At 35.8% G+C, this 243,793-nt stretch overlaps 2 protein-coding genes and 1 non-coding gene across 14 annotated transcripts; all 3 read right to left on the bottom strand.

The window, feature by feature from the left end:
• Positions 1 to 5,675: 5,675 nt before the first annotated feature.
• Il13ra2 (interleukin 13 receptor subunit alpha 2) lies at positions 5,676 to 55,239 on the bottom strand. 5 transcript variants are annotated; one of them, XM_074064046.1, is made up of 11 exons: positions 55,159 to 55,239; positions 51,922 to 51,975; positions 18,250 to 18,376; positions 16,361 to 16,512; positions 14,764 to 14,917; positions 14,141 to 14,261; positions 11,382 to 11,566; positions 10,019 to 10,164; positions 8,567 to 8,711; positions 6,453 to 6,568; positions 5,676 to 5,791 (listed from the first exon to the last, which is right to left on the bottom strand). In XM_074064046.1, the coding sequence occupies exons 3-11, from the start codon at positions 18,341 to 18,343 to the stop codon at positions 5,741 to 5,743; spliced, it is 1,164 nt and encodes a 387-aa protein (XP_073920147.1). In that variant the 5' UTR covers positions 18,344 to 18,376; positions 51,922 to 51,975; positions 55,159 to 55,239; the 3' UTR covers positions 5,676 to 5,740. The 5 variants fall into 5 exon arrangements, with proteins under 5 accessions (XP_073920147.1, XP_073920146.1, XP_073920149.1 ...); XM_074064045.1 differs by lacking the exons at positions 51,922 to 51,975; positions 55,159 to 55,239 and adding an exon at positions 37,362 to 37,519; XM_074064048.1 differs by lacking the exons at positions 51,922 to 51,975; positions 55,159 to 55,239 and adding an exon at positions 37,312 to 37,442.
• Lrch2 (leucine rich repeats and calponin homology domain containing 2) lies at positions 55,219 to 194,747 on the bottom strand. Of its 8 annotated transcripts, none has more exons than XM_074064040.1 (22): positions 193,961 to 194,744; positions 167,045 to 167,189; positions 163,644 to 163,770; positions 159,663 to 159,768; positions 159,444 to 159,580; positions 144,194 to 144,327; positions 141,931 to 142,018; positions 141,519 to 141,630; positions 141,239 to 141,336; positions 141,088 to 141,146; positions 136,833 to 136,937; positions 132,470 to 132,547; positions 131,860 to 131,925; positions 125,865 to 125,913; positions 125,666 to 125,782; positions 121,131 to 121,175; positions 117,581 to 117,631; positions 114,947 to 115,004; positions 114,083 to 114,195; positions 113,795 to 113,932; positions 113,559 to 113,636; positions 55,219 to 55,338 (listed from the first exon to the last, which is right to left on the bottom strand). In XM_074064040.1, exons 1-22 carry the CDS (start codon positions 194,670 to 194,672, stop codon positions 55,318 to 55,320), a joined length of 2,637 nt encoding a protein of 878 aa, XP_073920141.1. In that variant the 5' UTR covers positions 194,673 to 194,744; the 3' UTR covers positions 55,219 to 55,317. The 8 variants fall into 8 exon arrangements, with proteins under 8 accessions (XP_073920141.1, XP_073920137.1, XP_073920142.1 ...); XM_074064036.1 differs by lacking the exon at positions 55,219 to 55,338 and adding an exon at positions 98,673 to 102,401 and having other exon boundaries at positions 193,961 to 194,743; XM_074064041.1 differs by lacking the exons at positions 55,219 to 55,338; positions 125,666 to 125,782 and adding an exon at positions 98,673 to 102,401 and having other exon boundaries at positions 193,961 to 194,746.
• LOC141420181 (small nucleolar RNA SNORA35) lies at positions 117,100 to 117,229 on the bottom strand. The gene has a single exon (XR_012444851.1). It is a non-coding gene; the product is annotated as a small nucleolar RNA SNORA35 (small nucleolar RNA).
• Positions 194,748 to 243,793: the final 49,046 nt, after the last annotated feature.

Genomic DNA, 243,793 nt, shown 5'->3' with positions numbered 1-243,793 from the left:
TCAAGTGGTAAGAGTGTCTACCTAGTAAATAATGAGACCCTGAGTTCATATCCCAGAGCTGCCAAAAAGAATTTTTTAAAAAATGCTTACAATATATCTTAGATTCACTCCCTCCATCTTTCCCTTTTATTCTTCTCTCCCCTTCATAGAACAGCTTCAGCAGGTCTCATTGTTTCATTTTCATACATGAATACATGGTACTTCCACCATATTTACCCTCCTTCACCCTTTCCTTATGCATTCCCCCTGTCACCGGTACCAAGCCCCAGACAAGACTTGTTTTACCTTCCTATCCTTCATTTTTGAAAAAAAGACATTTTTGTTTAAGATAGCTATACAGGGATTTTCATTGTGACATTTCCATATGTTTCTTTATTTCTCAATTTTCATTATATCGGTATTCATAGAACATAGGTTATATAATCATAGCTCTTTTACTTTTATTTAGGCGCAAGACATATCCTGGAGAATGGGCCATATGCTCTGAAAAAGAATGCATATTCTGCTGCTGTTAGATTAATTGCTCCATAGATGTCTGTTAGGTCTAGTTGGTTTATATTAGTGTTCGAATATTCTATTTCTTAGTTGATCTCCTTTCTATTCGTTAATCCATTATTGAAGATGGGTTGTTGAAAAACAACTGTAATAGTTAAATTGCCATTTCTCCCTTCAATTCTATCAGTTTTTTTCTCAATGTATTCTTGGGCTATCTTGTTAGATGTACATAAAATTGTCATGCCTTCCTAATGGACTCATTCTTTTATCATTATAAAATGTTTTTTTTATCCCTAGTGATTTTTTAAATTAAAATCTTTTTTTGACATTAGCTTAGTCAGTTCACTCTCTTATAATTCATGTTTACATGGTATACCTTTTTTGCTACTCTTAATTAAAACAAATATTGTTGAATGTAAAGTGTGTTTTCTGTAGGCAGCATATAATCCAATCTTGCTTTTGTTCCAATCTCAAAATCTCTGCCTTTTAACTAGATTAATTAATTCACATTTTACATTATTATTATGATTGGCTCTATGAATGCCATTTTACTTTTTGTTTTTTTTCTATGACTTACGTCCTCTTGCTCTTTTCCCCTTCATCATCATTTGTGTTAGGTAACCATTTTTAGAGTAACATTTGAATAACTTTAATGCCTTTTCACTATACTTAAAATTTTTATTTGTTTATTATTTGTTTATTTATGTATTGGTGGGACTGTGGTTTGAATTCAGGGCTTCATGCTTGCAAGGCAGGTACTCTACCACTTGAGCCATGCATCCAGCCTCCCAAATTTTTATTTTCTTAATGGTTGCTCTACAATTTCAGTGTACATCTTATCAGATCCACTTCAGATTTATGTTTACTTAATGAAAGTGAGATATAGAAATGTTGCTCCTATATAGCTCTGTCCCTTCTTTTTGTGCTATTATGTTGTTATTCACATGATAGCTATGTTTGTTACAAACTCAATAATACATTGTTACAATTATTCTTTTGTCTTTCAAAACAGTTGAGCAAATGAAGATACTGATAAGATTTGCTTAGTGAAGTTTTTTTGGTTTTGGTTTTGGTTTTGTTTTGAGATTGAACTCAGGGCCTTGCACATGCTAGGCAAGTGTTTTATCAGTGACTTTTATCTCCCAGACCTTAACAAATATTTTAAATTATCTTATCTGCTTCCTTTTATTTCTTCCTGTGGATTCAAGTTAGCATTGAGAGTCATTCCTATATTCCAAGTTTGCTTCCACCCACTTCTTTTGTGCTATTATCATCAGTTGTCCTATATTTTTATATGTTAAAAGTTCAACAATACAATTGTATGCCTATTGTTTTACATTATTGCTTTTTAAATTAGGAAAAGAGAAGAAATATGCATTTAAAATGTAGGTAGATTATAATTACATAGTTACTTTTATTATCCCTTTTGCACATGTGTGAATTTGACTTAATATGTAAAATCACTTGCTGTCAATCTGAAGAATTTATTTATTATCTCTTATAGGGCATATTTGGTACTCTTTCAGTATTTGTTTATCAGATAAACAAATGTATATAAAACAAAATGTATATAAAATAAAATGTATTTATTTTACCCTCACATTTGAAAGATAGTTTGCGGAATATAAGATTATTTTTGGTTGATATTTTTTGTTTCTTTCAGTACTCCAAATATACCATACCACTGTCTCCTGTTGTGCTCTCATTTTTTTTTTAAATGAGAAGTCAGGAGTTAATTTTAGTAGGTTCCCTTCTTTGTGGATGTCTTTGCATTTATCCTATTTGGAGTTCATGGAGCTTTTGGGGTGCATAAATTAGTGTTTTTTAGCAAATTTGCTAAGTCTTCAGCCATTATTTCTTTAACATTTGTCAGTTTCTCTTTCTTCTCTCCTTATTGCACTCCCATGACAGGAATATTGGTGTTTTTAATGGTTTCTCACATATTGTTCTCTCCATTTTCTTTTTTCTCTGTTCTTCAGATTATAAAATCTCTGTCATTATCCCTCAAATTCACTGGTTCTTCTGTAAATTTAATTTTTCACTTGATTATTATATTTTCAATCCAAAGTTTACATTTTGGACTTTTTAAAATAATTTTTTGTCAATATCCACTCTTTGATAAGACTGTCCTTGTAGCTTCCTTACTTCTTTGAGCATGGTTTCCTCTACTTTTTAAACGTATTTATAATGACTGCATTACAGTTTTGTCTATTAAATTTAGCATCAGGGCCCTGTCTGTGTGGTACCTTTTACAGCTGGAACTATGGACTTAGGAGACATCCCTGGTCTTCTTGGCTAGTCCTTCTCTCCCATTGTGGAACCTCTGCCCTACAAGCAAGCTGAGGTGAGGGTTATTGGAGACTAGTGTTCTTGGCCTGCTGTGTTGGAGTAACGTTTCTGTTCTACAGGTGGTAGCTATGTAGAGGAAAGGAATCTCAGACTTCACTTTCTGGAATATATCTTCTGCAACACAGAGCTAGGGTGGATAAGGAATGTTGATGACCAACCCTTCCTGGAGAGAAACCATAACCTTCTACCGGGAGCTGGGAAGCTCTATGTTGCCAGTTAAACTTATCTAGAGTGTTTTTCATTTCACTGAGGTGATTTAAGTTGTGCTCATAAGTTGAACACCTTAAATAACTCTCAGATATGTGGTAAGGTTAAAGAATATTAAAATACAGTCATGTGTAATTTAACAATGGGAATATGTTCTAGAAAATGCATCATTAGGTGATTTTTTCATTGTGCAATATCATAGAGTATACTTACACAAACTAAGGTGGTTATAATTCCACTAGAATATATAATCTTATAGGATCACCATTGCATATGTGACCCATCACTGGCTAAAATATTTTGTAATACACACATAGTATAAATAAAGCACCTGGCACAGAAACTGACTAAGTGGTAAATGTCCCTTCTCTCGTCTTCAAGCAGATGACTCTCTTATTCAGGCTGAATAACAACATCTGTACATTAGCAGTGTCTGGTATATGGCACGTGGGTAATAAATGTTGAGATGAATTTAAGGGTGAACAGATGAATGGAAAAATGGGTGATCAGAGTAATTTTTTAAATTTATAGTAAGTAATTTATCGATATAAAATATGGGTGTTGTTCATGTTTTAATGATATATTCCGAACAGACTAATCAGAATAAACGCTATCAGAAGTGGTTACATAACTAGCAGGACATGGTGAAGAAAAATGGGGTTCCTCTTCAAAAATTAAGAATTTCAAGATGGCAACATTAGATCATTAAACCATGTTTGGGGCCCTTCTAAGTACACCCGCATATGAAACCATCCTTGCTCATTTCAGCCCTAGAATTGGGTCCTGAGGGACTCCTACTGTGACAGGTGTTATTCCTTAGTTGCTGGATTTATAAACCTCTAGGAGAGAGGATGCAAAGGAAGGAGTTAAGGCACCCCTAGGTAGCAGAAGACAGATGGGTGAGAGGGGCATTGTCTATGTACTAAGCATTTGGGAAATATTCAATACCTTAAAATTCCAACATAATGTAAAAAAATGGAAGTTCACAAAATTCAATTTCATTAAATTTGGGGTCACATTATTGTAAGGTTAAGTAATACAGCTAGTAGGTCAGGAATTCCAGAGTCCTTTTACAAGATTTAGTACCACTTGATTCAACTATCTACTTTGTTGGGGCAGTTCTGGTTGGGTTTCTATGTTTACGGCAGTGATTTCAGAAATCTTTTGATTAGTAGCTCTTATTATGCATGTGTTAAACAGGGGAAATAGAATACTAGCTCTCCAAAAACTATCTAGCATCTAGGATGGAATTCTATGTCATTTCCAGGTCTCACCTTGACCTCTCTCCTTCGCATTCCTCCTTCCCAATACCCCTCATCAAACTAAGAATGAATTCAGCCAAACCCTGGTTTGACGGCAATTGGCAATTATGTCATATCTTAATTCATATTACTATGGGAATTTTAATGTTTAACAATGACAGGCCCACTTAAGGAAATAGTGATATCATTGATGATGAGTGATAGTAAAAAGATGGAATTCTGTTTTATAGCTCAATTTTAGTTATATTTCCCATTTTAGAAGTGATCAGCAACAATGGCAGTCACAACCACAGTTATTCTGCCCCTGAGCTTACTGCTCATTAAATTATTTTAGCAATTTTTATTCAAAAACAGTGGTATATGTCAGTGCTTTTTAAATTGAATGTGCAAATGATTCTGGCAACTGTTGATTAAAATGCATACTAGTGCATAGGTCTTGGTTGGAGAATTTCTAGTAAGCGCCCATGTGATGCTTACTTTACTCTAAATATATTAAATAAAAATTAGTCCAAACTAAAACTTGGCTCTTGGTTATAATCTGTAGTCCATTATTCTCTAAGTTTTGAAGCAATTGTCTACACTTAGATAGCCATATCTTTTGAAGTTTGTACTTTTAGAAGGCATCTTACTAATTCCACAGCCTTGTGCCTTTTGGTCCTTGTACAATGAACCACAAAAATCCACTGTCAGAAATAAAGAAAGACTGGTGTAGGAAATTCCAAGGTTTTTACTTGTAGTTTATGACTTCTGAAGTTTTCAAATATGATCCCTCATTATTTCATTATATTCAGCTTTTTAAGCATTAGCATTCCTCCTAATTTTTTCTTTCATGAAATGTAAAAACACACATTTAGGACTATGAATGTACTTAAAGCTTCTTACTCCATACTGATTCTGTCTTTGGGTTACTTTTAAAGTCAAACAATCTTATTCATGGTGAATACTTTCATCCAGAATGCAATTTAAAACAAACCAAAAAATCCCCATAGAATCTCATTTTCCATGATTTGGCAGTATCTTTATGGCTTACTGCAAATTTCAAAATCACATTGCTTTATTAATACATCATTGAATAAAATCTGACCCATTCCTTGACTTCTCTACATGCAGCACTCTTACCATGGGTTTGTGAGAAAAACCCTGTTAATCCCGCAAACGTGCTTACTAGTTGAGAGTTTGAGTATTCTAAAGCCTGATGAAATATAGCAATGAAACTAGCACAATGGTGCACACCTGTAATACCAGCACAAAAGAGACTGAAGCAGAAGGATCACAAGTTCCTGACCAGCATGGGCTACATAGAAAGACCCTGTCTATAAATAAATAAATAAAACAATATCATACAGTAAAATGTACTCAACATTTGAACAAAAATTTCAGTTTAATAAGACTCATATTTAACATTTGTCCATATGATTGGAAAGCAGTCAACAGAGTGCCTCTGGATGAGAAAAAACTTCTTTTTTTGTAAGAAAAATCTGAAATTTAGAAAGAGCTGTTGTTAATAATTTGTGATTAATAATAATTTCACTGAGGATTAATAACTTAGAGAAGTAGGGAAAAAGCATTTAGCCAACAAATAAAAGAAAGAATTTCATACACATTCACACTTCTATCTTTAAACAATATGGTATTAGATTATTTTTGTTCAAGTCATAGTTTCTTCTGAAAACCCACCAACCCATGGTGATCATCCATTTTCTGAAATTCTATAATACTTCTTCAACTCAAATAGCAATCATTTAAAGTCACCTCACTGGTAATATTTTTAGGTATGGATTCTGTCTCCCCCCAACTAGAGCATGAACACCAAGGGCAAGTGCCATGCTTCAGCACTTTGATGTGATCACAAGATCTTGAGATGTGATCACAAGATCACAAGATCTGTGGCACATTCGTAATTTGTTTCTACATAACTGTTTTCAGTCACTTTCCTTTTTTCCAGTCCTATTTTCCTCCACTAAGATAAAGCCTTGTAAGGTTAATTTTTTTAATGACTGAATTTTCTGAAGGCATCATAAGCCACACTGCATCAATTGTATACCAACAATGAGTAGGCAAAATTATAAAATGTTGGTCCATCAATTCTGAATGTTATTTACTGTCTCAGACTAAACATTATAGTGTTGTTCAACTTACCATTTTCAGTAAAGCTCTTTGCTTATATGAAATCAGATAAGCCAGTAATATAACAAATAATGAAGCAAAAGCAAATGGTATTACAAAAAATATCAGTGTGTCCTTCCATATATCACCTAGGATTAAAAAAATCACAAAAAGGGAAACTGTTAGAGATTTATATCTAATTTTGGAACTATATCATTTTATAAATAAACTCCCAGTAAATGATGCAAAATCGAATTAGATGATTGTTTGCTAGTGTATAGACACCACAATTGTATCTAATTATAGCACTCCTTATAAATTGTACAATTTTTATACAAAACAACTACTTTATTGAACTGTGACATCTCTTAATTTCACTTATAAAAATGAATCCCAAAGTACACTTCTTATTTCCTGGTTTGATTTTGTTGAAAATTTGACCTTGTGAAATTTTTCATTAAAAATAATGAAATATTAGTCAAGAGATTAAATTAAAATGTCATATGTCTCTCTTAACTCAATAAGTCAAATATTTACTTATATCATCTGATGCTGTAGTGAACAAGTTCTCGTCTTCAATAAAGATACCCATGTGAGTAATGGAGCTACTCTTTCAAGGTCACTTTTTAAAAAAAATTGCCTCCCATTTTATAGACTAAAGAGAGGGACAAGTTTTTCTTTTCTCTTTTGTTTCAGGGAAGTAGTTTTAATGGTTCTTCTTAGAGAAACTTCAAAAGTAAACAAAGTTTGTCCTTCCTAAACTATCTCCTTAGCGATTATATGATACATTTGGCTTCTCGGTTTATTTCCTGTCTCTACCCAACTTGAGAATAAAATACAAGTTCCAAGACAGTAAGGGTTTTTTTTATTGGTGTGCCTTCAATACTTGAGAAGAATCTGACACATACTAAGTTTTTTGCATAATAAATATTCAGTGAGTGAAAGAGAACAATAATACTGGATATTCATAAGGAGTTAATAGTCAGCAATTCATATAGAGCAGTCACATGAAAAGAGATACAATTAACAGAAAGGCCAGTGTCTGTGTGTATCTACATCTATATATGCATTTATAGCTGGATCCCTCTTTATATACCTGCAATACTGAATTGATTTCCTTCAATTCTTAATAATTATTAGTAATTTCTACTAAGAAACCTATGTATTCTGAAGCAAATCATATTTTTGCCTCATATTCCAGGTTTTTAAATTTATATTGCTATGTGATTTGAATGCCTTTTTATTGTAAGTCACTTTAAGACTATCAGAAGTGAAAGAAAAGTTTTTCCTAATCATTACATCTTAATTAGAAAATATTCACTAAGCTTAATACTAGACACTCAGAGACAAGTGTATGAATACCTGTCCTTACTTTAAGAATGCTGTTTTCTTATGATAGAGAATCAAAATATCATAATACATAACATCTGTGAAGGTAGAAAATACAATATGTATTGAAAGCTATTGAAAAATGGGGGGTGGAAGGGAAGGAATAAGGGAGAGTAACAAAACGGGTTGAATGAACCAAAGTAAAGTATACTCACAGCACAGGTACATTGAGAAACCTCTATGAATATTGACTTAGAAATTAATAATGAATGACAGGACTGTAAAATAGGTACAATGTGGGGGTGGTACTTGTGGGAGGGGGGAAGGTGAACAAAGGAGATTAAGGTGAGGTAATATGGTTGATGGTTGATGAAATAGAACAATGAAATTTCTTGAAATTGCTTTAAGTAGGGAGGAGAGGGGGTTAAGGGGGAATGCTGGTGGGGGTGATCTAACCAATGTACAATTTAAGTATATTTGGAATTGTTACAATTAATACCCCAGTACAATGAATATGTCTTAATAAAAAATTTATTAAAATAAGCTCCTGAACTCCCACAAAAAGAGCTAGCATATTTTCTTTACTTATAGGAAAACAACAATGTTCCTATTAAAGCATAATAAGAGTACTAGTTCTAAATGAATATTCAACTTCCAACAAGTCTGTCTTCTATTGAGGTACTTGCTAAGTCTTCTTATCCATTTATAGACTGTATTCAAGAGCTGTTATTTCCCATGATTACAAAATATACTTAAAGAAAATTACTTTTACTAGCAAATAGCTCTTGTTGGTTAGTTACTATCCTTTTAGCACATACCTTTCCAACATTGTTTATCACTCCACTCACTCCAAATTCCATCATCTGAGCAATACATATTCATTTTGCTTCTTACTGAAAAGCATAGTTTTTTACTGTCATTTGATGTTCTTGTGATGTTCATTTCATTTTCACCTGTGGTACTCTGAAAGCAAAAAAAATAATAAAAAGATGCCATTATCTGACCTAATTGCAGCTGGACAAGAGTCCAGCTGTCATTTTCAAAACATTTTTTACATAAAATACACATATCAAAAGACTAGAAAAGTGTAATTCTAGCAGTGATTATCTCTCTCTGTGTGATGTTTTTTTTCTTCCCTTCCTTATTTATATTTTAAATGTTTCTATAATGATAATGGGTCACTTGTAACAAAGGTCAGCATGAATGTCAGGGGAAAATTCCTAAGTAGTTTTGGTGTCTATAATGTCCAGCATTTGGACTAGTGTCTAATTTCCCAGATTCCATACACTGGAAAATGCTACATATGCTGAGTTACCAAAAGACAGAGCCATCATGTGAATGTTGGTTTTATGGAAACAACAGAGTTTGTAACCATAAGGCTGTTTTCTTTGCTTTGGTCTTATTTTGGTTAAACTTCAAAGACCTTTGTAATAGTGCTCAGGGATTGGCATGAAGCTACCACTTCAGATACAAGAATATCACAAAATCTGTAGATGATCTCACAGAAAAACATAATCACTGAAACAAAGACTTGCAGAGTTTTTCTGATTCAAAATTACAGTTTTTTATTTGCTTTAACTTATCTTAGAAACCATCATAACATTGTGGACTGAGAGTCAGGTCTTGATTCTTGTGTAATTTGATTGTCAACTCAATTCATCTCCCTACGACCTTTAACTCAATTCAACAACCAGTTTTCTCATCTGTATATGAAACAGATTAATTTGAAACCAATGGCTTACCTACTTGTCTCCACCACTCTCTAACTGGAAACCAAAGAATAAAATAGCATATAACAATGTGGGGTTAAAGGCACCACCAGATTGTTGTCAGTATCCCTTGTTATAAACCCCTCTTCTCTGATTAAGCTATTCTCTTGTAGCCCTGCCATACTCTAGTTCTGGCTCATGGCTGTTACTAAGAAGAGGTTTGTGGGGTTTTTTTCTTTTGTTTTTACCAGAGGCCTCTTCACAATCCATTTTAGTCCCTTGGCAACTTTAATGTATTGACACAAAATTGGAAACAAGTGACTAGATCTTCTCTAGGATCCTATGTAGCTTTTAAATTGGTATGACTGATTACACCTTCAGAATGCAAACATCTTTCTTTTGTCCACTAGATTTAGCTTTCTGGAAATTAAACTAAGATACATGTCATGCTCTGTCTATCATGTGGTTGGCAATTAGTTTTGATTCTCAAATTTCCTGCTTGATTTAAAAGATTGCATTTATTATTTTCCCAAATAAATGCAATATTTATATGATTCATACCATACAAGAAATATCATCTTCTGTGAGCACAATTTCATAAATGAAACACCTTGCTGGAATAGGTCCTTTAGGCATGCTCCATTTCAGATTGATTTCAAAAGTATTCTCCACAGTGAGACTAAGAGAGTCTGGTGGCAAAGGCTTAACTGAAAAGCAAAAGGAAATCATTTCAAAATAGAGGTTGTTGAAGATAACAGTAGACCTTTTCCAAAGCTGAAGACACATAGTAACAGAAGCTGAGTGGCTCAAGATTATTTCCTATGATGTGAATAGAAGTCAATGTTTCCTGCCAACTAAGATGAGTTTACTGAGGAACTTGATTATTTTGGGAACACATATTTTGATAAATCACACATTAACAAATATTTAAACCCAAGAGAAATGTTAGAAGACCCAAACCATTTTCCCACATTACAGCTTTAGAAACAGCAACCACAACTGGTCTTGCTACTTTTTTAAATTATTATTAATTTATTCACATGTGTATACATTGATCGGGTCATTTCTCCCTTCTGGCCCCGCCCCCATCCCCTCCCCCCACCCTTCCAGGCAGAAGCTGTTCTGAGCTTTTCTCCAGTTCCTTTGAAGAGTAGACATAAACAATAATAAGAAAGACATAGCACTTTTGCTAGTTGAGATAAGGACAGCTATATAGAGAGATTCTTAGCATTGCTTCCATGCACAAGTATGTTACAACCCAAGTTGATTCATCTCTAACTGATCTTTATACTGGTTCCTGATCCCCTTCTCGTGTTGACCTCTGTTGCTTTAAGGTTTCTGTGTTCATTTCTGTGGAGTGGGGACATCAAATGCTTTCATGTTTTGGGTTTTCTATCTTACTAATAGATAACACTCATGTAGTATTTATGATGTGTCTAGCACTGTACCAGGAATGTTGCATTATCTCATTCATGTCTCACAATCAACCTATGAGGTGGGCCTCAATCATCTTCATTTTACTGATAAGGAAAGTGAAACAAGATTTTGAACAACTGACCCAAAGTCACATATTTAGAAAGTTGAAGAGCCAAGATTCAAACCTAGGTCTGGCTGACTGTAGACCCTGCTACTCTTCTGTTATAACTGAGAACATAGAAAAATATCTAACCATTTGCCTATTGAGGCCTAGGAATAAGGGATTCCAAAATTATCCTATCACTAACACTAGACAAAAGACTATATAGCAGATGGACACTGAAGGTGGGAAATAGATTGTGATTTCTTTAAAAAAGTGATGGTTTATATTTCATTCTTATCTTCCATACTTTTCCAGCTGTGCACATCCATACCCTCTCCCTTTCCCAGAAACAGCCTGAACTAGACAAAAGAAGTTGAAGTTAAAGTTGTTGTTTGTTTGTATCACCTATATTTTGAAGCTGGAAAATGAAATAGCTGGATCTGATAGGTTTGGATGCTGATGATCCATTAACACAGATAAAGAAATCTTTATAGTCTGATGACTCCAAATGGGGAAACCTGCATCCAATGTTTTTTCCATTAGCCTTGATGTAATCATCACACTGTAATGCATGATCCAAGCCCTCATACCTGTAAAAAGAAGTATTATGAGAGTTGGGTTTAACAATACTTCTAGTATCAATGTGCTCCAGTTTCAATTACCTTAACAAATTGTGGGAATAAAAAATAATCTATTCCCATAATATATACTGAGCACCTACTATATGTCACATGCTGTAATAAGTACTAAAGATCCAACAGTAGGGAAAGAAGACATAGTCTATGAATTTCATAGAGATTGCAATCTGATGAGAGTCTTCACAAAATCTCAAAGACAAAAACAAGTTTTCTTACTTTTGTACTTAATATGTCAACTCACCAACAGATTGTGAAGCAAACAATACAATCCCTATTAAGAAAACCTTGGGTAATGCTATCTTTTTAATATTTTACTGGCAAAATTATTTTAGAAGAAAGCAGATTTAAAAGTAGATATAAAATGTTATTTCATTTAATAAAATGAATGAAAATCCTCTGAGGATATAACACAAATCTATATATAAATCTCAGAAAAGCCAATGGGGTAGAATGGAGGGAGAAAAGAAGTTGTTTGGCAAGTAACTATCTAATTTTCCCATTCTTCTGAACAAGAAATGTTACCATATCATTAAATTCAACTTCATTCCAGTAATACAGCTAATGGGAATTAAGGGTAGGGGAATTCCCTACTGATTTTCCAAACAACAAATGCCTGGCTTATTTTCCTAAAGAATAACTTGCAGTGCAAAATGTGAGATTAATTTAAAAAACAACCAAAATTCCTTTTGAAAACAGGCCAATATAGCAGCTGATAAGGTACTAGTAAAAATATCTAGACTGTACTTAATAAACTTTATGCCAAGTATTTACTTTAGGCAGAGTTTGCACAATTGTAGTGTCTTGGTTAGTTCACCTGATTAGAGTTTGGGAGACTTGAGTTCTAGATTTGAATTTATACAGATAGATTTCTGCCAGAGGAAAAACCTCAGGATATCCTTTTTCCCCAATCTCTAAAATGTTGATATTTATTCCTCCCTATTTCACTAAGTGACGATAAAAATTATGTTAAACATGAACTCCAGTAAACAAGAGAACTGGTGCTTTATTTACACATTTGTCTTTTTTATCTAGAACAGTGTCTGCATTTAATAGATGTTTATTATTTGCTGAGTTAATGAACAAATAATCAGAAATGTACCCATCCAATTCCAGATGAGGAAACTGAGACCCCAAAATGGAAAATTACTTGCCCAGGCCAACCTGTCAAGTGATGCAAGAACAAGTATTAGAACCCAGTCCTCAGGAGTATTAGTAGTTTATGCCTCTTCACATAGAGTATGATTTTCTAAAGAATGATGCCATGATAAGTTGGGCTTAAACCTCACAAATAGTAACACTTTTACTTCTCTTGGTATTTTTTTTTTTTTACTTAATAAATATCCAAGGTCTGATGCTGACCTATAAATTTCCAATGCTAACATCTTTTGTTTTATACAATTAGTTAATATTTAGTGAAAATGTACTGGAGGTAGTCAAGAGAAATATAAAAAATGGTTCATGCCCATCAATCCTTAAAAATTTGAGGAGATAAAGCACATATATATAAGTTTAAATATCATCTGAAAAATAAATAGTTGACAGCTATAAAAATAACAGTTCAAAGAAAAATAAAATAGAAGCTGACATGAACAGTAAAGGGTCAATGAAATTGAATACCAGATGAGCTTTGAAGGATGGATGTGTTGGTGAAAGAGAGCCAGAGGGCATTCCAGATGGCAATGCACACAAAGGCACAAAATACTGTAACATGGATGACAAAAAAAAAATGTAGAGATGGATCTAAATGGAGTAGAACATTCACATTGGTGATAGCAAACCATAATGTTAGAAAGGAAGTGATACAATGAAACTCTTGAATCACAGCCTAGATTCTACCCTGAGGGCAATATGCAGCCACTGGAGATTTTAGAACAGGGGTTAGCATATGAAAATGGCAATGTAGGAAGATACAGCTGGCTACAATGTGCAGACTGTACAGGAAGGGGTAAGATTGGAAGAGGAAAGATTGAAACAGAGCCACCATCATTTGGGAAGCTACAGCAACCATCTAGGCATGAAAGGAGGGGAAGATTCTTACAGTAGAGATGGGAAGTAAAAAACAGACCTGCAACTTTGCAAAGTAGTGCTAGGACATGCTGATCATTTTACCATGAAACAATTGAGGAAGGAAAGAAGTAGAAGAGTCAAGATGGCTCAAGTTTAAAAGCTTCAGTGACAATTAACAAATGTAGGGAGTAAAAAGGATCCAGCTGAATAGATAAGAGATTTTCTAAAAGGCAAGACAGCAAATATGCCCAAACATTTTAGATTACAACTACATCTGTCTAAAAGATACAAAATGGAATCTACTATAGAAGCAATGACTGCATTCCTTATGTCATTCATCAAATTCCTTACAGCATCTGGAGGTTAAAACCACTTACTCCCATTGAACCCCCAAATAGTTATAAATAATCATCATGATAAATATAGTGACTTTAACTTACTAGAAATATAGTTATTCATATTGTGGATTAATTTGAACAGATATTTTCTAATATGGAATTGAAAATATAAATTACTTACCAGAAAAACAAGTTGTAATTTGTATCAATATGTACACCCATGCCAGGTTTCCAAGAACAGAGTAAATATTGCCAGTTATAATACACACAGTCCATATCCTGGATTTTAGTTTCCACACTTCCTAGGAAATGAATGCACCATGAATGCTTGACAAGGCACGGTGATGAATCATTTGTAAAATCATCATATAATTTTATTTCATTTTCTTTGGCTGTGTTACTTCATTTAGCAATCAACATAATGAGGAATATTTTTAAAGGAAGTTATTGGAAATTACCTCACTATAAGTGGATATGCAAAACTTTTGAGAGTTCAGTTTTTAATACTAGTGTGTCCCAAAGTATGACATTATTTTAGGAGACATGCAGCAATTGCATACTTATCAATGTGATCCCAAGACTGGGAACAATATCAATATAATTAGATGTAGCCTTTGCCAAATATGTTTGTTGACTGAAAGAATTTCAAAAGCCCAGTCACTAACAAGTAAGAAGGATTCTATTTGTGTCACACTGTCACAAGATTTACTGTCTATACAACCTGGTACATAAGGGCTAAAGGCCTTATTTCCTGTATAGATAGTTCTGGCAGTTCTAAATATGAAAGGTGAGCATTGTTTTAACCTTGTTCTGATGTCCAATAAGTAGCTTCTGACCATGAACTTTGAACTTCTGGTCCATTTGTGCAATGCCTTGACAACAGTGTGTGTATCTTTGCTTCTACACCTTTGTTAAGATCAAACCCATCTTTGTATTGTAGATTCTTAGTAATGATGGTCTGTTTGATAAAAAGAATAGACAAAGTCAAGCTTAGAAATAGCCATTGTATAGTGAGCCACATTAATAAGACTAAGAAGTCATCAATACCTTGGAGAGTCCCCAATATCTAAGATACTCCTGATGATTATTTGCTAAGATGCCCCAGAACTTGCCTTTGCATAGCATATCATTTGATAAGGTCATTTAAATCTTAACATTTCATTAAAATCAAAAAACAAAATAAAAAATTATTAGATGGGACAAAAGGTTCTATGGCAGGATATGCATTATAATCAACTTAGAATCAAATACATCATTTTCACATACCATATGTACATTACATGGCAAATGATTTGTCACCTTTCAAATATAGTATGAAACCTTTACAAATCACATAAAGTAAAATCCTGGAGTAACTGCTGGACAAATTATAACCTCCTGGAGGGTGAAAATCATGTATTCTCTATTCTTACGTTTCTGATACCTAACAGAGTGTCTGCTACAAAAAGTTGCTAAATAAATATTTGATTTAAATTGTTCCTTGGAACTATCTAAATGAATTATGGAGGTAAAAGGATACCTTCTGCAACAGAGCTTTGAATGACATGATTATTGAGTATGTAAATAGCTAACAATCCAATAAACTTTCATTGAGATCTTGCTACAATATGTGCAAAGAACTATGTTGTATTCTGTGGGGTGGATACAAAGGCAACCAAGACTCAACTCCTACAGACAATAGCCTCATGGTAAAGTGCAGCATATAAGACCTATATCTAAGTATGTAATTGCTATGGAAGGAATATGGCTTGAGTGTGTCCCTAAAGGTTCATGCTCAAAACTTGGTCCTTAGTGGAAAGTGGTGAATCTTTAAGAGGCAATGCATAGTGAAGGGTAATTAAGTCATTGGGGGAACTACCCTCAGAAGGAATTAACGTAGTTTGCATGAGATGCCAATTAATCTCTGTAAGAGTGGCTTGTTATGAAAGACCAAGACTGGTTTTCTCCCACTCTCTGGCTTCCTGTCCTACCATGTTCACACATGCTACCACTGTGAAGATAGCAACCATGAAGCCCTCACAAAAGGCTAAACAAATGGGGCCAATCTTGGAATTTCAGTCTCTAAAACTACAAGCCAAATAAAACTCTTCTCTTTATACATTACTTGGGTATTTTGTCATAGCAACAGAAAGTGGACTAACATAATAAGCAACTAGAAAATATGGCAAAGTACATAAATGCTCCTAAAATCCATGTTCCATAAGACCAATTATTTTCTCTTATACTTGCAATGCTACTCTTAGCACTGGACATACAGGATGCACAGGAGATAGAAGCACACATGGCAGCTTGCTATGTACTGATTGTAACTATGGGGATATGGGAATTAGAGTGGACAAGAAGTCAGGTGTCACAAGAAAATAACAATTACTCTGATATTGCAAGTACATGCTTTACTTACCTTCCATTGCTCACTACCAATATTTCGGTATTTTAATTCATATTCTACTGTGCATTCCTTAAAATTATCCAGATCCAGTGGAGGTTGCCATTGCAGACAGAGATAGCCTAAATATCCAGGGTCTACTATTTCAAAATCTTGAGGGGGATTAACTGAAATGAAATTAAAATTTTTTCTTGTATTTTATGATGAAGAATGCTAAATATAAATTATCTCTAACTTTCCTTCAACTGATGAGTGAATAAACAAAATATAGTACATCCATACAATGGGATATTATTTAGCTATAAAAAGGAATGAAATACTAATAAATTCTATAACACAGAAGAACCTTGAAACATTATGCTAAGTGAAAGGGGTCACAAAATAACACATATTACATAATTTTATTTATAAGAAATACCCAGAATGGGCAAATCCATTGACATAGACAATAGATTACTGGTTGTCAGAGAAAAGGGGGAGGGAGAATATAGTGGGCATAAGGTTTCTTTGTGAGGTGATGAAAATATTCTGGAATTTGATAGTAGTTGTTGGTTCATAAATTTTTGAATACACTGAAAATCACCAATTAGTGAATCTTTAAAAAGTTGAGTTTTGTGTTGTAAATTATTTCTCAATAAAGCTATTAAATTCTAAATTACTCCTATACAGTTTTCCTTTCTTTAAGAAATCATATAAGCAAATTTTGGGAACATAGTTCTCTCTGGGAACTATGTTTTCACAGAAATAAGAAATTCACCATGGAGTTTTTCATATGGTCATGTACATCAGAATTTGGTCTCCATTGGGAACACTTTATACATAAATCTCTCTACCAGCAAGAGTCAATCAGTATAATTCAGTGTTTACGCATATAACATTGTGACAAGACATAATAAAAAAAAAGACAAAGTATATATCTGCTATGACTAACTACCTTAAGAATTTGGAGAACAGCAGATCTTGTTAGTCCATTCTGGCTAATCAGTTCCTCTAGTTAAGTTCAGAGCTATCCCTAGAGCATGGCAAACCAGGGTACTCTTTGGAAAGACCCAGAAAAAAGTGGCTGGCAGTTGAGCAGAGTGACTTCAGGTATCCGCCCGTTTTATTTGGGCATAAGTGGTATTTTATTTGGGAGGAAATGGATCCCCATTTGGTGATTTAAAAAGGAACACACACGTACATTCAAGATTGCTATAAACATTCCTACTAGCAAATCTGGTAGTACTATAGTATTGCTCTCATGTTGCCTTTTTGTTGTTAATTTCCTCTCATTTCCGCCACATTGTTCATTTTAATACTTTCTTCGTAATACTTATTGAGGTGAGGAAAACAATTTGCAGAAAGAAATTCTGCCACAAATTATGATTTGACCTGTTACCCCAAGCACCTATAAAAATCTTTTTTGAGGATGAAATGACAACCCCATTGTTTTGATCCTTAAGGTAAGAAATCTTTGCCAAATGAATATTCTAATTACCTTTGTCAATAAGAAGAGTTTATTAGATGATTGAATAATTCTATAATTGTTTCTATATTTTACTTTAAATTTCTGCATTTTTCCTTCATTATCCAATTGTCTAAAAGTTAAGGATAATTATCAAGGAAAGTTTTCAATTAGTGGTATATCAGGACACAAGGTTCTAGCTATTTAATCTATGTCATAGAAAATCCTATACAAGAGGTATGGAAGTTTTCATTTGGTTTTTATCCCACAAAAATATTTGTCATTATCAGTTACCCAATATGTGAGTCTGACTACTAAGAACATGTATTTTGTGTAATGAACATTCTGAAATATTTCTAATAACAATCTATCTACTAGTTACGTTTATGAGGTTGAAAAGACAATTATTATTCCAAATTTTAAAGTACTCCATTAAAATCCATTTGATTTGCTGATTTACCTTTTATCTCCATGTTTGAAGACAATGTACAGTCAAATACTGTGTAAATGAGAAAGATATATAGGCAGCTGATATCCACACAGATGAAAGCCATTTCTCCAAGACTTAATACCTTGAAATCTCGTCTCTAAGAAGGAAAAATATGACACTGTAACTTTATCTTAATACAAACAACCAAGTGGCTAAATGTGATTAATAATACTTTTAAGAGCTCTCTGTGTACTTTCTACCAAGCATTGAGAAAACTGTAACCCCTGAACCATCGAAGTGGAAATAATCAAGTTTAGATGTCATGTAATTGGAATGGAAGGATTCTAGTCTCATTTTTCTAAAAGCCAAACAAAAACTAACTTCATCTGACCACACACATTCTTCTACATGCTATGAATAAATCAATCTATCCTTAAAATTTTCATAGCCCTGCACAATCTACAGCATAAATATTAAGCTAAGAATTTAAAATTATTTGTTTCTATTCTATTTATAAGCTGCAGAAATATGACTCCTGTTATTAAGTATCATTTCCTGGATGAGCCCAACACATTTAAGCATAGGAAATAGGATGGTTGTCTTCCCTGAATTATATCAAGGATCCAACCTACAATTTCCCAAATGAACACCAAGATGGGATAGGCAGTTAGAAATGAAATAATAACAACACTATGCAACACCATATCAGGGTACATTTTTCTCCACCATTGTTCTGGAGGAACAGTTGACTATAGTTGAGGCTCCTTCTTGGTACAGTGGCCTACAGACCCCAGCAATGACCTCAATAGGGTCTTTTCCAACTTGAGAGGTTGTCCGGAGGCCTCATTTACATCTCATTGTAGTTGTGGTTTCTTACACATACCTCCCCTCAAATCACTATCTTGGCTCTGAAGATCTGTTATTAAGTAAACCATTGCCCATTACCTCGTTCTTAGGAATGCCCTATTATTTCTGAGAAAATTCCATGATTATGCACATATCTTTAGCATGATCATTAGCATAATCATTAAACCCTAACCATAAAAGTGCCTAAGAATGGAGGGAGGCTCAGGGCACTTAAATGCCTACCCTCAGTTTCCTTGGGGTGTACTATCATTTTATGAAGAATTCTGCTTTAATAAAATCTAGCTTTTGCTTAAATAAATCTGCTTTGTTAAAGATTCCTTTGTGTGTCCACCCTTGAATTCTTTTCTTCAGCAAGACCAAGAATTTGCTATTTGTCTCCCTTGATAAACATGAAAACAATTCTATCATTGGTTTCCAGGTTACAGGATTGTCATTAGCGCAATGAGGGAATATGTGTGTGTGTGTGTGTGTGTGTGTGTGTGTGTGTATTACATAGTCACAAAGAAGACTTAAGTATTCTACAGTGGGGTAAGAACCTAAAGATAAAGGGGAGAAGGGAGAATGAAATGAATACATGTAAGATTTGAAGCTTCTGCCATACTCCACACCTGAGTCCACAGTTAACAACCACTCATCTGGTTTTAACTCCTTATTTTTAAAAATGAGGAAATCAGAGGACGATAAGTTGTCCAGGCTCATACAACTTTATTGGTGGCAGAGCTAGTGAGGCAGGCTAGAAGTAGAAATGTTTGGGGCTCACCTAGGTTGCCTGAGGATAGGCCAGATCACCCTTACCTGACTGGGAACACCCATGCCCCACCCCAACTCAGTTCATTATTGGGTGGGAACCTCCTGGGCCTGCACTCCCATGGGGTAGTGTAGGTTTTAAAAGCACCAGAAAAAGAAAAGCATGCTCTCTCTGCAGGTGGACTCCACCTGGGCCCACCGTGCCCTCTTCTTCTTCCCTTTCCTCACCTGGCAGAATAGGTGACTCCCCTTTTCTCAGTAAAGCTATCCTACCTCACCCCATCCACTTACTCTGCTTGGATTTTTCCATTTAGAGCACAAAAACCAAGATCTGATCACAGACTACACCAGCACTGTTAACACTAGGACTGAAAACCAGGTCTCTTGAACTCTTTTGCTAACTGTCAAATAAATGTTCTTGTCCTAAGGAGAGTCTGTCCTGCAGCTATTTTGCCAAAAGCCTCTCCCTACCCAACCTTCTTCAACCTAACCTACTCTCACCACCCAAACTGTCCATCAGCTATACCATGCAGTTTCATTATGACATTTTTGGCAGAAGAATAATTCAATAAATAGACATTGAGCACCATTTTTTGCTAGATACTATTCCAGATAAATCTGGCATAAAATATAAGGTCAAATGGCAATAGTCATGACCTTAGTAGTAAAAATACTTCTTATCATTTATTCAATATTCACAACATCCCAAGCACTGTTCAATGGTAAGCATTTTACACATATTATTTCATACAATTCTCACAATAGGGCTTGGCCCTAAGTACTATTTTTAATCTCACCTTAAAGACCAGAGGCAGAGACAGAGAAGTTAAATAAATTCCCTCAAGTCACACAGGCCATAAATAGTGAAATCTGAATTTGAATCTAGAAAATCCAGTACCGGAGCACTTAATGGTAATTGCTACTAGGTATTTTTCATGCCTAAAACCAATGTGAAGGACAGCCTAGGGTTTCTACCCACTTGGTTTAACATATACTATTGCTGACACAGTTTCCCATTGAGGATCTCCTTTGGAATGGCAAAACTACAGCAATTTCCTATTTTCAGCCTTGTTTCCCACCTCTTCAAAGTTATGTAACATAATACCATCACTCTAAAATTTGACTGGGAAGTTGAGTTTGTAGCTCAGTGTGACAGCACTTCTCTAACATGTGCAAGGCCTGGGTTCCATCCCCAGCAACACACACACAAACACATCAAAAAAAAAAATTGGCCAGATAATCTTTGAATTTTTTGGAGAAGCTCCAGGTACTTACCCATAATATGGTTTCTCAAGAAATGTATTGTCATAAGTAGCTATCACAAACACTTTTTCTTTCCTCTCCAGTTTAGAGATATTAATTGCAATCTCTACTATGTCTCTTCCTGTCTGATAATCAAGTACACTGAGAAAATTAGATAGGTGTACCTGAAATAGCCAGAGGGCTAAGGCACAGAATCCACAAGTCACAAGCTAGAGGAGGTTATGGATGGGACTGAAAGCTACCTAAAGCAATTTTAGAATTATAGCAAGATGTTGTAAAAGCTGTCAGGTCTAATTATTCTTTGGATAAAGTAAAAGATTAGGTGAGAATCTTGTTATAATAAAAGCCACAAGGGCATAAGTATCAACCTGAGTTTTACTTCTTCCTAAACCACTATGCTTAGGGCAAATTATATCTCAATTTGCATTTATAAAATGCTGGTAATGCACAAACCTGGCAAGGGTGTCTTGATAATAAGGCATGAGAAAGTGCTTTGAAAGTAGCAAATTGCTCTATGTATGTGAAAGGGGTTTGCTTCAGAGCACCTTACCGCGCAACAAAACTTGAAAATAACTTGCCTCAATCTATATATGTATCCCTACCAATTTAGTTTTTACATCCCACTTTTGGTAACGAGGCACTTATTTTCATTTTCATTGATTTCTTTTATGGCCTTATTGTGGTTTGAACTTAGGGCCTTGCGCTTGCTAGGCAGACGCTCTATCCCTTGAACCACTCTGCCAGCTCTAAGGCACTTATTATTAATTTCCAGTTCCCACCACTTTTGCCGATCTATTGTGCTACCTTTATTGATCTATCTTAATAAGAATAATTTTTTGCATTAGTTGAGCTTTTTATGATCTATAAAGAATTTATTGATAACTTTCTAATACATCTGTAGGTGTGTAAGGTTGGCATTGTATTTTTGCAAACAGTAAAAGTGGGACTTAGGGAATTGATGTGAGTAGCATAAGGTTCCACAGCTAGCACATCCACATAAAAAGGAAAGGAAAAAGAAGCAAGGGACAGCTGGTGGGGTGGCTCAAGTGGTAGAGCACCTGCCTGCCTAGCCAAGCATGAGGCCCTGAGTTCAAACCCCAGAACCACCAGAAAAAGAGAGAGAGAGAGAGAGAAAGAGAGAGAGAGAGAGAGAGAGAGAAGAAGAAGAAGCAAGGGACAGAAAAATGTTCTAAAGCTAATTATAATATGCTTTCTAAGAAATACCTTTTTTGTATATTGACAAAGAAAAAACATTCTTTCAAAAGGTGTTAAATGACCATAGGGGGTTTCTTTTATTTGATTGCAAAGAAAGTGCCAAATTGCAGAGACAAACATTAGAAGATGATGAATGGAATTTTGCAATGTTATTGAAGTGGCTTCTTTAAAAACCCGTATCAAAATATAGAGGCAGCCAGACATGATGGCTCAAGCCTGAAATCCTAGCTACTTGGGAGGCTAAGATCAAGAGGATCACAGTTCCAGGCCAGTCCAGGCAAAAAAAGTTTGTGAGAGCCCATCTCATCAGAAAAAGCTGGGGGTGGTGGCATGCAACTGTCATCCCAGCTATAGTGGGAAGCATAAATAGGAGGATCTTGGTCCAGGCCAGCCTGGACAAAAAGTGAGACCCTATCTCCAAAATAACCAGAGCAAAAAGGGCTGGAGGTGTGGTTCATGCACTTAAGAGTCTGCCTAGCAAGTGTAAAACCCTACCTTGAAACCCTAGTATCACACACATACACGTACACACACACACACACACACACACACACACACACACACACACACACAAATATGGCCATGTTTTCCTGTTACCCTTGGTTAAAAAGAAATCAGTGTTACATTTCTAAGGTATCAAAAATAGCCATTCGACCATTTAAGATAGGGGTTTAGAAAAAAGAACTTAGAAAAGGACTGAAATTACAGGCTTAACTGTCTTCTGCAGGTGAAATGAACAACTGATTGGGTCTTACCTAAGAAGACTTGACTAGGAGACCTGGACTCTAGCACCAGCTTTGCCAAATGACTTAGGAAATTATAACAGAGATTGCAGTTTATTGAATCCTTATTAGGCATCAATCTCTGTGCCAGATGCTTGATATGGATTAGCTCATTGAAGCCTCCTAACCATGGACAGCTATTATCATTTTTATGTCAATATTAATTTCTCAACTTAAACAAGGAAAGAAGTCTATGTCTGATTCTAAAGATCATACTTCTTTTAATACATACTCAATTTCCTTTTATAAGTTATCTTTAGGATATCATTCTCAATTTTATCAGTAAATATGCTGTGTATCCATCCATTTTTTCAGGATGTGACTCAAGAGCACTGGCCTATTGGATAACTAATTCTGTTTCAAGGAGACCATCCAACACATATAAATATCTATTCTCAGCTTTTGGCATATGGCCATGACTCAGCATCATAACCAGAACATCTGGAACTTGCCAGGTCTTGAGTCCTAACACCATGCTGAGATCAACACGTGGCTCACTAATAGTACCATCAGTCTACGACCTACTACGCAGTCAAACTCAGTTTAGTTCTGATAATAAGTAGCAAATAATGTGTCTTGCACTGGGATAGCTCATAAGGAATACTAAAGATGATTTTGTGTACATTCAAAAGCAAAGGAAATTTGAACCAGACAAATTTATCATGCTCGCCAGTAATCAAGTAGTTTAGTCATTTCCTACAAAAAATACACAAGGAATTTAGGCACATGCTGAATGATGAAAGTAACTCTATGCAAATGAAATACAGGTAGGATTTCTTAACAAATATCACTTTAATATCCAGTTATATATAATATGATTACATTTTCATCCCTGCTAAGTCTTCATACTAACTTCATAATGTTAGTATGTTATAAAGTGTATTGTAAAATATTATAAAAACAAGTAGTCATCCTATTCCCTAATTCTTTTTTAGATGGTTTTCCTGTGTGACATCAAGTTCATCTAGCTAACAAGTTTCCTGAAGTACTTTCAGAGCGAGAGAATTCCATTTTCATCTACCATAGCAACATTCAGCTTTACAATATTAATTCATGAAGCAGTTTACACATTTCAGAATTTGTCCCTAATCTAACCAGATCAGTGCTTTACTATTTTATAATCCCACCCACAAACTACCAGCAAACCTTTAAAAATAGCTCACTAAAAAAGCACAACCCTTTAAAAAAATCCAATAAGCAATTAGTTAAGAAATATTTCTTAAAACAAATCAAATCGCTATTGTTAAATATACCTTACATTCAATGAAATGAAGTCACAGCTGAAGAGCAAAGCTCTGTCTTGAAAGGCAACACTGCCTTGGAACTAGCAAACAATCTTTTTCAACACTCCCTTACGTTCTCCAGATGTTCACAAGTGCTTTTCTGCAAAAACACAGGGTGTACTGTCCCCAAAACATTCACATCATGTAACTACTTCAAAAGAAAGAGGGTGTGCTCCACCCTCTCAATACTTATTAAAAACAGAACACAAAATGTACAATAGCAGGTTTTATAATCTTTCAATATTATTCTACCACTAAGCTCTTTCATGCCCACAAGATATACACTGCAAGAACATGAAAATACGGTATTGTATTATATATATAGGATCTTCAGTTATGGAAAAGAACATTAGCAAAAAACCAATTATTTCTATCATGTATTTATCATTTAACAAAATGTATGGCATTTCTCCACACATGTAGCCAATCAATTCTCTAACAGACACTGATGAGCAGCCTCTCATTCAATTCAGTTCTGACACTATCTATCTGGAGATAGCATAAGGTCCCACAGGTTGACGGCTGAGTCCTAAAACTGCCCCTCCACTTCAAATGCCAATTGCAAGCCCCTGGTTGTAACCCATTTATGAGAGACCACCTATAAAGTACGGTTCCTTCAACCCACTCCTTAGGTTTGATTCATTTGCTAGGATGGCATACAGAACTCGGGGAACAATTCACTTCCACTTGTTTCTGTATTATAAAGGTTGCTACAAAGGATACAAAAGAACAGCCAGACTGCCAGACCCCAGTGGCTCACACCTATAATCCTAGATATTCGGGAGGCAGAGATAAGGAGGATCGAGGTTCCAAGCCAACACGGGCAAATAGTTCTTGAGACTCTATCTCTAAAAAACCCATCACAAAAAAGGGCTGGTGGAGTTCAAGCCCCAGTACCGCAAAAAAAAAAAAAAAAAAAAAAAGCCAGATTGAAAAGATACAGTGTGAAATGTGTCTAAGAAGGGGCACAGAGCTTCCATGCAATTCCACATGTTCAGCTATCCAGAAGCTCCATGAACCCAGACCTTTTTTGGAGGCTTCACTACATAGGTATGAATGCTTAAATCACTGGCCACTGGTGATCTGCTCAACCTTCGACCTTCCTCTCTCTCTAAAGAAGGAACAATGGGGTGGAGAGAAACCTGAAAGTTCCAATAGAATCACATGCTTGGCTCCTCTAGCAACAAGTTCCCATCTTGAAACTACCTAGAAGCTCCCAGCCATTAGTCATCTCATTAACATACAAAAAGAGATTCCAAGAATTTTAGGGGTTGTATGCCAGAAGAGTGGACAAAGACTGTGGTGTGTGTGTGTGTGTGTGTATGTGTATATAAAACCACAATGACACAGCCCACCTTTAGTCTTGGAACAAGAAACTCCTACATTAAAAAGGTCATATAAGTCAGAAAAGACAAATATTACACGCTTTCTCTCATATGTGAAATCTGAAAAATTTAAAAAGACATGAAAGTAGAAGGGGAGAAGAAGGGATCAGAGGGAGTAGGGAAGTATAAAAGTGGGATGAATATGAGCAAAGAAAATTGTATGCATGTATGAAAATCTCACAATGAAACCCATTATTACCTACCATTAACATACACTAATAAACTACATGAAGAAAAAAAGATACTGGCATATTACTAAAGTTCCATTTGATCATTAATAATGAGTTCAATTCATCATCATTTCCTGAGCAGTGACCAGGCCATTAAGATTTGCAGGCTCCCAAACCACACAATATCTCCTTTGAGAAGGTTGCTATGAAGGAACCTAAATTGCCGTAGCTAGGAGAAAACATCTCATTTCTTCTCTCTTTAAAACATGGATGTAAAAGATCTACTCATCCTTAGATTACTGTCATGCCTTTTTATTAGTGCTGTGTTCTTATTCGAGGGACACAGGTCAGAGTACCTTAAGATTGTTTATCAATGAGTACCATGCCATGGCAGAACATTTGTCTGAGGAAATTAGAAACTACCAAAATTTGGTTTCACCAGTGATGAATACATCTCCTAAAATTATTTTTGCAAAGCTATACCTTACTTCTTGCATTTCTAATGAAATTTTTTTTTAAATTGCCATTTCCCCAGGCTATAGAACATTTCTACTTTCTGTGTGCAATATGAAGTTTCACTTGTTTTTTTCAAATTTTTTTGTGCAGCAAATAATCAAAAACAACTTTACATTTTATAACATAATTTAAAAATTTGTTAGTCTGGAAAAGTAACTGAAAACCTGAATCAAGGGAATATCAGAAATTCTGGTTATAGATCTGATTTCAAAATGCAGAAAAGGAATATATAACCTTATTGTATTTTGAAAATTTTGATAAATCAAACAATATAGCTAATATTCCCAAAGAGTTCTGTAAATGCCTATCTCTAGGCAAGATTATTTTTATTCTGGTTCATGTAGGCAGCCTATTTAGAATGCAAACCACGCAGAATAGCATTATTTCAGCTTCTTGCAGCATACTTACATTTTAAAAAGCCAAAGGAATTCTTTCCTTCCTTCCTTCCTTCCTTCCTTCCTTCCCTCCTCCCTCCCTTTGTCCCTTCCTCCCTCCCTACCTTCCTTCTTTTTTCCTGTCCCTCGCCCTCTTTCTCTTTCTTCTTTCATTGCTTTTTAAAATTTTTTTGAGACAAGGTCTCACAATGTAGACTAGGTACTCACTGTGTAACCCAGGTTGGCCTGGAATTTCTGATCCTCCCACCTCAGCCTCCCAAGTGCTGAGATTACAGGTGTGTACCACCACACCTGGCACTAACTTTTCAATACATTTTCATTAGTTATTTGACTTCAGAACAATATTTCCCATATATCAGTTGAAAATTAACAGCATCTGGCAACCACAACCTTACTTTTTGTTGTTGGCAATACTGGGGTTTGAACTCATGGCCCCGTGATTGCTAGGCAGGTGCTCTGCCACTTGAGCCATTCTGCCAGCCTTTTTTTGGTGTGTTAGCTATTTTCAGGATAGGATCTCACAAACTATTTGCCTGGAATGGCTTTGAACCATGATCCTCCTGATCTCTGCCTCCCAAGTAGCTAGCATTACAGGCATGAGCCACCGGTGTCCGGCAGCAACCTTACTTTTTAAAAAGTGCTTATGATTCCCAAAAGTTATTCTTTATTTGTATGTGAGCAGAACTTTATTGTTTTTCAGTGAACTGATCATCCTTCACAGAAATGAATTTTCTGCTTTAAGAGGACTAATGTTTTTACAACTTTTTGCCTAAAAGCTCTAAATTCACATCTTAATACTAAGTGGTAACTCTGCTTACTTTACCCATTTTCTTGCTATTTTTGATAGCTACTTTTGAGCCTAAGTTAGACAGTTTCTGAAGTGACTTCAGAGTCCTCCCATCAAAACACAACCTCAGAATATCTATTTTTATAACCCATGCCTGTATCTTCACCTCTGTTCACTGTATTAGTGCTAACATTGTCATAGGCATCCATCCAGACTCATTTCTCAGGCACTTCCTGAGTTTCCATTTTGCACTCAATGCTGTAGATATGAAAATAGACATATTCCCTGCCTTTAGATTTAATGATGGGACAGACAAAAAACAGTAATTAGTATAAAGTATGGGTCTTCTATCAAGTTACTGGCAGAAATGAGAATCAGTACAACAGTTTTTGTAGGTAATGGGCTGCTATTTCTAGCTGTTCTCTAGTATTTACTTTTCTCATCTTCAGTAGTAACAGAATCCCCAAGGTTTAGCTGGGTACCTGGCTGCACAAAATAAAGACCACATTTCTGAGTGTCCTTTCAGCTACATGTAGCATGTGACTAAGTTTGGGCCTAAGAGATGCAGATGGAAGTTTTATCTCCAATCTCTGGATCTGGAAACACCATGGACATAGCAGAACAACTTGTTCAGACCAGCTCCAGGCCTTGTTGACCTCATGCAGTAAAACTGCAAACTGTGTGGCTCTGAATCAGTTAGCCCCAGGCAGTTAAAATGACAGCAAACAAAACTATTTTCTTATTTAAGCAGAACCTGAAACTTAAAACTAATAAGAGGGGGTATTTAGCAATGTATAGTAAAATCTTTTTAAAGTTCATAACCTTTTACCTCAAAATTTCTAAGCAATCAAAGAAGAATGCACTTATACAGTCTGAGCCCTCATTTTCTACGTAACCTTTGAGTCTGATGCTCCTATAGGACTAGCATTCCTGGGAACGGCTACATTTAGCCTACATAAGTAGTTCCTTTGGTTAAAGCTGTCACCAAGTACCTGGGAAATGTACTGTACTGAATTACCCCACTTTCAAATATTATAACCAAAAACTGCTGATGTGACAAAATACAATGTGACGAAACTTCAGTGACCCACTTTCAGACTTTCAAAGTCCTTACTTACAATTGTAAACAAGAAGATGGAAGTGCTAGAGGACTTTTCCTGGCCCTCTGGTAGTTCTCTCATTATGAACTACTCACAGGTACCACAGCACGTCTAGCCATCATCAGCAGCTGTTGCCAGTTTTCTGAAAGATGTTCTGATGGTGTGCTCACATAGCCTCAATCCTGTGTTGTCTCTGTATTTCCCAACGACTGATGGCTCATCCATATGCTTTGGTTATCAGAATACCCTGGAGTTTAAGTTTCTTTACAATGAGTCAATGCTAATTCTCTCAATAGTGTACACTACTCTTGCTGCAGAAGTGCTAGATAAAGAAGATAGCTGATTACATAATTACATTTTAATCACTGCTAGATTAGCAAAATCAAACATGCCTAGGAAAAGAGAAGTACATGTAATAGAATCACATCTATGAAGCTTGGCTTCATCTTCCTTTGACTCTATCCATGGGATGTTTATAATATCTACTATCTCTTCCCCTACAGAGCTGCCTCATTCCTTGGAAGAAGGTGGGATGTTCTTCAGAATCTCCTTAACCCTCCTAATTTTTCTGATACTTACTACCCACAGACAATATAAACAAATTTACAAACACAAACACGTACATCATCTATCACCATGGCTTATATAGAAATGCAGAAACAGGGGTCAAAGCAGACCAATGATGTTCCCACAGTCTCATTTCACTCTAGCTTTTGGGTTTTTTTTTTGCCATACTGGGGGCTTGAACTCAGGGCCTACACCTTGAGCCACTCTACCAGCCCTTTTTCATGATGGATTTTTCCAAGATAGGGTCTCGAACTACTTGCTCGGGCTGGCTTCGAACTTCCTGATCTCTGCCCCTTGAGTATCCAGGATTACGGTCGTGAGCCACCCGAGCTCGGCTGAGCTCATGTTTTTAAGTGTTGCCACTGTGATCATTTTCCAGTTTTCTAAACTTTCAGTTCACAGACTATTTTTTCCAAATCCATCAGCCAGCTTTTATTTTATCCCCTTCTTTGTTCCGTCCAGACCAGCTTCGATCTCTTAAACCCAGTCTGCCCCTCTCCCTGTTTTATCATAACTTCCTAAGAAAATCCCAACCCTGGGTGAATCTAACGCTCAGATTTTCTCTCTTCCTGTACTTCAGCAGGTGACTGCTGATGAAAGAAGTTTCACAATAAATTAGTTTCATAATAAATTCATAGCATCCACTTTTAAATAAGCTCATATTGCTACTCAGAAGCCCTATTACATGTCCCATTCAAATTCATTTCATTCTTGATAAATACAACCTTTTTCTACTTTTTTCAATCCTCTCATATCTTCTCCCACCATCTCAGCCATTCACCTTGCCTCTTAGTTTAAAAATAAATTGGAGAGCCATGCGTGGTGGGTCATGCTTATATTCCCAGCTACTCAGGAGATGGACATTGGGTAGATGGTAGTTCAAAGCCAGACTGGGCAAAAAGTTAGTGAGATCCCATCTCAACCAATAAAAGCTGCGTGTGATCGTACATACCTGTCATCCCAGCTATGCAGAAGGCATAAATAGGCAGATCGTGGTCCTAGGCAAAAACTGCAAGACCCTATTCAAAAAATTACTAAAGCAAAAAGGGCTAGTGGAATGGCTCAAGTGATAGAGTGCTTGCCTAGCAAGTGCAAGGCCTTGAGTTCAAACCCCAGTGCCTCAAATAAAAAAGGAAAATGTCAGATGAAAATAAGAGCCTTTCCACCCACATTCTCTTTTCTTTCCCTCTTGTTATTATACTATAAAAGATTTTTCATCATCTGAGGTAAAAATCCTCATAGTGTTTTGAATTCCAACACTGCTAACATTTTCAGGAACCTTACACTTAAAGTTTCTTCTTTTTCTCTTATATATCTTATACACTTAAGATGGAATGGATGGATACACCCATCTCAGCAGGATACATCCCATTAGCATTTATACATGCTCATTTCTCCACAACCTTAAAATAAAAGCAAACTACCTTTCCCACTTATTTGCCTTCAGATACTGCCTCAAAATTCAGAGTCAAATTTCCAGAGTTTTCTGTTCTTGCTATATTTACCATACATTCCCTTTTATTCTTAATTACTCCATTCCTTTCTGGGCTCTTCCTTCCCCTCACTACCAATCCATGACTCTTCTGAAACCCATCTCACCAAATAACTAATGCTACTGGATCCAGTTTTATTTATCCCTCAGCACACTCACCTGTTTATTATCATCCTTCTTGAAATGCTATTCTCTTGATTTTTCTGACACCAGTTTTCCCTCTATTTCTCTGGCCACTTACTTCATTTCACTCTGAGGTTCATCCTTTACTTATCCTAATAGTACCTAACTTTCAGAGTTCTTCAAAACTCTGAAAGTTTCAAAGACCTTCATCTCTTCTGATTCTATGCTCTCCATTGTAATTTTATTCACCCCTGCAGCTTCCCTTACCATCTATACGTCAGTGACTTTCAAAATTGTATCTCCCACCTGAACTACTGTTGTGATCTCCAGATCTGTATATTCATTCACTTTCTTAACATCCTCATTCTTAAGTCTCAAACATACCTCAAATGCAAAATGTCAAACACCAAAATCATAATTTTCCATCTGAAAAATGAGTGCTCTTGCAGTTTATACACCAGAAATCAAAGAGTAGCCCTAGGCATATACATACCTCTTATCTATCTATAATGATAATGAAACTACTTATATTCATATCTTCCCCCATGATTGCCCAATCCCCCCCAAAATTTCATAATCTGCCTGGATGATTACAATAGCTTCTTAACACGTCTCCCTGAGTTTACTCTGGCCCCACTCCATCTATTGCCACACCACATGCAAATGTATATATTTGGTTTTTGAATGCAAATTTTATTATGTAACTTACCTGCTTAAAAAAATTCATGGCTTCCTTCTTATTTTAGGATTAAAGATGAAAATCTTTGGCTTGGTCCTCAGGCTCTAAATATGGCAGCACCCGACTACTTCTTTAGCTATTTCTTAGGCATTGTGTTATTTGTATTCTTCATGCTGATCAACAGGGCCTATGTACAAGCTGCCCCATTTGCTTGAAGTACCCTCATCTCTTGCTATCTCCCTTGGACTAGGTCACTTCTACTCATATCGTTATCTTCACTTTACACACACACGCATTTAACACAAAGAAAAGTGAATGAACTGGCCCAAGATAATACAGACAGAATAAAATTTGATCAATTTGATTCTACAGCCTGTGATTCTATTATAATGACACTGGGAAACTTTCATTCATAAAAGGGCTTTAAATTATGTATTTATCATTGTGATTTTTCAATCAATACCCATCTTTTCTAATTAAATGTAAGCTCTATGAGAGCAGGAAATACTTCTGCTATTGTTTTAGCGTAATGCCTGTCACACAGTAGGCACTAAATGTTTGGGAAATGAATGAACTTATTCAACTTTAAGACTGTGAACAAGTTATTTCCAGAGATCCTCTGGTTTTGGCAAGCTGGTAGTAGATTCCTGATCTAGGTATTATAGCACCGTGATAATTCCACAATGTCAGTCACCAAAAGATATTTCTCAATAACATTTTAAACCAAGTAAATAACAAACTTATCAAAGAAAGACATGGAGAAGAAAGAATATATTGTCTGGAACAGTGCAAAATTCCTCTTTTGGATATTATCTTAAAATATGCAGATAATCCTTCAATACACAATTTTGAATTCTGATGGATGATATAATTCAATTTTCTCAGTTTCAAAGAACATGAAATACATGGGGATTATGAATACTCAGAACATTTAAGCAATTCATCTTTCATCTTTCTTTCCTCTATTTAGTCAGTGACAGTATGACTTCCCTAGCCAGTAAACTAAGACTCAGCCTAGATTCCCTTCTCTTCTTTATCCCCAACCATCATTTCATGAACATATACAACATATTAAAGATTTAATTCTTTAAATGTCTTTGTGTTCTATCTATGTCACTCCATTTCACTGCCACAACCTTAATCCTAGCCATCACTATCTCTTGATAGATCAATAGTGATAACTTTGTGATGCATTTTCCACCTTATGATAAGGGAGGTTCAGGCCATTCTCCAAACTGTAGTTGGTGTAACTCTTTAAAAACTCAAATATGTTCAAACTCTCACTTCCCACGGCTCTACACAATCATTTATAACAATAGCTCACAATTCAATGTAGTCACCATTTGCCTTTGCTTCTGTAAGCATTTCACTGTATTGTTTCATTTAATATTCATCACAGCATTATGAATGCATACTGACGTCATCATATTTTGCTAATAAGGTAACATGAGTTCAGAGACTCTACCTGATTATCTCAGGGTCTCATGAGCTAGAAAGTGACAGAGCCAAGATTCAAAGCCAGGTGATATCCTTTCAGACTGTGTGCCTTTAACCTCCATACTATTATTGTCTTTCATAAAATAACATCTAAAATTTTAGTATGACGATGAATGCTTTCTACTCTCAGGATCCTATTAACATTTTCAGGATCACCTCTTACTTATAGACCCTAAAAAGGAAGGATCTTGTTTTCTCCTTAAGTCTTTGTCCCTGCAGTTACATTGGTACCAATCCTGCTTCATCATTGAGATTCATCATTCCTAGCCTCATCAACATTATAATAACCATTGATGCTTAGCTGAGGTTGTAACACCCTTCTATATGTTTTCTGGATTGTGTATATCTATCTCCTCTGTACTCTCTGCTGAAATAATAGGGAATGAATTTTTGAAATATTTTAAAAGTCACCATTTAGGAAAGAGGGTAACCTAATAAAAAAGACAAGTGTATGGCTGGGCATGGTGGTTCATGCTTGTAATCCCACCTATGAAGGATGTAGTATGGAGAACTGTAGTCCAAGACTGACCCGGGCAAAAGCATGACACCCTATGTGAAAAATAACTAAAAGCAACAAAGTTGGATATGTGACTCAAATGGAAGAGTGCTTGCCTAGCAAGCATGAGGCCTTGAGTTCAAGCCTTAGTACTGCCCCCCCCAAAAAGAAACAAACAAGGATATGAAAACATTATTTTGAGATAAACATTTCTGTTTTGCTCTATTCTGGTTCCCATTTCAAGAAGATAGCTGTGCCATTTTATTGTTTGTTCCTAAATCGATGGAATCCCTCCTTCCCTGTTGCCAGGGACCTAAAACAGTAGTCCCCAAGCCCAAGCTTATAGGAGAGATTTTGCTTAGGAATGTCAGTGAGGGTCTCAAGAGAACACATGAAATTCTTTTTACAATACCGAGAAGAGGGAAAGGGACATATACTTGAGACAAAAATAATTCAGGGGTTTGGTAAGGATTAGAAATGGCGGGGAGAACAGGGAACTCTTCAAGATTTTTCAGGAGAAAAAGCTCAGAGGTATGTTTTATTGAGTTCCCTCCCCCGACACAGGAGACTCAATCTCAGTAATGATTCAGTCCCCCAAGTATATCATAAGAGTAGCAGCAGCAGCAAATATAAAAGGACCATTCCAGATCCTTTTCATTTGAGACAAAATGGAACATCAAAGAGCATAAGAGGAAGTTGGCAGATTAATGATCAGTGACCAAAAGGGACTACCCAGTATTTTAGTGTTATCTAGGCCTCAAATTTTTGTGTAATCTAGCAGGTGGCTAGACTATTAACTATAATATCATACTTTCCTGGCAGAGTGTCTAATAGACGATATCTTAAAGAATGTTTTAAAGTGTGAAATTTCTCGTACACCCAACTTTGTGGACTACATTCATATGAGTGTCAATTATAATAAGGTGGTAAATTCTAGGAAAGAGACAAGCACTTAGAAGCACAGAGAAAAGGTACTCAATCTGATCTTGGGAGTCATGTTCTCTCTCTCTCTCTCATACACACACACACACACACACACACACCAAGAAAAGAATTCAAAAAGAGGAAATGGTAAAATATAGAGAGGAAAAGGAAATATGAAAGGAGATCCTTGAACTGATGGAGGGTTACTTTTCCCTCTGAGATGATAAAGAATGGGTTGAAGATACAAATCAATGTGTGTGTAAAACACAGGAAAGTGGGTGGATAAGAGCTTCAGGCATATCTGGTGACTTTTTATTTTCTATGTGAAATAGGAGGTCGGGTCACCTTCTGAGAATAAACAGTAGCTAAGAAGAGGCCTGGGAATGTGGTTTAATGGTAGAGTGCTTGTGTAGTTTGCACAAGATCCTGGGTTCAATCCCAAGCAGAAAGAGAAGAAAAAGAGCTGAGGGAAATCCAAATGAATCTGAGTAAGGGTGACTAGGTTAGCTTCAATTCATTCTTCAGATCTCAGTTCAAATGTCATCTGTTAAAGATATAGTGAGGCCCCTGTTATATGCTTTCACAACACAAGCTACCTATCTTTTAGAGTCTTATCATGGTTTTAATCCTATACTAATTTGTGAGATTATCTGATTAGCTCTGCTCCATTAGACTAATAAACTCAGTAAGGTCAGGGATCATATCTATTTTGTTTACCATTGTATCATTTAACCCTTAATTTCCCATCTCTAAAATGTGAAGAACATTTGTGCCTCCCTACATGACTAAGCTATGGATGTAATTACACATAACAGATGTTAAATACATCACATTATGATACTCAGGACCCATGCCTATGCATGTGCATTATTACCCCTGTTTTACTCAAGAAGAAAGTGACGCTCTGAGAGATTAAATACCATGTACGAGTTCAAGAAGTAGTAAGTGGTGGAATCAGGATCCAAGCCTATGTCTGCCTCACTTCAAGATCTGTGTTCCTTTTCCTATTTTATACTGTCTCCTAAGGTATTAGGCAATAAAAGATTTTATACATGAACTTTCCTAGCATTTGAAAGCCCCCTCTCTAAACTCTCCACTGGCAAAGAAGCCTAAAATGAACAAACAAATATTCCATATCCAAAGTAATGGCTCAAGTGGAAAATCCCAACAAAGTGACTATTATTACCACTGAAGGTAGCATTTGTGGGCAAGTACCTTTCACCTGACTCTCGAATCATAACATGTTGGCACCTAGCAGCCAACATGTGACCTTGCACATTGTCCATTTTTCTAGCATATGTCTTGATCTCATAGACAGAATGTAAAGCATAATTCCAAAGAGTTTATCTACCCAGCATTGCCTCAGAGTGACCATTGAAGTAGTGTGGAATAATGGAAAGAGCCAGATAGATTCAGACAAGACACTTCAGTTCCCTAAATATGTCCTTATCTGTAGAATGAAGGGAATAACTCTTCCCACCATAAGGCTTTGAAAATGATTAATGGAATATTGCATGTAAAAATGTCTTTGGCACAATGGACATAATAATTCAATTGTTTGCTGCCTTCTGCTTTCTCCTACATCCAGGAGCTATCTCTAATGAATTCCTTCAAGACACTGAAAACACATCAACAAGAACAAGGAACCCATCCCACCTCAACTTCTCTAAATTGTAGCAGAGATACATTTCTCTGTTCTTCAAAAATACCCTGAAAGCAGATTTTCATTTATGGGAAAGAGCATACCATGGAAAAAATAAAATCAGTCCAATCGGTGTTCTGTCTCCCTCTTGTTTGATCCTATTGTTTAAGTAATCATTTCCAACAGTTAAATGCCTGTTACAGCATTAGGAAGAGTCAGGTCAGATATCTGCCTTATTTTACCAATGGAATAAAAATAGGGAAGACTAAGGATGTTCATTCCAAAGTAGAAGAGCTAAAAAGGACATCTAAAATGAAAACCACATCTCTTGTTCCTTACGTCAGTACTCTCCCCACTTAAAATAACAATGACAATAACAGTAGGTTCATACAATTTACTTCAGTCTTCAACTCTCTAAAATATTCTCCAGTTTAATAAAATTTCAATCGAATATAATTGGTAAGTTTTTGAAGTTGATGTCATGGTTTTATGTACATTCTTACATATTAAAAGAAGAAAACTAATTCAAAGTGACTGCAGTGTGTAAAAGTGATTTTCATATTTAAATGTTAACTATGTTTTCTTTCAAAGGAAAGCAAGCATCAAAGGTATTAGATGCTAGTACATTTCAAAGCAATGGTGGTGAAATTTTTTATTTTATTTAATAAACTACTGTATATGTAATCATATTGTATGAACAAATGAAAGCACACATATAGAGGATATGCATGTCCTATAAATTAAATCAAAACATTAAATAAAGATGTCATCCATTTTTGAGGGACTGTATTGCTATCTCAGGGCTTAAAAGAGAAAAGTTGCTGCAAAGTAGAGCATTATCATTTGCAGAAAAAATCACATAGAAAATCATTCAAGGGAACTCTGAAGTGCAACTATACTTACCATCTCCAAAGGACCAGAGTTGCAGAAAGTGTTATTACTGTTATAGGAAATGAAGGCTAATAAGAAAATAATAAAAATTAAATTGATAATGCTATCCATACTGATGACCCTGCACATATCAATTAGTTTTCATGATAAAAGCAGCATTTCCCTCAATTATTTTTATATCAAATCAATTATTTTGCCACAAAAAAGGTTCATGATGCCATTAAGCAAAGATAAAGGGAAGCAAAACAAACAAGTATTCAAAACAAGTTACCTCTCTCACATCCCCAAACTTCCTCTCCTAAGTTAAGGTTCCAGACTTACTGTGTATGAATAATGTGTCCAGTTGTACTCAAGTTTTTCGGCAGTACCACTGAAATCTGCCTCCACAAACAGCTTCTTAGCTTAGTGGATTTTAAATGACCTTAGAACTAAAGCTTTTAATTTATGTAGGAGGAGCTCTGGTTTAGCCATGAAAAGTACCAACTGTCATGAGAAAATTTGCATTCAAAGCAAATTTTCAAGGTCAGCATTCAAAGTTAGATTTGTAAATAATAAAACAGAGGAAATTACAAAGTTCATTTGAGTGACTTTCTGTCCCTTTTGATTAGTTCCTGTGACTTTGCCAATGTTATTTTACTGTGACTTATCACATTGGAAATTAAGAGACAATCCAAAGGTAAGTATATGATTGCCAGATTTATGCTTTTTCAGCATATACTACCTAACGGCATCATTGTCTTGAGTTTCAAATACATTTAAGTATGAAAAGAGTTGTAAATAGACAAGGAATCCTGAAACTTGGATTCTATTTAATGATCTGGTTCCCATAGTCAACTCTGTGATCTTGAATAATTTCTTTAGCTTCCTTGGGACTCAGTTTCAGAAAAAACTTATTGCAGGGGCCTAGGATGTAGCTCAGTGATTGAGGACATGCTTAGCATTTTCAAGGCCCTGGGTCAATCCCCTGTACCACAGGGAGGAAAAAGGAAAAACAAATATCGAATGGAACCTCCGAAGTCATCCTTTTTTTTTTTCTTGGTGTGACTGGGGTTTGAACTCAGGAGTTTGTGCTTGCAAAGCAAGCGCTCTACCACTTGAGCCACACCTCCAGTCTATCTTGCTTAGTTATTCTTTTGAAGATGGAGTCTCTAGGGCTAGCTTAGAAGAGTGATCCACTCAATCTCAGCCTCACAAGTAGCTAAGATTATGCTAGGATTACAGGTGTGAGCCACTGGTGCCCAACTGAAGTCATCCATTTTTAACCTCCAATTCCTAAACAAAAATCATCACTGAACTTTCCTTAAAAAAGTTTCTCCTATGTAAAATGAGTTAATAGAACTAAATAATGTCTAAAGTTCCTCTATTCTCTAAAATTGTTGGTGTTGTAATTGAGATTCTGTTAATGTCATATATATAATTTGTTTCTCCTTTGAAAGTTTATCAAGTCTTTCTTAATATAACCAAACATAATTTTATTTTGGCCAAGTTAAATCAAGAGACTCAAGCTAATGCCCAACTGTCTCTCATCAGCAGAGAGTTTTTCTGCCCCCAATGTAATCTCTGTATCAAGGTACCGCAACAAAGCTCTAAGAAGCCATAACACTTTCGATGTTTTTCTAGAGTAAACGAGATGTTGTAATCCAACATAAGAAGGAATTGAGGTTGGATCCAGTCTCCACACCACCTTATATTCCAATGGACAAAAATCATCTCTGATTTGGAACACAGGTTCAGACTTGACAATTTCTCTCAGATTCTAAAGATATACTTTGCATTAAATATGTAAATAAATAAAAGAGAAGAAATCTGAATGAATAGGGGACAATAATATTGTCTTTTCTCCATTACTAACTTTATGCTTTACCCCAGGATGTTTCATTTTTCACCTCAAAATATCTTTCATTTCTTTTTATTGCCATAGTTAACTCTTCTCCCTAAATTAAAGTTAGAAAAGTGGAAAGAAACTGAAAATTGTTTAGGGAGTTTGACATTTGCTTTTTAGATATCTACTGGTTTGGTTCTTTCATAATCATTTTCATCAGAAATTATTTATCAGGCCTACACAAGGGATTTGAATACTGAAATTTGCAGGCATGAAAAATATGGAAAATGAGATCCACATTCAAAATCTTCTTCCCTTTTACTAAGATTGCAACTTCAGTTAACTGCAGGAAGTTTTTCTCAAGCTCCCTGATTCCCCCAAATCTTTTGGCACTTTGAGTATTTCACTATACTATAACTTATCCAGCTTCATGATATTCTTATGTGGCATAACACGAGAGAGGTACAATTCAAGGAAACACATGTTTAAAAATCATCTTTAATCATAGATATGCAAACAATAAATTTAAGTTAGCTAATAAAATAGAGTTGGAAACAATAATACATCATATTTCAGTTGTTAAAATCCATTAGATAGTCCATTGTACTTTGATTAGATAGTAGCTCAATCAGTGAAAGCCCAGGCAACCTTGCTTTTTTTTTTTTTGGCAGTACTAGAGGCACTCCACCAGCCCAAGCTTTGCTTCTTGATGTGAAGAAAAATACACTAAAAACACAATTCATTTAAATTTCCTAAAAGCCCTATTTGTATATTTTCTAATAGTGTTCTTAGCTTTGGAAGTTGCCAATGATACTGATATACTGTAGCATTCATTCTTCTCTGCTCCAGGTACAAGGCATGCTGCAACTCCTAAGAAAAATATTTAGGAAGCTGTGGAGCACTAGTTGGGGCAGCCCCTTCCTAGCTGGAAGCTGGTCTACAACCAAAACTAAGAGAGAATGCAAACCCAAATTTGATGAAGACCAGTGTCAACGTCACCCAAAGTGCACAGAGAGAAGAGACTCATCAAAGCTTGAGAGTGGAGAATTCTTCAGGATAGTTAGGATTTCATTCTTTTTGAAAACTAGGAAGGATGATACAAATGGTTCTGTAAAGCAGTCAGCCATCACTGGAAAGGGGCCAACAGACACTAAACCAAAAGACTTAGGCCTAAGTCCCAGTTTCAAAAGACTGGGAAAGAATTGAGCTTCCAGATCAGGGTCAGTTAACAAAAATGGTATCTAAAGAGGTAAGAGCTAAAGCCTGATACTGACAAAGTTGATGGGCCCACACAATCAGGCTATTTCTAGACTTCTTCCTTCTAACATAATGGTTCTCATCATACCACACCCATGTGAGAGCTGAAACTTCCTAGTTAGATACCACTAAATGCAGCTTGAATGGGGATGGGGTAGACAAGTACCTTCCATGACCTCTCCAGCAGGAACATGTATACTATTTTATTTTACCCATTAATCCCTCACATAGCTGAGTAGATACTGTTTCATGTTTCCAAATGGGCACAACTCAGATTTCAGTAAGTTAAGTTACTTTATAAAAGTCAAACATTCAGGAGAAATAAAATTCAGGTCACCTGAATTTGACAGCTAGTTTTGTGTTCTTTCTTCAGAGTCACTCACTATACTGCTGGTATTTTTCTTGACACCTCAGATGTCAAGCTAACTTAAAATGGTTAGCTTGCAGGGACAATGATAGTTCTTTCATTATGTAGGGCTCAAAACTGAGTGCTCTGTTGACTATCAAAACAGAGACTGATTATTTCTGAACAAGTTTTCAAATAAGGCAGTCAGCAAAGGCAGTATGTTCGTTCCTTTGTGTCCATGGAAGATTGGTTACAAGACCCCTGAGGATACCAGAATCAATAGATGTTCAAGCCTCTTATGTAAAATGGGATAGTATTTGCATATAACCTATGCACAACCTCCACTATATTTCAAGTCATCTCCAGATTGCTTATAATGCAAAATAAAAATCTGAATGCTATGTAAATAGTTGCTCTAGTTTATTGTCTAAGGGATGATAAGAAAATAATTCTGTATATGTTCAGTACAGACTCAATTTTTAAAATAATTTCAATTCATGTTTGATTGAACCCACAAATGAGAAACCTACAAACAGAGAGAACCTACTGTATCTAATGCCTCAAATGTTTCCTCTTTGAACTTAAAGTGTATTAAATAGAAAAAAAGAATAAAAAGAAAGAAAAAAATAAAAAGAAATTGTTACCGATGATTGAGGAATTCCAGATGTTCCTCAGTTCTATGAGTGCAAAGTTTAAGTTTAGGACACTACCTCTAGTGCTGCAGAAGAACCACAAAGAAAAGGAAGATAGTAAAAGTACACCTTCAGGTGGTAAGTGGGCAGTTTGGATAAGGGTGAACTACCTTGAAGTTGTCAAGGTCTGGGGTTTTATTATTCAACAGGGCAGAGTTACTATGTGGTTTGAAATTGAGGCCCTCCCATTATGGCCCCTCCCCAGATGGCTTACAACTGCACAGTGGCTGCAAAGTGGGGGAAGTCAAATGCCTGTGCATTTGAGCAGGTGAGGGCAGACACCTGCACATTTGACCCTCTTTGCTCTTCCCAATATAGTACAGCCACTGGAAGGTGAAGTAGCAGTCATTATACCCTCAAGGTGCATACATGACCTTGATGTGAGGCGTGTGCTCCATAAGAAGAATATAGGACTATTATCTTTTTTTTTTCCTTTCTTGTTTTTTGGCAGTACTAGAGTTTAAACTTAAGGTTTTGTATTTGCTAAGTAGGTACATTACCATGTGAGCCAAGTCCTTTTTACATTTTGCTTTAGTTGTTTTTTCGGATAGGGCCTCACATTTTTCCCAGGGGGGCAGGCAGCATTGGACTGTGATCCTCCTACCTATGCCTCCAGCATAGCTGGGTTTACAGACACAGAATACCATACCTGACTTATTTATTGAGATAGAGTCTTACTAACTTTTTGACCAGGATTAACCTCTAACAGCAATCTTCCCAATGTCTGCCTCTTGAATGCCTTGGATTTTATGTGTGCCCTACCATTCTCCTTCTAGGACCATCATCCTAATTGTTGGTTCAGGGAGTGGGCCATCTGGGGTTTTATGATTTTACTTCCTTTAAGGGGAGTGAAATCTTCTATCCCAGAGTATTTTCTTGTTTCTACTCATGTCTACTTATCAGCCTACACTGACAAAACAATCATTATCTATTTGTACACACAGGGTTTTTTAAAAAATTCTGAATTACTAGTTTTTAAACATTAATGTAAGCATCAACTTTCTAAGACTCCAGAATCATAAAAATCCCAGAAAACTGACTTGAAGAGGTATTTAGTAGAGCTGCATATTATATAGCAGAACAGAGTCCTATAAAAGCATATTCTGTAAGGCACAGGGGCATCAATACTGCCTACTTTCCCCCATTGCCAATATTTTTTTGTGGTAGTGACACTGGAGTTTGAACTCAAGACCTTGCCATGTCCTGGCCTTTTTTTCCTTTCTTTCCTTCTTTCTTTTTTTTTCTTTTTTTTTTTTTTGCTTTAGTTATTTTTCAGATAGGTATTCATAGTTTTTCCTGACTGGACTTGGACTAAGCTCTACCTGCCCATATCTCCTGCATAGCTGGGATGACAGGCTCACAACACCATATCCGAATTGTTGGTTGACATGGGGTATCACTAACTCTTCCCTGCATTGGCCTCGAATTGCCATCCTCCCATTTCCAACCTCCTGAGAAGTTGGGATTACAGGCATTCCTCACCACACTTAGCCCCCAAATCCAATTTTTATTTTGTGGAAACCAATTTATGATTTCTAACGTCTTCTCCAGACTACCACAGATTCAACAGTAGGAGATCAAAACTGAAACTCCCAGGAAACCTACATGAGATGGGAAATACAGTTAGCAAGGTCACAAGCCAGTCCCCAGATGCTTGTGAGGAGTAAAAATGCCACCATACAGACTTGAACACAGACAACAGAGGTCAGCAATGCCACTTCTTAAATAGTTACAGCACATCCATGTGCCAAGCATTGTGCTAGATGCCAGGATGCAAAGATGAATTAGATGCTGTCTCATATAGCTCACATCCTACAGGGGGTCAGGAAATAGAAGCTACTGAATATTTACACCACAGTAGACTATAATAGATGGAAGCACTGGCATGTTCCAGAGCTCAGAGCAGAGAATTCTACCTGTGTTGTAAAAAGGGTGAGCATCTTCAGGCACACTGGGTTTGGGGGACCACCTTTGTTTCTGCTAATACCAAGTTGTGAAAGACTAAAACATACACTTAGCTCTTGGACCCTGTTCCTTGCACAGAGTGCCCCAAATCCTTGGAATATCCAGAGCAATAGGAATGCCTTTTGTTACTCAGAATGAGCCCCTTCAACCATACTTCAGTGTATGGGAATGAGTCCCTGGAAGACAGGGACAGGTAGCCACAGCAAAGAACCAGAGTGTTGGAAATTTCAGCCTCCCAGACTTCCAGAGAGTGGACTGGAGATTGAGTCAATCAATAATGGCTAACATCATTTAACTTCCATGAAGAGTGTAAATAAGGGAAACACTTCAAGACATTGGTATAGGCAAAGATTTTTGGATCCAACTCCAAAAGCATAGACATCAAAAGCAAACATGAACTAAGAAGTTTCTGCACAGCAAAGGAAATAATCAACAAAGTGAAGACATAACTTATAGAATGGAAGAAAATATTTGCAAATTAACCATCCAAGAGAGTCTCAATAGTCAGAATATATGAGGAACTAAAAAAACTCAACAGACAAGAAAACACACACACATGTACACACAAATCCAATAAAAAATGACAAACAATTTGAATAGACTTATCTCAAAAGAAGACAAATGGACAACAAATATATGAAAAAATGCTCAATATCACTAGTCCTCAGGGAAATGGAAATTAAAAACACAATGACACATCATCACATTCAATTAAAAAAACTGTTATCAAGAAGATGAAGGATAAGTGCTGGTGAGGATGTGAAGAAAAGGGAACTTTTGCACGCTGCGGTAAAAATGTAAATTAGTACAATCATAATAGAACACAGTATGGAGGTTCCTCAAAAAATTAGATACAGAACTGTAATATGATTCTGAAGTCCCATTAGTGGGCATATAGCCAAAGGAAATGAAGTCAGTATGCTGAAGAGCAAAAATGTGGAATAACTGAGGTGCCCATTGATGGACAAATAGAAAAAGAAAATGTGATGCATATACAATGGAATATTATTCAGCCATAAAAACAAATGAAACCCTGTATTTGGACAGAAACCCTACAGTATGGATGGAACTGGAGAAGAACATATTCAATGAAATAAGCCAGACACTGACAAGACAAAGTACTGCATATTCTCACTCATTTGTGGAAGCTAAAACAGTTAATCTCATAGACGAAGAGAGTAGAATGGTGGTCACCAGATACCAGGATTGGTAGGGGGACATGGAAGATAGAAAGAGGTTAGATAATGAATACCAAAATACATTTGGATAGGAGGAATTAATTCAAGCATTCTCTACAGAGCAGTAGGGTAACTGTAGTTAACAATAATTTATGATAAATTTTAAAATAGCTATATGAATTTGAAGTTTCCCAACACACAGAAATGACAAATGTTAGAGAAGATGGGAATGCTAATTACCCTGTTTGATCATTGCACATTTATACATGTATCGAATTATCCTACTGTACCCCATAAATATGTATGAATATTATGTGTCAAACTGTTTTAAAAGACCTAGCAAGAAATAAAAAAAAGTAAACCTAGATGAAAAAGTTCATCTAGGGGTGGTAGCATGTGTCTGGAGAGGACACCCACAACCCCCTGCCCAATACCTGGCCCTATGCAACTCTTCCATTTAGCTGGACTGATAGTGTATGTAAAATGTTTTCCTAAGTTCTAGGAGTCATCCTAGTCATTGTATCAAATTATTAAACCTAGTGGTAAGCAGTGGAGAGTTCCAAATTATAGCCAGTTAGTCAGAAGTACTGGGTCTCAGTACTGGCATCTAAATGAAGTGTCTTCTTGCAGGACTGAACCCCCAATCTACAGGATCTGTGCTAAGGACAGCTAGTGTCAGAATTGAATTGTTGAACACCTAGTTGGTATCAGAGAAAATGACATTCAAAGAATTGGTTGTTGTCATAAAACACACCAGACAGGTCAGCCTTCATTATAACAACTTCTTTAGCCCACCTTTTTGTAAAGGCCTAGGTTTTTCAGGAAGCAAATAAAGACAGAGTTGTATGAAAAGTTGTGGCAGAGACTGATACATTTCCCAGTATATAGTCTCTTAGTTTTTCCTTTTAGTAATAGAAACTTGTGAAATTCAACTATATTCACAATCTCCTAGCTAAAGGTTGCATTTTAGAACTCCTTTGCAGCTTGGTATGAAGATATGATTGAAATTTAGTCACTGACATGCAAGACATGGTATGGGAAACCTTTAGACAATATCACTTGCCCTCTTCTCTCTCTGTTCCCATCCAGTCACCCCAGATGTTATAGTGGGAGACATATTTGACCACATAGACAAGGTCAAAAGTGAGCAAATGGCAGAACTACAAGGTAGAAGGACCCTGGGCTTTGGGTCCACTTTTTTTTTGCCTGTCCACACTTTGGTCTGTTGCTTGAGCCTTCATATTTTGAAGTCTCTTGATTATAGCAGATTATCTTGTACCCTAAGTAATATACAAATAAATCTTCATTAAAGTGCTAATTGAACGACTGGGAGTGTGACTCAAGTAGTAGAATGCTTGCTTAGCAAGCATGAGGCCCTGAGTTCAAACCCCAGTACCGCAAAAAAAGTGCTTATTGAAATTACTTAATGTGTTACCTTTCGCAAGGATATTTGCATATGGATTTCCCAAATCAAAAAACGGGCAAAATCTAAAGGGGAAAAAAATATGCTGATGGTGTTTCAAACCTAGCAATAGGCTAGGAGGGTTTCTTTTTTGTTTTATGGTTTGACCTCCCTTCAAGCCCTAGCATAGCAGCAATTGCCTACTTTTTCATTCCTTTAAGTCGGATCCTGACTAAGCTTTCATATGTGTCTTACCTTAGTATGTAATTTCCTTAGGGGCAGGTTGATGCCTTACTTGACTCTATAAATCCAGTTTCTGGAACATAGCATATGTTCAATAATTGTTCATTGAATGCGACCACATTTCCACCCTTGTTTTTAAATTGTTGAACACATAACTTTTATTCTCATAATGCAAATAACTAAATGACAAGAAAAATGATAGAATAGACTAATTATTGGTTTAAACTACATGTTGGGCAGTACATTCAATGACTACTCCTATTCCTTACTCCTCAAAACAACCTCATGATGCAAACCCCACTACAGTAGCAGCCCTCATCATCAGGAGATACGTTCCCAGATCCCCAGAGGATGCCTGAAACATAATACTGAACCCATATATACTATGTTTTTTCCTTTTCCTATACATACCTATCTGCAATAAAGTATAATTTATAAGTTAGGCACAGTAAGATATTAACAACAATAACTAATAATAAAATAGAATAGTTATAACAATATACTATAATAAAAGTTTTGTAAATGTGGTCTCTGTCTCTCTCTATTACGTGTGTGTGTGTGTGTATGTGTAGTATTGTGCTCAGGGCCTCATACTTGCTAGGCAGACACAGCCACTTGAGTCATGCCCCAGCCTAGTTTTGCTTGAGTTATTGTTTAAATAGGTTCTCATACTTTTTGTCTAGGGCTGGCATCAGACCACAATCCTCCTACTTAATGCCTTCTTCATAGCTGGGATAACAGCGGTGCACCATCATGCCCAGCTTGTTTGTTGAAATAGGATCTTGCTAATTTTTTGCCCTGCCTGTCCTCAAACCACAATCCTCCCAAGTACTACTTCCTGAAAAGCTGAGGTTACAAATGTGCACTACGATGCCTGGCTCTCAAAATATCTTATTGCACTGTACTCAGCATTTTTCTAACCCACGGTTGATGGTGGGTTACTAAAACCATGGAAAACCACTCTTCAAACAAGAGAAGGACTACTGTAAACATTCCCATTTTACAGAAGAGGAAACAGGCTCAGAGAAGTTAAAGAACTTTCCCCAGGTTGTCCATTTAGGAAATGGCTAAAATGAGAATTTGAAGTAAAGATTGCTTATCATCAAAGTACACTACCATAGCTATAACCCAGTCTGCTATATTATCTTTCAGAAACAGTTTGGCAATATGGAAAAGAATTTCATCTTTGGTTTAAGAATTAGTTACACATAATTAAGCTAATCTAAATTACATTGGAAACTGCCAAGTCAATACAAATTATATCACTTTTATAAAAATTTTTGCTAGCTTCCTGATGAATAAATTCCTTTGCCTTGAAAATCTAAACACAGAGAAATTTTTAATCTGGTCTGAGCCTTAGCACAGTTATGTAAAACCTGGAGAAAACTGTCCTAGAATGATCATAAGTAGAACTGCTATGTAATACAAATGCTTCAGAGGATGGTGGAAGAAAACATTACAGACATGAAGTAGATGTCACAAGATCAGTTTGCCTGTAGCAAATGATCTACAAAGAAACTTAGTAGTCAATCATATTTCTAAATTATTGCAAGACTATTTGAACACACACAAAAGAAATCACATATATCTTCCTAGATTCAAAAATTATGAATACAAAAATATTTGTTAATCAATTTTAACATGAGTTCTGATAAGTCAAGACATGCATATTCACAGAGTCTTGAACTGATAGACTGAACCAAATCTAAGACCTAGCCTAACTCTTCTACATACAAGATCTTGAAAGGAAAAATTTAATCAATTAGTTAGTGACAAAGCCTATGTAACTGTCCATTTCCAGTATATCACACTGCCTTTTAATATTAACTACTCTTTAATTTATTTGAATCATTTTAAACTAATTCAAAGAATATGGTAAAACTTTGTTCTCTATAAATTCATTAAGATAGACTAAGCTATTCTTCAGCATTACCAGATATGAGTCTTTTCTATCTACAAAATTTTTCCAAGAAAAGAAATTACAAAATAACTCTGTTTCATTATTGCATTTATTGTTTAAACTGTATTCTAAAATAAACAGTTTATTAGTCAAAAGAGTTCAGAGAAATAATCATATAACATTTTACCATAACATTGTGATCTTTTCTGATTTCTCCTTGATAATGTGGACACTGCAAGAAACATATAACAAACTTTTTAAATGAACTATTCATGGGAAACAGAGTGTTCATGTGCATGTCCTTGGTTTGAGCCTTAATAAAATTAGGAAGTTAAGACCCAGCTGGACATCGAACAACCAGCAGAAAATTCCTAGCAGTCAGGGCACATGATGATTTCAGGAAAAATAATGATCCACATGCATATTCATTTTCTCAAGTTGTCATTTTATTAGTGGCATGTGGGCTTTTAAGTGCTTAAATGGGTTACAAAATGGTTTCATAACATTTGATCTGTGAATCTTTTCATTTAATTTAGAAGAAAATTACAGATTTTATGGATCACATTAACAATATATTAGCACTGACTTTGAAGTGGTGATGTTGCCAGAAAACAGGACAGCTGGATCATTTACAATTATATTAGGATGATCTTGACTGTTTTAGATTGGCAGTCTATCTTTTTTTTTTTTTGAGATAATCTTGCTATATAACTTCAAACTTGCAATCCTCCTGTCTCAGTCTCCCAAGTGTGTGCCACCTCACTCAGCCAAGACTGGCAGTCTACATTTGAAGAAATGTTTTACTTCTTTGCTCATACTAAGATTTACTATTTCCCTAGTTTACTGCTATTTAGTGATTCATTCACTCGGTCATTTATTCAATAGTTATTGAATTGTGTACTAGGCAATTGGGATATAGCAATGGACAAACACCCAAATTCCTGCATTCATTTAGCTTACATTCCAGTAATGGAGAAAGACCATAAATAAATAAACAAGTAAAACTATTTTAGGTAATAATAATGGCATTAAAAATCTATGTAAGGGCTGCCAGTGTAGCTCGGTGGGAGAGCAACTGCCTAGTATGTGCAGAGCTCTGAGTTCCAGCCCAAGCACCGCAACAAAAAAAAAAAAAAAAAGGAGAGAGAAAAGAAAAAAGGAAGGAAGGAAGGGAAGGAGAAAAAAAAGAAGGAGGAAGGCAGGAAGGAAGGAAGGAAAAAAGAAAGGGAAGGGAAAAAAAGAAAAGAAAATGTTCAGAGCAAAGCTGTATACCATTTGCCTTGGATCACAGTTGCTTTCTAGCACACACAAGCAGCCCAAATTCACAAGAAAGCATGGAGTAACTGATAAAAATCAATAAATTAATCAAAACTATTGCATACTGTATAATAGTGGCTAAGAGCACTAAATCCAGAACCAGACTGCCTGGGCTTGAATCTCAGTGCTATCATTTATTGTGTGACCCTGCAGAGTGTACTAAAGTGCTCTAGGCTTCAGTTTCCTCATCTTTAAAATAGGGAGAGAGAAATGAACCAAGCCTTGTATGCACATATGAATAATAAAAGAAAAAGGAAAAAATAAAATAAAATAGGGATAGCAATCAGGTTTACTTGGCACAATTTAGTGAGGATTAAATAAGTTAATATGTATAAAGCACTACTGTGTGCCAGGAATACAGTAAGGCTATATGTGAATTATGTGATGGTAAATTTTGATAGCAGAGTGAATAAAATAAAATACACCTATCTGTTAATTTGCCGGGATTTATCCCTTGCCAACTACTGGGGTTACAAGTTCCAATACCTGGCATCCCTCTTTTGTATGGGGTTCCCAAAGCAGGAATTACCTCTAAAAAAATTGTATTTGATCAAGTACACAAGATATTTGAAACAATTTCTTCTTGCCATTTTTATCAAGCTTATTTTGGAAAATAATACTTCTTATCCTTCACAAAAAAACCCTGGAAAGTATAAGTCTAAATAAATGGAAAAAATAGCAATATTAAAAGCTGGTAGCTTGTGCCTGTAATCCCAGCTGTTTGGGAGGCTGAGATCAGGAGGTTTGTGGTTTAAGACCACCCTTGGCAAATAGCCAGAACCCCCCCCCCATCTCCAAAATGCATGGGAGATGTGGCTTAAGCAATAGAGCGCCTCTTTTGGAAGTAAGGATGACACCCTGAGTTCAAACTCCAGTTCCACAAAACAAACAAACAAACAAAAAAACCAGATCTCTTCCCTGGTTTACCAATTCCATATACCAAAGTGGATTGCAGAATCTCCAAAATCCTTTGTAAAGGTTTGATAAATTAAATTAGGGCAACAGGATAATAGAGAAAATCCTACAAATTTAAAAAATAAGATTGGTCACACATATTCATCTGATTTGTACTGTCCGTTAAGGTATCTATAAAGACTTAAATTTCCTTTACACTTTAATGTCTACCAAAATGTGATTTTTCCTCAATCCAATGCAATCTCCAGTTAGCACCACAAGATCAAAATGCAAGTTGAACTCTGTTACTCTTCTGCTTAAAACACATTCAACTGTTCTTCAATTTCTACATGGTATACAAGGTGCCTTGTGATTTAGTCTCTCCTTATCTTCTTTACTTGGATCCCCACATACCTCAATAAATCCACACTAAACATTTTGCCTTTTCCATAAATATTCCATGAATTTCTTAGGCCTTATTACCTTTGCACTAGCAGTTCCCTCAAAATTAGGAGGGCAAGCATGTTGACAAGAAGTCCAGTTAAGGAATACTTTCAATAATCAAATGGGAAGATAATAATATCTTCTTATCTATCATTCAAAATTCCACTCAGATACTATCCCCCTTCTGAAGTCCAGAGTTTCAGTTTCTATAAACCCACAGAGAAAAATGTTTTTCTCTTCTTAGTAGATTTGCATCATAATTGTTTGTTTACCTCTCTACCTTCTGCACTGGTCTGCAGGGTTCTTAGAAATAGGGAATATATTGCTATTCATCTTTGAGTTCGTGCAGTGCACATCTGGTGGAGCCATCAAGGATGGATCAAGAGGGAGGAAAAATAAGAGGGAGAGAAGAAAGTAGGAAGGCCTGCCAATTTCTGGAAAAGCAGCATTTGAGATGGGTCTAGCAAGTATGAATTGTCTCCAGGACAAAGTAGTTAATGGTGGTGCATAAATTTGGGCTATCTGCTTTTTTTCCTTCAATTAATGTGTCAGTGATATTAACCTTTCACACTCACATAGGCTTTCGGACTGCCACACCACCTGACAATTTTCCTTTACTATGTTGCCCAAATATTGATGACGGACAGCCCTTCTAGTTCCAAGTTACAAAGATGCTGTTTACTGTGGACATTTTAGAATAGAAGTCAATTATTTAGAACATTCTTTTTAATAAAACATAATGGGGTTTTGTTGTGGCTAATATATGCCCCCATTTAATTTCTTAACTATCATCTATGATATTTAATAGTAGATAAATTTCAAATCAACCAGTTCACCAACCAGTTGTTTTTATTTCCATGCATAGTAAATCAGTGTGTTTCCCTTCTTCTCTTCCCTCCTTATCTAGAAGAACTGCAAAAGGAAGAGGTTGTCTTTAAAGTCATAAAAAAATCTTTTAAGTCTGCCTGTAAAATGGTACCCTTCCTATAACCTCTTTTTTAAAAGGAACATCCTCTTCTGATCATATCTCACTACCATATGACTGCTAAAATTTTATGAGCCAACAGATTCTTAGCTCTAACAAACATACTCAAACTCATGCTACCTCTCCAGAAAAATAACCATGAAAACAGAGCAAGACACAGTGGTGTGTGTTATGAGTTAAGGGACCAGAGTTTTGGCCCTAATGCTACCACTGTAACTTTGGATATATCTTTCCTTTTTTTCATGATCCCAGTTTCCCCAATAGTAAAGTAAAATATATGACCTTGAATGTCATATCCAGTGCTAATTACACTCCCCCAAATGCCTTTAAGTAATAAATTAAATAATAAATAATAATAAATAAAATAGATTTTGATTTCTTACAAGTGTATATATCTTATACAACTTTATTATAAATTTTAAGAAAACAAACTTACCTTTCTAAATGTGCGTGGGATCCAGCCACTTCTTGTGGATTGGCTCTATAAGCTCTGTGTAAAGAGAGGAATATGAGTTAAGAGCAAATCAAGTAACAGAAAAAGAACTTTAAATCTGTTAACTTCCTGCTGATATCTAAGCAACAGAAATTATTCAAATAACTAACAGTTATAAATGTTTAAGGTAACAGAACATGTGTGGACTGGTGTAGCTCATATTATATTTCCTTCCTCTGAAAAGAATGGGTAATACTAACAGTCATCATCACTGATGATATAATAATTACTGAGATATGGCAAAACATACTGAACATATTATTCAGATTGTCCTGATAACATGTTGGGCAATGACAGGAGACAATTAAAGGAATAATATTTAAAAAGAAAAAATATTTTTAAATATATATTCATATATATGTGTATATAAACACTTAACCAATAGTTAAGGTGCAAATCATACGAGTACAGTAATACAGCATTATATGAGGACAGCAGGATTCCTAAAGAGCTGATGCACCAGTTCTAGTCCTGTTGAAGAAACAACCTTAGGGTCAATAGGTCTCGCTGCTACACTCAAACCATCACAGACAGACAAGGATCTCTCCTACTTATAAACCTCTCTAGAGAAAACATTCCACAACTTTCGTCAGGAACCCCATTTCCAGTATTTCACAATAAAGATTCCCCTTTAAGTCCAACCAAAATCTCCCACATCCCATCTTGAGCTTATTTAATCATCTAAGAGTAAGAATAATATTTATTGACTATCTTCTACATCTGAGGCACTGGTACGTTTTAATGCAATGATTAAGTTATCCCTAAAGCTTCTCTTTTTTTGGGTCAATAAATGCAGTTCTTCAATAGTTCCCTCAGAGGTCCTCTCATATGCTGCCAGTGGTGTGTTTCCTTAGGCAAATGCCTTACTTCAGAACCCTGCTAAGATCAGCCTGAATTTGAGTTTCTCTTCCCATGTTGTTTGTTCAAAACTTGGTATTTAGAATGTTAATAGAGTCGATAGAAACTGTTCCTTCTCTAAGTTTTCTTTAAGAGTAAAATCAAGCCATATTGTTCACATTATTCAAAATATAGCTGCATTACCACAGCACAAAAAAAATACAAATTAAAAAGTCCAGGCTCTAGCTCACAAAGGGGAAAAAAAGCAATGCAATTTTAGTTCTTTGGCATCCTATCCACAGGCCAAGAAATTATTCAAGTGGTATTTCTCAGGAAACAAATGTTTAGACTCCTGGGAGTCAGCCAGAAAGCTGGAGTGGTGATACGGTTCTTGGCTCCTCAATTCTTATGTCACCAGAGAACTATTTTGGCTGAGTGCTAGGTCCTCATCCTCATTTCTAATCCACTTCAGCTTGGAAAGTTAGATTCTTTGGAGAATTGCATAGGGCATTCCGAGGTGCATTTTTATGGTTTAATTATAACATGTTATATATTTGAAATCTGAACTTTTGGAATTTATGAAGATATTTCCAATATAAAAGCTGTCTTCTTACTTATTACTCAATAACATGGGAACTAATGTCTCTCTAAGGCTTCTGTTTTCTGTTGCTGAATCAGACTCAGCAAGAGAAGGGAATAGTCCTTGCTGGATTTAATGCTGACATGTCTTACAGTTGGGTACCAATCCTAAACACAGGTGGAATATATATCACCATTGTAGTAAGACTGGAGGGATCCTAAAAGATCAGTGTGGTTTAGGACCTGACTCATTCCTTTGGGTTCTCAAATATTGCTTCACAATATTTAGAATTGCAATCTGCACCAATCTTTTTGTCATCCTATTTAGAATTGTAATCTGCACCAACCCCATCTCCACCAGCATGCCTAATATTTCCCTTTTGGAATCTAATTTTTAATTGAAAAGTAAATTGTATACATTTATTGTGTACAATATGTTTGTTTGAAATACATATACATTGTATAATGGTTAAATTGAGCTAATTAAATTTTTGTGGAAAAAAATGCAATTTTCAAGAATGCCATGCATCACTATTAATATAGTCAGCATGTTACATAATAGACACCTTGAATTTACTCCTCCTTCTAATTGACATTTGGACTATATTTATTTTATTCTTCTTCTTTCTTTCTTTATTTTTTTGGCAGCCCTAGGGTTTGAACTCAGGGCTTCATGCTTGCTGAAGCAGGTGCTCTACAACTTGAGCCACCCCACCACCTCTAACTGACATTTGGAATCATCATCTGATTAGTATTCCTTATCCCTGTGTACCACATTCTTTCTAACCATTCATCAGTTGATAGACACTTATGTCATTTCTATTTCTTGGCTATTGTGACTAGTGCTGCAATAACTAAGGGAGTACAGCTGTCTCTTCAACATTCTGAAATCTTTCTTTTAATACATACCCAGTAGTGGGATTGCTGGATCCTATGATATTTCTAGTTTTAAGTTTTTTATGGAGTGACTATACTGTTTTCCATAATGGCTATACTAATTTACATTCCCACTAACAATGTGCAAGTGTTCCTTTTTCTCTACATTCTTGCCAGCATTTGTTATTCTTTGTGTTTTTCTAACCAATGCCTATTTTTTCAAGGCACATATTTACTCCTAATAGCCAATATTTCATTACTTATTATTTATCATTTATTGCTTTTCTCCCTCTTCTAGACTATAAGCTCTATGCAGCAGGTATTTTTGTCTATTTTGTTCACAGATTGAATCCCAGGTCCTTAAAATAATGCTGGAAATGAAACTTAGACCTCAATAAATGTGTTCTGAATGAATTAATGAACGGAACAATCACTATGAGAGATACCTAGTATATGAGCTCAATTACTGACATATTTTATTTTGCTAAACACTGAAGCCAGCAACCATCAGTTAAGTCATTAAGTTGGAAATAGAAATAGCATGTACAATTCATTCAATTACATTCTACTGTAGGATGCTGCTTTCATGTATTTCTTTATTTCAAAGCATTTATGCAGTGGTTGCAAGCTGTACTTTCCCATCATTTGTAGACATCTATCCATTCACAGACACAACCACATATGCACAATTTATAGACAAAGACACGGCCCACAAGCAAGGGGAGAAAGGAGGAGTAGAAGCCAAGTGAGAGTAAACCAGACAACGATGGGCTGGTGTGTGAAATTGTAGCACAGCAAGTGGTTCCTGGAGGACTGAACAGAGAGTAGAGAAGTGCATAGGAAAAGAAATCAGAGCTGATTTCAGAGGATAATCAGGAAACATCTCACCTGGTCTCCCATGCACCTCAACTTTGATCAGGTGAGATGGTCAGCCTCACTTCACACAAACCTCATTCCTTTGATTCCTGTTCCTGAGGTCCTTACGCTATTCAAACCTGAGATTTCAATGCCAATGTCCCTTTTCCCAAGGCATCTTTCTGGCTTTAATCAACTGCTAGAGTGCATTTCCTGAAACCAGAAGAAAAAAAGGTATTGGGTTACTTAAAATAGAACTGAAGTATGAGAGTCGTGCTCTCCTGTAACTGTAAGCCTTCATGTTCTCAGGAAATGAGCTCACACACAGAACAAGGAGCTGGCCATTGCTTCCCCTTTGAGTGCAGTCCTTGTTCATGTTCATTCAAAGTAAATTCTTTTTGGGTTGAGTTGACTGAAACAAGAACAAAGACAATGCTGACACCAATTGGACTGTAAGAGGCATTTGGAGATTTCTACATTTCCCTCTCTTTCCCTTTTAAAAAATCTTGTCACACTTAGAGTATATTCATTGAACAATTAATTTATTTGAACAATCGGAGGAAAGAGTCAGCATTCCAAAGGCTAAACCTGCCAAAAAGGCTTTCATTTCCATGTCTAGGACATAGATAGCTCTTCATTCTTGTGTAATTTTCTTAGTGTTTTATGATATTAAGCTTCCAAAGTTGTTTATATTTTAAAATAATACTACTGTATCAAAGGGGTACATGGCTTTAAAATTTATATTTATTTTCATGTGAGTTTCATTTTAAAAAACCATTGGATTATCTAGAACAGGAACTATTTGCCCCTTTTTTCTAGATGAGGAAAATAAAAGGGCATTTTTCAAAACCACATGACCAAAAATTGTCCATTTTGGTAGCAGAAATCACGTTGTCCTGTTCTTTGCTATCTTTTAATGCTGGCCAATATATTAACTGAGCCACTACTAGCTATATTCTCTAGGTACAAGGAAAGACAGTTTCTCTCAAGGAACATACTGTCAAGTACAGAAAAGAGACAGTACCATAAGTTAAGGAATTATATTAAGACAGCAGTCTCCGAACTTTATAAATAATATATCCCATGATGCTTTCATACTTTGAACACATTCCCTCAAGTAACTATATGTCAACTTGTAAATTACATACATGCAGTGTTATAATGAGCTAGCATCTTTTATTTTTTATTTATTTATTTGTAGGACTGAGGCTTTGAATTCATGGCCTTATGCTTGCTAGGCAGGCACTATACCACTTGAGCCACTCAACCAGCTGTACGAATTAATATCTTAAGACATAAAATATATTTAGAGTGGAGTTTATTGTTACTACACAGGGTATAAATTTATATATCAAAGTCTTCTTGCTAGTAATATCATCAATATTTTTTCCAGGAACTTTTTTTGAATCATTACATGAGGATTAGTTTATTTCAAACTAGTTAATGTGATTGGGAAATCTAAGTAGGAAAATGTAAACTGCAGTATCTTGCAATATGGTGAAAGTAAACTAATAAATGTATCACTGTCTGGACAATTCCTCATTTTTACGTAGTCTGTAGTATCATATAATACCCCATGTAATCTTCTGTCATCAAACAGAACAAGTGATGGTAATCTTGTTTTTATATCTGTTTATGTGTAGCCATTATGTATATGCAGCAGTCTGCTCTATAATCAGAAAATGATTTCCTGAATTTTGAAAGATTTCCCCCAAAAGTAAGAACTCTGCTGAGTAGTAGAGTGCATGCTTAGCATATCAAAGCCCTGGGCTCCATTTCCAAGACTAAAAATACAACAAACTAAGAACTAAAATATGACATTTGTTGCCACAGCTTTATTATCCTGAACCAAAAAAAAAAAAAAACCCAAAAAGCATATAGCCATGGTGTCTCAAATTCAATCCCCCAAGTTGTCTAGCTGAGCTTTACTACATTTACTCTCTCAATCTCTCTTTCTCTTTCTCTCTCTCTCTACATACGTGTGTGAGTGTGTGTGTGTGTGTGTGTGTGTATTTTTTTTTTTTACAGTACTGACGTTTGAACTCAGGGCCTCAAACTTGCTAAGCAGGTGCTCTACCACTTATGCCATACCCCAGCACTTTTTTTTTTTTTTGCTTTAATGATCCCCTCCCCACATAGGGTCTCACTTTTGCCCGAGGTCAGCTTCAGACCACAATCCTCCTACCTATGTTTCCCAGTAGCTGGGATTACGAACATGTGCCAACACACCTGACTTGTTGGTTGAGATAGGATCTCGCTAACTTTTTTTCTGGGACTGGCCTTGAACCATACTCTTCCCATCTCCATGTTCTGAATAGCTGGGATTACAGGCATACTCCACTACACCCAGTCTTTATATTTTTAAAGATCACTTAGAAGAGTAAGAGAGGGTTATATAAACTGGAAGCCAGACTAATGAAATGGTTCCAAGCTGACTAAGATTACATAGCTCATGTGTAACTTTATTGAGGGATTTACGAAGTTTCAAGTGATTACGCTTTTGTGGTACTGGAGTTTTAACTCAGGGCTTTGCACTTTCTAGGCAGACACTCTACTACACCCTCTCCAGCCCCCAAGTGATTACACTTTGCTTTGAATCATTATAAATTTACATTTAGAAATCTACACAACAAACACAATATATTAAAACAAAGTTTTTCGTTTTTTGTTTTGTTTTTTTTTTCTAGTCTTAATTTTATTTTATTTTTTTTTTTCATTTTTCTTTTATTATTCATATGTGCATACAAGGCTTGGTTCATTTCTCCCCCCTGCCCCCACCCCCTCCCTTACCACCCACTCCACCCCCTCCCGCTCCCCCCCCTCAATACCCAGCAGAAACTATTTTGCCCTTATCTCTAATTTTGTTGTAGAGAGAGTATCAGCAATAATAGGAAGGAACAAGGGGTTTTGCTGGTTGAGATAAGGATAGCTATACAGGGCATTGACTCACATTGATTTCCTGTGCATGGGTGTTACCTTCTAGGTTAATTCTTTTTGATCTAACCTTTTCTCTAGTTCCTGGTCCCCTTTTCCTATTGGCCTCAGTTGCTTTAAGGAATCTGCTTTAGTTTCTCTGCATTAAGGGCAACAAATGCTAGCTAGTTTTTTAGGTGTCTTACCTATCCTCACCCCTCCCTTGTGTGCTCTCGCTTTTATCATGTGCTCATAGTCCAATCCCCTTGTTGTGTTTGCCCTTGATCTAATGTCCACATATGAGGGAGAACATACGATTTTTGGTCTTTTGGGCCAGGCTAACCTCACTCAGAATGATGTTCTCCAGTTCCATCCATTTACCAGCGAATGATAACATTTCGTTCTTCTTCATGGCTGCATAGAATTCCATTGTGTATAGATACCACATTTTCTTAATCCATTCATCTGTGCTGGGGCATCTTGGCTGTTTCCATAACTTGGCTATTGTGAATAGTGCTACTTAAAAAGCTGGACATCGATCTACCATTTGATCCAGCAATACCACTCTTGGGGATATACCCAAAAGACTGTTACTCCAGAGGCACCTGCACATCCATGTTTATTGCGGCACTATTCAAAACAAAGTTTTTTATTTGGTAGGATTGGTTTTGAACTCAGGGTTTTGTGCTTGCAAAGCAGGGTTCTATTGCTTGAACCACACCTCCAATCCATTTTGCTCTAGTTATTTTGGAGATGGGGGTCTCATGAACTAGTTTGCTTGAGCTGGCAACGAACTGTGATTCTCCAGATCTCAGCCTCCCAAGTATCCCTAGGATCACAGATGTGAGCCACCGGTGCCCGGCTTAAGCCAAGCAATATTTTAGGAGACATTCTATATTAGAAAGTTTCAAAGTTAGACAAACTTGAATTTGAATACTTACCTGGCCATTTGAAACTGTGACTTTAGGAAGGTAACTTAACTCTCTCAGCCCCAGTTTCCCTTATATATTAAATGGAAAGAATATCATGTATCTCATCAGGATTTTTTTTGTGGGGGGAGTAAAACATAGCAATCTAGGTATTTGATACCTGAATATCAATTATCATTTAAAGGGAATGAAATTAAATGTGATGAAGGATTTTTTCAGTCTAGCATTCCATTGTAATCTAGCATTCCATAGACTGAACTATTCATTGAGCCCTACACTATGCTGAGCACGGTGTCACATAGCATGGTGGATGCAGCATTCTCAAGGAACAAAATAGGGTAAACTATCAAAACAAATTGACCACAACATGTAATGGTTTAAGTGAAAGAGGGTCAATTCTTGTTCATGCAGCAGTCCAGCTTAAGTCTTCAGGTTACTGGTGGTCATTCTACTTTCAATATGTAGTTTTCAAAGTTGCTTTTCTTGTCACCATTCCTTCCCATGAGAAGGCAAATGAAGTTTGGAACTGTATCTGTGGAGATTTATGGGCAAGTCCATGACACTTGTAACTTCTGTTACTATACTACTAGAGAAACTTAGTTAAATAGCCTAATCTTACTGAAAGAGGAGGCTGGGAAATATAGTCTAAGTATATGCCAAAAAAAAGGAAGAGAGTAGAGATTTGTAGGCAGTTATCAATCTGCAGTGGATATTCAGAAAGGAAACCCAAAAGAGACAATGCTATGTGACATATAGGACACCAGTTTATATAAAGGCTGGAGACATATTCATACTCCTACTCTCATAGGAAAGTCTTACAACACAAGTCACTGTGTTTCCAAATCTTCTAATTTATTATAACCCCACCTGTACTTTTATTCACTCCAACTGTTCTTTTCTAAAAAGTGTTATAAAAGAATGTCATTCTAAAGCAGATGATTTGTTCATGGCCTAGCAAAGTTTGTTCTCTCTCTCTCTCTCTCTCTCTCTCTCTCTCTCTTTCTCTCTCTCTCTCCCCCCTTTCTGTTTCCAGGATGGCCTTAAAAAGAATTAAGCCACTACATATTCTCATTCTCCACCCATATTTTCCCAAGCCATGTACACTTTCCTCCTATGGTTCCCTATAACAATAGGGTAGAAGGATCTATCCAAGAAATATATACCATTCTGTTGCAATTGTGAGGGAAAGCCAATTCAAAGGGTCTACACATGTGCACACACACATGTGCGCTGAATGGCAAAGCTTATTTTTAAACCTGCATCACAGATCTGATGATCATATTTCACTGAAAAGAACCAGAGAATCAGCTAGCAATCAGGTGATCATAGGTACAGAAGAGGATCCTGCAACAGACAAAAGTCTTCTTTCCCTGAATTCCATGGTAAAGCAGATTTTCCCTGTGAGTGAAGTTTTATGTTGTTTGTATTATTTGGAAGAGTCTTCATTCCTGTGAGACTGGAATTATAGTTCTCAGTGAAGTTGGCACACCTGTACCTGAATATTTGTGTGTACATTTAGGTATTATCCTCCCCCCACCCCCATGAATCCATCACACTTTGACTGTCCTGGTAACAGTACAAATATATTCTGTGAAATGACCATGTCTAAGGCTTCATCAGCCTGGGGTAACTGGCAGAATGAGGTTTGGGAGAGAAATAGATATGAAAGTCACAAGTATGTAGGGTCACAAACAACACCGTATAGACATGGTAAAGCAAATACTGTTAAACCATTAGAGATTCATTCTTTGGGCCTAGTAAGCATTCAAGTCTATAATAGAATTTTAGTAAAATGCAAATGCATATGGGATTCCTTGGTAATACTTTTAGATGAACTCACTAATAGTTCTGTTAGAGAAAATACTTGACAAGACAGCAAAGGGCTGCTATATGTTCGGGGCCAGCCTGGACTTCATAGTGACACCCTGTCTCAAGATAAAACAACAACAAACAAAAAAGAAGGTAAGAGTTTGTCTCCTTAATAAATTTGATGGGATCTGTCTCCAGATGGTCTGCTCTTTTTCTGCAGCTTCCTCATACTATTTTAACTATTTTTGCTATCTATTCTTTTACACCTTATCTAGATCCAGGTTTGATTCAGCAGATTGAAAGAGCCAGGAGATTGAAAGATATAGAATCAGTGTTACATTCTGGATACAGAGGAAGTATACCAGTGAGGAAAGTCACATAAGCAACAGAGACATGATGTAGAGGAAAATACCTTTTTGTCTCTCTTTTTCCCATTAGAGAGCTTCAATCTCAGTTTGTTTTTTCTCATTCTAATTAATATTCAGAACCACAATTACATTAGACAGGCTTTAGACTAGGAGAAACTGGGATATAATCTAGGCAGAGGACATTGAGAACAAAGATCTGAGAAGCTTGAGCTATAAACCCTGCCCACTACACACTATCAACTAAAGTAAACAAAGACGATTATTGGCAATGGAATTTCCAAAAGAAGGAATTTGTTTTGGATAAGAAGGGGGGAAAAAAACACCCATGTCTTGAAACTCCCAAATATCCTAGAACTCTTGATGTTTTATTTAAAGTTTCATAAATCTATCATCTCTGTTAAAAATGTTTTCAAAATGATCAGCACTTTGTAGCTTAAAGATTTCTTATCCCACTTTCCTAGGAATATAAAAGATAGACAACTTTGTTTACATGTGATGACTTGAAAACCCCTAATGAAAGTAGAGCTCTCCTTGCCAATGTCTCCTTTAATCTTGTTAAAATGCTGCACATACCATATTATTCTTGGAAGGCATGGATCATGACCATAATTAACAAAGTGTTCTTAAGAACCCAGTTTTCTTGGGTGTTGCTTATTAGTATGTAGCCAGCTGTGCATGCAGTTCTGTGTCATATTGTTGGCTTGTTTTCTCCCTTTGTTCATTATTATTTTTTCTCCTCTAGGGGATTTATTTTTAGAATCCATTGAAATAAAAGAGTTCAGTGGAACTGGATATAATAAATAAAAACAGCTTTGACAGTAAAAACAAAGAAATTCAGGAAAAAAAGAGCATACTCATTTATCATTGTTGGGACTAGTATAACAAACTATGGCTTCTAAGGAAAGAGAAACTTAATCTAATTAACCCTTGTATATCCTTAATATTTTCGAGTTAAGCTGTAGGTTGGTTATTATTAGACTTAAAAATCAAATGATTCACATTAGTTCATAAGATAGATCAAAGAATAGGTACACAAATTCATTGAGAACAGATCTTCCCTGGAGTTTTAACACAAATTTGCTCAGGTCATTGCCAAGTCAGACTGTCAAGGTGTAGCTTAGGGAATGATTGATTACTGATAATCCCTAGGTTAAAATATTTTGCTGCCAGGCCCATATGGAACGTGTTTGGTTTTTTGTATCACTCCATTTTACTCTATATAATCTAAGTAGAAATGATATGGAGGGGATACTTCATCGAAAAGGAGGTGAAAAATCAAGTAAAACTATAAGAGAAAATTGTACATTTAGACAAGCAAAGTCAATATATTCAGGATTTATCTTCCCTGTTCCAAATGTGTGTCTACTACAAATTTCCTTATTAATGGCATTAACATCAATATGATTCAAGTCAAAAAGCCTGGAATATTTGACTTCTTTCTAATGCCCACAGGTAAGCCATTCATCAACTTCTGTGGATTTCACCACTGAAAAAATCTCTTATCCCAATCCCTTCCTTTCCTACCCCATTGCCAAATGTCTTAGTCTCTGATACTTCCTCTTTGCCCCTTGCCTTTTAACCTATCTGCCACACTGCTGTCCACCCATCTCTCTAAAAGTTCAATCTAAATATTCCTTCACTTGGAATCCTTCATTAGCATTCACTACTTACAGAATTATGGTGAGATTCATTAGTATGGAGTTAAAAAAGTCTTATAACCTAACCTACTCTACTTTTCCAACTTAATCTCTAGTCATTCATTCCGATGCATCTTCTAGGCCAGTACCCAGGATTTATTTCTCCTAGCTAAAACATATATAACATTTCAAGCCTGGGTATTTTGTTGTTATTGTTGTTGTTGTTTTGTTTTGTTTTGACCTCATACTTTTTCTCTGTACCTGCAATGCTCTTACCACCTTCAACCACTATTAATTCATGCTTAACGATCCACTTCTCAAATATCACCTTTGCTCCTCAGCTTTCCTTTATTTTCCTTCACAACCGCTGCTCTCCCTCAGGTACACATTATTTCTGTGTATGTTCTTTATTTTTTGCAGTACTGGTATTTGAACTCAGGGCTTCATGGTTGCTAGGCAAAGTGTTCTACCACTTGAGCTACTCCTCCAGCCCTCTCATGTATGTTCTTATAAGCACATTTCTTATGCTCTAATCAATTTATATTTATATTGTACACAGATATATGTGTAACTAGTCATGTCTTATTGCCTGTTTCCCACATCCTTGGTGAACTCACATGACCATAGTCTATATTAAATGACTCTATCAAATGTCATGCTATATACTTGATTAGTCTAAAAGGAACACAACGTTTCACAATGGGCAGATCTGCTGGTCACCACATTAATCAAGTGGTCAAGGCTCATGTCACTGATAGTGGAGCAGCATAAAGAGATATGCTGCCTGATGTGATGCTGTGGGAAATATACATACCACCCATATGGTCTTTTTGTTAGACATGTTTCACCAAAAGCTAACCAGAACAAAACACTCAAATAAGTCCAGAACATTCTATGGAATATTTGGTCTGGGCTGTTCAAAAGACTCAATGAAATGAAAAAGATGGAGATGGTGGAAATCTCTCATCCACTCTATGAATCTTTAGAGTTCTAGATTTCCAGCCAGATAATTATCCTTCCCTTGAGTCTAGCAAGTCTCAAGCCCTCCCACAAGTGTAACCTGTTCATTGCCATCCACTAGGGAAGGCATAGGAATCTCCTGTAACTGTCAAGTAGCAAAATTCTAAATTCACATATTCCTGTCATTCTTCATCATTTCCCCATATGTAAGTTTATTCATCTATCTTTTCTCCATCATTTCTCCCCACCCCTCAGTGGATGTATCACAGGTCTTTTCATCCCTTATCTCTCCATTGTGCCATTTAAAACCTCCATTACATTTTAACAAACTGCTAAAATTTAAATTCTCTCTTTAATGGTAGCTTTCTTTTCTGATCTTAATTTATTTTTTTCTCTTTTAATTAGCATCTATCAATGTTACTAAGAGATTTCATTGTGATAGTTCCATACATCCATATAATGTACTTCCATAGAATTCACCCCCTCTATTACTCTCTCCTCCCTTTATTGGACAATTTTAATAGGTTTCATTACTCTACTTTCATACATGTGTATGGAATACTTCAGTCATATTCACCCTGTCTTCACCCTCTCCGTTCACATTCCCCCTCCAATTGGTACTAACCCCTAACAGTCTCTCCATTTTATACTTGTGCCATTCTGTTTTTATATCAGTCTAGATTCTGCATATGAGAGATAACATGCAGTAGTTGTTTTTCTCAGTCTGCCTTATTTCACTTAACATAATGATTTCCAGTTCCATCCATTTTCCTGCAAACGACATAATTTTATTCTTTTTTATGGATAATACTCCATTATATACATATATACATATATATGTATATGTATACATACATACCTACACAGACATATATGTATGTATGTGAATATATATCTCACATTTTCTTTATCCACTCATCAGTTCATGGATACCTAGACTGATTCCCTAGTTTGGCAGTTGTGAATAGTGCTAAAATAAACATGAGTGTGCAGGTATCTATTGTATGCAGTTATATTCCTTCAGATGTATGCTCAGGAGGAATATAGCTGGATTTTACAGTAATTCTAATTTTAGTTTTTTTGTAGAATCTCCATACCAATTTCCATAGTAGCTGCATTAATTAACATTCCCACCAACAGTGTGTGGAGGGTTCCTTTTTCGCCACATCCTCACGAGCACTTGTTGTTGTTTGTGTTCTTGGTAATTGTCATTCTGACTGAAGTGAAAATGGAATCTCACTGTAGTTTTGATTTTCGTTTCCTTTATGGCTAAGGATGTTGAACAATTCTTCATGTTTTTATTGACCACGTATACTTCTTTTGAGAACTGTCTGTTCAATTCATTTGTCCAATGTGTTAATCGGATTGTTTATTCTTTTGGTGTTTAATTTTTTGTGTTCTTTATCTATTCTGAATATTAACCCTTTATCTGATGAATAACTGGCATTCTGTAGGTTATCTCTTGATTCTGGAAATTGTTTCCTTTGCTGTGCAGGAGCATTTTAGTTTGATACAATTCCATTTGTCAATCCTTGCTCTTATTTCCCAAGCAATTGGAGTTTTATTCAGAAATGCATTACTTATTCCTATAACTTTCAAGGGTCTTCCCCATGTTTTCCTCTAATAGTTTCAAAGTTTTAGGCCTTACCATTAGATCTTTGATCCATATTGAATTAATTTTTGTACATGGTGAGAGATAGGGGATCTGACCTTAAGTTAATTCAATTTATCTGTGGATAACACATCATTTGCCCTACCATCAAGTGGAAACTGCTGTTTCTACCACATGCACATTTGCTCCAAGTCAATAATGGAACTAGTATCCTCTTCTTTTTTTACATATATCTATGTTTTTTTTTAACACACCTGTGTTCCTATGAAAATTGCTGCTGATGCCATCAAGGTCTAAACACATCCTCTTTGGCTAAATGCTTGCTACTGTTCCTCCATTCCATGAGCATTAAACTAATGATTGGTTCATTCTTCTACTGGACACTAAGTGCTGACATCTGAGGGCATTTCAAATCTATGCTAATTTCCCATTCTTCATTCTGGACTTTCAGTACCTTAATCTCTTTATGTTCCATGGTTTCTATACCACTTCAGCAAACCACTTTCAGGGTGACATCTGGATCTTCTAATTTCTCAGGACTAATTAACTCTGAAATAAATTTGGCTGAGTATTCTTTTATAATAATTTTAGGATTCTCACTTGCATGATTTATTACTTCAGCACTTTGCTGACAGTATCCTTAATGCCCACATTAAGTTGGCTTTTGCCATTGGACTCCATGAAAAAGAGTCTAGATAACAAAGAAGACATCTTACAGAAGAGCATAAGAGAGGAAGAACAGTGAGAACTATAAAAGAGAGACAGCACAACTGAAAAATATGGTGAAACAGAAAAGTGACATAGTAAATTAATAAACAATTTTCAGTTATAGCTCTGGCTCCAGATCCAGCCCTAGCTCCAGCCCCAGCTCCTGGAGGTGGGGTTGGGGGAGCCAAAGCCTCCATCCCAAGAACAGTGGAGAAGGTTGGTGCTGGAGGCAAAATAGTTTTGAAATAATCAACATCTATGAGCATCCTCATAAACTCCCAAAACAAGGATCCATGTGGCCAGGAGGGAAAAAAAACAGAAGCTGGCAACTGGAGGAGAAGCTACGGCATTCAATGCCCAGCCGAGAGCAGGGAAGCTGCCCAGTGCTTGACCTGCAGCAGAAAAGCCTCTGGGACCCGGTGAGTAGAAGTGATAGTCTATAGAAGAGTGGAAGGGCATAGTGTGTGGTATGTCCCAGAACAAAGAAGCTGCACAGCATGCATGGCTACAGCAGTGGCCCTAGTAGCAACAGTAACAGTGACAGTACTATGCCCAGTGCAAGGTCACAAATGTTGCAGAGAAACCAGGAACTGCTGCACTGCACTTCCAGTCCCACTGCAGAGGTTGCCACCAGAGAGGACATTTGACAAAAGTCTGCATACTGAGCACAACAGACTGTAAGTAGTGGGAAGCTTGAGAGAGGAGAAAGCTACAAGTTAAGAGAGACTGGCAAGCTGAGGGCCTAAACTCCAGGAGCCTTCACCAGAGATCTCATTTACATCTCCAAATACTCCCCCTCCCCACCCTCACTGGAGAAGGAACACAAAGCTGTCACCAGACACTATTCCAGAGGCAGTTGTCCAATTAGACTGCCATGTAGTGGACTGAAAGACTCAGACACTGAAGGGGGAAAAGAAAATAGAACACCTGGTCAGAACAGCATTGGAAAATTCTGAATTATTATGTTACAGTTATTTTTGTTGCAGTTAAGTTTGGAATGTATAGATTTTCATATGTTTGCATTTTCTTTTTCTGTACATTTGAATTGAGCAATTTTGCATTCTCTCTCCCCTATTTTCTCTTTAGTTCTGCCTTATCCTCTTCCTTTTCTCTGTAGTCATTATATGAAAGTCCAGAACTTGTCTTTCAGTATTCATTCTTAAACCATTTCTTCCCCTTTCCTTTCCTACTGCCCTCCTCATTTATACTTTCCTCTTGTCTACAACCAGAACTGCTCTCTAGCTCATACTTTCTCCTTTCTCTATTTACCCCTATCCCTTCCTTGTTATCAATACTTTTAGTAGGTAAATAAGTTACCAGGTTATTCTTGTAATTTTGTTGTGTTTGTCTGTTTGTTCAATTTTCCCCATTTTTCTTCTCCTTCTCTCTCTCATCTTACTATCAACTAGATCTCTCCTACTTATCCCAGTCTGCTTCTTTATTAATCCTTTCTATTAGTTCAACCACTACATATTTCTGCCACATAAAACAATTACTTTGTATTATTCACAAGAGTTATCCCCTGTATATCCTTCCTACTACTATCCTTATTATCTTCAGTCTTCAAAGATCATAAAGATTCATCTTTGCTTCAACAGTCATCAAAAAATACTGGAATAACAATAATTGATCTTCTTTAAGGATTGCTGTAATTTCAGGGCTGCATCCTAGGAACTGTGATAGCTTTAGCATGGAATAGGGGTTCGCACCTAGCACCTTGAAATCAGAAGGTTAAAGCTTGACTACTGAGCCACCCCCCAACCTTTGTCTAGAGACAAAAAAATACACCACAACTCAGCCACTACACAATCATAAATAATCTTTCAGACATCCCCAATTAAAAGGACACAGAGGGCTAGAACCTCCAATCAGAAACAATTTCAGATGTGTACATCTTAATGTAGAAACATGAAGCAACAAGGCAACAACTCTTTCTCAAATGCCAACTGCACAAATTAGAACTTAAATAATAGTGAAGAGAAGGAAATATCAATCACAAAATAAAAAAAATAGAATTATCAATTGGTTCAAAGAGCAGACATATAAGCTAGTGCATGAACTCAAAGAGGACATTAATAAACAACTAACTGATCTCAAAGAGAAATCAAATAAACAGTTCCGTGAAATGAAATACTTAAAGGAAACCTGCACACAGATGAGGAAGTTAGACTCAACCAGGAAAATGCAAGAAAGAATAACCCCACTAACCAAGTAGAAAAGCAAACAAGGAATAGGGGGAAAGTAAAATAAGAAAAAAGACAAAAACAAAAACAAGATGACTGAAAATGCTACATATCTCTCAACATTAACATTAACATTATATATATATATATATATATATATATATATATATATATACAACATTTTTCTAAAGGCCAGGCTGTTAGAGGAGACTAAGGGAGGAAGGAAACAATAAAAGAGTAAAGAATGATGGAAAGTGAATAGTATTTGAACCATACCTCATCTGTGTAGGGAATATGACACAGTAAGATTCCCTGAAGATTGTTGAACATTACAGGGAAGGGAGGAAGGCAAGATAAAGAAGAATGATGGAGGGGGTGAGTTTGACTAAGATATGTTGTAAGCACTTTTGTAAATGTCACAATATAACCCCAATACAACAATAATATAATAATAATTTTTTGAATACAGGGAGGGGGGAAAAGGGCAAGGAAGAGTAATACTGGGGGTTAGACTGATTAAAGGACAATAATTTACAGGTAAAATAGCAAGGCAAAACCCCACTGAACAATGAACAGGCACTTAAACAATAAAAAACAGGAGTGCAAAATAGGTCACGTTAAGGGAAGGGAAATAGTGGGAGGAGAAGGGTAAAGGATGAGTTAAGGTAAAGAAGAGTGAATATGGTAGAAATACTTTCTATACCAGTATGAATGTGGAACACTGAAACCTGTTGATGTCATTTTAACAAAAGGCATGGGGGAAGAGAGAGAATAATGTAAGGGATGAACTGAAACAGTGTACAATATATGTATATATGGAAATGTCACAATGAAACCCTCTATATAACATAGATATACTAATAAAAATGTTGGAAAAAAAAGAAAACATTTTAAATGGTTACATTTTGTAATGGGGGAAAAAAGACATAGAATAGCAAGTTGGATTTAAAAAAATCAACACCCAACCATGCGTTCCTTATAAGAAACAAAACTCACTGACAAAAACAAACATTGGCTTAAAGTGAAAGGGTGGAAAAAGCTCTTCCAAGAAAATGGACCCAAAGCAGTCAGGAATAGTTACACTCATAAAGCAGACTTCAGAATAAAGATAGTCAGAAGAGGCAATAATGGTCACTTCATATTAACAAAGGCAACAAATCATCAAGAGGAAATAACAATTCTTAAATATATGCAGCAAACATTGATGTGCCCAACTACATTAAAGCACACTACTGGACTTAAAAGCACAAGCAGACCAACACAATGATAATGGGGGACTTCAATACCCTTCTGTCACTAACACAAGGTCACTGAGACAAAAAGTCAACAAAGAAAACTCAGAATTAATAGCCATGATAGATCAAATGGACTAGGACATCTACAGAGTAGTTCATCCAGCTACTACACAATACACTTTCTTCTCAGCAGCCCAGGGAATTTTCTCCAAAATAGGTCATATTCTAGGACACAAAGCAAGTCTTAACAAGTATAAGAAAACTAAAATAATAACTCCCTGCATTATATCAGATCACAATATAATAAAACTAGAACTCTACAACAAAGAAACTACAGAAAATAATCAAACACATGGAAACTGAGCAACACATTGCTGAATGACCAGTGGGACATTGAAGAAATAAGGAGAGAAATCAAAAAAATTCCTAGAGCCTAATGAAAATGAAAACAAAATCTACCCAAACCTATGAAATGCAGCAAAGGCAGTACTAAGGGGAAAGTTTATAGTTATGAGCACCTACATTAAAAAAAACAAAACAGAGAGCTCTCAAATAATCTAATGATGCACCCTGAGCTTTTAGAAAAATAAGAACAAGCTAAATCCCAAACTAGCAGATGGAGAGAAGTAATAAAAATTACAGCTGAGATGAATGAAATTCAGACCAAAAAATTATATGAAGTGATGAAAAGTTTATACTCCAAAAAAGATAAATAAAATCAATGAACCCTTAGCCAATTTGACTAAAAGAAGGAGGGGAAAGACCCAAATTAATAAAAATAAGATATTACAACAAATACCAATGAAATACAGAAGATCCTTAAGGAATACATTGGAAGCCAATATTCAAGTAAACTGGAAAATCTAGAAGAAATGAATAAATTTCTAGATGCATTTCACAAACCAATACTGAACCAAGAGGATATAAACAACCTAAATAGTTCTATAACAAGTAATGGGATTAAAGCAGAGTCTAGGAAACAATAGATTCACCACTAAATTTAAAGAACTTTAAAGAAGAACTAATATCAACACTTCTCAAACTTTTCTATGAAGTAGAAAGAGAAGGAACACTACAAACTCATTCTATGAAGCCAGTATTACATTCATTCCAAAATCCAACAAAGATGCAACAACAAAAAAGACAATTATAGGCCAATCTCTTTAATTAATGTAGATGCAAAAATTCTCAATAAAATATTGGCAAACTGAATTCAACAACATATCAACAAAATCATACAACATGATTAAATCTGCTTAATTCCAAGGATGAAAGGATAGTTCAACATATACAAATCAATAAATGTAATAAAGCATATAAACAGAAACAAAGACAAAATCACATGATCATCTCAATAGATGTAGAAAAAGCCTTTGACAAAAATTTAACATCCTTTCATGATAAATACACTGATGAAACTAGGATTAGAAGGAATGTTCCTCAACATAATAAAAAGCTACATATAAGAAACCTATAACCAACATTATACTAAATGGAGAACAACTGAAGCCATTTCCACTAAAGTCATGAATGAGACAAAGGTGTCCATGTTACACCCTTATTCAATATAGTTTTGGAATTCCTAGACAGAGAATTAAGACAGGAGGAAGAAATAAAAGGGATTCAAATAGGAAGGAAAGAAGTCGCACTATCCCTGTTTGCAGATATGATCTTATACCTAAGAGACCTTAAAAACTCCACCAAAAAACTCTTTGAAATCATAAACACTTTCAGGAAAGCACCAGCTACAAAATCAATACACAGAAATGAGCAACTTTTCTATATACTAACAACGAACAGACTGAGAGAGAAATTAGAAAAACAATCCCATTTACAATACCACAAAAAAATAAAATACCAGAAGTAAATTTAATGAAAGAAGTTAAAGATCTCTTCAATGAAAACTATAAATCACTAAAGAAAGAAATCAAAGAAGACCTCAGAATATGGAAAGATCTCCCATCCTCATGTATTGGCAGAATCAGTATTGTGAAAATGGCTACACTACCAAAAGCAGTTTACACGTTCAGTGCAATCCCCATGAAAATCCCAATGACATTCTTCACAAAGACAGAAAAATCAGCCCTAAAGTTCATTTGGAATCACAAAAGACTGTAAATAGCCAAGGCAATCCTGAACAAAAAAAGCAATGCTGAGGTATCACAATACCTGACTTCAGACTATGTTATAGAGCAATAGTAATAAAAGCAGCATGGTAGTGACACAAAAACAAACATGAGACCAACGGAACAGAATAGAAGACCCAGATATAAATCCATGTAGCTACAGCTACCTGATTTTTAACAAAGGAGCCCAAAACAGGTGGGAGAAAAGACAGCCTCTTCAACAAATGTTGCTAGGAAAACTGGATATCTAATGTAGAAGACTGAAACTAGATTTATGCCTTTCCCCCTGTACTAATACCAAATCAAAGTAAATCAAAGACCTTAATATAAGACCTAAAACTTTGAAACTACTACAGGAAAGAATAGGGGAAACTCGGAATATTGAGGCATAGGCAATGACTTCCTGAATAAAACACTAATAACTCAGCAATTAAGAGAAAGGATTGACAAATGGGATTGCATCAAACTAAAAAGCACAGCAAAGGAAACAGTCCCTACACTGGAGAAGCCTACAGAATAGGAGGCTTCTATTCATCTGATAAGGGACTAAAATCCAGACTCTACAGAGACCTCAGAAAACTAAACTTTAAAAGAATCAATGACACAATGAACAAATGGGCAAATGAAATGAATAGAAATTTTACAAAGGAATAAATCCATATGGCCAATAAATACATGAAGAAGTGCTCAACTTCCCCGGCCATAAAAGAAATGCAAATCAAAACTACTTTAAGGTTTCATTTTATCCCAGTTAACTATCTTCATGCACACAAACAACAAATGTTGGCAAGGATGTGGTGAAGAGGAACCTTTATACACTGTTGGTGGGAACATAAATTCATACAACCACTACAGAAAGCAGTATGGAGATTCCTCAAAAAACTACAAATATAACTACCAATGCCACTCCAAAGGAATATAAGTCAGGTTACAATAAAGGCACCTGCACACCCATGTTTATTGCAGCACTGTTCATAATAGCCAAGCTATGGAAATAGACCAGATGACCTACAACTGATGAATAGATTGAGAAAATGTGGTATATATACACAATATAGCATTATTTAGCCATAAAGAAGAATGAAATTATGTTGTATGCAGGAAGATGGATGGAACTGGAGAACATCATGATAAGTGAAGTAAGCCAGGTTCAGAAAGACAAAGGTCACGTTTTCTCTCTTATGTGAAAGATAGATCCAAAAGATAATTATATACACAAATACAAACATGATCACATACACACTTATATAGAGAGCATGTTTGCAATATTCAACAGAAATTGAGGTAGGAGGGAGAGAAAAAGAGAATGAGAGCGAATGATATTGAAATACATTGCATTTGTGTAGGAAAACAGCATAATGAAATGCACTGAATGCTGTTGAATAATAGGGTGTAGGGGAAAAGGGTAAGGGAGAGTAAAAAAGAGGGTTAATCTGATTAAAGTGCAGAATATTCACAGGTGAAATACCATCATGAAACCCCTTTGATCAATGAATATAAACTGAAAAATGAAGGACAGAATTGTAAAACAGGTCCTGTTAGGGTTAGTATTAGGATGAAGGTGAATGGAAGAGATAAAAGAGGATGTACATGTTCAGAGTACTGTGTATGTACATGAAATAGAATGATGAAACCTGTTGTAATAATTTTAAGAAGGATGGAAGGGAATGACGGGAAGAGATGGTGGGGGTGAGCCTAACCAAGGTACATTGTAAGCATATATGGAAATGTCAAAATGAATCCCCCCTGTACAACTAATAAATGTTAATAAAAATGTTTTTTAAGAATAAAATTGAATAAGTTTTATTAAGATATAATTCACATGTTACGGAATTCACTTTTTTTTAAAGTGGTACCAAAGGTGTGTTTATTGTGTAAGTCAACTCCTACCATTCCGTAAAATAATATGAAAATGCTAGAAAACATTGTGTTAATAAGGATGGAATACAAAAACAAATTCAGTAGCTTATTCCCCCTTTTTAATTAAAATTACTTTTGCATGTGGATGTAAAGTGAAATGCATCTGATTTGGTCTGCATTATTTCAAAAACTGTGAATGTATGTTAATAACACTATAGCCATCAAAAGGTGACTGTAACTTGCATTTAATGCATTAAAAAGAGAGCAAGAAAACTTTCTAGAAGTACATTGAATCATTTCGTAAAAGGACAATTTTAAACTATGGATTTTATTAAAACCGTGCATCCATTGTTGCTAGTTACTCGACACTTAATTGAAGCAGAATAAGTTACTCTTGAAAAAAAAGATTCAACTCCTGAAGGTTGCTGCCTATGTCTCTTTAACTGATAATGTTTGAAGGTTAAAATGTATTTGCAGATTTTCCTCACATACTAGATTGTGATGCTCTGATAGGAGCATGCAGTGATTGATTTGGAAAGTGGGCAAGAGATTTGGTGTATGTGCCTTTGTTATACAACTTACAATTTTCAGGCCTAATGCAAAAATTATGAATTTCCTTTTTAAAGGTCCTCATCAATGATGCAAGTTTCTGATGAGATCAGAAAATGTACACTAGAAAAGCAACTAATTTGGTTCAATGTGAGTTCTCTTGGAAAAGGGAAGGAAGCAGTGATAGAGCTAGAAGCTAGCTCTGTAAGAATTATATATCAAAGTACCTTTCCCTACAAGGTGCATATATAGGAATGAAGGGTGAGACATGTGCCCTTCTCTATACTTTGTTATTAGTGTTACTATCATATTTGGTGTGTCTTGTCTTACCTTTAAATGAAGACTCTCCAGACTGTTTGCAGTTTAAGTTTTACATTAGAAGCAGATCTTCCATACATGGCAATAATAATCAGTAATAACCTCAAGTTCTCTTTTTTAAATTTTTTTTTATTGTATCAGTTTTATATTTACTCACATGTATACATTGTTTCGGTCACCTTTCTCCCCCACCCCCCTCTCCCCCACTTTATTTCATTTTAAATCTTCCTATACAGTCACATAAAGATTAATTCCTTTAGAAAAGCTAATGTTTTAGTACATGACTTAGTCTAACCAACTGGATGATGCCACATCAAAAAATAGTTTGTTCTTCTCATTCCAGAAATGAAACCATCCATTTGGGAAAAAAGATTGCCCTACTATTTGTAGATGATTGCCAACACATAGAATGGGAAGGGGTAAAGAAAGGCTAGAAAATCTTCAAGCCCAATGGTGTAGTGAATCCTCTCTTTGAGTCTCTTTTACAGTTACTTCTGAGGCTAGTGGACTTTCATTGTCCTGATAACTCATATTTATAGAGCTTTTGAATTGTTTTGTACCTCAATGTTTTTTACATACTTTTGAAGATTGAGATCTATAAATTATACTGAGTTTAACTTATTTCCTTCAGAGAAATTGCCTCTTATTATCTTTCTAATTTAATATTTAGTGTGCTTTAGGCACAATTTTCCTTCACAGGACAGTTTCTAAGCAATGGCTGGGAGAGAATCCAAGATGGCGACTGGGACACAGAGGCAGACTGTGTGAGCTCCATGAATCAGGGACCTTGCTGAGACACTAGAGAAACATTTGGCTGAGGTAAAGCACCAGGGAGAGTTGAAACCTTGGCACCCTGAACCCCTAGTTTGTGGAAGGCTTCTCCCCCCCACAATTTACTGAAAGAACAGCTGGGTCACTCCTGCGGGGCCACCTGGCTGCTGCAAGCCAGCCAACAGGGCCACCACTCTGCCAGACCTCTGCCATACAGGCCTGACGGGATGCCACTCCACCAGGGCTCCGCCCTGTAGGTCCACCAGGCCACCGCCCCACCACGTTGCCAGGCCTCTGCCCCACAGGCCTGCCAGTCTGCCATCCCACTGGCCTGCCAGGCTGCTGCTCTGCCAAGCCACTGCCCCACAGGTGTGCCAGGTCACTGTTCTGCCAAGCCTCTGTCCCACAGGCCCCCTAGGCTGCTGTCCATTGGCCAGCCAGGCCACTGCCCCACCAGACAATCATCTGCCAGCCCACCAGGCCTCCGCCTGGCAGACTCACCAGGTTGCTACCCAGCACACTTGCCAGGCTGCTGCCTGCCCACCACCCACCATAGGAGGGCTCCAACACCACCAGACGCTGAATCCGAACCTGCCTAGGAGACACAGACAAACAGGAATGGATGCTAAAGGAGTAACACAAGAACAACTAAGACTAATTCTACTGTTCCTAAACTGGTGATTCTATTTTTTTCCTTTCTTGAAGGGTTTGGCTGTCTTGTTCAATGTTTGATCATCCACCATCTCTCCCTGTTGATTTCTTTGGTTCTCCTTTTTTTTCTTTTTTTCTCTTTCTTTCTTTTTCTTTTTTCTCCTTCTTTCTTGGTTTTGTTAGTTTTACTATTGTAAGTCAGCTAATACTAAGTTACATATAGTCCAGGGACAGAAACTATACCAAGTGGAATCATGGGAAGACAAAAAAAGGGATGGAAACCATTCTTGCCCAAAAAATAAATTAGTAAAGGATTCAGAGGGAAATGAAGAAAACAGATACCCAGATCCAGACTCCAACAAAACAAAGATGAACTATACCAAGGAACCCAAGGAAGCCCACAAGAACATTCTGAAAGAAGAAATCCTGCAAGTAATCACTGAGAATTTCATAGAGATGTTACTAGACATGGTTAACCAAAATGTACAGGAGGCACTCAAGAAATTTCAAGACAACAAAAATAAAGAATATGAGAAAACCCAGAAACAAATAAATGAAATCATAGGAGCCCTAAATAAACACCAAAGTGAAACAGAGAACACCATAAATAGAGAAATAAATGAATTAAGGGTGAAAATTGACAACATTAAAGAGGAAGTGACTCACGGTATGGAAAACCTCAGAAAAAAGAATGAAACAGAAATGCAAAACAAAATGGAAGGCCATTCCAGCACAATAGAACAAACAGAAGACAGAACCTGAGAACTTGAAGATGAAATGTTAATTATAGGAAAAACTGAGGAACTATTAGTCAAACAACTCAAGACCTGTGAAAAGGAATATGCAAGAACTCAATGACTCCATCAAAAGACCAAGCCTGAGAATCATGGGCATTGGAGAAGGGGAAGAGGTACAAGAAAAAGGAATTCATAATACATTCAACAAAATAACAATAGAAAAATTCCCAAATTTAGAGAAAACTACACCCACTCAGGTACAAGAAGCCACCAGGACACCAAACAGACTTGACCAAAATAGAACCACTCCACAACATATTACCATTAAAACAACAAACACAGATAGTAAAGAATATTGAAGGCTGTAAGAGAGAAAAAACAAATAACATACAAAGGTAAACCCATCAAAATCACAGATTTCTCAATGGAAACCTTAAAAGCAAGAAGAGCAAGGAGTGAGGTATTCCAGGCACTGAATGAAAATAACTTCAATCCTAAGATACTCTACCCAGCTAAGCTATCATTCAAAATAGATGGAGCAATAAAAGTCTCCCATGATAACCAGAAATTGAAACAATATAAGACCACCAAGCCACAACTACAAAAGTTTCTCCAAGGAATTCTGCACATACAAAGTGAAAGCAAACAAAACCATGAAAGGACAGGCAGTACCAAACCACAGGAGAAGAAAAGGCAAGAAAGTAGAACATAACAGTGATTCAGCTGCACGCAATCAAACCCTTAAACAACAAAAACAACTAAATGACTGGAATCACCACATACCTATCAATACTAACACTGAACATTAACAGACTTAATTCCTCCATCAAAAGACAGTGATTGGCAACCTGGATTAAAAAGGAAGATCCAACAATCTGCTGCCTACACAAGACCCACCTCATCAACAGAAACAAGCACTGGCTGAGAGTGAAAGTCTGGAAGAAGATTTACCAAGCCAGTGGCCCCCCAAAACAGTCAGGGATAGCAATACTTATCTCAGACAAAGTAGACTTCGAACTTACATTGATCAAACAAGATAAAGAAGGACATTCCACACTAATAAAAGGGGAAATATATCAAAAGGAAGTAACAATTATCAACTTATATGAACCCAATGTCAATTGCACCCAATTTCATCAGACATACTCTGAAGGACCTAAAAACATATATAGACTCCAACACAGTGGTCGTGGGAGACTTTAATACCCCCCTATCACCAATAGATAGGTCATCCAAACAAAAAATCAATAAAGAAATCCTAGAACTTAATCACACCATAGAACAAATGGACCTAGCTGATGTCTACAGAATATTTCAGAATATTGTACTGCAAAATACATGTTCTTCTCAGCAGCTCATGAAACCTTCTCCAAAACTGATCATATCTTAGGTCACAAAGCAAGCCTCAGCAAATACAAGAAAATAGAAATAATCCCATCCATTCTATCTGACCATGATGCATTAAAACTAGAAATCAACAACAAAAACAGCAGTAAAAAACATGCAAACAATTGAGCTGAACAACACAGCACTCAATGATCAATGGGTCATTGATGAAATAAAAGAGGAAATTAAACAGGTTCCTGGAAGTTAATGAAAATGAAAACATGACCTACCTGAACCTATGGGACACAGCAAAGGCAGTCCTAAGAGGAAAGTTTTTAGCCATGAATGCATATATTAAAAGGTCAGAAAGATCTCAAATCAATTATCTAATGCTACAGCTCAAATTCCTAGAAAAACAAGGAAAAGCAAATCTCAAAGCAAGCAGAAAGAGAGAAATAATTAAAATACAGACTGAAATCAATGAAATAGAAACAAACAAACAAACAAACAAAAAACCATACAAAGAATCATTGAAAGAAAAAGCTGGTTCTTTGAAAAAATAAATAATCTTGATAGACTCCTGGCAAACCTGACAAAAGTGAGGAGAGAAAAAAACCCAAATCAGTAAAATCAGAAATGCAAAAAGGGAAATAACAACAAACACCATGGAAATCCAGGAAATCATCAAAGACTACTTTGAGAGCCTATATTCTAATAAATTTGAAAAACTTAAAGAAATGGACAGATTTCTAGATACCTACGACCATCCAAAATCAAACCAAGAGGATATTAATCACCTGAATAGATCTATAACACAAAACAAAATTGAAGCAGCAATTAAGAGTCTCCCAAAAAAGGAAAGTCCAGGACCTGATGGACTCACTGTTGAATTCTATCAGACGTTTAAAGGAGAACTAATACCAACTCTCCTTAAACTGTTCCACAAAATAGAAAGGGAAGGAACACTGCCTAACTCATTTTATGAAGCCAGTATTACACTCATCCCAAAACCAGACAAAGACACCTCCAAAAAGGAGAAATATAGGCCAATTTCCTTAATGAATATCAATGCAAAAATCCTCAATAAAATGGCAAACCACATCCAACAACTCATCAGAAAGTTCATCCACCATGACCAAGTCAGCTTCATCCCAGGAATGCAAGGGTGGTTCAACATACACAAACTGATAAATGTAATACAGCACATTAATAGAAGCAAAGACAAAAACCACTTGATCATCTCAACAGATGCAACACCATTTCATGATAAAAGCTCTAAGAATACTAGGAATAGAAGGAATGTACCACAACATTGTAAAGGCTATATATAACAAACTACAGCCAACATCATACTTAATGGTGAAAAACTGAAACCATTTCCCCTAAAATCAAGAATGAGACACAGGTGCCCACTATCCCCACTCCTATTCAATATAGTCCTAGAATTCCTAGCCAGAGTAATTAGGCAAGAAGAAGAAATAAAAGGAATACAAATAGGTAAAGAAACTGTCAAAATATGCCTATTTGCAGATGATATGAATCTATACCTTAAAGACCCAAAAAACTCTATGCAAAAACTCCTAGACATAATAAACAGCTATAACAAGGTGGCAGGATACAAAATCAAGTTACAAAAATCATTAGCTTTTCTATGCACCAACAATGAACAAACTGAGAAAGAATATATAGAAACAATTCCATTTACAATACCCTAAAAAAAGTCAAATACCTAGGAGTAAACTTAACAAAAGATGTGAATGACCTCTACAAGGAGAATAACAAACCCCTGAAGAAAGAGATCAAGGAAGACTACAGAACATGGAAAGATCTCCCGTGCTCATGGATTGGTAGAATCAACATAGTAAAAATGGATATACTACCAAAAGCAATCTACATGTTTAATGCAATTCCCATCAAAATCCCAATGATTTTCATCACAGAGATTGAAAAATCTACCCTAAAGTTCATTTGGAAACACAAGAGACTGCAAATAGCCAAGGCAATACACAGCAAAAACAGCAATGCTGGCGGTATCACAATACCTGACTTCAAAATATATTACAAAGCAATAGCAATAAAAACAGCATGGTAGTGGCACAAAAACAGACATAAAGACCAGTGGAACAGAATAGAGGATATGGACATGAATCCACACAACTATACCCACATCATTTTTGACCAAGGTGCCAAAAACATTCGATGGAGAAAAGACAGCCTCTTCAACAAATGTTGCTGGGTAAAGTGGTTATCTATCTGCAAGAAACTGAAACTAGATCTGTGTCTATCACCCTGTACTAGTATCAACTCAAAATGGATCAAGGACCTTAATATCAGACCCGAAACTCTGAAGTTAGTATAGGAAAGAACAGGGAACACTCTGGAAGTAATAGGTATAGGCAAGGACTTTCTCAATAGAACCCCAGCAGCCCAGCAACTAAGAGAAAGAATGGACAAATGTGACTTCATAAAATTAAAAAGCTTCTGCACAACAAAAGAAATGGTCTCTAAACTGAAGAGACCACCCACAGAGTGGGAAAAAATATTTGCCAGCTATACATCAGACAAAGGGCTGATAACCAGAATATACAGGGAACTTAAGAAACTAAACTCTCCCCAAATCAATGAAACAATAAAGAAATGGGCAACTATACTAAACAGAACTTTCTCAAAAGAAGAAATTCAAATGGCCAAAAAACACAATGCTCACCATCTCTAGCCATAAAGGAAATGCAAATCAAAACCACATTAAAATTCCCTCTCACCCCTATTAGAATAGCCATCATCAAAAACACCACCAACAGCAAGTGTTGGTGAGGATGTGGGGAAAAAGGAACCCTTGTACACTGCTGGTGGGAATGCAAGCTGGTGCAACCACTCTGGAAAAAAAATTGCAGGCTTCTTAAAAATCTAAACATATGATACAGCAATCCCACTCCTGAGGATATACCCAAAGGAATGCAACACAGGTTACTCCAAAGGCATCTGCACACCCATGTTTATTGCAGCACTATTCACAATAGCCAAGTTATGGAGAAAACCAAGATGCCCCACTACTGATGAATGGATCAAGAAAAATGTGGTATTTATACATAACAGAATTTTACTCAGCCATGAAGAAGAATGATATCTTATCATTTGCAAGTAAATGGGTGGAACTGGAGGATATCATCCTGAGCGAGATTAGCCAGGCTCAGAAAACCAAAAATCATATGTTCTCCCTCATATGCAGACTTTAGATCTAGGGCAAGTGCAGCAATGTTGTTGGATTTGGGTCACATGACAAGGGGAGAGCACATATGGGAGGTATAGGGATAGGTAGAAAACCCAAAACATGAACATGTTTGGTGTCCCCACTCCAGAGGAACTAATACAGAAACCTGAAAGCGACAGAGGTTATCATGAGAAGGGGATCAGGAGCCAGTGTAAAGATCAGCTAGAGATGAATCAAATTGGGTTGTACCACATCTGTACATGGAAGCAACGCTAGGAATCTCTCTGTATAGCTATTCTTAACTCAACTAGCAAAAATGCTTTGTCTTTCTTATTATTGCTTATGTCTTCTCTTCAAGAAAATTAGAGATAAGGGCAGAACAGGTTCTGCCTGGAAGTGAGGGGGGTTGGGAGGGAGAGGGGGGTGGGGGAGGAGAGAGTGGATGAGGGGGGCAGGGGGAGAAATGAACATGTGAATTAATGAATAATAATAAAAAACAAAGCAAAAAGAAAAAAACCTAAATTGGTTCATCTCTACTAGACCTCTTCACTACTTCCTAGTCTCCTTCCCATAGTGGCCTCTGCCAGTTTAAGGTTACTATATTTGCTCCTCTACAGTGAACACATCAACCACATTCAAGTTTTGGGTTTCCTTCCCTTTCTCTATTCCTCCCATGCACAGTCTCCCCTTAGTGTGTGACCCATGTCCAATAATATTTCTGCATTTGTTTTAGGTCTACAATTGCATATGAGGGAGAACATGCTATTTTTGGCCTTCTGAGCCTGACTAGCTTTGCCTAAGATAATGTTTGCCAGTTCCATCCATTTACTTGTGAATGACAAAATTTCATTCTTTGTGGCTGAATAAAATTCCATTGTGTATTAAAAAAAAGTAATGGCTGTTAATCAAGTATATATATGACCTGTCCTCCTCTGATTTCTCTCACTCTGATTCCTTAATTTGCAGTGATGCTTTAGATGTGGAAGGAACAAGGTTTCTTGGAGTGTTCAAGCTCCAAGTTCTAGTTCTAGTGCTTTCTAGCTTTTTGTATTCCTGCAAGGCAGCAGGAGCATTTCTGGAGTCACACTGATGTTGTGGTAGAGCATAGTTTCCTATGTTTTACAGTGCTGCCCTAAGATATCTTCTTTTTAAAGCTGTTCTTGGAAAATTAATTTATTAAACAGTTTGTCCTACTGGGTGGAAATGGGCAATGGATCAAAATCCTATCCTAAATAATTGAATTTTCAATGTTATAGTCTGTGGGAAGACCACTTTCCCTTCTCTGTGTCTGTCTTCTCAAATGTTCTATCTGCATCAGCTACTCCAGCAAATACCGTGCACTCTTATGATGACCATTCCTCCTTCCCTAGTGTGTATCCTCAGTGTTTTGTAACCATTTAAAACTGAACTTGACAAGTGGCTATAAACTTAGTCTGAGACTTGTATTTAATATACAGTTATAGAAATAGCAACTATTTAAAAAATTTCTCTGTTGACTGTTAAGACCACACTTGTATGCCAGGAGGCACCTGCACCATTGGACTCTGTTGGCAACCCACAGACAGATTGCAATGGATAAAGCTGTCACAGTAGTCTTGTCCAGGTTAGATTGGGCCGTAGGGAGCACTCCTCTCCAGAGAATTCAAGCTTCTACAGCCTAGCCCAGGGTACAGTCTGGCTTGAGAACATCCAGTCCTTCCCTTGTCTGGGCAAGGAGCCAAGAAGTGACTTTATAAACAGTGAATACTTCAGGTAATTTACAGCTGTAGCAGCCAAGAAGATTGACCACTACTGTTTTAATTCCCCACGTGACAGCAGTTTAGAGTAATGTGTGCAGGTGCCCACACGCACCAGTTTTTCTGGGGAGATCTTGCACTAAGGATCCATAGGCATCTGGGCTGCACTTTGCATGATATGCTTGTGGCTTTAGAAGATTGTTAATTGTTATTCATTTTTTTCAGTAACGCTTTTAACCAGCTAGATCAAATAGCATCATTTTGTATTTAACGGCAGAAACTTTGGTAAATTGACACTTAATAAATGAGCTTGCATTGTGAAGCAAGAGCCTACAAAAGGCTTCTATTATACTGAAGTATAATAGAAAAATATAAAGTGCTGGCTGTGGAGGCCAGGACTAAGTGGAGTTTCAGAGCAGCCAGTGATGGATCCAGTTGACGGCTGGCTATGTCAAGAAGGGTATGCTGTGCACTCTTCTTTTTTTTTATTTCCTTTATTCATATTCTGTGCACTCTTTAAGGTATGAAAGTTTGCTAATTTGGATCTTAAAATTATGTACAGATACACACTTTATATATATGAATGTGTGTATGTATGAAAACCTGAAATTAGTTTGTCAAAATGTGTATGTTAAGTATTTTAGCTTTATGCAGCAATTTCCACATTATTTATTAAATTGATCTAAAACACTTTTGTTGACATCTTGAATATTAATGTTCAGGGTGCAATGTGTATTCCTTTAGATTGTTAATGCTTAATTATTATAATTTGTACTAAATTAACTTTTAAAAGATATTTGAGCCCTTATGTAGTCTAATAGTGCTCTTGCAGGGTGAAAAAGATTACAGGGTGAAAAGGATTTTAATTTTCTAGTAGCTAATTGAACAAAATGGCTTCATTATGTATTTTGATTTATAGGAATCTATAGGTATCTGGGTCCCAGAAACATCTACTGGGGATGATTGTTTTAGGTAGATTGTAATGATATTTAAAAAAGCAAAGAACAAAGTAACTTTTCAAAACTATATATTCCCTAGTTATATGGAGCATAGATTTCATTTCAGCTTCCCATATCCATGTGCTGGAGAGGCAAACTTTTTCCCAATAATATTTGACACCTAAGATTGCAGTTCAGTAAAATCAATAGAAGACATAATCATTGAATGGCTTGGAAGATGCAGTGACAAGGGGCCAAACTGGTTATGGTTGTGAACATACCTTTCACATACTTGCTTATGAAGACACTCAGTTTAGACTCATAGACTCTAAAACCAAGCTAGCAAGAGACAGGAAGTTATTAAATGTTAGTAAAGGGATACTGGTCAATTAAACTCCTATTTACATGAAGCCTGTGGTTAATTAGAAAAGAACTTGAGGACTGGGATGTCAAGTGCTTGCCTAGCAAGCATGAGGACTGAACCCAATCCCCAGTTGCTGACAAAAAGAAAAGCAAAGCCTCATCTTTTAGTGGAATTTAGTCAAAGAATAAGGTATTTGGGTTAAGTCTCAACCAAATCATAGATAATTAGGCATCCTAGAATATCAGCCTAAATAGTCATTATGTAAAGAAGCTGGGTTTCAGGAACATCAGCATTGACCTCTCCTTGCTACCATTGCACAGCTAAGCATAAATTACCATTTTAAAAAACAAGAAAGCTCTCTAAATGATCATGGAAAAGCTCCCACCCAGAAGTTCTAGTAGTATTTGGTTTTGACCACACAGATTCCATATGGGGTTTCTTCACAGCTTTTATTTAACCATTGGAATTTTCTACTTGCTATGTTCCTATTTGGAAAGTATCTATTTGGAAATGCTGCCTTTCAAATCAATGCCACATTCATCCATATGTTGTTTGTTGTTGCTGTATATTAGAAATAAAGTCAGTGGTGGTCTGTTTTCAAGGCAAGGCATTTAGCGCTGAGTGGACAATTACTGGTCTCTTGCTTGTGTATCAGTTTGTGGAAGTGATGGAGCTCATACACCAGAAAAGGCATGAATAGGATGTTTGAGGGAGGGCCAACTGACAAAGGAACTTACACTGGAAGGGGTACACTACAATGAAATGAGGTAATGGGTAAAAACTATGCACATGCCAGAAAGTATGTATCACAGGGAAGCCTTCCCTGCCACAAAGAGACAAAGGGAGGTGAGGATTTAAGTCTACAAAAGAGAGACGTGTTTTAAAATAACCCAATAGGAAATTATAAAGCTTAGGCAATGTCTGGGAAAGATTGTACACTCCTATAATACTCAGCCAATGAGGAACCAGGGGGAGGAACCTGTGCCCCAGGGATAAAATGTCTATTGTAACTACTCTGGGTGTGCCTGCTTACCAGACACCTAATCTTGTAAGACCTTCATTAAAGTCCTGCTTTGGCTGTACTTTCATGTATCTCTGAGTCCATTCTTTGAGTATGGACAGGTGGGTGTATTTCTCACATGTATAAGAAGTGTCCACATTTTACAAAGCTTTATGCACACATCTGGTGAATTATTAACAAGAGCATTAAACAGTACTGGGATGCAAAGGAGAGAGGGTGCTGCCAACAGACATGGCTCAGTTGGCAGTGCATGAAAAGACTCTGCTTTTGAGAGCCAGATGTGCAGTTGGTAAGCACAGTTATGAAAATTACTATTTAGCCTCTGTTTTTGATTTTAAGAAATTTTGTGCATGGAGGATGGGAATGTTTATACACTTATTCTAATTCCTTTTATTTGAAATTAAAATTGTTTTGGAAATAATGCTTTGATATTTGGGAACAGTTTTGAAGGGGAAGTAATGCTGTGAATAAATGATAAGCCTATGAGTCTGTAGAAAGGTACTATTAGTGACTAATAGGATGCCTTTGTTTTGTACATGATCTCAATCTTTGTTTTAACATTACTTTTATTCAAAATATTTAAGCATCTGGCATTTTTAATCAAAACTTCAATTATATATTGCTATTTTTACTTGTTGCAGCTCATTAAAATTTCAGAGATACTTTGGGCTCAAAAGCTAAGATTTCTGAGTCAATATGTGCATTTCACATAAAGCTGTTAATGGTAAGCAGAGTATTCTATATTAACTAGATTTTTCCATACCCATGTCATAGATATTTTGTGTATCATATATATTTTGTGGAATTGAGTGTCAAATGTGTGTTTAATGTGTATTTTAAAACAAATTTATGATAATTAAAATGTTTGGAGACATTGAAGGTTTTTTCTTTGATTTATGTGCCTGTGTGACTGGGATTTGAATGCAGGAGCTCTGCTGTTTGAGCCGCACCTCCAATCCATTTTACTCTCATTATTTTGAAGATGGGGGTCTCATGAGCTATTTGCCTGGACTGGCTTCCAACTACAGTCCTTTGGATCTCAGCTTCCCAAGTAGCTAGGATTACAGGCGTGAGCCACAGGTGCCCAGCAATTTATAAAAATCTTTTAAACTCCACTGTGTCACTAAGATGCTTTGAGTAATGCCAAACCACAGCTGGAGAAACTAAGTTTAATAAATACCAAACAAAACTATTAATGCACAATTATACATATTAATGGACTTCACTTTGACATTTACATATATCATACTTTGATCATATCTACCCTCTATCCTATTTTTTTTTCATTGTGCTGAGTGGGGGGTACATTGTGGCATTTACAAAAGTTCTTACAATATACCAAATATATCATAATAGAGTCTCACTATGTAGCCCAAGCTGGTCTTGAATTTACATTCTATCTGCCTTACCACCCAAGTGCTGGGATTACTAGTGTATGCCACCAGGTCCAGGAACAACTAGCCTCGCTTATTTTCTCCCTCTCTTCCCTCCCCCAGTCCTCTTAACTTTCCTTATTAGTTCCTTTACTACTTTCAGGCCTTGTTTATTATTATTATTATCCTAGTTTCCACACATGAGAGAAAACATGCAAACTTGTCTTTCTGTGTCTGGCTTACTTCACTTAACATGATGACTTCTACTTCCACTCATTTTCCTGAAAATAAGATGATTTCATTTTTCCTTATTGCTGAATAATATTCCACTAAGTGTGTGTGTGTGTGTGTGTGTGTGTGTGTGTGTGTGTGTGTACACTCACGCCTTATGTACTTTGTCCATTTATCTGTTGACAGTCACCTAGGTTGATTCATTAGTTTGGCTATTGTAAATAGTGCCAAGATAAACCTGGATATGCATGTATCTCTTATGTATGATGGACGCTGACTTAGTTTCCTTTATATGGCCAGTAGTGGTATAGCTAGATCAGGTGGCAGTTCTATATTTAGATTTTTGAGGAACTGCCATACTATTTTCCAACTTCATTTCTTCTAGACCAAACCACTTCAATTTACATCTTTTATTATATGAAGTCCACAATTTATTGAAATTTTTCTTCTGGTTCCTGCTTGTAAAGGATTGAGTTTATACTTTCAGTCATCATCAGGAAGGATACGTAATTCATTTGTACACTGAGAAGAATCTAGATATGTAAAGACACCCAGCACAGCATCTGAGCCATGCCAAAAGCACCAGAGAATCCAGAACCACATGAATGGTGCACTGATACATTCCACAAAATGGCCAACCTTGAAACTGGTCAGCTGTGGAAACTGTACCAGGGCTTGGTATGTACACTGCCACCAGCATGAAAAACTCCACTGCCCCTGGCTGCCCACTCATGGCAGCCTGGGAAGAGGTGGCCTCCCACCAAGCTAAAGGCACCAGCAGAGTCAGAGCACACATGCTAACCACTCCAACTTAATTTCAATAGTGTACCAAACTTTGCTACAATAGATCTGTTCTTGCTCCCACTCTTTGATCTAACAATATCATTGATATTTTGTAACTGGCTTTGTAGCAGGGAGGAGGACCAGAAAAGAAACAGGCAAGTTTGTGTTCTGATAATGTAGCAGGGTGAAGGGATGGCAAAGCAGAGAGATAAAACTTAAAGAATTGAAACATGAAGAAGGTTACATAGCACTGGGGGAATGAAATAACCAATAAAGTCACATGCAACCATATATGGGTTAAGCTTTGCTTTTTGCTTCTGTAACCTGCTTGCAAGGGTCTATAAGGTGAGACCCCTTTGTTCTTGGGGCTCAGTCTTTGGACACGAGTCCTCTGATAAAATGTTGCTTCCTGCTAAACTGCCTCAGTGTCCCGTATCTCAGCTTGAGATTCCTGCAACAGGTTCCCCAGCATGTTAAAAACAAAAATGCATTTAAATTGATATTTCTGTTTACCATTTTGTTACCTTTAATGATGTTCTTTATTTCTTCATGTAAATTCAACTGTTATTGTCTAATGTCCCTTCATTTCAGATTAAAGGATTCTTTTTAGTACTTTTTGTACAGTGTGTCTGCTAGTAATGAATCATTTTTGTTTAAGAATTTCTCCTTTGCTTTTGAAGGAAATTTTTGTAGTTACAGAAATCTTAGTTGAGTCTTTTTTGTCAGCACACTGAATTTCATTTCACTGCCATATGCTTTTTTCTGATGAGAAATCAGTTGGTAATCTTACTGAGGATTCCTTGTGCTTTAACAGTTATTTTGTTCTTGCAGTTTTGAAGATTCTTTGTCTTTTTATAGTTTGATTTGTTTTGATATAGATACCTTTGAATTTATACTATTTGGAATTTGTTCAGCTCCTTAGATGTGTAGATTAATGGTTTTTTAAATCAAATTTGGAAAGTTTTTAGCCATTATGACTTCAAATATGCTTACTGGCATTGTCTTTATTTTCTTATTCCCATTAGGTGGATTGCAATAGTTGTAGTCCTACAGGTCTCTGCTCTGTATTCATTCATATCCTTCCATTCCTCAGATTGATCTGCTTTTGAGTTTTCTGTTCCTTAACAAATTGCAATTTTCAACAAGATTATAATTCTTAATATTTTCTAATTAGTGAGAATCATATTCATAATTCCTTTAATTTTTGAGATGTGATTTCATTTAGTTTCTGGAACATATTTATAATTACATATTTATAGTATTGTGTAGTATATCAAATACCTATGCTTCCTTGGAAGAGTTTCTATTGATTATAATTTTTTTTCTTAGATGTACCATACTTCCCCATTTCTCTGTGGTCATACAATTTTTTGTTAAAAACTGAGTATCTCAAATAATATGAGGCAATTTTGAAAACAGATTCCCCCTTAAAAAGCTTGTTGCTGTTACTATTTGTTATTGCAATTTAATTATTTCCCTGAACTAATTCTTTAGTCTGTACTATTTATTGTGTCCAGAAACCAAGTTGTCTAGATAGCATAGTGATCAGCTAATAACTGAACAAGAATTACATTAAATGCTTTCAATCAACAAATCTCCTGACTTTTGCTGAGGGGCTCTGTTGGTTTTTTGGAGCATATCTCCAATTCTCTAGCAGTTTTATAACACTGCCTTAGCTTCATGCTTTTGCTTGTACAGAGCCTCAAGGTCACCCAGATGTAAGAGATTCATGTTGTCTTAGATCTTTCTTGGTATGTACCTAGCCTGCACTTGTGTATAGCCGTCCAGATCTGAATGAATGTGTCAGAAATTCTTAACAAGCCATATAGATGTATAACTCCTCTGATTTTTAGGTTTTGGAGCCTCCTGCTTAGTTGCACTAACTCATAACATTAGTAAGCTGTGATGTTAAATGATTTGGCTTTGATATTCTTTTTTAATGAAAAATATACTGGGGATATCAGCCTTGAAAAGAGTTAGGAGGAAAGAGGTTTATGTTTTGGTTTTGTCTTACACTCTATCTCCTTGAGACAATCACTGCACTGTGGTAATCAGAGTAGGTGTATGGAGCTATAGTGCTAATATCAGGGCAGCCAACTGAAATATATGTTATTTAAAAACTGCAAACAAGTAGTATGTATCCCATTCATATAAAGTTGATTCAATATCAAAAAATCCATTAATGTAAATCAGTACATTATATTCTATTGTATTAAATTATAATTAATGCAGAAAGTATTGATACTATTCACAATTGACATATAATACTAAAATACCTAGGAATTTATCAGGAAGGCTGAAGACCTCTATGGAGAAAATGATGGAACTCTAATAAAGGACACAAATAGCTGAACAGAGATATATTCAATACTTTTTAATAGGATATTACAAATGTATCAGTTCTCCCCAAATTAATACAGTCATGTGCTGCATTATGACATTTCAGTCAACAACAGATTACATGTATGACAGCAGCTGGGAGTAGTTTCATAATCTTGTGTTTATTGTGTGTTTTGACTGCATCAATTTCTCTGGTGCTTGGTTTAATCTCATACTGTTTTGTTCATCATGGCCCCTAAGCATATACAAGCTCATTCCTAATATTACCAATTAAAGGCCATGGTGAGTGGTTGACACAGAAACAAAAGTGAAAGTGATTAAGGACAATGAAGGTGAAAAATCAGTGATTGTTATTACTTACCAGTTAGGTATGGCCAGTTCTGCCATAGTTAGGATGTCAAATAACAAGAATGAAGTGACAAAAGCTATTAAAGAATCTGGCATCATTCAAGGCAAGATACTAACAAAAATTTGAGAAGGGTCTATATCAGACATGGAGAAATATTTAATAATCTGGCTTGAAGTCCAGACAGAAACATGTCTTAGTGACTGACAATCATGGCCAAAGCAAAAAGTTTCTGATGTTAAAAGGCTGGCCCAAACTATAGTTATTTATTTTTGCTATCTTTAGGTGGTTTAAATGATTCAAGAATGGTTATTCATTATATAATGTGAAAGTGAGTGGTGAGTCTGTGAGTACTGATGTGAAGGTAGTTGAAGAATTTTGGAAAAGCCCACATGATTATGGAGGAAAATTACTTGGCATAGCAAGTCATCAGTAACATCTATGTTTGTGTAAGTATACTCTATGACGGTCATCCAACAGTGAAATCACCTGACAATGCATTCCTCAGAATATATTCTTCTTGTTATGGCATATGATTGCATTCCATTGTGTTGTGTTGTATTTATTTATTGTGATGCTGGGAATCAAACCCTTAGATTTGCTCATGCTAGTCAAGTGCTCTACCACTGAGCCATAGCCCTAACCTTTGTGGGGGGGTTGTTTTTTTGTTGTTGTCTGGTTTTGGTTTTGACATAAGGTCTTGCTTTGTAGCCCAGGCTGGCCTTGAAATTATGATCCTCCTCCCTCAACCTCCCAAGTGCTGGAGGTTACAGGCTCTGGATAGTACAGCTATAAGGCAAGATGGCAGCTGAGTGACATAACTTGGTATGTCTCATCATGGACACACCTTATTGAATAACTATTCTCATACCAACTCCCTGTAGAAATGCTAAGGAAGTTAGAGCTGGTAACATAGTAGATTTGGTTCCATCAACATCCCACAAGTTCTCAGGTAGCTGCCGGTGTTCCACAGATCTGTGGACCCTGTAGCACAGACCCATGCATGCCATAGGTAGTAGAAACAGCCAGAGGGAAAAGCTGGGCCCTAGGAGGAAATGGGGGAGACTACAACAACTGCATCACAGAAACTTCACAACACAAAGGACAGAGACACTAGTCCCAGGTGGGGGCAATGAAAGCCCTAGAAGCCTTCATATGAATTTGTAATCAGATTCCAATTCTACCTCCTTGTGCTGGGAAACCAGCCCAGGGCTCTGAGCAGCCACCCATCCCACTATGATAAGAAAACATACATACATATGTTACAAAGCAAATATAATTTAATCTACAAAACCAAACAGGTATAAAATTAATTCCTTGCAATACTGAACTTTATTTCTCACAGGTGATATAATAAAATAAACATTCTTTAATGTTAGATAGACTTAGAATCCTATATTTTCCACCTATAACATAAGTAAAATTGGACAGATTACTTAATGTCTGGCCTATGTTTCCTCATGTATAAAAGTAGAATGAAGACAGCACCCATCTCATAGGATTATTTTTAGGATTACATCAGATAATGCTTGAAAACACAGAGTATAATGCTACAACCACATTTATGACCTCAACAAATATCAGGTCTTATATTCAGTAGTTCTATGATATCCCTTCATCAACAAAATGTTACCAATCAACTATGGGTGAAAAACACTTAGGTGTATGCCATAGAGCTAAAGAAGATAATCAATCTGTGAAGTTCTCATCTTTCATTCCTGTGCATTAATCAGACTGAAAAGCACAAAAACAACTTTAAAAAGAGACACACTACTTTATGAAAATATCTAGTGGGAAGAAAAATATTTCCATTTGCATTTCTCAACTGGAGCTTTGCCATAGGAAAAAAACAATATATATGCACCCAGAATCAGAGCAACTAAATATATAAAGTAAATATTAATAGAACCGAAGGGAGAAATAGATAGTGATACAATATCAGGGACTTCAATACCCTACTCTCAACTATGGGCAGATCATCTCAGTTGAAAATCAATAAGGAAACAGTGGATTTAAACTACACTACAGAGAAAATAGAGATATAAAGAATATTCCACCCAGCAGTAGCACAATATATATTCAAGTACACAAGGAACATTCTCCAGAACAGGTCACAAAACAAGTCTTAGAAACTTAGGAAGTGTGAAATCATATCAAATATCTCTCTAAACAACAATGATATGAAACTATAAATCAGTAAAGAGGAAAACTGGAAAATTCATAAATATATTGAAATTATACAGCACATTCTGAACTAACAGGTCAAGGAACAAATCAAAAGTGAAATAAAAAAATGAGACAAACAAAAAGAAAACAAAATAGCAAAATTTACATGAGCAGCAAAAGCAATTTTAAGACAGAGGTTTATAGCAATAATAGACTACATTATGAAAAAGAAAGCTCTCACATAAAGCACCTAACTTTATACCTCAAAGAATTGGAAAGAGAAGAATAAACTAAGTTGGAACATAATGAACAAAAAAGGAAATAATAAAGATGAGAATAGTAAAAAGGGATATAGAGCCTTGGAACACAATAGAAAAAAAATCTATGAAAATAAGAGTTGGTATTTTGAAAAAATAAAACCGACCTTTAGCAAGATTAAGAGAAAACACCTAAATAGATAAAATTGTAAATGAGACATGAGACATTATAATGGATATCACAGAAATACAAAAGATCATAAGAGACTACTATAAACAATTATACACCAACAATCTGGATAGCTATGAAGAAGTGGACAAATTTCCAAAAAAACATACAACATTCCAAAACTGAATAATGAAGAAATAGAAAATCTAAACAGACCAATAGTGAATGAGACTGAATCAATAATTTTTTAAAAACTCTCAACAAAGCAATGTACAGGATATGATTTAACCAGTGAATTCTACCAAACTTTTAAAGAATTACCACCAATCCTCTTCCAACTTTGCAAAAAAACTGAAGAAGAAAGAAAACTTCATTTTATGAGGTCAGTATTACTATGACACAAAAGCAAGATAAGGAGAGAATAAGAAAACTATTATAGTACAGTATCCCTGATGAACATAGCTGCAAAATTCCTCAATAAAATATTAGCAAACTGATGTCAACAGCACATTTATGATCATATGTAATGATAAGGTAGGATCTAACCTTTAGATATAAGGATGGTTAGTTGCACAAATCAATCAACATGATAGCAAAAAAAAATAGTAAAATAAAACCAAATATATACCACATTAACAGAATGAAGGATAAAAATCTTATGATTCTCTTTATAAATACAGATAAATCACTTGACAAAATTCAACATCCTTTTACAATAAGACTATTAACAAATTAGGTATACAAGCAATGTATCTTAATATAACAAAAGCCATATATGAAAAGTCCACAGTTAACATCAGACTTCATCGTGAACGTTGAAAGCTTTTCCTCTAAGAAACAGATGAATATGCCCAGTCTCACCATTTCTATTGAACACAGTTCTAGAAGTCCTAGTCAGAATTGTTAGGTAAGAAAAAGAAATTTTTAAAAATCCAAATTGGAAATGAAGGGGAAAACTTGTTTCTATTTATAAATGATATGACCTTATATCTAGAAACCCTAAAGTCTTCACCAAAAAACTGTTAGAACTAATAATAAAATTCATTAATGTTGGAAGTCATAAAACTAACATACAAAACAAGTTACACTTCTATACAGTAAAAACAAGCTATCTGAAAAAAGAAATGAACAAAAACCCATTTACAACAGTATTAAAAGGCTGATAATTTAGTACTTAAGCTATTCTAGTCATCTTCATTTTCTTGATTAAAAAAATACTGTAACAGGCACTTTAACTGCTTCTACTGAAAAGCACCGACTTCTTCCTTGGGCCTTCAATATTAACTAAAGGCAGGGGAAATACTTGGCATCCCTCCTTCTATTTTATATGTCAAGGCTCTTAGTTTTCTGCAGTCACTTGGCAATCACCTTGGTTTCCAGGAAGATCAGGACTGATCCATAATATCTTCATGACAATGGAACAACACTACTCCTGAGGAACAGCAGAGCATTGCAGAGCAGACCACCACCTCCCAATTGAGGATGATTCCTTATAATGAGGAGGATGCACACTGGAACATGGTGAATCATGCTATGAGAACATGATTGCTCCCCTCAATTGATGACAATGATAACAAATTCTCCAGAACCCTCAAATAAGAAGGATTGAGGTAAAGACCAACTGTGTCACACCCAACTTGGACTGTTTTAACTATGCAAACCTTTTGCCTCCTGCCCTGTTTGTCTACTTAAACCTAAAGCTCATGTCTGTACCACAAAGATGGCTGAAGATGGACTGAAGTGCTTACTTTGCCTGTTCCCACCAATGCCCATGCTGTGTAATAAATCTTCTTTCTCTGCCCTTAAAAAGAAAAGAAAGTTAGGAATAATTAAAGAGGTAAAAGATCTGCGCATTGAAAGCTATAGAAAACTGATGAAAGACACAAGTAAATGGAAAAATACCCTGTTTTCATGGACTGAAGAAATTAATATTTTTAAAATGTGCATGCTACACAAAGCAATCTACAGGTTCAGAACAATCTGTATCAAAATTCCAATGATTTTTTTATACATAAAGAAAAAAACCCTAAAATGCATATGGAACTACAACAGGCCCACAATAATCAAAGCAATCTTGACCAAGAAGAACAAGGCTGGAGGCATCACACACTACAGGATTTCAAAAAGTACTACAAAAGCTGTTTTTGTCAAAACGAATTTTTCACAAAAATGCCAACAATACACAGGAGGAAGCGCAGTGTCTTCAATAAATACTATTTGGAAAACTGGATATCCACATAAAAAAGAATGAAATTGATATTGTATCTGATATTTGATACATTGTAAGAGCTTTTGTTAATGCCACAATGTACCCCACCCAGCACAACAATAAAAAAAAGGTATCTTATCTAACCATAAAATAAGTATCAGACGAAGGACATGTTAGCTTGATAGTGGTTATTACTTCATAATGTATATGTACATTAAAATGTCAACATGTAGGAAGTCAAATTATCCCTGTTTGTAGATGACATGATTCCATATATACAAAAACCTAAAAACTGCACCAAAAAACTGTTAGGTGATAAAAAAAAGATTTAATAAAGCTACAGGACACAAAATAGACATAAAAAATCAGTACATTTTAAAACAAAAGTGATGGGCTGGGTGAAAAAGAAATCTCATTCACAATAGCAAAGAAAAATGTAAAATAGCTAGGAAATAATCTGAGGAAGTGAATGATCTCTATAATGAAAATTACAAAACACTGATAAAATAAACTGAAGACACAAAAAAATGGAAAGACCACCTATGTTCATGAATTGGAAGAATTAATGTTAAAATATCCACGCTCCCAAAGCCATTTACACATTCAATGAAATCTCCATCAAAATATCAATGGCATTCTTTTTTTCCCCCTTTTGTGGTACTGGGGATTGAATTGAGAGCCCCGATCTTTCTAGGCAAGTGCTCTACCACTTGAATGACATCCCCAGTGCATCAATAGCATTCTTCAGAAGAAAAAAAAATCATAAAATTCTTATGAAAGTACTAAAGATCCCCAATATCCAAAGCAATCTTGAGCACAAAGAATAAAGTAAGAGGGCTAGACATATAGCTCAGTGGTAGAGCACTTACCTAGCAAGCGTGAGACTCTAGGTTTGAACCCAAGCACTGCAAAAACAAAAGAAAACCCCTAATTTAAGAATAAAGCTGAAGACATCATGATATCTGATCTCAAGTCATACTGTAGAACTACTGTAACCAAGACAGCATAGCACTAGCATAAAAACCTACACAAAGAGCAATGAAACAGAACAGAGAACTTAAATAAATTCATGCATCTACAGCTGATTTTTGGCAAAAATACCAAAACTATGCACTGGAAAGCTACAACCTTTGCAATAAGTGACGCTGGTAAATTGGATACTCATATACAGAAGAACTATTTCTTACTGTATGCAAAAATCAATTCAATATAAGATCTTAACTCTAAGATCTGAAATTCATGTGGCTGGAGGTATGGCACAAGTGGTAGAGTGCCTGCCTTGCAAAGGCCCTGAGTTCAAACCCCAGTATCACCAAAAACAAACAATCCCCCCACCAAACAAACTCTAAGATCTGAAATTCTGAAACTACTTGAAGAAAACATAAGAGAAACACTTCAAGACATTGGTATAAGCAACAATTTTCTGGGTGAGTTCCAAAAAGCATAGACAACAAAAACATAAATGTACAAATGGGATTATAACAAAATAAAAAGCTCTGCACAGCAAAAGAAACAGTCAACAGAGTGAAGAAACAAGTTACAGAATGGGTGAAAATATTTGCAAACAATTAATCTGATAAGAGATTAATAACCAGACTATATAAGTAATTTAAAAACTCAATGATAAAATACTCCAAATAATCCTATTAAAATGGGTGAAAGATCTGAATAGACATTTCTCAAAAGAAGATACAGAAATGGCCAACAAATACATGAAAAATTCTCAATCAACAATCAATTTTCCATCAGGAAAATGTAAATCAAAACCACAGTGAAATATCACCTCACCTAGTAAGAATGGCTGTAATCAAAATGACAGAAAATAACAGATACTGGTGAGGATACACAGAAACGGAAACTCATATATTGTTAGTGGTGTAGTATAGCCATTACAGAGAATGGTATGGTGGTTCTCTAAGAAACTGAAAGTATATTTACCAAATGATCCAGCTATTCCACATCTCGTTTTATAACCAAAGGAATTTGTTTTTTAACTAGCAATTTATCAAGTACCTTTCTATTGCTATTAAAGTAAGTAAAATGATTCAAAATGTTTTAAATCAGTAAAACTTATTTTACAAAAACTGAAATATCTTTTTGAAATTTTGTTTTCCAAAGGGGACAAAATAATATGTAAACCAAAGTTTAAGCTCTGATCACAGATCATAAATATTTAGAATTAAACATACATTTATGTATTTTGCAGATAATCTGTGTTATACATTTATCATGGTAGCCAGAGGAATGATTATCTTAAAATTAAAGATAGATATATTACCTAGCAAGAGAATGGATCTCAAGACCATGAAACATTAATGTAGTTTTCTAAACATAAGGCCTTGAACTTGCATTATGTCATCTATAACTCTAGCTTTTTTTGTTTTAGTTATTTTTCAGATAGGGTCTTGTGCTTTTTGCCTGGGGCCACCCTCACTTGGAATCCACTTACGTCTTTTCTTCCATACCACCATGCCTGGTTTGTTCTTTGAATTAAGGTCTCATTAACTTTTTGCCTGAGTTGGCCTTGAACTGTGGTGTGATACACCTATTTCAAGTAATAATATTTTTAATATAAGATTACATTTACTTGTCTAGCTGTATACGACCATTTTATAATCACATTATATTTGCAACTAATTTCCTTTACCTTAAAAATTATATGGGCATGTTAGTTAAAAGATTTTTAGTGGCTAGGGTAGAGCTAAACAGTAAAGTGCTTGTCTTGTATACAGAAAGGTCTGGGTTCTATCCCCAGCACCACAAAAAATAGTTTTTAAAAGAAAACAAAAATGGAAAAATAAGAACTGTTGAAACTATTCCAGGAATGGGGACAGAGGGGACAACGGAGAATGGTGGAGGGGTGATATTGTAAGAACTTTTGTAAATTACCACAATGTACCCCCTCCCAACATAACAATAAAAAAAAAGAAAAGAAAAAAAAACCCCAAACTATACGAAGTAGTGTTAATCTCAACATAAAGTGCTCCTTTTGAAACTCTAAAGCCTTTAACAAAGTAGAAAGTATTTCAGAAGAGATCTGTTAAAAATGTTAATTGCTTATAAAGATCCTAGAGCACAAATTAAAATACAAAACTACTATTGTACAGTAAATTGGTACTATTATGACATTAGAACAACTATAAGGCCTTATTACTAAAGTTTGTCAATGGACCAGTCCACCCTTGACCTACACTATCTATATTTGGTTAACAAGATCCCCAGGTGATCCTTATTCATACTTAAGTTTAAGAATGAGTACACTAAGGCATAATTTTAATTACTAGTAAGTAAGTTATACAGCATCACTTTGTATTTATTTGCATTAAAAATGACTGAGAAATCTGAATGAAGATTTAGCAAATTCAACTTGCTGCTGAAAAATTTATTTATTTACATATGTGCAAACCCTACATATTTCATATTTACTTTTTAAATGCATAAAAAATACAGTGAAAATAATTGATATTCTCCCAGCTTTAAATGGTATGGTAATCAAAATTATGTATTTGAGAAACCAACAAAATCTTATGTAATAACTTAAAAATTTCAAAGCAATCATATTTTAAAGAATCTTCTCTCTTTGAAAGAATCTTCTCATTTTATTTTAGAAACTTTCAACTGATTCAATTAGCAATTTTTTCTATCCTAATTGACTTGTCAGATTTCTCATAACTTATTTTATAAACTGGTTTATATCATAGAATTCTCATTTTAACATAATTTTCCCATGCAGTAGGAGTTTCTTTTACTAAAACAGCTATTGCCTTACATTACACACACACACACACACACACACACACACACACACACCACAACTATGGAAATTCTAAGATATTCTAAGATATTTAAACATCAAAATTCTGTGATAAACGTAGAGTAGATTTCAACTTTGAAACACCTTATGCTAAATATTTACTTACTTAAGTACTTCTTTAAGAATGAGTATATAGGGTGAGTAACTATAAAACAGGAGGCTTATATTATCTTTAGTAACATTTACCTGAATGAATTTCTGCTTTTAGGATCCATCAAAATTATAAACAAATAATACTTGTTTCAATAAAATATGTGCATTTAAAAAATTAGTTACTTAAAAATGAAAGAGTAAATTTCATATTACATAGGTAAAAGGCAATTCAATCATATACCTGCCACTAAAACCCACAATAAAAATAATCACATGACCTGTTCTACATTTTGTTTTATATATCAAAAACTGTATGTTTCTTAAGGTTTAATATTTTCTATTCCTGTATTTTAAAACTTGAATCTATACTTATAATGTTTAAATATCTTAAGTATGAATATGGATCACCTGGGGACCTGTTCTACATTTTGTTTTATATAGTTTTCTCCTACATTTGTAATATGAAGCATATCGTATAGAAGGGTGACATTATTTTGTGAGATCTTAGAAACTATCACTTTTTAAAGAAAACTTTATTAAAAAAAACATGATATAAAGGGAAAGTAGACCCTTAAAACAACTTTTTTTTTTGAGATGGGGACCTCATTATATTTCTCAGGCTGGCCTCAAACACCTGGGGCTCAAGTGATCCTCCTGTTTCAGCCTCCTGAGGAAGTTGGACTGTAGATGGTCACCCTCGGGACTCAATTAAAACAACCTACTTTGAATATCCTTGCAAAATCAGACTGTTTAGGGGAACACAGACATAAGCTATCAAATATCCACAAAAATAAAAGGATGGTGTAATAAGGAGAGAGATAATAGAGAAGAAGAAATTTCCAGACTTAAATTTTTTCATTCAACTTTATCCACAGTTTGTATCGGTAATATACATTTAGAGTTCCATTTATTTTAAAATGCATCAGAAAATCAATTATGATAGATCTGTGCCTAATACAAACATTTCTGAATTCTTCAAAAAATTCATTTAGAAAAGTCATTAAACTAGCATTCTATAAAGATGATTATTAAACAAATGGTTATGTATTTTTACTCATTTCAATTCTAACATATCCAACATCACTTCTTTCTTGTGCCGTACAGTCATGAAATAGCTATCTATTAAATTTTTAGGGCCCAACAAAATATTTAGTTTGATTTTCAACCATCATCAAATCATGAACCCATTCAAATAATGAAAATCATTCTTAATTCAATAACTGATGAAGTAAATATATAATAATCATGAAGACAGAATAAATTTTACACTTAAAAATTACTAAAAGAAATATATATCAGAGCCTTGATATAGTGTTGCCATTGGGGACTATGCTATAAAACTGCTTTAGAAGTAGTGTTGCCTTTTGGCAAAATAATAAATGAACTGTCATAGTATGGGCCACAAGATGGACCCATCTTCAATGGAATTTTGATTTGCTGTAAAGAATGTGCAGTGAAGTTCTGGTGTAGTTTCTCTTTAAAGAAATAATTAACTGACAAGTGAAATACAATAAGGTAATGACTTACAACTTCACTACTATTTCAATGATAATGAAGCACAAAAATACTTGTAAAATTATGAACACTAGATTGATTAATAAGAATTCTATAGCACAATAACTAAAAGAAGTACAAATGATTGCTGAAGTTTTAAAAGGATACTTAATTTGCAACAGTGTCAAATTTCTAAATTAAAAAACTCATCAACTAAGGTACCTACTAGCCATTTCTTACCTATTGTTATCCAAATTTTCAATAAGGAGAGTGATTATGTCAATGAGGGCTTTTTTCCCCATCAGATACAACTGAAAAATAACTAATTAGCTCAAATATTTAAAGCAATAAATTATTAATAATTTAATTCTTAAACCTTACAGTTATAAGACGCTTTAATTTTTTAAAAGCTCCAATTTGACCTTTGGGGAATGTAAAGAACACATCAGTATTCCAAAACCAAAATTTAATTATAAGGCTTCATTCCAACCAACCAAAAAAAGTAAAATTGTTCCTAAAGCAACCCTTATTATACTGTTTGGCACACTACTTTTTACTTTTCATATATATCCTGCAAAATACCCAGGCCAATATTTTTAATAAGTTGTATCCACATTAAGAGGTAACAAATGCAAATAATCACATACTTAAGATATGATACTTGCTTGGCTACTACAAAAGTGATTGAGGTTTGTCTATAGGAAAGTGAGTTATTCATTACAGAAATGTTCTTGAAAAATTCTTGCACTACTACCAACATAAATTCATCCATCTCTAACTCAAACAAGGATTTTATGTAACATACTATCTCATGAAAGTATTTATGGAATGGTCTGTGTTTAATTCAACATCATGTTAATTGGATATCATATGGTGTACAATGACCACAAGTGGTCAGAATTAGAATAAAAACCTATTTTCCAATTGCTGTTCTTTGAGTATTGCTAAAGGCAACACTCATATAATGTTCCTGAAAGTCAAGATATAAACCCAAACTTTGGCAGTTTTATAATTAGTACTTCACTAGTTCTCAAAAATCTTACAGCTTTGTGTAACATTTTCAATACAGAAATAAAATACTCTCAAATAATACATTTTAAAATGATTAAGTTTTGCAAAAATTAAATAGCATAAATTAAGCATATTAACATTTTTTGACAACATGAAATAACCAATTTAAGAAAAACTGCATGAGGATTAACTAAAAAATCACAAATGTCACAATGTGAGGCACATTGAAATCCCCACATACTACCAACCTTACAAAATCTACTAAAATATTTCAAAGTTTCATTGATTCTATTAATACTTAAAAAGAAATTGCAAAAATGCTTAAGACTATATAAGATTCATCAATTACACAGGCACTTCACATGTAAACAATCTACAGTACAACTGAAAATATTTTGGCACCAACCTATAATGCTAAGAAAATTTAATGCAATGCCAGACTTTTGCTTTTTCTACCTATTTTTTCTAGAAAACTAAGACCAAAAATTGAAGAAATGTATAAACTAGAAGTGTATTAAATAACTCAAATATAGAATTGTTTTAAATTACTAAAAAATGATTGCCTTTATCCAGATGCTGATGTAAAAAATTAATCTTAACGTCAATATTGAACTGAAATATTTTAAATTTAGTATCAACTGCTTTTTGCAAAAATAATCAAGGTTATTAAGTCAGTAAAAAGAGGATTTGAATTTGTCAAAAACTCTTGTTAATTTAATCCAGATTTTCCCCAAAAGAAACTTGGCAACTCAAATTTAAGTTTGATATCATAATGCATTTTTTTTAAATCCTAAGGCTTGACCTAAGGCAACCTATTTTTGACTGCACATTCTTATTCATGAATTTGAGATATCTGAAATCACTTTAAATCAATGAAACTATACACTTGTGGTTTTAAAAATGTTATATTAAGCCATAGAAAGCTGAGATGCCTTGGTTGTAGGTAATTCAAGGAGTGCCTGAACTGTGACACCAACTTTCACAAGACCTCGTTCTTCCAAAATATGGTGAGGCAAACAGAGTCTTTCCTAGAAAAAAAAAGATATTTGAACATTCATTTTTTTTTTAGTAGTGTGGTAAAATTTTTAAGTCAGAATCAGATTTTTGAAATCATGTTTTCTGTAAAGCTTCAAGTAAAAAACACAATTCTAAGTTTTCTTTTATAAATATTGTCATAGGAATGTTTACATTCTTTTAAAATAATTTTTTGGTAGTACTGGGGCTTGAACTCAGGGCTTCAAGCTTGCTAGTCAGGTGCTCTACCACTCCACCAGCCCTGTTTTCTGTAGGGTATTTTCAAGACAGGGTTTTGTGAACTATTTGCCCAGGCTGGCTTTTAACACTGATCCTACTGATTTCTGTCTCCTAAGTAGCTAGGATTGGAGGTATGAGCCACTCACACCTGGAGAATGTTTAGATTTTTTTTATAATTTTTATTTTATTCATATGTGCATAGAATGTTTGGGTCATTTCTCCCCCCTTCCTCCCCCCGCCCTGTCCCCACCCCACTCCATCCCTTCCCCCCACTTACCCCTTGCTACCAGGCAGAAACTATTTTGCCCTTATCTCTAATTTTGTTGAAGAGACAGTATAAGCAGTAATAGGAAGGAACAAGGGTTTTGCTAGTTGAGATAAGGATACCTATACAGGGAGTTGACTCGCATTGCTTTCCTGTACATGTGTGTTACTTTTTAAGTTAATTCTTCTCGGAACTAACCTTTTTTCTAGTTCCTGGTCCCCTTCTCCTATTGGCCTTAGTTGCTTTAAAGTATCTGCTTTAGTTTCTCTGTGTTGAGGGCAACAAATGCTATCTAGATTCTTAACTTACATTAGAAAAGGATTATAGAGGTTGACCTGATCTGAAATGCTGTCACTTTACTCCTGAATCTCTCTACACAGAAAAGGTTCTTAAAGAAGTCACCATCTCTACCTTTCCCATTCATGACTCAACCACTATCTTACAGCTGCCCTAAAGCATCTGCCTACTAAAATGCTCTAGCAAAAATCACTCCAAATGTTACACATGGCTATTTGACTGCTTTTGTCATGTCACACCTTTAATTAATGTTTTCTCTGGAACCTTGCCCCTCTCTGATCTTCTGTGACATCACTTTTTATTTCTTAGACTTCTCTGACAGCAACTGTGCTTTGGCTTTTGTTAGCCTTCAAAGATCCTGTTCTAGTATCCTAGTACTTCTAATGATTCTGTCATCATGCTCTTCTCTTTTGTACTCACTACATCCTCTCCTGAGTATTCTCATCTATTCCCATTGTTCTTACCATACTTTCTTTCTGGGTAGCTTCCAAATTTTTATTTTCTCCCAAGATCAAACAAATGCCAACAGGACATAGAAAAATGGATTGCTACAACATATCAACATCAATGTGTCCACAACAGAGCTATTTCTTCACTAAGTTAGCTTGTCTTTCTATATTATACAGCTTGGTCAGTAATACATTATTCAATCTCCATTGAAATAAACACGGGAATCATAATAACCTTCTCTTTCTTATGCCTATAACCCACGGCATCCCTAAAGAGTTCTTGAAAAAGAAAACTATCTATCCTCTCCATTTCATTTACTTAGCTACATTTGTTGCTCTTCTAGTATTCTCTTCACTTATTCGAATAACCACTTAAGTGCATATTAGAAAAGAAGAAAAGTTGTAAGTCAATGACTTCAGTGCCCATCCTAGAAACCAGAAAAAGAAGAGCAAATTAAACTAATGCTAAACCAAAAGACAGAGATAATAAAGATAGGAGAGGAGAACAATGAAGTAAAAAGCACAAGTAGAAAAAAAAATTAATGAAACAAAAAAATAGTTCATTAAAAAGAATTTTAAAAATTCATAAGCCTCTAGTAAGGTGAATCAGGAGAAAGAAGACAGAATTTACCAGTAGTAGAAATAGAAGTGACATTATGTGATATTCTAAAAATACTAAAATGATTACAAGGAGATATTACAAGCAACATTATGACAATAAATTTGTCAGACTGGAATGGGCAAATTCTTTGAAAGATACATCAAAATTCATGCAAAAATACATAACTGTTAAAGAAATTAAAATTCTAGTTTAAAACCTTCACCGAAAGAAAACTCCTGACCCAGATGGGTTATTAATAAATTTGATTAAATATGTAAAACAGATACTATACAAATTTTACACAAATCTTTAAAAAAAAGTGAAGTGGAAGGACTACACACTCCATGGAGAGGTCAGCATTATCTTGGTACTAACAACCTTAGACATTAAATGAAAATTAGGCTAAAAATCAGTATAGACACAAAAATAGATATAAAACAATCTTAAAAAAAAACCCTTTTAACAATCCAACAACATTAAAAAAAAAGCAACAACAAAATCCATAGTGATCATGTGGGGTTTATCCCAGGAATCCAGGATAGAGTTAACATCTGAAAATCAATACTACTTAAAATATCAAGAAACTACCAAAAAAAAAAAAACCCACAACAAAATGGCAGGGATTACTACATATCTTTCAATAAAACCTTTGAATATTAGTGGTCTCAACTCTCCAATGAAAAGACAAGCTTGTGGATTGAATTGAAAAACAAGACCTAAATATTTGTTGACTACAAGAAGTGCACCTTACTGGCAAAGACAAACAGAGTTAAAAAGAAAAGATGTGAAAAGATTTCCCAAGTAAACAGAGCCCAAAAGCCAGCAGAAATAGCTATCCTCATAACTGACAAGCAGAATGCAAGCCAAAGTTAATCAAAAGAAGGTCATGTCATATTAATAAAGGGAGCAATCCATTAAGAGGATATAAACAATGTAAATATGTATACACCAAATGTTGGCACTCCCATTATCATAAAACAAGCACTATTGGACAAAAAAGTAGAGAGATACAAACACAGTAATAATGGGTGACTGTAATATCCCACTCTCACCAATCAATAGGTCATCCAGACAAAAACTGAAGGAGGAAATTTCAAAATTAAATAACACTATGGACAAAATGGGTTTAACAGACATTCACAAGAATATTCCACCTAAAAAGCACAGAATACACATTCTTCTAAGGAGTACATGTTAGTTCCTCAAAAACTGATCATATTTTAGGACATAAAGCAAGTCTTAATGAATGCAAGAAAATTTAATTAACTTCCTGTATGAATTAGAGCACAATAGAATAAAGCTAACAATCAATAGCAAGAAAAACTACAAAGAATACTCAAACATGTAGAAACTGGGTGAATATAAAAGAATTCCTACATTTAAATGAAAATAAAAAGACAACATACCAGAACATTTGGAATACAGCAAAGGCAGTACTAAGAAAAAAAATATACAGCTATGAATGACTATATTAAAAATCAGAAAGATCTCAAATAAATAATCTAACAATGCAACTCAAGATTTTTGAAAAACAAGAACAAGCTAAACCCAAAAGCAGCAGATAGAAAAAAACCAAAAAGATCAGCATAGAAATTAATGAACTGGAGATTAAATGAACATCACAAAGAATCAATGAAACTTTGACAAGATAAACAAATGATTGACAAAATCATTAGCCAAACTAACAGAAAGAGGTAGAAGACCCAAATTAACATAATTAGGGATGAGAAAAGGGATATGACAAAAAACACCAGGGAAACTCAGAAGATCATTAGGGAATAGTTCAAAATGTTGTATTCTAACTCTGGAAAATCTAAAAAAAATCTCTAGGTGGATAAGATCTACCAAAATTATGTCAAGAAGATATAAATCACCTAAACTTATCTATAACAAGTAAAATGAAGTAGAAGCAGTAACAAAGAGTCTCCCAACAAAGAAAAGCCCAGGACCAGACAGATTTACTGCTGAACTCTACTAGACCTTCAAAGAAGAACTACCAATGATCCTCAAACTATTCTATAAAATAGAGAAGCAGAAAATATCAAACTCATTCTCTGAAGCCAGAATTTCTCTGGTAACAAAACCAGACAAGCACACTACAAAAATTACAGTCTAATTTAACTCAAGAAGATAGATGCAAAGATTCTCAGTAAAATACTTCCAAACTGGGTGCCAGTGGCTCACACCTATAATCCTAGCTACTCAGGAGGTAGAGATCAGGAGGATCGCGGTTTGAAGCCAGCTTGGGCAAATAGTTCATAAGACCCTATCTCGAAAAATCCCATTAAAGAAAAAAAAAAAAGGGCTGGTAGAGTGGCTCAAGGTGTAGGCCCTGAGTTCAAGTCCTAGTACCGCAAAAATAAAAAATAAATAAATAAAATAAAATACTTACAGACTGATGTCAACAATCCATTAAAAAGATCATACACCATGATCATGTTGGTTTCCTTCCACGGATGCAAGGAAACCGTTATACAACATTATACAAATTAGTAAGTGTAATACAGTGATAAACATAATAAAGGACAAAAATCACCTGATCATCTCAACAGATATAGAAAAGGGCTACAAAATTCATGATAAAATCCCTGAAGAATCTGGGAATAGAAGGGGCATATCTCAATATAATAAAGGCTATATATATGATGAACATGTAGCCAACATCATACTAAATGGGTAAAAACTGAAATTATTTCCTCTAAAATCAGGAATGAGACAAGGGTGTCTACTCTCTCCACTCTTACTAAATATAATACTTGAATTCTTAGCCACAGCAATAATCCAAGAGAAAGAAATAAAAGGCATATAAAAAGGAAAAGAAGAAATCAAGTAATTAATTGTAGATGATAAGATCTTATAATTAAAAGACCCTAAAGATTTCACCAAAAAAACTCTTATATCTAATAAACACTTTCAGCAAGGAAGCAGGATATAAAATTAGCATGCAAAAATTAGTAGCTTTTTTATACATCAAAAACAAGCAGACTGAGAAAGAAGTCAGAAAAATAATTCCATTCACAATAGCCTCAAAAATTAAATAGCTAGAAATAAACATAACTAAGAAAGTGAAAGACATATATACAGTGAAAACTATGAAACTTTAATGGAAGTTAAGATCCCAGAAGATGGAAAGAACTCCCATGTTCATGGATTGGCAGAATTAATATTTTGAAAATGGCTATACTACCAATAGCAATCTACAGATTCAATGCAATCCCCATAAAAATTCCAATGTCATTTCTCACAGAAAAAAAATCCTAAAATTTATATGGAAGCACAAAAGACCCAGAATAACTAAAATAATCCTGAGCAAAAACAGCAATGCTATAAATTATCACCTACCTGACTTCAAATTATACTGTAGAGCCACAGTAGAAAAAGCAACATGGTACTGGAACAAAAACAGACATGGAGACTGATGGAATAGAATAGAAGGTCCAGAAATAAGCCCACCCAGTTATAGCCATTTGAATTTTCACAAAGGTGCCAAAAATATACATCAAAAGAGAGCCTCTTCAATAAATGGTGTTAAGGAAAACTGGATATTCACATGCAGAAAACTGAAACTGTATCACTATCTCTCACTTTGTACAAAAATCCATCCAAAATGTATTAAAGATATTAATGTAAGAAATTTTGAAACTACTCAAGGAAAATAGTGGAAACACTTGGAGATATAGGCGTAGGCAGCAACTTTCTGAGTAGGACTCCAATTGCTCAGTAAATAAGAACAATTGACAAATGGAATTGCATCCAATTAAAAAGCTTTTTCACAGCAAAGGGAACAATCACCACAATCAAGAGACAACCCACAGAATGGGGAAAAAAATCTTTGCTTGCTATTCATTAGATGAAGGATTAATATTCACAATATACAAAGAGCTCAAAAAAATAAATATCAAAAGAACAAATAACACAACTAATAAATGAGCAAATGAATTGAATGGACAGGTCTTAGATGAAGTGTAAATGGCTAATATACACGGAAAGAAATGTTCAACATCCTTAGCCATAAAGGAAATGCATATCAAAATGACACTGAAATTCTATCCCACCCCAGTCAGAATGGCAATTATCACAAATTAAACAACAAATGCTTGTGAGGATAAGGGGAGAAAAAGAATCCATATACAATGTTGGTGGGAATGTAAATTAATGTGGCCACTATGGAAATCAGTATGAAGGTGCATAAACTAAAAATAGACTTACTCTATGTCCCTTCTACACCATACTTGAGCAAATATCTGAAGGACTGTAAGTCAACATAAAAGAAAAATACCTGCACACCCATGTTTATAGCAGAACTATTCACAAAAGCCAAGTTATGGAATCAGCCAAGGTCCCCATCAACTGATGAATAAGTAAAGAAAATGTGGTATATAGAAATCTTAAACTGGCTGAACCCACCATAAGGGGCTATGGTAGAATGAAGAAATTAGAGAAGATAAACCAATTGAGGTTATAATATCTATCTATCTATCTATCTATCTATCTATCTATCTATAAGTATCACATGGACACTCTCTGTGTAGCTACCTTTATCTCAAACAAGCAAAAATGTCATGCTTTTCTTTTTCTTTTTTCTCTTTTTTCTTCTACAAAATTGGAGAACTTTCCCAGGTGGAGAGCTGGCACCATTGAGAGGGGAAAGGTGATGGGGAAAGAGAGTAGGAGGGTGAACATGGTGTAAAAAATGTGTACACATGTATGTAAATGCAAAAATGATACCTGTTGAAACCATTCCAGGAAACAGGGGTTGGGGGGATAAAGAGAATGGTAGAGGGGGTAAAGTCAAGTATGATATATTTGATACATTGTAAGAACCTATGTAAATACCACAATGTACCCAGCACAAAAATAGAGAAAAAAATTAAGTTTCTTGAAAATCAAAACAAACCAAAAAAAGAAAAACCGAGAAAATAAAAAAATGTGGATATACACAATGGAATATTATTGAGCCATAATGAAGAAAATTTATGCCATTTGCAAGAAAATGGATGAAACTGTTGATCATTATGTTGAACAAGATAAGCTCAAAAAGCCTATGATTTCTCTCATATGCACAATCTAGACTTAAAGAACAACAACAGTAATGGGACATGAGCTTTTGGGGATGTCTAGGGAGGGGAAATCAGTGGGAGAGGGAAGGATAAGGAGAGCATACTGGGAGGTGAACATGATTGAAGTATATATACATATATAAATATGAACCTAGAATAATGAATCCCACTAAATATTGTTTGAAAAAGAGGGGGAGGGGAGAGGGGTGTTAAGGGAGTTTAATGAATGGGGTGAATCTGACCAAAGTACTATGTATGCATCTATGGAAACACCACAGCGAACCCTCTTTGTACAATTAATGCATACTAACAAAAAACAAAATAAAAGAAAGTGAAATTAAGGAAATAATTTTATTCACAGTAACATAAAAGAGAATGAAATACTAAGGACTTAATTTAACAAAAGAAGGAAAAATCTCACACGTTAAAAACTACAAAACTGTTTAAATTAATTTTCAAATATGTAAATAAATTCAAAGGTGTCTCATGTTCATGAATCAGAAGACTAAATGCTGTGAAGATGACAAAATTCCCCAAATTATTCTGTAGACTCAATGTAATCCCTAACAAAACTCCCAGCTGGCTATTTTGCATAAATTGACCAGCTAATACTAAAATTGATACAGAAATGCAAGGGACTTACTCAGTACAGCCAAAAAAAAACTTGAAATAGAGTAAGTTTGGAGCACTCACACTTATTTCAAAACATACACAAAGCTACAGTGAGTAAAACAGGGTGATTCTGACATAAAGAAATCAATGCAAAAAAAATCAAGTCTAGAAATGCAGCTTTATATTTACAGTTAATTAAATTTTGACAAGGGTGCCAAGAGAATTTGGTGAAAGAAAGAAGAATCCTATCAACAAATGGTGCCTTGAAAACCATCTATTCACATGCAAAAGAATGAATTTAGAACCTTATCTCACATCATGGACAAAACCGAGCTAAAAAAGAATCATAGACTGAAACTAAAAAACTTCTAGAAGAAAACAGAGGTATAAATCTTTATAACTTGGATTAGGCAATGTTCTCTTAGATATAACATGAAAATCATAAACACAGCAGAAGAAAAGGGGTAAACTGGACATCATCAAATTAAAAGCTTGCGTGCTGTAAATGATAATATCAAAAAAGTGAAAAGACAACCCATCAGAATGAAAAAATATATGCATTTATTTAATTCATAAGAAACTTATGAATTACATATATGAACATATAGCTGGGAGAGTGACTCAGGTGGTAGAGCACCTACTTTGCAAGCATAAGGCCCTGACTTTAAACCCTAGTACTGCCAAAAAAATGTGACCATTATATATGGTCTACAACTCAGCCATAATTAAGAAATGAAGCACAAATTTATGCTACAACATGGATTGACTTTGAAAACATTATACTAAGTGAAAGACGTCAACACAAAAGACTATATTTATTGTATGGTCTTATTAAATATAATGTCCAGACTAAGCAAATTTATGAAGACAAAACAAGGAAGGAACTGTCAATATTACACACTTAGGCTATTCTGACTGTTGCCCAATTCTGTGAATATACTAAAAAACATTTACACGTACATTTTATTGCTGCTGGTTTGTTTATGGTTTTGTTTTTTTTGGGGGGGAGGTTACTGGGATTTGAACTCAGGGTCTTGAGCTTGGTAGGCAGGTGCTCTACCACTTGAGCCATGCCTCCACTTTAAATGTACATTTTAAATGAGTGAGTATTTATGGCACATTAATTATATCTTAATAAAGATGTTTTGTAAAAAAAAATCCACACATATTCTGAAAAAAGAGAACTTTACTTTTCTCCATATACAGTAATTAACTCAAAATTGATTAATCACAGACCTAAATGCAAAACCTAAGATTATAAACGTCTACAAGTAAACACAGGAGAAATTTCTGTGACCTTGAGTTGTGCAAAGGTTTCTTAGGAGTGACAAAAAAAAAAGGCCCATTTTAAATCAATGATAGATTATACATCAAAAACTTTGAAATCCTTGCTCCTTGAAATCTCAAACTCTTTCATAAGAAAACAAACTATCTGATTTACAAAACAGATAAAAGACTGAAAGATACACTTCAACAAAGAAAATATTCAGATGTCAAATAAATCCTTGAAAAGATAATCAACATTATAAGTCTTCAGAGAAATGCAAATTAAAACTGTACTGGGGGCTGGAGGTGTGGCTCAAGCAGAATGTCTTCTTAGCAAGCGTGAAGCCCTAAATTCAAACCCCAGCACCGCACCCCCCCAAAAAAAAGTATTGGCAAGCCAAAATGTCTTTATCACAATGACTACTGAATCAGTGAGGAATGAAAAATGAACTCTCACATACTGCTGATATGAATGTAAAATAATATGATTACTTTGAAAAAGAATTGTGTACTTTCTTAAAATGTTAAACATGTACCAACTAAACATTCCACTTATTCCACTGCTAGGTATTAACCCAAAATTAAGAATACATATATCCATACAAATCCATATACAACTGTACATGCTGCTTTGTTTGCAGTAGTTTCTGCAAAACTAGAAATAACCTAAATGTCCATCAGCAGGTAGATAGATCAAACTGCTATAACTATACATGATATTCTGCTCAGAAACAAAAAGGAATGCCCTATTTATATGTGCAACAACACTAATAGGTTTAAAATTATCCCAGGTGAAAGACAGGAAAAAATATCAAGCATATTATGTCATTCTATTCATATAAAGCTCTAGAAAATACTAATCTATAATGATAATCTGCACTGATAGAAAGTAGATTAGTGGTTGCCTAGGGAAGGAAGGAATTCAAAGGGACATGAGGAAACTTTGGGAGATAATAGATGTATTCATGATTTTGATGATGGTGATGATTTCATGGTGTATGCACATCAAAAGTTATCAGGGCTTGTGCTGTGGCTCACTGGGTAGAATGTTTGCTTAGCATGTATGAGACCCTGGTTCAACCTCCAGCACTACAAAAAAAAACGTATCAGACTGTACACTTTGTTTATGTGGACATTATTATAAATCAATTGTACCGCAATAAAACTGTTAAAAATTAGAAAATATCCTAACATGAAAAGAATTAAATGAAAAAATTGCATATTACCACTTCGAAGTTTAGAGAAAGAAAAACACATTGAAATTAAAAATAAAAGTTCTTAAAAACAAAACTGCCAAAACAAAACAATGTACATAATGTAACAATAGCTAGCTTCTTAAATTTTCGATTTTCTCACTAAGAGATTATCAGAACAAAAAAGAAAGAACTAACATAAACCTTTTAAGAATTACAATTTTAAAACATCATGTCAGACTGGGCAAGATGCCACATGCCTATAATCCTAGCTACTTGGGAGGCAAAGTTAGGAGATTGTGGTCTAAACTCAGCCCAGGCGAAAGTATCAGATCCTATCTGAAAAACTAACTAAAAGCAAAAGGACTTGGATATGGCTCAAGTGGTAGACTGTTTTCCCACCAAGCATAAGACCCTGAGGTTCCATCCCAGGTACTTCCAAATAACAGCACGTCAAACACAGATACAGAACAGCATGTAGTTGACAAATTACACAGTTATTCATTGATTCTTTATACATTAAATTTGTTTACTTGAGAAAGGGGCTAAAATGGGATATTGAAGATCAGATTATGATGACATCATTGAAGAGTGTTTAACACACACAGATTGTGATCTGCTAAAATGTCATTTCTTTTGAGTCAGTCATACTGAAGTTAGTTTTATGCTTTCAAAAAAAGGGGCATTTTTATTATACTTTTTTATCTATTTAAAATACTGCATTAATCATTAATTTTATAGTACTGCAATTATAGTATGAAATGCAAGCCAATTCAAAGGTTTTCCATTGCAGATAATATCATAATATGCTACTAAGATTTCCAATTTGACATTTTAAATAAAGTTTAAAATGCTGTTACGCAAATCTTCATATCAGAACCTATTTATGGATTTGAAAAGGACTCTAAATGTCCAACAGGAGAAAAAAATGAGAGTAGCAACTGCATCACAACCAAGCTGTCATACAGCCACTATTAGCAAACTTTTCCACACAGGAAGCTGTTTTATAAATGAATTTACAAGTTTAAAAATATTTATTAGCTAAATGTTGTAATTATGTACAAGAGCTTAGCAGAAGGTACCAAGAGAAGGTATGCATTTTCATATTCAGAAAACATGGTTCACTGCTACTGTGAATACTACTCCACTTACGTGTAACAAATTAATACTTAAATGTTAAATACTTACCTGTGAAACACCAAGCTTTTTGCAAGCATCAAGAAAATTTTCTACATTTCTTCGACATTTTGCCATGCTCAGCTTGGGCTGTAAAGTAAAGGGGGAAAAAAAGATGTATTTTCACGCATTCTGACCCATAACTTAACTAAAGCTGAAAATTGAATTTATTGCAACATACTACTTAAAGACAGTTTAAGAAACTATATTTTCTTTTGGAGAGCTAACAAACTGTAGCCAAACCTTACCACTGCTGGTGATGGTACATGAATACTGGCTACAGAGCGTGGCCTTATGTGATTGGCTAAATGGCAAAGAACAACCCCATCCATTAGTGCAGCTCCAATGTCATCAGGCAAAATTACTTTTAACCTGGATTCCAGATTCTAAAAAGAAATAGGTATAAATCACAGATATTAGTAGTTGTTTATGATCCAAAAATTTTAGAGAATATTGAAAATATCCCTATGCTAATAACTATATACCTTACTAATTTTCCAAGTTAAACAAATTTCTATCAAACAGATCTGACTTACATTGCGAAGTTGTCGTATTTGCTCTCGCTCTTCCCGTAAATGCTCCATCTTTCTTCTCATTGTAAATCCTGGATCTGCTGCTCCATATTCCTGGCGAGATGAGCGGCTAAAAGCTTCATAAAAACAGAAATTTCCTAACTTGTTACAAAGCTAATAAAAGGAACAACGACTGATGGAGAAACAGGCATGATAAAAGAAATCAGTACAACATTACACAAAATGCTATTACTTATTAATAGATTAAATTTTTAATTATATATGTGAACTTTACCTACATAATTGAAATCAATCAGGAATAAAAATGTTAAGCTTTCTACTACCTACACATGTTCTTATTTAAATAAATTATTAGAAACTTATGACACAGGATAAAAATGATTATTGAACATATGTCAGCCTTCTATCTTTAAAGAAAAAAGGAAACTTTTCTTGAAGGTCAATATAGTTATTCAGGAATAAAAACTATAGCTCAATACCTTGCCAAGTAACATGGATCCATTTTCTTTTGGGCTTGCCAAATACGAAAAGATGTCTTTTAAAACCACAATATAATGGAGTGCTATAATTTCAAAGAGTTTGGTCTGCTGGCAGAGTGGTCATTCTAACAGTAGTCACAGCAGAGTAGAAATAAGACTGCAGTATATATAAGGCAAAAAGCTGAGGTTTCAGAAGCTGGAAGGTCTTTAAAGAGGAAGAAAGAAATGGGGATGGGAATTGGAAAGACAAATAAAGTTAAGAGAAAATTACTTTTAGGAAAGGGGAAAGAGTCTAGTGTACTTAAAACTATGGAATCGATTCCATTTAAGCTGGGAAATTATCATTTCAATATAACCAATACATTTTAATTAAAGAATATATATTTACCTGATCTAGGCTTCAAGCCAAAGGGACCATGTGAAAAACCGTCTGTTCTGTCATATTCCTAAAAACAAAAAACAAAACCGTTTTGTTTCAAAATAATCTAGATACTTATATCCATTTCAATTTTGAGACGTGCTTATTTTTTTCATGAATTAGTGGAAGGGAGAAAGGCAATTTTCATTTTAATTTAAGTTCATAAATTTCACTTTTAAAAGGTCAATATTTGCTTTGACCTGATAGCCTTTAGTATGAGGAAAATGGGGGTGGGGGGAATCATTACCAAAGTGCATTAAATAGGTAACACTTTTTGAAAGAGGCAGATTAAAGTCTCCAAACTATTTTAGCACACTTCAATGAAAAGTTATGTAAATTTGCCTACATTTACTCATATCTACCTACTATTGTATTAACTACAGTTAATAGTGGATAATTTGAGGCCAATCCACATATTTATATTAATAGGGACTACAGAATAATAGATGATATTATTATCTCTTCTACCTGAATATACATTGTTTCAAGGTGCTTTTTCACATATAATGGTGTGTTCTGGAAAGATAGGTTATATCAAACAAATTGGAGCTTGGAGTCAGAAAGCTTAGGTTATATTTTGAGCAAACGTTTAATTTGTCTGTGATTGATGCTTCAACTTTCAAATGGAATTGTTGTAAAGATTAAATGAAGTGACTAAATAAACGTACATTATAAACTGTAAAGGGATAAGATAACGTAATCTTGGCAGCATCTTTAAGCTGAGCAGCAACTCTAGGAAGGAGGTGGGCTGTCATTTCTCTGCCATTTATTGAACAATCTCTTCAGCTGGCGTGCATCTACTTTTAGGTTCAAATGTTGAGGCAAGCACTTTGTTAAAAGCAATATGCTAAATGGTTTTACCATTTTCTTTTAACATGAAATTGAAGCAATCAGAATTCTGTAGATTATCTGGATGTTTCCTGATTAACATGTGATATATAATTCAAGTTGAATGTTAGGTGAGCTATAAAAACACACACTCATCATCTTATCTAACTACAGCCTTACAGTTTGCCTTCATTATTTTGGTTAAACTATTAGGAATTCCTAGACAAAAATTTCACTTATTCCAATGCAAGTAAAAATGTATCATAAATACAACATAACCTATCTGAAAAAATTGGCACTAATACTCTTTCCCTGTGGCACTAACACTCTAAAATCCTAAAGTAACTAATCATATAAGTGGTAGTCCCTTATATGCTTACATTTGTTATAACTTAAAGGTTAAAGAAAGAATTTACAAAAACATATGACCAAGACTAAATTTAGGATATCCTAATTTAAACTGTTTTCTAAAATATAATTTTAACTTCTATACAAATAATTTAGAATGTTTATAAAACTCATGGTCAAGTCCATATATAAGTTTAATAATGCAAATAACTCAATATAATACACATACGTGAAATGAATACACATACAACATACATAATAGAAAACTACCTAAAGAGTTAACATTATACAGTGAATCTGGACCATCTAAACACTTAGGTGTGTGAGCTAACTACAGGAAGTTCTAACAATAGGAAGTTTTCCAGAATGGTGGCTTCCACAAAATGTGAGACATGCTCTCTATATAAATGTGCCTTTGCTCTAAGGAGTATGGATAGTAGATTTAATTTCCAATCTCTTTTGTAGGGAAACTGAGCCATGTCTTTGCTCAACTCCAGCCTGCAGTTAGAGGTCTGAAGAAACGGCAAGGTGCATATAAATGCAATCAGTCATGTTTTGAAGATTGGATAATACCAAAAAGGGAATTTTCAGACCTTACATAACCTAGCTGTTCAAGTTAACATACTGTCATTTTAAGTTTTCTAATAAAACTGCTTTTTAATGTGAAAAAAAACCACTTAGGTGAAGTCCTAAATTCACCAAATGAATGCATAATCATTTATTTACTAATATAAACACACTTTAGATTACTAAATAAGGTAATCAAATTGAAGTAGAAGAGATCCTATTTGGGATGTTTTAAATTTAAATCTCTTGTGGTAAAGAACTAAATTAGAAGAATTGATCATTCAAACCACCAGAGTACTTGATCAAGATTTTACAAACTGTGACTTTCATATACTGGCTTCTACAAAGCCCCCTACCCCTAAGGTCTAAGATGCCAGGAATTGTGTAACCTTCTGTCGATAGGAACAGCCCACTACAGGGATGTTTCTCGTGGAAAAAGGATTATTTCTCTTGCATTGCTTTCAGACCTAATTGGTTACAAGAAAAACCAAAGGCCATTAGACAATGCTAAAATGCTTTTCTCAAACTAAAATTTCAAAACTGAAAAAAATTCCAAAGCTGTTGTTAAAATCCACCACTTATTTTTAAATATGGATTGATTAGAAAAGCATACATTTCATAAAGTGACTTCTGTGATCTACAGATATTTTCCACAGAAAATCACAAGAAAGTGAGATTTGCTAGGAACATTTATACAAAGAAATGGTGTTTTAAAAATTTTTAGATTAGAAAGTCTACCATGGATTTTAAAATATGGGTGAATGAATTATGAGGTTAGAGAGAAGCAGCCAGGAAGAACCCTACATAAACACAGAAAACATATGAAAAACACATATATAACATATAAAACAGAATTTATACCTCAGATGATACTGGAGATTGTGGTGACATATTAGCATTATCATTCTCTTGCTAAAATATAAAAATAAAAACATGAAAGATGAAATTAAAATACGAAACAATGATATAAACATATAACAGGAAAACTGAAAATTGTTTTGTTCAACTGCTAAAAGACGACTCTGGAATATACCTTCTAGAACCTTGCCATTCAAAATGTGGTCTGTGAATCTACAGTAAAGATATCCTCTGGTAGTTTGTGAGAAATACAGAATCTCAGCCCCAACAAATGAGAATCTACATAAGAGCCTACAGTGATTCATACATATTTAAAGTTTGAGAAGTACTATCTATACACAATAGGAATGATGTATTACAATCTGAAAAGTGTAAACGAAGGCATGCAAAAGTTCAATCACCCCAAATAAGAAATTTTCTCTGGAAAATTATGTGTATCAATATAAGCTTAGAAATAATTATAAAGAATTTAATTGAATAAAAAATTAAATGGTCCACAGTTTTTGAATAACTATTCTACTGCCAGCATTTACAAAAAGTCTTGCCATCTAACCTGGAATATGTATACCACATAGAACATTTATGCATTCAACAAATGATTATTGGCCACCTACTATATTTCAGATACTCTGCTAAGTACTGGGAGCACTGCAATTTAGTAAAATGCCACCCTTGAAGAGTCTCTCAGTCTAGAGGATGTGTACAGGTAATAGACCATTCTCTGTCTGTGCATGATATATTATGAGGTATAGATTAAGAGATTTGGGGGCTGGCAGGAGTGATAAAAACAGACAAGGCTCCTGAGAAAGTAAAGTCTCAGTAAAAGCAGTGGTAGCATGCACCTGTAGTCCCAGCTATTTGGAAGGCTGAGACAGGAGGTTAGCTCAAATCCAGGAGTTCAAGGCCAGCCTGGGTAACACAGTGAGCCCTGTCTTAAAAAAATAAAATAACACCACCAACAACAACAAAAAAACCTGAGTATTTAGCAGAAAAGATGGAAGGGAACATTTCAAGATGAAAGGATAAAAAGAAAGACTCAGAAGCAATAAATGGAAGGATGAATGTAACAAGAAAGCCTTTGAGAAGCTCTGTATTCTTGGAGCGTAAGGTGAAAGGAAGGCAAGTTATAAGTTCAGGCTGAGGTGGCAAGTAGGCCCTTGGTCATTAAAGATCTAGAATTTACCTCTGAAATTATGGGGAGAAACCGAAGGTCTCAGAACAAGGGCATGGTCTGACTGTATTTGTGTTCTTTGAAACAATTCTTCTGGTCATACTGAGGAGAATGGACTAGAGAAAGAAGAACAAGGAAGCTACTGCAGTTAACTGCAGGCAAGAAATGACAAGGGCCTGTGCCAAGACAGTAACAATGGAAAAGAAGGTACACAATGAATACAGAATATTTCAGCACCCTAAAATAAACAAATTAGTGGGTCTTGGTGGCAGATTAGATATTAAAGTAGGCAGAACAAAAAGGGGTATGAGGGGACAGGGAGAGTGGCCAAACTGAACCTCTAACTTAGAGTTCAGCAAATATTTTCTGTAAAAAGCTAGATAGTAAATATTTCAGGCTTTGTGGTTCATTTGGTCTCTGTGCACTACTCAACTCTGCCATTCTAATGCAAAAGGTACATGGTAAATGGGTGTGGTGTTTTTCCAATAAATTTTTACTTACAAACAGCCAGTGGGCCAGATTTGACCCTGGGCAAAAATTCACCAACTCCTGCTTTAGCTGTATGGTAAATAGTGATCCCACTAACTAGCTCATTAGTTCTCAACCTTGGCTGCACATTAAACTCACATGGGAAATTTTAAACACTTCATTATCCAGGCCATACTACATCATAAAATACACTAATTACATCTAAATATCTGGGAGTGAGACCCAGACATCAGTATTCTTTAAAACTCACCAGGTGATTTCTCTGTGCAGTCAAAGTTGAAAACCACTATACCAACTGAAAAACCACGTTAAGAAGAAAAAAAATGAAAATACTAAGTCCTTGGTGGGCATCTGAGATACATCCAGCAGAGATTCTAAGCAGATAGGAAGATGGATGCATTACAAAATCCTGAGGTTCAGGTGACAAGTATGAACTAGAGAAACAAAACCCAGAGATACCAGCACGTACACAGGTGTTGTTCATTGAGCCAATAAAGCCACTCTAGAGTCCATGCAATAGGCCATGACTTGAGGAACTATAATATTTAAGGGACAAACTGAGATCTTGCAAAGCTAGTGCAGTGGAAAGCTGGGTCAGGTATAAAGGAATTCATTGTGTTCACAGATGGTAAATATTACCAAACACACTCAAAGAAAACAAGTCACTCAGGCTTAACCATTGATGCTAACAGTGAAAAGATAAATAACTTTTGGCACAACTGTCTGTTATTTATCCCAGTAAATACTGATGGGAAGGACATGGAGAGATATTGGCATTTGAGTTACGGAAAGAAAGTCATTTAGCCCTATTTATTATTTTTCCTTGTGTGTGTGTGTGTGTGTGTGTGTGTGTGTGTGTGTGTGTGTGTGTGTTTTATTTCTTAAAAGTAAAGGTAATTTCAGGAGCCCTGACAAGTATCCGACATCAGATTAACTATCAATTTCCACAACCAAAAAATACACAAACTCAGGCATTTGTAGTGGTAAGAATGCATTGCTTCAAAAACTGCTAGGCTGCTACAGAGCCTAAGCTGGTGTAACAGAAAATTTATAGTAATGTATAAACTATTCAAATCTAATTTAATGTTTTAAAATAGTGCACAAAATTTATGGAATTTTTGAAAGAAGTTTCTAAAAAATTCTCAACCACCATGACTTAGGAAGATAAAAGGTAGGAAAAGATAACAACTTGAAATTCATAGATTATAAATATAAGATGAATGATAAACTAAAACTACTGGAAATTCTGTTATAAAGGACATATGGAAATATATTATTAAATTAATAACTGATAAGAAGGGGATTAAGTAGAAAGGAGAAAAATAAAGGGGATGAATCAATTCAGATTACAATACATATATACATGGAAATGTCACAATAAAACTCCTTGCATAGCTATCTTAAATAAACAAAAATGTCTTTTTTTCAAAAAAGAGGAAGAGGAAGGCAAAATAAGTCTTGTCTGGGGGTTGGTACCAGTGGGGGTTGAATATAAGGAAAGGGTGTAGGAGGGTGAATGTAATGGAAATATTATATACTCATGTATGAAAATGAAAAAATGAGACCTGTTAAAACTATACCAGGAATGGGGGTCAGGGAGATGAAGAATGATGCGAGGAGGTGAATTCAACTATGATATATTGTAAGAACTTTTGTAAATGTCACAATGTACCCCCAGTACAACAATAATACAATAATAAAAAATTTAAAATGACATAAAATAATTAATTAACACCTGTATGATGATGCTCAGAAATTTTTATTACTGGAGAAAAAACATGAATTAAATCAATAACAAAGAAACTAAAACATGGTTTGCATTTAACTCTGAGCCAAATAAATACAAAAAGTAAAACATTTCAAATAATTATTAATATTATCCTCTTTTCTCACCTCATCATTTTCATTGACACTTGAACTCTTCCTTGTTGATTTATACTGAAAAACATTTAAACAGATACTTTATTTTTCCTTGAGCATGTGAATTCTCTATTAGTAAATTATATGTGTGGTTTATTCATACTTTGATACATTTATTAAACTTAAGTACATAACCATTTTAAATAGTCCTACTACTAACAGACACACATAATATTATGTACAAGACACTGTTCTACATATTTTAAATATATCAAATAACATTTCTTTCCTAAGCCAATCCCATTTCTCATTCATTTAAGTTTGCAAGCTGAGGGTTGATTTTAGAGTCCTCCTTTTTTCTTAATTCACCATATTCAATATGTCATCAAGTCCATTCTTTTTGCAATCTCTCAGACTTACCTCTTCCGAATTCTTACAACTCTCACCCTATCCCAGGCCCTCATTATCTCTCACCTGCTCTGTAATCTCACTATTCTAAGAAGACATCTATTATAAAGAAATCTGAGCAGACTCCAGTAGCTTAATGCCTATAATCCTAGCTACTTGAGAGGCTGAGATCAGGAGGACCTTGGTTTGAGGCCAGGCAAAAAAATCGCAGGACCCCCATCTCAACCAATAACTGAGCATGGTGGTGAATGTCTGTCATCCCAAGGTACTTGGGAGCCTGAGATCGGGAGGATCACAGTTCCAGACCAGCCCAGGTTAAAAAAAAAAAAAGTTTGTGAGACCCCATCTTAACGATAAAAGGTAAGCATGGTGGCATGGGCCTGTCATCCCTGCTACAATGGGAAATGTAAAATAGGAGGATAATGGTCCAGGCTGGCCTGTGCAAAAAGGCAGACCCTCTCTCCAAAATAACCAAAGCAAAAAGGGATGCAGGCATGACTCAGGTAGTAGAGTAGCCTGTTTAGCAAGTGTAAGAATCTGAGTTCAAACTCCAGTACTCCACTGGAAGAGGGGAAGGCATAAGAAAGGGGTAAAGGAGGGCGGACTTGGTGGAAGTACTGTGTACTCATGTATGAAAATGAACAATAAGACCTGTTGAAACTGTTCTAAGAAGGGGAGGAGCGAGAATAAAGGAGAAAAATGAAGGAGGTGAAGCTAAGATATATTGTAAGCACTTTTGTAAATGTCACAATGTATCCTCAGTACAACAAAAATATTATAATTAAAAAGTAAAGAAAGAAAGAAAGAAATCTGGGCTGGGGATGTAGAGTGTTTTTGCCTAGCATTTGAGAAGCCCTGGGTTCAATTCAATCCTAGCACCACAAAAAAAAAAAAAAAAAAACCACAAAGAGAAGAAATCTGATTTCAAGTTTTTAAAAGAACACTACATAAATGTAATATTGATTACACACACAATAATAATAATACCTAATGCTTACACTAGTTTACTATACATGAATACTGAATGCAGTGCTTTATACGTATTAAACCATTTAATCTTCATAACAACACTATGACATTAGTACGATTATCCTGCTTTTACAATGAGATACAGAGATAGAATGAACACTGAGATTTGAAAAAATGCTTCTTAGAATCAAGGAAATACAATATGACAATCACTGGTATTCTTGTTTTCTGATTCCTTCCCCATAATTCCTCGCTTTCTCCTGCAAATCAATGTAGATCAACCTGCTTGCAACTCATAACTATCCCATTGAAAGTCTAAGAATTTTTAGATTATGTCCAAACTTTTTGCTTGGTATTCAAGATTCTATTTAATGGTTCTCTTTACTTATGCAGCATTATATTCTATAACCCTTAGAAAAATAGATAACGTATTTGATACCTCAATCACAAACTGGAGAGTGAACTGTGTTAGGAATTATAAATTCAAAACATATGTCTCTCCTTTGACAACTATGACTAATCTACCAGTGTGCTCTTTCCAGTTGATCCCAGACATAGCCTCAATAACTTTCAGCCCAATGTTCCAGAGAGTCACTGAATGAGGTGGACATGTGGGGGAAAAAAAAACAAAACTGCCATCTATAGGCAAAATACTGGCTGAGGTCAATTATTTTTGGTTCTATTCTATTTCAAGGAAACAGTGACATATAGTGAACAATAGGCTAATGTTTATTAAGTGATTATGCTGTGGCAAGTGCTGTTTCAAGCACTGTTTATTATTAAATAATTTAGTAGTTATAACAATCCCGGTAGGGAAGGTACTATTATTAGACTCATTTGTAGTCTACAAAAATAATAATAAGCTAAGCAAGGTAACCGGACTTGCCAAAGTCATACAATTAGTATGTATCCAAGTGATTTGATTCTAGCTCAGGCAATATGTTACAGTTCTGCTTCTAAATCCTGAATGATTACTAGGAGCTTGCCAGAAATAAAGGGGCTAATGGCCATTTTCAGAAGACAGAAAGCACAAAGAAATAAAACAGCTCAGTCTACATAGAAAAAATGAGGATAGTAAGAAGAGTGAATTGTGGCGGGTTCAGAAATGTAGAGAAGGAGGTAAGAAATGGTTCATAACAATTTTGTGAAGTCCAAACTATCCTATTGGAATAAGGAGCCAATAAAGAAATTTAAGCCAGGCGTTTCTCCAAGGGTTGTAAAAGGGATACAATTAAGAAATTATTCTAGAGGCTAGGGGAATGGCTCAAATGGTAAAGCACCTGCCTACCAAGCATGAGGTCCTTTGTTCAAACCTCAGTTCCACCAAAAGAAAGAAAGAAATTATTCTAACTGCTCACACAAGAAAGTACAAGGGTTCCAACAAAGGCAACATTAATAGAGATTGAGATGGAAGTGAAAAAGGACATACAGCTGAGTGACCAATCAGGTGATAGGAATGAGAGAGAGAAAGAATCAAGGAGGACTGAGGTATACAGCTTAGAAAATTCGGGAATGGGAAATGAAAACACATGAAAGGCATTCAGACAACTAGAAACACAGGTTTGGAGACAAGAAAAAAGCTATAGGATGCAAATTCAGAGTCAGCAGAACATAAGAAATGTCTGGATTGATTAACATTGGAGAGAGCTTTTAGAGTAACAAAAAGAGAATGAAATACTAAGTGCAAGTAGGAGAAAAGTCAGAAAAGAAATCAAACTAAAACACCAATGAATAACAGAAAAATCAGAGAAGAAAATGAGATAGAAACCAAGAAATGAGTTTCAAGAGGAAAATGTGCAATATTATGAAAAATAGATCATGCTAAGGGGAGGTCCTTTTTTTTTTTTTTTTTTTTTGCAATGTCCTTACACTGACATCTTCTGACAACTGAAGAGAACTACACAGCTCTTAAAACATTTTCCAGTGACTGAGTCTGTCTGATTTCCATTCTCCCTCAATATGTGGGGGAAACCTGTCACAGGACCCTGAATGTTCAGGGAAGCAGGGGGAAAATCAAGACAGTAAACTATGTAGATCTTTACAGCTTACTATGGAAAAGAGGAGTTTATCCAAACCTACTTTTGGGGAGAAAGGGAAGTAAAGACAGGGAGGGCAGGAGAAGGTCAGAGAGTGACCTCCTGGGTGCCATATTTTGGGTACTGTCTTCTGAGCCCAGCACTACCATTATCCTTTATTCCTGTTTCAGCCATTGCCTTTGCTCTGTTTGATTCAAACTTGCAATTTCTAGTTCTCCAGTTTCTGATCATTCCTTAATTCACTGCAGTCTGGCTTTCACCTCCATTGAAACAGAACTTCAACAGAGGTTAACATCCACCTACTAATGGAAAAATCTAATGTAGCATTTGACCATGATGAGCACCTTTTCTTCTTTTTAAAAAGTCTTTTCTTTTTTTTATTCTTGTGCTGAGTGAGGGTACATTATGACACTTAAAAAATTCTAAAAAAGTACTGAAAATTATTCCAAATTCTGATAATTATCCTCTGATAATACAGCAGACTTTAAACACAAATACATAATATGATTTTTAACAATGCTGTAAAATTTCATTAAAATCTACCAACTAGAATTTGGGATAATTCAAGATACTCTAAGACCAAAAAAAAAAAAAAAAAAAAACTGACAAAATCTAAGAGGGTAACAAGAGGGAAAAAATGAGCAACACTATTATCAAATATTTTGGAACCATGTTAATAGCACTTATTTGCATCATAGAAACAGTTAAATGCTAATTGTAAACACCTGTCAACAATTTATTGAAACAAATCCAATGAAAGTCCTTTTTTGAGCCAGGCGCGATGGCCATATCTGCAATCTCAGCACTCAGGAGGCTGAGGAAGGATCAGGAGTTGAAGGCCAGCTTGGGCTACATAGTTCACTATGTCTCAAAAACAAAACATACCATTGATTGCTAAAACTAATAATGTAATACACAAGCATTCATCTTTTTTGCATTCATTTTTAAAATATTTGGTAAGTCACAATTCATACTGATGAACTCACTCCTAACTACTTTAAATTACTAAATTTTCATAGATGTAATTAGACATCTTATCAATACCTATAGAAAAATCAAGATAAACACATTTCCTACATTTAACAATAGTTATACCCAAATTGTTAATATCAAAATTAATAAGTACAAAGTAGATCTTAAATTTTAATAAAGTACCTTGAAATATTCTTTTCTAATCTGTTTGCTCCGCCTCCTTTCTTCGCTTTGCCAGATTAAAGGTTGAGATTCTGGCCACTGTTGTTCAACTATTTGATCTTTCTGATTTTCTAAGGCCTATAATGAGACAATTTCTTTTAACTAAACAAATGAGAACAAAATAATACATATGTATATTAGTAATTTAATTTCCTCTTACCTGCCATGTGAGGGGTGATAATGGCGAATTAACTTCTTCTGCTGAGACACTAACAAATTGAAGATATTTTAATATGTTGTAAAATATTTAGAAAAATCCTTAGGCAGATTATAAAATTGTCCTTAATTTTAACCAAGAATGTAAAGACTTTATCCATGCCTCTGCTTTGAACTAATAACATAAAACTTACAGTTGACAAAAGTGTATTTAAGTTCCCACTAATTGTTATTCCCCATGAAACATCAAAATGGGTTTATTTTATACCAACTTTATGTATAAGACTACCCTAAGGACTTTGCAGAGGCCAAAAGAAGTATAATATATAGAGACATGCAATCAAAAGACAGATAAGGTGCTTATTACATCAAAATAAATTATCAAAAACTTTTTAGACTAGATGTTGCACTGGCCCCACACAACGAATCATAAAACCAAGTCCCCAAAATATAACATTATTTCCAAGGAATTCAACCATATTCCAGAATAAAAGTCAAGAATATCTATAAACAGACATGAAGACCAGTGGAACAGAATAGAGGATCCAGATATGAAGCCACACAACTATAAGCAACTTATCTTTGACAAAGGAGCTAAAAATATACGATGGAGAAATAGCAGCCTCTTCAACAAAAACTGCTGGGAAAACTGGTTAGCAGTCTGCAAAAAACTGAAACTAGATCCATGTATATCACCCTATACCAAGATTAACTCAAAATGGATCAAGGATCTTAATATCAGACCCCAAACTCTTAAGTTGATACAAGAAAGAGTAGGAAATACTCTGGAGTTAGTAGGTATAGGGAAGAACTTTCTCAATGAAACCCCAGCAGCACAGCAACTAAGAGATAGCATAGATAAATGGGACCTCATAAAACTAAAAAGCTTCTGTTCATCAAAAGAAATGGTCTCTAAACTGAAGAGAACACCCACAGAGTGGGAGAAAATATTTGCCAACTATACATCAGACAAAGGACTGATAACCAGAATATACAGGGAACTTAAAAAACTAAATTCTCCCAAAACTAATGAACCAATAAAGAAATGGGCAGGTGAACTAAACAGAACTTTCTCAAAAGAAGAAATTCAAATGGCCAGAAAACACATGAAAAAATGCTCACCATCTCTAGCAATAAAGGAAATGCAAATTAAAACCACACTAAGATTCCACCTCACCCCTGTTAGAATAGCCATCATCAGCAACACCACCAACAACAGGTGTTGGCGAGGATGCGGGGAAAAAGGAACCCTCTTACACTGTTGGTGGGAATGTAGACTAGTACAACCACTCTGGAAAAAAATTTGGAGGCTACTTAAAAAGCTGGACATCGATCTACCATTTGATCCAGCAATACCACTCTTGGGGATATACCCAAAAGACTGTTACTCCAGAGGCACCTGCACATCCATGTTTATTGCGGCACTATTCACAATAGCCAAGTTATGGAAACAGCCAAGATGCCCCAGCACTGACGAATGGATTAAGAAAATGTGGTATCTATACACAATGGAATTTTATGCAGCCATGAAGAAGAACGAAATGTTATCATTCGCTGGTAAATGGATGGAATTGGAGAACATCATTCTGAGTGAGGTTAGCCTGGCTCAAAAGACCAAAAATCGTATGTTCTCCCTCATATGTGGACATTAGATCAAGGGCAAACACAACAAGGGGATTGGACTATGAGCACATGATAAAAGCGAGAGCACACAAGGGAGGGGTGAGGATAGGTAAGACACCTAAAAAACTAGCTAGCATTTGTTGCCCTTAATGCAGAGAAACTAAAGCAGATACCTTAAAGCAACTGAGGCCAATAGGAAAAGGAGACCAGGAACTAGAGAAAAGGTTAGATTAAAAAGAATTAACCTAGAAGGTAACACCCACGCACAGGAAATCAATGTGAGTCAATGCCCTGTATAGCTATCCTTATCTCAACCAGCAAAACCCCTTGTTCCTTCCTATTATTGCTTATACTCTCTCTACAACAAAATTAGAGATAAGGGCAAAATAGTTTCTGCTGGGTATTGAGGGGGGGAGCGGGAGGGGGTGGAGTGGGTGGTAAGGGAGGGGGTGGGGGCAGGGGGGAGAAATAAACCAAGCCTTGTATGCACATATGAATAATAAAAGAAAAATGAAAAAAAAAAAAAAAAAAAAAAGAATATCTATAGATCTATAGTAACACTACAGTATCAACATCCAAGAAAAGGAAAATTCACAATGCCTAGCATTCAGTCAAAAATTCAACCAGGCAATGTTCAGGATGCTAAAGACCGAACATGGTAAATACAAACATGGTCAAAGTTCATGAAATAAAATCTAAATCATCTCAAATTTAAAATAAATTGTGTGGGATTAACTATAGATCAGACATTTCATAAGAAATAATTAGTGAGCATGCAGTAATACCAAAAGACCTAGCCAAAATCAAACAAAAAGAAAAATATTCAAAAAAGAATAGAATGCATCTGTAATCTGCAGGAATCTTCAAATTGCCTAATTTACATACAAGTGGAATTTCATAATAGAAGAGGTCAAGTGACAGAAAAGATATTTGAAGAAATAAGGACCTCCAAATTTACCAATTTCATAAAAAACCAGCAAACTCATAATTCAAGAAGCTCAATGAACTCCAAGCAAAAGAAACAGCAACAACAAAATCGCATTCACATCACAAATTACTCAAAATAAGTGATAAAAGCAGCCAGAAAAAAAAGGACACATGGGGTTCAATGAAACAAAGATAAGAAGGGCAGCCCACTGCTCCTAACCAACAACACAATCCAGAGAATGTTGAAGACATCTCTTTAGGATACTGAAAATGTCAACCTAGGTTTTGTGTGAGTAAAGATTTCTTCCAGAACTGAAGATGAAGGGCTGGGGATGTAGTTCAGTGGTAGAGTGCTTGCTTATGGCCCTGAGTTTGATCCTCAAAACAGCATAACAAAACAAAAAGAAAAAAACAATGAAAGTGAAATAAAGACTAAAAGTATTCAGCACTAGCAGAACAGCAACGAAAGTAATGTTGAAGAACTTCTTTTAGATAGAACAAAATGATATATGTGGAAATACAGATCTACACAAAGAAATAAGGGCACTGAAAATAATAACTAAGGTGGGAAACACATAAAAGACATTATTGAGATTATTTCAAAGTCTTTAAGAAATTACTGGAGCAGAGGATGTGACTCAGTGGCAGAACACTTGTGTGAGGCTCTGGATTCAATGGAAGAAAGGGAAGGAGGGAAGGAGGGAGAGAGGGAAGAAAGAGAGGGAGGTGGGGAGGAATTCATGACTCAAAGTAAAAATAAAAACATAAAAATGTACAGCAAGAACACAAGGCCAGGAGGCAAAAAATATAAATAAGCATTCTGTTTTAAAATTCTTATGTGATACATGAAGTAGTATAATAGCACTTGAAGACAGACTGTGATAAGTTAAAAATTATACTTTAAATTCTAAGGGCTGGTGGTATAGCTCTGGGTAGAATATGTGCTTACTTAACATGAACAAGACCTGGGTTCAAACCCCAGAAACCCTCAACAACCATTCAGACCCTCAAACAACCACTAATATAATGAGAAGAAGGGGCTTATACACTGTTTGTGGAAATGTAAATTAATACAACCATTATGGAAATCAGTATAGATTTCAACAAAAACTAAAAATAGAACTGTCTTAATACTCTGCTACACCACTTTTGGGCATATATCTGAAGGAGTTATAAGTCAAGATACAAGAGATATAACCTGCACACCCATGTTTATCACAGCACTATTCACAAAAGACAAGCTACAGAATCAGCCTAGATGCCTAACAATCAATGAATGGATAAATCAAATGTGATATATTTATATCAGATATAAATATATGTGATATATTATCACATATGTTAGAATATTAATCATCCCTATAAAGAAAAATGAAATTATGGTATTTGCAGGAAAATAGATGGAACTGGAGATCATCATATTGAGCAAGATAAACCAAGCTCAAAAAGCCAAATATCACATGCTTTTACTAATATGTAGAATCTACCTAAAGTGATAATAATAACAATAATGGGACATGAGTGTAAAAGTGGGAGAGTTTGAGGGGAATTAGCAGGAGGGAAGAGTGGGAAAGAAGAGGGTAAGGTTGAGGGGGTGAACATGATCAAAATATATAACATATATATGAAGATAACATAGTGGAATTCACTAAATACTCTTTAAATAGGAGGGTAAGAGGGAGATAGGTTAAGAGAGTATAATAGAGAGGATGATTTGATCAAAGTACATGATACACACTTATGAAAGTTTCATAATGAAACTTCTTTTTGTACAATTAATGCTCACTAATTTACAAGAAGAAAGGAAGAATGGGTTGCTAAATTTAAAAAAAAGAAAGAAAAAGAAAAGTGAGCCTGACCCCTGAATCTCTCTGGCTTCCTGTCTCACTATGTGATCTCTTCTACACATGTGATGGCATCCACCATGAGGAACTCACACGAACCAAGCAGAATTGAACTGAATTCTAAAAGACAGGAAGGAGGGAAGGAAGGAAGGAAGGAAGGAAGGAAGAAAGGAAGATAAAAAGGGCAATCCTTGCAGAGAGACCTGGATATTGAACACAGAGATATGAAATCATACTGGAATAATGAAGAGTTCTGTTCCTAAACTCAAAGGATATAGGTAGGAATGTGAATGAGGAGAGGCCCTCATCTGAGGCTGAAGGTAAGCAGAAACCCACTTCAACTTAATGGTTTAAGCTAAACAGCTAAGCTCTACTATAAAAGTTACAAAGAGCCACTAGAAAACAAGAAATGAGAGTTGCACTGTTAGACTTGTGTTTTATAACCATCACTCTTCTATAATACAAAAGACAGACTTAAAGCTAGGAAAAACTAAAGAACGGAGTTGTGTCTGAAGACTTATTGCCGTAACCCAAGTGGAAAATGATGGAACCTGAGCCAATACAACTGGAATAGGAATGGACAGGGTGGGATAGATGGAAGTAATGTTAAAAAGCTCGAATTTTCTGTGATTGGCTGGTTTGAGAGGGTAAATAGACAGAACTTTCCAATGATCCCAAAGTTGCCAACTTGAGTGACTGTAGAAATAGTTGCACAATCATTTGGGCAGACTAGGTGAAGGAACAGATTTGAGGAAAATAAATCCCATTAGGACTGTGAGGTATCTAGGAAAAGAGAACCAGTGAGATTTGTGTATCTGGAGGAAGCATAGTGTTCTTGTTGCCATATGTTAAGACTTGGTGTTCTGGAATCAGACAAACCCAGATTTGAATCCTGACCCTATCACTTACTAGCTAAGTGATCTTGAACAAGTTTTGATAATGTCTGAGTCTCAGTTTACTCATCTATAAAACGCGGATACCAACAGTAACAACTTCATGTTACTGTGAGGATTAAATGAGACAGCACATTTAAAGCTCTAAGAATAGTACTCACACAGCAAGCATCCAACAACTGTTAATTCTGTGTATGCTTGTGTGCTTCCCTCTGGACATGGAACTTTATACTTCGTGGGATTGACTCAGGAGTTGAGTCTAATGTAAATTTTCAAACCACCAAAAGCAATAAATAGAAATTTCCAATATTTTCTAGTTCCCTGGAATTCACATATACGAACTTAGATCAGGTATCCTTATGCAAAAATTCAGTAACACCCAATTGAAAGAAATCAAAATGTAAACGATACAATAGAGAATAAACATAATCAAAGATGAAAAAATACTTCCTGGCAGTAATAGCAATATGATAAACATTTGCTAAATGAATGAATGAATGAGTCTATTATCAAAGCAAACTGCAGGTATAAGCAAAACTCAAACATTGTTAGTGTTGTCTATATCAAAACTAAATGGACATATTTCCTCTCTAAATTATATAATTATATCTATATCATTTATTCAGTTGAAGTCTATATATGGAAACATCCCTATCATAAGAACAAGTCTCACTATAAAATACTAAATATAAGGACTAACATATATTTATACCTCTTTTCACATTCCACAGTTTGTTTCAGCTTGGTTCTTATGACAGAAGTTGAATGACTGAGAATCCTAGAATTAAATAAACACATAATTATAAAATATTTTAAAGACAATGTTGCATACACATGACATTAAACATCTCCAAACTAAAGTGCATCTAGTCTATGAGTACCTTTGCTAGAAAATTATATATATATATATATATATATATATTTATATATGTATATACATACATTGCTGGTACTGGGGATTGAACTCAGGGTCTTGTGCTTGCTAGGCAGGCACTCAACTACCTGAGCCATGCCACCACACTCACTAGGGTTGTGATGGCTGACGTGTATGATTCATATTGTAGCAGAAAAAAAGTTGAGATCCACTTATCTATGACATATATTATACACTTGAGAATTCATCTATGTAAATTTTCCAATGTACATTGATATTTTTATGTTTTACTCTGTGATAAACATCTAGTTTATCTAAATACCTATTCTAGATTATTAACACACTCCCCTAACACAGTGCTCAGTACTTATTTAAAGTAAATGACTACACAATTCAGCTGCATGAACCTGACCCCTTAACACTTAAGGCTTCCACCAACTCTAGATACCTTGATTTCCGTCCTGCTGCTCTGGTCCTCTGGAAGAGTTTGTCATTGAATGATGCTCTACAAGTTAAAGGCCTCCATCTATATTCACATTTCACATATATCAACCAAACCAAAAGATGGCAGAAGGAAGGTGATGGTTTTGGAGAAGACAAGGAAGTCATTAGTAAAGGAAGCAGAAAAGAAAGAATGGCTCGGTTTCAAGAGTTGACAGAACTATCCAAGTAGTTATAACAAACTGGAGGTGCACACAATGCTCCTTAAATTGAAATGTTGATATAATTAAATAAAAATTATGCAAGAAACACATAATGTAATAATTTCTATAATTTTAAACTAAAATAATAAATATCTCAAAGTCTGATTTTACTTTCTGTGATCATTAATTACATTTTAATTATTTAATATTTCATAAGCGCCTTTTTCTTATTTAGCTATATCATATTGTACTCAGCAGTATATCCTTCCATAATAAAAAAAACCCTAAAAGCAAATAAAATAACTATTAAAAGCAAAGACATAACACAAAATACTATAAATTAGCAGAAATAAACATATAATGGGAACCTGTTGATTCTAAAAGTCTATATGTATTTTAATACTTCCTTCAGGATGATAACCATATCTTCAGATGCTAACTAAAGCATCTTAAACCACATAAGACAATCAGTATAAGAGAAAGAGTAGTAGCCACTTTTCTGAGGCTAATAATACAAGAGTAGGATGTTTATTTATAATCCTACATACATGAGTAGGACTGGTGAAAATTTGGAGAACTGGTCAATAATTTGCAGAGCAACATTATTTTGTTTGTTTTTTTCAACAGAACTAATTTTCTTTTATTCTCAAGTTAACATTAAGAATATTTCTTTTGATCACCAGCACCACAAAAAAGAGAATAATCTATCATTTTATTCTCAGCTTCTTTGTTGATTTTTTTCCTACCTAAAAAACATGTTCCTTTTTTCAATTTCATTGTGTTGAAAATATTTAATATGAGGTTTACTCTCTTAACTCATTTTTAAGTGTACAATACAGTATTGTTTACTATAGGTGCAATGTACAATAGATCGCAAGAATTTATTCACTTTAAGCATTATTTTTAAGATAATGACTTTTTAAAGACTATAATTTGGGGTTGTTGGGTTTGAGGGGTTGCTTTTTGGGGGGGAGTTGTTTAGTTCTATCTTTTGAGACAGGATCTCACTATGTTAGCCCAGACTGGCCTTGAACTCTATCCTTTTGCTTCTGCCTCCTAGGTGCTGGGATTATAGATGTGTCCCCCCACATCCAGTTTCATATTTTCCAAGTTACAATGAAGATAATATTAGGACTTGCTAAATATCTACTTTAATATAATTCAAGTCATCAATTCAGAGGGTCTTCATACACTCCGACACAATTAGAAGTACTTATTCAATATTGTCACAGAGGGATGAAGATGCTTTGGTACAGGGGTTTGAACTCAGAACTTCATGCTAGCTAGGCAGGTCTACCACTTGAAACACATCTCAGCCCTTTTGTGCTTTAGTTATTTTACAGTTAGGTTTTTGTATTTTTGCTCCTAATCCTCCTACCTATAGCCTCCTGTGCAGCTGGGATCACAAGCACAGGACACAATGTTTAGCCAGTTGCGATTTTTCTTTTTCTTTCATTCAACAATAAACTTTAACAGCAAAGCAACAATTATTTTTTTGAGCCATGATCTTCCTATGTTGTCCAACTCCTAGGCTCAAGAGATCCTCCCATCTCAGCCTCCCAAATGGCTGGGACTATAGGCATGAGCCACTGCTGCATTTTCATCTATGTATTTCAGACAAAAAAAAAGGGGGCAGGGGCTTCTTCTAATTAACTAGGCTTCAGACTTTGAACCTTATGAGTTAGCTACTTGATATTTTATTTGCTGACATCTTTTCCCACCATTCTTTATTATTAATTCCGTACACTGACCTCTTATTACTCTCCTAGGATAGTTTAACCACCAAATAATAATGCAAATTTTCTTAAAGAATCAAAGATGCTTTTTAAAATACTACAAACTAAACAAGTAGCAAAACAGCTAAAAGAAAATCACCACTGAAGTCGACACAAGTAGTTTTTAAATTACCTCTAGTTTTGGAGTACCTACATGTCTTCTTTCAGCCTAAAGTTGATACTGCATTTACCTTCAAACAGTAGCAAGCTAAAGAGTAGTTCAGTACACAAAGTAGGAGTATTGAATGGCAATTCTTATTCTGTATAAATTATTTTTAATCAAGACTAACAAAAAAGAAACTACACTGACTAGGTTAAGACCTAACACATAGGTTCCATACTTGCTTTATGGTACTTAAAAAAATAGTTGACCTTATATCTCTTCTAACTAGCAGGTGAAACATTCTGTTTATCATTATGGGAAGAGAATATTTTTTAAGATTCTATTTTCTTATAGTGTTAAGAATAAAAAGCATATGAATGCCTCATAAAAATATTTTAACACCTTCAAAATTTAGACACAATTATTACAACATTAAAGTCATTGCATATTAATACTTTGTCTAAAGAGTTCTTACATTCAGGGCTGGCAGAGTGGCTCAAATGATGAAGTGCCTGCCTAGCAAACATGAAGGCCTGAGTTCAAAACTATATTCATAGTGCTAACATCTAAAAAGAATGAAGAAAATCAGATAATAGTAGAAATTACTTCTGCATACATCTTAAAGAATAACAGAAGCTATTCAAGAACATAATTTTTATCTAGATTGATGGATTCTATTAGTTTTAAATTTGATTTAAGTTTCAAGGAACTAGTAATATTTCAACAATGTATGAGAAAAAATGCTAGGTGCTATTTTATACAATCACAAAAACAAAACCTATATAAGGTGACCTATTCAGTTGATGTTGTACCTAGGCTAGAATGAATAATTTAAGTCACATGGATAGAAGAAAAACTAATATGATAATACTAGAAATGAAAATTTTAGGAATATTATATATGGCAATGTCAAAATCTAAAACTATTCACTCATATGCTTTTATTCTTAACACTATGAGGAAAAATGGGTATTATTGTAGAATCTTAAGCAAAATCACTATTCTCTTCCCATAATAATAAATACCACTCTTTCACCTGCTAGGTAGAGGAGATACACACTCAACTATTTTATTAAGTTCCACAAAGTAGGTGATGGTGGACTTCATCAAATCTCTTAAACCACACATCTAAGTGATCAACACTTAGATGATATTGGAAGGGGAAAACACAAATACAGTCCCCAATTTAAAGTTTTATAATGGCCCACCAGAAATGAATTATTGGGAAAGATTAGAAGTTAAATATCACACATAAGGTTTACAGAAAGTTATGGTACAAGAAAAATGTAAACAGAATGAGAATTCACTAGATATAGAAGGGATAAAGGTAAGTGATATTTTCTACTATGAAGAGTTTAATCTATTAATGTAGTAGCTGTGGAAAAAGATACTTAGCTTAGGTTAATGGCTATTTATCTTATTAGCAATTATCCAGATTGTCCCTAAAAAGTGGTTCATAAAAACCATGAACATGTCACTTGATAAATTTTGATGTTTTGGTTTTGTGTTTGTTTTTGAGGTGCTCAGGATGGACCATGATTTTAGTGCATGCTAGGCAAGCACTCTAACACTGTGTTATAACAGCAGCCTTCATTTGATAAATTTTTTCAGTTTTGTGGGGTTTGTTTTTTGAGACAGGGTATGTCCTCTTCATTGGCAAAGATATGTATTTGGAAAAAGTCTAACCTGAGGGAAAAATGGTCTTTGACCAAGAGACCAGCAAAAGTGAATTTGTGATCCTCAAACCATCACACTAATTTAATTAACCATTACATAATTCAGCTCAACTGTAACGAGTTTACACATATCCCACATAATTATGAATCCGATAAAAACAAAAAGTATATTTTATAAATGTAACATGTAGTTAGAAAAATGCTTATAAGTAATGCCACTGTGAGCTAAAATGAATATCAACAAAAAATTAGTTGTATGGTTCATCACACAGAAATAAAAATTACCTAAGTAATATTAAATATACAGACCAGGGCTGGGATGTAGCATAGTAGAGTACCTATTAGCATGCATGAGGCCCTGAATTTGGTCCCCAGCACCATAAAAATAAATTAATATAGTGACTCTATGAGTATATTCTGTTAGCTAAATGTAACTTTACATTTCTCTCCTAAGTATTCCCTACAGTCATTTAGTAATTAGTCTCTCAAAATGCATCTTATGAAGACCCTATTGTTTACTTGAAACTGCATAAACTTTATCCAATAATCTTTAAATGAGCTGATTTAATAATTATAAAATTTACCTATTAAAATCTCATTACTGAAAAGAATACCTGTTCTTCTGTTCTTGCTTTAGTAACTGCGCAGCTATTTTCCTCAAATCAGTTACTTCCTTCAAATCATCATCTTCTTCTGCAAGTAACTGTTCTTTCTCATGTCTGAAAGCGGACACAAACATGTTTATTCAAAAAGTAAAGAAGACTGTATTTCATGTAAACATCTAGAAAAGGAAAACACTTTTGTTTTTAACACCATGTACAAGTAAAAATTCTGATTTCCTTGTATTTAAAATACTAAAATAAAAGACCTCTATAAGAAAAACTATAAATCACTGGAGAAAGAAATCAAAGAAGACATCAGAAGATGGAAAGATCTTCAATGCTCATGAATTGGCAGAATCAATACTGTGGAAATGGCTATACTACCAAAAGCAACCCACATCAAAATTCCAATGACGTTCTTCACTGAGATAGGAAAATCAATCCTGAAGTTCATAGGAAAGCACACAAGACCTCGAAAAGCCAAAGCAATCCTGAGCAAAAAGAGAAATGCTGGAGGCATAACAATACCTAAGTTCAAAGTGTACTACAAAGCCATAGCAATAAAAACAGCATAGTACTGACACAAAAACAGACAAGAAGACCAATGAAACAGAATAGAAGACTCAGAGATAAATCCTCGCAGCAACAGTCATTTAATTTTCAACAAAGGAGCCCAAAACATAGGTTGGAGAAAAGACAGCCTCTTCAACAAATGTTGCTGGGAAAACTGGATATCTGCATATCCAATGAAACTAGATCCCTATCTTTCACCCTGTACTAACATCAATTCAAAGTGGATCAAAGATCTCAATGTAAGGGCTGGAGGTGTGGCTCAAGTGGCAGAGTGCCTGCTTTGCAAGTGCAAAGCCCTGAGTTCAAATGCCAGGCCCATCAAAAAAAAAATCTCAGTAGAAAATCTGAAACTTTGAAACTACTACAAGAAAGAATAGGGAAAACACTGGAACATAGGCATAGGCAATGACTTCCTGAATAGAACTCCAATAGCTTAGCAAATAAGAGATATGACTGACAAATGCAACTGCATCAAACTAAAAAGATTCTGCATAGTGAAGGAAACAGTCACTAGACTGAAGAGACAGCCTACAGAATGGGAGAAAATCTTTGCCGGCTATACTTTTGACAAGGGATTAGTAACCAGAATTTACAGGGAAATCAAAAAACTATAAATTTATGAATCCTTATTCTATTTATATTTTTCTTATACTGTAACTTTCTGTAAACCTTATCTGTGGTATTTAACTTGTAATGCTTCCCAAAAATTCTTTCTTTTTAATTGTTGTGCTGCTTGGGGTACATTGTGGAATTTATAAAAGTTTTTTAAATATATTGAATATATCATAGTTAAATTCAACCCCCCCATTCTCCTTTATCCCTCCTCCCCTTATTCTTGGAATAGTTTCAACGGGTGCATCTTTCCATTTGCATACATGTGTACACAGTACTTGCACTATAGTCATCGTCCCACACCCTTTCCCCACCTCCTACCCCCTCCCACTGGTACCAACCTGTCCCCCAGACAGGAATGGTTCTACCCTCCTGTTCTCCAGTTTTGTAAAAGGAAAAAAAATGACATTTTTGTTCATTTAAGATAGCTACACAGGGAGTTCCCTCGTGTCATTTCCATGTATCTATGTATTATAACTTGAATTGGGTCCTCTCCTCTCTACCTTAGTCCCCTTTATATTGTGGCTTCAACAGGTTTAAAAATTCTATATTCATTCTTTTATAGGAAATACATCAACCATATTCACCTTCTTAACTTCCTTCTTTTATCCTCCCCCTCTTGTAGGTGACCTCCCCTTAGCAAGACCTGTTTTGCACAATACTGCTGTATTTGTATTAGGTCTATATTCCACATATGAGAAAAAACATGTGACTTTTGGCCTTCTGAACCTGGCTAACTTCACTTAAGATGATGTTCTCCAGTTCCATCCATTCACCTGCAAGCGACAAAATTTCATTCTTCTTTGTGGCTGAATAAAGTCCCACTGCATATAAATACCAACTTTTCTTCCTCCATTCATCAGTAGTGGGGTATTTTGGCTGTTTCCATTGCTTGGCTGTTGTGAATAATGCAATGTAAGTCAGGTTAAATAAAGGCACCAGCACATCCATTTTTATTGCAGCATTATTCCAACACTTCATTTTTGATGGGCCTTTGTAAAGAATCAGCTACCCAATGAAGAAATGGGCAAATGAACTGAGTAATTTTCAAAGAAAGAAGTACAAATGGCCAAAATCCATATGAAGAAATGCTCAACATCCCTGTCCATAAAGGAAATGCAAATCAAAACCATGTTAACATTCCACCTAACTCCTGTTAGAATGGCTACCACCAAGAACACAAACAACAACAAATGTTGGTGAGGATGTGGAGAAAAATGAACCATCATACATTGTTGGTGGGAATGTAAATTAGTACAACCACTATGGAAAGCAGTATGGAAGCTCCTCAAAAAACTAAAAATAGAACTACCATACTATCCAGCAATGCCACTAAAAAGACACACCCATGTTTATTGCAGCATTATTCACAATAGCCAACCTATGGAAACAATCTAAATGTCCTACAACTGATGAATGAATTAAGAAAATGGGAAATATATACATAATGGAGTATTATTCAGTCATAAAGAAGAATTAAATTATGCTGTTTGAAAATAAATGGATAGAACTTGAGATCATCACGTTAAGTGAAGTAAACCAAGTTCAGAAAGATAAAGGTTGAATGTTTTCTCTCATATATGGAAGACAGATACAAATACAAATATAAGCATTGTCATATACATGTCATATGTATATACATATATAGAGAAAGAACAAGTTTCAAAAGGTAGGACTGTTAAGAGTAAAAGAGGAGGAAAGAAGAAAAGAATGATAGAGACTGAATAATATTGAAATACAAAAGGTTTTGGTTAAGTTCAGTTCATACCTTAGATACTAGTGGACTCTAGCTAAGAAGTTTTAGGTACAAAATACAGTCTCTGAACTTCACTTTCCTCATCTATAAAAATGGGGTCAACACCAGGCATTCAATACCAGGAATGGCATACTCATTCTCATAAGTAACCAGGTAGTCTGTCACTTGTTTGTTGACTCCATCAGTATCAGTACACTACTACAATCTAAGGATGTGATTAAGTATTCGTCAATGTGAAATTTAATTATTCAATTGTTATATTTTTATTGCTCTAAGTTGTATTACTTGGAACTTCAAATATTTCTGCATTCGAACCTTGCAGTAAGCTTGCATGGTGACCTTACAGGCCTGTACAGCCTAGTTTTATAGATGAAAAAGCTAAGTTTGGATTAACTTCTCTGCTTAAGCCCTTGTAACTGGTAAGTGGCTTTGTGTATTAGTACCCAAATATTTTGCTCTAAATCTAGCACTCACTCTTTGTGATTTTGTACATATTAACAAATATTCATTTATTCAACAAATTAAAAGTATAAGCAAATTAAAAACCTACCCTACATGGATTTAGCAAAGATTAAATGAGAAACATGGAAAAGGATACCATACCTATCCTAGTACATGGTAGGCATTCAACAAACATTCCTTCCTTCCTTGCATTGCAGTTACAATGCAATCTGAAGGGATGAATGCAAAAATGTGGTAGGTCATATCCCATCATTTCATAAGATGAAGGACAAAGAAAAGATCTAAATCACAACTATTTTAATAAAAAGGCTTGCAGAGTGGCTCAAGTGCTAAGAATGCCTGCCTACCAAGAGTGAGGTACCTCAGTGCCACCAAATAAAAAAAATTATTTTAATAAGACATGAAAGTAAATACCATTAAAATTGCCATAACTAGCTTGACAAAATGTCAAGTGTGTCAGATCGAAAGACAGAACACCAGAGTTTCAGATATTTGGAGCTCCCGATCTCAGTTTCCTCATTGGTAAAATGGTGTCAATACCATCTATTTTAGAGGGCTGTTAAAGAGCTCAAGGGAAGCAATGTACATGAAGATATAGTCCTCTTCAGTAATAAAATAGGAGACATTATTATTATACTTCAGGGAAGAAAAAGTAGTATATAGCCTACACTCACTTACATGTATACTGTAATTTTGAGCTTAATTAAGGAATTCAGAGAGATAAAGTACCTGCAAATGAACTATCTAAGCAAAACAGAAATGAGAAAAAAAATTCTTTCAAGAAGTCTTTTAAGTTGGAATATGTAATGAAAATAGTTCAAATATTCATAAGTAACATTTCATTTTGAGAATCCATGTGCTTACCTTTTTTCATTCCCCAATTCTTCATTTTTCTGAGATTTTTCACAGCCTTTTTCCTTTCCCTATATAAAAGAAAATTATCATTTTAAATTTATGGTCCACTTTTGTAAGATCAAGTACAACATGTTATTAATATTTGTTTTGTTTTATTTACCTTAAGGAAAGAGACAAGTGATCCAATATGTGTATCTCCTTGTTCAGGAACTGCTACATCCTCTGTGTTGGGGTCAATAAAATCATACACCTCCTGATCTAATTACAGATAAATATTTATTTTAAAATATAATAGTAAATGCTATGGTACTGCAGTGCTTAGAATAAAAGTTTCTTTTCACAATGTAGGAGTTAGCGAAAAGCGCTGTATTTTTTTCAAAACCCATTTTTAATAAGGGCTATGAACATAAAATAAAAGTAGCAGGCACCACAGGAATTACCTTTCTGAGAATCAGGCTTATTTCCTATTGTATGACTGTCATTTCTTGATGTTTGATCTCTATTTGATTCTGAGACTTGAGAGTGAAGACTGATTGTATCATCGTCTGAAGGCTGAAAGGAACAAGCACAAAGTACAAATGAAGCATGTGAACTATATAAGGATTATACTCCTTTAATCAAACATTTGAATTATAAAATATCTGCTTTATATATCCAGCTTTCAGAGTACAAATTACTATGTTAAGAATTACTGTTCTGCTTTTAAAAATCAGTAGATAATTTTTTCATTTGAAGTCATAAAATATAACAATGATCAAATCATATTTTCAGGTCAAATGTGTGCAAGCATCTCTACCTCAAAGCTCTAATAAAATTTCAAAATAAAACAGATCAGCAATAGAAGAGACTCACTTCCGTTGTAGATAATCGTTTCTCTCCATTATCACTTCCAATTCCAGAGTCAGGGCCATGATTTTTATTAGGATAAAAATCTTCCATACTACAGAAATAGAAATCCTAAAGGCAGTTAGAATTTTGTTCTTAAAAAACAATGCACAGTTGACCTAAAATTTCCCTAAATAATGCAAAACATACGTTTCATGTCTAACATCCTTAAGGACTACAAGAGGAAAATATCAGAAGTCTTCCTACAAAACATTTTATTCATGTCATTTATGCAATATTTTTCTTTCATGTCATCTGTTATAAAATATCAATTGTTAACAACCTATTATTTCTCCAGTGAAATTCGGAAAAGCAGACTCTGCCTTCATAAAAATCATCTTTTTAAAATACTTATTATTTTCATTGTTATGACAAGTATTTTTTGACTTTATACAGTTTCCTCTTCATTAATTCCAAAACCATGTGTTAGTTGTATAAATAATGCCCATCTAATAATTAAGAAAAGATAGAACATACACACAGACTACAATGTGTTGAACGTGGATAACTGGGACGTGGCACTTCACTGTAGTTGCTCAGTATCATGAAAGAGTATTAAACTATATACCACTCTCCTGGGAAAAGGACAAAATCCACAGTATGGTTTCTCAGTATCATGAAAGAGTATTAAACTATATACCACTCTCCTGGGAAAAGGACAAAATCCACAGTATGGTTTCTACTAAACCTGTGTCACTTAAACACCATCACAAAGTCGAAAAATGGTAAAATCGAAGCACTGTTAAGTCAGACACTATCTTGTGTTGTGTGCACAGGCATGCTACAGTTTAAATGTGCCATCAAAGATCATGTGTTGCAAACTTAATCCTTAATGCAACAGTGTGGAGAGGTGGGACCTAATGGGAGATATTTAGGTCATGAAAGGTCTGCCTTCGTAAGTAGATTCATTTTGCTGTTGTGGAAGTAGGCCCATTTTCCTGGGATTAAGTTTGTTATAAGAGTAAATTTGGCTCCCTTTTCTCCTCTCTCACTTTCTCTTGCCCTTCTGTCATTCTATGACACAGCAATAAAGACCTCACCAAATGCAGCCCCTTTATCTTGGATTTCTCGGCCTCCAGAACCATTAGACAAACAAACTTTTATTGTTTATAAATTATGCAATCTCAGGTATTCTTTTATAGCAGCACAAAATGAACTGAGAACATATATATATTCCTGCTTTGCTGACTCCTCTACTAGACCGAGCTCCATGAGGACTAAGATAAACATGTATTCAGCATAACATACCCTGAATCTACCAGTAAGCATTCAACTGATATTTGTAACATAATGACTAAAACAGTGAATTTCATTAATAAACTCATTTTAAATAAAAAGTAAGTTAACAAAGGTAAGGATATTTAGATATTTAATTCTACTCAAGTAACAGAAATATTCAAGAAAAAGTCCTATTTGGGAATCCAAGAGTATGCACTGTTTACTATATTGCCATCTGAAGCAATCTACAACTTTATCATATATACAATGAGAAGCCTCCAAATATTTTAGGCAGAGGCATAGTCTCCCATTCTGTAGTCTCACCCCCATCCAAGTTATAATCCATACTACTGCGTAGCATTATATTTTCATATAATCATTCAGACCAATCTATACCTTAAAAGGATAAATTAAAAAGAGACTGTCAAATCTACCACTTCAAAATCTCCTGAGAAGGAAACACAAAAATCATAAAGAACATCAATGATCTTTGATCTGGACATAAAGAATATGACAAAGGGGTTGAGGCTATAGCTCAGTTATAGAGCAAATGTCTAGAGGTTTGATCTCCAGCACAGGAAGGAATAAAGGAAGAAAGGAAGGAAGGAAGGAAGGGAGAGAGGGAATGACAAATGGAAGAAAGGTACCTCCAAAATGCCTTGCTCTTCCACCAACCTCAGTTCAAAGTCAAATTCTACTTGCTATTACAAATGTAGAATACAGTGATCACAAAAGTAAATTAACAGTTGTTATAGCCAAGAAATTAGTGTTTCTGCACCATAATGTAAAACTTTCACATTTTTACTCCTAAAATAGTAATTATCTCAAGTTTATTCTAGTATCCATGAAGTTCATTCCATGATGGTATTATTTAGCTTCAGCCAATTGCTGATTTTTAACACTGGACCAATCAGCCTAAATTTACTTAGTATGCCCAAGAATAATAAATATCATTTTAAAAAGAGAGGACAACAATTACAATTAAGTGAGACTGTAAGGAATATTACATTACCTGTCTGTGAAAGGCTGAGAGGGCATTCGTTTACTCAGTGATGGAAGATCCAAGGAATCTGGTTTTTTATCCATTCTACAACATGCTTGGATATTTAAGTATTTAAATATGTGTATTTTACCTTTTAAGCATATCTGTTAATAAATAATGACTTAGATTTAGTTACACAGTTCCAAAAATAATGGTATGTATTACTTATATATTTTAATAACTTCAAATTATGTTGAGACATAATAATCTTGACACTGTGTGTATTTAAATAAATTGTACTTCCAGCACTAGCTGGAAAAATCTGACAATACTGATCTGAATTAAAATTTTATTGCCATCTCTGTTTTTATTGGAAAAAGTAAGTTAATTTTTCTATATTTCACTCAAGGTTTTCTTATCAAAAGTAGAATTTACAAACCACTAAACAATATAAAATTTACAACTCATGGAATCTGCCTTTATTAGAAAAAAAAAGGAAATACATCATTCACTGATTTGCTGTGAACAGAATAATATATGTAATTCTTTAAAATAATCTCATGAAAACCACTAAGAAGTTTGGTGTAAACACTGAAGAAAGGGTAATATAACATAAATATGGGAGAGTGAATTCATTGAAATGTATAATAGTAGGTCAGTTAGAAAAAAATAAGAACAGAAAGCACTAGTCAATTCAATTAGAAAACCACCCTGAGAAATTACTTTCATTAGTCATGGAGGAAGGGAATAATAGGGATAAAAATTTATGTGAACATTAATGTTGTATTTAAAAAGATGGGAAATGAGAGGCAAGAAAACTGTCAGTCAGCTTTACGAAAATTAAATGCAGTCACTATGAATGATATCAAATAAATATTCCTAAATTTTCCAATAAAAATATTGTTCTACAGGATTATATTGCCTTATACCATATGCAAAAAAAATCAGCAGAATACAGTAGAGACACCTGTACACTGATGTTCATCACAGCACTATTCATAACAGCTAAGCTATGTAAACCACCTAGGTGCCCTACAACTGGTGAATGGATCAAGAAAATGTGGTATATATACACAGTAGAGTTTTACTCAGTCATAAGGAATAATGACATGTGGTTTGAAGGTAAATAGATGCAATTGAACATCATGCTAAGTGAAGCCAAGCTCAGAAAGACAAAGATAGAGCCAAAAAATAAACATAGGCACAAAAACAAGCATTATCATATATAAACTCATATGTAGAACATGTTTGTAATAGTGGAACTACTCTATGGAACTCAGAGAAAGAGAGAAAGGAAAAAAGAATGATAAAGTGTCAACAATATCATAAAACAACATTTGTGAAGGTAGATGATATAAGGCTATGTATTGAAAGCTACTGAAAAATGGGGGGTGGGAGGTAAGGGGTAAGGGAGAGTAATGGAAGAGGCTGAACAGATCAAAATAAAGTATACTCACAGTGGGAATACACTGAGCAACCCCTATAAACATCGACTTCAATATTAATAATGAAAGACAGAACTATGAAATAAGTAGGAGGGTATTAGTGGGAGGGTGAATGAAGGAGATTAAGGTGAGAGTATATGGTTGATGGACTTCATATATGAAACCCCCTTGCAACTGCTTTAAGTGGGGTAGGGAGGGGTTGAGGGGGAAAGACAGTGATGTAACCAATGTACGATATAAGCTTATTTGGAATTGTCATTTTGAATCCCCCCTGCACAATGAATATATCCTAATCTTAAAAAAATAAAGTTTACATTAAAACTATAAAAAAAGAAAATAGTAAGACAACTACATTAAAAAGTAATTATAATTCCAAGTGAAAAGGAGAATATTTCATAATTTTACAAGATACTAAGTCTGATTTAGCTACTGAAATTTTTCACTTAAACACTAAAATGTTTGAGCTATTAGACTTTTAATACATCAAGTAATTAATATAATTGCCAATTGAAAGTGGTTAATATCTTACTGTCTTCTAATCTAAATAAACATTTATCTTTCATTATAAATTAAATGCTACTGAATTATTTTCTTCGGTAATTTTTAACTTTTTTATCAGCTGATATCATGTACATAGTTTTAAAAATCAAATAGCATTATAAAGCTGATGAAAAAGAATTCTCATTCTACTTTAAACCACCAAGATCCAATATCTACTTTAAACTCTTTTAGTTGGTTTTCAGCTATTTACCCTTGTATTCATAAATAACATGAAATTATAAATTTTATTTATTGGGGTCTCACTAAAGATGATAAGGATTGAATCTGTTACATTACAACACAACCTCCATTATCACCAACACCATCCCCTTCCCTCTCCCCCATCAACTCACATAACCATACTTCCACTCTCTTCAGAAGCATAGAATAGTAGTTAAAGAGCATGGGCTCTGGAGTCACAGGGAATTCTTATACTGAAACATGCCAATCACATGATCGTAAACAAGCCATTTAACTTCTATGCCCTGTTTCCTCATAGATAAAATGAAAATAATGACAGTACCTGTCTTACATGGTTGATGTAAGAATTAAATGAGTTACTATATGTAAAATACTTTCAACAATGTCTGGAGTATGATAAGTGCTAAATAAATCTTTACTATTGGGACTGGGAATACAGTTCAGAGGTACAGCACTTGCCTAGCATGAGCAAGGCTCTGGGTTCAATACCCAGAATGGGAAAAAAAATCAAAAACATTTGTTATTATTATAGCTATGTCACAATTTTTCATTAAATCAAAATCCAGTATTTACATTATTATAACCAAGATTATATCCACAGACTAACCTCATAAAGTAGCAGAATTACATTACTTTTCTCCTGTAATTTTTGTTAATCCTATAGTTCCATTTTTTCCTTTGCATTATATTCTATATGCCTATCAATAATTTGTGCTTGACTCTGACAGAACTGTAAAACCTCTCTACATGGACAAACATATCATCTATCACTTTCTAAGTTTTTCAGGATACAACGCCCCTTCTCTAAAAATGACTGGTTGCTCTCTAGCCCTGTGCATTCCTAAACTTGGACATGAAGAATTCCTTTTTCAGTTTACTCACACATTTGGGTATAACACATTCTGCTAAGAAAGGGAGCATGTGAAAAACTTATGAGACTTTGCATATTTGAAACTTTAAGGTACCATTTTCACATCTGCTAGTTTCCAGGAAGGGCTGCTGTGAATGTGCTCCACTTTTTCCCTCTTTATCTTTCCCCCGGCTTTACTGGAGTATGAGTGACAAATAAAAACTTTGTATATCTAAAGTGTACAATGTGATAGTTTGATATATGTACACATTATAAATTATCATAACCAAGCTAATTAATATCCCCATCACTTCACATAATTATTTTGTGTGCTGTGAAAATACTTGAGTGTTACTCTCTTAGCAAATTTCAAGTATATAGTGCAGTATTTTTAACTATAACCATGCTGTACATTAAGCCTTATAGTACTTACTCATTTTGTAACTACTGAAGAATGGTACTATAAATGAAGCCCTGGAAATTAGGATCTCTGTAGAAAATACCATTCTGGAAGTGAAAATGGGCTGTTCCAAGAGCCCTGCCACCAGGAGAAAAACTTATCTTCCAGGAGAAAGACTATCTCCTAATTCTGGTAACTGGGACACAAAGCTAAATCCACCTATACATATTGCTTTTGTTTCACCTTTTCTGTATGTTATAATGTTGCTACAGGCAAGGCAAAAACAGATTAAAATTTCTCTCTCCCAAGTTTTGGTCAAAACTATAAATAAAATCATTTTTCTGTTTTTTATATATAATGTCATTTTCTTTAACTGTGAACAAGTATTCAGAGCCAGAGCCAAGCTTTTATGGCCAGGAGCTCAGATAACAGTTCCATTTGACCATTATCTCTCTTTTTTCCCCCTCCTCCCAATGCCTAGTAATCATTACTTTCTGTCACTGTGAGTTCAACTTTGTTTTTTATGAGTCTCCATATAAGTAAGGTCATTAAGTATTTGACTTTCTGTGTCTAGTCTATTTGCCCTCAAAACATCCATGTGGTTGCAAATGGCGGGATTTCTTTAATTTTTTTCCTTAGGCCTAAATAATATCCCACTTTACACACATACAGCACCCCACATCTTTATCCATTCATCTGTTCCTCTTACATCATTTCCATATCTTAACTATTGTAAATAATGCTGCAATGATCATGCAAGTACACAGAATAGAAACTTTATTTCCCTTGGATATCAAGATTTATAAGAAATATTTGCTCCCAACCCCATTTCCTAGCACAGGGCTATTAAAAACTTGATGCAGTTTCTTAAGTAATTATCTTTTTTCTATGCTAATGAGATAACTAGTGGCTGAGGACTCCAGGATAGCCTCAGGATGGGGAGGCTGGTAAGCCAGGGGAAATAATTATGTGATTAGAGGGTTGGAACTTTCAGCCTCATTCCTCTTACCACCAACCATTGGGGAGAGGAGAATGGCAAGAGCTGAAGGCTGAGTTCATTACCAATGGCCAGTGTTGTAACCAATCATGACTACATAATTTAGACTCCATCCCCAGCCAAAAACACAGGGTTCAGAGAGCTTCCAGATGGCTAAGCTAAAGGTGTCTGGTGTCTGGAGGGTGGCTCACCCAGAGAGGATGTGCAAGCTTTCTACCCTTTTTCACATATCTTCCCTTTTGCATCTCTTCCAAGGACTATTCATTTGTATCCTTTGAAAGTTTGCAATAAACGAGCAAGAGTTTATAAAGTGCTTCCCTGAGTTCTATGAGCCCACTCTAAATCGAATCCAAGGAGGGGGTTATAGAAACCTGGATTTATAGCCAGCAGGACAGAAGCATTGATGGGCAGTCTTGTGGTACTACATCTGATGCTATCTCCAGGAAGATAAGTGAAAAAATTTGAGTGTTGGGCATGGCAGCACTCAGAAGGCTGAGGGAGGGGGAATGCCAGTTCAAGGCCAGATTGGGCTACTTAGCAAAACACTGTAGGAGGGAAGAAAGGGAAGGAAGTGAGAAAAATACAATGTGCCATCCTCTCTTGTTTCAGCGGAAGCCTTTCAGTGTTTTGGTCTCTGTCTTCCATGTTACAGATTACAAAAGTCAACTGGAAGCTTTGGGTACATGGGGAAAGTTTATTGATGGCGAGCCTCTATCTACCTGGTGATCAGATGGAGACTAGCCATTTTTTCAGGTGACCCTGAAAGATTAGTATATAGATAGGTCTTTTTTTCCTAGTTTACCACAAAAGAAATCTACCAGTCCTGCCTCAGACATGTAAAATAGGCTGCAAGTATTCTGAAAGACAAACAGAAGAAGTCTACTGGAGAGTCTCAATGTTTATTATGCAAGAATTCATTGGTTTTGGTATGGGGTCTTACTTCCTGCCCATAACTATACCCGTGTAATCATACCCCACAACAAAACTAATAAAAAATTACAAGACTGTAAGAGTCTTGAAATTTTCTTCCTCCTTAAAGTTAAAAAAAAAATCATATAATGGTTTACAATTTGATTTGTAGAAATATAATTTGTTCAATTCTCTACCAGATGTCCACTGGCATTAAGAAATCTGAAAATCTTGATTTTATCGAAAACTTGTAAAACTGCCAGTCTCCTCTCCTGAAGTCCCCCTTGTGTACCTATGTCCCCTTATATATCCTATAATATGAAGAAAGATGGATTTGAGGCCTGCTCCCTACCTTCTCAGTTAGTACCTTCTTGATTAAACTCTACTCACTCATGTTCACTGTTTGGTGTTTGCTGTGTATCAGGCACATGAATTTGATTTTGGGGTTTGATAACACCTGGAGCCCTTTTTGGTAGTTCAATCTCTCTTATAGCTATGTTCTCCAAAATGGTAGGTACTAGCCAGGTGCTGGTGGTTCATGCCTATAATCCTAACTACTGAGGAAGCAGAGATGAGGAGGATTACGGTTCGAAGCAAGTCCAGGCAAATAGTTCGAGAGACCCTATCTCGAAAAGCACCCAACACAAAAAAGGGCTGGTAGTGTGGCTCAAGTGGTAGAGTACCTGCTTAGCAAGCGTAAGGCCCTGAGTTCAAGGGTGAGGCCCTGAGTTCAAACCCCAGTACTGCCCAAAAAGAAAACTGGTATGCACAAGGCACATGTGCCTATATAAATTTAAATTAATTAAATCTAAATAAAACTAATAATTCCATTCTCTGTCACATTTATACTTTCAGGTACTCAACCATCACTGTGGCTACCATATTGAACAGTGAAGACACAGAACATTTCTATCACTATAGAAAGTACCTTTGGGCAGCACTTCTCTAGGCTTAGGGACAATAATCTAAGGATCTACCTGATAGGTAGCAATTAGTCATGAGGAATGCAAAAGGAACTTAAAATGAAAGATTTTTCAGTGTCTTTAGGTCCTTGAAGTGGGGGAGGGCGGGGGGGGGGGGGAGGGCGTGGTATATTAGGTAGCAGGTAAACAGAAGCTGTGACCACAAAAGGAAGAGATCACAGGTCTATGAGAGGAAACATTGTAATTCAAACTTCCCAACTCACAGCGACCAACCGCTGTTAAGATCAAACTAGACCAAGGTCATGGAGTCAAAAGATGTTTTTAGGTCCCATACCCACAGTAAGGTGGGTCTATACGGTTCCTGGAGCAACAGATCTGTATTTAACAAAGACCCAAGCCCAAAACCCATCCCTTAGGAGGCAGGTGGACCCAATAACCATTTGTATATTGTAATTCTGTAAACCAACCCTAGCCCACAGTAAGTCAACCTGGTAGGTCGCTCCTAGCAATCTCAATATAATACTCAAACTCCAAAGGCTAATATTGTCCTTCTGAGAAACAGACCACAGGAGATCAAGGAGACGCTTCTCCTCCCCAGGAAAGACCCATCTGCATCTGAAAGACATCTCTGCCCTCAGGCAATACACAAAAAAAAGGCTATAAAACCCAATCCCCACCCTGACCCACGGGACCACTGGTTTCTGGGTCACCCTATATGCTCCACCATGCAGTCTTTCTCTACTCTTCTCTACAAATAAAACCTTTCTGACCTCTGCTGCTGGAGTCCACCTGTGCTTTCATTCTCAGAGCAGGCTCAAGAACCCTGAGCACCTGAAATTCCTGCGTGTGTCATCTGTGCATCATATTTGGTGAAACAGGAAGGGACAAGCCTTCACCTGAGGTCAGTATAGGTTGTGTCAAACTGGGAAAGGCTGCCTAGGAATGTGACCATGACCATCTGGCACTCCGAAGGAGTCTGTTCTCCAGGAGATCCCCCCTCCCACAGGCTAGCTAGGGTGGACCTTTCAGGCTGACCTTCTACCTTTCTCTCTCCTCTCTCTCTCTCTCTCTCTCTCTCTCTCTCTCTCTCTCTCTCTCTCTCTCTCGTTAAGGAGGGTTTCTCCCTTGGGAAACTGAGGAAAAGCTCCAAGCCCATTACAGCTGTAAAGCAAGCATCCTGAAAGAACTTGAGGGCCAGCCAGGGGCTTATACCGGACTCCCAGTGCTAGTGCACCAGGCTTTTTTCCTCTCAACTCTTGGCTCCCTCCTTAAACTCTCTCTTTCAAGATCTGACCCACTTAAGAGGAGGTCTGAAAACAGCTGGTGGAAAGGAAAGTTTCTCTTCAAGCTATAAGGATGTTCTGGCCAGGGCATTCCCTGGTGTCACCTGAAGGTTAGAGATGCAACCTCCTGACCTGCCCTGAGGTTTAAAAGGTGGTTAAGTCTTGTACCCCTCCAGCCATGCCTGAGGCAAACAGACAATCAGATCTCTTATGCTTCCTTCATGGTTTCCATGGCCCAAGAGTGGTGGTCACCCCTCGCTTCCAGTGCTCCAGTACTGCCTTTGGGCAGGATTGAGCTGGATAGCAGTGTATCCAACAATCCCTCATGTGTACTCTCCTTTCCCCTAATCCTCAACCTCTCCTTCTCCTTTCCCAAGTAGTTCAATATGAGTGTCCCCCTTCCCCCTTGGTCTAAACAGCAGTGGGCTTTCTTCTTCAGAGTGTTTGGGGAAAATCCCTGCAGGCACCAGAAAGTGCTAGTCTCTAATTTAGGCTTAACTGTCTTTGTCAAGCATCCAGTCAACTGGTTAAACAAGTTTGCAGCCTGCCCTCAGGGAAAGAAAAAAAAAACAGTTAAAAAGCAGAGACCTCAAGGTCTTCTCCATTTTTGCCCCTTACCGCAGCAAAAGCCTTCAGACACTCTCTCTTCTTATAAAAAGTATATATGCCTCACAGGATATATAAGGGGACAGAAGTCTACTTCATCAGGAGTCCCCATCCACGCCTCTGCAGGAGTCCTCCCTCTGGCCATACAAGCCCTCTTGGTTACTTTGATAGAGTTATTTTTAAATTACAAGCCTTCAGCTGGTAGAGGAGAGCCAGGTACCTGGGTCGCAGGCAAACAGGCAAGTCAAAATAGATGAAAAATTGGTCAGGGGTCATTTCAGTGGGGTGACTGCACCAGGAATACCTAAAAATCCTCCACAACCTTAGCTACAGGTGGCAGTGGCAGGAGAGCAACGGAGAGAGAGATGCCCTCTCCCACACAGAGCTTCTCCTCATCTGGGGATGCCTAGGTAAAAGGAGAAACCTCTGTTAAGGTGACCAATTTTTCCTTATTTCCCTTTTTAGATGGGGAATCAAGCCTCAAGGATCCAGGAAGGATCCCCCCTTGCCTGCTTATTAAAACATTGGAAGGATCTTGATCCAGAAAGTCTTCAGCAAAAGCAACTCAAGTTTTACTGCACCCAGGCTTGGCCACAGTATCCTCTGGGAGATGAAGAAAGATGGCCAGAAGGAGGAAGCATTAATTATAATACCATTCTTCAATTAGATATGCTCTGTAAAAAGGAGGGAAAGTGGACCGAAGTTCCATATGTTCAACTGTTCTTTTTCCTAAGAGACCACCTAGAATGGCTGAACAAATGCAGGCTAGATACCCAGACCATGGTGACCCTTTGCAAAAAAACCCCAAACTCCCTTGAGGAATCAAAGAACCTATCTGATGCTCCATCAGCTCCCCCTCTTCCCCCTTACCCAGATACCTCATGTACCAGACATTATCCCACAGGACTCTACTCCCTCCAGTTAATTCCTGGAGGGGATAAGGCTCACATTCCTTTTAGAGTGAGTGAACTTAAAGAAATAAAAAAGGATTTAGGAAATTACACAGAAAACCCAGATCAGTACATCCAGGCATTTAGAGAAGTCAGCCAAAACTTTGAACTCAGCTGGAAAGATGTAATGATATTGGTATCTCAGACCCTTACTACTCTGGAGAAACAGTGGGTTCTAGAGCAGGCAGTCACAGCTGGAGACAATTATCACTTAGATAAATGTGGCCCTACAGGCCTATCTCAGACTGGACCCTCACAGGAGGATGATGGGGAGAGAGAAGAAAGACAAAGACACTGGATACCTAAAAGGGAACCTCAATTCCCAATTCCAACAGGAATCATCAGGCAGTACCTAGGTACGACCCTAAGTGGGACCCTGAAAATGACAAGGATGAATAGAGCAGTAACCATTTCATCCACTGCATTCTTGAGAGTCTAAGGAGAACCAAGACAAAACCTCTTAATTACTCCCAAGTCACAGCTGTACAGCAAAGACCCTTAGAAACCCTAGTAGCTTTCCTACAGAGACTTAAGGATGCTTTACAAAAGCATACCAACATTGTACCAGAATCACAGGAAGAGGAAATTGTCCTAAAAGATAAATTACACAGTGAGCACCAGATATCTATAAAAAGCTTCAGAAACTGGTGGCTGAAGGGAGCAGAGATCTAGACCAATTGATCCATGTAGCCACATCCGTATACTATAATAGGGACTTAGACCCTGGAGAAGGAAAACAAAAAGGATAAATAGCAAGAGGCTCTGATCGCAGCACTAAAAGAGGCTTCCCCAGGGCAAAGTCCAAACCCGAGGACATGCTTTCAATGTGGACAGCCAGGCCATTTTAGGAAGGAGTGCCCCCGGAGAAAGCTAAATCTGGGACCCTGCCCTATTTGTCGGGGAAAACAATGGAAGGCACACTGTCCCCAGTTCCCAGGGAAACCGAGGTCAGAGCCTCCCACCCAATGACAGGTCCCAGGGCCTCCCATACAGGCTCCTATAACCACCATAAAAGCAGAGAAGCCCCATGTTAAGCACAAGGTCAGCCTCCTTATCGAATACTGGAGCCAGCATCTCAGCTATTCCTTTCTCTCCTGGACCCAGGTCCTCCAAGAAAATTACTGTTTGAGGCATATCAGGCCAGCCTCTAGAGCGTTATTTCACTCAGCCTTTAGCCTGCTCCTGGGGAAATTTCCATTTCTGTCATTCCTTTCTAATTGTTCCAGAAACCACTACTCCTTGCTAGGGAGAGACTTTCTATCTAAATTGGAGGTACAGATCCTTTTACCCCCAGGAGAGTACTTTTGCTTGCCCCTAATAGAGGAACAAGTAGACCCCACAGTGTGGACAGATGGACATACCTTGGGACAGGCACAAACAGCGGTGCCAGTCCTATTCTATCTCAAGGACCCCTCCTGGTTTCCCCCATCAAAAACAATATCCTTTAAAGCCAGAAGTTAAGGAGGGGCTAATTCCCATAATGAAAGACTTAAAGAGACAGGGACTGACAATAGAATGCTCCAGCCCATATAATACTCCTATTCTCAGTGTCAGGAAGTGACCTAACAAATGGAGGCTAGTCCAGGATCTCTGCTTGATCAATGAAGCTGTAGTGCCTCTCCACCCTGTAGTTCCAAATCCCTATATACTTTTAGCCCAAATACCTCCAGGTATTGCTTACTACTCTGTCCTGAACTTAAAGGATGCCTTCTTTTGCATTCCCTTACACCCTAAAAGTCAACCTATCTTTGCCTTTGAGGACCCCACAAGAAAGTCTGAATCCTCAGGGATTCATAGACAGCCCACACCTCTTTGGGTTAGCTCTAACCCAAGACTTGGCAGAGTGGCAATATTCACAAGCTACTCTGCTACAATATGTAGATGACCTCCTGCTCTGTGGACCAAATGAGCCTGTCATTTCACGAGCCACTGAGTCCTTACTAAACTTCTCAGCAAATAGAGGATATAAAATCTCTAAAGAAAAAGCCCAATTGTGTCAATCTAAGGTTACGTATTTAGGTCTTGTCCCAGAGAAAGAAATGAGGGCTCTAGGAAAAGATAGAATCCATCCAATCCTGATGTTTCCCCTACCTAAAACTCTAAAGCAAGTGAGGGCCTTTTGGGGGGTGACAAAATACTGTAGAATTTGGATCCTGGGATATGCAGACTTAGCAAGGCCCTTATATCAAATCCTTAAGGAAGCACAGAACAATCCCCAGCCCTTTATTGAATGGGATGACAAGTCAGAAAATGAATTCCACTGTTTTAAAAAGGCCCTCATGACAGCTCCAGCACTGGGTCTCCCAGTACAAGTTTCAATTATATGTCTATGAAAAGGGAGGACTGGCCTTGGGAGTGGTGACTCAGTTCTGGAGCATCCCTCCCCAGCCAGTAGGCTACTTAAGCAAAGAATTAGATCAGGTAGCCAAGGGATGGCCAGGATGTCTTAAAGCAGTGGCTACAGTAAGCTTTCCAGTGACTGAAGCTCAAAAACTTATCCTAAATCACCCCCTAAACGGTTTATACCCCACACAACCTAGGGGAAATTTTAAACTCAAAAGGAGAACTTTGGCTATCTGACAGCCATCTACTTAAATACCAGGCCCAGCTTCTGGGAGGGACAGAAATAACTTTAAGGACGTGTCAGAGCCTAAATCCTATCCCTTCTACCAGAGGCAGAAGGAGATCCTAAACACTCATGTGAGGAGGTACTTACGGAAAATTATGCTGCCCGACTTGACTTAACTGATCAGCCCTTAAAAAACCCAGATTTAGAATTATACACTGATGGCAGTTCCTTTGTCAAAAATGGTGTCAGACTTGCAGGGTTTGCAGTTGTAACAGAATTTGGCATCCTCAAATAACGTCCTCTTCCTCCTAATACAAGTGCTCAATTGGCAGAATTAATGGCCTTAACAGAAGCCCTAAAACTGTCAAAAGAACAGAGAGTCAACATCTATACAGATTCTAAGTATGCCTTCCTGATCCTGCATGCTCATGCAGCCATTTGGAAGGAAAGGGGAATGCTAACTACAACAGGAACAACTTCCCATAGGAATAAAAGAGAGGTTACTCTAATAGTTTTAGGGATAACAGCATTAGTTGCAGCCCTAGCTGGAATCAGCTATGGGGTGATTGCCAATCATGGAACTGCAAAAAAACCTAACCAAAGTGGTAGAGGACACCTTAGACCAGGCAGGCCTTGCTATTAAGGACATGCAAAGGTCTTTGTTGTCCCTTGCCTGTATGGTCATGGACCACTGCCTGACCCTAGATTTTCTTTTGGCTAAACAAGGAGGGGTATGTGCCATGGCCAATGCTTCCTGTTGCACATATATAAACACTTCAGGCATTGTAGAGGAACGTGCAGATTACATTCTCCAACAGGCTAAATGGCTCCGGGAGCAATCTCTTAAAACTCAGGTTTCTACGCAGGTATGGGAACAAATAAAATCCTGGCTCCCCTCCAGGACTTGGTTCCTACCCTTTCTGGGGCCTATAGTTGCCATTATTCTCTTGCTTGTGTTTGGGCCTTGCATTTTAAACTTACCTGTCAAGTTTGTTTCTTCTCACCTAGAATCCATCAAACTATAAATGCCTCTGATGGAGATGAAAACGACCTACTATCGTGGTCCCTTAACAACCCCTCCTTTGGTCAACCCTGATGCTGAGGGCCCCTCCATTGCCCTCTGTCAGCAGGAAGCAGTTACTGAATAGACTTTGTAGTCCCTATTCCTAACAGCAGTTAGGATGATCACTGAGAAGGGGGGACTTGAAGGACAGATCACAAGAGGTCAAGGAGACACTTCTCCTCCCCAGGAAACCCCCATCCGCATCTGAAAGATATCTCCACCCTCAGCCAGTACACACAAAAAAAGGCTATAAAATCCAATCCCCACCCTGACCCACGGGACCACCGGTTTCTGGGTCCCCCTACATGCCCCACCATGCAGTCTTTCTCTTCTCTTCTCTACAAACAAAATCTTTCCTACCTCTGCTGCTGGAGTCCACCTTTCATTCTCAGAGCAGGCTCAAGAACCCTGAGTACCTGAAATTCCTGCGCATGTCATCTTTGCATCACTTCCAACCCTAGAGACAACCCACTTTCAGTCTATTGACTGATAAACTTCATTGTCACTTTCACTACATTTTCCTTCTTGCTTGAACTCTTCTTTCGCCTGAGTGGGGACAGCTGCGCAGACCTAACATAACTTCTCCTTAGAGTAAATTTCAAGCTTCTGCTGAGTCAAGTTAGGGATAGTCAGGTAGCTGTGGGCTAAGGGCAAGGATCAGGGTGTGCGGCATCCTAGCCAATGATGACATGTAGCTATTTAAATTTAAATAACAGAAAATAAGTACAAAATTTGATTCCTTAGCCACACTAACCATATTCCACTCATTCAAAAGCCCCATGTGGGAGCTGGGGGTGTAGTTCAGTGGTAAAGCACATCCTTAGCATGTATTATGTCCTGGGTTTGACACCCAACACCAAAAAACTAAAAAATAAAAAAATAGCCACATGTGGGAAGTGGCTACAGTCCTGGACAGTGCAGATTACAGAAAACTCTATCATTCAGAAAGTTCTACTGGGCAGCAATGCCTTAGATATTCAGTCCTTCATTCCTGTATTCTGAGTTAAAGTTAAATGTTATCTCCAATAACATAGCCATTCCCAGGTTTAACATGCTAAGTCAACTCGTTTCTTGTGCCTTCTCCCACAGCAGACCCAAGTAGCAGCTTTCTTCCTTGTACTAAGACAGCTACCACCAGGATCTCAGCCAGGCTTTATTAGCAATAGAAAAGTTACTCCCTCTGGAATGAGTGGAATGTAGGAAAGAAAAGGCCACTCTCCTTTTGGATGTATGGGCTGCTATTTCACTGCATTATATTCCTCAGCAAAATATTCTTGTGCCTTGGAAGTAGAAGGCACTAGTTACCACTACTATACCTATTTTCATTTTCCAAAATTCTGGTGACATCTCTTCCCACTGTTCTCTTTCATACTCATTGTCCTTGTGGGTTTGTATCTTAGTCTATTCCTTAACTATCATTTTAGTGGATTCCATATAGATTTAATCCTCATTAAACTAAAAGTCAAAATTAGTATTTCCCATTTGTATCTTGTTCTTTTTGTTATAATTCCATCTCAATGCCCACAATGTGCTGCAATCAGTCCTACAATGAATCCCAAGTAGATATATACCTAAGTAAGAGACAGGCAGAGAGATTTCAGAGTTTATCTTTTAAAAATAATACTGACAAAAAGAATTATCAGTTCACAAGCAGAAAGTTGATATCTGGGTTTTCTAAATGCTAGTATGCAATCTACTAAAACTATTGTAAGAGATGCTTAAACTGCTTTTTCTGAAAAGCACTAACTCCTTACTGGAGCCCACAAATTAACTAAACACAGGAGAAAATCTTGGCATCTCAGTTTCCAGTTTGTATCTGCTGTCTTTTGCTCTGAGCCATTCTCTCCTGCAGCCAACTTGGAACCAAGGAAGGAAAAACATGATGGATGATATCTTTATGACAAAGGACTGAACCCTAAGGAACAGCGGGGCCTTGCAGGGCAGACCACCCTCCAAATGAGTACAATTACCTATAATGATGAGGCCGCACCCTGGAGCAGGAGCAATCATATCCTGGGAACCAGACTGCTCCCCTCAAGTGATGACAGCGATAACAACTTCTCCAGAACCCTAAGAGAATAAGGACTGAGATAATGACCAACCAAGCCACACCGTGATTGGACTGTTTCACTGTGCATACCTTTTGTCCCCTGCCCTAATTCTTTGCTATTTAAAGCTAAAGCACATGTCTGTACCCCTAAGATGGCTGAAAATGGGCTGAGTGCTTACTTTGCCTCTTCGCACAGCATGTCCTGGACTGTGTAATAAATCTCCTTCCTCTGCCCTTCACCATATCTCTTTATTTGGCGTATAAGGGTGAGTAGCTAGACCTGACATTAGGTACCCAGGAGTTTGGGCCTGGGGTCCAAAACTCCAGTTTCACTACCAAAGTTAAAAAGTCACTTCTTTAGAAAAACTCCTTTAAATAATAGTACCTAAGCAACAAAATTGGCTCATTCTATGTTTTTTTTTTTTTAATTTAGTGAACAGATAAAATTATGAACAAAAATAAGAGGAAACAAGAATCATATTTTTATTACGAACCTGTGCTGGTGGTACTTGCAATGGATTGTTATCCAAAATTATTACTTGTAAATGATGCAGCTTCCTGTAACAAACTGGAATTTCAGTCACTTTATTGCAAGAGAAATCCAGCTTGACTAAGGGAAGATCTCCTAGTTCTGTGCAGAAATGAAAAATAATTAAGTTAAATATTGCATAGTTACTCTCTATTTATGTGAGTAAAACTAGCAAACATCTTACCATCTGGCAAAACATGAAGATTATTTCTTCTTATATTTAACTCTCTAAGTGAATGCAATTTTCCCATTTGTTGGGGTAGGACCCGAATCTCATTGCAGCTAATATCCTAAGGAAAGCAAGAAAATAAAATTATAACAAGCTAACTGAGAAATAAAGATCTATTCCAATTTCTAAAGCATATGATTAATAGCTAGCAAAAGTTACCTCTAATATTATTTCTCTAAAGACAGATTATCTAGCAGATTTCTAGTAATATATTACATCATGAAGCAAACCTAGCACAGTCAACAGAAATTTTTCTATGCAAAAAGTTGAGGTTATGACTTAGTAACTACATAAATCAACCTCTCAAATATCTCAACTAAAGACAAACTTTTGTCCACTAAAACCAGAAGTAAGGAGTATCCAAGTGCTCTTCATGCAGAGGTAAAATAAAAGACAAACGACAATCACTCACTAAGATTATCAGTCAAGTACTGTGGTTGATCTGAGATATTTGGATGAGTAAAATCTAAGAAAGTCAAAGGTTTACAGGTGTGAGTTGGAAAACCAAAGACTATGGTCAGGGTCAATTTAACTAAATTGCTTCCTCCAAAGGGATACAACATATAAGGGGTTACAAACATGTGTAGTTCACATCATAATTCAAAGACACTCTAAGAGATCAGAATCTGAAAACTTTCAGGCTTAAATAAAAACATAACCCTGATTAAAGATAGACAATACCAAGTTTCCAAGTAAAAGAATAAAGAACAGTTTAACTGTGCTTTCCTTTCTCTCTCCTCTTTCTTATAATCACATTAACAAAAAGGTCAGAGAAATCTGCAACATGATCTCAAACAGCAGTCATTCCAGTGAAACTCATATTCTGCTACAATTGCCCACAATTTCCATCTTTCACAGAAAATGATTTTAGTTTGGAAAGATGGGAGTGGCATATACATTCAATCTTATCAAAAGTAAAAAAAAAAAAGTAAGGAATATCAATTCAAAAGAATATTAAAGCCACATAATTTAGAATCCAATAAAGTTTAAACAACTAAGAAAATGTCTTCTACGTGCTTCTTTCAAAAGGTGTCTAAGGCATTTTCATTCAACAACAAATATGTTGTTGTAGGGGCTGGGCACACATAAAGGAATAAAACAAAAGTTTCTACCAACATAGCTCATCATGGAGATTACATTTTAACACAGGGAGTAGATAATAAATTATACTAGACAGTGGTAAGTGCTATTAAAATATAAAGAGCTGGAAAATGTCTGTGGAACATTAGCAACTTAGATAATCTCATGGAAAAGGTGATATTTGAGCAGCACTATCAAAGTTGAGAGAATGAATGGGCTATACCATATATAAGAAAGGAATACTCCAAACAGAAGGAACAATAAATGTAAAGTTCCTTAGACAGAGCACATCTGACATGTACAAAGAACAGCAAGGAATCTGGGGTAACCAGAGGGAAGTGAGCAAGAGGTAAAGTAGGATGAGGGAGGAGATATGACTTACACTGTTATTCTGAGAGATGTGGGTAGAAACCATAAACTTTGGAACTTTTGACATGATCTGACTTAAGTTTTGACAAGGTCATCTTGTCCTTTAAAATAAACATTATTGCTTCTTTTCAAAGCTATTCATTCAATACTGAAGAGTTCCATACAGAAACCCAAAGAAATTTGATAGACAGCTGCCATTTCCCAGAAGAAACAAATCCAGTCACAGGAAACTGACCTATTCCAGTGGGTACCATGCAAAATACTCTGCTGGAGGATAAAGGCCAGAAAGTTTTGTAGATTCCTAATGACCGGATTTCTTGATATTTGGTTACTAAATTCTTGTGGAAAAACATCATAAGGAAATATTCCCATGACAGAAAATACACACAAATTCATTATGTTAAGTGAAATTATCAATTAGACATCATAATGCTATCTACCAATCTATTACTGATTTTAAGAGTTTAAAAAGCATAATAATTTTATAGTGCTTAAGAAAGTAATAGTATTTAATATCTTAAATATTCTACTTAAGTAAAAATATTGTAATAAATCTAGGGCTGGAGATGTGGCTCATATGGTAGAGTACTTACCTAGCAAGTGTGAGGCTCTGAATTCAAACCCCAGTACCACCAAATATATTTATATAGAGAAGGATAAATCTAAAAACCCTAAACTTTTTTGACATTTCATTTACCTAAAAAGTGTATCTCGTAATATAATTTAAAACATATGGCCAAAACTAAATTAACTTTAAAAGAAGTAGAAGAAGAAGAAAGAAATTACAGAGCCATAAAATTTTAAAGTATAACTTTTATAAAATCTTGAAAAAACACTGACAGTGCACAGGTCAAAGAAAGTAATAGCCCCCTTTATATGGATTTGTTAAATCATATCTGAAATCTCTATTGATTTTTAGTATAACATTATAAGAGACCTTTAACAAAAGTGAACATTTTCCAGGATAGAAGTAGTTTAAGACAAAGTCATAGAAAGAAATAAAAGTAGTAAGGATGTTTACACTGAAGAAAAATAGATCTTAAAATTTGGTAATGAAGAAGTTGATATTATCTATATTTCTTCATATGGCAGTCCCAAGACCAATGATAAAAATGATTGGGGTATGTACTTTGGTTCAAAATAAGAAAGAATAATAACAAGTAGTTTTGCAAAAGAGAATAAGGGTTGACTCAGGACAGACATACAAACAGAGCTGTCCACCACTGAAAATACATAAGTAGATGCATCAGGGATTCCAGCAATAGAAAGTGGTTATATCCAATCACTTCTAAGATACCTTCCCCCACTCACTTTAGCTCTATCTCTAGCTCTCTCTCTTTCTTTGTTTTGGCAGTACTGGAGTTTGAACTCAGGGCCTGATGCTCAGGAGGCAGGCACTCTACAGCTTGAGCCACGCTCTTCTAACCTAGAAACCCAATGGTTCTAACATGGTGAAATTCAAGGAAGTTTCCTTTTGTTAGGACATACAGATACTCCTTAATGTATTACTGACATTTCCATTCATTATACTCTAAGTGTCCAAAATAAAATTGTAGATAAACTCACCAAAAAAACTTTCGGTCCTTCAGACACAAAAAAGTATTCTTTTAAAAATATTTTGTTTATTGAGAAAGCATTACACAAAATAAAAAAATTAAAATAAGCAGCATGGTAAATTATATACAAGGGAAGTAAACAAAAGATATGAAAATAGCTTGATGCTTTGAGAATCCCATTATGTTTTGCTCTGAGATCAATGTCCTTTAAGACTTAATGTTGTATTACTTCAAATTAGTGTATTATATTGCTTCAAGTCACTCTCTGTTTCTATAATCATTGCATATAATGCTTCTTTCCATTTATCTTGATCCCAAAAGTTATAGAATCATATGAGCATACAGTAGAGGAAAAATTGTTTTGTTAATTCTATTGTTTGCATGCATTATACTCTCTCTCTTGCTTTTTTTTTTTTGGACAGGGTTTCACTATGTTACTCAGGCTGCTTTCACTCTCCTAGGCTCAACCTATCATCCTGTCTCAGCCTCCAGAGTAGCTGGGACTATAGGCATGTACAACCATGCCCAGCTCTTCTCTCTTCTTTTTACCCCCATTCTCTAAGGCTCAACAATAGCCCTGAAAAAAATTGAAAAAAAACTGAAAAAAAAACCTTCTTTTCCCAAAGACTTTTCCAATCCACAAAATGAGTAAAGAAATGCTTATTCATTTGAAAAGTATTTCTTAAAACTTGTAAACAAGCCTTCCAACATCTCTAAAACTAAGAAATAACCAGGCTTCTTTTTATGCTGTGAGCTAAAATCAGACAAAAATACTTGTATCTCAGAGTTTTACCAAACTGAATTTAACCATATGCCAAGTTATTTCTTTTTAAAAGATTACAGTGAAATTATACAAAGAAATGAGTAATCTTCCAAAATGTAAAGGCATATATTATATATTGCGTATAATTAATACGACTATTTTACTTACCAACTCCATTAAATCTTTTAACTTCCCAATTTCTTCTGGAATGGATACCAGTTTATTATTACTGACAACCAAAACTTTAAGGGGAAGATCAAATAGGTATTTTGGCAATGTTGATAAAAGATTTCGACTGAAAAAAATAAGAAAGTCTTATGAGAAATATGTCTGAAACTCAACATGTTATGTTGAGAAAGTACAAATCACTTTGAAAGTAAATAAAGAGCTTTCACTAAGTAATAACTAGCATTCAATGAGTGCTTCTTTATATGAAGCACATGTAAATTCCGTACATGCACTGGTTTATTTAATCCTCACATTAACCCAAGACATGTGTTCTTATCTCCATTATACAAATAAGAAAATGAAGGTTAAAACTGGTTAAGTGCCTTGCCCAGGGATTGCAGAGATTCACACACAAGTCTTGACTACAATGTTTGTGCTGTTATCTGTGATACTGTCCTACACACCAGAATGATTCCTCTGAGTTAACACAATGCCAGAATCATGGTCTGTGCTATAATTTCAGTATATTCAATACCTCTGTTCCCCTAGCCAGGAAAAGGATCCAAGAATGAATTAGCATGTACTATATTCAAATATATAAAAGAATGAATAGAACTATATGTTTAAAAATATGCAGTAATATGAACTCTCTCCCTTTTGTTACAGTTTACAATGGAATAGCCTACTAGCAACTTTATCTCAGCTCAAATTTGATGCAGTATTCCTAATGGATACATTTAAATAAAATAACACATAATTTTATTGAGTACTTACAATGTGTCAATCAATGTTCAGAGCTCCTCACATAAATTATCTAACCTTCACAACCTACTTTAGGAAGATAGATACTGTCACTATCCCCATTTTACAGACGAAAAAACAATCACAAAGAGATTAAATGAACCACTCAAAATCACACAGCTGCTAAGGCAGAGAGCCAGGATTCAAATCCAGACAATCTGGTCTGGGGATTCTTGCCCTCAAACTACTAGGGTCAAGTATCAATGTCAATACAGAATGACTGACCCAAATGATTCCACTATCAAAATATAGAGAGGGTTCAATCAATTTATATAATAACGAGCACTGAACAAGCAATAAGCTATTATTTTTCCTATTTTTCAAAGTGACATTTACAGACCTAGCATTTTCTGTAATATACAAAGCAAAAAAGAGATCAGTGTCACTCAAGGGTAGGGGGGCTTCCATACCCTACACCCCATCTTATCTCCGTGGAGGTCATCCAGAAACACTAGACTGACTTTAATCACATGGCAAAAACTCAGAAAAAGATAATGTTCCTCAACTAGTAATCCTGGCCAGGGTGCTAGAATGTCAGGTACACCAGGATCTTATCACAATCCTTCATACTGTCAGGGTCAAGCAGGCTCCTAATGTATATGCAAATGCAAAAACGATACCTGTTTAAATTGTTCCAGGAATCAGGGGAGGGGGATGAAAGAGAGCAGTGAAGGGGGATGAAAGAGAGCAATGGAGGGGGTGAATTCAAGTATGATATATTTGATACATTGTAAGAACCTGTATAAATGCTCAATGTTCCCCCACCCAGCACAACAATAATTTTAAAAAAGGTCTGGCTGGGCCCTTTTGTATGGACATGCAAGGACCTTTCAGCAAGATTCTACTGAAAACAGGAGTATACAGGAAGAGATGAAAAACCATCTTAGAAGTTTACCTACATATTTTTACCAAAAAATAGAATAATAATAATAAGAGCAAACTCATTCTAATTACCCTTTAAACCAAAACTTTCAAAATTATTTTCCTCCCTTAAGAACATGTTAATTGAATTAGCACAGTCATCTTTCTCCAGAATCTGGTTTCTTCATACATAGCAAACAAGTTATTAATCATCACATTTTTTACTACATGTTTTAGAGAGGGCCAATGGAAGTCAGTCACTAGAACAAATGTTATTTCAATATAGTTTACTTTAAAATGTTTGTGACTGTACACAAAACTCACAATCAGCTTTTATAGACCAAAAGTGGATACAGGGCTAGGGGCTGTGGCTCAAGGGGGTAAAGTGCTTGCCTAGCAAGCTTGAGGCCCTGAGTTCAAACACCAATACCACAAAACAAACAAACAAACAAAAAACAGAATAGAATTGGAAAAAATTATAGTAAAACTATTCTAAGATATACCATATATACTAATATAGAAATGTAATTCAATCTTTGCAAATCACTTTTTACCATAAAAAATGAAATTATTCCTTCCAACTCACAAAAAAAGGAGAGAAAAGAAAAGAATTTTAAAATTAAGTCACAAAATAACAATTTCCATTCAATGTCACTCATTTAGCAGGACAATGTTTTTCTTACACAAAGTATTAACTCTTTTATAAACATAGGGTAAGAGCTAAGAATGCGAACAATACAGCCAGAATCACTTGTTTTTATACAATTAGTCCTTTGTATCCACGGATTACACTTCAATTGATTCAACCAATCTTGGATCAAACATACTCAGAAAAAGAATTTGGATCTGTATTGAACGTGTACAAACTTTTTTCCCTGTCATTATTCACTAACAATATAGCAATTACTTATGTAGCCTTTACATTGCAAATTTGGTATGACACTCTAGAAATATTAAATATAGGAGAGATGTGCATAGGTTACATGCAAACACTATGCCAATAAGGATATTGAACATTTGCACATTTTAGTACCTGTGGGGAGTCCTGAAACTAATCCCCCACAGATACCAAAGGATGACTATATATATGATTTTGGGCAAATAGCTAAACCCAGTTGCCTCATAATAACAGTTCCTATCTCAAAATGCTATTGGAAGATTAGATGAGGTAATATAGGTAATACTGGAATACTGCCTGGCACATAGAAAGCACTGATTAAGCATAAACGTCCACTGTCATCCACTTCCAACTTTCCAACAATCTCATGCCAACCTATTCATTCTTGAAGTAGGAACAGGTCACAAGAGGGGTTAAAAAAATAATGAAATGTTTTTTCATAATGTTTCACTGTGACTAAGGATCCATAAAAATGAATCTGTACAATGGTGTTATGATTTCAGGAAAATAGGGTCTAATGCCTTGCTACTCAATGTGAGATCTAATAACCAACAGGCAGGCATGGTCACTACCAAGGGATCTGTTAGAAATGCAGGCACCACAGCATACCTATAGAATCAGACCATCTCCCCACATGATTCCTGCACCTTAAAGTTTGAGAAATACTGCTTACAAAACAAAACCAAAAGCCTACAAAGCAATGTGAATTTTACAAAATACAAATAGGATATTGTTAAGATAAATACAGGCTACACAGCCAAACCAACCAATTACTTTGCTAAGAAAAAGAATTAGAACCATAAGAAAGAATCAAATTTATTTTAAAGAATTATTTCCTTACCTAATGTTAAGGTATGTTAACATCTGCAGGTTTTTAATGGCTTCAGGAATAGTTTTGATGCAATTATGATATAAATTTAATGTTTCAAGAGGTGCAAATAACCACACATCGGAAGGAATTTCTGTAAAACGATTTCTAGAAAGATCTGAAAAACAAAAATAGACTTTGAGTGTTGAACATACACCTATATCTATGGTAATTAATAGAACTATTTTCATATTTGCTGAGTCAGTTAGAATCTAAGCAACTATTGAGAATATTCTAAAATATTACCCACTAATAATCTGAAAGCAAAAAGATCACTTAAAAATATATTTATAGACAGTATGTTTATTAACAAAATGTACTTCAAAATTATATTAACAAAATATGCTTCAAAATCTCTAAAATCCAAATATGACATTCATCTTTAAAAATACCATGAGGAATTCCCTCTGATCTTTAAAAAATATATATAAAAACCCTTCTCTTGATTCAACATCCCCTCTCTCTCTCTCTTCCTTCTTCACAGCCAAATTTACACAAATCTACAACACAACTAAATTTCTACTTACCATGGACTTCTCACCTCACTACAATCTGGTTTCTATTCACTGTCACTTCCACCAAGGTAACCAATTAACAGCCTCCATATCAATTCATTCATCTAGAAACATTCTCATCCCTTGCCCTGGAAGACTACCTTTCTGGATCTCTCCTATTATCTCTTTCACTACTTAATCTCTTTAGCAAGATTTTCCTCAACTTTGATCATGAATATTGATGTTTCCAAGAGCTACGACCTAAGGCACTATTTTTAAGATATACATCCCACTGAGTGATTTCTTCCAATTCCAAGGACAAATTACATTCATATACTGACAGATTACAAATTAAGGATATGTCTAAAAAGCTTGTTTGTATGTTTGTTTGTTTGAGACAGGGACTCACTATGTGGCCCCAGCTGGCCTTGAACTCAAAATCTTCCTGCTTCAGCCTCTCATGTGCTGGAAATCAGGCATGCACCACCACACCCAGCTAAAAAATTGTTATTATTTTTAAGATTTTCTCTTGATATCTTTCAGGCACTTCAAATTCAAGTACAAAATCTAAACTGAAGATCTCTATTTCTCTCATCTCAAACAATGTCACCAACGTCATCCTAATGAATTGCTCAAGTAAGAAACCTAGCATTCATCCTTGATTCCTTCTTCTCCTAAATTATTCTAAGTACACACAAGCATGCTTCCATTCATTTTAAGTTTTCACAAAAACAAAATTATGGAATTATCATAGTCATTATTCCTCTACTTAAAAAAATATTTAGGACATCACTTGGTAGGTTAAAAAAAGTCAGCACTATGAACCTTTTAGGCTAGATAACCATTGCAGTGGGCTACCCTGGGTACTGTAGGATCTTAGCAGCATCCCTACTATCTAGCCAGTAAATGCCAATTATATCCTCTAGCCCTGATAGCCAAAAAGTATCCCCTAAGATGTAACCCCCATCCCTGTTAAGAACTACTACCTGAATAATAACCAAATTGCTTACCTTATCATGGAAATATACTTTGCTTGTACTCATTTATTATGCTTATTTTGGTTAAAAACATACGAATATTATGTACCACCATCAGAAAAATCATCTGTTTCAGCTCAGCCCATTCAACCTCATTTAGCATCTGTTCTGCCATCACAAACCTCCTATCAATAGTGCCCAACTTCCTCACTTTGATGGGTGAGATGCATTTACTTAGCAATATAGTAAATTCCCTGTTCAGAACATTAAATTAATATGCAATACGTGTGGACAGACAGAGACTGATGCTCATTCCCATCTAATGCAAAATTTTATAATTGGCTAAAGAAAACATTTATTATTATATAATATGAAAATTAATTTAGATTCTCCTCCCACATAGAATTCTGAATAACTTAATAAAATGACAGAATTACTAGAAACAAAAATATGAATTTCAAATTAACATTTCTCAATATTTTGGCTAGAATCTCTAGACATCCAAGCTCATACAATTCTACTGAAGTGGAAAATGAAGCCATTGTTCTTAGTTTAGAATGCAGCACTGTTTCTCTTATATTCAGAGTTTTACCTCTTTTTCTTGTAACATCAGAATCCTGGGAGTTGAAAATTATTGCCTAAAATTAACTTGAAATCCCAAAAACAAAAGTATGCCTAACTTGTTATTTTGTATAATATCTAGAATTAAGTACTCATAAATAATGCAATGGTCCCAGAGATAGATGATGATAACCTGAACTAAGACTGCAAGAATAAGGAAAGAGAAAGTGAATAGAATCTGAAACATATTTTGGAATTAGTATGTAAGAAGGAAGGGCAAGGGATGAGCTATGTACAATAAATAAGATGTAAGAATCAACGATGGCACACAGGATTCCAGCTTAGACCTCCTAATGATGTTATCCAATAAAGGAGTGGGAATGGAACTGAATTTTTGATGTTGGTGCTAACAGTGCTTTTTAAAGGAGAGGTACAGTCAAGGGTTCAACTTTATTTGAAAGAGATTCAAATGGGATTATTAAATAAGCATTAGAAAGATGATTCAGGATCTCAAAAGCGAGGTCTGAGATGGACAAATAAAATTGGAAGTTGTAGGAATATGGTTAGTAGTATAAAATCATAAAAATGGAAGGCATTATCTAACATCAAAGTATTAAGATAGAAAGATTGATCAGGAACGGCCATCTGGCCAGGCACAAGTGGCTCATGCCTGTAGGATTAACTACTCTGGAGGCAGAGATCACGAAGTTCGCAGTTGGAAAACAGCCTGGGGAAATAGTTCATGAGACCCTATCTCAAAAAAACCTAATACAAAACAGGGCTGGCGTAGTGGCTCAAGTGGTAGAGCACCTGCCTAGCAAGCATGTGGCCCTGAGTTCAAATTCCAGTGTCGCCAAAAAAAAAAAAAATGACCATCTGCCTGGTGCAGTGTTGTGCACCTGTAGTCTCAGTTACTCAAGAAACTAAAGCAGGAGATTCACTCAAGCCCAGGAGTTCAAGGCCAGTCTGGGCAACATTTTGAAACTCACACCTCAAAACAAGAGAGAAAAGGAAGAAAGGGAAAAAAAGAAGATAGGAAGGAATCAGCTATCAGGAAGGCTAACACTTAGAAATTGAGTAGAGAAAAAAAACAACACCCAGAGAATACTGAAAACAATGGTCAAGAGAAAAGAGTAACTAATGAAGACATCAAAGAAGTTCAAAAAGTGATAGGAGAAAAAATATTAATAATAATAACTGTAATAAGATAATTCAAATAATATGAACACATTATTTTAATAACTTACATATTTTTACATGATGTTTTACATTCTTTCCCTTCCAAAAAAAGATTATGCTGTTGAATTACAAAGTGATAGTACAAGTTCTCTTAAGGAATTTAGTTAAATTTACATTCATAAACTATTTTATGGATGAGTTTGCATATTTATTTTGTAAACATCACTTAAAATTATAAAAAATTTTCCAACTGAATGGAGCTAAGCCAAATAAAAGCATAATAAAGTCAAAATTAAAATTTAAGCTATTATGAAGCCTCTAATTAGGAAAATCTAGCTGGCAGAGTGACTCAAGTGGTAGAGCACCTGCCTAGCAACCAGGGGGCCCTGAGTTCAAAACTGACTACCATCAAAAAATAAAATATGTAGCAAAAAAAAGAAAATCTAGTTATAGGGTATTTCAGATTTTAAATGGGAATAAACATCCTTTATAAGCATTGGGTAAACAGTATAACCGTGCCAAAAGAGAAAGACAACCATGGAAGACAAGAAATAACAAAAAATAACTTCAGTCTTAATTTTGTGAATTATCTCACGCATCTCATATATATGCTGAAAAATGTGAAGATTAACTCATATACATATAATGAATAAAATTTAAATGATTTTAATTTTTAATCTTGTGGAGTGCATTCCATAAAGAAACCTTTATAACATTAAAAGTCATTTAATTAGGGACAGGTACAGTGATTCATACATGTAATCCCAGCTACTCAGGAGGCAGAGATCAGGAAGACCTTGGTTCAGGGCCTGCTCAAGCAAAATACTTAAGTCCTTATCTTAAAAATAACTAAAAGCAAAAAGGGATACGGGTATGCCTCAAGTGGCTGAGCACTTGCCTAGTAAGTGCAAGGTCGCTGAGTTCAAGCCCCAGTACTGACTCTTCCCAAAAATGTTACTCCATTAGCATATACACTCAGGCCACTAGAATAACATAATAATGGGCACATTATACTCAAGAAATACAGGCAAAATTGGTATTTTAATAGAGTTCTAGCAAAAAAGTTTCCATCTAAAAACAGGAAAGCAAATTGCTAATTCATTCCTTATTGGAGATTAATTTCACAATACTTTCAAAGCCTACTTTTTAGGGAACAAGATCTTGGGAAAAGGCAATTTCAAAGATGGCTCATTTTTTCCACACAAAAAACGGGAGATTAATTATTATCTTCCTATAGTAGGCTGAATGGTAGCCCTCAAAGATAATCAAGTCCTAATTCCTAGAGCCTTTATTACCCTTTAAGGCAGCATTTTTGTAAATGTAATTAAGAATATTGCAATAAGGAGATATTCTGAATCATCCAGGCAGGCCCTAAATACCATTGCATGTGTCCTTAAAAGAAAAAGGCAAAGAAAGCCAAGCATGGTGGTGCACACCTGTAATCTCAGGATTTAGAAGGCTGAGGCAGAATGATCTTGAGTGCAAGACCAGCCTGGACTACATAGGGAGATCAATCTCAAAAGAAAAAGAAGGAAGGAAAGAAGGAAGGGAGGAAGGGAGGGAGGGAGGGAGGGAGAGTAAAGAAAACAAAAAGACAGAGGGAAATTGCACAGACAAAATGAAGGGAAGACAGTGTGAAAAGAGGCAGACATTGGAGTAATGTGGCTGTGGGATACCAAAAGCCACCAGAAACTGGAAGATGCAAGAAATGAATTATCTCCTAGAGTCTCCAGAGGGAGAGTGGCCTTGCTGAAACTTGATTTTAACCCACAAAACTCACTTTGGGCTTCTGGTCTCCAGAACTGTGAGAAACTAAATTTCTATTGTTTAAAACCATTAAGTTCATGATAAATGGTTACAGCAGCCACAAGAAACTAATACAATAATTGTTTATCAGAATTAATAAGAGAATAGCTGTAAAGATTTTTTAAATAAAGTAGCTGTGTATTTTTTTTCTTGTGCAGCAAGGTGATACTTCAGTCAATTAATATCCTTAGGGATAAGCACCTTGACAACCACTGAGCTGTTTTTTTTTTGTCTCGTTCTTAATCATAAATCATATTAAACAGCATTGGCAGTAAATCAACAGTAGACAGATGGTTGTGTACTGTTTTCTGCATTCCTTCAAGACACTCCTTGTAAAACTGCTGGAAGCCCGTTAGAGATGTTAATAGATCATCTTAAATAACCTGATCTAAATTATGCTCTGAATCATTCTTGAGCTTCAAAGATCAAGGAAACTGGAGACAGGAGGAGACAAGTCAGGTGGAATGGAAATCTGTTTGCTGTCTCTCAAGCTGCAGCCACAAGTACCACAGATGGGTCCATCTTGCTGCCCAGTGTAAATGCCTGACCCATTAGCTAGCAGTTCTGCTAGAGTACAGAAAATGACTTCCAGATATTGTACTAATACTACACTAATTATACTAATTATAGTTTTATCTTATCCAGAATAAAATTTAGGGGGGTAACAAATTGTGAAAACGTAAGCTAAGATAAGTGAGACTTCTTTAGGTGGAATTTAAAGATACACATTATTATAGTCTTTTATTTTGAAAAATATTCTAGTAATATTTGAAAGCCTAACCATTTGTACCTCTAATAAGATTTCTAATAATGAAGTGTATTGTTGGAACACATTTTCATCATTAATAGAGATGTCACCATAGGATTTTCTGCTTACCAGGAGTTTGAGACTAGCCTAAGCAACATAGCAAGACCCTGTCACCAAAAAAAAAAAAAAGAAAAGAAAAGGAAAAAGAAAGAAATCTGTTTAATAGAGAAATCATTTGAAGTCAGAACTCTAAATTCACATCAATCATAACCTAAGTGGAACTGAGGCAACTATTATACACACATACACATACCCACATGCTAGATCAGAATGGCAAGCACTTCACAAAGATTTCTAATCCTTAGAACAATCTTATGAAGTAGATGCCGTTCCTTATTATACAGACAAAGCAAAGACAGATTGACATGAATAATATTTTTTAAAAACTTGGTAAAAAATAGTAACACTGGGGATCCAAACTTACATGCGACCTCAAAGCCCATGTTCTATGTATGATTTTATACTTCTCTACTTTTATAACCTCCTGTCTCACATTTCAAATTTTCTGTCCCATTCCAACTACAAGCCAGGGTCAGAGAAACCACCTATCATATGTACCCAAGACTGCTTTATCTAGTAGGAAGTAGAACATAAATATTACTTCAAGTCTCAATTTGGGGTTCAAAAATTAATGAACAGCATTATAAAGCCCAAAGCTGTTCCTAATTTGCCACTGTAAAATTGTTTCATCTGAGACAATAACAGCTCTTTGACTCCTTAAAGAGATAAGCCCTTATTAATGTTTCAATAGTTTTAATCAACTCAATAAACAAGGATTAAAGAAAATTAATTAAACAAGTTGCTTCAAGAGGAGGATAACATTTTACAGACAAAACCACCATGCCAATTTCCTATCAAGAACTCCAAAAGATCTGAGATTTTTACCCTATTTAAAAGCCAACATGGTATCTTAATGTTCTTGTATGGATATTAGCACAAGGCATGAGACACCCTGTGTGAGACAAAGGACTTTTTTACTCACAGCACACCTAGTGGCATAAGCTGTATATTTGTGCCCATTCCCCATTACCCCCAAATTCTCTGGGGGTAATGTAGATGAGTACACATGGATGTGTGTGTGCAAGTCCCTCATACTATACAAGAGAAACTTAAGTGGAGGGAACCCAAATGCCTGCCCTATGTTTGTTTTACTGGACAGTAAGCATAGCCATCCTTTACACTAGAGAGGACCACTATTCCATTATGCCAAGAATGCAAATCCACTTGACTTTGTTTTGGAAGGAAGCATTATGTCTATCTTGTAAGGCTGTTCACTGTACAAATATTCTTGAAAAACAGTTCAGAACACAAAGCACTTAACACCTCACTTGCAAGACAGAAACATAACACCTGGAGAGAATTGTCTCCCAATAGCATTTCTTTTCCAGCAGGGCTTAGAAGTTGCAGCCTAACACATAGAACATATGAGGTAAAATATTTAAATATCCTAAGTATCAAATTCTCCGGTCCTGCAGGAAATCTTGATCCTCACCTTCCAAGTCTTATTTTCCTTATTTCTCAGGTAGCATCCTGATTTGACTTATTATCCTTCACTCGACAAAATTCCCTTAAACATTATCTATAAATTAGGTATTGGATTTTAAAGTAGTTAAGAAAATCAGACACCAACCCCAGGCAATACCACTGTTCCAAACCAGCACCAAGATATCTGCTTAGATAATAACACTTCACTGAAAGGTACAATGCAAAAAGAATCACCGTCACTTATTTCTGTTAAAATTGTAACTGTTACAAAGGTTTTGTAGATCTCAAAGTTCAAAGAAATCTTATAGACTAAAAAAGGAAGGATAACTAATTTAGCACCAGACTGGACCTGAACTGCATTTCTGATTTCCCTTGATTACAACTCATATAACACTGCCCAAATCATTTAATTCCTCACTATTTTAGTGCTATTAGAATTGCATAAATATTCTGCAACAATTTATAATCCCTGGAAGAAATAAGCAATACAAATGATGGGAAATTTATCAACTTAACCATACTGAATGATAAATAATGTTCATAAAGATACAAAATAAACTAATAGAAATTAAATCAGTACATTCATTTCTATGGCATGACATTATAGTAGAATTATTCTTTAGGAGAGTGCATAAAAATTAACCAATTTACTTATTTTCTGACATGAAAATAAAAAATAATTTTTCTCAACTTCTCCCTTTATTGCCCAAATGTGAGCACAGCTATACAGTGTGTAAAATCTAGTTAGCATGATCTCACATTTTCATGCTTCCTTGTGAATTTTTCAATCTAAAAGAACTGTCATGACCAGAAACAAAAGCAGCAAGAAAACAGGAGGCACCACAGCTGTCTGTCGATGCAAGAACGGAAAGTGTCTTTGAAGTATTAGACTCTGATGTTGGAGCCTGATGGGAAATGACAATCCCATTGATGTGGCATCTGCTTTCAACAGATGCCCTCTGCAAAGACAGGTGATTTCTTGATTCACTATTCTGTAGAAGGGTGTTGTGCTGTCATTCAAGACAAGATAACAGTCTGTAACACTGAAACCTTGTTGAAGGAGTAAGATGTGTGGGTCGCAGAATTTCCATCATGGAATAAAATATTAACCATAGTACAGTGGACAGAAGAATAACTTGTAAAGTAGATATTGGACAAAATGAAGAAAATGCTCTAAAGCCAATAATTATGAGAAACAATAACAAGCAGACGTCACTGACCTGCAGCAACCAATGAATGGAAGACTTGTTCTGAGCACCCACACTTTGAGAAGCAAGGGTGCATACAAAAACAGATGCTGCAAGAAGAAACCACAGCTGCTAACCAGAGGGCAGATTACATACAGGCTCAGTGAGAGAGGGACTGTGAGTCATGCAACAAGTAAGCCACGTGGAAAGACAAGACTTTATTAAAAAAGGGGTAGGGAAAGCTGTATGCAGAGTTGTCTGTAAAAAATTCTACAGAGTTTTTCAATTTCATCAAGAAATAATGACAAATGAATCAGTATAATATCATTCAAACATCAAAGCAGTGTTTAAGAATGGCACTATACTTCAGCCCTTATAAATTTTATATATTGTAAATTGCATTTCAAATCAATGTAGTGTTATTTATTACATAGTTGTTGAATTAACTTATTTTCAAAAGACAAATATTATAACTTCGTCACATAACTTCTACTGAAATAAAATCCAGATGGAAGAAAAAGATAAACATGAAAAACATTTTAGTGAAGTCATCTAATATTAGAATGGGGAAGGACTTTTGAAGTACCAGATAAAGGAAGAAATCACAAATGAGAGATTTATAGGTTTAGCAACATTAAAAGAAAAACCTCTATCAAAAAGCAACAATTAATGTATGCCAATAAAAAAGCAAAATGATACCAACAACTCACTAATGAAATCTGGACCAAGGACATAAACAGATTCAACAATGAAAACCATCAGTGACCAACATTTATATGAAATTATGTTTAACCTCACTGTACTCAAAACAAATGCAAAGATTAAGATAGCATAATTCACCCATCAAATTTAAAGAGTGTTTTTCTTTTTCTTCTTCTTCTTATTTTTTTTTCAGTGCTGTACATCAAACCCAGGGCCTTGTATATGCTAGTCAAGCACTCGACCACTGAGCTACAGCCCAACCTTCAAATTTAAAGATTTTTAAAAACACTACTTGGTGTTGGCAAGGTTATTTTGATCGGGTATTTCTGTAAAACAGAGGTGGGAATACAAATTGAGGTAACTTTTCTGGAAAGTAACTTGGCAAAATGAATTGATATCCTTAAAAATGTTCAGATCTATTGATCCAAGAGTTCAATTTCTACCAATTTATGAAACCTAATAAAGATATATAAAATTATGTGTATTTCAGAATTATTTAAAATAGTAAAGGGCTGACTGAGGGTGTAGCTCAGTGGTAGAGTTTCTTGCCTAGAATGTGTGAGACCCTGGGTTCAATCCTAAACCCCACAGAAAAATAGAAAAAAAATTACAAATAACCAAAATGCCCAAAAGTATGGTAAAGATAAAATAAAATATGGTACATACTTATAATGGAGCATCTTTCAGCTTTTAAAAATCACATTATAGAGCTGGGCATGGTGGTGCATGCCTATAATCCCAGTACTTGGGAGACTGAGACAGTAGAATCATGAGTCTGAAGCTAGTCTGGGGTATGTAGCAAATTCCAGGCTAACCTCGGCTAAACAGCAAGATTGTATCTCAAAAAAAAATCATATGATAGATGTGATTCCTTGATATACAAATATGTTCACAGAGTAATAACTAGAACATTTAGAATATAAATTACATACAGAGTATGAACCAATTGTTTCCTTTAAAAATATACATTTTATACACTCCTCCATAAACTTCTAAAGATCTACAAAAGGATGAGTGTAGGGCTATGAAACATGAAATATCGCAAAATATTTCTACTTATCTAGGGTTGGTGGAATGAGAAGTGATTTGTATTTTCTTCTCTATGCTTTTATTTTCCAAATTTTCTACAATAAGCAGCACTGTTTTGTTATAAGAAAGAAACAATAGTAAACTATTTTAAAGATACTATATTTCACAACACAAACTGAATTCTAACCATATATATCCCATTCATAACAATGATACACAAAAATAGTTACAGGCTAACTATAAATTGGTATTACACGTAATCATTTTATTTTTATGGAGGCACTGTTTAGTATGCTATCAACCATCTACACTGTGCTATGTCTCATTATATTGTCACTCTACTATACGTCATATTTTAAAAGTGCAAATTAGATGAAAGTATGCAACTTTCAATGTCAAAGCCATGCTTTCACATGAATTATTCTCTTAATGCAAAAAATTCCTTGTAACATCTAAATTGTTATAATTGGTCTGATATAGAAGTAGGCAATACCTATCTCTAGACTATCTGAATTAATGCATGATTAACTTGACTGTGATGATCCTTCTGCCTAGGTTAAGGCCAACTTGATCACTGAGTATCAAGTAGGTCTATTTGTACAGTACACTTTTTATTTGTGTGAATTAAGGCACTTTAGGTAATGCCTCTCTAGAAGATAAAAAAGGAAAATCTAATGTAATGAGAAAAGTCTGCATCAAACTGACTCCCCAGGATAACTCCAGTAGGATTTGGATTCTAAAACAAAAGTAGTTTTTGAGAAGATATTAAAAAAAAAAAAAAGAGTGTAAGCTGCTGTGCTAGACAGAACTGCTTTATCTTTGATTTCTCCAGATTAAATACTAATCTTACATCTAGCATACTGTGCTGCTAAATATTAAATCCTAAAATTGAAAGCAATTTATACTAAATTAACTAATTACAGAGTAATGACAAATTATACAAGCCAGTTAAAAAAAGAAAAAAAAAACCTGCTTTGTTTATGTTAAGTGGTCAAGCAGCCGCTCCACAATTGGTACAGTGGCAGCTGCCAGTAAGACCAAACGGATTCAGACAGTGTATTACTAACACAGAGAAAGTACCATCAGCGCCCCATATCTCTAGACTCACAGGATAAAACTAAACCGAAGGGACCAAATGAAAGACAATGCACACTGTAGGTTGCTCTGTCAAGTCAACTCTAGACTGCAGCTAAGCAATTTTATATGAGCAACTATATCTAAAGGTAAATCCAATGCCTCTCCTGAATAAGGCTTTTCAGCCTCCCACTAAGAGAAGGAGTGAATAAGAAATGGCTTTGTGAAAGCTCCTCACAAATATGTCTATCTTCCTTGAACCCGGGAGAGGATCACAGTGTTCCCCCAAGACTTAGACTGTGGTTGAGCCTTTCCTATGTAGCCTATGTAGAGACATGTAAGATCACCAGGACACCATTGTGAAGCCATTCCCTACAGTTTATAGTCACACAAACAGTATAAAGATATTGATTTATAAAATTCTCATGCTCCTTTCTATCATTTTAAGCTTTAAAATTTTACAAGTTGAAATTAAGGATGTAGCTCAGTGGCAGAGTACTTACCTAGCATGCTTGAGGTCCTAGATTTAATTCTCAGCACACATATCTACTACCAACTATTGCAAAGACATCCAGCAGTGAACCAAATACTATAGAGAATTTATATATGAAATGCATTATCTATTCTAAAGGAGGTTAATTTAATCTAATGGCAGGCAAGACTAAGCCAACAGCACAATTGCACCTTGCTGTGTACTCATACTAAACAGTAATTTAAACATCTAACAATAGAGGAATGGTTAAATAAGTTGTGGTGTGTTTAAATAATGCACTATTATGCAGATCTTTAAAATCATGTTATGGTAAAGTACTTGTCAGCATACACAAGGCCCTAAGTTTGATGCCAAGCACCTCAAAAAAAATCATATTACAGGGGCTGGAAGTGTAGCTCAGTGGTAGAGCTCTTGCTTAGTTAGCGTGCACAAAGCCCTGGGATGGACCTCCATCACCAAAAAAAGAAAAATCATGCTATAAAATATTTTTCTTCAGTGGAAGACTCTTTCAGAAAGAACATTTGGAAGAAAAGTATACAATATATTATAATAAGAAGACTTTTAAGGCACTAATGAGACACATGAAAGGAACCCAACTTTCCCTAAGGGTGTTTGGCTAGAGATTGTTGTTACACACCTTTAAGATTTCCTGTTAGGTCTTTATTATAAGCACCCTTGATTCAAATGGGCAAAAGCTGTCAGGAGTGGACAAGTCTGCTAGACTGACAGCTGACAGACCCTTACCTTTGTGCCTGGCTGCCTTGAGCAGGGAGTTATCAACAGGACAGCCCTTCTTTTGAAGACCTGCTAGACTGTCACCATGGCATCCCAGCTGCTTTGGACATTTCACAGCTGCCTTAAAGAAAGTACACTCCAACTGCAAGGAACACTGCTAAAGCCACGACCCATTTCAGGAGGCCTTGCTCCAGCTTTGGAAGACTTCACTCAAGGCAAGACAGGCCTCAGTGAACTCTAGATGACCCTGCTCACCCTATAGCTCATTCTCACTCAGGACAGAGGGTAAGCATCTCCCCAGTGACCCAGCAAAAGGCTTATGATTGGTCCTTTTATATGAGGCCTGTGATTGATGGAGCTAAAATCCATGCTGTGACTGATGGAATTATAATTTGTATGCAAGCAGGCCACACCCCTTTTCTAGTTGTATAAGCAGGTTGTTTTTCAGTACTGTCCGGTCAGTCTGGGATGCTTCTCCTGTGTATTTCCCACAGTGTTAGTACATTAGGCCTTAATAAATGATTCTCCCAAATGACCTTTTATCTATTTGTGGTCTTTATCACAATTACAGCAGAGTAAATTGGTTGCTTCAAAGCTCAGAGCTATAACACTAGGAGGAAAAGCTTCCAGAGGGTGACCAAGGACAGAATCTGCAAGAAGCTATGAAAGATGGAAAAAGTATTGAGAAGGCAAGAGATGGCAAAAGAGGCTAAGACTACAGAAGACAGAGGCTGTGAAGAGCTGTAGGTGGGAGCTGAGAAACTGCAAAGCCCTGGTTGCTAGAAGTGATCGAGACAGCTGCTAAGGAATAAAGAGCCAAGGGTCTCAATACCCAAAGCTCAAAGGTTGTAACTCTGGCCACTGGGTATGAGTTCCCTAAACTTTGGACAATAAGCATTTACCTTGATCCATCCAGAGCAATAAGCCTCTGGCTTTGAAAACTTAGAACCACTAGTCTCTGGTTTTCAGGATTTAGAGCTAAAAGTCTCTGAGGGAAAAGGGGGATGTCAAAGAAAGGCCTGATCTGGTATACAAAGGGTCAGTAGGAGTTCAAAAGGTAAAAAAGAGGAAGAAGGACATTACCAAAGGAAGGAAGGAGAGAAGGAGGGAGTGAGGGAAGGAAAGAGGGAGGGACTTGGAGACATAAAACAGCCTGGAGGAAGTAAGAGACTAAACTGAAGTGTGGGAGGCCAGGAATATAAGGTGGATTCATTCAAAAAAAATCAATAAAATATACCATACTGCAATAGCATCATACTTAATTTAGAAGACTGAAAGCATAACCCCTAAATTCAGAAATAAGACAAGAATGTCCACTCTCACTGTATTTACTCAGCATTATACTAGAATTTCTAACAAGGACATTTAGGCAAGAAATAGAATAAAAGGCATCCATATTCAAAAGGAAGAAGTAAAACTATCTCTATTTTCAGAAGACATTACCTTGCAAATGGAAAATTCTAATGAATCCATTAAAAAAAAAAGTATAACAGGCTGGTGTTTGGGCTCAGTTCTACAACACTGCCTAGCATGTCCAAGTCCTTGGGTTTAACCCTCAGCACCACAAAATAAATAAATAACCAAATAAACAATAAGAATAAACAAACAGCAAGGTTGAAGGATACAGATGACTATATAAAAATGACTGTGTATCTACACACTAACAATGAAAAATCCAAAAATAAAATTTAAAAAATTCCAATCACATCAAAAAAGTAAAATTATTTTGAAAACTACAAAATATTACTAAAAGTGAAGAAGATATAAGTAAATGAAGAAGATTCCCTTTTCATGGATTAATTAACTTAATATTGTTAAGGTAGCAAAATTCTCCCAAATTGATCTAAAGATCAACACACTCCTTGTCGAAATTCTAACTTGAATTTTCTGAAGAATAAACAAGCTAATCCTAAAATTCTATGGAAATGCAGGGGTCCTAGGGTAACCAAAACAATCTAGAGGAAGGACAATGTTGGAAGACTCAAATCTCAAAACAAAATAAAGATAATGTGGTACTGGGTTAAGAACAGACATATACCAGAGCATCAGTAGTTCATGCCTATAATCCTAGCTACTTGAGAGACTGAGAAAGGGAGGATCATGGTTTGAGGCCAGCCTAAGCAAAAGCATTTGCAAGACCCTATCTCAACCAGTATCTGGACAAAATGGAATGTGCCTACCATCCCAAGCTACATGGGAGATCCAGAGGATGGCAGTTCCAGGCCAGCGAAGACAAAAAAACTTTGCAAGACTCCATCTCAGTGGAAAACAGCTAGGAGTAGTGGGATGTGCCTGTCATCCCAGTGATGGCAGGAATCCTAAAATGGAAGGATCAAGGTCCATGCCAGCCTGGGCAAAAAGCAAGACCCCTATCTCCAAATAACCAGAGCAAAAAAGGCTGAAGGCATGGCTCAAGTGGTAGAGTGCCTGCCTTGAAAACATGAAACCTTGAAATAGAATTAAAAAGTCCAAAAAGAAAGCTTTACATTTATGGTCCACAGATTTTCAACAAGGGTGACAATACAATTAGGTGAGAAAAGAAAGATCTTTTCAAAAAATGGTGATGTGAGAAACCCCTTTGACCAATGAATTTACACTTAAAAATGAAGGACAGGAATGTAAAACAGGTCCTGTGAGGGGGTGGGTACTAGTGGGATGAAGGAAGGTGAATGGAGAGGGTGAAGGAGGGCGAATATGGTCGATGTATTTTATAGACTTGTATGAAAATAGAACAATAAAACCTGTTGAAATCATTTTAAGTAAGATGGAGGGGAATGAGGGAGAATGATGATGGGGGTGAATCTAACCAAGGTGCATTGTAAGCATATATAGACAATGAAATCCCCTGTACAACTAACATATGCTAATAAAAATGTTTTTTTTAAATAGTGATGGAGTCAGGCATGGTGGTGCAAACCTGTAATTCTAGCACAAAAAAGGCAGAGGCCGGAGGATCTTGAGTTCCAGACCAGTCTATGCTTCATAGAGACCCTATCTCAAAAAACAAACCAATAATAATAATAATAATAATAATAATAATAATGGCACTTGAACACTTGGATATTCACATGCAAAAGAATGAAGATGGACTCTAATCTCACCCCATACATGCATCAAAATCCATCAAGTCAAATGGATAGTAGAGCTAAATGTAAGAACTAAAATTATAAAACTCAGAAGAAAACATAGGGATAAATTTTCATGACCCTGGGTTAGGCAATAGTTACTTAGATATGACACTAAAACCACAAGCAAGATAAAATATAGATTAAATGGACTATGTCAGAATTTTTAAACTTTATGTTTCAAAGTAGACAACACACAGGAAAGAAATATTTGGAAACAATGCATTTGATAAGGAACTTCTACACATAATTTTTTAAAAGCTGATGTATACTAGAACATAAATGAACTTTGAAAACACTGTAGTAAATGAAAGAGGCCAGTCACAAAATGCCATATACTGTATGAATCCACTTATATGAAATGTCCAGAATACACACATCTATAAAGAGAAAAAGTAGATTAGTGGTTGCCTAGGGCTAGGTGGGGTGGCAGGGAGAATAGAAAGGGAATAATGGGTATGGATTTCTTTTTGTGATAATGAAAATATTTGAAAATTAGAGTGTAATTATGGGAACAAAACTAACAACCAATAAACAACACGCTTTAAATGGGTGAGTTTTGGGTTTGTGAATTCTATCTTTAAAAAGTATTAAAAGCAAGTGAGAAGAGAGAGAGTGAGAGAGAGAGAGAGACAGACAGACAGAAGGCAAGAATCAAGAATGGATCTGGATAAAGAAAATGGATACATTAAAATATGAAATTGGGCCGGGCACCCGGTGGCTCACACCTATAACCCCAGCTACTCAAGAAGCAGAGATCAGGAGGATCAAGGTTTGAAGGTAGCCAGGGTGAATAGCTCGAGAGACCCTATCTTGAAAAAAAAGAAAAAATCATAAATAAGGATTGGTGGAGTGCCTCAAGGTGTTTCAAGCCCCAGTACCACACAAACACACACACACACACATACACACACACACACACACACACAGAAACAGTGAAATTGGACCTGTACCTCACACTGTTTATAAAAATCAATCCCATATTGGCTAGAAACTTACACAACAAAAATAAAACTTTAAAACTCTTAGTAAAAAATGTAGATTAATACATTTTACATATTCTTAAATAAGAAACAAAAATCACTGACTATAAAATTGAAATGATGGTAACTGTCACAACCCCAACATAACAATAATTTTAAAAAATATAAAAAATTAAAGTCAGATACATTTGAATTAAAATTTCCAAAATTTATCAACATATGCCTTAAAAGACAAATAAGTTATAAACTAGGAGATGACATTCACAACATACAAAACTGAAAAATGATTAGCATAAAGAGTATTACAAAATTATAGCATATTATACATGTATATAACATAGTATATATCATAGAATGCTATAAGGAAAACACAAACCTCCAGCAGAAAATGGGCAATACAAGTAAAAAGTTATTTATAGTACAGGAAACACATATGGCCGAAAGACATCTGAAGAAATGTTAACATCATAGGTGATCAGAGAAATATAAATCAAGAAAGACTTTACTGAAATACCATTTTAAACTCATTTGGCCAAAATTTTTACATCTAAGAATACTATGTGTTGGAGAGGAAATGCATTCACAGGATCTCCTATAAATGTCCATGGAAATGTAAACTGTAAACCAGTTTGAACATTGACATAACCTAGCAATTCCACTCAAGTATATAAAATTTTTGCACATATACAAACATGTGTATAATAATGCTTATAGCAGCACTGGGTCCAAGAGAAGAAAAAGGAAGGAAGCAATGCAAACAGTTACTAGTGAGAAAGTGAATAAATAAAGTGTAGTACATTCACAAAATGAAAGATCATGCAACCCATCCAAAAGAATGAAGTCTTATACAATGATTTGGATGAATCTTAGCAAAGTCACAGTTCAACATAATATAAAAAAATCAAACATAGTATGTATATTACCTTGCTTTTGCAATTTTTAAAAAATTTTCCAAACAAGAAAATAGGATTTTGAAATACATTGTTAGGAAACTGGCTACTGGCTTGAAGGTGTTTTAACACATTGAACAGTGGTCTAACTGGAGTTGAAAGCAAACCAGACAGAGATCAGAAACTGTGGGACAAAGAGGAATGAAATTTTGTCCTTCGCAGGTAAATGGATAGAACAGGAGAACATCCTCTTGAGTGAAGTTAGTCAGGCTCAGAAGGCCAAAAGCCACATGTTCTCCCTCATATATGGATTGTAGACCTAAAACAAATGCAGCAGTATTATGAAACACAGGTCACACTAAGGGGAGATAGTAAATGGGAGGGACAGGGCAAGGGAAGGAAACCAAAAACTTGAATGTGGTTGATGTGCTCACTGTACAGGAATGAACATAGAAATCTTAAACTGGCTGGTGCCACAATGGGAAGGGGACTAGAGAAGAGTGAAGAGGACTGGTAGAGATGAACAAACTGGAGCTGCAATACATGTATGCATGGAAACAACACGAGGAATCTCCCTGTATAGCAATCTCAAACTAGCAAAAACGCCATATTTCTCTTACTATCTTTTATGTTTTTTCTTCTACAAAATCGGAGAACAGGAGGGTGGAACAGGTTCTATGCGGGGGTGGCACCAGTGGGAAGGGCAACGTGGTGGGGAAAAGGGTAGGAGGGTGAATACGGTGCAAATAATGTACACACGTGTATGTAAATGCAAAATGATACCTGTTGAAACCATTCCAGGAATCAGGGGAGGGGGGATGGAGGCGAGAAGTGGAGAGGAGAAATTCAAGTATGATATATTTGATACATTGTAAGAACCTTTGTAAATGCTACAATGTAATCCCACCCAGCACAACAATAATAAAATTTTTAAAAAGAAAAAAAAAAAGAAACTGTGGGAAACTGTTGAAAGGTCCAGTTCAAGGTGAGGAAGAGAGGAGAACCTGAATAACAACAATGCAGTGAGAATAGACAGGAAGGAAACATCTGAAAGAGCTGTAACCAATAGGCCTTAGTTCCTAATGAGGTATAGAGGGTGAGGGGAAAGGAAGAGACAAAAATAAGTCTCAATTTCTGATCTGCGTGACAAGGGGGCCTGTGGTCAATAATAAGAGTTGATTATTTAATACAATGAGTTTGAGGAGACTCCGGGATGTCAATATTCAGGTAGTTTGCTCCCTCTGTGGGTAACCACAAAATCCCCCTTCAAAGCCCCTTTGATGTTCCAATAATCCAATCAAATATCATCTCTCTTTGCACCTGGTTTTCAATTGTGACATCTACCTTACTCTATTCAGAGTTTTTTAACCTTGGCACCACAAATATTTGGAGTTAGAAATGGTCCAAATAGTTGGGGGGAGGGTCCATGCTTTCCATTGAAGGATGCTTGGCAGCATTCCCCACTTCAACCCATTAGATGTCACTAGCATCCCCCAAATTGCAACAATCAAAAATGTCTCCAGACACTCTCAAATATCCCAAGAAGGAAAAATCACCCCCCAACACACACACTGAGAATGACAATTGAGCCTATATAATAGATAGTGTGTGAGTTCTTTTTTTACACCACTATGAAATTTTTTTTTTTAAATCCTTGAATGGGGAAACTTACAACCTTTACATAAAATTGATGTGACAAGAATATTAAAAACACAGTTATCTATGCTTACTTTACTATTAACAATTCACAAATACCTTTAAATGTAATTGATTTCCCACTGACACAGACACCCAAAACCACGACCTCAGAGTTTTAAGGATTTACATATTACAATTTTTTAAGCATGAAAATATTCTCAGTTATACAGCCTAGAGTCTTTTAGAGATATAATCATCAACATAGTCATACTAAGTGCATTTCAAATTCACATATGTTCTAAAATTGCTAGCTTCCAAAGAGTTCAAGTAAAATTTATGTCACTGTTATTTCATTTCTATCTCTTTCCACTTTGAGTCCCTAATGCTATACTAAAAGACACTGAAGTAATTAATCTAAAAATAAAGCAACAACAATTCTGTCACAAATTTGTTATAGAGTACACAGAATCAAAAATGTCCAAAAATAGTAAAGGACTAACTTTCCTATTTGGAAAAAGCGTTTCTTTAAAAAAATATCTGCTATAAAAAATACATTAGAAAGCTAGGTGCAGTAGCTCATGCCTATAATCCTAGCTATTCAGGAGGCAAAGATCAGGAGGCTCAAGATTCAAAGCCAGACTCAGGCAAATAGCTCCACGACACCCTACCTCAAACAAAAGGGGTGGGGGGATATTGGAGTGGCTCGAGTGGTGGAGTGCCTGGCCTGCCTACCAAGCATGAGGCCATGAGTTCAAACTCTAGTGCCACAAAAAATATATATATGTATATTAGAAAATATCCACTGTTGGGCCAGGTGTAGTGGTCCTTACCTGTAATCCCAGCTACAGGAGGAGGAGATGGGAGAATTATGGTCCAAGGCTAGCCCAGGCCCCACCCTGCAAAAATTAGCAAGACCCTACCTCAAAGAACAAGCCAGATGTGGTGGTGCGCCTCTGTAATTCCAGGTATACAGGAGGTAGAGGTAAAAGAATCATGGCCCAAGGCTAGCCCTGGGCAAAAGCATGACCTTATCTGAAAAAGAAACTAAAGCAAAAAAAAAAAAAACAGTTGGGGAAGTGGCTTCAGTGGTAGAGTGCTTGCCTAGCAAGCAAGGTCCTGAGTTTGAACCCCAATAACACTAAAAAAAAAAAAAAGAAAGAAAGAAAATATTCACTGTCTAATTGTCTATTACAGTCCATTGACTAATAGTATATAAATGAAATGCTACGAATTTACACTTATTTGAAACATACTATAAAGATTGAAAGTTAAAAGTTGGGGACTAGCTCAGTAGTAGAAGGCCCTGGGTTTGATCCTCAGCACCAAAACTAAAAAGAAGAAAAGAAACACCTTTAAGTTTGACCTTTAGCAGATGGAGTGCACTATTTGAAAGTGAGACTAAACACAAACTGTTATAGAAGTGCCCCATACAGTTTTCTTTTATTACATTAAAGGGTTCCCTGGAGAGTAAGGTGGTTTTCTCCTATAAAAGAGAAGTAGACAACTTTCTGCAACTTTTCAAAGAACTGATTTTATAAGAGTATTGCAATGCTCAAGAGGTAACTGAATACATCCAATGTGTAGAAAAAAAGAGAGAACACGAAGATTTCCCCCCTAGAACAATAATATCCAGCCTCTGTGGAATGGGTTAAGCATCACATGGTTGAACGTCACTCATAGTGGTCTGCTGGGCTAGGCTGGGAAAATGGCATCCCTTTCGTGAAGTTTCACTGTGTGCCTTGGAACTTAAATACTATTCCCCAAGCAAAACAATACGCTGTAAATCTTTGATTAGTGTTACTTGTGAAAAGTATCCCTAGCATCATTTCTTATGTCATCAAAGAGGTTCTGACTCTTGTCTACTGGCTTTTGATTTTGATACAAAAAAAAAGCTTCATAGTTTATATTAAAAATAATCTGAACTGACATATTAAATTTTAAACCTTACACAAAGCATTACACTACCCCCAACTGTAAAACATCCTAATCAACCACTTCTGTGTTTATACCGCTTGTGTTGCAAACATGTAATCTAATTTTATTTTATTTTGCCACCAATGCTAGGGATCAAACCTAGGGCTTCATGCATGCTAGGCAAGAGCTCTACCACAGAGCTGCATCCCCAGCCCTTTTTACAGGTTTTTAGAAACAGAGTTTCATTAAGTAGCCCAGGCTGGCCTGGAACTCATGATCCTCCTGCCTCAGCCTCCCAAGGGCGTGCGTCACCATGCTGCTGGCTTGTCTGTTTCTTTTCTTTTGGTTATAATCATGTCTCCATAGTCAGAGCTCAGTAAATGTTTGCTTAATCAATCTACTCTAAAATCATCAGATGGAAAGGCATGAAAAACTATGCAATTTAACAACAACAACAAAACAAGACATACCACAATAACTATATAATCTATGAAGCTAAATAAGTATTTATTTTATTTTTTCAGATCAGGTAACTTGTTTCTTGGCATAGTCTTTGTTTTAATAATAGTTTTGTTATAAAGAGAGAACTGTTACAACGGAAACACGGGAGAGCACTGGAGCTAAAAGCTCCAGGCTCTAACCCATAGTGTGCCATACACGTGCCAGCAAATCACTTAACCTCTCTCAACCACAGGGAATAATTACTATGCACTCTGCCCAGCTCACAGCATTATTTATTAGGACACAATAGAATAATATATATATATATAAGTACTTAGAAATTTATAGAGGGCTATACAAATGGCATGTACCCTCCAATTTAAGCTAACATTTTATTTCAAAATCCAAACTTGCAAAGAAAGAAATTAAAGAACAATGATTTATGCTACAGAATTTTTCCCTGAATAAATCACTACAAGGCTCAGCAACTCAGATTTAATCTACATCAATTAAGAGTCAACTGTTAAAAATGTGTTTCCCATTCTTTTTCTCAGGGAGACACTTATTACATAAAACAAAGCAAATATCTGAATGAGGCCTCAAAATCATAATCACAAGTTCATTCCACTAAATGAACTGAGAGGACCTTCAACTGTGTAACTAAATCAAATGTTATGTTTATCTGGATCCATTTCACAACCTGATACAATGCAATGTGTCCCACAGTTGAAGAGGTGAACCAACACATGTAGGAAATCCTAGAGTTGACTCCTGGTTTACAGGAAAACACGTGATTATCCAGGACACAGCACAATCTGGTGTAAGAATTTCTAAATGTGTTTCACAGACTTGCTCCTCATGGACATAAAAAGGAACTGTTAAAAAGAAGCAGAGGGAGCAGCTGCAAGTAGGCTCAAACACATCCACTCATTTGCAGCACTGGTGACAGAGTCAACTATGGAAAGTTTCAAGATGTGTTTGGGTAACCATTAAATTCATTTTCAAGTCAACAAACTATCATAGTATTCAAAAAGTTCTCACTCTTCATCTTACCAAGTCTACCTACAAAACATCTCGGAGAAGACATTATAGCAAAAGTCAGCTACTTTCCTAAAACAGGTTACCAATTTTCTAATCCTTGTCTTTATGTCCTTTTGCGGGTGAGAATTTTAATCAAGGAGTATCTGGAAGGCAGATGTACTCAAAAAGGTCATGAGCACAAATCACCATTGGTTTCAAGTAAGTTAAACTCCCCGCTTTAAAAAAAAAAAGTTAATCTCCTGGAGACGCTGCCATAATTTTTTAGCTTTGCGCTCCATCCCAAAAAAAGAAGGGAAGTGAGACTGAAGAAGGAAAGATAAGCAGAGAGGGACAGCAGCATGATGGGGACGGAAAAGAGGAGGCAAGTAACAGAGACCAGGACACCACAAATGAAGAGAGAGGTAAAAAGAAGATAAACTTGACCAATAGCTGCCTACTATCCGTTTTCCCTCCTAGCAAGCTTGTTAACAGAAAAAATAAGATTTTTGTGGCTACATGTTTTTGGGGCACTGTTTGTTACTGCAAATTTAACAAACAGTACAAAACATAAATCAGGGTTAGTCATGAAAACTAAAGAAACTATAGGTTCCTAGAACGTTTCTATTCACAAGATGATGCTGTAAAAAGACACAGTACAATGAAGAAAATGAGTCTTTGCTTCACACAAGTATATCGAAAAGAACACTGAACTAAAACTTGAACACTGTTCCTAGTTTTGGTTTTGACCCTCTGGACAAGTGACTCTAGGTTAATCACTAAACTTTCATCAGTGCTCTTATTCACTCAAAAAGCAAACATTTCTTAAGGGTTTTTAAAAATGATCTATTTCACGGTTTCTACAACAAGGACTGTACTTGAGAATCACCTGAGACAATTTAAAAGAAAATTCTCTTGATCACTGAGATTCTGATATAATTGGTCTAGGGTAGGGCCTTGGCACAGATTTAAAAAAGGAAACTCCCTTGTATTTTAATGTGTAGCTAACATAGGGAAACACTGGTCTATTATTGCATCTTACAAATATACAAGAAAAAGAAAAAAAAAGCAAAAGGCCCTCCCTGCTTCTTTTCAAATGTATCAACTTCCCCTCATTCAATATTGTCTAGGCCTATTTTCTCACCAATCTCACCTAAATTAATTAGCAGAATGACTTCTTAGCTATTTCCTCTTCCTCCACTCTCTTCCCAATCCTATAAACCATCCTATGCTTGTCTAACTTATCAGTTTGGTTCTGAATCATTAACCGCCTGAGAGTCATTTTAAGTACAGCGTAACAATGCAATCAAACAGAACTGTTTTCAACATCAAATAGATAATATGTGTCTAGTTTTGTTCAGATCTCCTGTATGTACCCTCATTTGTATATAATGAATATTGATCTCCTCACATTCAAAAATATAGCCTCTAACTGAGGCCAATAGGAGAAGGGGACCAGGAACTAGTGAAAAGGTTAGATCAAGAAGAATTAACCTAGAAGGTAACACACATGCACAGGAAATCAATGCAAGTCAACTCCCTGTATAGCTATCCTTATCTCAACTAGCAAAAACCCTTGGTCCTTCCTATTATTGCTTATACTCTCTCTTCAACAAAATTAGATACAAGGGCAAAATAGTTTCTGCTGGGTATTGGGGGGGTAGGGGGGTAAGAGAGGGGATGGGAGAAGGGGGGAGAAATGACCCAAACATTGTATGCACATATGAATAAAAATAAATAAATAAAAATAAATATATAGCTTCTACACAGTTCATGGTGAATTTTGTCAAAAACAAACGGCAAATGAGTCACCCATAAATATCTCATTTAAATGAAAAATAGAACAGCACAGGATTTTTATTTTATTTTTTTTTTTGGTGGCACTGGGTTTTTTGGAGATAGGATCTCTCCACCTATTTGCCCAGGGTTGGCTTCAAATCACCATCCTCTGATGTCTGCCTCCTGAGTAGCTAGGATTACAGGTGTGAGCCTCTGGCACCCGGTGTACAAGATCTGTTTTACTCCATCTGATTTTGAAGTGTTCCAACAAGGTACACACATTTGACAGGGGAAAAAAATGCAAAATAATGTGGAATTATTTCAAGAAGTTACAGTAGACACTAATCAAGATCTTGGGAATGTAGTGCAGTGGTGGAGTACTGAACTAACATGTGTGAGGTCCTGGGTTCCATCCCCAGCAGCAAAAAGAAGAAAAATGGCCAACAATGTTTACCAAGAATAAATATGTGGTTCTGGGTTGTACTGAAGCTTGCTTCAGAAAACCAAGTGAAGGTTCAAAAGCCAAAGGTTAAAACTGAAGAAAATGATATCCAGATTTATAAGAAATATCAAATACAAGAAGTCAACAAGTACATGGCTTATTGCCTGCCTTTAAGTGGCTCTTCATCTTGCCAGGTACAGCAAGACACAAATACAAAAGGAAATAAAGCCTGCACTGTCAAGTAAGTGGTAACGACAATAAGTATCTTGGGAATTGAAAGAAACAGGCTATGGACTAAGGGAGTTAGAAAGAGCTTCTTGGAAAAGCTGGGGCTTGAACAAAATTAAATAGATGGAGAAAAGCCGAAAATCCCAAGCATGCAGATAATCTTGTACAAAGATGAGGCAGAAATACACAAAATATATTTGAGGGACAGAGAGTTGGCCCAAATGGAAGAAAGGGTCCAAATGGAAGAAAGAGTCTGTGCCAATATGGCCAGAAAACTCCTGACTGCCAAGCTAAGATGCTTACTTAAACTTTGTCCTACAAATAGAAGGATCCTTTATAGGTTATAAAGAAAAAAAACAGAACAAAACAAAAAAGCCCTCTCTGAAGCCATTTTTCTGAAGCTTTTGAAGAACACACCAATACAGTCAATTTTGTTTAGGAAATCTGCTGTGAGTGAAGGAGTAAATACTCAAATGTGCATTCCAAAATACAAAATCAGGTATCAATTGTGCATTCATAGTTCTTAGAATAATACCTCAGAGAATCACTGGGTGGAAAGGTTCAATTTAAGGTTTCCTCTTCTCCCCATCCTCCTCCAATACACCTATCTAGGTTTAATATATAGAAACTGAATACACTGATATTTTCTTGTTTTGTAAAAAAGACCTTTTCCTATTTCTCACTATATGTGAATTTATTTTACTATATTGTTTCAACACCACTGTGACATTTATTAAAATAATTTTGTCCAAGATTTATTTCAGCAAAGTTTATGAAACAGACACATAAATGACAAATTTAAAGATTATGAAAAGCAAAAAAAAAAAAAAAGAAATAAAAACAAGAACCCTTTCATCAAACCAAAACAGCTAAAATTAAGCAGCATTAGCTTAAAAAGGCAGAGAGGAAAGAGAGTGTGTTCCTAACAAAAAAATGTCAGCCACAACAAAGACTACTACACAGAATATAAGAAGAACATTACCATAGCCAATTTTTCACCTAAAATGATAAGCCATTATTGCACAACTCCATAAAGAATGCAGCCAATTTTTTTCATCTCAAAATGCCCTTAAATTTTTTGGCTCTTTCTGCTGTAAAAATTAAGAGTAACATAACTCAAAACAAGGATTATCTTTCCCCCAGTAACTGGACACATAAATGATTGATGATTTAATTTGCTCATGCACCAAATGCTATTTTACCACCACTACCTTTTCAACCCAGGAAAATGAAAAATCTCACTCTTTAGAGGCATACGTGACAAAAAATAAAATAAAATAAAGGCACACGTGACAAGAAAGAAGACAAAAATAACCCAGGATGATTAAACGACATACAAAATAAGAATACAGACAAATCGTGGCAATACTGCTGCCATACTCTGAAGGGCTATGCCATTCTTGCAGGCACGTATGCCTTTAAGGAATATGTGCAGATTACGAATTTATGCATTGTGTGTTCCACACTCTCACCCCCCCACCCCCGCCCGAGAAAGACTGGAGCATCCAGGGGAGTTGAAAGTAGTGCATTAAAGAGGGTGTCAATACCGCCCTTCCACCAGTACTGGGAAACTCGCTCTAACAACAATGCTCTCGCCCCTAACATCCCATCCAATTTGCACCCATCCTTCCATTGGCATTGCCCCCTCCTCCCTATTCCCTGCTTGGCCCCTCACGTTCAGAACGCACTGCTTCGACTTTGTTAGTCCTGCCGCCCCCGCGCACCCGCCCGGACCAGCAGAGTCCAACAACGCAGCCACGCAGCCGCCCACTCCCCGCCGCCGCCACCACCACCACCTCCTCCTCTCCCTGCTCTCCCTCCTCCTCCTCCTCCTCCCCTTCTTCCCCCTCCTCCTCCTCCTCCGCCTCTTCAGCCCAGCCTCCCCTCCCCCCGTCCTGTCACCTGCTTGGGTGGTGTCCGTCAGGTCGTAGCCACTGCCCGGGAAGTCCCGGAGTTTTCTGCCACTGAGGCTGAGGATGCCGGAGTTGCCCGCCTCCTCCAGGGCCCTGTCCAGGCTCCTCACGGTGTGTTGAGGCTGCAGGCTCCCCGGGTTCCACTGTGGCCCATTGGGGAACGGCTGACCGAAAAGAGTCGCTACCGGGATGGGCACCACCAGCGTCCCGCCACCGCCGCCGCTACCTCCCGCTCCGGCCCCGCCACCTCCTCCTCCGGCTGCGCCACTGCCACCGCTACTTCCACCGCCACCACAACCGCCGCCCCCACTGTTACCACCACCTCCCTGACTCGCCGCCATGTTCCTGGGAGAGAGAATAGCCCCCGACAATACTCTCAGCCTGTGCCGCGAGTGTAGGGGGTTCTTAGAACGCATGCGCAGGCCGGGGGCGGGAGTGAGGGGGGGCGAGGTAGTCGGTGGGAAGGAAGCTGCGGGCGGGCTGCAAGGAGGTGTTGGACAGAGATTGTATTCAAAAGTGCACCACGCTTGCTGTAAGAAATGTAGGCGCCCAGGAAGGATGCTTAATCCAGGTTCCGCTGCTTTGGGTACCAAAATCTTGCGAAGCGACACCAGGCTAACTGTAGGTCGTTTGGGCGATACGTTCCCAAATCTCTTAAGTTGCTGAGCCTTTTTTGTTCTGCAAAACAAAAACAAATACATGAGATAGGGATGGAAGGGATTCGTTTCAGAATGTTATAAAAACAGCTTTTCGAAGGACTAGAAGGCAGTTTACTGAGAAGCTTGCTGCAAATGCTTCAGAAATCGTTTATCAGTACTAACACAGGGAGTAACCCTGGGAAGTCCTTTGGGGACGAAAGATGAGTGTGGTGTGGGGTTTTAGGCATACGTGAAATTTGCTATCGTCTAGAATTCCAAAGTAGGGAAAGACTTGAGATGTTTTCAAAGAACCCTCCCGTTACAGTGTGTCTCGGCCAAACTGCTGCCTTCCAAACTTGGAAGAGTTCTCCACATTCTATTCTATCACTCTTTGAAGTTGTGCCAAGATCTCCAAAATATATCCAATTTCTTCTCATCGTGTCAGCATTGGATGATGAAAAGCATTTTGATCATCAAACAATCTTAGAGGTTACTTTTGAAATACAGGTTTTGGGTTAAATGGAATTCCGAAGATTTAATACTAGGTATATAAAGCCAATCAATCCTGGATTTTAGGAGCTCTTTATTAGAACCTGAAGTCATTTCTAATGTAGAGGACAAAGAGAAGCTCAAACTCCTTTACTAGGTATTCCAGGCCTCCAAGATCTGACTCCAACCTCCAGTAGTCAGCCTGGTAGGCAAGGGCTCCTCTACCTGCTGCTACCTGCTCCACTCCCACTCAGAGTCATTCAAATCTTTTTCACTAAAATTCAGTAAACTTACTAAAGAAAACTGTCACAATGCTTGGGCATATTCAGTTATCATTAATTTGAATATCCCATCCATCTCATTCACATCTTTTTGAATTTGAACTATGTGTCAACACTCTCATTGTTACAGGGAAATTGATCTGCCATAGACTATACTTTGTAAAAAATAAAATAAAATAAAGGAGAAGAATGACAAATTGTCTGAATTGCTTTGTGGCCATACTGATTAATTAAAATGATTATGTTAGAGAAACTGCATTCACATTGTGCATAAACACAGAAAGAACAAGACTTGGATCAGACTGTATACAGTGAATTAGCAAGTGAAATTATTAAAAACCCATTGGTTTCACAAAGGAATATTGTACCTTATACCTCACTGCTCTTATATTTCAAATCAAATCAAGTCTTGCCAAGTGCCAGTGCCTCACACCTGTAATCCTAGCTACTCAGGAGGCAGAGATCAGAAGGATCTCCAAAACCCTATTCCAATAAACACCCATCACAAAAAAAGACTGGTGGAGTGCTCAAGTGTTAGAGTGCCTGCCTAGCAAGTATGAGGCCCTGAGTTCAAACCCCAGTACTGTCAAAAAAATAAAAATAAAAAATAAAATCAAGTATTAATTGAGAACTTCCATAATTAAGAGGGGTAAAAAAGAAAACTAAATTCATTAGTTAGAGAAAAGATTAGGAAAGGAAATATTATAATATTAGCCAGGAACTAGGGGTGTAGATCTGTAGTACAGCATGAATGTGCAAGGCCCTACATTCCATCCCCAGCACTGCAAAAAATAAATTAATAATAATTAGCCAATGAGAAGTTTTGCAATCATTTAAAACAATGTATTGGACTACAGGATAAACATGTCCTGAGGATCAGAATACTTTTTTAGTGAAAAGGGCAATGTACATCTAAATTTAAGAAGGAACATAATCTTTCAAAGAGTTGAAAGACAGTCTAAGAAAAATGGAAAGACTACACAATAATCTAGGTATATATGAAAATCAGGCTGAATAACATTTTGTAGAGCTCGTTTACGAGAACACCAAAGCCAAAAGGAGGTAAAAGAATTTTTAGAAGCAAGACTATGAAGTTTAGAAATTTGATTCAACCGCTTGACTTCTTATGTTCTTGTAAAAATGATTTAAAAATCTCTGTACTTCAGTGTTTACAACTAACACTGGAAAATAGTAATACTAATTAAATAGAGTTTTCTGTTAAGCAGGACCTGTCTTAATTGTTTCATGTACATTAAGTCATTTGATCTTCCTGACAATCTTGTAAAATAGGTACTATTATTTTTACATTTTGTAAAGATGACAGAAATAGTACACATTTCACATAGGATTGTTGTAAGAATAAATAAAGTAACATATATAAAGTGACAAGCACAATACCTGGCATTCACTCATTCATTTAATAGGTACTGATTGAGCATGCACTTTGCGCAAAAACTATCATCCATGCGAGTAATAGTATAGCATTTGGTACTTCACAAATGATAATATATTTATTACACCCCTGCATCCTCAAAAAATAAAATAATAAGGAACATAAAAAATGTAGGAAGCCAAGGGATAAATCAGTGAATTCATTGATAATTATGAGTAAAGACAAATGTTAACCTATTACATACTTTTTTTTGCTTCAGTCTATATCAGAGGATTGTTATGGTGATTACAACTTTGATGGCTACAAAGTGATACATTGGTAATTTGGCTAAATTAGGGACAATACTCAGAATTAGTCAAGTCAAATTTATAAAATGAATGTTGATAAATAACCAAGACTAGATGATATATATCAAATATTATAGAAGGAAAATGAGGGAGAATGAGGAAATTTTTGAACAAATACGATCTCTCTTTTGAATCACTGAGACTGTAAATGTAAGTTCTGTTCAAAAGACTTCTGAAATTCTAGACTAATTTATAGCCACCACTATTCCAAACAAACTAGTAGTTACCCAACAGTTATAAATAATATAAAGTAGGAAAGGCACAATCTTTTCTCCTAAGCTACAAATTCTTCTTTTAAAGATTAGTGAGCTAGAGTACAGGATGTTCTTACTAATGTGTAAATAGAACAAAGTGATAAAGGAATAGCTTAAAATATAATATGAATATTTTAAATCTTGATCAGGATCTATGAAAGAGCCATGGAACGTCTAGTCTATTTCCCAAAAACATCAGCCCAATTAAATTCTAAATCCAGGGGAAAGATCTAGGGTTAAGGCTCAGTGGTAGAGTGCTTGTCTAACATGCATGAAACTCTGACTTCAATCCCCAGCATCTCAAAAAGGGGGTAAAAAGGGTAAATTCAGGGGGAAATAAGAAACAATGAAATGGTATCATCAAGACATGTACCAGAAACCCTAAAAACATATTAATTTTACCTCTTTTTGAACTATTTTACAGCTACAACTGAACTGAAATATGTGCTTCTGCTTACTCAAAGCTCAGCACCGGTCTTGAATTAGAGAAAGGTCTGAGAAGTACACATGCAACGGTTGGCAGAAATGGAGGAAAGGGAAAACTCACTTGGCCTTCCTTTATCTGCAATCTTTTCCAAAAAGTTGGTACCCAAAAAGTGACCAAGAAGCTATAGAATTTGCTCAAGTTGTCATTTAAAGAAGGCAATGTTGGAGATACAGCTCAGTGGTAGACAGTTGGCTTAGCATGTGCCAGGCCCTGGGTTGATCCCCAGCACAAGAAGAAAGAGAAAGAGGAAAGAAGAAGGAGAAAAGGAGGGGGAAGGGAAGGAGAAAAAGAAGAGGAAGAGGAACTCAACATAGCAAGATGAACAGATGATTTGCACACCTCTTTCCCTACTCTAGATAGTCTAATTCAGAGAATCTAAGCAGACCCTGGAAATTATATTTTGAACAAAACACTCAAGAAAACATGAGCATTGGGTATTTGATGTTATTAAGGAATTGTTTTTTAGATGTAGTAATGATATTGTAGGAGATTTAGTTTGGTTTTCGTCTTTGTTTTCAGTCAATATGTTTCCCGGCTAGCCTCAAAATCATGATCCTCTTGCTTCGGATTCCTGAGTGCTGGGTAGCATGTACCACCACACCTGGCTTATTATAGTTATTTTTAAAGTGTTCTTTTAAGAAATATATACAGTAAAATATTTCTAGATGAAATATTAAAAAGCCCTGTTCCTCACACATGCACAGGAAATTAATGTGAGTCAACTCCCTGTATAGCTATCCTTATCTCAACTAGCAAAAACCCTTGGTCCTTCCTATTATTGCTTATACTCTCTCTACAACAAAATTAGAGATAAGGGCAAAATAGTTTATGCTGGGTATTGAGGGGGTTGGGGGGAGAGGGAGGGGGCGGAGTGGGTGGTAAGGGAGGGGGTGGGGGCAGGGGGGAGAAATGACCCAAGCATTGTATGCACATATGAATAATAAAACAATAAAAAAATTTTAAAAAGCCCTGTTCCTGCATGGGGCCTTCACAGAATTAGTATTAACTTATTTCAGCATACTAATAGCATGCCATTTGGTTCTGCCCTTGCAAAGAACACTTTTCACTGCTTAACCAATCCTAACAAACTCATTAATTTCCATATTAATATTTAATAACTCAAAAGAGATCTGAAGAAATGAGTGAATAGTGTTCAGTGGAAAGGAGGTGTTACGTATCCAATCTTCAATTTTTATATCAGTGAGCACTATTATCTTGTATCTGAGTTAGAATCCTTGCTCTAACACCTACAAAATGTGAGATGTTAGGCAAGTGTTTTAAACTCTCGAGATCTCATATTCCTTGTCTATAAACCAGAGATCATAACATTATTAGCTATCTTGTAAGACTGTAGTGAGAATTACATGAAATGACATAAAGCACCCAAAATGTCATAATGATTTTTAACATTTGTTGTAGGTTTGTTTTGCCAAAAGAACACTGAGTGAACCATGATTTACCAGTATGGCAATTCTTAAATTCTCCATTGTGTTACCAGCACTGATAGACCCTTTCTACTGTGCTGCTATTCAGGTTACGTCCTTGTTATGCACCTCAAGGTTTTGCCTCAACCCTTTTTCTTTTCACTACCAACAGGTAACCTGAACTCCAACTCCTACTACTACCTCTATGCAAACCAAGATTCTGACCTCTGTGTTTTTAGTATGTTAATGTGTTATCAAGAAAGGCACTTAATATCTGTTTGAAATTGCCTCAGTCCAGCTGCAGCAGGGGCTCCGACTCTGGTCTTGGGTGCTCGAGTGGCAAATAACAACATGAACTCGGGGTTGTGCCAGGCAGCAATGGCGTAGTTTATTTTCTGAAGAGTGTGTTTAAGCAGTGCAGACAAGCAGGAAGGAGTATGTGGCAGTCCCCAGGTTTCCCTTGACCTCTGTACTAGGATTGGTTGTCACATTGCTATGGCTACAAGCCCAAGTACGGAACATCATGTTTTTGGAACTGGGTCTTCCCAGTCCCATGCAGAGAGAGAACAGGGGAGTTCAGGGACTGTCCTTTTGGACTGTTGCAATATCTCTTAGGGTTGTTGTACAAAAGCTACAGTGACTCTGCTCTTTTCCAAGAGGATTTGGGGGTCCAGCGGGTTGCCCACATGAAATCTTTCTTAAAAATATGTCTTGGACTGGGATGTAGCTCAATGATAGAGAACTTGCCTAGCATGTTTGAGGCCCTGGATTCAATCCCCAATATAACACACACACACACACACACACACACACAAATTATATATAATGTATAATGTAATTATATAATATAATATAATTATGTATAATATAATATAATTATATGGAATATATTAAATGTCCAGCTTTGTGTGAGAAAAACAAAGGGTCTGAAGAATTTTTCTCAGAATAGTATGTAAAAGATTCAGATTGAGGAATTTTTATTTTATTGTATATGAATATATACATATATGTACCATGCTGTGTTGGGAATCCAATCCAGAGTTTCTCATATGCTGGGCAAGCACTCTACCACTGAGCTACAACCCCAGATCCAGCTCCACATTACTAAATTTAGCTTTTTGAAAGAAATTAAATGAGACATCACATAAAACTATTTTAACCTGTTTTGTCCAATTAGAAAACACAAGACTGAGGAAGATTTTCAGCCTTCTTTAGGGTCACACTGGAATGTTTCTTCTTTATATCTAAACATAGAAACATGTTATATGCCTTTTTGAACAAACTTATCTTGTATATGTTTCTCTTTTACAACAATGTAAGACAGAACAATTAAATAAGATCTTTTTAAGCAAAATTCAAATTTCTAAAAGTAAATCCTAGGTAACTATCATTCTACCTCTAAGCAGAATGTGCCTGTGAGACAGAAAAAAAAGGTTAGTGGCATTTCAGTACAGCATATTAAAAGAACTATGATATCAAGATACATTAAAATTCCAGGAAGGAGGTTCCAAGATGGTGACTAGAGGGAGGAAGCAGATAGTGTGAGCTCCATAAAGCAAAAATCTTGCTGAGATGCTGGAGACACACCTGGGAGGAAAAACCACCAGGAAGAAGCAAAACTCTGACACTCCCAAACCCCCAGCCCACACATACCTTCCCCATGCCACAATATATGGAGAAACTAGGAGGGCTCCTGTGCCACTGGACATGCAGACCAACAGGTGAGCAAATAAGCGGCATGTGGTATCCCCACAGCCACCCCTGGATAAACCAGCATAGCCCCCTGGACATTCTAATCCCTGCCCTGGGAAAAAAAATAACTGAATAAAAAACAAGGAACTGAAAAGGACGCATAGCAAGTAGAGCGGGGTGCCTTGAGCACTCTGGAGAAAGGGGGATGGGCAGGCACCCGCATGAATTTTAAATAAACAAGCCTGCCAGAGAAGGTGGGTTTGGAGCCTAGACCCAGTGATCTTGGAGTGGACAAGGCTTGCAACAGTGGCTGATGTGCGGAACACTCTGCCAGAGAGTGGAGGAAAGGCAGTTCTCCACACAAATTCTAAACAAACAAAGCCTGCAACTGTAGCAGGCTTGTAGGACTCTATACCAGAGAAAAGGGGAGGGGCAGGCTACCACACGAACTCTAAACAAACAAAGCCTGCCAGAGAAGGTGGATTTGGCAGCTCACCCCAATGAACTTTAAATGAACAAAGGTTGCAACAGTGGCTGACGTGCAAGATGCTCCACCGGAGAATTGGGGAAGGGTAGTTCCCCACACGAACTTTGAAAACAAACCCTGAAACTGCAGCTGGCTTGTAGGACTTTCCACCAGAGAAGAGCGGAGGGGCAGGCTCCAGCAAGAACTCTAAATAAACAAAGCCTGCCAGAATAGGTGGGTGTGATGACTCCCCCAGTGAACTTCAATAAATAAAGCCTGCAGCAGCAGCCAGCTGGCAGTAGGTGGCAGGTGAGCCACAACCTGAAACAAAGCAGATAGCAGTTCACAAAGCTGTGTCCTGACCCAACCACCTGGCAAGACAACCACAGTGCTACTGATTAAATAGCAACACCAGAACTGGATGCAGAAGGAGCAACACTAGAACTACTAAGACTGAAACGTCATGGTGTCTGGACCAGAAATTTTTATTCTTTTATAGTTTTATATATCTTTTCTAATTTTTTTAAATTATTTTTTTCTTTTATTATTATTATGATTTTTTTTCCTTTGGTGAAACAACGAAAGAGCTACTACTCAAACACCAACACCAGGACTACATGCTGAAGGAGTAACACCAGAACTATTAAGACTGAAACTTTATTGCATCTGAACCTGGGATTTTTCTTCTTTTTTCTTTTTCTCTCTTTTTTTTTCTTTTTCTCTGCCTCTGTCATGCTTGTTTAGTTCACTGTTGATTAGTTACACTATCTCTCCCTGTTAATTCCTTTGGTTCTCTATTTTTTTTCTTTTCTGTCTTTGCTTCCTTTTTCCTCTTACCCTTCCATTCTAGATATCATTATTTTTACTATTACAAGCTAGATAATACTAAATTACACACAATACAGGGACAGTAACAGCACCAAGTGGAATGATGGGAAGATGGAAAAAGGATGGAAACCATTTTCCCCCCAATAACAAATTAGCACAGGAACCAGAGGTAAATGAAGAAAACAGATAACCAGATTCATATTCCAACAAAACAAAGATAAAGTACACCAAGGAACCCAATGAAGCCCACAAGAACACTCTGAAAGAAGAAATGCTGCAAGGAATCAATGAGAATTTCATAGAGATGATACTGGATATGATTAACCAAAAGATACAGGAGACACTCAAGAAATTACTACACAACAAAAATAAAGAATATGAGAAAGCACAACAAATAAAAGAAACCATAGAAGCCCTGGATAAACACCAAAGTGAAACAAAGAACACCATAAATAGAGAGATAAATGAACTCAAGGTGAAAATTGACAATATTAAACAACAAGTGACTCATGATATGGAAAACATCAGAAAAAAGAAAGAAACAGAAATACAAAACAAAATGGAAGGCCACTCCAGCAGACCAGAACAAGCAGAAGACAGAACCTCAGAACTCGAAGATGAAATAGCAATTAAAGGAAAAACTGAAGAACTATTAATTAAACAACTCAAGACCTGTGAAAACAAAATGCAAGAACTCACTGACTCCATCAAAAGACCAAACCTGAGAATCATGGGCATCGAAGAAGGAGAAGAGGTGCAAGCAAAGGGAATGTGTAATATATTCAACAATAACAGAAAATTTCCCAAATCTAGAGAAAGATATTCCAATACAGATGCAAGAGGCCTCCAGCACATCAAACAGATCAAATCAAAATAGAACTACCCCACAACATCTCATCATTAAAACAACAAGTTCAAAAAATAGGGAAAGAGTACTAAAGGCTGTAAGAGAGAAAAAACAAATAACATACAAAGGTAAACTCATCAAAATCGTAGCAGACTTCTCAACAGAAACATTAAAAGCAAGAAGAGCTTGGGGAGAGATCTTCTGGGCACTGAATGAAAATAACTTCAACCCCAGGATACTCTACCCAGCAAAACTATTATTCAAAATAGATGGAGCAATAAAAGTCTCCCATGATAAGCAGAAACTAAAACAATATGTGACCACAAAGCCACCACTACAAAAGATTCTTCAAGAGATTCTGCACGCAGAAAGTGAAACCCAACATAACCATGAAAGGACAGGCAGCATCAAACTACAGGAAAAGAAAAAGCAAAAAATTTGAGAGTAAACTCTACTTAGGGACACACAATCAAACCTTCAAACAACTAAGACAACTAAATGACAGGAATCACCACATACCTATCAGTACTAACACTTAATGTTAATGGACTTAATTCACCCATCAAAAGGCACCGTTTGATGAAATGGATTAAAAAGGAAGATCCAACAATTTGTTGCTTACAGGAGACCCATCTCACCGACAGAAATAAGCATAGGCTTAGGATGAAAGGCTGGAAGAAGATTTACCAAGCCAATGGCCCCCGAAAACAGGCAGGAGTAGCAATACTTATCTCTGACAAAGTAGACTTCAAACCTACATTGATCAAACAAGATAAAGAAGGACATTCCATACTAATAAAAGGGGAAATAGACCAAAAGGAAATAGTAATTATCAACCTGTATGCACCCAATGTCAACGCACCCAATTTCATCAAACATACCCTGAAAGACCTAAAAGCGTATATTAACTCCAACACAGTGTTAGTGGGAGACTTTAACACCCCATTATCATCAAGGTCATACAAACAAAAAAATCAATAAAGAAATCCTAGATCTAAAATATACAATAGATCAAACGGACCTACTTGATGTCTAAAGAACATTTCATCCAACTTCTACACAATATACATTCTTCTCAGCAGCCTATGGAACCTTCTCCAAAATAGATCATATCCTTGGGCACAAAGCAAGCCTCAGCAAATATAAGAAAATAGAAATTATACCATGCATTCTATCTGATCACAATGCAATAAAACTAGAACTCAACAACGGAACTAAAGACAAAAAACATGCAAACAGCTGGAAACTGAATAACTCATTTCTTAATGAACAATGGGTCACTGATGAAATAAAAGAGGAAATTTAAAAGTTCCTGGAAGTTAATGAAAATGAAAACAAAACCTACTAAACCTATGGGACACAGCAAAGGCAGTCCTGAGAGGAAAGTTTATAGCCATGAGTGCATATATTAAAAAGACTGAAAGATCCCAAATCAATGACCTAATGATACATCTCAAACTCCTAGAAAAACAAGAACAAGCAAATCCCAAAACAAATAGAAGGAGAGAAATAATAAAAATAAGAGCTAAAATCAATGAAATAGAAACCAAAAAACCATACAAAGAATTAATGAAACAAAAAGTTGGTTCTTTGAAAAAATAAACAAGGTCGACAGACCCCTGGCAAACCTGACTAAAATGAGGAGAGAAAAAACCCAAATTAGTAGAATCAGGAATGCAAAAGAGGAGATAACAACAAACACCATGGAAGTTCAGGAAATCATCAGAGACTACTTTGAGAACCTATATTCAAATAAATTTGAAAATCTTAAGGAAATAGACAGATTTCTAGATACATATGATCATCCAAAACTGAACCAAGAGAATATTAATCACCTGAATAGATCTATAACACAGAATGAAATTGAAGCAGCAATCAAGAGTCTCCCCAAAAAGAAAAGTCCAGGACCTGATGGATTCTCTGCTGAATTCTATCAGACCTTTAAAGAAGAACTGATACCAACTCTCCTTAAACTGTTCCATGAAATAGAAAGGGAAGGAAAACTGCCTAATACGTTTTATGAAGCCAGCATTACACTTATCCCAAAACCAGGCAAAGACACCTCCAAAAAGGAGAACTATAGCCCAATCTTCTTAATGCACATTGATGCAAAAATCCTCAACAAAATAATGGCAAACCGAATTCAACAACACATCAAAAAGATTATTCACCACGACCAAGTAAGCTTCATCCCAGGAATGCAGGGGTGGTTCAACATACAAAAATCAATAAACGTAATACACCACATTAACAGAAGCAAAGACAAAAACCACTTGATCGTCTCAATAGATGCAGAAAAAGCCTTTGATAAGATCCAACACCATTTCATGATAAAAGCTCTAAGAAAACTAGGAATAGAAGGAAAGTACCTCAACATTATAAAAGCTATATATGACAAACCTACAGCCAGCATTATACTTAACGGAGAAAAACTAAAACCATTCCCTCTAAAATCAGGAACCAGACAAGGATGCCCACTATCTCCACTCCTATTCAACATAGTACTGGAATTCCTAGCCAGAGCAATTAGGCAAGAAGAAGGAATAAAAGGAATACAAATAGGTAAAGAAACTGTTAAAATATCCCTATTTGCAGATGACATGATCCTATACCTTAAAGACCCAAAAAACTCTACTCAGAAGCTTCTAGACATCATCAATAGCTATAGCAAAGTAGCAGGATATAAAATCAACATAGAAAAATCATTAGCATTTCTATACACTAACAATGAGCAAACTGAAAAAGAATGTATGAAAACAATTCCATTTACAATAGCCTCAAAAAAATCAAATACCTAGGTGTAAACCTAACAAAAGATGTGAATGACCTCTACAAGGAAAACTACACACTTCTGAAGAAAGAGATTGAGGAAGACTATAGAAAGTGGAGAGATCTCCCATGCTCATGGATTGGTAGAATCAACATAGTAAAAATGTCTATACTCCCAAAAGTAATCTACATGTTTAATGCAATTCCCATCAAAATTCTAATAACATTCATTAAAGAGATTGAAAAATCTACCATTAAATTTATATGGAAACACAAGAGGCCACGAATAGCCAAGGCAATACTCAGTCAAAAGAACAATGCTGGAGGTATCACCATACCTGACTTCAAACTATATTACAAAGCAATAACAATAAAAACAGCATGGTACTGGCACAAAAACAGACATGAAGACCAATGGAACAGAATAGAGGACCCAGATATGAAGCCACACCACTATAACCAACTTATCTTTGACAAAGGTGCTAAAAATATACGATGGAGAAAAAGCAGCCTCTTCAACAAAAACTGCTGGGAAAACTGGTTAGCAGGCTGCAAAACTGAAACTTGATCCATGTACATCACCCTATACCAATATTAACTCAAAATGGATCAAGGATCTTAATATCAGACCACAAACTCTAAAGTTGATACAGGAAAGAGTAGGAAATACTCTGGAATTAGTAGGTATAGGTAAGAACTTTCTCAATGGAACCCCAGCAGCACAGCAACTAAGAGATAGCATAGATAAATGGGACCTCATAAAACTAAAAAGCTTCTGCTCAACAAAAGAAATGGTCTCTAAACTGAGGAGAACACCCACAGAGTGGGAGAAAATATTTACCAGCTACACATCAAAGGACTGATAACCAGAATATATAGGGAACTTAAAAAACTAAATTCTCCCAAAACTAATGAACCAATAAAGAAATGAGCAAGTGAACTAAACAGAACTTTCTCAAAAGAAGAAATTCAAATAGCCAAAAAACACATGAAAAAACGCTCACCATCTCTAGCAATAAAGGAAATGCAAATTAAAAGCACACTAAGGTTCCACCTCACCACTGTTAGAATAGCCATCATTGGCAACACCACCAACAACAGGTGTTGACGAGGATGTGGGGAAAAAGGAACCCTCTTACACTGTTGGTAGGAATGTAAACTAGTACAACCACTCTAGAAAACAATTTGGAGGCTACTTAAAAAGCTAAATATTGATCTACCATTTGATCCAGCAATACCACTCTTGGGGATATACCTATAAGATTGTGACACAGGTTACTCCAGAGGCACCTGCACACCCGTGTTTATTGCGGCACTATTCACAATAGCCAAGTTATGGAAACAGTCAAGATGCCCCACTACTGACGAATGGATCAAGAAAATGTGGTATCTATACACAATGGAATTTTATGCAGCCATGAACAAGAATGAAATGTTATCATTCGCTGGTAAATGGATGGCATTGGAGAACATCCTTCTGAGTGAGGTTAGCCTGGCCCAAAAGACCAAAAATCATATGTTCTCTGTTCTCCCTCATATGTGGACATTAGACCAAGGGCAAACACAGCAAGGGGACTGAACTTTGGTCACAAGATAAAAGCGAGAGCACACAAGGGAGATATGAGGATAGGTAAGACACCTAAAAAATTAGTTAGCATTTGTTGCCCTCAGTGCAGAGAAACTAAGGCAGATACCTTAAATGCAACTGAGGCCAATAGGAGAAGGGGACCAGGAACTAGAGAAAAGGTTAGATCAAGAAGAATTAACCTAGAAGGTAACACACATACACAGGAAATTAATGTGAGTCAACTCCCTGTATAGCTATCCTTATCTCAACTAGCAAAAACCCTTGTTCCTTCTTATTATTGCTTATACTCTCTCTTCAACAAAATTAGAGATAAGGGCAAAATAGTTTCTGCCAGGTATTGAGGGGGAGGAGGGGAGAGTGAGGGAGCGGGTTGGGTAGTAGGGGGGGGGTGGGGGCAGGGGGGAGAAATGACCCAAGCATTGTATGCACATATGAATAAGAAAGAAAGAAAGAAGTAGACTAGTTGATTTGGGAACATCTGGAAGGATATCTAATATTGTTATCATTATTGTACTCTGATAGGTAAAAATATCTATCACTGAAAGGTAAATTATCTAATTTCACAAGATGCCTGTGAGGCAGGCATTATTATTATGCCCCTTTTATAAGAGAAGAAACTATGATTCAGAGAAACTAAGTTATTTAGCTATGGGGTAGAAGTAATTTTAAGTTTCTTAGTAAATATTCCCAAATTGCTTCCCAAAAAGTTTGTGCCATTTTACATTGTCAATGCAATATATATATACATATATATATATATAATTTTGCCAGCACTGGGTATGTTTTGTTGTTTTAGTTTGTGTTTGTTTGTTGGTTTTGAGACAAGTTCTCACTATGTAGTCCAGGCTGGCCTCAAACTCACAATCCTCCTGCCTCAGCCTCCTAAGTGCTGAGATTACAAGCATGTACCACCACACCTGGAAAGTTTGTTTTAAATATTTTTATATATTATGTATGACCAAAAATAGTGCTAGTTCTTCTGCTATAGACCAATGTGCAACCACACAGACAGGATTTACTGTCCCACTTGAAACAAACAAAATTTGGACAATGTATATGAAACAATGTTTTTAAAAACACTCAACATGAGACAACAAAAACAATGATACCTAAGGTGTAGGGCACACATGAAATGGGACTTGAAAATGCCAAATTTTACTGATTTGAGAAAGTTTCCAGGCCATGATACAAGGAAGGGAAACTGAGGCAGAATCTGGAAGACAACCTGATTTGAGGAGAGAAATCTGATATAACTTGGGCAGCAAGACAGCTAAAATTTGCAGAACAAATTGTAGGGAAGAAATGAGCATAAAGTGCTCAGATCATATGTAGCATCTCCCTTGAATATGCAGTAGAATGTGAGAAAACTACACAAGGCCCAGGAAGCAGCCATCCAAAAAGAATAGTGGTATCAGTGCCCAATCCTACAGAGAGATTGAAAACCTTATAATTCATGGGTATTGCATAGAGAATCAAGACCTTGCCTCCTCCATTGTAGAGAATAAACTAAACACTGCTCTGGTCTCACTTAGCAAATATCAAAAATGGAGGGGATGAATTGGTTCAAGGTACACTGTACATATGTATGGAATTATCACAATGAAGTCTCCTCATATTATTAATGCATGGTAAACTATAAATAAATAAATAAATAGAATCAAAAGATTAGTTTGGGGTTAAAGGTATGGCTGAAGAGGTAGACCACCCATCTAGAAAACACAAAGCCCTGAGTTCAAACCCCAATACCACACACACACACACACACACACACACACACAAAATACCAACACCAACAGCAAAAAACATTTCCAAAAAGAATAGTTTGGGGTTGGGGATGTATGTAGCTCACTGGTAGAGCACTTGTCTAGCATGCATGAGGCCATGGGTTCAATGCCCACCACTGCAAAATAAATATAGAAATAAATAAAATAAAATAAAAAGTAGGATAAAAGGAACGGTTTCCAAATAACTTAACTGTGTCACAGTACATAGTTCAAGAATTTTTGGAGCCAGACACCACTGGCTCACACCTGTAATCCTAACTACCTGGGAGGCTGAGATTGTGAGGATCTTGGTTCAAGGTCAGCCTGGGCAAATAGTTCATGAGACCCCATCTCCAAAATAACCAGAGCAGAATGGACTGGAGGTGTAGCTCAAGGGGTAGAATGCTTGCTTTGTGAGTGCGTGCTTTGTAAGCGCAATGTCCTGAGATCAAACCCCAGTCTCACTGGAATAAAAAGAAATGGAAAAGAAGAATTTTTTGAAATATAAAAAAAAAATCCAACAAGCAGAAAGATAAAATTCACAATTTTCAATATGCAGTAAAAAAAAACCCAAACTGTCATTATAACTGTGTCCTGTATATTCAAAGTGATAGTAGAAATATAGATGATTAAAAATTAAGACTTAAAATTGAATCTTTAGACATGAAGCCTATAATAACCTCAATGAAAAATAACAAAGTGAGATTTACTACAGATTAGACATCAACAAAAGATTAGTGATCATAAAGACATAGCAACAGAAACTACCTAAACAAGAAAGAAAATTTAAAAAATAATAAATAGAGCAAAGAATCACCTTCAACTACCCTAATGTGCATATAATTGATGTTTCAAAAATGTGATTTGTGACAAGAAATTTGAAGAAATGATGGCAAACATCTTTCCTAATTTGATGAGAATGATAAACTAAGATCTAGGAAGTTCAAGGAACCTCATTCACAAGAACTCCAAAGAACACTATACCAATGCCCATCATAATCAAATTCCTCTAAGCAAGTGGCAAAGAGAAAATCTTAAAAGCAGCCAGAATCCAGACACATTATGTACAGAGAAAGAAGTTAAAGACAACAGGTCTGAAATAATGTGAGTAAGGACTGGGGTGTAAGCCAGGAGTATAGTGCATGCTTATAACATGGGCTAAGCCCCAAGCTCCATCCCCAGCATCACACCACAAAAAAAAAAAAAAAAAAACCCTGGAAAAAAACACTTTCAACCTAAAATTCCACATCCACTGAGAATGCCCTTCCAAAACGAAGGTTTAAAAAAAAGTTGTAAAAGAAAGAAAAAAAAAGATGATTTTCAAATGTACAAAAGCTGGGGTCAATACTGGATCCAAAACTGGATCTATTAGACTCACACTGTAAGAAATGTTAAAGGAAATCCCTTCAATCAGGAGGAAAATGATAGCAAAGCTAAGTATGGGTCTAGACAAAAAAGAATGGAGAGTACTAGAAATCACAACTTCATGGATAAATATCTTTTAGAAATTCTTATTATTTAAATCCCTTTAAAAGAAAAATGACTGTTTAAAAAAATAATAATTTAACATGGATTTATAATATATTTAAAGTAACAGTGTAGAGAAAGGGCCAGTAACCTAGTGTCCTTGGGCTGAATCTACCTTGCCACCTACCTTTTTTTCTTTTTTTATTGTTTATTCATTTATTCTTTATAAATAAAGTTTTACTGCCACACAATCATGCCCATTCATTTACAAATTGTCTCTGGCTCTTTTTGTACAATAGCAGATTCAGGTAGTAACAAAAACTGTATGGTCTACAAAGCTTAAAAAAATTGTCAAGTAAGAAAAAGCTTGCTGATCCTCATCATAAATGCTATGAAGGGAGAAACAGAAATACACTAACGTAAACCTCTTATGTTATATATGAAGTGATCATTTGAAAGTAGACTATGAGAAATTAAAGCAAGTCCCAAACCCCAAAGTAAGCACTAAAATAACAAACCAATGAGTTATAAACCCTGAAGCAAGTACTAAAATAGCGAAGCATTGTTACAGTTAATAAACCAGCAAAGAAGATAAAATCATTAAAAACATTTAATCCAAAAGAAAGCATTAAAAGCAGAAAATTTAAAGAATTAATGGGAGGATAAAAGCAAATAGCAAGTTGAAAGATACAAGCAGAATTATATTAATAATCATTAAGTATATATGTAAATAAACTCCATTTAAAAGGCAGAAATGGTCAAATTGGACAAGAAAACAATACCTAATTATATTCTACTTACAAAAAATGCAGCCTAATATGAAAAATATAAATAGATTAAAAGTAAATATACATACATAAGCATATAACATTTATCAAAGAAGGACTGAAGGATGTAGCTCAGTGTCAGAGCACTTGCCAGCATTCACAAGACCCTTAGTTACATCCCTAGCACTGAAAAAAAATCCCACATTTATATCAGACTAAGCATATTTCAGAGCAAAAAATATTACTGAAGAAATAAAGAAGGTCATTTTATTGTGGTATTTATATACAATAGAATTTTAGTCACAAAGAAGAATGAAATTTTGTTGAAATGGATGGAACTGGAGAATATCATCTTAAGTGAAGTTAGCCACATTCAGAAGGCCAAAAGCTGCATGTTTTCTCCCTTATGTGGAATATAGACATAATACAAATACTGAAATACTATGAAAAACTGGTCACACTAAAGGGAGGTCACATACAGGAAAGGTAGGGTAAAAGAAGGAAGTTAAGAAAGTGAATATGCTTGATATATTGTCTATACAAGAATGAATGTAGAATTTTTAAACCTGTTGAAATCACCATAAGACGCGGACAAAGGTAAAAAGATGAAAAACAAAGGAGAGGAACCAATTCGAGTTATAATATGTATATACATGGAAATCTCACAATGAAACTCCCTGTGTACCTATCTTAAACAAACAAAAATGTCATTTTTTTTTTTTTACAAAATCAGAGGACAGGAGGGTAGAACAGGTCCTGTCTGGGAGGTTGGTAACAGTGGGAGGGGGTTGGTACCAGTGGGAGGGGGTTGGAGGTGGGAAAAGGGCATGGGAGGGTGAATATAGTACAAATACTGTGCACACATGTATATAAATGGAAAATGACACCTGCTGAAACTATTCTAGGAATGGGGGAGGGGGGATAAAGGAGAATGGTGGAGGGGGTGAATTCACCTAGTTGATATATTTTAAGAACTTTTGTAAATGCAACAATGTACCCCCTCTCAGCACAATAATAAAAAATTTAAATAAATTTAAAAAAAAAAGGTCATTTTGTGATAGCGCGATGATAGCCTATTAAGAGGACTAACAGTTTCCAAATCCAGAAGAAACCATTGATAGAACTACAAGGAGAAATAGAGAAATCCACAATTCCAGTCAGAGATTTCAGTAACTCTTTCAATAATTGAACCCTGAGGAAGAAAATCAGTAAGGATATAAGGAACCTGAATAACACAGTTATCAACTTGACTTAATTGGCATTAGTAGTATATTCTGCACAACAGTCAGAGTATTCACTCTTTTCAAAAGCACACAGAATATTTACATCATGTCTTCAATACTAGCTTTCAGAGAAGCTATACATTTGGTGACCAAATTTTCTCAACATTTCAATAGGTTTGCTGGCTTCAATATATGTTCCCTATATATTTGACTCTTAGATGTTCACTATGGCTTCTAAGTCCCTGATAACTAGTCTTTCAAAAGGAAATGACATGTTTTTCTCTACCCACTTTACTCAGACTTCTATAGAGTGTCTGACTCTAGCAGACCCCTTCAGAGACAGCAATCCGGAGAGATTAAGTTCATTGAATATTTACCAAGATATACCACAATGCTGGCGCATAAAACATGTCTTAATAAATTCAAAAGGACCAAAAACTAACATAAATGGGGGCCCATTTGGGAGAAGAACCAGCAGGAAATATAAGAGGGATGTGGGGGAGAAGATCAAGTACATTGTATACAATGTATGAAAAGGTCATAACGAAAACCATTTTTAAAAATTGCAAGAAAGATTAAAATGGGGTGGAAGGGAGACATAAAAAAGAGTAATAAAGATGCATTTTATATCCAGTTCTCATAGTGGATTTGTCAAATTCTCCTTCAAGTTTGGTTAGTTTTCCCTTGTGTGATTTTCAAGTCCTAACATTAAGTGCAAACATGTTTAAGATTATTTTGTGTTCTTATGACACTATGGAATGTCCCTCCTAACCCTGGTAATGTCCTCTGCTCTAAAGTCAGCTTTGTCCAATATGAATGCACACATTTCAGTTAGCTTTTCATTCCTGTTTGCTTGAGATAAATTCTTCCATCCTTTCATTATTACCTGTATCATCATAGTGGAAATAAGTTTCTTGGGAAGGGTAGAATTTTGTTTTGGTTTTGTTTTTTTGCAGTATTGAAAGAAGGACCACTATAACTTGAATTTTACTTTTTGTTTTTGAACTATACTTGTTTTATTTTTGAGATAGACTCTCACTAACTTTACCTAGGTTATTTCAAATTCATGATCATTATGTCTTCACCTCCTTAGTAGCTGGGATTTCAGGCATGCACCATAACACTTGGCTCTACATTATTTTAAACTTAGTTCTGATACTCTCTGCGTATAGAGATTCTCCATGTATAGAGATAATGTATTACCATCACTCTTATAAAGCAGGAGTATAGAGTTTTAAAGAGTATTTGGCCATCTGTGTTTGATTAATGGCCAAGACCATTTCATTTAATGTAATTAATTGTTTAGCTCTGTATGTTATTATTTGTTAACTGTGACTTTGATTCTCATTTCCCTGTTTTCCCTGTTCTTCCTTTATTTCAATTATATGGATAGATTTTATTGTTCCACTTCACTTGCATTTCAAATAATATCTTGTTGCAGGAGGGCTCAGACAGAGACTGAGAGGGCACCAAAACTTTCGGGAAGCAGTTTATTAAGCAAGCTGGCAGTGATTCAGTGGACTCATGTCTAAAGGCTGAGCACAAAGAACAAAGGGGGCTTTCCTTGTATACCATTTAGAGCAGGTTACAGAAATAGGGGTGGTGGATACAGCTTGTCCCATACATAATCATATGTTATTTCATTGGCTGTTTTAAACTTTGGGGCTAGGTGACCTCCTCTGGTCTCCAGGTAGCATTCCCCAACTCCATTTTCCTTTGTTTTACTGTAGCACTCATTAATCTTATATTCCCCCTCCCTGCCTGCCTGTCACATTTCCCTTTGTGTACATACTTTAATGGTGGCCATAGAAATTGCAACCTTGCATCTCTACTCCTGGCCTTATCCACAGAATTCAAATTCTAACTGTACAAATCACATTGGGAAAACATACAGATGAAATGTCCTGTGATCCTCAGTAGGGAAATATTTCCTAAACAGCATATGAATGATCAATAAATATATTTAATCTCACTGGAAAAAAAGATGCATTTTAAATGCTTTTTTCACTATTATAAAATTGAAACATTTTAAATGTGAATATTTTAGAACAATATATGCATCTTTAAACTAAAAGGTGTTGTGTCTTATTTTCTCAGTGCAGGGTTCTAACATACACAAATTCAATACATTTAATGTTGTTAGATTAATTTTTATATTTGAAAGCAAGGTTCTGGCTTACAAGTTGATGTTGAAAGGGTGAACTCTGCATTTTCTTCTTATAGACACCTCTAAGTGATACAGGAACCGTCTCTGTTATGCTCTGAATGTCTACGTCCCTCGAAATTCATATATTGAAACCTACCCTCCAAGATGAGGGACTTAGAACGTAAGCCTTTGGGAAGCAATTAGCTCAGCCAGGTAGACCCTCACAAATGGGATTAGTAACCTTATAAAGGAAGTCCCAGAGAGCTGCCTCACCCCTTCCCCTTCTACCACTTGAGGACACAGAGCAAAGATGTCATCTGTGTCATCCCTCAGCAACACAAAGTCTGCAGTTGTCTTGACATTGGACTTTAACCTCCAGAACTGCAAGAAATAAATTTCTGTTATTTCTTTTTTAAAAAGGACTGAAAATATACAAATTAGACTCTGTAATCATAATAGCACAAAGAAATTGGGGATACTCACAAAAACATGCAAATTAAATAGCACACTTTATATAACCTGTGGGCCAAAGAAGAAAACAAAGGTAAATTAGAAAATGGTTTGAACTCAGGGGTAATAAAATTCAATATATTGCTTTGTTAGATGATACTAAAGCAGATATTATGACAAAATGTATAGCATTAAACAACTATACTTGAAAAGAAAGAAGGTCTTAAATCAATGGCCTCTGCTTCTGCCATATGAAACCAGAAAATGAACAGATTAAACCCAAAGTGAACAGGAAAGGAAATAAAGGTAAGAGCAGAAATCAATGAGATAGAAAATAGCAAAACAATGGAGAAAGTGGATGAAATGAAAAACTGATTCTTTGAGAAGAACAATAAAATTGATAAACATTTAAATACACTAATTATTTTATTCATTTATTCATATGTGCATACATTGTTTGGGCCATTTCTCCCACCCACCCCCCACCCCTGCCTGCTCCCCCCCACCCCCCTCGCTTCCAGGCAGAATCTGTTCTGCCCTTACCCCTAATTTTGTTGAAGAGAAAGTATAAGCAATAATAAGAAAGACAAAGCTTTTTTGCTTCTTGAGATAAGGGTAGCTATACAAAGAGATTCTTAGCATTGCTTCCATGTACAAATGTGTTAGATCCCAAGTTGATTCATCTCTAACTGACCTTTTCACTAGTTCCTGATCCCCTTCTCATATTGACCTCTGTCATTTTAAGGTTTTTGTATTAGTTCCTCTGCAGTAGGGACATCAAACGCTTTTACGTTTTGGGTTTCCTACCTATCCCCATACCTCCCGTATGTGCTCTCACCTTATCATGTGACCCAAATTTGACCACATTGCTGTATTTGCCCTAGTTCTAAAGTCCACATATGAGGGAGAACATACGATTTTTGGTCTTCTGGGCCTGGCTAACCTTGCTCAGAATGATGTTCTCCAGTTCCATCCATTTACTAGCAAATGATAAAATTTCATTCTTCTTCATGGCTGAGTAAAATTCCATTGTGTGTAGATACCACATTTTATAAATCCATTTGTCAGTAGTGGGGCATCTTGGCTGTTTCCATAACTTGGCTATTGTGAATAGTGCTGCAATAAACATGGGTATGCAAGTGCTTCTGGAGTAACCTGTGCTGCGTTCCTTTGGGATATCCCCAGGAGTGGGATTGCTGGATCATATGGCAGATCTATGTTTAGATTTTTAAGAAGCCACCAAATTTTTTTCCAGAGAGGTTGTACTAGTTTTCATTCCCACCAGCAATGTACAAGGGTTCCTTTTTCCCCACATCCTTGCCAACACCTGTTGTTGGTGGTGTTTCTAATGATGGCTATTCTAACAGGGGTGAGGTGGAATCTTAGTGTGGTTTTGATTTGCATTTCCTTTATGGCTAGAGATGGAGAGCATTTTTTCATGTGTTTTTTGGCCATTTGAATTTCTTCTTTTGAGAAAGTTCTGTTTAGTTCAGTTGCCCATTTCTTTATTAGTTATTGATTTTGGGAGAGTTTAGTTTTTTGAGTTCCCTGTATATTCTGGTTATCAGTCTTTTGTCTGATGTATAGCTGGCAAATGTTTTCTCCCACTCTGTGGGTAGTCTCTTCAGTTTAAAGACCATTTCTTTTGTTGTGCAAAAGTTTTTTAGTTTTACGAAGTCCCATTTGTCCATACTTCGCTGCTGAGCAGCTAGGGTTCTGTTGAAGAAGTCCTTGCCTATACCTATTACTTCGAGAGTGTTTCCTGATCTTTCCTGTACCAACTTCAGAGTTTCAGGTCTGATATTAAGGTCCTTGATCTAATTTGAGTTGATACTAGTACAGGGTGATAAACATGGATCTAGTTTCAGTTTTTTTGCAGACTGCTAACCACTTTTCCCAACAGCTTTTGTTGAAGAGACTGTCTTTTCTCCATCATATATTTTTAGGGCCTTTGTCAAAAACAAGGTGGGCATAGCTTTGTGGACTCATATCCTGGTCCTCTATTTTGTTCCACTGGTCTTCATGTCTGTTTTTGTGCCAGTACCAGGCTGTTTTTATTGCTATTGCTTTGTAATATAGTTTGAAGTCAGGTTAAATACACTAATTAAGATAGAGAGAAAACACAAATTACCAGTATCAAGAATGAGAAAAGATCACTAAAGAATCTATAGACACTAAAGTGTCAATAGGGAATAATTATGAATAACTTTATGGCAACAAATTTGATGACATTTTAAATGAACAAATTCTTTGGCAGATACAATGTTCACAATGTAGATCAACTGAATAGCCTTATATCTATTAAAGAAATTGAATTTGTAGTTTAAAAACTTTTCATAAATATAATTCCACAGCTAGATGGTTTCACTGGGGAAGTCTACAAAGTATTTAAGGATAAAATATTACCAATTCTACAGAATGCTTCCAAAATATTTGAGAAGAAATACTATCCAACTGATTATACAAAGCCAATGTTGTCATTTAAAAGAAAAAGGAGGCTGAGTGCTGGTGGCTCATGCCTGTAACCTTAGCTACTCAGGAGGCAAAGATCAGGAGCCATTCCCAGGCAAATAGTCCCAAGACCCTACCTGGGGGACGGAGGAATCACAAAAAATGTCTGGAAGGAAGGAAGGAAGGGAGGGATGGAGGAAGGGAGGAACAGAGCAAGGGAGGAAGGGAGGAAAGAAGGAAGAAAGAAAGGAAGGAAGGAAGGAAGGAAGGAAGGAAAGAAGGGGAGGAGATAAATCTCACAAAGATGGGAAAAAACTATTTGCTGAAAACTACTAAAGAAGTAAATTACAATTACTCAAAGAAGTAAAAAATTACTAAAAGAAATAAATTACTAAATTTACAAATACTAAATGAAGTAAAAAAAATTAAATTAAGAGATATACCAGCTTCATGGGTTGGAAGACTCAATATTGTTACTATGAAGTTCTCCCTAGAGACTTAGCAGGCACTTCTTTTTCCAAAATTGACAAGCTAATTTTTAAACTTATATGAAAACAGAAAAGATGTAGAACAGCAAAAACAATTCAGAAAAAGTGCAAAGTTGGAAGAATTCAAGACTTATCTTAAAACTGCAATCAAGACAGTGTGGTACTGGTGTAAACATAGAGATTAGATCAATGGCACAAAATAGAAATCCCAGACATAAACCCAAACATATGGACAAATGGCTTTTGACAAAAGTTAAAAATATGTCTGGAAAAAAAGACAGCAATTTCAACAAATGCTACAAGCACAAGTGGATATCCATATGCAAAAGATATCAACAAGCCCATACCTCACACCATATAGAAAAAATAATACACCAGACTTAAATCTAAAACCAAAGCAAAATACAAGAAGAAATATTGTGACCTTGATTTAGGCAAAGATTTCTGGAGCAAGATACTAACAGCACAATCCACAAAAGAGAAAAAAAATTAAAATTGGACTTTATCAGAATTATAAACCTCTGCTCTTTGGAAGATACTGTTAAGAAAATAAAAAGCCACAGATGAAAGAAATATTTGCAAATCACATATATGGTAAAGATTTGTATCTAGACTATGTATACAACTTTCCAGAGTAATGAATCACAAATAATAAGGAGAAAACAAATAACTCAATGTAAAAGTAAGCAAAAGATTTGAATACTTTACCAAAGAAAATATGTGGATGGGAAAAAAAACATATAAAATATATTAAACATTATTAATCATTAAGACAATTAAAAAAAAAGAAAACTGCATGAGCTACTATTACACACCTGTTAGAATGGCTAAGATTTGAAAGATTAGCCATACTAAGTGTTGACTATTGCTGGGAATGTAAAATAGTAAAAACACTTTGGAAAACAGCAAGGCAGTTTGTTAAAACATACAGCTACTGTACCATCTAGCTATGAGACTTCTAAGTATTTACCCAAGAGAAATGAAAGCTCATGCACATTCAAAGGCAAGTGAATATTAATAGCATCTTTATTTGTAACAGCCTGACACTGAAAACAACACAAATGTCCATTAACAGAAGAATGAATAAACAAATTGAGTATGTCCATACAATGGAATATTTTTAAGAAATAAAAGAAATAAACTATTGGTATGTATAACAATGTACACTAATCTCAAAATAATATCTTAAGTTTAAAAAGTCAGAACTAAGAGTACATAATGTAGATTCCATTTACATAAAACTCTAAAAATGCATACAAATCTACAAATTAGTGGCTTCCTGGGAGGGAAATGGGGTGGGAGGTAGGGAGAGAAAATACCAAAATGCACAAGGACATTTTTGGAAGTGATGAGAATATTTGCTTTCTCAATTGTGATGATGGTTGTATGGTGTTATACATATGCCAAACTTACTAAATTTATACACTTTTATTTTGACAGTACTGGGCTTTAAGTTCAGGGCTTCACACTTGCTAGACAGGTGCTTTATTGTTTGAGCCATGACCCCAGCCCCTATATATTTCAATCTTACAGTTTTTAACATTTCATTTATACATACATAAGAATGTTAAACTTGGAAAATACTCATTTATAAAATTAGCATGGAATAGATTAGCAAAAATTTCAGTAAAATAAAAAGTAGTATTGAAAATATTAAAATGTCTTAACAGGATTTAATAGAAAACTTTGCTAAAGAATTAAATTGGGTGAGCTGATTTCACTTTTGTACCTTCTATACAAAAATATTCAGTCATCCATAATTCTGAATCAAATGTTTGTACATATAAGCAAGAAATCAGTTATGTTCTGGGCTGTGGATGTAGCTCAGTGGTAAGCACTTGCCTAATATTTGTGAGAACCTGGGCTTGATAGTCAGAACTAGAAAACATCAGTATGTTCTAAGAGTCCAACATTCATAGTCCACATCATACTCTCTGTCAAAATGATCAAAATGTTAAAATAAGAATAGTCTATAACCAATTAGGATTGCTGAGGTAATATGGAATTATATTCCCTTGATGAGCTTATGACATATTCGAATGGGTTAAATGTGCATATTTTAAATAGTTAAATTATCTATAGAGTATGTGATTCCACCTAAAATTGTATTGAGAAATCAGAAAAGTAAAAGAGTTAAGGAAATCTTTATGGAGGTTTTGGAACTTGATCTGATATCAAAGGATGTGGAGGAGACAAAGTAGAAAAGATGTGACACCCAAAGAAGGGACAAACACAGAAATGGGCATGCAGTATTTTAAGGACATGGCCTGACTAGAGAAACAGGGGGGGATAGGAAATAGCCTTGCATAAGTAAGACGAACTGGGTTATGAAAGGCCATCAAGTCAGAAAGAGATGTGATTGAAATCATGAGGCGAATTTCTCAAGAAGGATCTGGCACCATAATGCTCAATTGGTTTAAGGACAGAGAAGATGGAGTGAAACAGATTAAGTGTTGTGGTAGACTAGGAAAGTGGTATTAGAAATGTTGAGACAAATTTAAGAGATATTTTATAGCAGGACTCAAAAAGACTTGGAGAGAGACTGAACACTTAAGTTCCTTCACATTGTTAGTTCTATCCTTTGTGTTCTTAACATTGTGATCTAGTGTTAATTTAACACTTATATTTCCTTTCACATCCATATTTGAGAATAATCACATTTGTGTAATGTCAGCCTGAAATATTTTGTATTCTTATATAACTATAATAATCATCTAATATAGCTATCATATTATATTACATCTAATGCATATCTAAGTTTTCCTGATAAATTTATTTTGTATTAAGAATTCTCTATCCTTATCTCAACTAGCAAAAATGTTTTGTCTTTCTTATTATTGTTCATGTCTTCTCTTCAACAAAATTAGAGATAAGGGCAGAACAGGTTCTTCCTGGAAGCGAGGAGGATAGAGGGGAGAGGGAGAGGGCAGAGGGCAGGGGGGAGGAATGGCCCAAACAATGTATGCACATGTGAATAAATGAATAAAAATTTTTTTTAAAAATTCTGAGTTCTACAGGAGGGTGAAACAGGTACTGTCTGGGGGATGGGGTTGGTACCAGTGGGAGGATATGGGGAAAGGATGTAGCAGGTGAATATAATGCAAATACTGTGTACACATGTATGTAAATAAAAAAATGATACCTGTTGAAACTATTCCAGGAATGGGGGGATAAAGGAGAATGATGGAGGGGGTGAATTCAAGTATGAAATATTTGATATTTTTAAGAACTTTTGTAAATGATGCAATGTACCCCCATTCACCACAAAAATTTTTTAAAAAAAGAATTCTAAGTTCTATTTAATGTCCTTCATATAATTGTGTTCCATTATAACTTCATTTTATAATAGATACATTGTTTATTCTGATTTTCTTTTTGCACAAGATTCATTTTTAAATGGTTATATCAATCTATAATGTTAAAAACTATTTTAATATTTTAAATTTAATTCACTGAGATTCTGTATCATGGCCTAATAATTTAAATTTTATTCTATTTATTTCTTTTTACTATTCTTGTACTGAACTGATATCATTGCCAATTGCATTCCATTTGGTCCTCTTGACTCTTCCTTTGCAAAGTAAAGAGATTTCTGGCATAGAAAGCTTCCTTTTTCATGGAATTGCTTAGAAGACATTCATGCTTTTGAAGAGAGGTGAAATAGTTGGAAGAGGCTTTCCTCCCTTTCTCAGATCCTAACTTGCTTTATTCCTACTGTACAAATCCTACAGCAGGCTAAACCATGTAAGCTATTAACTCTCAACAGGCTAAGCAACCATCTTTCAGCAATGGTTATTCTGTCAAACTGAGTGAAAAGAGCATTAAAAAACATATTCAGAAATAATTTATCACCAATATCTCAATATATCATGTAATATGTGATATTGCATCATACTGTCCCTTTACCCAATTTCTGATGCCAACCATATCAACCACTTAGACCTACAGGTCAAAAAAGCTTTGAGTTAAAACAATGCAAAATAAATACAACAACTTAAGTCTTCCTCAGTATTCTCAAACCCATCCCCTTTCTGCCATTCTCCAATTTTCTACCTTTATTGAGATCCTAGAAATCTCTCCTGCACTACTACAAAAGCTCTTAACTAGTCTCCCTTCTTCTGGTTGTGCCTCTCTGGTCTTTTTCATTCTCCATACTGCTGCCAGAGGACTTATCAAAAGTGGTCACTTTCCAGCTTTCTTATTGTCTAGAGAAAGTCCAGCTGCTTTAGCAAGGCATAGAGGGCTATCCCAATTTGGCTTCTGCCTAATTCTCCAGTCTCATTATTCACCATATTCATTTGCTTTGTACTTTCTGCTCTGGTGGCACCATACTGCATTACTTACATTTCCCACCATATACCATGCTGCTTCTCTTGATCCAAATGATCCCTCTCCTCTGGGAGATGCCTACTCACCCTTCAGGATTCTTCAGGATTCAGTTTAGGCAATGCTTCTCCAAAAAGCCTTTCTTCACCTTCTCATCAGTTGACTCCCTTCCAGTTCACTGTGTTTTCAAAAACATCCTGAGTTTGTCTGTACTAGATAAGTTGATTTCTCTTCTTTTCTCTCACTTCAATATAAAGTCCTAAAAGGCAGTGTCAAATTCATATTTATGCTGTGACAAATATAGATACTCAAAAATATTTATTTCATGAATGCAATGGTGACTATCATATAAACACCAGAATCCTTATAATTTGGCTACTTTTAAGCTACTGCTTAAAAGTGTCTGGTGCCAGCTCCTTTCAATGTACACATGTATGCTTGTGAGAATTGAACTCATTTTACCCTGACATTCTAAATTCTACTCTCTCCATATCACAGTTGGGACCATCTCTCTATCCTTGCATTGAAGATAAAGCTGCTATGTTTCAAAGTTTTGTTATTTGCAACCCTGCCTCCCTTCTCAGACTTACAATTCCATTTGAAGACACTAACAACTAATTTCACTTGTTGTGTGTTCGCTCAATATGGCTCCCCTCCCCAATTCCTCAGACTCCAGCCTTATGAGCAACTAAATTCCACTCCTTACTTCCCTAAGGCCAAATCCAAGAAAAGTTTTCTGGCTCATAAATTTTTCCTGCTGTTTGGAGTAGAGGGCACAGAGCCTGGGTGTCATAACAGAAAGTGCTAATCAGTACACTGGGTGTATTGAGGCAAGTAAAGCCAATTCATAACATTCTGTGACACTTTTATGGCTTAAAAGCATCTTGCCAGACCTATTCAAATTATAAGCATGTGGGAGAATTACACTCATAACTATTTTTAGAGTTTGAGATTATCCTCCATAAGATATGCCAAGGTACCCTTAGTGATCTGTTAGAGATCAAAAGCATTTTCAAAGTAGTATGCCAAGGTTCCAACTCCTGATGTGGCAGGAGTTGGAGTAGAGATGGCTGATACTTATTATGGGCTAAAAGGATAGACAACAGGTCTACCAGCTTTCTAACAAGTGGTTAAGCTGGTTATTTTTCTACCTACTTCAGAGAGAGTATCAGCAGATTGACAGTGAGAAGCAGTTCACACAAATGGCTGCTGGGGGGAAATCTCAGCTGTGGAAAAGCAGGACTGAGTTTATTGAGAAGGGTGTATTCCCACCACATATTGCTACCCTCTTCAAGATACGCCTTCATGTACTGTCATCTCATCTCATTAGCCTTTGCTTGCTTGCTTATCTACGAGCTTGGTGAGGGCACCAATTCCCTGTAACGCATTCATGCTGTAACAGGTTTTAGTTAACAATACAATCACAGGGCCTGGGGGTGCAGCTCAGTGACACATGCTAAGCATGTGCAAGGCCCTAGGTTTAATCTCCAATGCCAAATACACAACACACACACACACACACACACACACACACATACAGAGTCAATAATATGTCATATCTACTAAAAATTGGTTAGACAACTGTGGACAGTGTCAGTAGAACACAAATCAGGTTAAAAGACAAAATAACCTAACTCCACTTTATATTATTTAAAATGCACCTGAATATTTGGTTCCATTGTAAGGGCTATACTTGAAGAGGAGAACAGATACAAAACTCCCAGAACTTTAAGGATCAAATTTTATAAATATCTCTTATTGGAGGAATTTGAAAAATTTGTTTGCCTGGTAGTATTTTGTGACAAATAGTCTATGGACCAGCTGCATCAAAATTATTCAGGATGCTTGTTAAAATTCCAGGTTCATATCTGTTGAGTCAGAGTCTCAGGGGATGGGACCAGGAAATCTACCTTTTTAACTTATCTCTTAAGCAATTTCATGGCACATAGAAGCTTGAGGGCTAATGATTTAGAAAGTACATGGTGATACCCTTCAAATTTTGGAAGTTTGTTTATATGGAAAAAGAGAAAGATTAATTTTGTATTGCTCAAGAAGGCAGAACTTGGATAAAAGAAAAAAAAGAGAGAGGCAGAAATGAGAGTATACTGGAGAGGGTTAACATGTTCCAAGGGCATTATATGCATGTTTGAAATTGTCACAATGAAGTCCCCTCATATTATTAATGTACACTAATTCAAAAATATAATAAAACTGTTGAAAAAGAAAAAAAAGAGTTGATGAAAGTTATAACAGGAAATTGTTCAAATATAAGGAAGACATTTAAAAAAATTAAGGACTAGGGATATAACTTCATGGTAGAGCACAAGCTTAGAATGTGCAAGATCCTAGGTTCAACCCCAGCACCAAAAAAATAACCAACTAAACAAAAAAATTAGATATAGCCATCAACAGGATTAACTCTCTCACAAAATAATGCACCCCCGGAAGTGTTCATAAAAAGAGAATACAGGGCTCCATAAAAGGGATGATAGAGTAGGGATTCTAACATTGGGTAGAAGGCTGAATCAAGTGACTTCTTGAGTCCCTTCTAGTTCATGCATTTGATGAATCTATACCAAAAGCTTCACATTCCTAAAAGTATACCATGGCCCCCAAAGTTTATAACTGTGGTCTCTTTAATTTTTCCTTTATTTAACACACATTTGTAAATAACTTACAGTGTGATGAACACTGCTAGGTTGGAAAGGTACAATGAGTAGCAGACAACAGTGTTCCTGCCATCATGGAATTTATAGTGTAGTGAGGGAAAAGAGGAAAAGTGTAATTACAGAGTGCTAGGAGCTGTGGTTGAGGAAATGTAAGAAGCAAAGAGAACACAGCAAAGGGTACCTAACTGGACTTGAAGTCAGGGAATGCTTTCTGGAGGAGGGAACATCTAAACTGTGAACTAAACTATAACAAGAGGTAGCAAGGCAAAAAGAGAGAGGAGCTTGTGAAAAGGCTGGAAGCCAAGGAACAGCACACCCATCCAAGCAAGTAAAGGCAGCCAGAATGGCTAGAATAGAAGTGCTGGGAGACACAAAATGAGACCAAAATAGTATATAGTGTCAAAATTCCCTGGGCCATGGAGAGCATGATAAAATTTTGGGTTTTATCCCAAGGACAATATGGAGCCATCAACAGGTTTTTTTTATTTTTCTTTGTTTTATTGTTTAGTATTTTGGGTTTTTTTTAGTGGGACTCAGGTTTGAACTCAGGGCCTTGCATACTTGCAAAGCAATCACTTTTATTACTTGAGCCATGCCTCCAGTCCATTTTGTTCTGGTTATTTTGGAGGTGAGGTCTTGTGACCTATTTACCCAGGCTGGCCTTAAACCTAGATCCTCTTGATTTCAGCAAGTAGCTAGGATTACAGGTGTGAGCACCGAGCTTGTTTTATTTTTTGAGTCAGGGTCTTAACTGGCTACATAGCTTAGACTGGCCTGGAACTTGTAATCTTGTCTCAGCCTCCCAAGTGCTGGGTTTACAGGCTTCTATCACTACACCCTGCTCCTTGAAAGTTTTTAAGAAAGGAAATACCATGATCAAATTTTCAGTATACACAACCGATTCTTTGGAGAGGAGGAAGCATTGGAGAGGAGGCAAGATTAGAGTGCTGGAGCCAAATGCAAAGGATTTCTTCAATAGTCCCAAAGAAAGACAATACTGTATTGCTTAGATAACCAAGAGAGAGTATTGAAGATGGAAAGAAATAAATTATTTCAAAATGTTTAAGAAGCTATCAACGATAGACCTTGGAGATAGATTGGATATGAAAGTCAAGGAGAAGCAAAAGTCAATAATGAATTTTAGGTTTATGGCTTGAGCAATTGGCTGAATGGTGACATGACTCAGTGCCAGAGAGGAACAGAAATTGGAAGCTTTATGTAGGGAAGATGGTCATGCTGAGATAGTTTTCAAACATGTAAATTTTTAGCAGCCTCTAGGGCATCCAGCTGCTTCTTGGGCAATAGGGAATTAACTATGTGAAATAGGAGGAGAACCTGAAGCAAAGATATAAGTTTGGAAGTCATAAGGTTTTTTGTTTGTTGGCCATACTGGCAATTGAACTCAGGACTTCAAGCCACATCCCCAGTTCTTTTGCTTTTAGTTTGTTTTTCAGATAGGGTCTCATGCCAGCTTTTGCCTGGGCTGGCCTCACACCACGATTCTCCTGTCTCCACCTCTCCAGTAGATGGGATTACAGGTGTATGCCACCATGCTTAGTATAGGTTACCAGCTTTTGAAATCATATGAGTATGGATAGGTTCACCCAAGCAGAATGTATTGAGAAGGGGGTCTAGGAAAAAACCTTCGAAAACTAACAAAGTATCAGATGAAAAGAAGAGACTATAAAGAGCACTAAGAATGTCCAGATTTTTATTCACTACTTCGGATTACTTTTATCCCTTTTTGTGAGCCACTGCACTCTAATAATGATAAAATATATATTAAAATGCATTAATTGTCCCATTTGACTGCTATAATTTCTGATAATTTCCTGCCAGGTATGGTGGTAGACACCTATAATCTTCACACTTGGGAAACTAAGGCAGGAGGATCACAAGTTTGAGGTCAAACTGGACTACATAGCAAGTTCCAGGACAGGTTGGGCTACATAGTGAGATTCTGTCTCAAAAAAAAAACAACAAAAAATATTTTCTGATGATTTCCTCAGCAGCAATGTCACAGAATCCTACCTGCATAACGCCCAAATATAGTGCTTATAATATTGGGAGGGACTACAAATACTGACTCTCTTGATTATTGTGGTGCCTGACACAGTTGGTTCTGGAATAGCACCTTATCACTCAATTAGATGTAGTTTACAGTCCTAGATGGACACTCTTAATCCTGGCTTTCTCCTCTTTTTCATAATGAAATTGCCAGTAGCCTCAATGCTTGGAAATGCTTTCAACATTCCTAATATTCCTAGGACTGTAATTTTGATTTCATTGAAACCAAGAAGAATAACAGAAATATCATTAATAAAATTAAAAAATTATGTTGAGATTCCATGCTGAAAAGATATTACTCAACATATTAGCAAATATATCACCTACAACCTTCATAATAGTCTTTATAAAAAATTTTTTAAAGTATTTTAAATTGGTGTACAATATAATTAAAAGGAAAGCAAACCAATTAAAAAAGAATACATTTTAATGAGTTTAAGTGTTCTTACCCCCAAAAATGACATGTGAGGTAATAGATAAGTTAATTAGATTGGTTTAGACATTCTAAAACATTTACATATATCAAAACATTGTGCATTATAAACCATAAACATATGCAATTTTCTTTACTATAATTTTAATTCAACAATTTAAAAAGTAGCAAAACCACATGCTATAGAATTTAGGGAAAGAAAACCCTGCTAACTAATATCGAAACTGATGAAGAACAAACTTGGTTTCACCTTCTTTTATACACTAGATATACTCAAGCCCTTAGAAGACAAAAGCAGAAGATGTGGAAATTACAATGATGCGAAATGAACTAGGGAAAGGATTTGGTGAATTGCTTTGTAAGCCCTGAGGCAGGGAATGAGTCTATTTAACAGCTGTCTGCCTAATTTTCCTAATGTGTCTTTTGGGCATTTGCTGTAAATATGAAAACAAATAATTGTCATGCCAATATAGGTGAAATTCTGAACAAGTGGCCTGATATAAGAAAATGGATAATGTCCTACAACACTTAGCACACTTAGGTGAATTATGTATATGTAATGGTTTAATCTCTAAAAAGACACAGAGCAATTTATGGGAAGGGGACTTAAATTTTTGCAGACCTAATACTAATAAAATTTTCAATTTGCTCAAAGATGAAGATATATATGACTAGAATGAAGAAAAGACAAATTTTGTACAGTACCTTTGTTAGTCAATATCATAGATCAGCTTTAGCATTCTATTAAAAATGAAAATTACATACATGAATATAAATTTATATGTTTGAGAAATATTTAATAATGTTAAAATACCCAATTATTGCATAAATGAACAGCTGACCCTAATTTTGCCCTGTGTTTAGAACTGAAATCATTCCACAGCCTTTAATTAAAAGATGTTAGAAGACAGGAATACAGTATGGTAAAATAATAACATAATTTTATTTCCCCAATATATCAAACTTCTTCATAGAAAAATAGCTTTCATAAGTCCATCTTCTGGATTATATGAATTCCTATGAAAAAAGATCCTCTGATATACATAAATTGATTTTAAATTTACTGTTTTAGAGTATGTATAGCAAAACTACAAAATGCAGGAAGAACACATGCAAGATACTTACCAAATGAAAGGATGTTGGCAGAAGTAAATCTTTCTTTCCATATTTACTTTAAGCAAATCTCTCTATGTCTACCAGTCCAATCAGTCCAATAGAGGCTTTATTTTAAGAGATAACTAATATTTAGGAAATTATCATGTGCCTGCACTGTAAAGTCTTTCACAAAGATGAAATACAGACAGAGGCAGAGTGCAGAAGAGAATGAAACAAAAACATGTAGCTGAAATGCTGTCAGAAAATCTCTGATAAATTAAGGCTAAATCCCATTTATTTGTGACAGAACCAGTTCTGAAAGTCTGCAGCTACCTGAAATATATTACAAGAACCATGTTTTTCTATCCATCTGATTTGGCAGTGGAGTGTCTCTTAGTGTCCATGGTAACTCCCATGGAGTAGTGTGAAGACTCATCATTAAGAGGCTTGCATATTAAAAAATAATGGTGGGCCAGCCAGAGTACTTAGGTAATATTCAGTTTCTAAACTTCAAAACAAGTTTAAATCATTCTATACCTTTAGTAATATATTACCAGAGAAATTTATACATAAAAACTGGCCAAATATTTTAACCCACAGCAATATAATTTTAAGTATATAATATATAACCATAGAAAAAATATGTAATATATAACCATAGAAGAAAAATGTAATATATAACCATAGCTTCTGTGGTATGGTTATAGCATAAAAGAAGAAAAAAACTAAAAGCATTAGAAAATGTAAAATGGTCTTGTATTTTCAACTTCAAAACTTCTAACATTTTGTGGTTATCCTTTCAGCATTAACAAGATAACTAAATTGAAATAAGACAAGATTTAATTTAGTGTCTTGAAACTAAAGAAATCTGCTTGGTTCCTGTTTATAATTCTTCCTTGGCAGGTTTTACATTACAACTTGAAAATGTGGTTAAATGTATGGAAATACCTCATTGGTTGTTGCTTGAAAGCACCTGACCTTTACTCACCTGTTAATTAGTGAGTGAAGTCAGTGGGATGTGACTAATCCCAGAGGACTGGCTCTTGAATATTCCTTAGTGTGGGTGTAACCTGGCATAAACTCGGGATGCACTTAGCTAAAATGGAGAAGATGATAGTGTAAATCCTTGTGGTTTAAAGTGAACTTCATATACATCTTAAAAGAATATAAATCTCCATGTGAATTGTACTCAGTCAACAGAAACACAGGCACAAAATAAAACATATCCTCAGAATTTTTAGATGAGGTCAGGAAATGTTACAACCTGAACTGGAAAATTAAAAGAATCAAAATCAAATAGCTAGGGAAGGGGTTGTAGCTCAGTGGTAAAGTGCTTGCCTAGCATGCATGAGGCCCTGGGTTCAATCCCCAGCACCATGAAAAAAGAGGAGGCAGAGAGGGGGAGGAGAAGTAGAAATTTTAAAAAAGATAAACTTATACACGTGGGCAAATAGTCTCTGGAAAATAGGTAATGTAGAAGATGATTTCTGAGAATGTTGCCAACTGGACTAGGGGTTCCTTGACAGAAGCACTGCCTTTAAAAGGAGGTGTTCATTTTAAATGTAACAATAACCTATAATCAATGTCTTTCATGTAGAAGGACTGAAACAGAAAAAAAAGTTTCCATGACTGACAAATAACAATTTTTCCATTTCTCCAGTGTCATGCAAGAGAGAGGATTCCATTCTTGGCAGCTTCATCCTTACAGAGGCAATGGATGCATCTAATTATAGTTGGATTACACTAACCCATTAAGATAATTCACTTTGTGCTGTCTCTATATTGAAGAAATTTTTATCTGGCAGCAATGTTTTTCATTGCAAACACTGATTCCCAAGCCTCTGATAAGTAGACTCTGTATGTACTGGGACTCAGTGCCCATAAGGTACAGCCTAACCGGTCAGCTAGGCTCATTCTGTACCATCTTATGTTAAATATGAATGTAACTGAACTGCTGTGCTATCACTGAGAATAGACCTCTATAACTATATTAAAAATGTTCTTAGTGGGGTGTGATGGTACACACCTATATACTCCCAGCTACTCAGGAAGTAGAGGCACGAGGATCATGAAGCTGAGGCCATCTTGGGATAGCTGAGGACAGCAAGACCTTATCTCAAAAAAAGTTCCTGATCTATAAAAGATATTGAAGAATTTTAAATGATCTTATTTTACGTACACTCAGATGTAATCTGTTTTTACAAAACTCGGTAACATGGAAACAATGACACCAAAAACAGAAATTAAAGAGTGGGCAAATTACTTTAAAGAGACATTTTCTTATGCATTCATTATGTGTTTCTCTTAGATAACAAATTCTTCTGATAAGTTTCAAATGTGAATCAGTTATATATACAACTTTTTAGAAATGTTTCTCATATTTAAAGTGAAGAATAAATTAAAAATATGTACATTTGAGAATCTTGATAGTGCTAGTTTTCTCACATTCTACATTCAATTGTGCTCCTCCAAAATGTAGTCTAAAATCAATCACTTTGCACTATCAACTTCCAAACTACCATCAGCTCTTGCCTCAATTATTAAAATAGTGGATAACTAGGAAATAGTCTATTTCCTACCTCCACTCTTACCCCCTATAGTCTGTTCTCAACAGAGCAACCAAAATGAATCATTTAAAGCACAAGTCGAGCCTGGGGCCTGGGGCTCTCACCTGTAATCTAGCTAGCTGCTTGGAAGGCTGAGATCAGGAGGACTGCGGTTCGAGGCCAGCCTGGGCAAATAGTTCACGAGACACCCCCCCACACACACCATCTCTAAAATAACCAAAGCAAAATAGACTGGAGATGTGGCTTAAACTGTAGAGCACCTGCTTTGCAAAGGTGAAGCCCTGAGTTCAAACCTCAGTCATACACCAAAAAAAAAAAAAAAAGAAAGAAAGAAAGCACAAGTTAAGGCTGGGATCTAGCTCAGTGGTAAAGCCTTTGCCTAGCATATGCAGGCCCTAGGTTCAATCCACAACATTGAAACAATAATAATAACGACAACAGTAACAGCAAAATAAAATGAGACATAAGTCAAAGCTGAGTGCAGTGCCATGTACCTGCAGTCGCACTACTCAGGAAGCTGAGGTGAGAGGAGCTTTTGAGCCCAGGAGCTCAGGCCAGAATGGGAAATGCAATGAGATCCTTGTCTCAAAAAAAAAAAAAGAGAGAGAGAGAGAAGAAGAAGGAAGAGGAGGAGGAAGAAAGAAAGAAAGAGAGAGAGAGAGAGAGAGAAAGAAAGAAAGAAAGAAAGAAAGAAAGAAAGAAAGAAAGAAAGAAAGAAAGAAAGAAAGAAAGAAAGAAAGAAAGAAAGAAAGAAAGAAAAGGAAGGAAGGAAGGAAGAAAGAAAATGTCAAAACTGTACAATGGCTTCCTATCACAGTCACATGAAATGCCACAAAACATTATATCACCTTCACAGCTCTTTTCCCTCTTACAACTCTGATCTCATGATCTCCCACTCTATTCAGGCTACTTTATTCCTCTAACATACCAGCCACCCTACCAATCTCAAGGTCTTTGCATGTGCTTGTATCTTCTCCCTGTGATACCTTTCCTCCAAATTTCTCCATAGCTTAAGTCCTCATGTCTTTCAGGCATTTGGCAAATGGTACTTTTCATCAAGGTCTTTCCTGACCACACTATTTAATATTACAACCATTCCCCCACACTACTGCTTCTCATCTTTTGTTGTTTTTTTTTTTTCCTCCACAGCACTTATCATTATCTAACATATATTTTACTTACTTATTTTGTTTATAATCCATCTCCCTTATCTGAAAAGTATTTTCCACAAGGATGGGAATTTTTGTGTTCTTTATTCATTGCTGTATTCACATACCTAGAACAATTATGTGTCGCAATAAGTAGTGATGGGATTAATGTATATGGATCATGAGATGATGTTTCTGGGAGAGCATTTCTTCTCAAAGTGATATATATATACACATATGCATATACACACATATATATGTATATATACATTAAACAATTCACTACATGTCAATATGGAAACATTCCCTGGATTCTTCTTTCCCTTTACAACCATGGATTATGCTTTTATTTTATTTACTTTTGTGCTTGGGATTGAACCCAGGGCCTCACACATTCTAGGCACAGTCTCTGCCCATAAGCTATAACATGAATATTATTCCTAAGCATATCCCAAAAAATGATCCAAAAGTTTCCAGTAATAACAGACACAGCAGTTTTATTGCTACTAGCCATTGACTTAAATTTACTCAGTTGTTGTTGTTGTTGTTGTTGTTCTTCTTCTTCTTCTTCTTCTTCTTCTTCTTCTTCTTCTTCTTCTTCTTCTTCTTCTTCTACTGGATAATCTAACATGTTAACCTTTATCTACTTAGAACTAAGTGGTCCTATATTTTACCTTCTTATACTAATAACAAAATCAATAATTATAGCTTCGCATCTGCACATTATAGGAAAATCTGGGTCAATGCTTCTTTCTCATTCACAAGTGTCCACACCCAGAAAACCTTCCTGAATTACCTCTGGATAGAAGAGCAGTGGTGATGCCTGAGAGCACGTGATGATTAATCTTAAGAACTCTTTTTTTTGTTGATAGTCTTGCTATATAAACCAGGCTGGCTTCAAACTTTTGATCCTACTTCCTCAGCCTCCCAAGTGCTGAGATTACAGGTATGAGCCACTATGCACATCTTACTATGATGGTTAATCTTGATTGTCAACTTGATTGGATCGAGAACCACCTAGGGGATTAGTAAAGCATACCTTAGGGAGTATCTGTGAGGGTATTTCCAGAGAGGATTAAATACAGGAGAAAGACCTGCCCTCAGTGTGGGTGGTACATCCTACACTCAGTGTGGGGGCCCAGATGAAAAAGAGAAAAGGAGAAAGCCACATGCTCCTGCCACCATAATGTTCTGCCCCAGCACATGGGGATAAATGACCATGGACTGAAGCCTCCTGAAACTGTGAGAAAAAAATAAATCCTTTCTTCCTTAAATTGTTTCTATCAGGTATTTTGTCAGTCATAAAAAGTCTGACCAACACAGAGCCCAATTCCTGTTCATGGTGTGCAGTCTGTCATTAATCTTTTCTATTTTTCACTGGAAAACTTGGTATGCACATAGTGATCATGTATGTGATTTTTTGGGGGGGAGGAGATGTACTGGGAGATGAACTCAGGGCCTAATGCTTGCTAGGCAGGAGCTCTTCTACTTGAGCCAGTCCACCAGCACAAAACATTATTTTATTATTTTATTTATTTATTTACCTTGTGGTACTGGGGATTGAACCTTGGGCCTTGCACATGTTAGGTAAATACTCTACCACTACAGCCCTCATGTATGTGTATAGAGAGCAGAGATTTTTCATTTGAACAAAAAATGTTTAAATGAACACTGTATTTTAAGCTGAGTATACAGTTCACAAACAGAGGCCAAATACGTGTGAAGTTAAATACACTTCCCATCCCCTACTTGAACTCAATTGGGGTAGCTATAAACAGTTCACCAATTTTTAGGGGGGAAGGGAGGTCTGCTGGAACTCTTTCCAGGTAAAGAGAGTTAGTAACAGTTTGCTATGTCCAAGTGACTAGCTAGGTAGTATCATCACCAAAGTACATGCCCAGACAGCAATACACATGGTACTGAAGAATTATTCAGTCACATAACTAAAGCAATAACATGTATGAAACAAGCATTGGCTCTTTCAAAACTAAAGAATAAACTCAAGGGAACTTAGACTTGAATTCAAAAGCTAAGAGTGAAGGCATTTATTTGCTATTTTAAAGGTGTTTTAATTCAGTTATTTTTGCTTCTTTCTGTGTCCTGGAATATTAAAATCAGCAGATGCTGCATCTATTTTAAAACATCAGTTCAATATGTAAGGCTGCAATTATGACAAACCCGTTTCTGTTATTAAAAATCAGAACAAATGGTGAATGTTACTTAACAAAAGCACTTGAGCATGAATGGATTTTCAGTGGGATGCTTAATGAAAGAAGATAATTGTTATTATTATTATATGGTACTTTGTATAATAGCAAAGAAACCACAAAATGTTCCTTCTTATTGTTTTGCAGAAGGTTCTTAGCAAACATAGAGCTCCTATATTCTTAAGAAAATCTCAAAGTTGCTGAATATGCCTAAATATACAGCTGGTAATGCCTCACTGATCTTATAGAAGTAGATAATTCATCTGAACCCAGGAAAGCAACAGACAGAATTCAGCCTAGAAAATGAAGTAGTCACAGTAATGAGTAGAGCTCACTTACTGAACATATTTTTTTTTACTCAATACACATAGGATCCTTGATATGCATGACAACAGAAAAATACGATAAAATTGAAAAACATTTTCCTATTTAAAAATAGATGTTTGCTTAAATTTAATTGGTATTTAGTTGTTTAAATATCCTTTCTGTAATGGGGCATCAGGGATAGATGACATACTACAAAACCTAAACAAAATGTTTAATCAATAGCTTTTCTGATTAAATATAGGCTGAGCTAAATTTACTTTTGATCAAGTTTTTGCTAAACAAAACTATTCTAAAGAATATTGGTTTTCTTCATTGGGTATGTTCACCAAAACTTCAGCTTTTTTGATGTTTGAACATATGATATATTTTTGTATTATCAGGTTGAAAAATATCACTCTCCAGTAGCCTACATAGAAAAGGTGAAAGAATGCATGGTTGCTTGTGTTGTCAACAAACAGAAAAAAAATTTTCCAAGAATAGGTTTATTGTGGTGTTTTACTTTCTCTTCCATGTGGAAGACAGAAAAATACCCTGATTAATTAATTAAAAGTTGTAGTTAGTAGATAATTGACCTGTAACATTTCCATTATAAAGAAAGTCAATTAATAGGAAGGAATTAGGATATTTCATATTCAGGATTTTTAAAATCCTTTTTCTCACTCTCCACATTCAGCTGTGTGAGTGTGTTGTGCACAGCTATGACAGAAGCTATGTGGTGGACGCGAGCTCTGGGTGTTGATGCAGGTCAGCTACATGCCGAGGGCTAAACAATTCACCAGCTGTATATCAGAGGGTGTGAGCACAGGGAGGATCTGCCACAAACTGCTCCTATTCATCACGTGAGAAAGATGAGGGACCAGAAAAAAAGAGAGGAAAAAGAAATGCATATTTTCTTGGGCTCTACCCTTTAGGAAGGGCCTCAATTACATCTCTTCTCTATGTCTGAGCTTATATAATGGAACCCACGAACCTAAAAACCCTAATGAGAGGTAAAAAAGCTGGAGGTGGGGGCAGTGCCGGAGCGGTGGTCTGTGTCCAATGTAATGGAAAGAGAAAAGAAGCCAAGACAATAGCTGTGAACAGATGACAACATGTGAAGCATGTTGCTCATGAAAGTCTTACCATGCCTCTATGAAGATCCGTGACTGATTTAATAAATACAGAAATGCTTATTTTAATGTCCAGAATAAACACAAGGATTAAGACAAGCAGCAAGCATAGGTGATTGCTTTCCCAATTTCTTGCTTTTGATGCATTTATTTTTATCTCCCATTTATTGGAGGGTAGGCAGTTTAAAATAATAGCAAATTTTTCACCCTGAAGTGAAACTTCTTATCTAAGTTTTCTAAATTCTAAAAAGCTCTAGGTATGTTCAACAGTTAAGTTAAAATAGTTCATCACCACCCTAGGTTATCTTAATAGGCAATATAATGTAACTAAGGAAATCAATTCACTAGTCTTACTCTACCAATTCCTAGCTGGGTGTTGTAGAGAAAATAGCTACCTTCTGTAGAGCTGTTAATTTCAGATTTTTGTCTATTTTTTTTACTTTGAGACAATTACTGTGCATTATCTCAGGCACACTAATAAAGTATTCAAGAAAAAGTATAATATTCATTCAAGTTCACAAAACTTAGTCAAAGAAATAAAACGTTACCAATGTAAATGAAGGTCCCTGTGTATCCCTCCATCATTATACCCTTCCCCTTAAGGGTAAACACTACTATAACTTGAGTATTTATCATTCTTGCACATTTTTTTAATTATAGCTAATTTTGGTCTATTTTTTGCATGCTTATGTCTTTGAAATATCCTAACATGAATGTATTCCTTTCAAGGAAAAGCAAACAAAACAGTGATAGTTATTAATCTTTAAAACTTAAAACCCAACAGAGATGGCAGAAATCAAAGTCCCTTCAGTAACTTTCATACAATGGCTTTCCTTTTTCCTAGAGCATCCTCTGACCCCAGCAGCCCCAACATCCCTCCATGCCTCCGTACCAAGATCTAGATAACCTTGGCCAAAAAGGATTCCCTTTCAGATCTGGAACTAAGTTTTATGTCCCTAAAATAATAGGGTTGGCTGGACCATGCTCAGGACTCCTTTTCCATTCTAAAATTCTGCACAACTTTAAAATCATTACTTATATTTTTATGTTGGGCCTTGTATAGAACAAAAGAGAGAATTGGAAGAGGAGTTAGAAAAACAAAGCCAACTTAGGCCACAAAAAAATTGTACATTCAAATTATCTAAATATACATAAATTTAGAGATATGATTTCTGCAACTTCACTTTGTAGTGTATAATAATATTATCTTGTAATGTGATTAATAATTTTCAAATTGTCCTCATTTGGAGGGACATTAATTTAAAAATCTTTCACTAAAAGGTCACTTCTTTTAAAGTACAACACACCATTAAAATCACTTAGGGGCCGAGGATGCTATTGAGTGGTAAAGAGTATAAGCATGAGGCCCTGGGTTCAATCCCTAACACTGCAAAGCAAAAACAAAAACACTTAGAAGGCAAATAGGATGTTAACTTGTAGCTCCATTCAAGGCAAAATTTCTGTTCCAGGTTCCTAGCAACAGAGAATTTTCAAAGTCACGCCACCCAAGGGTGTTGTATATTTTTGCATTATGATGTTTAGGTATTATCATGGAATATATTTTTCAGTGTTTCAATGTAAAAACCATTATGACATCTAAAGACAAGTTGAGGCTTTCTTTTTGTTGTTTGGTTTTAATTAATTGATTAATCAATTGATTCATTTTTTGAGACAGTCTCACCATGTAGCCCAGGCTGGCTTGGAACTCATGATCTTCCTGCCTCAGTCTCCTGAGTGCTGAGATTATGTCGTGCACCACCATGCCTGGCTTTTTAAATTTTTTTTTAAGTTGATGCTTCATGTATCTTGAAAGAGGAAAGAAAGAAACAAAGAAAGAGGGAAAAGGGGAGGGAGAAAAAGAAAGAAAGAAAAAACCCTAAATATTCCTTTGCCATCCTTAACATGAATAAGATAGTAAAAGTAGCACATCTGATTAAAACAATAGTATACTAAATTGTCTTCAAGACTAATGAATTTTATAAATACAAAAAAATACTTATGTATATCTCCTTAAGAGTAATAATATTCAATTCAAATTAAACAAAATAAAATAAGGCATGACCTCTCAAATCTTATGTAAATATGCTGGCAGAGTGTCTCAAGTGCTAGAGCATCTGCCTGGCAAGTATCAGTCCTTGAGTTCAAACCCAAGTGTCCCCTCCCCCAAAACTCAAGTCAAATCTTAGGTAAATAGTACCAGATGTACATGTGTTACATCTCAACATTATAACTGGTATACAAAAATGTTATTTTGTAAATTAATGTTTATAGCTTTATTTTCTTCAATAACATCTTAATGCCTTAGGTATTTATTTATTTCAATTTTTGACCTTGAAAAATATTCATGTGGAAAATTAAGCATATTTTGTAAAAATCCTTTAAGAATGAAATTGTTAAGCAATAATTACTAGGAAAATGATATTTATTGTGTTTTTTATATGCTAAGATGGTGGCAGAAAGGTATGATACTTTTCCTCCCCTATCATAAGCATGAGTTTACTCCTATGCAAGAAAGGTTAAGGATAGAAACTCATAAGAAATTTAGTTAATCAAACTTTTATGGGACACAAGAGCCTTCAGAAATAAGAACACAAAGACCCCGGGAAAACTGTCTTTTTTTTTTTTTTTGCTTAGGTTTAATGGATGGTCATATAAAATGCAATTGAACAAAAGTGGTATGATATAATAGTTATAGACTGGGAGAGGTTTGGAGGGATCAGCAAGGCCTGTCCAGACTTTTCTTATGCTCTATGTGTTACATTCCATACCCCACCTCTAACCCAAACTTCCCACCATCTCTCCCTGGGTAGAGCAGGATCTTTCTAAAAAGGTCTTGGAACCTACATTCAGACAAGTATATAGATCAGAGAATTTCTTTATGGCCAACTTTCACACATAAAGGTAGGGGGAAGTCAGAGTGACCTTGCTTCTGAGGCCTTTCCAATCTCCTGTAGCTTAAAATACTTTGGGGTAGCATTTTCTAAGCCCAATTTCTAAGCATTTTCTAAGTAGGCATTGTGTCATATATTTTACATATATATGTGATGTAAAAGTTGAAAGAGTTTACATCAATACAATAGAAATTTTAAAGTTTGAACAATATAAAATTTAAAACTAGACAGGCTAGAGAGGATGGGGGAGAGAAGGAACCCTTATACACTATTGGTGAGAATGTAAATTAGTGCAGCCAACATGGAAATCAGTATGAAGGTTCCTCAAAAAACTAAAATTAGAACTACCATATGATCTTGCTATACCATTCCTGGGCATATCCAAAGGAACGTTAAATAAGCATATGATAAAGATACCTGCACTCTGATGCTTCCTGCAGCACTATTCACAATAGCCAAGCAATGGAATCAGCCTAGGTGCCCATCAACCAATGTATGGATAAACAAAATGTGATATATAGAGATATAGATACAGATATTCCATTGCATATATATATATACACACACACACACACATATATATATGCAATGGAGTATTGTTCATCCATAAAGGAGAATGAAATTATGACATTTGCAGGAAAATGAATAGAGTTAGAGATCATCATGTTAAGTAAAATAAGACAGACTGAGAAAGGCAAATATCACAAGTTCTCTCTCACATGTACATTCTAGATTTAATAATAAAAAAAAGACATGAAAGCAGAGGAGGAATATTTGGGAAGAGGAAGAGGACCAGTGGGGGGCACAAAAGAGGATAATGATCAAAGTACATTATATACATGTATGAAAATATCATAAAATCCATTATTTTGTGTAATAAAAAGCTAGACATAAAAAATTCTATCTGGAAATTACTGAAATTTGTATAGCAGTACAAAAATTCTTGTCGTCTATTGAATTGGAAAATGGTGAGTTAAAAATAAAGGGGCTAAAAAGAAAACTCTCTAGCTTAAGAATCCTAAAAAACAATATGTACTGAGTGATTCAGTTTAAAAGAAAGAAAAAGAAGATGTCTACATAAAGACTGAATTACATGAAAACTTTCTAGAAAGGTATGGCTGGGAGCAAGTGCACTTTTACTTTTCAATGTACCACCTTCTATACTCTTTGGTTTTTTTTATTTGCTTTTTTGTTTTTGTGGTACTGGGGCTTGAACTCAGGGCCATCACCTTGAGTCACTCCACCAGCTCTATTTTTGTGAAGGGTTTTTTCAAGACAGGGTCTCAAGAACTATTTGCCCAGGCTGGCTCTGAACCATTATCCTCCTGATACCTGCCTCTTGAACAGCTAAGATTATCGGCTTGAGCCACCAGCACCCAGCTACTCTTTGATTTTTAAAACCATGAACATGTAGTATATTTTATAAGTAGGGAGCTGGGAAAGTATAAGAAAAGCATGTTAGATGTGACCAGCCCTTGGCGTGAGCAGTGGGGGGGAGGGGGGAAGCAGGGATGTACCAGTGCAAAGTTTCCCTGGGCCCCACATTATGCTTGTACCTCTACTGGCTGGGAAGCTAATCCAGACTCTGACCAGATCTGAAGGCCCTGCTGCTTTTATGGGCCTCTCGCAGGGTCAGATGGAAAGAAGAATTGGCATGGAATTAGTTGCTGAGGCTCTTAGCTAACATTTCCAAGAACTGAGAAAGGCCCAGGTGAGTATGAAAGAGGCTGTAAACTTGTCACAAAAACAAAACAAAAATAAATAAATAAATAACAATAAAGGGGCTGACTGGCCTGTAACCCTAGCACATGGGAGACTGAGGCAGGAGAACTGCAAGTTCTAGGACAGGCTGGACTACATAGCAACACTGAATATCAAAAAATAAAAAAAATAGGGATGAGGGAAAGGGGACAAAGGGAGGGTGATAGAGGAGTGAATAAAGATCAAAATACATTATATGCATGTGTGAAGATGTCATAGTGAAACTGAAACCCATTATTTTGTACAATTTAATTAGTTATAAAAGGGGCCACTAGTATATGAAAAGATGCTCAGCACCACTAATCATCAGAGAAATGCGAATCAAAAACACAATATCATTCCACACTTGGTAGGATGGCTATCATTAAAAAAAACAAAAAACGGTATCAAATGTTTGCTGGGTGTGGTGGTTACATACCCGTAGTCACAGCACTCAGAAAGTAGAGGCAGGAACATCTTGAGTTCAAGGCCAGCCTGGGCTATATAGCAAGAATTTGTCAAGAGAGAGAAAGAGAGAGAGAGAGAGAAATTAGAACACTTAAATACTGTTGGTGGGTTTGCAAAATGATTTACACACATTATAGTCTTCATAAATGCTGGTCATAATCTTATGAACATCAACACACTAGGTGCTGGTGATTATCAACAAACTACTAAACTAATAAAAGAAACACAATCCTTACCATTTGAGAATTATAGTCCAGTGGAGGAGATGTACCATTAACAAACAAATTAGCATGAAATATCAATTGTGATACATACAATGAAAATAGATAGCTAAACAATTTGCATCAAACATGATCTATGCTATTGTACAGAGGGATACATAAAAAGCAAGTACAGACTAGAGGAGATAAAAATTCTGTCTAGGGCTAGAAATGTAACTCACTGCTAGAGCATGTGCTTAGCATGCTTGGGCCTTGAGTTCAATCTCCACCACCCCCAAAAGAAAAATATCTCTGAAAGAAGAGATTTGATAAGGCTTTATAGAAGAAATGCCATTTGAAACAGGTTCAGCCAAACCATTTCTTTTCATTTGAATGAAGCATAATTAGGTACATGGCTGGAATAGTAAGGAGGGGTAGTAGAAGCTGTAAAGGACAACGAAAATATTATGGGTTGTGGTATCAAAGAATCCAAGGTTTGTAACTGGCACTGCTACTTGCAAGGTAAAACTTTAAGCAGGATGCTTAAACTTTCTAATTCTTGGTTGTCTCATTTTAAAAATGGGCTTTTCCACAGCACCGTAAAAAGTATGTGTTTTATGATTCCACTAACATAAAGTTAAAAAAAAAATCAATTTGTGCTCTTTGAACCAAGACCAGTTAGCCTTGTAGTGTATTAACTGGGAGGGGCATGGTAGAAAATTTCTGTGATGCTGATCATATTCAGTTTTTAGGTGCTGGCCCCATTTTCAGAATTTTCATATACGTGTATTCTTATGATTTGTGTGCTTTTCTACGTATATGAGGTTGAATGATATGAAATTGCTGATGTTCACCTATTTTTGACTTACAAAATGGCAGCTTCACATGATTCAATTTATACATATTGTACTTAAATTAAAAGTTTTTAAAATATCATAATCTTGTAAAGAATTTAAAGAATGACTTGGAGTGCAACAGTCTAGAGTCAGAGTTAAGTATAGGAAACTTGTGGAATAGTCCAGGTTAAAGAAGATGGAGGCTTGATCAGGAGAGCATTGAGCACTTAATCTGATTCCTTAGGATATTCAAAATTTGTGATATTTGTGATATATCTAAATAAAAATGTCTGAACAGTAAAAAAAAATAAATAAATGCGTAAAGCTTATAAAGATAGACCAGAGCTGAATACATGAATTTTGCAGCAGTGAAGTCATGAAAAATAGACAAAATTATCCAGGAAGAGGATGTTGAAGATGCTACTGCCAAATATCTTCATAGTAGTAATAACAGTCAATGTTCAGTGAGTACCCATGATGTGTTAGGTGCTTTATCTCCATTCACTTTAATCCTAAAAGACTGGCTAAGTGGCTCAAGCAGTAAGAGCCAGGATGAGGCCTACCTAGCAAGTATGAGGCCCTGAGTTCAAACTCCATGGCCTCCAGAAAAATAATAATAATAATAATCCTAAAGGATAAATATTAATCTCATTTGGCTGATGAGGAAATTGAGACTCAGAAATAAATGTCTCCAAGACCCTACAACTAGTAAAGGGGCCTGAGAATTAAACCCAGGTCCCTTCACTCCCTTATTCATTCCAGCAACCTACTACTCCTCAATTTGGAGAACTTGGTATAACCATGACAGGTTTATTTATTTCTTCAATAATTTTTATTCAAGAATTTTTATTCTTCCTGTGTAAGGAATTAAAATGGAAAAGTCAGGACTGGGGGTATAGGACAGTGGTACAGCATTTGCTTAGCTTGTGTGAAGCTCTCAGTTTGATCTGTAGCACCCCCAAAATTTAAATATATTTTTTATTTTAATTTCTTTGAAAGGTCAGAGAAAAAGGAAAAGTCAGAAAATGGAAGGAAAAAATAATAAGCTTCAGTCCATGAACCCAAAACAATTGCTACATTTGATACATTTATTTCTAAGTTCCTTTTTTCTATTGTGGGAACATATATTCAGTTATACAACCAAACAATAAATTGTGCTTCCCTCCAAAAAAAAGACAGAACCAGGGCTGGGAATGTAGCTTAGTCGTAGAGCACTTACCTGGCATATTTAAGGTCCCAGGATTCAACACCTGGTACCAAATAAATAAATAAATAAAAAGCATAATCTAGCAATAGGAATTATTTTATTCTTAAATGTTTCTAATAAAAACAGTACTACTGAGCTCTTTCCTTAAAGAACTTAACCTTTAAATTGAGGTAATTTGATTTCGTATTCAGCAAGGGAAATCTAAGAAGTGATAGTTGTTATGTAAATCGTACACAATTTTTACTGAACTATCAGAGCTTAGTATCAATTCTAA

Source organism: Castor canadensis, chromosome X, assembly GCF_047511655.1.
Source record: "Castor canadensis chromosome X, mCasCan1.hap1v2, whole genome shotgun sequence".
In the NCBI taxonomy this organism is placed as follows: Eukaryota; Metazoa; Chordata; class Mammalia; order Rodentia; family Castoridae; genus Castor; species Castor canadensis.
The sequence above is the reverse complement of the archived record's forward strand: the minus strand, read 5'-3'. Positions and strand labels throughout refer to the sequence as shown.

Coding starts and splice junctions, on each gene's coding strand:
- Lrch2 (XM_074064036.1), bottom strand. CDS start 194,672: ATGTATTTGTTTTTGTTTTGCAGAACAAAAAAGGCTCAGCAACTTAAG. Junction 159,769..163,643: donor TAAAAGATTTAATGGAGTTG/GTAAGTAAAATA, acceptor TGCTTTCCTTAG/GATATTAGCTGCAATGAGAT. Junction 114,196..114,946: donor TGGCTTGAAGCCTAGATCAG/GTAAATATATAT, acceptor GTTTTTATGAAG/CTTTTAGCCGCTCATCTCGC.
- Il13ra2 (XM_074064046.1), bottom strand. CDS start 18,343: ATGGCTTTCATCTGTGTGGATATCAGCTGCCTATATATCTTTCTCATT. Junction 16,513..18,249: donor TTCAAACATGGAGATAAAAG/GTAAATCAGCAA, acceptor ATTTCATTTCAG/TTAATCCCCCTCAAGATTTT. Junction 14,262..14,763: donor TTATTGGACATCAGAACAAG/GTTAAAACAATG, acceptor TTCATTTCCTAG/GAAGTGTGGAAACTAAAATC.